Below are 282,057 nucleotides of genomic sequence, written 5' to 3'. Positions count from 1 at the left end.
TCTATAAATACAATACATGAAAACAAAGAAGATCGGGGTGAGACGAACAGCAAAGCGAGAAGGTTTTGCTATTTTATGGGAATTTTAAAGAGACGATTACTTAAGAGTGTTGAAAAGTCCTCTGCAGCCATCCGGCCACCTGGATAATTGGGATCTTTTCTTGTTGAAGATTTGGCCTTAGGGCTAGGCCTGTGTGTTAGTTAGAAGGCCAACACAAACTATCCGATCGCAGACAGCTTTGCTGCGGCTTAGACAGGTTTTCAAGGTCAACTTTTCAGTAGTCACATCTGACAAAGTGACGAAAGAAAAATGCTGAACTCTGCGATTCTAAGTGTAGATGAGCCAATGGATGCTGGACACAAAATACTTTATTCCCCATAACAAGTGTAATAAAAGGCTGTAAAAGCCAGACGCACTCATAAAATAATGTAATTGCAGCGCAGTTTTGTACAGTACTGAATGTTACAGATTGGACGAGCAACAGACGGAAAGCACTAATGAACAGAAGGTGAAGGTCAGAACCGGCGCTGACCTTTGAGGCCATAATGTATGAATGATGACGCTTCTACTGACGCAGTGGACACTTACATTAAGCTAGAAGGAAGGAAAGAAATCCACTACTTGTTTAGTACTTTGTTTTTAAACCTGAATCTTAAACATCTTCGCCAATCAAACTCTGGGATTTAACGCCGAGCGCAATACGTCCACCGTGTGTGTGTGTGTGTGTGTGTGTGTGTGTGTGTGTGTGTGTGTGTACACCTGTATACCTGCGTGGCATCAGGGGAATGTCTTTAGGTTAAAGTAGGTCAAGTACTTCGGCCCTGGTTGGAGTGATGGAGCAGAGAAATGTCGTACACAAGAACACACACATTGACCTTGCTTCCTTGCTGTATCTTCCACACATACACACACACACACATATATATTCTGGCAGTATAGAAATAGGATTTTTTTCCTCTCCGCGGACAAACACCAGCTGTTTCTCTCTCATTTTTCTCCCTCTCTCCCCCTCCTGTTGGCAGAGAAACCTCTCTTCTTATCCTTCCTCTCTGCTGCGGTGTTCTTAATCCTCATGTCTGCAAACGGAGGCTGCAGACGTCGTGGCCCCACGTCCACGTGTGTGTGTGTGTGTGTGTGTATGTGCGTGTGTTAGTTTGTGTATCCCAGGGAGACGGACAAGCACTCAAAACAAAAGCTCCCCGTTGGGTTAGTTTGTCTTTGCAAACGACTAAAACCAAACACTTAACCCCGGGACCTGCATCTCCCGCACTTGATGTTTGAACTAAAACTAGCACTAATACGTCTTAATCCTCACACCTGTGTGTGTGTTTCTGTTTGCAGCGGCCTTTGTTTAGCGCATCCTTCAGAAGATGAAAGGATCCAAGAATGTTTGGAAGGTTGCACACAGAAGATTGACTCGACAGAATCGATCAGAGACTGAGAGATCTTTGTACTTCACAGCCAACAGTAGTCTGGACATTGTTATGGTTTATTTAAAAAAAGAGCAAACGCATCATCCTCTACACATACACACACACACATACGTGCTAAAGCAACATGAGTCTTCTTTTTAGCGTCCCGTTTGCACATATTTGCATTAGTATTTGAACTCCTGATTACCTGAACATGTGAATGTTGGTACACTTTACAAACAGGTTTGTAAGGGTTAAAAATGTCATTGTTGTATCTGAACATGTTAATTCTGGGAGTGTGTTTACATGATTACTTTGGATCTTGGATGTCTTATTACAATTTGTCCACAGTGGCCACATAATACACAACGCGCTACATGTAGAAGTAAACAAAGGATGACGTTTTCTGCCCTGATCTTAAAACATTAAAGGTTACGCAACACTATTGATGATAATTAACCGACGATCTCCTTGTACATACGCTTTTTTGCGCTTCTTTGTCTTCACCATAGAATCAACTCTTGAACCAACAAAGCTTTCATAATGTGGCCCGTGGTGTTAACGCCTCAACTATTCACTAACTGGCACCTCTCATGTTGAAACGTGTCATCACTCTTTCGGAAAGTGATGTATTTCTGCAACGCTTGTGGTTCGGCTTCTGCGGAACTCAGTAACTGCAGGAAACTTGGGAAGCGCAGTTCAGCACGTGCACCCGCACACACAGACACACACACACAAAAGCAGACGAATAGCACGTCTCTGTGCGGAGTGCGGGCAGTGCATTACCCCAGTTGGGCCATCGAACGGGGCCCATTAGTGATAATCTATAGATCTAATCATGATCACGATGTGGAGCGCTGCTCCCGTTCTGGGATCATCAGCCGCGCTCAAACTACGGCGCGTTTTCCTCGTATTACTCAACAGAACGGACAAAGGTCGTCCCGAGCTCGTCCCACTGCCTGTTTGTTCCTCACGCAAAGAGACAGAACAGCTTACACAGAGCGAGGAACATATAGAGGAAATTTACGAGTCAGAAAACAACTTCCGAGAGGACGGTGCTGTGTAATGACAGCTAAGTGACATCAGATTGGCCAAATACCGAGAATCGGCCAAATCGGTAAAGGATGTTACTGCATAATCAATGAAAGAAACAAATGAGCGCTGAAAACTGATCAAAACGTTGTACAGGTTTTTTCATGGAAAAAGGCTTCCCTTGGCGAGCGTGATGACGGAACCGTAATTAACACCCGTGGAAACAATTGTTTCCCATTTTGTCCACATATAACTGTCAACCTACATACTACACTAAAGTATTACACATGTAAGACAGCATACACGCACCCGCCTCACAGAAACACACAATACAAGAAAAAAACACCCACACACACACACAGCCAGTCCTACGCCTCTGTTCTAATGACTGCATCCCCTCTCCGCACAGCGCCTATTACACGCGTGCACCCAGCGCCGTATCACGTCCGGTCGCGTCACATCACATCACACAGCGACAATGCTTTAGCAGGAATCAATAAGCAAGATCCACTGTCAGAGGAAGCAACCGTTCCGCCCTTTCATTCATAAAGAAACGCACGACGCTGTTTCACGTCTCAACCGGTAATATCTCATTAGAGATTAATACAGATCAGCTCTTTTAATTAGCCGTCCCGCCCTCGCAATCGCTGATAAAAGCCTGTGATCCTGCCGCCTGGAAGCTGGCAACGATTGGCATGTACTATGAGTGTGTGTGTGTCTCTTCCATGTGTAGCCTGCATTCCTGTTTCATCAGCGAGGGAAACACACCGGCCTTGTCTCAGCCGTGGTTCTTGTGTGTGCGCGTGTTTGTGTTCCGGCCTGTTTTGATGCATGCATTTAAATCAACGCGTGTGTATATTTGTGCTCGTCGCATCATGAGCAGATCTTCTAGGCTCCTTTTTTGTGATGCATCAAAATATCAAAGGTAGAAGTAGTCAATTCAACTGGTTCTGTAATGAAACGAGTTGCGATCAATTCGTGGACCCGATGTTCGCATAATGTTACTCTGTCAGTGAAAACCTTTTGAGTTTGAATGGCAAATATTCCACCATCACCATCAAGTAGATTGTGTACCGCTGCAGGGGGACGGACAGCTTGACGATGGGAGTCGGGCTCAGCAATTAAACGTATGATTCCCAAAGGCGTTCTGATGTCGCTCCAAACTAACCTGGGTACGTACTTCATCATCCTGTACGGTCTTAAAAAACCTACGACGGAAAACTTTTCCCTCCTGCTCTTAATGAGAAAGTTCAAAGCTGTTGTGTCATCACTTTTATTTCCCTCAGTTGCCACGTTCGGGTCGTCAGTCAAGGCTGGATGTGGCTAACGGCGAGCTAAGTGGTGATCACTGCGCCGGGGTCCTGCTATTATAGTTTCATGCAAAGGCAAGTCATTCATCAGCATTGTCCTCAAGCAGCAGAGAGAGAGGGGGGGGGGGGGTGCGCACTTCAGTCACTCCATCACAAGGTTGAAGGAAGAGATGGATGGAGAAAGAAGAGACGGTGGGATCTCATCTGTGTTTATTGGTCGAAAGCTTTCCAGCTGTCTGACACCAAGACATGTGCAAACAGACACACTCTATATTTGGCAAAAATTACACCGGTGTGTAATTCAGTATTTTCTGCTCCGACAAACGCGTGTGTGTGTGTGTGTGTGTGTGTTCTGTGCTGCATTTGAGTGCAGGGCAGATTCAAGCATGTGAATGTGTGCAGGTGTGTGACATGAAAGGTGCAATTTAGAGTCCACATTTAGTCAATTCACAACTTTTCGGCCCCGCTGTCAATCACAGAGCTGGAAGGGGGCCGCTTGTGTGTGGGTCAAACCGCGGTCACGATCTCCTTCATCAATAGCATTCCATGTACTGTGTTACATCTGCACTATTTTCTATTGCCCGTTGAATCTGTTTTCCATCTTATTTTTATATTCTTTAAGCAAAACAGTAATCTCCTTATCCCCCTCCCTCCCCGTCTCATCCAGAGTCAAATTTAAACCGTCTTTGTTATTATTTTTATCGACACGGCGACAACCTCCCACCGCTGCACTCGGGTCGAGTGCTGATGAACCGTCACATTGGAGAGAAAATAACGAACAGGTAGTATTTACTCTGCCGTTGCTGGTTTTTACCCTCCTGACCCAAACTCACGGGCACAAATCCACGTGCACACGCAAACATACCCGGCGGAACAAGAGCAGAGCGAGTAAGTTAATGGCAAATGTAGCGTGACGGGTCAGTGCTTTCCACTGCTACTCGCCAGCCCCCCCGCGTGCACATGGAGGACTTACTGGGAACAGGCTGAACATTCCTTAATATGTCGACCTAAACATTGTCCTATTATTGCTATACTCATAATAAATATGAATGTATCGCTACCTGGAGGATGCAGACACAAACGTTACGGATCAGTTCTGCCATGCGACTTCCCCCGCTGTTGAAAAGTGTTACAAAAATGTGTGTCTGAATATGCAAATGAGGCACCCATGTTTATTTATTGTGTTGAAAGTTCGGGTCAAATACTTTCAACGAGGCAATAATGATATTTTCTTTATTTAACAACAATTTTTTTTAGGAATAAATTGTTCAAAAAATGAATCAGGCTCTGAATGATAAATGAGGCCTCTAACTGCAACATTTAAATATGCAAACAAGGCGCCGTCACAAGGCGAAGCGCCTCGGCGGCCCCGTCTGCTTTCTTCCCTTTCTGCCTTTTCCTTCTCTCTTCCAACGTTGTTTTCTCTCCAGGTGCCAACAACGTAATTGCTTTCTACTTTTGAAGGCCAGTCAGTCAAGTCGTTTCTCGGTTTCCACCCACTTCACAGAGCGAAAGACGGAAGGCAGAGGACTTCGCCCTCTTTGTGTTTTGTCATCCGCCCGGTTTGTGCTGCGACGCGGGCGTTGATCACTTGAGGTTTTTGGTTGAGGAGAAGTGAGCGTGTCCAAGCGTCACCGCATGAGTTTAAATCAACATTGTCACTTTTGTTTTTTACTTTTGGCTGTATGGTTGTCGTCTTTTGCCTTTTGCAAATGTGTATTTGCATGTGATTCCTTTCCTCTAATTTGAAGGAAAATAGAGAGAAATATCCAAACTGAGCCCTTCATAAAATGAAAGTATTCGTCTTTGGTGTCTCACCTGAATAAGAAATAATAATAATAACAAACAGCTAATTGGTCCCTGCTGCAGAATCCTTCACTCTCTTTTTTGCCAAATAATATTGTACGCAAATGAAGATGCTTTTCCTTGGTGCAGAATAAGCAGACAGATATTTACTGCACAGACAAATACAAAGAAAAAGGAACCAGACGGGAAGAACCAGAGAGTGGAGACCTTCAACAAGGCCACGCGTCAAAAAGAATGTGTGTAAATCCGCCCTTTGATTTAGATCCAATACAAACTGTGAAAGGTTATTTTCCCCCTCCGTGCTACAGCAACAGTCGTTTTTCATCAATCCTGCTCACAAACTAAGCAACGCGCAGCAGCCGCGCCGCGGTCCTACCTGTCGGACGTGGAGGACGCCCTTCGCTGGCAAATCACCGCCAGCGATCCCGGCGCCATTTCCTGTTTGATCTCCCACGCCACCAGGTTGCTGGGTTTCACAGCCAGGAAGTTGATGCCCGCCTGGAACCACACCCTGCAGGGAGGGAGGAGGAGAGACACAACGAAAAGTGAGAAGAGGACGAGAGGTTAAAGGTCGCACGAGTGCCATGATTGAATTTGCGCTGCTTGGAATTTCTTTGCCGTTTTAAATGGATCCTGCCAGCGTGGGGCCGCCTCCCGCGGTTCATTTTGGGGACAAAGGATTGACAGGAGAAGGTCTTATCAAAGTTAACATTTGAGAAAGCTGCATGGAAGACCAATCCGATGTTTGCAGTGCCGGAGATGAGATCTAGTTCACACAAAGCCACTTTGCTCATGAGAAAAGCGACAAGAAACAGACAATTTCTTATAATGTAATTGTTTGTTCAGTTCTTCTTGTGCTGTTTCTTGTCCTTTTTCATCCCCAAATGCTACTTTCCATCCTCACGTTCACTTTATCTTCCTTTTGCTCAGTACAAAAACAAATTGAACCTGCTAAATGTCCGACCGAATTGTGGCCTCCCTAATCCTCTGCCTTCTCCAGTTCCATTCCTCCCCCCTTGAATTAGATTAAGGCTGCCTCTTCTTTCCCGTCCTGGTGCTCCATTAATCTGGGTGACTTCTTCTCTTGGCTCCCTGTGCTTCTACGTCATCATTTCCTTTGGATTTCCGTTAGAAGCCCCGCCCCTTCCCTTCATCCCGCCTTGTTTCTACTCCTCCTGCTGCACCGTTTCCTCGTCACCTTTATTTCCCCCACCAGATCTCCTCTTTCATCTCTTTTCCTCACGTCCTCCTAAAGTCTTTCATCCATCCCTCTGTGATTTCCTTCCCTGCCTTCCTCCCTCTCTTCCTTCCCTATGTACCTTCCTCCACCCTTCCCCAACAATGCATCCTATGGTTAATCTCCTTTACTTTCTTCCTCTTCCTCTCTTTCTCTAATCCGTCCCGGTGTGTTTTGCTCTAGTTATCACTTTGAGACCCTCCCTCAGTTTATCGACGCGCTTCACGCACAGACATGCAGTTACTCTACGACAAACAACAAATACCAACACACAACTTTTACCTCCACGCGGAAGGGAGATAAAACCCTGCCAATCCTCTTGTGTCTCTCTCATTAATATTTCTTATGCTTGTTTTGCTTCATGTCTCGCCAAAAACTGCAAACAGCAAACGTGCCACGCCCGTCCCTAGAAAGGCTCTCCGCACGTACGTTTGCCTCGATGCGCCTGTGAGTGTGTAAACAACATGCGGTTATTTGCACAACGGGAAAAAGCCTCTGGTGAAAACTTGGAAACTCACTTTATTTTCCTGTTTCGCTCAGAACAAACGCGTCTTGGTTTATTCTAACGGCGAGGAAAACGTTCCCCGGTTGCTACGGAGGGAAAGTGAGACGTCTACGTAAGTGTAGACATTGTTCGAGTCTAGTGTGTCTATGTCCCTAAGCACCAAACACTGTGTGCTCGTGTGTGTGTGTGTGCACATTGGGCATTCCCCCTCTTTGATAATTCAACAGCTCGATGTTACATAAAATAATCATATTTTTTTTTTAAAAACAGCAATGGTTCTGCTTGGTGTGTTTCTTCCTCTGTCCTCCTCCTCAGCCGACCCGCAATTTGAGATAATCCACAAAAAGGAAAATTCACTTCACCAAGGAGACGGCAAAGAAAGTACATAAAACGTGAATAAAACAATACTGCAAAAGAATATTAAGTTCTCCTCTCGGGCCAAAAAGCCAACAAGAGAGAGCACAAATCGTATGCTTGTTAATGGAACATCAAACAAATTCTTAGCGGCAATCATACAAAAAAAGCATCGACAACAAATTACAAGGAGCGAACTAAACTGTGACACTGTGACAGAAAGTAGAGGCCTGTCAGTGACGGAGGCAGACGGCCAACGATCACAGCTGACACGTTATCTGAAGCGTGACAACCAAACACTGCAGAAGGAACTATTTTCTGACAAATTGCAGGACGTTTCAATCCGATCAGAAATGACAAAACAACAACACGCGGCAGATTTGAGACGAACGAAAATTTGAATGAAACGCTTGATACAACTTCACCCGAAGCGACTTTTCCTGTGCAGAAATGTGTGAGGTGACCTCACAGACCCACTTTGCTACCAGACACTCTCAACTACATCAGCCCACTGAGGTGACTTCAGCTATTAAAACACTTATTTTAACACAACTTAGAAGTTCTGTATGTTCTCATCTTAAAGCAAAAGCTGTGTTGAAGCGGCTCAACGCTGCTGGTGAACACGGGGGAGCAGAGCCACATATTTCCCTCAGTGAATGTCAAATGGGCGGTTTTCCACGAGGCAAAGGTCAAACATGTAAAGTGGAGTCTTCCCGAAGTGGGTCAAGACAAGGGAACATTAATCATGGCTAAAATAGTATGTGTGTCAAGTTTGTAAGAACAGAATGAACCGTTTTAGTTGTAAGAATCTTTTGGTTGAAGGACTTTATGACTGCGACTGCTAACAAAAGAATGGAATTACTAAGTCTGAAAATGTGATTTTTAGTGCCAAGATCACAACTAGTGCGCTGAAGCATTGTTTTAGGCCCTCCCGAACAGTCACTTTCCATCCATGTCCGTCCAAAATGTCCCCCCACCATCATTTTGTCCTGATGGACATTTGTGTAAAATCGTCACGTTTAAGGTATGAATTCTGGAGTTGGTTTGGGGCGAGAAAAGGAGTGAGGTCGCCGTGACCTTGACCTTATAATTAGATGTTTGTGGGAAAAGGTGGATTGATGGCCTGGATTATGAACACCCCCCCCCCCCCCCCCCCACACACACACACACACACACACACACACGCACACACACACACAGCAGCCCTGTTTTCCCATGTTGCATCCGTCAGGACTGTGGCGTGCTCGTGTCTGACGGGGCGTATGTCCGTCAACGAGCCGGATGATGGACAGGCCTGCGTCCCTCAGCTGCTTCAGACACGCGAGCAGCAACAAAGCCTGACAAGTGTCCGTGGGACTTTCCTTCTTCGTCCGTCTTTTTTTAGATAATACATAAAGACAAGCAACCCCCCCTACCCTCTCTCTCTCTCTAGATATGACACGTTGTGACTTATTTTCTATCTGTGATGTTATCAAAGCAAAACTCTCAGTGTAATTCACCTACAGCGTTATTTACAGGAGGAACTTTACCATTAACAGCCATCCGGACTCATCGCTCTCATTGCTCCTGGAGGCCACGAGGAAGCTTGCAGAGCATCACCATTGATTACCTCCTGTGCCTTGTGTATAGAAACTTCGACAAAGTGTGCGGATGGAAAAGGCAATTCCTCCAAAAGCTACATTGCTGTAAATTGTCCCTTTGCTCTTTTTAAGGAGTGATTTATTCAATGTCCAAGGGGAGCTCTTAACTCACTCCGGCTTATTCTCTGTGAAATACACTACTTCGAAAGTTCAGATTTCGCACCATCTTCAGCTGCTGGGTAAGAAAATCAATAAAAATACAAACATCTGAGTGTCTTTAATGAGTGTAAGTAACTTAATCAATTGGCCTTTTATGACTACCAAGTGTTTATTTACCGTGAAAAAAAACTAAGCAGACCAAAGTGAGAAAACAGTTGAATGGAGAAGAGGAAGTAAATAAATGAGAATGAAACCATAGCTTAGCCCACAGGAATAGTGGCCCAGGATAGAAAGCAGTATGATATGAAGATATGAAAATGTTCTGCTTGTTGTCCCGCCTCTAGTTTACACATCGAAGTACATCTGATCCCCGTCGCGCTTCCACACCAACACGCCATCGCTCTCTGATACGACTATCAGCCCAGACACACGGTCCCGCAGACCTGTGAGTCACATGTATGACAGTGTGTGTGTCTGTGTGTGTGTGTCACTGCAGTGTTAGTGAGAACTCTGGTTCCTTTGAGCAGCTTCTGATGATAGAAGAAAATGTGTACACGCATGTACAAAACATGTACACTCATCAGTTAAGACTGAATGGATGGGGAAGGTAGAAAGATCCAGGCAAGGACTCGGGCCTTGATTGACCTCTATGAATGGAAGTCACATGGTCAAAACGTATACAAGAAGGATGTTTGGGCCTTTTTCCTAATGGCACATAACAAAGTAAAATACATTTGTGAACGCTTTTATCATACAGGAATATTAGGATCTCTTTTCTTCAGCTTTGTGTTTAACCTCACTTATTTCCATTTACCAAGATCAAAGTGGAGACCTGTGACATAAATGTTTTACTCTACTGTGAGCTTGTTTGCTCGTTCTAATACTATTAAGCAGCCATTCGTAGCGCTGGTCTTGGCGATCAGTCGGCCTCCTGTAACGGCTCAGGGAATTGACTTATTTTGCGGTTTCATTCATCGCTAAACGACTGAATAAAAGTGGCAGAACGTGGCAAAAAGCCTAAAAAGTCGACTCAGAAGGCCGTCTTCTCTTAAGGAGAGAGCAGAGCCGCCATACGCTGCGTGTCAGAAACAGCGTTTGCTGCATTTACAGCAGCAGATGTGTCCGAGAGACAAAAGTAAAAGAAGACATATTGTTCGCCCGAAGTTGCCGCTGGAGCAGATGTTTAAAGACAGGAAGCGTACACCAAGAGGCACGGCAGACGTTCCCCCTGCTCCCAAACTGAGCCAGCACCCGCGGGTGCCTCCAGTGGAAGTAGAACAGCTGAGGGACGAATTCAGCTAAGCTGTGTGTGAAAGCACGTCAATATCTGTACGTCCTCATGATTTACTTATGCGATAATGTGATATACATTTTTCGTATAATGAGATGACAACAGGGTGAATAATTCATCTTGAAGAAAATGTGCCACGGTTGAATCAAATCCCTTAACTGATAATTCGCGACTTTAAGAAACTGCCCACGCAACACATTAGAGTCATTGGAAGAGCGGACAAAGGTGTTTTTTGGTGCTTTTTGGTCAACAACGTCATCATCGGACATGAGCGGCATCATAACAAGTCAACTGTCACATCGCGCTTTGTGCGTTTCCTGCTTATTGAGAGGAAAAACCACCCGTTGGCGGAGAGGAGACGGCGCTACTTTCCCTGCCAGTGACGAGCTGTTTGCAGAGAAAGTGTAATTCTGTGAGCTCCTCAAAAACGGGCAGTTTACAAAGACCTACACACCTGTATGACGCATCAATACTTTAATGATCCACATCTTTGTTCTGCCTTGTTAGAGGCAAGAAAGTTTGTGTTTTCCTTTTTGAATCCTTTAAACATCTTGCATCCCCTGACAGCTGGAGGGCAGGTTTTCCTCTGAAGATGGGGTGATGGGCAGCCTGGCAGGCGAGGGTTTCAAAACAGTGAGTGAACAGGTGGGATGTTTGTTTTTTTTAAGATACAGTGAGACAGATGGGAAGCTGTAAAGGAAAAAAGTCCTCACAGACTGTTGTTCGACGTTTGAAAGGAGGATGTAAAAGAGCCCCGTTATGTTGGTCACAGGTCAAATGCGTCTCACATCTGTTGTATCTTCCTACCGAGAAGTTATTCTACTTTCGATGCATCTTCCCCCCTTTGGTCACTGCCATTGTTGTCTCTTCATTCGGTCTCTCATTCTTTCCGTATTAGCTTTTTATCGAGCCGTCCTTCCCTCACATATTTATTTCTTCCAGTTAAATATTATCCATCACGGCCGTTTTCCCCTCAAACATAGATTATTGCACCAGAAACCTTCCTGAGGCGCTTTCTGTAGCAGCTGCACTTATAACTGATGGTTGGCATTTAAAATATGCCAAATGTTTCATTCCATTACATAAATTGAGAATGCCCTTAAAGAAAAGTACTTGAGTCTTTTAAATGCTTTCATAAAGGCCAGTTTACAAATACCCAGCAAGGACAGCTAGCGGACACGGGAATGATAACTTTGCTATGAGGCTGAATAGCGTGACGCCACAACAATTCCTGGGGAGACGGTGTCGTTGACACGTTAGACCCACGTGGTTTTCCTTTGGCCGTGACATCACTCTGCAAGGCAACGCGGACACTTACCACCAGGGTACGGAATGCTAATGTGGTTCATTTTGTACGGCATGAACTCTACATACTCTATGTAACTCTACATAGTGTGTGCGATTCACTGTTTAAAGCTAAAGTTTAAGAAGGATGCTCAAGAGACACGAGTTAAAGGCCAAAGCATCCCCTCGTTCAGAGGACAAATCTGGTGTGGCTCCTCTGCTGGTATCAGCGTTCGGCCCAGTTCGCGGCGAGCCCATGCAATACTAAATATTCTAGCCTTTGAGGCTAATGTCATCGAGCACAGTGCTGTTGATAGTTATTACAACTGACGGGAGGAATCTCACCTCCAGTTATTCTCACTGAAGAACAGCCAACCCGCGTTGAACATTATCGCATCTAGACCGGTTCTGCTCTGCTTTCTTTCCCCTCACCTCGGAGGCACTACTGGAGCGAGCTGCACTGTCAGAACCTCATTATTTCAGCCGTTCGCTGCAGACGGTGATCCAGTTGAACCACTGCAAGGGACACCGACGTTAATGTTGACAATTATTTCCAGTTTGTATTTCTGAAGTTGTCTTTGACAACACAACAGAGCTTTTCTAATAAAGGGCGAGCGAGCAACCACAAACCACCCACCCACGTGACCACGCACACCCACACACGCGTTATACAACTGCCACCCCTCTCTACGGATGCTCTCGCTCCCTGAGCAGCTGGCACTCCAGTTACATAAGTACGCTGCTAAATGACTATTGTAATAATGATGAAAGCTGCTGGAAGACAGTCGCGTGTGTCTGTTTGTGTTCGTTTGAGTCAGCGTTCGGTACACACACACCAAGTGGTTTCCCTTACACCTTAGTCTCGCCTACAGCCAGTGGAATTGGCACATGTTGACCGACACATGTATGGATTTCTTCCATGTGCTCCACTTTCTTTCCACACGCCAAAGAAATACAAGTTAGATGACTCTGAATGGTTGTTACGCAACACGTCGGCATATATTAGGTGACGTCTGTTTCCCCTGTGTGTGATTTTTTGCTGATTCACTTGATTTTGCGGCGCTGCCGTTAAAATGAAAAACGAGCAGGGGCAGATCAACAAGTCACTGTCGTAAAACTGTAAATGGGCTGCATAAGTGTAGCTTTATGTACTCAATGAATAATTACTCCTGACATCCCTTAATAAAAGTCCTCACACTTTGTCAGTCGGTGCAGCATTACTGCAGGTACAGTCATCTGTTCAACGTGCTGCAGCGGTCACACAAAGCACTTATCGTATTAACAAAGTGACCCCAACCTGCAACCGGCTGACTCTCTGAAGCCTCAATCTCTCCCCGTGTTGGATGAAGCCAACGTGCAGCCGTCCGGCTTGCATGCAGCAAAGCGTGGGACTATTACAACCGCTGCCATTTCTAAGCAGGACGCCGATAATGTAATCTGCACAGCTTGATGTTTGGTGACAGAAAAAAATCAAATAAAAATGGAACACACATGGAATCAAACCGCCCACCCTCCTTCCCACCACACATCGGATTAGAACGACATATTTCTCTGCAAACAAAGACGCAGACAATGGCGGTGGGTTGCTGGCTGTGGCAGCAGCTCCAGGCTGGTTCTCCAGGCTAATGTCCCAGATTAGCAGTGTAGCAGCCACAGATAACTTTAAGCAGGCGGAGAGTGGAACACTGAAGGAGGACTTCTACCACTACATTTGATGAGTCGGACCACAAATGAAAGGGAATCCCGTGCAATTCCCTTGATAGGTGTTGCAACATATTTAATATGTCAGAGATCAGAGCTATTTAGATTCCCATCATGCAACAAGAGGAGGAGGGCGGTAGCGATCTGCCGATAACCTTCATAACGTACATTAAGGGTAATTTGAAAAGCCCTCGGGGTAATTTACTGGAGGTGAATAGCAAGACAACAAGAGCCAAAGACCCATGGAGCCCGATTCTGCTGCTGCTCTGACAGAAAGTGGGGAACCTGCCTCCTCAATAAGTCGCAGCATTCAAGGTTTATAAGAACAGATGTTGCTGTCACAATAAATGAAAGAGAGAAGGAAGAAGAAAGCAAGGCAAAAACAAGAAATCCCACTGAAACCAGCTAGAAGTCTAAATCAAAATGAGTCAAATTCGTGGATTCTAAATTTACTTTAAATCCTCTGAGCCAGAGTCAATTTTCATTTCTCCAGATGCCGCTGCCCACGCACAGGCCCTGCCCCCGTCCTCTGGTCTGAAGCAGAAGCCTATGATTTGTTACATCTCCACACCTTTGCTTGATTTAATGCAAAACGCAGCTTAATTATAACAGTCCCACTCAGCAGCTGTACTCGGCTTAAATGTCTATAACAATATATTAAATAATTACAGTATTTCATTATTGCATGCTCACGGATTGATTGAAAACGCAAAGATTCCCCCAAAACGGCCTTTTTTCTTTGTAACTCAGATTCTCTTTCAATCTGACACTGAACCTCAAAAGTACCAGAGAGGATTGTGCCGCTGTAATCAAAAGGGACTTCAGGGAGTCGCAGCCGCAATAACGAGTAAAGACGGTTCTACCGATATAGAAACCATGAGGGCGAGAACGGCTTCCTCGGAGGGGCAATAAAGCTGTGCACGGCTCATTTGGACCGAGAGAAGAAAATGTAACAATCCGACTTTCATTCAATAGGAGGGGGAGAGATCCAAAAGGACGTCAATAGGAGATTGAATGTGTGTTAAATATGTCAACAGAACTCTGGGAGTAGAGACTCGTCGATGAGAGGACGATCACCAGAGTCTGAGGAGTGTTTCCTGGAGGGAACGACACGACAGTACACATCATATCAGGCAGGCAACGACAAGCTTTTAGTCTGGTTGGGAGGCTGAATTTCATTAAATTGACATAAGTGAGTACGGAGTAAGTGAAATGTTTGCTTTCTTCATATGCGATTATCTTTCTTCGAGTTTTACTTGTCTATTCTCATCTTAGTGAAAAAAAAACTATACACACAGGACCTTCAAAAGACTACATATTTAGTTTCAGTCAAACTGATCAACATCTTAGTCTGTTTCGGTCTTCAGATTATGAGGTTTCAATCAATCTACTTATAGGGTTGTCAGAAGATTTTAAATAATGAACTTAATTTTTAAATAAATCGCACATTTTGAAATTCATTCATCTCGATTAATGTGAATGAATGTTGTTGTTATAATGCTGTTTTTAATGAATGTTTGTTTTTCTTCTAAAGACTAAATCTTACGAGTAAGGAGTACTCACTTTAGAAAATGTGTATTTTTGACATCGTTAATGTTATTTTTGACACAAAACTACACAGGTTTTATCATCTTGGAGGCAGAATTCCACCGGGTGGAACATGGTGAACTAGCAACTCTTCAAGCTAGCTTAGCCTAGCAGCTAGCTTAGCCTAGCCGTGCTTTAAGTGGTTCGTTTTCCACTCACCCCCCTTCTGTTCGACACGTGGAGGAATTCCTCTGCACAGTCCTCCCCTCTATGTCGCGCCTCTGTTTTACTTCCAATGCAAAAAGCTCTCTCCATCTTGAGCTAACGTCTTGCGTTCTCGGATCTCCGCGTTTCGTTTCCGTGGCCAACTTCCGGTTTGTTTCCGGAAGTAAACAAAGGTACGTTAACTCACGTTAAAACGTTAAAATATTTAGTCACATTAATCTCGGTCACATTAATCACATAGATTAAGGCATTTATGTAGACAGCCCTAATAAAATATGCTGTTTATCAAATTCATATTTATATATATAACCACTTGTAAGCAGAAAGATTTAGAAACTCTTTTTTTTGTTTGAGAGCATGTCAACATTCAATATGTTTACCACCAAAAGGCAATTCATTCAGAATCCTCATTGTAAGAGAACCAGTGTCACGGTATGTCACTTTCTTTCGAATTTCAGAAGGAATAATCAAAGCCGGCTAATGAGCTAAATACAGTAGTAGTTTTAAAAATATGCAATAAAAAACGATGACGGCCACTGGCCAGGCAGAGAGGTGGGGTCAGAGAGTCAGACACATCCTTTTTGAAGCGGCGGATCGACATTTCTAGATTCTAGATCAGAGAGTGAGACTATTTACAAACCCAAAAGAAACGCCCAGCGGGTAAAACAAGAGAGGCGCCGGAGACGTCAGTATGCTATTTGCTGAACTTAGAGCTAAAAGGTTAAAACAGTCGCCCACTGCGGGAGAGATGCAGCACCTCAGGGTCCCATTAATGTCATTGTAATTAAAAAAAAAAACTGTAAAATACTTCATCCTTCTTTGTGCTTCGGTAGCAGCGTGATACGAAGAATCGTGCACACAAACGCACACATGCACAAAACACTGTCTGGCATGTGGCTGCAATTGTGCTTTTTAAAATGGCTTCTTACATACTAGAAATGCTTAGTGAATGCGCTTGTTCGTGTGTAATTGAGTCACTTGGAAGATAGAGAAAGGATAAAAAGAATAATGTGAATTTGGAGTTAAAGACCAAAACAGAAACGAGGAATAACAACCAGATGGAAAGCAACAGGTAGATTACAAGTCCTACAAGTCGCTGCATGAGTTTACATTGATGCTTCTATTCTATTTACCACGACACAAAGGAAGTTTAAGGTCTTCGGGGCATTTCATAATAAAAGTTTATTTCAGATTTGTGTTTGATTTAGGTCGACCCTACGCAGCTAGACTCTATTCACACATCAGCCATCACATTACATTTCATTCGGGGCTGCGTATACAATTTTGACATAATTATTGTGGTAAACACAAGAATTGTGTATCATTTTAAAGCCGAACCATTGGTCCAAACTGCTGTGCAGACTCCCTGAGAGGAATCACCCAACAGGGAGCCTTTCCTTGTTGGTCAGCGTGTAAGTGTTTTCTTTTCTTTCTTTTGTTCCACCCGGGGTTCTATTGTGCTGGAAGAGTAGCTTTTTTAAAAGCTAAAAAAAAGTCCATCAAAACGGCGCTCGAAGAGCCACAATCGCTCCTAGTTTCTTGTCACGTGGACACAATAAACATGACGTTTTTTTAAAAAATGAAAAAGTTATTTAATTCTGGCATTCCGAAGCACGAGCAAAATGAATTTAAGAGAAGGAGGTCAAGACTCAGAGAGCAGACTAGGCATCAAATTAGGAGGAGTAACGTGCTGAAAGACAAACAGGAATAAATTATATTGTAGCGAAGACAGGAGAAGACAGGGAGAGGATAAGTGACAAAGAGATGAATTAAGAGACAAAAGGATATGACAGCACTGCCACCATGACCTTTAAGAGCGGACGGGAAATGGCTAAACAACTCACACAGTGTCGGTGTGTGTGTGTTTGACAGACATCTTTGTCCCCGTTCCGTCTGTCTTTGGTCCAGGTGCTGCAGTGTGATAACACCTGCGCCCTTCTCCTCCCTCCCGGCCCGCCTAAGTCCACTGATTCAATGGACCGCTGCCGGGAAAGCTTGTTTCCGCTTGGAGAGTCGACTCTTTGGAACTCATTCAACAAAAACATCCAGTGTAGACTTTAAGGAGCTTATTCAATGGACTCTGGGAATTTATTTGCCACGGCTGACTCATCTGCACCGGAGTATGGAGTTAACATCAAAATGACAAATAGAGGTGGCGGAGGCCTAATGGCGAGCGAACCGAGCGGCTCGCCGGAGGGTCACGTGTTCTCGATGGGTCCACAGAGGACAATCTGTGCAGAGGAAAATGAGCGAGACTCAGTCGAATAAGTCTCTTCTCCTAAACCGTGGTGCTGAGGCGCCAGGTCTGCCAGCGGCAAAGTAGCAGAGGACTAATGTTGTACCGAGCATCTCCCGAGTGAATATGTGTGAAAACGAGTGCCGCTGAGCTCAGCAATTTTGATGAGTTGATTTGATCCAGGGTCTGAAAATATCCAGAGCAAGATAGACATTTAAAACAAGGCCACATCACGTGCAATTTAAATAAAACAAAAGTGTGCCAGTGGCCAATTACAACTCTCCAATTGTTTCTCTGTGAGATCATGTTTGACTTGCTGGACTGAAGATAAGATGTTTACCGCCAGTCCAGAAAGCAACAAGATTGAACTTGGACGATATCGCTTTTGATGAAATCATCTTTTTTCTTATAAATATTGACTTAACTTTGGCTTTCACTTATTTAAATCTAACACATTGCATAAACCACAAGGCAGCGGCGTCTTCTCAAACAGCCACAACAACCTATGCTTGGCGGTTGATTGATACTTTGGAAATAGATGTGCTCAAAGGGAATATGGGTAGAATACGGGTTCCTGCATTACTCGCCAGCAATATACAAATCACTTCTAAAAAGTGACCAGAGAGCCTCAGCTGTTCACAGACTGCACGTCAAACGTCTCCAACCCGCCTGCTGTCAGCTACGTTCCTCGCTTCAGTCAGTGGTGTTCAATCAGCGGGCAAACTCACTCCCCCTCCCCGCCCACCCGTTTTGCCGTGATGGATCGCGGCTGGTCTCGTCCTCCTCTTCTCCTCCCATGTCCTCTGTCAATAACAGAGATTTCCGGGGAGGAGAGGTGGCGAGAAGAGAATAGAGAAAAGCAAGAAAGAGGAGCCGAAGTATAGCAACGGTACAAGGAAAGAGAAACAATATTTGTTTTATCTGGTTTCCGTGTGTTTGCTCAAGAAATGGGCTTAATTCTGGCTGTGTATCGTAGAAATTGTGTAGTAATTAAACACCATCAACACCGGATGCTGAGATTTCAACATAAATATTAAAAAGCAGCACACGTACAAAGTTAGAGATGGAGGTTCTGCTCAGTTCCCTCCTATTTCAATTCAAACGTTTGAATATTTATACCTCAGGGGTCATCATTACTCTGGTCGACAGTTACCTGAGTAATGATGGGCGGGGCAACTGATTTAGCATAAAGTGCAAAACGCTCCACACTCCAGCGTGTTCGGATGGCTCGAGGAAAAAAACACAGGACCTTCAAGCAGAAGATGATTCTTTGCGTCACATGCCAAACTTAAAATAACGTTGATGAGTCAATTGTCACAATACTCAACATGACTAGCAAACTACCTCACGAGTTGTTAGTCGGTCCAGCTAAACCTATGTGACTTTTTCTTACCTTCCTTTCGTGCAGCGACAACCTCTATCCAGCACTTAGGTTACTCCGCATCGAATGCCATGGGACTCACTCTCATCCCCTCAAACGACCCACAATCCCAGTAATCCTTTATACCTTGTGTGCCTCACGGATGTTCAATCATAGCTGTGGGAATATCTACCAACATGGTGGCCTGCATCTGCGACTACGTGTCTAACCGGTTCAAAGAATGGTTTGCTAGATAACTGCCTGGTTGACTGGTGGGATTGGATGGATTGATTGTTTGTTTGGATGACTGACAAACTGAGTGAAGGGTCAGCTGGGAAGCTGATGACTGCACAGCTGTCTGTCTGTGAAGCTCGCCGCAAGTGTGCATCTTGAAGCTGGTTTGACTAAACACGCATGTGCGATTAACGTTTGATTATACTCCACTTTATCTTCTGTTTGTGTGTCCATCAGCATGCCGTTTCCACCACTTCTAAATACCTTCCTGAACCTCCTCAGCACCTTCCTCTAGCAGTAGGGGAGGAGGGAGGAAGAGGCCGGGTCATTTGTCATGTTACATATTCAACATGTGTGTGCAAGCATGCATATACATTTTGGGGGTTTCTCTCCACCTATCCACGCCATTGGAGTCCATCAGTACCTGTAGATGTTTCTCCACTGGTGCCTCCCACAGGACTCATCCTATTACAGCTACTTTTAAAGCACCACTGGGATCCCGGCGGCTTGGCCCCATCCATCTGTTGACACTGACATTGCATATATGGGAGAGCGTGGGGCTGGAGTGGAAGTGAGTTTGTGGTTTTGCGTGTTTGCTATCAATCAGTCATTCGTACACAGTACTGACAGGCGTCCGGGAAGTCTGTCCTGTTTACGCTCAAAAACGGCCCCAGAGGGAGGCCTAAACTGTAATGACAGTACAAAGTGGAAACTATTTGAGAAGTTTCTCCAGGTACGTATTAAAATGGTAAGCTATTAAAGAACGGGGCAACCAGTATATTGCAACAAAAACCTTTCAGAAAATGGTCTAAACTTTTGAGCGTGTAATTTGTAAATCTGCTGAAATGACGGTGTTACTTTGGGATGAGTCAGCCAACAATATTGGCAATTTAAAGCCCCTAAATAAGGAGATTAGGAGTGTTGTAGGATATTTTCTTTAGATTTAGCGCAGGCCATCGTCGGCAGGGGGCACGAGGAAAAGGTCGTGGAGTAGCTCAGCCAATTTGGTACAGCTGTTGTCACGTTGCACCGTAACCGAAACAACTGCCAGCTACTGCACGGGACACACCTGAGTCAGCTGTAAAACCTCAACGCCATCTGCCGCTCTTTCAGACTTTGCAACAACTAGTCGGTAACACTACAGGAAAGTCAAAACTGCTAAAATGCTGAGAAATGGTTAAAAGGCCCTTTTTCTGCAACTTTCAAGTGAAAGAAATGCAACAAAATCAGACAAAAAGGTTTAGTAACCACCAGATTAGTACATTTCTGTGTTACCAAGAGTCAGAGATTTTCCCATTCAAATAGTTGCTGTTGGTTATTATACTTCATACTGCTGATAAAAAAAGCTGTATTTTTTTTCCAGCAGTGACCATTTTGATATCACTTTTTAATTATTCCCTCTGTTCACTGTTCATTCAAGCTTGTATACAAATACTTTAATTACTTAAGAACTCCAGTACTACATTATTCTTTTTTGTCTCCGACAAGTTACTTCAATGCCACATTAGCCGTCCCCTAGAAAACTCATTACAGGCCATTCTCTGTGATCCAATGTGCCTCTGCTGCTTTCTCTATTCTCCACTGGAATAGAGCTCTTCATCCCTCCCTCTCTGTTCCCCTCCATCCCTCCCACATGCCACCTCCGTGCTGGAGGACTCATTATGCAGACCAGCTCTCCCTGCGTCTCTCTTATCGCTCTCCACTGGAGTGCTCATTACTGTCTCTCTGTCCCTCTCGCTCTCTCTTCCTTTATATCTCAATGTCTGTCTGATAAAAGAAACACACAACTCAGCCATTTCTGAGTTGTTTCTGGTTTTGTAAAAAAAAATGGCAGAAGGACACTGCATATCGTATGAGCTCATTTTTACGTGTGGAACCTCCTCTGGATGTTGAAATGGAGAACAATGTGCTGTATTGTTGCACACCTGTGGGGATACGTGTCTCTGCACGTGTGCACATGTGCATCTAAAGTAGAATATGTAGCTTTTGAAAGAAGGTCTAAATGGCACAGAAGAGTAATGGAGTCCATTAGCAATGAAATGCATTGTCTCCGAATTTCCTTCAGCTTCGGGGGGTTTTCTACTACGGCCTTATTTCTCCTGGCTGCTGGTCGCTTATGCTGGCCAACGTCGGCTAATTGGAGCTATCGCTCTGCTTAAGATGCTTCAATAACACACATTAAGTTAGTGAGGCTGCACTCAAGGCCAGACGCCGTCCCGCTGTCGCAAACTGGAATTTCAAAGACGCAGCTTCAGCCCCCCTGTTGGTGTGATCCCTCCGACCTGAATCAATTACCTTACATTACATCAGGCCTTAACGCCGCGCTGGCACGGGTCAAGCATCGGCACTCTGCATCAGCCAAGCAGAAAAGTCAGTGGCCTCAAGATGACTTTTACCACATACTGCTTTCACTATTAATTTGGAAATGTAGTGGCTCCCCGTAATGTCATTAGCTCTGAAATCTTCATTAGGTGAACCAATACGAACTGTATCAGCTTTTTGTTTTGTAACCTGCCGTTAGTTATTTCCCAAATATCACGATTGTGCATATCACATTTTATGAAGAAAATTATGTCTGTTTTTTTGTAATGTAACAGATGTAATAGAAAAGCATGGAGTGACTGTAATGTCTTTAATAGAAAAATAGACTGAAATGCTTTGGGAGACATCGCCATCTGGCCAAGGATGGCCAGACATAAATACTATGAGCCCTGAAGAAAATATCATCATCCTCAACAGCAGGTGTTTGCCTGTTGGAAATCAAATTTAACAAGGTTCATTTTTAAGCACTGAAAGGACTTCTAAACCATGTTGATTTAATAAAAACTTATCCTTGATCCTGGACATGAAAAAGAAAGTAATTTTAATTCAACAGCCTTGAAACAGCTGTCCAGTCAATTTTACTCAAATCATATTAGCAGTTTTATTGGGAGTAAAAAATTACCAAATGTCTCAAATTATAATTTTTTTTAAACTTTCAAACAATTTTAAAATATTTTTTATATTTGTATATATTACAATAGGAAACACACAATGGGTGGCCGAGTCTCAGAAAGAAGACAAAAAAGCGTGGGAGTATAAGTGTGTGTGTGTGTGTGTGTGTGTGTGTGTGTGTGTGTGTGTGTGTGTGTGTGTGTGTGTGTGTGTGTGTGTGCGTGTGTGTGTGCGTGTGTGTGTGGGCGTAAGGTATCCATGTGGATCGTGTTCCATGGCCAAAGATGAGTCCTTCCACAAGGGTGTGTGGAAACTAATCGCAAGATGACTACTTTCATTAATTAGCTAACTATAGCACACACGATAAAAGCTAATTAGGATGAATGGTAAAGTGAGAGAGCGAGAGAGTAGACAAACATAATTATAAGAAACAAGGTGGGCAAAGTGATAATCAGACGAAGGGAGAAGGTCCGACCACTAGTTGGTAACAGGAGTAGTTTTGATGGAACAAAGGAGACGGATGCTGCTTCACTTCCCCTTTCTGTTCCTCTCTGCCTCTGGTTTTTGCAAAACATTTACACGTGTATCTATATGCTCTTTTATTTGTACGGATTCTCACACGGCTCTATTGCCATTTGCACGTTCTTCAGATACAGGATCGTACACACACACCATGTATGTGTGTGCGTGTGTTTGCACGTGTGCCAACTGGGATCTTTTTTCCTGTTAGGTCCTGTTAAGTTTAGAATACCGGGGGTTTTACTGGGAGAAGAAAGGGGGATAGAAAATAGACTCGAGGCATCGGGGATTGCTTTGTTTTTACAACAAGCAGCTCATGCAACAAAGGTTTGAAGCACCCAGTGATAATTGTGTATGCATAAGTCCTTCACATGGCGCAAGCGGATGGCAATGCGCTTTACCTATTCATGTATTCATTCTGCTTTTGGAATAATTTTCTGAAATTTATATTCATCGTGTTTCACCAAGTGTCTTAAACATTCCTAAAACATTATAGCGAAAGCAAACTGTGAGGTAGGTCACTTGGAACAACAAGTTGGGGAAGAACAAAAGGGCAGAGTTGAAAATAAAGACGGAGAAACGGGGAGAAAAAAATTAAAAATGAAACTCGCAAAAGGAAGCAAGAAGATTTCCCCCTGAATAATGGCCCATTCATCAGTGCTAATTTGCTAGGCTAATGTTCTCACTGAGCTTAATGGGAGATTAGCCAGGCAAATTAGCACTGATAAAGGAGCGGGCACGGAGCGTGGTGGTCAATCATGGAGCCAGCAACTCAAACCATACCCCAGCAGTGGAAAGCATCTGCTGCAAATGAGATTTCACTTTAACTTCAACAATTAAGTGCCCATCAAGGCCACACTGCGTCGCATTAACGTCGACGATAAATAGAGACACAAACAGGAGCAGACATTAAAATAGTCGATATTAAATACAGAGAGCGGTGCACTGATTCAACGAAGGCCACTGATTGAGTGAAAAGCGTTTGCTGTTGATCAGGTCAACAGCGTTTTGCGGAAATAAAGCCCGTTTTGGATTTGAATTAGCTAGCAGCAAAAGATCTGATCCCAAATGGGATGTTATGGGAGTGTGTCTGACAGCAGCAGTGGGGCTACAATAAGACAGATGTGTGTGATTGTTGGGACACGCCAGCGCTTTCTAAAAAAGGGCTTCAGGGGATCTTCAATTCCTGCATTAATAAGTAACGTAACCATTAAAGTTTCACACGATCGTGTCCAGAGTGACTTGAGAACGAGCGCGGCGGCGGAGTGAGCTCGAATATCCGCGATCAAAACAGTACGGGCGCCCGGTAGGTTACACGGTTCAGAGCATCGGGGCCCCTGCGACAGAAAAGCCCCGTGACCTTAAAAAAAAAAGGTGCAAAGACAGGAGGGAAAAGCATCGGCGCTGATGTGAGATCCTTTATGAGATCCTCGAGGAACTCCATGAAGGATTTATGAATTTAGTTTGAGGGTCCACCAAACTGTAACGGATCTGTGTGGATGCAGCGTGCGTGGACTGAACAATGATGGCCTTATTTTAAGCTGTTGGTATTTTCTGAGATTTCACAGTTAAAAAGACGAACTGGAACGCATCATTGGACGGCTTTGATAGGAAATCTTAAACAGAGATTAGCTGAACTCTAAGCACTCATCCATCGCTGTCGCATATTCTGCCGGATAATGCGGCGTCTTCTTTGGGGAGAGATTTGAGGAACAGACGCCAGTAAAACACGAGAGGCGTAGAAGATGATTCTATTGTTTGTTTGTTTTTGTCTACTCTGCTGGGCCTGCACTTTCTGTAACAACACATAACTGTCATGGTGGGTGAGCAATCATATGTGTGAAAAACAAAAAATGTCTATACCCTTTTAATGGTGTCCACCGGCTCAGCGGCTAAAAGCGACAGCATTCAATAGCTGAATAGCGGCCGAGAGAGGAGAAGGGGACTGTCTCAATTGATCGAGCATGTTATTCTGCAAGGAGAAGATTGGAAAAACGTGCTTTTTAAATTGTCAAAGTACTTGTCTTGGATCTCTGAGAATCAACCCTTTCGTACAGTGTCCACAGTGTAAGATGCATAAGACAGAAAGACAGAAATATAATGTAGCACAGTGACAAAGACACTCCCACATATACATATATGTATATAAATATACACTGTACAGACACACACTCAGACAGGAAACTGTCGTATTGTTCGTCAGTCGGCGGCTGCAGGCCTCCTGCTGTGCAGACTGAATAGAGAGATTTACTAAAACAGGAAGCGGTACTGATGACTGCAAGTTTGTATAAACTAAAGGAGAGAGCGCATCACTGGAAGCACAGATGATGGAAAGAAAAATATGTGTGGAGCAGATAGACAATGTGCTCATGGCAACAAGGTATAAGACGAATTTTGACATTTAGAGATGAAAAATTAAATTTTAAAAAGTTTCCTTTTTGGCTTCTGGTCGTTAATAAAAAGCAGAAAACAGAATAAATATCTTAGAGAGAGAGAGAGAGATAAACCAGCGGGTATGTTTTCTGTGCTGCAGCAGAAAAATGTAACATCTATAACAATTAATAAAAGGAATAAATCTATCGCATGAAAAAAAGAGAAAAACATACAATATGTAACTTCCAAAAATCCCCCCTGTGGAGACGGAGCCAATGTGCAGCTGCACTTGAGCCGTTGTTCAGTACAAATTGTGACTTTACAACAGCAACATCTGCAGCCTCATTCCACAATAATAAAACAGACAACATGTTTTCATGGGCCCGGGTCTCAGGCCCAGAAAATAAAAATGTTATTTGAGTTCCAGGGTGAAAACCTGCAGGAGAGGGATTTCTTTCCCCCGGCTTGTTAGAATAATAACAAACTCATCCCCTGGGGTAACTTAGAGGTAAATGCCCAAACACACACACACACACTCAGTCGACAGGAGTCCTGTTCGGGGCTCCTCTAGCAGGGACAGCAACGGACAATAAACACAAGGACCCGGCCGGGCATTTGCATTTGAAACATCCCCAAACTAGTGCTGGCAGAGCGGGACTCACAGAGGGATGAGGAGCCCAGAGAAGAGGAGCACAGAAGAGTGCCAGGAGACGACACACAGCGAGCTAAATGAGCTAAATACGCTGTGGATCAAAGTCATTTCAATAACCGGGTTCACAAAGCAAAAAAACTCTTGAGACATATTAATTAGAATTTCAGCGATGGTGTGAATCATTTGCAGTCCAAGCACAACAAGTCCTGCTGTCTTCTCCTCTTCCACGTCCACTTGCTGTATTTTGTATCGCCCTCACACACGGCGCAGAGGCCCCAAAGACACACAAACAGCGGCTACCGCGGCGAGGTTGACGGCTGTCACCTCTGTGTACTCGGCGTCTTTCAGGAGCCGAGCAATGCAAATAACAACCCGTATGAATATTCATGAGGGACTTGAGAGGGAGCGGGGGAGAAAGCAGGAGAAAGGGTTAGACAGACAGAATGATGGCGCAGCCCGGATGAACAGAGGCAGAGTGACTGAGTGGGTCAAGTAGAGGAAGAGAGTCGGTGCCTGTGTGTGTTTTCCTCTTCTCGAGGGAATATCAGAGACAACTATTTAAAAAAACATTTGACAAATTACCGTGCTTAGAAAAATGACAAAAGAGTTGCTGAGAAGAGAGATGCATGCACAGAAAAGGACAAAGCCGGGAGACACTGACTTAGACTAGATGTCTATGTATTATTTGGGGGGAAGAATAAGATTAATTGACTTTCACATTGAGTGATGAGACATTCATGCGTCCCTCGATTGTATCTCTGGCACTTGATATTAGCACGCATGGTAGCAGGGAATCCTTTGGGACATGTTAACTAATGGGATTCAAACTCAGTGTGTTTACATGATGGTATAATTTGAATCTTTGCTTAGTCGGACTGTGCTATCTGTGCTATCTCGGGCGGAGGTGCTATTATCCCAATATACATGGCAGTGAATAAATCGAATCATTTGCTGAAAGCATGTCATGTCCGATACGATAGGTGGCGCTGTTTTCATTACAACTAGTTGTGATACAGCCATTTCCGCTTGACCTCTTCACCACTACCAACAACAAACAACAACAACAATATCAACATTACGAGAAAGATGGCGAACGGAGAGCAAGGCGAAGCTACATCATTGATAACGGAGAGAAGACGCCGTCGGGATCTCAAGCATGCGCAAAGACGCAAAGTCCAGTTCCTCATCCGATTCACCGTTACATGCCGCAATAGTCACACTGGATCGACTGGATCGGATCGAGTTATCCAGGGGTGTTAGTCGGATGGTAGTCGGACCGCACATAGTCGGACAAAGGTGTTTACATGAAACAGATCATTCGATTTCAGTCCGACTAAGCCAGTTATTTGAATCCATGTAACCACGCTGAGTGAGAGCAAAACACTCGACTAGATCACGACTGTTTGCTGTCCTTGGTCCGAAATAATGGAACGAGCTCTCTGAAGACACAAGGACTGCAGAGAGCCTTCACATCTACCACCGCTAACTAAAGACACACCTCTTCAGACTCTACCTCGACTAAAGACTAACAAATTGTAGCACTTAAATTGTAGTTATAACGCCACTTATCTATAGAAAATTGTAAATTGGCTTATTTGAGGAAATTTCACTTTCTTGTTTCTTGCTCTTCTGAGTTTGTATCTCTATGGTTGAATGCATTTATTGTAACTCGCTTTGGATAAAAGCGTCAGCTAAATGACATGTGATGTAATGTAATGTAATGCTTTAAGTCTGAGTCTGTCGACCAATCACGTTCAAGATGGCTTTGGTTGCGTTAACATGAACAGCAGACCCTGAAATGTGGATCACCATGAGGATTACACACAGGCACAAACAGATATTTATAATTAGTAATACAAAAACGACAGTTTTTCATTTTCAGATGAAATATCCAAATAAGAGAAAATTGAGGAAAAACAAAAGAACAGAACTCGGTCGACATTGTCCGTCACCTGGTAAAACTCAGATGGATGTCGATATGTGTACTTATAAAGCAGGCTGCAGGAAAACAGCTGCACGATACGCTGTGCGTTTACTTTCTAAAAGGTTGCATAAACATTCACAAACACACACACACACACACGGCTGCTAAAACTATGGATTCTCCGTCCTTGGTGTTGTCAGAGCATTTGAGGTCAAATCGATGTTAGAGCTTTGTGGACTAAAGGCATCCTGGATCTATGGTGTGTGTGTGTGTGTGTGCGTGCGCGTGTGCGTGTGCGTGTGTGTGTGTGTGTGTGTGTGTGGTGACACAGAGGAGTTGGGTGTATCCGCCAGAGAGGACTAGCTGCTCATTAGAAGTACATCTGCCCTCTGATCCCAGGAAATATCCACTAATCCCTTCACACACACACACACACACACACACACACAAACACACACACACACACACACACAAACACACACACACACACACACACACACACATAGACAATAAATGTATTGAAACTAATAGCTAATAACGTTGAATAAAACAGTGAATAAAATGAGACACAAGCAGAGGAAAAAAAATGTTTTCTGTCTTAATCTGTCAGAGTTATATGTCTCACAATGTCTCAAACACACACACACACACACACACACACACACACACACACACACACACACATAGACAATAAATGTATTGAAACTAATAGCTAATAACGTTGAATAAAACAGTGAATAAAATGAGACACAAGCAGAGGAAAAGAAATGTTTTCTGTCTTAATCTGTCAGAGTTATATGTCTCACAATGTCTCAAACACACACACACGCACACACACGAACCCCATCATTGGTAATCATCTCGCTTATTAGCCACCTAAACAGGGACAGAACCCGGTTCAAGCTGACAGCTTTTAATGAGGGAGTTACTGTCACGTTCGGTCACGGTAACGGGCGGCAAAGATCCACGCGCAGAGGGAGGTCACAAAATAAGGGTTTTAATGTTCAACAGAAACAGCGAGCCGAGCTCGACGGCAAAACATAGAACAAAAATGTATTCTCAATGAGACCAGCTAGGCAAAAGGAAAAACGAAAGGTAATCCTCGGGACAGGGGAATCTCCTCCTTGGAGAACGAAGCTCGACAGGAGCCCGCAGGATGCAGCCCCTGAGGCACGACGCTGGAGGCCGGACGAGCAAGACTTGGCTGTGCGCAAAGAGAGAAGGTCTTGAGGCTGCTGGACAGGGGAAGGGTTGACTCACAAGAATAATCCGACAAGACACAAAGGGAACACATGCAAGATATAGACAGGGTGATTAGACATGACGAGAAACAGGTGTAACAGCAAACGGCGCGGCCACTGATTGAAATGAGCGGCAGGTGGATGGGAAGGCTATGTGAGAAGTGGGTGTGTGTGCAGAGGTGAGACTAATGGGCAAATGAGTGTGTCACTGAATGTATATGGCAGAGGGGAAGAGAGAGAGAGAGACCCGGATCCTGACAGTACCCCTCCCTCAACGAGCGCCCCCAGGCGCTTCCGAGGAAGGAGTCTGGCGAGACCGGTAGAAGTCCTCAATGAGCGAGCGGTCCAGGACGTCCCGGGCCGGAATCCACTGCCGCTCCTCAGGACCGTACCCCTCCCAATCCACCAAGAACTGGCGGCCCCGCCCTCGGGGACGAACATCCAGAAGTTTGCGAACCCTATAAATAGAGTCCACCTCGTCAATGGGTGGGGGGGGGGGAGCGGGGCGGGTGGGTGCACGAATGACAGGTTTGAGACACGAAACGTGAAATACTGGGTGTATCCGACGTAACGAACCGAGCATCTTTAATTTGACGGTTACCGGGTTAAAAACCTTAACAATGGAAAAAGGACCGACAAAGCGAGACATGAGTTTCCGAGAGCCTTCGCGTGTGGGCAGATTGCGAGTGGAGAGCCACACCTTCTGCCCACAAACGTATCTGGGTGCCTTTACACGGCGGCGGTTGGCAGCCTTACAAGTGCGCGTTCTGGTGCGACATAAAGCGGATCTCACTCTCCTCCAAGTGCGCTTGCATCTCTGAATAAAAGCTTGAACGGAGGGGACAGAAGTCTCAGACTCCTGTGACGAAAAGAGTGGAGGTTGATAGCCGAGGCAACTCTCAAAAGGAGACAGACCGGTTGCGGAGGAGGGTAAAGAATTATGGGCGAACTCGGCCCAGGAGATCTGATCTACCCAGGACGCCGGGGTCTGAGAGATCAAACTGCGTAACATGCGCCCGAGAATCTGGTTGGTCCGCTCGGCTTGCCCATTGGTCTGCGGGTGGAATCCGGACGACAGACTGGGGGAAGCCCCAATCAGTCGACAGAACTCCCTCCAAAACAGTGAGGCAAATTGGGGACCTCTGTCAGACACAATGTCCGAGGGAAGGCCGTGAATCTTAAACACATGATCGACCATAAGCTGCGCGGTCTCACGGGCGGACGGTAATTTGGGAAGTGGAATAAAATGGGCCGCCTTAGAAAAACGATCGACAACCGTCAGGATAACTGTGTTGCCGGCGGATGGAGGGAGACCGGTAACGAAGTCTAACGCGATGTGTGACCACGGGCGCGATGGGATGGGAAGGGGTCTGAGGAGACCCGCCGGCGGAGCGTTGCTTGATTTAGTTTGCGCGCAGACAGGGCAAGAGGCAACGAAACTACGTATGTCACGCTCTCTGGTGGGCCACCAGAATCTTTGACGGATAGCGGCTAAAGTGCCCTTTACGCCGGGGTGCGCGAATAGTTTAGAGGCATGGCCCCACTCGAGTACGGACTTTCGCGCGCTCTCGGGAACGAACAACCTCCCCTCGGGGGCAGTAGGAGGTCTGATGGCGTGCGCAAGGGCCCTCTTAACGGTCTGTTCAACTCCCCAGACCACCGCTCCGACCACACAGTGTTGGGGAACAATTCCCTCCTGGATTGAGGCATCCTCCGTGGAGCCGAACTGACGGGAGAGGGCATCAGGCTTAACATTCTTTGAACCTGGTCTAAACGAGATGGAGAAGTCGAAGCGGCCAAAAAATAAAGCCCAGCGGGCCTGCCGTGCATTCAGTCTTTTAGCGGAGCGAATGTATTCGAGGTTCCGGTGGTCGGTCCAAACAATGAATGGCACGCTGGCCCCCTCTAGCCAATGCCGCCACTCCCCCAGAGCCAACCGGATAGCCAGGAGCTCCCGGTTGCCGACGTCATAGTTTCGCTCCGCGGGTGAGAGCCGGTGCGAAAAAAAGGCGCACGGGTGAATCTTATCGTCACGGGAGGAGCGTTGCGACAAAATAGCCCCAACCCCTACGTCAGAGGCGTCAACCTCAACAATAAACTGTCTTGCGGGGTCCGGAGTGACTAAAATGGGCGCGGAGGTGAATAAACCTTTAAGACGGTTGAAAGCCTCCTGTGCCGGTTCTGACCAACAAAACCTTGACTTGGTCGACGTGAGTGCGGACAGGGGGGCAGCCACCTGACTAAAATTGCGAATGAATCGCCTGTAGAAATTAGCGAATCCTAAAAACCGCTGGAGAGCAACGCGAGACTCCGGGGCTGGCCAATTGAGAACCGCCCGTACCTTCTGGGGGTCCATGCTGATTCCCCCAGCGGAGATCACGGACCCAAGGAAAGTAACCGAGCGCGAGTGAAAGACACATTTCTCGGACTTAACGAAAAGGCGGTTCTCGAGTAGGCGTTGTAAGACTCGACGGACGTGTTGGACGTGTAACTCGAGAGAGGGTGAGAAGATTAGAATGTCATCCAGATAAACAAATACGAAGATGTTTAACATGTCGCGCAGGACGTCATTCACCAGTGCCTGAAACACGGCGGGGGCGTTGGCCAATCCGAAGGGAAGGACCCGGTATTCAAAGTGACCAATATGGGTATTGAACGCGGTCTTCCACTCATCCCCCGGTTTGATACGAACTAGATGGTACGCATTACGCAGATCCAATTTAGTGAAGAATCTAGCGCCCTGTAGGATCTCGAACCCTGATGACATAAGGGGCAAGGGGTAGCGATTCTTGACCGTTATGTCGTTTAACCCCCGATAATCAATACAAGGACGCAACGACCCGTCCTTCTTCTCCACGAAGAAGAACCCCGCACCGGCAGGAGAAGAGGATGGAACAATAATCCCAGCCTCCAGCGACTCGGAGAGATATTTCTCTAACGCTTCTCGTTCGGGTGGTGAGAGGGAGTATAGCCTACCGCGGGGAGGCGTGGTGCCAGGGAGGAGGTCAATACTACAGTCATAAGGGCGGTGAGGCGGCAGGGAGACGGCCCGGGAACGGCTGAAAACCGCCCGCAAGTCATGGTACTCCTCCGGTACGCCAGTCAGATCACCGGGCTCCTCCTGAAACACAGAGACAGAAGACACGGCAGGGATGGCAGACACTAGGCAGTTACCATGACACGAAAGACTCCAAGACAAAATAGTACTCCTGACCCAGTTAATATGGGGATTGTGCTGGACAAGCCAGGGGTGCCCTAAGACCATGGGGGAAGAGGGGGAACAAAAAACAAAAAAAGAAATAGTCTCTTGGTGGTTCCCGGAGACAGTCAGACTCACCGGACTGGTGACCTGATGGACCTCAGCTAGAGTTCCACCATCCAGAGAAAATATGGTGGTGCGTTCTTCTAAATCCACCAGGGGAATGTTGTGTTCCTGCGCCCATCTCTCGTCTAGGAAGTTTCCCTCCGCCCCCGAGTCAATCAGCGCCGGACAGGAGGCAGATGAGCCAGCCCACCGAAGAACAGCGGGGAGAGTGGTGCGGGATCTGGGTGAGGATGAAGACACCGCCGCGCTCGCCAGTACTCCTCTGTCTACTGGCGAGCTCTGTCTTTTGCCGGACAGGAAGCGGCAAAGTGGCCCGCCGCACCGCAGTAAAGGCAGAGTCTGTTAGAGAGGCGGCGTTGTTTCTCCTCCGGCCGGAGGTGGATGCCACCCAGCTGCATGGGCTCAGGTTCGGGAGCAAAAGGGGGAAATGACTCTCGAGGTGTCGGGGCAGCAGTGCGGGCTCGTCGCCGTTGTTGAAAGCACCGATCGAGGCGGATTGCCAGCTCGATCAGCGTGTCGAGGTCGGCTGGTGACCCACGAGCGTAAATCTCCTCCTTGAGTTCGATGTTCAACCCCTCTAAAAAACGGGCCACCAAGGCGGGTTCGTTCCATTCGCTGGTAGTGGAAAGAGTTCGGAACTCGATAGCGAAGTCTGCAACGGACCTCTTCCCCTGACGAATGGTGGTCAAGAGACGCGATGCCTCGCGTCCAAAGACTGACTGGTCAAATACCTTTATCATCTCCTCCTTGAAGAGGGGGAAGCGTCTGCAGCAGGGACCTCCAGCCTCCCAAACTGAGGTTCCCCATTCACGGGCGCGCCCAGTTAGTAAGGAAATCACGTAGGCAATGCGGGCTTGGTCTTCAGCATATGTTCGCGGTTGCAGAGAGAAGGCCACCTCACACTGCGTCAGGAATGCTCTGCATTCCGCCGGCTCTCCAGCGTAACACGGGGGGTTATTGATGCGAGGCTCCGAAGACGACGAGTGAGAGAGTGTTAATGGAGACTCGGAACGGGTCTGGGTGAGGCGCATAGAGAGGTCGTTCACCTGAGCGGCCAGGCTCTCAACGGCCTGCCTGGCTGCCGACAATTCCTCTTGGTGTCGACCCAGCATAGCTCCCTGGAACTCAACGGCAGTGGCAAAGGATTCCTCCCTCGCTGGATCCATAGTGTGTGGTCGGATTATTCTGTCACGTTCGGTCACGGTAACGGGCGGCAAAGATCCACGCGCAGAGGGAGGTCACAAAATAAGGGTTTTAATGTTCAACAGAAACAGCGAGCCGAGCTCGACGGCAAAACATAGAACAAAAATGTATTCTCAATGAGACCAGCTAGGCAAAAGGAAAAACGAAAGGTAATCCTCGGGACAGGGGAATCTCCTCCTTGGAGAACGAAGCTCGACAGGAGCCCGCAGGATGCAGCCCCTGAGGCACGACGCTGGAGGCCGGACGAGCAAGACTTGGCTGTGCGCAAAGAGAGAAGGTCTTGAGGCTGCTGGACAGGGGAAGGGTTGACTCACAAGAATAATCCGACAAGACACAAAGGGAACACATGCAAGATATAGACAGGGTGATTAGACATGACGAGAAACAGGTGTAACAGCAAACGGCGCGGCCACTGATTGAAATGAGCGGCAGGTGGATGGGAAGGCTATGTGAGAAGTGGGTGTGTGTGCAGAGGTGAGACTAATGGGCAAATGAGTGTGTCACTGAATGTATATGGCAGAGGGGAAGAGAGAGAGAGAGACCCGGATCCTGACAGTTACTGATCACTCACGGTTAGTATTTCCAATGCTGACAAACACTCAACTAAAAATAGATTAAACGCATCAAACACCCACGACAGACGTTCCACGGATTGTAACAACGTGTTCAATACTTATGGTTGAAGTTGCTCACTGAACCGGAGCGCAAGAAGTGTTTTCTCCAAAAGTTCCAAAAGACGGCGTTCAGGTTAACAACACGGGACACAGCCATCACACCTGATTTCTGCTTAACGTGTGAAAGGGAAAGTGGGGTTTAGCGTTAATGGCATTTGTTGGATTTTCTAGCCGAACACGGCTTACAAACGCTGTAAACGCTCATTTCCTTAAATACAACCATTGTCCTCTGAATCAAGCAGTGTTCTGTCATTCTGTCTTCTGGCCCACAGGAAGTCAACCTCATGTCCGTTACACCATGGAAGGTCTCTGATGTCCACCTGCCGCTCTTTACCAAACGTATCTGATACCTGGGCGCCGTGATCTCAGTGTTTTGTCGCTTTAACGCCCCACTTGTTGCCTCTTGTTAGGGATAGTATATAGGATAGGGAAGTAAGGCCGTGCAGTGAGAAGGTCTGCACCTCAGCATCCATGATAATGTATATAAATATAGTATATATGTTTACATACATATAGTAATATACATTCTCCATGATGCGGCAGGAGCATCTGCATTGGAATTTTTTTTTTAATAATTGAGATTCTGTATTTATCTGATGTCACCCTGAAAAATAACATAAATAAATCAAATGCACATCTTGATTTAAAAACAGTGCAAAACACCTTCCTTTTATTTAGTAGTTCTTAATTAACCGCAAGGTCTCAAAGAACCATTTAAGTTTGTCCCCTTATCTTGGCATTTTTATTAATATTTAAGCCCGAGCACCAGTGTCAGAAACCAATTACACACTCGTCTAGCACACGTCTCATATGTCATCTGTGTTCTCTCAGCCATAAACAAGTTTTAATTGTTTAACTTTCATTTTCATTTGAGTGTGACTGTGGCTTTAAATCTCTAATGTGTGGCTGTAAGCATTGTGCGCTCGGTCGCCAAAGAAAGACAATGTGTTTATTTGCGTTCTGTACTGTAGTTTCATGCAGGCGTGACCCTTTTCACAGAGAAATAACTCGTTTTTCAAGAGGACAAAAGTCACACTCTCTTCCAATGGCCTACTTCTAGTGGTTTGAATAGATGAATACGAAACAAATAGCGTGTATTCAAAAATCTTGTTTCAATGTCTGGCTCTGTGGAAATAATCAATGACAAAAGAAGTGCAGTGAAAATTAAAACAAAATGTGTTCAATTCGACTTCGGCAAAATGAAGGTCAGTATTGGCAGAGAATTTTCCGCGGACAACTGTGATGGGCTTTAACTTTAGGACGAATTAAATAACACGGTTTTAAATCAAGGTGGTCAAAGTCATTGACGTGCCTTAAACTCAAAATGCGACTAAATTGGAGGAAGAAGACGCGATCGGTATCGAATGCCTCAGACGTCCACAGCGGCGTTTCCATCTGAGCAGACAGGCCGTCTGCTCATACAGCGACAGAAGGTGCACGTTTGAGCCGGGCCGTTTGGTGCGTCTGTTGCCTCCAGTTCTCCGACCTTCCATCTCTGCTTCTTGGAAGAGCAGAAGAGCGGCCTTTTCCTCTTCCTCACTCATCTTCGTCGCCTAGTCCCGTGTCCCTCCATCTCTTCAGTAGTTTAACATAATCACATCACCTCAGTGTGATGGAGCACACTCACGGCTTATTATGTGTCACGCACACACACAGGAATGAGATCCACTTAAGCCTTATTACATGTCTGACTGTGCTTCTAACATGGGAGATTATCCATTGGCTGTATGCTGCAAAGCAGAGGGCACAAGCTGCAGGTAGAATGGGCGCACACACACACACACACACACACACACACACACACACACACACACACACATGGAATGGAAAAACAGGTGGACGACCGGCATATAAAATATAGGAATAAAATAGAAAAGAATAAACTAGGGCAGGAGCTGAAGGGAGTCTGGTGCCATAAAGGAGTTATGTCTTCCTGTAGCAGAACAACACACACATGTATGTGTTCACACATGCAAACACACACACATGCGCGCACAGAGCGGGGGTGTTGTACAACGAAGACAGGGACCCAAAGAGGCCACCTCATCACTTATTTGTGTGTTTGTAAGTGTGTGTGTGTGTGTGTGTCTGTGCATAAAATGCACACACATACGATAGCAAACATCTTTTTGAACGCTTGGAGTGGGAAGAAGTTTGTGTGCGTAAACATGGCAGAGAGAAATTGTGCGCGGAGGGTGTTTATTTCACCCTTCTGTGTGAGCGGGGATGGATGTGTGTGTGTGTGTGTGTGTGTGTGTGTGTGTGTGTGTGTGTGTGTGTGAATTTTAACAGCAGGTAGCGCTTCTGGGAGCTGCATTCTAGCCACTTGTTAGTTTCCTCCACTGTCGCCAGATGACCTCAGGAATGTTTGTGCACAGACAGATGCAGGACTGCGGTCCTGTTAGTAATTATTTAAACTTGTCTGCATCTTTTAACTGACACAAATGTGTCAATAAAACATATCAAAGCCCATTGGCATCTGTCGTTTTAGTTGTAGTTGAATTGAAATCGCCATTGCTCGTCTTCTATACCAGTGTTCAAAGCTTTGTGTGCTGGGATGTTCTCCAAACAGTAAAAAACGATAAATCTGTCATCCGACAGCCTGAAATCCTCAGTGAGCCGATGTGGCTGGATGGGATGCTTAGCTTAGATCAGGATTTGTCAACTCATTTTCAGCCAGGACACCAAAAATCAGTTTGTTTCTTGATATCCAGGTGCTGGTTATGCGGGAAACCGTGTGGGTCGACCTCTCAAAGCTCACCTCAGAGGCCTATTAGGTACCACCGTTCAGTTTGAGTAACCAGCATCGGCTCTAACTGAATGCGCCTGGTTTCGCTTCCCCTCCAGTCCCTCGCAGTCACCGTTTCCCTCTGACGCTTCACACTCTGTGTGCTTTCCTCTCTCTTTGGATCCTTCATGAATATTTATGAGGTTGTTATTTGCATTGGTGGCTCCTGGAAGAGGCTGAGCACACAGAGGTGACAGCCGTCAACCTCGGGAGGCGGCAGTGAGAGCGGAGACAGGAGATGAGGAGGAAAATAAATAAAATTATGGAAACGAAAACTGAAGAAAAATGGAAATTAGTCAGAGACAGAAAGACAGAACAAGTTCCAAGCCAGATAAATCATTCTGAAAGCATTTGTGTTCCCACCTCAATGTGAACTGTTCCGTGTTGGAAAGCGTCTTCATGTAGACGCCAAACACCACCGTCTTGCCGAGCCGAATCGGGCTTGGGGGGACCAGAACCTCCACGTTCTCATCAAGTCTCAACTTCTCTCCCTTGGCAGGTACCGGGCCCGCGGTCATTGCCACGGAACCAGCTTTCAGCATGTCATGAAGACCCCCAGCCACCAGGGGGCTCCACTGTCCCCCGAGTCCCGTCCCGGGGCCTCCGAGGGGCCCCGCGTTTGCACTCTGTCCTCTCCAAGGCTCATTGACGGCGGAGGGACACTCCTGACCAGCCTCTTCCACCGGTATGACGGAGTAATACACATCCAGTGATGGCAGAGTCACTTCGGGGGGCCTTTTCCTCACTTGCGTCGGCGTAAACCAAGCCGGGGGGATCTCCAGGCGCACAGCGCAGATGCCGGACGGCCCCACGAGCCGGCAGCCCGCCGAGGGTGCCGCTTCGCTGACGTCCCGGACGGCCACGGCTCGGACACACGGGAGGACGGCTTGAGGAGGCGGGTCCGGCTCGTCCCAGCGCCGCCCCACCAGATAAAACAGCACCTGGGGAGGAAACGAGCGCGGACGGTGATGTGGTCGAAATTGGAAACGATTAGCGGAGGAACAGCCCGGGCCAATAAGATAGTTGTCAAGAAAACCATCTCTTTCCGACAGTGTGGATGACAGGTGAAATTATTACTCAGAAAATTGTCCGGAAATGAAAAAGAAAACTAATTCTGTAGTAGCTGTATTCCTTTAAAAAAAAAAAAGCCCTTCTTTTTTCTCCTCGTGCAGAAATATTTCTGCATAGGCGCTAATGAGCGTCCGCTTCCAAGCAGCACTAATTAGTGTATTTACATCAGCTAAAGATCAAATTACTTAGTGAAATGTGAGAGGTGTCGCTGGCAGGGAGAAACCCACGGGGCGAGCTGCCACCCGACAGGGCGTCTCACAGGCCTTCATCTCTCAACCCTTCGCAGCTTCAACGTCTTTCATCACCAAGTCAACGGTTACATCGAGATTAAATGAATCGGCTACGCTCATAGATTAAATGCTCTCATCACTGGTGGTGCTTAATGTACAGGATTGGCATATCAAGTATATGTGCAGCCTAGAGCCTTATTTAATTGCATTAAAAGGTTTATACATATAAAAAAAATAATAAACTACCTGTATCCACGGGCGTGTCGAACCAACTTTGGGCACCACCACTTGACCTTTGACCCTCCAGTTCAGAGTCACCTGGTTGGTGGTCGGCAGCAGACGTGGGGAGGGGCCCTGAAGCAGCTCCACCGGGATTGGCTGCTCGACGCTCAGGTTCCCGTAGCTGCAGTTGACGCCCGGCAGGGACTGCGAGGCGGCCGCTGCCGCTTCCAGCTGGTGGAGGAAGAAGGGCTCGGTCCGCGACGACAGGCTGCCATTTCGCATGACGTCCTGATTGGATTCTCGCAGAAAGAAGGCGGACTCGGCACCACTGAGCTGGCATTGCACGGGCAGGTAGGTGGGGACCGAGGAGGAGAAGCGGGACTGGGAGGAGTCCGCGCCTCCCCCTGGTCCGACTCCTGCTGCACCCGATTGGCTTTCAGACACTGAGGAGAAAAAAAGAGGAAAAAAAAAAAAAATGATACCTTTCATTAAAAAGTAATGAAATGTCTGAGTGAATTCCAAATCAACTAATGAAGTCAAATCTGAGACCCATTGACCTGTGAAATGCATTTTTATTGCATACACATTAATATGAACAAAGATACATCTATCAGCTTTTTCACAGGTCATACATACATCACAGCGTGTACACTGCAGTACATGGTGTCTTTGCACAACGCAAAATGGGTAAAAAACACATCAGCTCTCAGTTGTCAGCTCTACATTAATGCATCGCTTTTTTAAAATCCCCATTCGACTCTGCACTATATAAAAAAAACGGCATATATATACATATACATAACATGCATCTTATTTCCATATTTTTACATTTAGTTTTTGTTCATTTCTGGTGTATTTATTGGACATTTCACAAAGATTGGGAGTTTGGAGCCTGGATTACCTTTTGTACAGCAGTATCTCATTTTCACAGAGGACGGGGAGTTACAACGACTGAGCTGAGTACATTTTGATCCCCACACTTTATCCTCCATCACTTAATGTTTGTTATTCATCCCCTGTTCGGCTTGTCAGCATCATATTGTGATGGCGCCACACCACCCAAATGATCGCTTATTGCAAACCTTTAGCCAAACAGGAGCCAAAATGAATTATATTTTGGTTCAGTAAATGTTAGGAAAAGTGATTTTACGGTCAGGTTTTGTAGGTTTAGTCAGCGTAACACTGCCATTGTTAAACTGAATGCAGTTTAAAGCCCTTTTTAGAATCATCTTTTTTTTATCATTAACACACAATTAGTTTATTTCCCCTCTGATTTTTTAATCAGTCCTTTTCTTACTGCCTTAAAGACAACGTTTTAAGGGTTTCGGCTGATTGTAAATCGGACATCTTTTCTTTTTTACTTTGACTGTTGCTTATTTAGTGTTTAAGAAGACTTGAAGACTATTTAAAGGGCCTTTAATTGCAACTGCCTCTGTTTTCAAATTTCACACGTTATTCCTCTAGACCGGGCACCAGGCTTTCCACTGACTTTACCCAAAGCCCGTCACTAATAGATGCTCAGAACAACGGAGGTAACCTTAAAAGCGAGACGTCTTCTGTGGGTGAGAGAGAAGGTCGGTGCACGAGTCAAAACGAACAAAGGATTTTTACGATGGGAAGTAGCGCTCATGCACCAAACCAAAAATTGTGTTATTAATTACATTATGTCTCGGGACACTATGCACCTGAGTCAGACTGCGTGGACTGACGTGCATTCTGACAAAAAACCTTTGGTATTTAGGGACACACATAAGGGACGGAGTAGTTCTACAATCTGGGAGTCACTAATCGTTTTTAACAGGTTACCACAACATTGTTACATTACATTAGATTACATTTACATTAACACTGTAATGTAATGTAATGTAACATTTCTACATTTAAAGTGAAGTGCGTTACTTTAGAAATAGCATTTATAAAACATGGCTAAATTAAATGGCTACTGCCACAGAATTGTTTTTTTAAAGTGCTGTTCACGGTAGAAGAATAGGATTTCCATTTGAACACACCGCGGAACCAGCGCTGGCACAAACAGAACACACATGCAGTGAGAGTGAGTGTGCGTTTCCATGTGTCCTAGGGTAGCCAAGTGTGAAAATATAATGAGGGTGGGACCGCGTGGCGCCGTCTCGGGCAAGTTATACAGAGGCGACTTCAGAAAAAACATAATAGCGCCAAAATAAAGCGATACCTCAGTGCAACATGAATGAGCAGGCTGATTCGGTTACGGTGCGTGGGCACCATACAAAAAAATAAAAAATAAAAAAGGTTTAGGGTTAGACAGAAAGAAGAAAAAAAAGGGAGAGAGTTAAATAGACAGACGGGGCGGGAGATAGAAAAAGAAACACAAAGCGGAGAGGAGCATGAAGTGCAACGTATTAAGATGGAGGAGGAGGAGAAACTAAATGGAGTGAGATGAAAAAAGAGGTTGAAGACGGAGGAAAGGGGGGAAGGGGATGGGGGGGCACAGAGTACATAGAGAGAGTGACTGGCAGTTTACACAGGATGACTGAATGAACTTCACCACCAATCAACTTCTCTGCAGGGGAATCTTTGCCACTCAGAGACGAATATGTCGCCCTGAACCAACATCGTGTACTGAACAATGTAAACTACGTTGTAGGAAAGTTGAGATGGATTCTGGCAAAAGCGAACGAAAAAGGAACTTTAACAAACCACATTTAGACACATTTCTTTCACGTTGACCGTGGGGTAAAATATACAGCTTAAATGGCTTCTTACATACTTTAAATTGATAAGCATCCATATAAAAAGTTACAAAATAATCCAGCAGGAGTAGTCGCCGACTATGCTTCATGTTTTTGTCTGCAAGGTGACATCCTCTTCATGTTTTGGAGCTTATCGTCCATATTTAGCAATTCAGAGTCACATGCAAAAAGGGCTCGTTGAAACGGAGCCACAGAGACTTTTCAAATTCAGATGGTAATTATTCAATGTGGGCAAAATACATGAAAACATTAGCCTCAGTAAGCCATGTTAGCTTTTAACATAGTCCCATTGTGGGTGTCCTTGAGGCCTGCATGTGTGTCTGTGTGTGTCCACGGGAGTCTCACGAAGCATATGTCTCGAACCCGGACAGCTGACACACACAGACAGGCAACGCTCACGCTCATGCAAATCTTTCCATGCAGACGCAAGTTGACCTTTGGGTGGAATTGCTTACATTGTATGGAATATTAAAAGACAAAACTCTCCCCTTAATCTCAGGTCGTAGTTTTTTAAATATTTATTATGATGATTTTCAAACAGATGTGAAATGTTTTCTTTACCCTTTTATACTTTTGACTCTTTGTTATGTTAATCTGGAAAAATAAGCCTACGCTGTGGCTCAAAAAGTGTGTTTTTTTTTTCCTGACATCATTATTGTGTGGATAATAAAAATACAAGATGACATCAGCCCAATAGGCTCTCTGGAAACTGGCATCCAAGAACCAGTGTGCAATTGGCCACCATTGAACTTGGCACGGTCCAGATTACCTGGCATCATGACTTTGGCAATCGCCAACCACAGCAGGAGTCCCAACCCGCTGTGTCCTGCTGCACAGTGCTTCAGTGTGTGCGCGCGCGTGTGTGTGTGTGTGTGTAAAAGTATCTCTAAGTGTTTGTGAGGATTGTTGTAGTGGTGCATGCAAGGTTCAACAAAGGCGTAAATGTGGATACAGGGTATGGAGGGTATGAAAAATGGAGGGTATGAAAAATTGGAAAGGCACAAAGCCAGATGTAGAGAGATTTGACAAGGCCCATCTGTGATCCTTCATCGCCTAAAAAAAATGCCTATCCTGCTTTATTTCCAGGTGCACGCGCACACACACGCACACACACACACACACACACACACACACACACACACACACACACACACGCGCATACACACGCACACACACACAAAGCCAATAATCAAAAGACATTGGAGCGTGTAGGGCAGGAAGAAAAAGAGAGATGGGTTTCCAGTGAAAAGGAGGGATACCACGATGTGATTACGATATCCGTTCAGCCTGATATTGTGTTGGTTATATATTGACATTGACTTTTATTTCATTAGACAGGCAACACATTCATATTTGAACAGGGCTTTGTTTCACAAAAGAATCTTTTGGGTAGGACCAGCTGAATGCTGCACCAACATTGCTTGTTGCACCGATAAAACCCAAACATGAAACTTTTGGTTTTACGTTAAGTAATAAGTGGTTACGTGCGTTGCCGTGGTGCAGGGTTGCAATTCAATGCAGAAGCAAGTGTCAAAATGCTGTTTTTACCAATTTTTCTTCCATATATGGGAACCGTGTACAAACTACTTCTTTCTCCGCTCTCTGCTTCCCTCCATCTGTTCCCTCCTCATTGCCAGTCACACTATTTGTCTTGCTTCTGCTGAGGTTGTTTTGCACACTTGAACAAACAGCCATTCCTTGTAAATTTGCCATTCCGAGCACGCGGTATAAAGCCAAATATTTCCACGTCTGCTTTCCCGCGAAACAACAACAAGATGTCCAGTAATGACAAGCGTTTCAGCATCAAAACATCAGTTTGCTTGTGCTTCATTCAAAGCATTTATCCAGAAGTAAATTGCCCCCCTTCTCGGTCCTCCCCCCATTCCACCACCACATGGTGAAAAATAAAAAGACTCAGAGCAGAAATCCATCATGGGAGAATTTCCCCGAAAAGAATTAACGCCATTGATCACAAAGATGGCCCACTATCTGAAAGAGACGTGGGGGGGGGGGGGCATACAGATGGATAGATATATAGACATGGATGGTGTGAAATGTGGAGGGAAGGAAGGAGCGAGAGGTAATATGGTGAAAGAGGATGAGAGAGGGATGAGCTTTCTATTTTTGAGCTGAACATTCATCACAAGCAGGAGTTTATTTTGGTCTCTCTATCTCTATTTATCTACGTCTGTCTCTGCGTGTCCCACCCGGCAAAATCTCTCCGTAATGGTGCACGTTTTTTTAATTATTAAAGGGGAACTCCAATGATTTCCCACGAGGATGTCACGGTATTCTCAGGGAGCGCTTTGTTACGTTGTTCAAAATAAACACAAAGTTGTGAGGACTCTTCGGCTCGGTTCTCACCGCCGGTCGAAGGACGGTCGCATCAGTTTGCACTGAAATGACAGTCGGCCGTGAGCTTTGTTCGACATTAACAATGCGAATGAACGCGAGCTTCGTTTATATAAATGAAGCTCTATTTTTATAGAAATGAAGGAAATGTGTCATTTGGAGGCACTGTAATAAAAAACTACTCAGCCAACACAATGTGGTACGTTTCAAAACATTTAGTTGAAAATCATAATGCTAATGCTAATGTCCTGAGAGCTTTCTGGACATTATGAAGCCCAGTTCAAGGCGCCTGCTTGTGTGGTGCGTTGTCATGGTAAAATAAACGGCCCCAGATTTAAAAAACTACCGTTACCGTTAGAAACAGCAGATTTGTGCGCTTTTTAAGCAGCGTGGTACAACATCGCTTTCCGCCGGAGCTCTTCAGTCGCTGACTCATGCAGCTAATTGGTATTCAGCCTGACATGTCAAACCTTTGTAGCAGTTTTTTTTTTTTTTTTTTGTAAGTAACCTCTAGTTTGTCCTTGTCCACGGAGTGTTTGCAGAACTCCGTGTACCGCTGGTAGAATAATCCCCGACACTCCCACGCACACATGCACCCTCCACTTGTTGATTGATGTCCCTGTCGTTGGGTCAGCGGAGTCACATTTCCCCAGATATGGTCTGAGCACCACCTCTCCCCCACTACAACTACAGCCCCCCTCCCCACCATACTTGCTTTATCTGCCTCTTTATGTGTTTAGTGGCTTACGCGTACGTCCCCGTCTTCAATATCTGTCCCTCATTCCGTCCAATCGGCTGCACTCCTACGCTCCCCTTCAGGAGAACCAGGAAGAAGCTGAGACGGACTGAACGCAAGAGCGGGAGGGATAAGATGGAGCACTCAAGGAATTGTGGGTGGGATTTTGGGGTCACATGTGTGCGTGTGTGTGTGTGTGTGGGTTCATTGGACTGTGTCTCTAAGAGTGAGTTGGTGTGTTGGTGGCAGCAGATGCAGGGAAGTGTGAAGAGCAATTCCTCATGGACAGAGACGGAGGTATAGAAAGGAAAATAAGAAAGACCCCTTAGAATGGAAGTCCAGCAGCATGCAGGACACACACACACACACACACACACACACTGGATGGTTTTATTATCAAATCACAATATATAGTTTATATAACAATATTTGGTTTATTGTGCAATGTAGTTTACTTGGTAATAAAAAAAGTTGTTTCAAGGACGAAGCTCTATTATAAGCATGTATATAAGTATATAATCTATCCGTATATTTACAATGACGAATCAATTCTTCATACTGGTAAATGTTGTAAAATGCTGACGTTGTACAAACATTATCATCCGCAGTGCCTCACCCCGAAGACGGGCATCCAGTAAGACCGATAAACAAAGACCAAGAACAAAGAAGTTCTGTGTGCTGAAGCCTCGGGTGGTGAACACGAGTGAACGGTGGATGCATTCAATCCTTTTCCTCCAGCCGTCCACAGCCAGACAGTCAGTCTCTGAAGAGGCTGAAGGACTCAACGGACTTGACCCACCATCAGGAACCAAGTAGTTAAGAGGAGAGGAGAGGAGAGGAGAGGAGAGGAGAGGAGAGGAGAGGAGAGGAGAGGAGAGGAGAGGAGAGGGAGTAGGGATTAGATGAGTTCCTCTAAGGAAAGAAGGTAGTCAAAGAGAATAGAATAGAGCAAAAAATAAAAGTGAAGCACGGCAGAAAGGACTAAAGCACGACAGTAGGAGACAAGAGATGAGTAGTGGAAGTGAGAACCAGGATGAGGAGGATGAGGGTAGGTGGGATAAAAAAAAAGATGAGATAACGGAGATAACTGTAGTGAAGAGCCGAGAGAAGAAGAAGTGAAGGAGACAAAGGAAAACACGAGCCGTAAGCGCCGTAAGCTCATTGACTAATGGGTGCGTGTCCATTCATGAGGCACTGCGTGTCTGACCTTTGTGGTGAAAAGGGAGTGGAGAGATGTGTTGTCAAGACTAATACACGCCACACACACACACACACACACACACACACACACACACACACACACACACGGTTCACGGTCACCGACGGAGGATCCCAGAGAGATGAATGAGTCAAACAAGAAAGAGTTGTAGGGCAGAAAGAAAAAAACAGTTTTAAGAAGTGTACTGTATCCCTCTAAGAAGTTTTATTCTTCAAAACAGTGACGCACAAACTGTCCGAATGATGAAGAAGAAGAAGAAGAAGAAGATCATGTAATAAAAAATAAAGGACGAGACGAGAGCTCGTTGCATGGTTTGAGAAACAAGGGATATAAGTGTTATACGTATTTGCCCTGTTTACACAACTCCCCCTCTTCCAACAGTAGTGAATACTCATTATTGGGATGCTAGAGTCACAGCGGCCGCAGTAATTCCGTAAGGATAGTGATTATAAGTAAAGACACCCCAGACACACACGTGCACACGTGAAACTAAAGGACCACGTGCACAAGAGTTGCTTCAAACTGTCTAAGTGGTCCTGAAACCACAAACGTCTTCGTTCTGCCTTGGTGACACGTGTCGGTTTGGTGCAAAGCGCTGCCTTTAAAGTAAAAACATCAATGGCGTTAGATCCCTTTACCGAGCGCAGCGCCGAGCATCCTCCGTCTGACCGCAGCCCGCTGACTTCCACTCAACATGCCCCCTCTCCTCATGTCTGCTGTTATGGGCTGGCTTTATTTCAAGAAGTCAAAGAAGACTTAATCAATGTGAATTTATCTTATTAAAGACGTTTTAGCTGCAATTATTTTTGATTCAACCAATTTGTTAAAGCCGATGACCGAGAGCTAAGTGTTTCTATTGGATTCTACATCAACAATATGGTTTGTTATGGTGCATTCTGCACACTAAAATGTGGATATCTGCATAATCATAGAATATGAACTAAAACTAAATTACTTAAAGCAAAATGCCATTGAGCAAACTAACTTTTAGTTGAGAAAAACAAAGAATGTATGTGTCTTTTAGACGTGATTCCCAGGTTAGACCTAATGATGGGACCAATTCAGCTAAATAAAATACCTCCACATCGCACAGCGAGCCCTTGTAATCCTCGTCTAATCTGTTTACAACTCTGATCCGCTATGACAATCTGATTAATGTTCAAGTTAATTCATCTGATTAGTGTACTAATAAGAGCAGGATTACCACACATTCAAAAAGGCTCCTGTCGCTCCGCCTCCCCACTCAGGTCTGTGTATCCGCATCCCTCTTCTCCTTTGGCTTCAGTTTATCTGCGACTTCTTTATCGTTCCTCCGCTGCGCACTCGTCCCCCGCCACCTCACCTCGCTCTGCTGTCACCCCCCCCGCCTGTCACTCATTCTCTGCCTCATTGTCATCGATTGCTACAAAGGCCGCATGAGGACAAACCTAATTAGGGCCGAGTGCAGGTATTTTTAGCCACGCATCCAAAAAAACACCCCCCAAACGGGCAAACGCACAAACACACAAATACGGACGCACGATACGCTAACATTTTAAACCTCAAACTGGATTCTTGACATTAAGGTGAGAAATTGTTTGTGTTCATTGTGCCCTTGTTGAACTTTGACATTTTGTAAACGCATGTGCAATGGGAGGGCATCAGGTCGTATCTCACACACACACACACACACACACACACACACACACACACACACACACACACACAGACAGTCTCTGAAGACCTTCCATTCCTGTCATCCACTGTCCTCGGACATCGTCCCACTCAACCACTGAACATTGACCTTCACCGCGGCTGAAAATGTTACAGAGGGGATGAACAATAAATATTCACAGTTTTCCCCTTTCAAGCCTTCGCAGCTCATGCACACACACACAAACAGACACACACACACACACAATTGCACGTGCACACTTTGGACTTCATCACCTCCCCTCGGGGCAACTATTCTCGCCCCAGATGTGTCGATGTGTGAGTTCTTTGTGCAGAGGTGTGAACTAACATTTCAGATTAGCCCCTTCGCGTTGATCATCCGTCTCTTTGTGTCTTTGAGTCCTTCAAGGCCTTTTGGTACGTTTCAAGAATACGTTTTCTCACAAACGAGTTGTGTCTGTGTGTGTGTGTGTGTGTCTGCAGTAATGTGTGTGTGAAAGATTGAGTGAAAAGGGAAATGACAGGTCATAGTTATAATTATCTGGGTGATTGGTAGCATGAATGTGTGTTTACGCATGTGTGTAAGTGTGAGGGTGACAAGTTGAGTGTCAGCTTTAGGACTTTTACATCTAGTGCCAATATGAGAAAGGTCACTTTTTTAATTAAAAAAGAAAATGAAGAATTGAAGAAGAGATATTTTTTGGAAAAAAAAGTGCACCAATTGAATCAGCATTATAAATAAAGGAGCACAATATACGTATATTCTAAGAGAATTGACATGATTTCCTTCTGAATTTTTTATTAAACTGAAGACCTGCTCATGCTTAGTTTCACAGTTGTTCATGTATTCAACCGTACTGGAGATACAGTGGCATAATAGGAACAACTGTCTCCTTCGTTAGATAAAACAGGAAAGAAACCGTTAAAACGGAAGAAGCCATCAACCATATTAGACAAATAATCGAATGAGCCAAATTGAGCATAATGCTTCCACAATTTCACCATTTGGCTTTCTATTAATCTCGCTTTTGTCTTTTGGGCAATCCATCTCTTCTTCTCAACCCATCCCTCTGATCTCAGTATATTATAGTATGATAGTTCCTTTAACATTGCTCTGGCTGATTATTTGAAGAACGTTTCAAATCTTTTTCACGTGTTGAATTCAGGTTTTTGCTGATTAAATGTAGGTAAATACATACATCAAGGACTTGTTCATTCATACTGCTATTATACTTCTTAATTTCCTCACAACGAATGCCGGCTCTGAGCAAATGTTCTTCTTTGCAACAAGAAATCACCATTGGGAACATTAATCTGCTCTTGAGATGTTTGTCATGTGGCTTTTTTCCCTTTGTGTTGCCTTCACTGATTGACTGGACTAAAAGAATCTCTCTCTCGTAATGAGAAGCTTTTGGTTCACTGACTACAGGCTGTGTGATTGGTCAACACGTCGCGGGAAAACACAAAAAACATGACGCGCGTTCACTTCTAACAGGTCTGGGATCCGATCGGCGGCCCATTGCATCATCCATGAAGAGCAGCCCGCGATCGCCACAGAAGGAAGGAGGAGAGGCTTCCTTTCGCCGTCCACCTCCGACTTCCTCCAGTCACTTAAACTGAGGATGGACCAGCTTGATTTATCGGCGAGTTCACGGCGTGCGTCACGCGTTGAATGTTGAATTGAATGTGGCACAAAAACTTGTGTCAGAACCATTAGTGATCACCACAACAGTGTTTCACAACAACTCGGGACACTCTGTCATTGTCCCCGTCCCTCAAGCTGCGGGACATAATGACAGAATCAGGGAGCCGTGCCAAACTCTGAAAGCAGGGTTTGTTGTTAGTTTTTTCCTCAACCTCCCTTTTTCTCTAACGTACATTTTGCATACATTGTAATCATTTTAAAAGATGAAAAATACTCTTTATCTTTTTTTGAGGTTGTCCCGTTTGACAGAAATAAATTGCCAGCTTCTGATTTGCCTGATTCATCCATCATCGTTCATCATCATAACCTTCGTCACATGCCCATCGACTTATTCACGCACACACACACACACACACACACACACACACACACACACACTGATAAAGAAGTTATAGCAAGCATAAATTCGGGGCATTGTGGAACGGAATACAAGCAGTGTCCTCGGTTGTCTGATACATAAGAAATTGATCCTTTGCTGTTGCTTCCTAAAATTGAGCCAATTTCACTCTAGTTTGCATGTTTTTTTTCATTTGGATCTAAAGATCCTGTTCCCAAGTCTTCTAAACCGCTTCTTCTAAACTATTATTCCCCTTGACTCACAATTCCTCTAAAAGCAAAGTGAACCAAGTCCGACTACCTCCAGACAAGATGACTTCTTCTTGTATCACTGAGACAACTGAACACAGACCTCTGAGCGTGACCTCGGCTGCACGCGACACGCCACGACCTTCTGACCTACAAACCCGGGCGATGAACCGGTCTTTCGCCTCTCACTTCCCTCCGTCTCTCTGCCGTCTGCAGCGCGGGGAGCGGCGGGCTCCCCCCGCTGTGCTGCGGCTCATTGGTCAGTAATCGAGCTCGCCAACGTACTGTTGTTGGTGCACTTTGGTGGGTGGACTGCTGACCGCGCAGCGCCGGGCCCAGAGGGACGCACTTTGGTGGGGATTGATGGCGGAGTTGGGAAATATCGAATGAGCTGCAACGAAGACGTAGAATGTAAACTTTGTCAGATTAAGATGCACTCAAGCCAGGAGAACATTTGAATTGGAAAATTAACTCGATATGTGTTTTGTAAAGTTCTTAGAGAACCTTTTCGGGTAGAAGTAGCCGTTTCTTCAGCTGGTTTCCTAAACTTCTACTTCAATTTGTGACATCCGCATGCTGGCATCCACTTGTGTAATTGCACAGGCGGAAAGGGAGAGTTGCATCAAACGGTGGAGTTTGTAAACCTTGTTATGTCTCGTAACAGATCCGGAGTCTCAGGCAGGTAAAGTGGTTCCTCCTCATTCCTCCTCCTCCTCTTGGTGTTGGCCGAGCATCACGGCCATTAAACTTCATTATGGGGACAGTTGGTGCCTACACAGAGGTGTGTGTGTGTGTGGGGGGGGGGGCTCAGTGTGAAGGATGAGGTGCCATTTGTACTTTACTGTAGTCAGCACACGCACAAACACACACATTTACATCAATGCACACAAAGCTCCACAAACAAACACGGGGTTCCTTCGTGGTTACAGTGGTTGGAGAGGGGGGGGGGGCTACTGAGCTACGACCAAAAGCTTTTAACCTCAACGCTGTTCAGATCATTAAGGGGTTTTGTCCAAACAATGTGATTAATGAGGATGTTCCCTTAACGCGCAACTCCACTTTGTGGCGTAACCCTGCAGGAGGTGTGATGAATATATCATATATGAACCCCCGATAAAGATACTTTTAACATCTTCACCGGTTATTTGTGGCGTAAACATCAAGCTGATGACATTTGGTCATTTTACAAAGACTCTGAATCAGTAATGTCCAATCTTCTTATGTTCTGGATGTAACGGTGATGTGGGGGGGGGGGGGGGGGGGGGGGTCATACAGTGGGACATCTGTTCAGGTAATGCTTTACAGATACAGATTTAAATAAAAGTCTGTCCAATCCTAATGGTTCTTTAATGCAGAGAAATGATGCAGTCTCACACAGAGGGAATGTGTCCAAACACCATCACGCGCATCCGAAAAACTGCTGTAAAAATCGTCCTCAGCTTTAAAAAAAAAAAGGCTAACTCGACACTCGAGCAGACAGACACACAATCACAGATGGATGTGCAAACGCGCACTAAGCACAAAGAACACATTTCAATGACACGTTGCTCTTTCTGAGATCTCACCTTTGCCGGAGCGCCACAGAGATCGTTCCCTCTCATCTCACCTGCAGGTGTGATGATGTCACGTACAACTAACAGCTGTTTGGATGTTGAGTGTAACTTCAGCGCGTGTGTTTGTGTGGCTGTGGGCGCCTGTGTGGAGCACTAGCGACACTAGCGTGATCCTGGAATAGAGCATAATTCTCACGCGTCCATTTGCACAGCATTTGGAGGGAAAAGAACAGCGGAGAGTTACATGCGGCTCTGTGGTGCAGGCTATGTTTGTACACCTGTGTGTGTGTGTGTGTGTGTGACATTCAGGAGGCGGTGGCTGTGGGATGAATGTATAAGTGACGGCTGATTAACATGATGCGCAGAAAAGTACCTTCATTGGCTCACTGCGCATTGATTTCACTTGGCAGCACAATGTAAACAAACATTAATAACCTTTTCTTAAGGCCTTTTCCGCCACTGTCTTACTTCAATAACGTCGTGCATAGTTGCCGACAACGTCTGTAAACCTCAAGGCTGGTGCGTTAGAATAAATGAAGGGCAACGGGCTGTAATTGGGAAATGCTAAAAAGCTAAAAACCCCATTAAAACAAACTCTGACCGTCAAGGTGGCCTTGAGCAACGCGAATAACCCTTGACTGTGACCGACGGCTACACTGAAAAGAAAACACTGCATTGTAGAAAATGTCCACATGTTGCTTTGGACGCTTGGAGTCGGTGAACGTTTACCAGACGCTTTGAAGCCCTGCACACCTTCGCAGAGCAGACGATAATGCAGCATCTCTCGGCCCGGGAGAGGACGGCAAAGAAACACCACGACCACACAATGGCGTGGATTCATCTCCCCGTCAACCAGAAATAAACCAACAGCGCTACCACAGCGTCACAGTGGATGTGTATACGTATCAATGGAAAACCCTGCGGCGCTGAGAAGAGAAGAAGAGGGACAAGCGGAGTGGTCGATATGTCACGTGTGATTTTGTTTTCTATATTTCTCCCTGAAGCGGAGTTTGCATCCATTTAATAAATCTTTGTACAACGAGATTAACCTTCTGCAGCATCCAGGCGCGGAGTTGTGCTTCAGACTCGTTACAAACTGCCACCCTAAAAGCTTTGTCTCCTTCTCCGTCTCCCTCCATCCTCATTTCAACCGCTTCTCTTTGCTTCCTCCCCGTCACCGTCACGCCGTCGCTTTGTTTCACCTCCGCGCTCCTCCTCCCGCTGCTCCTCTCTCCGGGTAATCCTAGCCTATCTCGCCACAGCAAGCTGGTAATCCTGCCTTTCCCATCGCGCACGCTCACACAACAGACACACACACACTCACACACACACCGGAAGCAAACGCATGAACAGAAACAGACTTACACGCAGGCCGCAAACAAACACAATCAGATAATGTCAGAACAACAGATGGAATCACACCTTCGCCAGGCATTGCACACTATTCTGAAGATCTGAGCACACACACACACACACATACACACACACAATTTGTATTGTAACGTCAAATACTACCAGAAAGCAAAACAATTTCTGATTGGCGTGTGTGTGTGTGTGTGTGTGTGTGTGTGTGTGTGTGTGTGTGTGTGTGTGTGTGTGTGTGTGTGTGTGTGTGTGTGTGTGTGTGTGTGTGTGTGTGTGTGTGTGGATAAAGTGATAAAACTACAAGGAGAGCCCAGATATATTTCCCCTTGTTGAAAACCCTGTTTAGACCATTTAAACGGACTCACCTCACAACTAAGAATAAATTATTTATCGGTACAAGATTTTAAATGATTTTTTAATCTGGATCTAGATGAGTGACAGTGAGAGTCTCCACAAGACAGACACAAACTCGCCGAGAGAGAGAGAGAGAGAGAGATACTGCGTACTCGCCCCTACACACACACAGATAGTGATGAATTATTAACAGTGAGGATCTGGGAGACAAAGGAGAGAAAAGGAGGGTTGGGTCGGCCATTGTTTCTATAAATCATTCAAAAGCAATTCATTTCCCTTTTGCAGAGGGAGGGATGCAGCGACTTGGATGGTTGTTTCATGACAACTAACTGCTTTGAGGTTAAAAGAAGTAATCCATGTGTGCTGTACATGGATGTGTGAGTAACTAACCAGTGAACTCATCTTTGTTGTTGCTCAAAGGACTAATACAAGTTGCATAAATGTGTGGCGGATGTTCCTCAGCGGCTGCAGCTGTGCAGATGTCTGGATTCTACAGTGGCAACCAGAAGGAAAAATAATCCACTTTGTTTCATTCCGATCACAGAGACGCCTTAAAAGCTTCCAAATGCTCTGTCATTATACCACAAATGGTTTGTTAAAAAGTCTCCCCTCCCTCCATCTGCATGTCTGGACCGTTCCGGCCTCCTGGAGGCTGAATATTGGCCGTCCTCTAAATTTTAACCCTTGAAACACCACATGACACACAGAAGCAAAGGCCACAAAAACAGACGTGAACCACGCTTCCTCTGTGTGTGTGTGTGTGTGTGTGTGTGTGTGTGTGTGTGTGTGTGTGTGTGTGTGTGTGTGTGTGTGTGTGTGTGTGTGTGTGTGTGTGTGTGTGTGTGTGTGTAAAAGACCTGTTAGCCTTGCCAGTGACCTCCCAAGCTGGCACTTTCAGGACACACACACACACACAAACAAAATCTAAGGACGGTCAGCAACAGAGGACACGGGGATATTGGACAATTTGCTCCTGAAGCACATTACATACTCTCCTGTCTCTATGTGAACACATGGCGAAGGTGACGGAAAGAGTTGATGTAACTGGAAAGTCACTGACAATCAAAAGAAAAAGAAACAGTCTGGAGGAAAAAGGTAATTGGAAGAGTGATGCTTTCACCTCCTAAACGTGAGCACTGCAGCAGATGGAAAGATTCTCCCCGCTTACTCAGACTCACTGCTTATTAGCTTCTGAAACGCAATCTGTCCTCAGTTAATGCATTCACCAGGTAGGTGCGATAATTATTTTTGTCTCGCAAGCTTGTGGTGAAATTGTTGACGGATAAATATTTACTATTCCACAGGATCTGCGGTAATTTGCTCCCTGATCCATGAACTCGAGGTACAACGTTAGTGGGATGGCTGACAGCATTGTGAAGGATACATCGGATGGTTGCTATAGCAATAGACTGAGACAGTCCCAATGCAGTTTGCAGTATAGTCCAAATGTGCAGGGACACAAATTAAGTCTTTTCATATGGCTTACAATGACAATTTGGAGGGACATTTCATCACAAAGCATCATGGTTGGTGTACAAAAAAGGACCTTTAAGCAGAAAAAGGGAAGGAAACTAGAGGCTTTATCTCAAAATCACCCACATTTTTTACTATTCCAATACAGTCTGAAATCTTGCTTGTTTCAAATAGTGGACAAAGACAAGACACCTGGAAAAATGCATTTAATAATTAACAGGATTATCCACACATCCAGGTGGATAACTATGTGTCTGTGAGGTGTATACTGTAGTTTTATCAATACATTTGGGGTGGATATGTTCAATGTAATATAACAGCGGTAGAGTTTACGAGACGGAAACTGTAAAAGTTTATCAATTGTACATCAGATGTGGGGGAGCGCCTTTAAATATCTTCCCCATCAGACTAAACGTTAATGTGCGGTGGCCCAGTAATGTGCCGGCTCACTGCAAATAACTAATGTGACAATCGGCTTAGCGCAGTCTTTTGCACTTTTAAGCAGCTTTCCGTCAGTCAGTACACAACAAACACGAAGCTTAGTCCCCGGCTTACAAAATAGACAGAAATCCCATTATCATCCATCTATCCATATCCATCACTTCATTCCCCCCTCCGTCATTGCCATGGTTTGAACCAGGCAAAAAGCCTCCACCTATGGGCGTCCGCTGTATTTATTTCCCTCTTTCGCACACCATTCGTGTCTCTCTCAACCGATGGCTGAAAGCAGAGTCATCCATTCATCTCCCCCGTCTAGCCGCCTTCCTGTCCATCTCTCACTCCTCACTCATCGCTCCATGTGTAATAACACAGGGCCGGGTTTGTCCATCTCATCGACAGCACGCCAGAGACTTCAGGTGAGACTTTGAGCAAATTTGCAAAAGTTCTAAATATTTGCAATTTGTTTAAATGCATTATAGGCAACATAAAAACTAATGATATGTGCCATAGAAATTGATAAACCCACAACTGTATCTTTTATATCTGTGATTTGAATTTTCAGCAACTGCGGATGAGTTAATATTAGTTTGCATGAACATCTGGAAAACTTTTCTGAAGTCACACAAAGTAAGATATGTAGAACAGGTAAGGAGTTGTGTATCTTATGTGAATTCACTCTTAAAAATGTGTTGTCCTGTTGTTTAAGGCGAAAACGAGGTGGCAAAATAACACAAAATTGAATTTTATGAGCTTTGTCAGTGAAATAGAAGCATCAACCCATCAGGTAATGTGAAAGAAGCTTTCTGACTATACACCATTCTACAAAAACACATGACTCCACAGTCCCAAGAGGAAACGCTCAATCATTGCTCAATCAAGACCAGATCCACTCCTTCCCTTCTCGCCTTTCACATTAAAAGCCTAGGGACATATAAAGTGTATAGATATTATTCTTACACTATACTTGATAGAGCCAATTGTTTTTGTGAAACATTGCATGATGGCTACTCGCTGAAGGTCTCATATCGGTATCAAGAGATGATTGTGCTCGAGGCATTTATGGATTTAAGCCATAAAAGTCTATGTACAGTTCGGACGAATGAGTGAACCGTAGCGTGTTTGTATACTTTTATACTGGTGTCTTATGCAGGTGACATGTCAGCGTCTGCTGTGCCTGCTGAGTGACGGCTTACTTACCAGATGCACGTCCAGTAGTGTTGCAGCACACGTGTGTCTCTTACGCGCAACCTGTGTGTGACCCTTTTTTGTGAGGCCGTTGTCTCAATAATTCACAAGGCAGCCGGGTTACATCCGCTCCCTCTGTCCCTCTGTTATGTGTTACATAACCCTTAATTATAACTCGGGAGGAAATGTGACAGCTTGCGACCTAAGCCTTAATAAGCATTTTCACAATTCAACAAATAACGTGTGCACGTGTAAGAGAGTGTGTGTGTGCGCGTGTGTGTGTGTGTGTGTGTGTGTGTGTGTGTGTGTGTGTGTGAGCTCGTGTAATTTGCCAATGCCAACTAAAGGAAACATGACGGAGTGGCAAACATACTCCTCAATCTGGAAACGTTATGACTTGATAATGGCACATTGATGTGGATTTCCACTGCACGCGTGTGTGTGTGTGTGTGTGTGTGTGTGTGTGTGTGTGTGTGAGGAGAGACAGACAAAAGAAGGTTCTTGGAAGTGTGTGCGAGCGGGTTGCTTTAATTGCGCTGAATGACAGATCCATTACTGAGCGAGAGCGCGTCATTATTAACATTAAGCGGCCTTGTGGAAGCGAACACACTTCACCACGCGGGCCGTGTGATTAAAGCTGACTAACGTTCTTAATCTGTGTGTGTGTGTGTGTGCGCGTGTGATTATGAAGGAGAATAGAAGCTGCCACTTGGCTTTCAAGGCGCCCTCTAATATGGCGTTAAAAGGCTTCTCATCTTTCCGTGCCACACACACTCGCACAAACACAAGGAGACGTGCACACTTGCAGAAATAAAAAAGGCCACTGACTCACTGGCGTACTGTCACCATCTTCACGCACACACACACACACACACACACAGCCTCATTCAGCCGGATCTAAGTCACACAGTTCTACACTGTCTTAATTCAACCTTTTCTTTACCTTCTGTTCCTCCTTTCTCAACGTTCCATCCGTAGTCTATTTATCTATCTATTCTATCTATTTTTATCATTTTGGATTCACTGGTCCCTCTTTTTCAGCCTCACGCTCTAAATGTTCTTTCAACGTGTCTTTCTCTTTTCCATCGTTGCCCTTCGTTGGTCGGTTGAGTTCATCGAGAAACCCAAGGATGATGAAATAAAGACGGGGGAGAAACACGTTGAACGCTGTTCCGTTTACTGTTTAGGACAAGAAGCATTCAAGTGAAAGAAGAAAAAACGTGGGAGACGTTGGTCCTCTGCTCTCACATCCTCGCTGACTCAAAAATGCTTTGTCAAAGATGCCGGGCGGAACCTGCAGTTGTCTACATCTATAAGATGCAACACTTAAAGCCCTGAGCTTACGGTCAATCCTGCCAGTCCGATGAAATGCAATCTCAGAGCCCATCTGACGACAGATAAGCCTTTGGGTGCCAGGGGTCGTATTTCTGGCTTTCCACTCTAGTCAGCGTCTATCTGGACCCAGAATTCCTCTTCGCCTGCACTGCTCGTTGGTTACACTTCGATCAGCAACTTGAGCTTGGAGACGGAGAAGAGAGACCCTCGGGGGAAGGGAACCACATTGAAGTTGTTTGTGTGGACCACTCTCATGATCGGGCCGAACATGCCGCCATTTTAAATGTCAAAACCAGCGATTGTCAACATCTGTTTCCACGATGGAGAATTAACTGCTGAATCAAAATCAAGGAGAACGAGGCAACGCCATCGATCGAGGACCGCGCGCTGTGGTTTAAAACCACTAACCGATGCATCTTGACCAATTCAATTTGACTTTCAACGTATTTAGGAAATGAATGATCGCAGCCGATCTAAAGTGAACCCATTCACACGTCCATCCGTGCATGACGCAAGCTGACGAGGAAAGGCAACGCTCAACGTGCCACCCGGGCCGTCAATCAACCTCACGGATGCTTCATCCAACAGGGAGGAAAGATCGCTCTAAAGTGGCTGCAGCTAAACCAACATCATGTTGTGTGTCTGCCTTCTCCATTTCGCCTCACTGAGCCTTATGCTTGTTAGGAAACCCAGTTATCCAATAATGTCTGAGGCAATGCTCGAATGACCACGTCGTCCGTGTAGCTCGCACACATCACACGGTCTTGTTCGTCCCTTGTGTTTTTCCCTCCTCACACACACAGACACACACGGGGAGACTTCTTGTCACACTCTCTCTGATGGGCTTAATCAGTTTCTCTATTTTCTTCTCTTCTTTCCTGATGGAACTCCTTTTCTGCAAGAGCAGATTCAGACAGAATTACCTCCCACATCGCGTCTCCGTTACGGCCTCTCGTTCCCTTTCTGCCGCTGAAGGATGTGCAGACACGTAAGCCCTTTTTCAAACAAGTTGCAAAAAGAAAGTGTGAAACGGTTCCCGTCTTTCATTCAGCTACTCGTGTGCAGAAATGAAATGCCGTGTGCAACAGGATTACATAATCAAGTGACACTTTTGTAAATCACGGCGCTTCACTGCTGCTTCCCATCCGTCATTTAGCTCCATGAATTAATTCAACAAATAGCCCCATTCGCTCTTTGCACACATGTCACTGCATGGTTTTGATCTCACGTCTAACCCAATAAAAAAACGTAATAATCGGATTTTAATGCACAACACATCGGCATTTGTTTACCAGATTCTGGGTTTCGGGAAAGTGTCAAATGTTCAACATCTCCAGAAGGTGGGGGTGGTGCTGGGGGGGGTTTGTTGTTTCCGTCCCTTTTTTGTGCTCCTCTCAGCATCCCATCCATCTCTTCCAGCTTCAATTTCGCCCGCTCGCCCTCTTTTACTTTCTTTCCACTCTCCCCGTCTGAGGGGTTTTGCTTCCGGTGGGCGACTGTCAGCATCTCCTGATCCATCAGAACCAGGGACTTGATCTGACTTATCCGCCTTTAATTGTAGCCGTTCCTATTTATTCACGTCCAGTCTTTCATCTCTTTTTCGTGGCTCAGTCCTCACCTGTTAAATTCCCGTTTTTCACCTCCACTGTGAAAAAAAAATCCTCATCTCACCACTTTTCGGTGGTGAGATGAGGATGGCTCGGTTCGCCATCGTTGTGGCACTTTTTTTCCCTCTGAAGGGAAGGATGAGAGGACTCGTATCTGAAGGATTTGGGAAAACTGTCCATGCATTCTTTAGACTTTTAAGATTTAATTGACCATATTGATTTTGAAATGTCCACATGTTCTGATGCTTTTTATGTGGAGGCCTTGCTGAAATGTATTTATGTAACACTTTTGACCTAAAGATTTTTTACAGCTCCTCTCATTGCCATTCTGCTGGTACCATCTATGCTTCTCCTCCTCTGTGGTGAAACACAATTGCTTTGCCAAGTTGGGCCTCGGTACGCAAATACATTTAAGAAAAAAATGATTTTTTTAATGTTGCATCAGACTCTCCATCTCCTTCCATCACGCTTTACCTCATCCTGCCTCGCTTGTTGTCTCTTGCATTCTTGTTGTTATTGTGTGAGGAGATAACAGACGTTTCCGGTTAAGTGAAGTTAATGAAAGTTCATGTTATCCAGCCATTCTCATGTTATGAGAAATAAACAGAGGCTTTTCTCAAAGGGGCCTGAAAAATAATGGATGGATGGATAGAAAGCAGCCTGAGATCAGGTCCTTTACAGACAAGGAGTTGAGATGGCAGCTTCAGACAAGGACGGGGGCGGGTGAAGAAAGGAAGAGAGGCTGAGCAACGCTATTAGAGGACAGAAAAAGAGGTAGCCAGATGTGGGAGAGCCAGATGGGGAGAAGAGGAGGGACGACAGAAGGTCACCAGGTTTGCGGCGCTTCAAAGTGCCTCCTCTCACTGCTCTCAGAGCTCCGACACTTGTTCCAAGTTGAGGGACTTGAATTTCAGAACATAGCGAATGTCACCTGCACAGAGAGAACTCTTTGCGCGATGGCCTCATAGAGCAGATCTCACCAACAGTATTCAGACGGTTTCTTGTACAGCTGCTGGAAAAAGAGAAGCTCTGGACGTGGTCACAGTGTAGCAGGTGTTCAACCAGCACACTTCTCCACCTACAGACAGAAACAACGTGTGTTTGTGTCCCCGCTGGACTGGAAACACAACTCTGCCTCTTCAAGCTGCAGCATTATGCAACGTACTTCACCACATGCATGTTTGAATAATTAAAACAAAACTTTATGTTGTAAACATATTACAGCCGCCTTACAAAGCAAAGTCAATTAACACCTCCTTGCCACGGCATTAACAAGTAATACAATTAGGAATTTTGCAAGGTGTTCATTAAAAGGCTGTCAAGGTTATAAACAGTGTGAAGAAGTCGAACCTCCTGCAACACACAAGACAAAAATGGTGCAGCTCAGTGAGCACAGATGGAACATGAAGAAAGGCCGAACATCATGAGGCCTGTGCATGAACTTAGTTCATTCATTCAGAAATTGTTCATTAATCTGGACACGTAGAAGCAGAAACAACAGTTCTTAACCGCTAATGATGAACTATTGTCAAAGATCTCTGGAGGTGAGACAGAAAGTGGCTCGCGTCAGTTGGAGGTGTGCTTCAGTGGTTCCATGAAAGCCGGTGAAGTGAAATATCTGAAACGTTTTGTCGTGTAGAACCCACATTTACTGAAGCAAGGCAGCTTAAACAGTTCGCTGTTCATTCACATGGGGCACAGAGTTTGATAGCGAGTGATTTAAAATACAATAGACACCTTCCCGGAAAAATGATACTTATAAATAGAATGCTAACTTTATATGAGGCCTTCACAGGAAGGCGGAGAAGCCTCCTGCAGAATGAAAGTGCTTCTTAGAAAGTTTTCTACGCGAGGAAGCCGCGAGAGGCACCTGCCGCCTCATCCGCGACTTTCCTGTGTCTGAAAAGCTGAACCTGCAGCTAAGAAAATTTCAAAGCCGCACTCTGTTTGTGTGTGTGTGTGTGTGTGTGTGCGCGTGTAAAAGAGGCATTGATTAGGCGTAAGGAAATCAAAGCAGAGCTTTGGGTTAGCAATCAATCAAACAAGTCGACTTGTTTTTCCTCCTCCAAAGGAAGGAAAACATTTCTTATTCTTTAAAGGCTGACAGATTGCGTGAAACTACAAACGAGAGGAAGAATCCTCACAGACACAAACACAATGCGGAAAAACACAAGCGCAGGTGCGAAACACACAGAGAGAAAAGCAAACACTGAATTCACGCACACAAATGCGTGCTGACATACTAAATAAACACAAAGCTGTCCTGAGCGCACACACACACACACACACTCACACACACAGCACGTTTTGACAGGATTGCTTCTGCACAACACAAACACAGACATGCAGATAGGCAAGCTGCAAACAAGGAGACAGACTTTGTGAACGGGAGAGGAGGAGAAGATTGAGGGGAAGAAGGAGAGCGAGCAGGACGGCAGAGGGACAGAGGAGGTGAAACAAAGTTTGAGAAAGTAGATTTGCTACATGAGCGATAAAAAGATGAGAGGGGCTTCCTGTGAAACACTCCACGCCGCCGAGGTAATCAGCCATTTTATAGGAAGAGCGCGAAATACGGCAGCGTTGCAAAGCTTTGACCTTAACGGTGCCTCTGGTAACCTTTGTGCAAAAGGCGTCTTAGAGTCCCTGCATTTACCCCCTCGTCGATGCAGTAGACAAAACGCCTTTTAAACATTGAAAAACATATTTTAATGAAATTATCTTTCAGTAAAGTTCTGCAAATATTTTTTCACAAAATCTGACCGAGAAGAGGACGAAAAATCTGGACGGGACGAAGCCAAAGAGCTGCAGCCCTCCGATAAGAGTGTTGTGTAGTGAGGAATACATCAAAATCGTATTATTCAGGATGGAGATTAGATTTTATTACACTTCAAAGCTCATTTTTGCATTTAAAAAAAAAAATAGACCCGCTTAAAATAGGCTGCATCCGGTTCTGTGATATTTCTCTCCCCCTTTCTCCCCCCATCCGCCTTCCCCTTCGGTCAAAACGAGCTTTGCCTCGTCCCACTCATCTGTGATGCTGCTCCGCTTTGCCAGCTGAGACATCCACCCAAACAGACGGGCTGACGAACACGAGCACACGGCGCGGGGCAAGTAAATAAGCTGGAAGTAAACGGGCACGATGAACAAGTAACACGTACACATTCACGAAGAGCATTTGCACCGTTTACATTTAATTATGAAGTACATGCACGCCTACATTATATAGTTTGGACGCCATTTGTGAAGCACACGGTCATGTACACTCAGTCAGTAGGATCATTTCTATCACCCTGAGAAACCTCTCAGTGAGGCTCAACCTGAATTCATTTAACACGAGACACAAAAAAAACAGCTCAGGAATCAGTTCATTTGAGTCCATCTGTGAGCCAGACATTTTTACTTAAGCAGCTCTTAAATGCACCAAAGCAGTTTCTTTATTCTGAAGGTAATGGATGAGATACTTGTTCATAGATCATCGACAGTCTGGTTTATTTTACGTTTCATTTGACATTTTACTATGACTTATTTTATGATTCAGAGTCTATGTAAAACATTGACCCTTGTGCTTATTTACCAGGTTGGTCCATTCAGAACCGGTTCTCACATAGAATGAAAACAAGTTAACAAAAAAGAAATTCAATTACGTCCAATATATAGACAAAGGAAGACAGTGTTCCTGGTGAATCAAACTTCGCCACGTTATTGTTCATTTCAGTTCATTTTACAACTTTCCCTTCAGTTGCTTGTTTAGACTTTTGGAACGTTTATGAAATTGCTCATTTCTCAATTAAAAGTTAAACTACAGTCAACGTGTAACACACAAAGTAATGATTATTTAATAATTCAGCTGGAGAATTCTCCCATGTAATCATTTAGTTCAAATGCCACCACACACTCACCGACGGCGTCTCCTCTTCATTACTGTTACAGAGAGAAATATCAAATTAAACGAGGAAATGAAGGGATGGCTGGCTGAACGGAGGAGGAGAAAAGAGCACAAGTGGACACATGGAGGGCTGTTTTTCCATCTATGAAGCCTGCAGATATACTTTCGTGCCACAGAAGCGAGAGGGCTTAATGAGCTCGCGTTGCCAAACCACAGTCTGTAGGTGGTTTGTTGGCTCGGCAGCAAATTTCATTTCACTGAAAATAAAAGTAGAACACTGAAACCGCACAGATTGTTGTTTTGATCAGTAACTGGATCTGTAAACAGGCCAACATCCCTGCATGAATGCATACGGGTGCTTCAGATCAGTGCACTCGCCTCAGGTATGGATTTCATATTGATTGTATCCCGTCGTGTAATCGGTTTTTCACCTCAGGCTCGGAGTATTTCACCTCTACTGTTTTGGGTTCCTTACTAACAAAAAGGTTCCCCGCCTTGAGGTGCCAGTGTGACTTTTGGACGAAGGTTTGCGGCTTGAAGGTCACAACAGCTCTCCATTCAAACACGGGACGACCTCACGGCACCATCGGGAAAAGAGTGTGTGTGTGTGTGTGTGTGTGTGCGTGTGTGTGTGTGTGCCACTAATGGAGAGTTTGCTTTTTACACCAACTCCACCTCCCTCCACCACCAACATCATCTCACTCTTAGTGCCTCCACGGGGACGACGCCAACAGGGACAGGCGGGGGACGGCAGGACGGGGGAGGCGGCGATACAGCCAGCCTAGAAGACGCGGCGTGCGGTACTTCTTCTCTGCCGCGGAGGGACTGCTGATGTGCTCCTCCTTATTACTTATAAAACGACGTGTCCTGTTGAGCGTGCATGATGGATGTGCGTCGCATAAAGTGTGCGTGTTTCACAAGAGCCAGCGCTCTGCAGATGATGTGAATTCCGAAGGAAATAGGAAAGATTCCCCAGACAAATTATAGAAACGGATGAGGGAGACCGTGGTGTTATAGGTCGTTTCTGCGGTTAGAGAATCAATACATATAAATATTATTTTTTTTACACCAAAGACATCGGTGAATATGTCTTCTTTGCACCGGCGCTTTATATTTCGTCACAAACTACATCCCGAGCACAGCATCATCCAACACACGCCATTAAGATGATACGGACCATGTGAGCCAGATTCCATAAATACAGGATTATTCAATTCAACAGCCGTCTCACTCAGCGACGGGGACGCCCGGGTCCCCCGTCGAGGATCTGAGGACAACGGATGCGTGACTCACTGAACACTGAAGTCAACCTCGGGGTCAACTTCTAAAAGGGTGCGGGTCGAGACGGACGGGACGATAAGATAAAATCAGAAAGAAACCTTCGGAGGGCTTTATCTCGGTGAGCGCTTTGGTTTCACTTTATGTTTTACCGCCGTTTGATAGCAACCGGATTGTTTGCACACCTGTGATGTGTGAGTTTTTGTGTGTAATCTTTCTATTTCATTTTAGTTTTTCTAAAATTTTTCTTGTGTGTGTTTGCCTCCCTACCAGATGCAATGAGCTTCATCGTCACCGCTAAAATGATGCACGCACGTGTAAACAAACACTAACCTCACCGATTAGTCTTCAGTTATCTCATATTTCTGTCTCATGTTTGGTGAGTCTCTCCGGCTGCTCTCATCTGGGTCCGTCTCGCCTCCCCCTCTATCTCTGCTTTGCCGGCAGATAAGACGTTCGGTGTTTGCGCTCACGTGTCTGTCTCTCTCGGGGCCTCATTCCCTGTTTCGCCTGTAATCTCTCGCCAGCATCTCGTCAGTCAGTGTTCTCGTCAGCTTCCTCAACTCACCGTTCACCTAAATCGCGGCTTTCAAAAGCGCGTTACTATCTACATTCCAATTATCATCCAAATGAGTTTTTAAATAACTGATCAAACGTAGTCTCCACAATCTGATTGCTTGTTTTACCTCACCAACAAAAGTACATAAACATGGGTGTCTGCTAGATGGAAGACTGAAATAATCAATCATGTTGACATCTTCTGTTGATTGAAAAGTTCATAAACATCACTTTTCAATTAAGTTTGGAGCGACACAGTAAGATTACTTCAGATAAGACACGTCGTGGCTCCGGTTGTGATGAACAAGTGTCATGACAAAAATATTTATGAGTTTAAATAGCATGAGATTTTCTACTTGTTCAAATGCGTTTTGATTTGTCAACAATTGTTCAGAAAAATAACTTTTGAACAAGCGGCAATTTAAATTCCAGAAAACTTTTTCCTTTTTAACTCTTTTTCACAGCACTTTCTTACAAATTAGGAGTTTTTATTATTTATTTTATTTGGTATATAAATGTTTTTCCTGGACTTTTTCGGCTTTCCATACTGAATCAGCACGGATAGACGCGCTTGGTAATTCCTGCAGTGGTTGGCGGGAGCTGGATTCTTGAACGACGGCTCACGATATTAATCGCCACCTTATATTTGCAACCTTACTTGAACTAAACAGAAATCCAGGTGCCTCTTTAATGGCAGCATCTTCCACAGAGTGCATCGTCACCTTCCTACAAAGAGCTACCAGTCGCAGAGTAGCAGAACATTAGCGCAGGTACGATGAGAAACTGCTTCAAAAAGGTTTCGCTGAAGTCCAATCAGCTAATAGCTTCAACAAGAATGCACCATTTCCCTTTCAACGACGTTCTGGACGGGTGCCATCCCCACGTTGGGGGCCACACTTTGCACAGGACAGCGATTAGTGGCTTGAAATCTGCCCGATCTGTGTGTGTGTGTGTGTGTAGGTGTGTGTGTGTGTGTGTGTGTGTGTGTGGAGAGGGGGGGGGGGGGGGGGGGGGGTGTCAAACTTCACGTCCCTTCAAGCATCCACGGTTTTGACCCCGTGCAGACGGACTCTAGTTTGTGTGAACCCGGTGAACCCCGTCTCCGGATAGCCCTATCGTGCAGACGAACGCACTCTTTCCGCACTCCCTCGAATCGGGGGTCCAAAGTGAGTAAACTCGAAATCCGATCGCTGTTGGCGTTCGTCTGCACGCTATCCGCGTACCTGATCGGATTGCCCCACGTGATTGCGTCGCGTGATTGAATGCAGTCCAACCCAGTCGTCGTCGTCGTCGTCTTCTTCTTCTGTGGAGTTTTCGTTTGTATACGGCGCGCATGTCTTATACGCATGCTCCTGTCTTCTTCTTCAGTTGTCTGTAGCACCTTAAAGCGCCACCAACAGGCGTGGGGGATGTACTACAGCCGAGTCAATCGGATTCACTGGGTTCATGTGCACGCGATTTAAAAAGTGGGCAGGTGTGAAAAATGAACCCGGGTTCAGGGAAACTAGAATCCGTCTGCATGGGGTCTTAGAGGATAGAAACTGCAGCATCAACACTGTAGCTCAAGGGCGGGGGGGGGGGGTGGAAGACAATAAAGGAAAGAGTAGGAGATGAGCAGAGGAAGCAAGATGAAAGGAAGGAGCAGGAGACAACAAGGAAAAATGAGACTAAATGGAAAAAAGGGACAGAGAGGAAGGAGAGATGAAGGAATGGAGACGAGCGGAGTGGGAGACAGAAGGTAACATGGTGAGAGGATCAGTGGAGGAAGGAGGAGACAAGGAGGCCAGCGTTGATAACACAGCAGGAGGCCCAGCAGGTAGAAACTGTTGTCTTTATCACCTCTCACACGTCCTCGACCCCCCACTGGGCAGCATGCAGGAACTTGTGCTAAAAGAAACAGGCTTTGAAGGCCAGAGGAGGAGGATTTAAGATGAAGGCTTTTAGCAAAGCAGGGACAGACGATAAGTTATGACGCAAAGTAGAGAAAATAGAACAAAAGGGTCACGATGTTACTTCTAGTGGAAACGATAAGGATTTATTTTTTTTAATTTCACTCAGCAGAGTCAACATTCCGAGGTAGAAATGTACGAGCTAAACTATACACAGAAGCTATGTAGCTTAGCTTAGCATGAAAACTGAACTCAATCCATTAGCCTGGTTCTGTCCAAAGCCCCGTTTCCACGTCAACGGGCGCACATCCTGTGAACTGCTAAAAGGTTCCTTTGATACGACAGAAAGGGCAGTTATAAGTGAGTGTTTTGTGTACTTCTGCTGGAAAGGACACGCCGTCCTGCGGGACTCTCCAACCGAGCGACTCGGCTCCAGTACAGTCCGAGTAACACCGACACGCAGCCGCAGAGGTGGAGGAGGAAGCTCACGGCAAATCCTTCAAATCCATCCGCGTTTGGGCTCCTGAGGCTTTGTGTGACTCTGTGTGTGTGTGTGTGTGTGTGTGTGTGTGTGTGTGTGTGTGTGTGTGTGTGTTTGTGAGATGTTCCGTTTCACTTTGGTGAGCTCAACACGTACATCTTGTACCTTGGGATTCAGCGTGCACATGTGTGTGTCCTGTGCATGTGTGCGTCTTGTTGTGCTCACTCTTTTCAGTCGAATGTGTTCTTAGTGCTGTTGCCCCGGTGATGGCTAATGAGGGTCCAAGTAAATAAACAATTCTATAAATCACATCATTAAAACATTTATGTTTATTGTACAATGAGCACTTCTATCTCAGTTTTACAGGAGTTTGCAGAAGTAAACTCTTTAATCCAGCAGTTATTGGCATAGTTGTGTTCAGTCGGCAGTTTTAACGTCTGCCTCTACAAACAGTTTAATATGTGTGGTGAAACTGAGAAGAACTCCAATTTAAAAGTTTCAGTGATCCTCGACGACGTCACGCTTGAAAGTTATTATTAAAATAACAGAACAGACGTAACTGAGCCTGGAGTAATTAAGAATGCCCCGATCACCTTGAAGACAGGAGGAACTTTATTAAAGCTATTATTAAACTCCTCCGCTATGGATCGGATTCATTCACAGTAAAACAAACACCGGGTGGAAAAAACGCGTTTTAAGTTTCTCATTTTGCTTTTGAACGCTGCTTCTCTGCCAGCAGAACTTGAAAATGATCCGCCGGTGCAGAGATAACACGACTATCCGAGTAATCCTGATCAGCGTGAATATGAGACGCCTAAAGCGCCTTCGCTGCGTCAGGTCATCTTATACCGTCACTCACGCAGACCCCCTGACGGTAACCCGAGAAGCGACAACCATCGGGGGCCGGACGGGCTTCTGATGAGCGACCCGAGGTTCAAACCTTCTGGCTGATTCCTCGTCGACCAGGGAGCAGCTCCACTGGCTTTAGGCGCCCGACGTAGCGGGCCGAGGAGGTGGCCACGATTACTTGGAGCAGTTTTGAGATCAGTATCACCAACGCTGCTTTACTTCCATGTTGGACGAATGCACAAATGTGTCCGTATTCACAGTGCGCCTCCTGGAGGAGCCATGATTTAACATTGATTTACTGCGCGGCCCCCGACTGCGGTTTATGATGCTGTTTGGTCCAAATAGATTCCCCAGAATGAGGATATTTGAAGTATATTTCACCAACACAAAACCGCCAGACTCCACACGCGTTCAGGATGACTTAACGTCGACTTTCAGAGCGGCAACAAATTCTTCCTTTCCGTATCATACCGGGTCCCTGCTGTCATTTGGTGTAACGCTAAAGCATGAAGTGATGCACAACCACCAGGGACGAAGCAGTTCTGAACCAAAACGCCAGGCGGTCCAGAGGGGAAAAAAGGAGACACCTTGTGCCAAACTGAAGACGCCACAATGGTCCGAAAAGACCTATTTAAAAAAATGCCACCTGTATCGACGCGGTCCGCATCAGGCGACCCGTTTCATAGAACGCTCTCGAGCACAAACGACCAGGGGACCGTTTGATCAAATCTGGACGGGGAACCAAACAAATATTTGAGGGGGGGGGCGATTCTTTTTCCCCCCCGAGAGCGTGTCGAACACGCAGCGCACAACATGTCGGTTCCTCCTCCCCCGGCTGTGTGCGTCGGAGGGGATGATTCATTGGCACAGTGGCGGCTCAGGGAGCAGGTTAAGTCACAAACCAGCAGACTGCTGGACATTGTCTCTGCATGCGACTGTAGTGACGCCATTGGGCATGTGAATAAGTGTGTGTGTGTGTGTGTGTGTGTGTCTCATACTTGTATGGGACACGCAGCATCTTGTGCGTCCATGCTGCTGTGTGAGTAAGTCTGTCTCCTGGTCCTCCCCACAGTTTGAGAGGAGATTTAATACCTCCGCCAAGGTGATGCCCTGCAGTGCTGCTTGTATTACAACACACACACACACACACACACACATAACGCAGAGGCATGCACAGCTACAGTGCAAACGTCTAACACACACATTTAATCTACAACATGGTGATAAAGAGATAAGAGGTTGCCACTTAAATCACACCACAGCAGTCGGAATACAGTCTTGTTTTTGCTCTCAAGGGATTCATTCATTCAATTTCTCCGCCCAATTTCTTTTTTTGTAGTAATATTTTTACATATTTTCCTTAAAACCATAATAATGTAACTTTACATAAAAGGGAGAACCCACCTATTCTCACGGGCGTGAAGCCGGCTGCATTTTTTTGGTGACGAAGACATTTTTCAACGCGAGGTTAGCGGTGATTGCGACGGACGGGGACGCCGCCGTCAGCCAGCTGTCCCCAGCAGGCGAGCAGACTGTGGATCTTTGCGCTGTCTGGACCTTCAAGTTACTCTTCCATCAAGCTTCTCTGTGTCTCCTCTTCCCTGCTGGGGGGGGGTGAGCAACCCTCCTGTGAGGAAATCCTTTAATCCCGACCCGTGGTGCGGCGATGACCCACAGTCACTGTTACCGCAACCTTCCGCAGCGTGTGTGTCTGTGTGTGTGTGTGTGTGTGTGTGTGTGTGTGTGTGTGTGTGTGTGCATGTGTGTATGTTGTGTGTGTGCGTGATCTACCCGTTTTAAGCAGGAGACTGTATTGAATTTGGGATGCGTGAGACTCGCGTTTCATCACATGACTTTAAACATCGTGGCGTCAACATTCAATTGTCACCGAGCATAAAACATCGTGGCGATGCCAGAAATAACAAACGTGAACACGAGCGAACAGGCTTCAAACACGCGGCAGACAAAAGCGGCCGTGGATGATGAAACCACGGAGGCGGCGCGACGGGCCCTCAAAGGCGACCAGGAGAGAAGTGAGGGGGGGGGGGGGGGGAGGAAGAGAACGGGAATTTCTTCTCCGGGTTGCAGAGCTGTGAACGGAGATGAACACTCTCTCTCTCTCTCTCCTCTCTCTCCTATCTCCCCTCTCTCTCCCTTTCACCAGTTTTCATTTACTCCTCTGCTTCTTCTTTCTGGTCCATTTTCACTCGCCTCGCTTCCCAATTTTCCTCTTCCTTATTTTTTTAGCGTTATTTCTGTTCTCCCATTCACCACCCAGTGAGCTTATTCTCTCGCATTTACTTTCATTTTTTCACCTTCGCCTTGGTTGATTCCTCCTCTCTTTCCATCAACTATTTTCTGTCCTCCCGTCTCCTTCCTTTCACATCTATTTGTTGGCTGCAATAAATAAATAGAAACCTACTGCAATTTTATTTATAAATACTCATTTACATACATAGTGTTTGTTTCGATGAAACTCCCTCACCTTAGACATAACGGCTAAGAAGCCCGCCAAATTACATAACCTACTTAGTGTGTGAGTGTGTGTGTGTGTGTGTGTGTGTGTACTAGGTGAATGATAAATTAGGCTGACTTTGGCCGGCCATCTTTAACAACAATTAGAAAGCTTCTCTAACAGACTGTCTGACTCAAGGCTAGAAAACACACGCGCACACACACACGGACACACACACACACAGAGTACACACACGTCTGCAGGCACCCAGCAGCTTACAGACGGACATGGAAGGATGACGTATATGTGCAGACGCACTCAGACACACACACACACACACACACACACACAAGGATGCACGGCCATCATCACCGGCGCCCCTCCCTGGACAGCTGTTCCCTCTGCACCGACCCCCCCCCCACACACACACACACACACACACACACACACAAATCTCACCATCCCTCTGAGATTACAGGCACAACATGTGAATCACTAGAGAGGTCAAAAGTACACACACACACACACACACACACACACACACAGTGATAAAACAGAGGCTCTTCCTGCCCGTCGTCTTCTGCCACCTCAGCGCGAGACGCTCGGGCAACATTTCTCTCACTTTGATCCGTTGACCTGCAAATGCGATTCAGTGCAAACAGTGTGACGCCAGAACGCACAATGCACTTACAAAGAGAAGAGGCACAGCCGTGGCGATGAGAGGTTTCAGGTCGGGGATCCGCTTTATGGACAAGAAGGTAGTTGTGCACATGAAAAGGAGAGCAATTAACAGAAGAGACACAAAGTGTTTTTTTGATAAGTGAAAAAAATGATAGCTAACTTCTTCAAACTCAGCCGCTAAAACTGAAATCTGTTTAAAGCATTATGCAATTATATTTCTATTGCATCTCCTTCAAACGTAAAATGTCAAAGAATGCAACCAGAATCTTGGCTGGTCGTAAATTTCACTCCTTAAGTGCTCTTTTATTTTTCCGCATTAACTTGGGGAAGGAGAGGAAAGAAGAGAGCTTGAGCACAAAGTGAAGCTGCCAAACCGGAACAATCAGAGGAGCTGCTCTGCCAAGTAAACGACACAAGGGTAGAAAGAAAAAGTACTTGTCCTCACTTTCACCCCGCGGCTAATATCCAGATTCTTGAGTGTATCTCTAGATTTTATCCTCTAACCTAATCTCTTTCTCCCTTCCTTCTTCCCTATCCTCTCTCCTCACTTCATCCTCTTCTTCATTCCGCGCCGTCTGAGCCGCTTCCTCCTGCGGTTGATCATTTTAGGGAAGCGGCGTACAAATCAATGAGTTTCTGCAAAAGCGCCACAGCTGAAGTGCATGTAATGGTTTTGCAGAGATACAGTTACTCAAAAGATGTGACTAAAGGATGTGGTTTTGCTCAATTGCAGCAATCGACTTCAATGCCTAAAGACAAACGGCGAGCTTCTGGTTGCAGTTCAGTAAGAATAGAAAGACGCAACTCTGAGCATCATAACTAAACACCGCTGAATACCACATGTTTAGAGATGGAATGAGTTTGATTCTATGAGTTAACCGTCTCTGCAGACGTTCTGCGCTGAGGTGGCTCCCGCCTTAAGCGGCTGATCTGGGACCAGCGGGGACGTGGGAGCTGTCCGTGGTGCTGGCGGCCGCCGGAGGAGGAGGAGGAGGAGGATCCCTGCTGGCTGCAGCCCTACCGGAAGCTCCATTCATTCATTTTCCTTCGGTCCCCATCTGTTCCCGAGGCTCGGCACCACCTTGTTAATCAACATCGGCCCAGTCAAGTCTTCCCATCCATTATTGTCAGAGTCCAGCCTGTCTAATTAGGTCACGTTTGCTCAATTGTCTCTTTTATTTTACGTCTTCTCTTCGCGGTTCTCTTCTACATCATACAGCTTATTCGCCGTTGGTTTCCTTTCTTTGTTTCTCAATGTGACAGTCGCTAGCTATTAGATATACGTAGGAATATCTAATGGCTAGCGGGCTACATTGTGCACATTCTATTGAACATTTCTCTGTATCTTTTCTTCTTCCCTTCTCCTTTTCTTTCTAACTCGTGTCGCACATCTTCCATCTCACTCTGAGATGTCGCTGTCTTCTCTCCCGCTCTCATTTCACGATGTCCGTACCGCTGGCAGCTTTATCTCCCTCTCTGCTTGTAGATACAAAAGGCGTTTTATTCTTCAAACATTCCCAACTTATACAGGAACTTCCGATCGATAAGCTCTGATTTTTGTTTGCCTTTCCCCTGTCTCTTATCTGCTGCTTTGGTCCATTCCTGACGTTTATTTATTCAAGCCTGAACTGTGGTTCCTTTTCACTTACAATCAAAGTATGTTTTTTTTGGGGGGGGGGGGGGGGGGGGTTCCCTTCTCGCTCGCCTTCTTTCTCTGCAGCTTCTTTTCATTTCTCTTTCTCCGCCATTTGTTATTGATTTCAGGGTCTCGACAAATCGCTTTCGACAATCACAACTATTTTACCCATCCTTCAAAACCGCATCAAACACAGTGTTTGTGCCTCCAGCAGTCGTAGCATCACCTCAAGTCCATCGAGGACAAAGAATATATGTAACACACGATTCGTGTGTTTCCAAAAAGAGTTTTGTGTTGTGTGAGCTAAATCAATTTGCAGTTAGAGCCTGAATGTCTTTACCTCCCTGAACAATTACCAGTGATGAGACCTTCAGCAGAACAATTAACCCCCCGGTTGCCCCACCGGCGCTGCTCCGAGGTGAATAGTCAAACGCTGTGGTTGCACTGGGCAGCTTCCAGGTGTGGACTTGGGTAATTGGATGAAACTGAAGTGCGGCATTTCTAAAAAAGGCTCGTTCAACCGTCGCGGAATGAATAAAGAATGAAGCCTGGTGTATTAGCTTGTTAACTTGTGTTCAAGTCGTGTCAACTTGTAATGAATAATGAAGAAGTGGAAATCATTTTGCATTTGGAGTCCGTCGGGAAGCCTTATGGGGGAAACCCACACTTCACACGGCCTCCTTCAAAACAACAAGAACACAGACACGCATTGTCTCACTCTATCTTCTGAAACAACGTCTCTCAGACACACACACACTCTCTGAGAGCAGAGCAGAGGAGTGATGGATGAGAAGAGGAGCTCTGTGGGTGCGGCTGAAATGCAACTAATGACAGCAGAAAAGAAAATGCAGAAGACAAGAGCGAGGAGCAAAGACTCGAAGATTGGGATAAATTAAGACGCGGGGAGGTAGTAAAGAACAGAAACCGGCAGACGGAGAAGAATAGGTGACAACAACGTGTAAGAAATGGATGTGGCCTCTGAACGTTTGTTCAGCCCGAAGCCAATTTCCGTAACTACAGTTGAGTTATTGAAGCCATTCTGCTGGAGAGCCGTTAAACTGGGTTTGCTTCATGATGTTTATGGTTTAGAAATAATTCAACTGTTGCTTGTAGCCCGGTGGAAATTAATGTTTGACTACAAGGTGGAAGTGTCTTGGCCCGAGCGGGCAGCACGGCATTGATGCATTTCCCTTTAATAGCACCGTAAATTTAAAGCTGATGTCCTGGAATAAATTTGCCTCCATCTTTGCATAAGTTTAAGGGCTCTGCTGCTAAGCTTTCATTCATTTACATGGAAAGTCTATGGTATGACTGCATTTCTGATTGTTGTCCGTCAGACTGGAACTCAACTCGCTAAAATAGCTGCTTTCGTAACAACCTCTTATATAAATCATTTGTCAGCCGCCCCTCCTGATTATATATTCTTACATGCATGTAGAGGTGTGCCGGAATGAGAAGCCCAAAAACGACTTCATTCGAAGGGCTGGAGAGTAAGTCAGGTATGATAAGTCCCCTGAAGGCCCCGGGTGGAATGGGCGTGGGGGGGAGTGGGGCTCCTCTCAAACATTTTACAGCTAGCTCCATTTCTACCCGCGCACACAGGCCGTGATTTAGGCTTTAATTACCTCTCATAGGAACATCCGATGGCAAACAGTTCTTAAGCAGCCAGCTGGGAGAGAGAGGAGAGGACGGAGGGAAGGGATGGGGAGGGATGAACAGAAAGACAGAGAAAAGGAGCAGAGATGGATAAGAAAAGAATGCACAGAGGGAAGAACAGACGCAAACCCCATCGATGGGATGATGGAGAAGGAAAGAAGGAGGAGAAGTCACAGCGGCAGAGAAAAGTCCAAGGTTGGTGCAAGGGATGGTAGACGAATGAGAAGGAATAAAAGTTAGAATGCTGAGCAAACTGGGAAGAAGATGGAGAGAATACATTATGAGCAGAGGAGGCGTCCTGTTCTCCTCCAGCGATGAGCAGAGAATGAACAGATGTCCAATGATGGGGGGGGGGGGGGGGGGACAAGCACCACGATGCAGAAAAACGGCAGCGAACTGAAGTTTGTGGAGGCGGACGAGGGGGGAAAAAAAGGGGCGAGCGCCGACGTTTGAGAGGACGCTTTGATCCCTGGCGGCGACTTCTACGTCGACGGGCCCGCCGCCAGTCGCTTGTATGCCTCTCGTTTGACACTCTACGACGAGAGGACAGTAGATCGCACGCAGCGGGGGGGGACCAGCGCGTAGAGACACGGCCTCCTGCAGAGCACCACTCGCACCGGCTAATCGCTCAGCGACATCTATATGCCCGAGTTATTAACAGGATGTAAGGGCGAGCAGGAAGGCCTTCTTCCACCTGCCGGGCTGAATCCGTGTCAGCTGTTGCTCCAGCTGATCCTCCCCACCGAGGGAGAGGGAAGAAACGCGTTCCGCGTGGAGATTGGCGAGGTGTGACAATGTCGTAATTGGGGACATTTTCTGTCTCGCGACGGCGGAGAGAAGCAGATGGTGAAGCACAAGACCGGCCTCATCTTAACATTCGCCGTCGCACACGGTCCGTCGCCACAAGGGCCGATGTCCTCACGCGGCACGTCGACGAGTCAAAGGTTAGATTTTAAAGACTAAAAATGGACCAGAGCAGAGCAAACCTTTTTCTAAAAATAAATAAACCTGCTGTTTTGCATAGTTTTCTAAAATATGAATTAAACTAATACAGGTGCAGAAACATAACTAATTCATTTCAAGTCCTATAAAAAAAAGCCAAATCCTCTCGACATATAATTTTTTCCTGCAGTGGTCTTTTGTTTTGTCACATGGGTTAAATAACTACAAAAAAAAACAGTGAAGCGAAGCCCGTATCACCATCTCATCCAATAACAGGAATGTCCAGTAAAAGAAGACAATGAGGGCGGGAAGGTTTCAGAGAGAAAGGAGCCGGTAGAAGGGTGGAGAGGAAGGAGGTATCAGCAGAGGGATAGAGAGGTGGAGGTGGGAGTCCTTATCAGAAAAAAACAGGCCCCTTTATCTCCCCGCCCTCAAGACACACACACACACACACACACACACACACACACACGGACTGAAGACCGCTGACTGCCCACACAAAGACACACTAAATGACACAAACACACACTTAGCGTTGAGTGTGTCCAACACTGTGCATCACAGGAACCGCCCCCTATACCTGACACACACACACACACACACACACACACAGACAGCGATGCCCGCCTCCCCTTCAGCTGCCATGGCAATGAATACCATTAGCATCCAATAAAATGTCAGGGGGGCATACCCAAGTAACTCATCACACATGCGCACTTGCACACGCACGCAAGGACACACATATTCGGAAATGCCAGAGGCCCGTGCCCAGGATCGTATCTGATGGAGCGGGAAGGCAAATGTCAGCTGTTTCTCAAAATGGCAGCCAGCAGCTGTGTGAGCTGGGAGACTGTGGCTGCGGACTAATACCGCCGGACACGCACGCGGCATGTGCGTATGTGCCGCACATTCGCCTCAATAATTCAACGGCACCTTCGGTTTGGCACGGAGATGAGAAAATGCCATGAGGTTGGTGTCCTCAACATTGCAGAGAATCTGCTTTATTGCTCCAGAGTGGCAATATTTTTGCATGAGCTCAGCTAAAGCTTTAACACGACTTCATTTCCTCTCTTTCAGCATATAAAACCGAATCATTAGAGTCATTAAAGCCGCCGTGAATGCAAGTCTGCGCAGCGGTGCAGGGGAGAGGAGCCTGAGCCTCATTGGTTCTTAGTGGTGAGGCGTTTGGCAGATGAGTAACATGCTAAAAAGAAAACGGTGTTCGTCTTCTCAGTGCTGGTCTGCTCCTTTACATCCAGTTCATTCTTCGCCCCCCCGGAGCTCTGTGGAACTGTGGATGGAAGGCCTGCTTTCCAAAGGTAACTTATTCATTGGCGGTTGTGGCAAACCGTGTCTAAGGTCACGCTGACAAGAGCACCGCATGCTGTATAAATTACAGCCAGTGGGTTTGCAGGCAAAGAGCAAAGTGGCAGAAAGAAACAGGTCCTGCTTTAGAGTCAAACCTGGTTCGACTCCTTTTAACACAGCGAACCAAATATGTCCAAGGGCACAATTCAAATAACATGAAGGTAACCTGGGCCGGTCTGCAGAGTGAAAATCATCTGCACACGTGGCCACGGATGCAAAAAAATGCCATCAGTTTTCTTCAGTTTACCTCCTGCAATTCATTTCATATACTGACAACGTAAAGCACAACATGTTGTGCCTCCTCGATACTTTCCACTGTCATATTAGTGGATGATATTGACGTGTTGGACAGCGGGAGATGTCTTCTACTTGCGGACGAGGCGCAGCTCATTTGGAAGAAACTGGAAGCCCGGCCGTTGCTTTGTCTCTGATCACTTTGCGAAATCCGAATTTAGACATTGTTTAAAAGAAAAAACAATGTTGTTTTCGAGCTGGATTCCAAAGAGGAGCTTCATTATGAATGAACTCCTCGCGGTTTCCCCCTCAAAAGTCCACAGCCATCTGTCAACAAAGAGGGGCGAACTTTTCTCCCGTTCATCAGCCGGACGAACGGGATGGATGAGCGGGAGGAACGGCGTGTGATCCCCGGCCAAAGCGTTCTCCACCCCCCCCCCAACCCCCCCTAGTACCCCCCCACGCAGAGATCTCAGCAGCAGCCACTGGCAACACTTGGCCAAGGTCACCGGGACAAAGTCAGGGGTGGAGGAGAGGGAGAGGGAGCCAGAGTGTGTGTGTGTGTGTGTTACGGGGTTCAAGATAAGGTATAAAGGTGTGTGTGCTCACGTGACTGTGTGTGTGTGTGTGTGTGTGTGTGTGTTTGCAAAGCACACTGGGGCATTTAATAACTTCTATAAAGTGCAGAAGCTCGGCGTGTGTGTTTGTACGAGTGTGTAGTAAAGATGGCTGCGACTCAGCAGGCCGGGCAACATGACGATAAATAATCGCCTATGAACCACTGCACTAATGAGCCACACACACACACGCACACACACACACACACACACACACACACGGACAGATATCAGTAATTAGATGACGTACACAAACTAGCTTTCCACAGCCGCGTGTCCAGTATCTACGTCCCGCAGCCGTAGCGAGCGATCCATCAGCGCGCCCGTTGCCGTACGGAGGTCAGATCCATCAAACCCGGAGACAGTTGCCAGGATGAGACACACTTCAGCCAAGAACTGATCCAAACAAGTCTCCCATGCTCCGCAGCACACCGGCCCTAAAGTGTCGCCTGGTCTCGCACAGTCAGGCGTGCAAAGACGGGTCTGGACGTACACGTTACCTGGCGCCAATCGTCTTGCCGAGCAGAGCATGCATGGAAAGCAGGGACAGGGGAACGGGAGGACAAGGACACTGACTGACAAAAGAAAACACAAAAGACACTTGAAATGGGACTTTTTTGTATATCCTGTTCCAACGTTTTTTTATACAGAAGCGGCGAGGAAGCAAAGTTCGACTTTAATATTTGACGGACGTTCTTTGAACTCGTATCTACGCATTCTCCGGTAGTATTTACCCATTTTCTTTTTAGTCAGCGCACCACTTTGGTTGAGACAGAAATATGCCAACAAAACTATTGGACGGACAGTGATGAGGACAAATTACAGCTGAAGTGTCATGTGTCCAATACTTTAATTAACCAAATAGCCAGGATCCCTTCCCATTAGCTTCAGTGGTGCTTCAAGTGTCTTAGCATGTTAGCGTGTGCTTATTAATAGCTAACACAAATAGCAAACATGGCAACTGTTATACTAGTGATGTCAGCGGGACATAGAAAGCGTCCTGGAATAACATGGCAGGGAACAAAGACAAAATTCAACCTCCGACAATCAGCATTTTCATAAAATGGAATCGCAGATTAAAAAACTGCTCCTCTGTGGATTCTGGGCAAACTGTCAAGCGTAAACACTTTCGTTGTGCATCGATGCTCCTGTGTGCGTTTGCACAAACTCATCCATCGCCAGATAAAGCAGCCAATCGGCCGAGATGTAAACAAGAGGCACCGACATTCTCTCTCTCTCTCTCTCTCTCTCTCTCCCCCCTTTTCCACCCCCCCATCCCTCCCATTACAACCTCTGTGACCTCCGTCTCCTCTGATCCTTTCTTTCGCTTTTCCCGCTCGCTGCCTTTGGGTAAACATTTGTCAGCGCGACGCGAGTGTCTCGGGCAACGATATGCAGATGAACTCTAACCCGTTCGCATAACGAGCTCCTGTTTGCCCGTCTGATGAAGGTGGCACGAGGCAGAGGCCGTCCCAGAGCTGCCCTCGGGGTTCAACGGTGGGGTTCGTTAGCGGGGAGCTAATCGCTTCTTCCCTCTCTCACAAAGAGTTCAGAGTCAAAGTCCGAGAAATCCGCCCCCCCCCCCACTGATCCCCCCCTTAAGCGCGCGGCGGTGTTTGTTTAAAGACACACAGCGAGGCACAAACGGATTCGGTCAGCAAACACATTGCACGCTTGAACGGACACACAACACATTTACCCACAAACACGCACACATGCGCTAAGAACTCAAAGGGGAAAAGAGTCGGTCATGGATTGAGGAAAAGAGTAAACACACACACACACACACACAAACAGAGGCAGGGCAGTTGAAGTTTGTTGAATTCAGCCATCAATGACAAAACATACATGTTGAAGTTTTAGGGTTTTTTTTAACATAATGCAACGATTTACCAAAACGAGGTTGTGTTATTTACACGCAGCAGCTGGTTACAGATACAAGCAACAGGGAACTCCCCTTTATAACTATGACCTGCTTGATTATACAAATTCACGTGGGGGGAAGGTCCTATTGGAGGCTGAAGATCTCTCCACAAAAAGGCAGAAGGCTCGTGGATGAAGTCACTGTCTGTAACGTCTGTGATCGAGGACACATGCGGCTCTAGTTCACCACGTGACGTCGGCGTCAGTCTACAGCAGGCCTCGCGTGTACCGTTCTATCAGATGTAATGGAACCATCGCTTACTTCGAGGATTTTGTACAGGAAATCGGATGCACTTAAACCTCTGCGCCTTGAGAAATAGCTCCATTTCTTTTCCTTTTGTTGCATCTTCCAGTCGAGGGAATTTCACTTATAAACGGGAGAGTTTAACTTTCCTTGCGTGGCTTGTTATCAGCTCATCGGAGGCAACGCGCTGGTGGATCATTCAAACTCATGGTCCGCTGCTCTCAAATCATTGGACTGTTAGAGCCAGACAATCAAACCCAAGGTACATTCCAATGATTAAATGAGTATTAAAAGAAAAGAAAAGCATCATCATTGCAGCATTTTAGTTGAATAACTGTCGCGTGTCTGATTATGTCGACAGCATCTCGCCACCCCCCCCCCCCCCTCTCCCCCTCTTGGCCGCCTGGCAACCCTCAGGGATTGATGCCCGAAATCCTTACACCGTCTTCCTTTGACGGGCACGGCGCAGCCAAGTTGAGCATGTTAAACATTATGCAGATGAGTCCTGGAGCCACTGGCGGCGTTGTAAACAGTGCAAACCTCCACTGTAGCGTCGGCCTGCAGGCCGAGAGCAGCGAAGCCGCAGATGCTAAATCCTCTTCCTTCCCCGAACGCCCGTCACCTCCCATTCTTTGGTTTTCCCGATCTGTTCATCGTGTTATTTTCCCTCTGTTTCTGTCTTTTCCTCTCGGCCTGGGATTTTTTTTAACCTTTTTTTTACTCGTCCATTTGACCCACCTTCTTTTCCTTAACTCCCCTCCCCCAAATCACACACAGCACCCACATTGTTGTTCTGGCATTTTAAAGAACACACACCTACAAAAACATCCCAGCTTGTCTGAGAGACCTACCAATTAATAGTCAACATTTTTTAAATACACAGTGAATATGTTAAACATACAGTATATTACATTCACCAAAAGTAAAAAGTGTGTGTTTTTAATGCTCTGTTTGGCACTGATGACCTGAGGGGCAACCTGAGCGCTTTATATGCCATTGTCATTTTGTTTGACATTCTGCAGCTACAAATATAATAATAACGACACAGACAGCATTGTATAGTTCACAGTCATGCAGGAATCTATTGCAAATCATAATCTAAGTGTGGTGAAAGATGTCCCCAAAAGACAAAATCAGGTCAGTGTCCTATAACTCTGGCGGGTGTAACAGATGCGAAGAAGCAAACAAAACACCATTTCTGTTGGTTTCTCTGAGTTCAGGTTTGCATTATAGCATCATGAAGGTTTCTTTCAATGGATACAATCAGGTAACTGGAATCTTGGCACAACATGATGGTGACCTTCTATATCCCGTCATAACCCCAGAGCTGAGAAGACCAGACAACAAAACCAGGCTGCAGAAATACAAAACAGAAAGAAAGAAAAAGGCCTTTAATCGCCTGGTTGTGAGCGGAAAACGCGACATTTGCTGACTGCGACAGAAGTCAAAGCGATGTACTTCATGCATAGTGAATATGATTCATGGATGAAAAGAATAGTAAAAAGGAGTAAAAACACCTGTAAACCATTACTGGAATTACATGGCTATGATTCAACAATATAATGTTACACTAAAGCCAAACCCAGCACAGCAGAACCCCTCCCATCAAAAAACGATTCCATTTCTAGTTTAATGGATGGAATGTGCACAGGAAAAAGAAAGACCATCACAATCAGATTCAGTTAATGATCTACTCTGCAGGAAGACCACACATCTCCTTTCTTATAATTCCCCCACAACGATGTGTTGTTAAGACAAAAGACAAAAGACAAGGCACATCGATTGAAGGGACTTGCGGACGGATTTCCCTGCGTCACTCTCCGTGCACTCAGCGTCTTGCGTTCTCTCCTCCTCCCTCCCGTTCTTTTTTTTTGCAGGCCGCATGCGGTTTCAGGTTTGAAATCAATTTGACTGAGATGAAAGTTTTCAATTTCATTAGCTTGATCAAATGGAGCGCTGTTAACAGGCGGCGGTAATAGAAAATCATTTAGGCCGAGCAGCTCACACACACTCAGAGGACTGGTTTAAGAGCCGCTCGGAGAGGGAGAGAGGGGAGGGGAGAAGGGGGGGGGGGGAAGGGAGGGAGGGGGGGGTGACAGGTGGGAACATATCGACGGGCGAGAGTGAGAAGGGTTCAGAACAGAGCGACGACAAGGAGATAAATATTGCATTTTGGAGAGAGAGAGAGAGAGGACGTGAAAGACAAGGACAAAAAAAAGTCTGAGGCATGATGGCAGTGTGGAGGGGGGGGGGGGGGGGGGGTTATGGAGTGAAGGAGGCTGGTGGTGGAGAAAAAGGGACCAAAAAAATGCTCTTTTGGAGACAAAGAAGAAGACGACGGAGGAGAGCGAAAGAGGAACAGGAAGAGACAGACAGACTCAATGTAAGAATGATTGATGAGCGTTTATGAGGGAGATTAAATGTCACAATAACGGATGAGAAGGACCAGGATGCGGCGAAGATCGGGAAAGAACGCAAGAGAGACGGGTCTCTGCCCGGTGAGTGTCCGCTGAGCAGCGGCCCGTTAAGCCCCTTTTTATTGCTCCTCACAAGTTTGTCAGAGAAAAATGTGTCGTGATGAAAGGACGTAAATAAACAATTAGCCGCCTAAAGACTCGCCAGCTCACTATCACCACCAAGACGGATTGGATATCAGGCACAGATCGGTACCCGAGATAAATGCTGAGGCAGAGAGGGAATTTAAAAGAGAGAGAGAGAGGAATGATGCTTAACGGACGATTATCCGATCACACACAGTCCAGACCGTGATGCGGCTTTAGCAGAAACAGTGTTTTAGTGACACACACACACACACACACACATTCAGAAATGCCAGAGGAGAAAAAGAAAGCTAATGTTTATCCATCGTTAGTCTCTTCTCAAGTCATTAGCTTATGATGATAATGATCAGCTAATTCAGTTTCTCACACACACAGTGGCAAACCAGCGAGGTGAGGCTAATGTACGGGCAGATTTGTTGCTGATGAGCTCAACCTCAAACCCTCCAACCTGACTCCCAGACCTGCAGTAGCAGACAAACTCCAACACACGCACACAAAATGAGCCCGGCTGTTCGTGCTAATCGGGGGGGGTGGCTTTTCTCGTTAGAGGGACTCTTACACTTCGACGGGGCCTTCGTGGTCTTGTCGTCCTCGTGGTCACTGAGGACACGGAGAACTGGAGGCTGAGACAAAGTGGGATTGCTCACAAGTATTCTGACCGACTCGACTTTCAGTTGCCGCCTGATAGAGCTTCAAACAGCAGAGACACTCAAAGACAAACCCGTGGAACTGATGCCTAAAAAGTCCAAAGAACTAAAGCCTCTGCATAGAACCCAATGGATTAAATACAGTGAACACGCAGCGATCCAGGCACACATTATTGCATCACCTTCAAAATTAGGCTATTTGAAACCGCAAAAAAAAAAAAACACCACGGCAGGGGAGCTATGAAAGGATCCGCATTACATCTTCCCATGTTAGGCATGTTACCTCCTTGCTGTATTTCCCGACAGCTGATGAGTCCCCTTTCCGTCACGCAACTGCCGAACTCTTTGACCGTTTGAACACGTGCAGGCCCGCAGACCGCATCCTCCCTGCTGAGCTTCACTGAACGGAATGGAACCAGAGGGAGAGAAAACTTCGCCCCCTGTGTGACGACAACAGGAGTTTGTCTCCTCCGCTACGATGAGACGCAACTCTTCTCCCTCTCCTTTCAGTGTGGCGTCGGACATTATCGCCCCGCTGAAATGGAAGAGACGCGCGCAGCTGACGGGAGGTGAAGGAATTGTGGATGATAGAGGGAACCGCTTTTCTGAGATCTCTTTTATGGAAACTCGTTTACCGAATATGTGCGGAAAAAAAAGGTTTCCATTTGACACGAGTGTCTCTGATTGACTCTGCGTGCTACCTTCCTGCTTCAGCCACGTTCAAAGCAGTGGCAATAGAGGCTCTTTTATCCTCTCACTTCTCCAAACAGGCAACGCCGCTGCAGCACCATAATATCCAGAACACACAAGATGCAGAAGAAAAAAAAATCAATAGCGATAAAAGGTAAAAGTTGTTGTTTGACCGTGGGAAGGAGGCGGCAGGGAGTGAAGACAGCCTCGCTTTCACTTCTCTCAGTCGACACAATTAGCTTTTTGACCGTCTCCGCGAGCCTGCATGTCTGTGCGCTCGACCTTCCTCCCCCCCGTCACCCTGACCAGAAGGCCGCGCGCGTGTCTTCTGAGAAAAAAACGCTCCCCGTGGAGGAGACGGATTTTCTCGCATCGCGCTCCTTACTGCATTTGTGGGAAAATGTAAAAAACATTTTCCATCCCTGAAATGACCCCTTGGGGATTTTATATCTTCTTCTTTGTTGCTTATTTTTCAGAGGATAAGCTCCCTCTGTGTGTGGGTGAGTTTGCACCGTGTGTATGTGTGTGTGTGTGTGTGTGTGTGTGTGTGTGTGTGTGTGTGTGTGTGTGTGTGTGTGTGTGCGAGCGTGTGCGTCATGCGAGTGTGCTCATACGAGTGTGTACCCGAGTGAGTCAGCGAACTAGTGAATGAAACCAACAATGACACACAAAGGGTGATACACTTGCAGAAAGGACAGCGAATAAAGGACATGGTGGGAGACCATTGTCTGTGTGTGTGTGTGTGTGTGTGTGTGTGTGTGTGTGTGTGTGTGTGTGTGCGCGCGATTTTACATCACAAATTATTAATGCTCTCAACTGCATGAGTAATGGTGCAGAGTGCTGACATTTCGCTACAGGTGTCGTGCAAAACGCATTCGAGCACACGGACACGTGAAGCCGGAGGGGTTTCAGGGTTTGAAACACACAAAGTGCAATCGGCCAGTGAACGTTATAAAAAGATATATAGAAAAATAAATATGGAGAAACTACGTAAATCTGTGTTGATACATCTAAAACATGTGAATCAGATGGAACATAGCAGCCCCAAAGCATCGACAACAAATAGCTTGAATTCATAAGTGATAAATATGTATTTTTTGAAATATTCAAGTATTGACTTCCTGTTTGATTTGCATGAGAGTTGAGTGAAGCCCCAGCAGACCTCCTGCTGAGCATAAAGAGCCGAGCAGACATCGCTCTGAAGCTCTGCGCTCCAACAAACCAACAGACGAACCTGGATGAGGGAAATAACAGTGATGCAATTACAATGAAATGGAAACGCCACTCAACGAGTGACGAGCCGACGACATCAAATGGGACTTCCGGGGGGAGAAGTTGCAGTGATGGAAGCTCTTTGATCAGCGGGAGGGAGGGAGAGGTTGGAGCCATGAGCTCCCCGAGCTGCCCGGTGGGAACCGAGATGGACCTTTCGACCCTTTGCGTGTCTGTGTGCAACTAAACTGCAATCAGAGCGCAGTACGCACCGTCGGACCCAAAAGACGTAGAGACAAAGTAAAGCCCACGTGACGGAGAGGAGGAGAAGCGGAGGTGTCTGGGAGGAGAGCAGCGGAGGAAGTCTTTTGGTTGACTTCCTCTAATGGTCACTCGGCCGGGGCGCAGCTGTTCGGTCTCCCGTCGGCGCGGCGACTCTGACCCGCTCAGTGGGCCGTGAGTGACCGCGGCGCATCACCAGAGCGCGCGCGTAAGCAAAGCTCGGGGAGGAGTGTGATGCTGCGGCTGCGGAAGGACTGTCATGTGCGTGGGAAACGGAGGCGTGCGAGTGTCCCTAAATAGCTGAAAGTCTGCTTTACCGTACGCTGCTTTTTGTTTTTTTGTGTGTGTGTTTTTTGTGTGTCATCTCGATTTTATCATAGACGCGAGGGACGTGCGATTTGGCTCTTCGATTTAAAAAACGCGCAGACCCCCTCTTCCAAGGGGACACTCGCATACCGGATCTCAGGAGCGCAGAAGTTTCGTGCGTCTCTGTGCGGCACTGCTCATAATACGCACCAGTCATTTCTATTGTTCCACGGGAGTTTAAAATATGAATCAAAGCAAATCGATCATCATTTGCTCAAAAATGAAAGATGAAAACCCAGGAGGGTCAGCTTGTGATCGGCACGCGGCAAACGCGCATCCATCATTCGGGAAAGGCGTCCTGGCTTCGTGCAACTCGTCCCATTTAAAGGCTTGTTAAGGGTGTATTGTCCCGTGGGTCGACGGGAGGACGGAGCGCCGGGTAAACCGAGGTGTTCGTTAGGCTTCCCCTTCTCCCGCCTCCCCGTCTAACATCACTCGTGTCCAACGCGCACGTTGACGCACCGCACAAGCATTAAATGTGATCGCGCCTTACAACAATAACAACAATACAAGTTCAGACAAAAGGGATGAAACCCGTACTGCGAGTGGCTGTGATATACTCCGATTCCAGCCTCCGAAAAATATTCTTTTGTTGTTGTTGTTTTGCTTCAAACGGACAGGTGTTTGCCTGCATCTTACCTTTGCACAGGAACATAAGCAGCACCGTCCTCCAGAGGTGACATCCCCCCAGCGCGCTCCCCCTTCCCCGGTCGGCCTGCATCCCTCCTCCCGGTGGAACCGAAACCTCCGCAACTGTTCACAAATCGGACCAGGGGGGAGGAGGGTGAGAGGGGGGGGGGGTCTTTTTAATCAGTTCTCTCGTTCCCTCGGATGGATCACGGACGCCTCGGTGCCATCAATGATCTCTATTTGCGCTCTGGGACCAAGGCACCGCGCAGATGTTGGGAATGAACAAGAAATCCTCCTGCAATCAGTTATTAAGAAGAAGAACAAGAAGAAAAACAGATAGTAATTCCGGTTCAGGCTGTTTTTTTTATTTTTAATCCTCCCCACACTCCAAAAAAAAAAGTCCGCGGTGGTTCTCCTTGAAGACGGAGCCGAGGGATCGTTTGCTCCGTGGAGAGCTTTTTCCGCCGGGGCGCTCCTCGGCTGTGTTTTATCCAAACGGGACAACTAAAGCTGGGAGGTCCTCAACGCGTCTCCCTTCATCGCGCTGTTCTTTCTTCGAAAGTTCAAGCGGACCAGCAGAGTTGAGGAAGAACTCCGACGGATGGAAAAGTCCACTCGAAAAGGCGGCTTTGGAACAACTAAGCCCAAGGAAACTCTTGTCACTTGACGCTCACACATATATTGAATAAAATCCAAATTCCGCTCGGCCGGCAGCAGCTCCGTGCGCTCTCCCCTTTCCTCCCTTCCTTCCTCCCGTCGGTGTGCGTGTGCGTGCGCCCAACTTGAGAGGCTGCACCCTGGTCCGCGGGATGGAGGGAAGAGAGGAGGACGTCTGACGCTTCCACCAGCCGGCAGGGGAGGAAGATGGGGGAGAGGAGGGGGGAGGGCGGGATTTGGGTATTTGAGTGACAGTAACGCAGCCAATGGAGCGGTGTGTGGATGTATTTTTTTGTACTTTATTAGTTTATTCTTTATGATACTATCATATTATTCATTATTTATTTTCCATGTAAATTTATTCAATTTTGATTTTTTTTGTGTGTGTGGGGAGGGGGGGGGGGGGGGGGGGGTCAGAGACTCCACACCAGTCAAATATATATTTTTTTCTTTTTCAAAAGAAAAAAAAATAGGAGAGACAAAAATCCCCCCCCCCCCCCCCCCCCCCCCCAAAACATAAGAATAAAAGTGGAACATGAGCCAACGATTGAAAGCAGAAGACCAGTGAACCAGTGAACCTGACCTTTGCACCTTTAGATGAGAACAAGTTTAAAACAAGAAAATATCACAGTTTGTTCTCTGCGCTGTGTGCGTGTGGTTGTGTGTGCGTGTGCGTGTGTGTGTGTGTGTGGTGTCAGTGGCGCGTGCGCCTCCGCGTGTTGTGGATCCTTTCGTCCTCTCTCTGCATTATTCATACAAAGACACACGCTACACCTGTTCTCTCTGTAATCGATAGACGCCACCGTTGCACGAGCTCACACACACACACGCACACACACACACACATGGAAGCTCGTGCAGCTGCGCGCGCGCGGACAGCTTGTACGACCGCAAAATGTGATACACCCGGCACCTTGTAATATAACTCGTTCACTTTATATTAATACGACTTAAGTGTGTGTGCGCGTGCGTCTGGGAAAGAGATGTGTGTGTGTGTGGGGGGGGGGGGGGGGGGGGGGCTGAACAAGCCGCCAGAAGAGACAGAACATTAAGGTCTTCTTTGAGTCCGAGGCGGTATTTCATAAGGCAGCGCGCCCGCTTCCCTCTGTCGGCTAAACGCGTAGAAGCTAAAGAGATGACATTGTGACTTATTGAATTGCAAATCAGTCCGTCGGCGGAGGGATGGGACGATTTCCGGAGAGAGAGAGAGAGAGAGAGAGAGAGAGAGAGACGGAGAGACGTGAGCATCGTGGTCCGCGTGCCTCCGCTAAGGAGGAGCGACAGCGCCCCCTAGTGTCGCGCCGGAAGAGGAGACTCCATCCACAACCATCCGTCCACGTTGCGCTGCAGAAACAAATCACTGCGTTGTTTTTTTTTGTAAAATATGATTCCAATTTCCCCAAAAGGAAACCCCTTTTTTTTTGCAGAAGCACACTCCTTGTGCCTTCAACTTGAACGATATTTTTGTTAACGGAGCCATTCCTCTCAGGGCTGCATCGAAGCGAAGCGACAGTTCAGCGAGCATGTGGTAAAAAGTCAGATTTGTACACATGGTCTGTATACCAATGAGGCCGCGCTGGCAGTTTGGGGGGAATTTGACATATAAAAAAAGGAATTTGGACTAATTCCCCAATGGGACGAAAAACAAAGACTACATATTTCAAAGGAGTGAAGACATTCTGCTGGTAAAGCTCGCTTGTTCATCCAGACATCTGTTCTAAAACATTTCCAGCCCACAACCACAAAAAAAAGGAAGAACACCCGACTCTTTACCCGACACAAAGACTAATTGGGAAATATAAATTCCCAATTACTATTTGTCTTTTCCACTTTGATGCCATTTCACAAAAAGGAAGGCGTTGATCCCGACGGCTGTAACAGTCACTCTTCAAATTCAGAAAGGGGTCGATGTCATGTGACCATTTGAAAAAATGTGTCCTCTCAAACAGGTTCTCCTGCGCTCATTAACTGACCGGCCGACCTCTTTTACCTTTGATATTCACACGTGTTGATTAATTACCAAGAGGACTCTGTGCGCCCATGTTTGAGTCTTGTGAGAGAAAATGAGGGTTGCAGTCGAGGTCGGGTGGTGGGAGGGCGACGGTGCTTCAAAGTTACCTGATGCAACTTTTCATTTTTCATTTTTAGAGGATCGTTCTGCACATCTGCTGAATATAAATCTTCCATCAAGTCGTTTAAATATAGTCGTTCATTCAATTATTGCCACAGTTGTGCCAGAATTTTTGAATTTTGGATTACTTTAAAATCCTCTCAACTGCAAAAAAATGATTACGAAGCCGGAGCTCAGGTGGGATCTGCGCATGGAGGGAAGGAGAAACTCGACATGATCGGGGCAACAGCCTTTAGACACGCCGAGTTCTAGTCGGATGCAAACGTCCACCATGAGCAGAAAACACATGACAACAAGTGGACGAGCCCCTCGCCCTCCGTCTGTCTGCTGGCCCCACCCTGAGGTGACCGGGGGTTCAATCGCCTCAGACCTTTGCTCTACAAGTCACATTGCATCTTCTGTCACAAGCTGAAGCCTTCAAAAGACGTGTCAGAAACACAAAAATAAAATTCCTAATAAAATTAATAAAAACAAAAAATCCCTTCAGTGTCCCATCAGAAGGACATCTGCAAAGGTCCAGCACAAGGACGTGGTCACATTAGCTTCTTCTTGCCTCTCTGATTAGTCCAATTAAACCCTTTGAGATAGAATCTCTTCTCTCAGGTATCACAGCTTTCAGGAATCTCACTGGTCAGCGGGTATGTGCGGAGTATCGGGCGAATATATGGGCTCTTTATTAGCTTAAAAAAACAAAACCAGCCAGCGATTGAACCCCAACACCCATCAGCATCTCTCCTATTTGGAGAGTGGTCAATCTAATTGGTCCAACTTTACTGTTCAACTTCGACGTTGATCAGCTGCCAAGTGAGCAGTTCCATAGTGTTGAAAATGCTTACTCTACTTTAAAACCGCAGTTTTCTCCTACCTCACATTCAGCACGTACACGTTTTTTATGAAAACCGGAACCGGAAGGTACCAATCAGAGTCTGAGGGTGAATCAGCCGGGCCAATATACACCGTTATATTGTTGCTCAAACTGAATAAAACCCTCTGCCATTTAACATCGAGTCGTCTCATCGAATGGACGCGTTGAAGGGCGAGCTGGGATAACAATTAGCCTTCCTGTTGGTGCCGATAATGGACTCCGAGCCAAACATTGCCAGGTTAATGTGCAGCTAAAATTAAACCCCCACTTCACTCGGGGGGAAAAAGGGGGATGAGTCTCTTTAGGATCGTCTCTGACTGGAGGTCAGTACTCAGCCGTTGAATGTACCACTCCACCAGAGTGCACGCCGAGTACCTTGGTGTCTAAAGCGCTTGAGTGGGATCCTTAGATACTGATCTCGGGTCGAAGCGGTGTTTGTGTACGAGCGCGCTAGTCTCTCCCGCTGCGGTTGATAAGACCTTCGTCCTTGCATGTAGATAAGAGACGATAAGGGAGAGAGAGGAGAGCGATACAGATGGTGCCACACCAATTCTCGGGTCAAACGGCTCTTGTAGAAATTCGGGCGGCAACTTGTTCAGACGGTGCACTCGAAGTCGTAGGCTGGAGGAAGATTACCGCCAATGACAAACCGCCCTGTGCGCTTCCAGTTCCCTCCCTCCGTTTCCCTCTGGTCTAAAACCAGAGCCATCTCCTTCCCCAGTGGAGCAAACCGAATACATCAGAATCCAATGGAGGCTTATAATGATATGTGTGTGTACCTACATGACAGCTTGTTTCCAGCCAATGTTGTAGAGTTATTGGGTGCACGTGTGTGTGTGTCAATAACTGTGTGTTGTATTTTCTACTGCCCGTGTTGAATTTGAAATTGGGGAAACGCACACTCACACAAATGGACCACTTCTGACGATATCACAGATGGAAAAACACATCTGGAGGGAGAAGACTTTATTTAAAACACACAGACTCACACATACTTTATTATGCACCACCCATAAACACAAGTGGATGCATTCACCTTCATTTCTTTCTTTCCCCTATTTTCTGTCTCTCATCCATTCTTCCTTTCTGCCTTTAAAATAGTCCTTTTCTCGCTCTTCCCGAACACCTGCCTCATCTTCTACCCAATTGCTCTTTATCTCAACCTGGAATTTGCCTCTTTACTGGGCTTTGTGGATAGAAAGAGATTTCACACAGTATACTTAAAAAAGCAGGCATTGTGGTGTTTGTTTTTATGGCTTTTTGGTGAACGAAGGCCCGGATGGAAGTTGGAATCCCTTTGTGCATTTTTGGGAAAATTACTTTTTAGAGACAAACAAACATTTTGGGCCAAACCCTTTTGGTAAACTTCTAACCTGCACTACTTGGTTCTGCATGCAGTGTTGTTGGCAGGGCCAGTATGTCTTTATCTGAAGTAAATGGAAAAGGTCAAACAGAACTTGGGTTTCTTTTCAGGGAAAATGTCTCACTGTTCTCTGTGAATATTCAAAATTTACATAAAATATTTTCTTGATACAGAAAAAACTAAAGTTTGTTTGATTAAAATCAGCTAATGGGTTAAAATGAAATCCTCGCACGACTTCCGAGGTCCCCCGAACCCGCCTCCCCCCCCCCCCCCATCCCATCCCATCCCATCCCATCCCTCCCTGTCCAAGCACATGTAACCAGCATCCCTAAATCTAACTGTTAGGGCCACGATGGCGGCGCAGGCCTCTCGCCTCTCCTGTACGGCGTCTTCCACCATCAACACGCCGCGACAGGAGCTGAGATCAATTACAGAGAAACGCCCCCCCCCCCCCCCCCACACTTCTCTCCCACTACAGAAGTAATTTACTCACCCACCGTAAATCAATGGAGACAAGTGGGGCTAATTTAGACCATTTGATGTCAATTTGGACTTGACCCCCTCCCCGGACCACACACACACACACACACACACACACACACACACACAAACAAACACGCCATCCACTTGATGACTGGCTGCACAGGAGTTTATTACGCAGAACCGAGACTCACGTCTCAATGGCCGACACACATTCCTGAAGGAAAAGCCATGCTTATTCTGTGTCATGCACCCCACAACACACACACACACACACACACACCGTGTCGCAAGACATAACTCGTAGCTCTACCGCCTGAGATTTCCATATTGGTTCTGTCAGAGACAATTTTGTTTACAGTCCCGTTTGGATGAAATAACAGCACCGGGCGCTATCAATTACTGTGATAGAGGAGGGGAGGGGGGGGGGGGAGGGCGAGGGGGGCGGGGGAGTAAAATAGGAGAGGGTGCAGAAGATTGAAAAACGATGAAGAGCAGGATGGGAAGGGAGGATAAAGATCAGGGGGTGCGGTCAGAGAGGTGCTGCAGGGAAGGGGGGGGGGGTAGGGGAGGGACATGGGGGGAGGAAGACGGACGCAGAGTGAGACATGGATCCATTTTCTCTACACAGACATGCCAAAACTGAGAGCACGTCATCTCTCGCCCGACCGCTCCACAAGCCCCGTGGAGCGAGGTCCGGAAAACCATTCAGCATCGCCGAAACACTCATTCCTGCTCACAGACACACACACACACACACACACACACATAAAACCCACGCACGCAGACACACACAAGCACACAGCCCTGCGCTCTGAGCTGCAGGGACGCTGTTGTTTTTTGTATTTGTTTGTTTGGTGTGTTAAACCTTTAGTCCAGATATTAATCGCTGTCTCCATTTCCTTCAAAGCCTTCAAAGTCAACACGTAAACAAAAGGGCCAACGAAAAGCAAAACAGAAAACAAGAGGATACATATTGCTGTCAAAGAAGGTCACAACTAAACCCAAGAAATGCTTTTTTCTGATGGTCAGAATAGTTCAGGCCGTTAGAAATCCCTTTGCGGGCAAAACATTGACGCCATTTAAAAAGATCCCGTTCCCCCGAAACAAACCACAGCCAGTGAATACAGACGTGGTGGTTTTCCTGCTGTCCTGACTGACAGCGCGGAGTTCATCCCAGCGCTGCAGGGGGCCGGGGAAGAACTTTGAAGGACGTGACCTCTGGCTTCTTGGAAGCGACGGGGCAACGGGGGGGAGTGAGTGCTGGCGTGTGGGGTCGGAGTTATTCTGAATTTAATGGACTTTTAAGCACTCAAAGTCACGGAAATGAAGGAAGGCCAATTGGGCACTGCAATGAACAAGATACGCGGAGGGATGTCAAACAGCCTTTATTGTAACTGTAGGTCTTTGTAAGTGTGGCCTCATCTCCAAAGGAGCAGCAAGCAAAGCGGGAAAAAATTCCCACAAAGAAGAAACTGAAAAAAGGACTTTTTAATGGTTTCCTCCTCGGTGTTACTTGTTATATTTGAAGTGCTCATGCAGTTCTGCTTTTTTTACTTTCAGAGATTAGCGACCTACACAGAGCAACCAGTCCTGTCTTCTTTGTCGGCTTAGCAATGCCGCTAATTCAACAATTCACTCCAAATTACACACGACATGGTGTGAGTCTGTATGAAAAGAACAGCCAGCTCCTTTGTTACGCTCCAACGTCTTGTTGACAAGAATCAAGTCACAGTTACCGCAACGGCTTTGTCCCTTAAACACAAACGCGTTTGTTTTGGGGGATTTTGCTGCTACGGTTCATCTCCAGGAATCAGCGTTACACGTTACCACCTAACCGTGCACCGTGCCATCAAGCTGTGGTCGCGCCAGTGGGCGGATGAAAACATACAACATGCAGTACGATTTAGTCTTTAGTCGCACCACTCGACCTCGAAGCCTTGAGCACGGAGGCCCCAAACCACCAGGACGCCACTTTGCCAGTTCCCACGCACACTTCCTGCGTGTGTGTCGCCAGCCTTGACAGCACCGCGGAGAGGCAGAGCGGTGCACCACCGCGAGAAGCTTTTCACCACTTCAATGAACAATCCCCCCACCGGATTCATGATATCGTTTTGCAGATATTTTTGTGCTTAAAGTCAAGAGAAAAAGCTCACCGACCCCCGCTGTCGGCAAATGTTGATATTCTCCGTGAAGCCTGCAGGGGTTTGATTTCAATCTGCGCGTGCTTGTCTTCATACCACTCAGAACCGGGCCGACCCACCGTGCGGCTACCAGGGCTTTAAGTGAACCCTGATGTGCTTTGGCTCGTGGACAACAGATCCAGCGCAGATTGTGAGGTTTCTGAAGGTTACTCGTGTGATCTTCTCCCCAAACCCCTTCACACAAACACGTTCTCGCCCTCCGCGTTTGCTAAAAAATGTGCTTGGACATGTCGACACTGACAGAGGGGGGATGCAGAGACGGATGTCCAATGCATGTCCATCTTTGCTCTTTGTTTGTTTTACAGATAACAGAAGCTCCAATACAGAATAATTCATTTTCAACATTGTCTTCCTTGTTTGCAAGTTTACAAAAATTGCTATAAATAAAATCATCATCAAATGCATCAGGATCCACTTTCAAATACTGCAATACTCTGATGGAACAACTAGGACGTAATATTCATATTCAACATTTTTGGGGCTTTGCAGGTTATTCCTGCTGCTTGTCTTGGACCCAAAAAAAATCAATGCCAAAATGTATAAATACGTAAACAAAATGTTGCAATTTTAACCTCAAAAGTTTTAAATATTTGTTACCATTCAGGAAAATGTGTGTTTATTAATGGGCTTGTTAGTTTAGAAAGAGTGAAAAAAAGTGTGTGTATTTTCAATATTTGAAGTCTCAAGGACTACTAGTGAAAAAATATTCTCTAGTTATCGTCTATAAACACTGTGAATTATCTTCATGGAGCCGATTGTCTGGTGTGTCAAATAGGTTAAATGAGTGAAGTTTGAACTCCTATATTATGACATAAAAACTTTGTCAGCATCAATATTTTTTCAAGAGGACAGCGTCGCCTGAGAGTTAATGATCAAGATAAGAAATGTTCAGACAAAATCAAATGGTCCATTTGGAAAGAAACTGAGGGACAAATGACGTAAATGAGTCTAGACAATTCAGCACATCACATTCATGGTGAACACACACACACACACACACACACACACACACACACACACACACACACACACACAACGTCCTGCATAGCAATTCAGACAAACATCCAATTTGCTGGGCAGATTACCCAGGGGGCCGTGCTGTTTGCCACCTGAAAGGGAGTTGGAGGCGACTCATCAGGAAGATGCTATATCAATTTTTACACGCGCGCGCGGCCGGGAGATATTAATTCTCGACAGAAGCGCGGCGCGACTGGCAACTTAATTACACTCATTTCCACGTGATTGTCCCCCACAGGAGCACGAGAACACACACTGACAGACACACACGCTCAGCAAAGATCATTTGGTACTAACACACTGAGTTAACGATATTGTCGTATTGCATAATTTCCCTTGCGTGAGTGTGTGTGTGTGTATGGAAACAAAGACAATTAGTTGCCATAGTCGCACAATGGTATTAAAATATACTTTTGCTTTCTGTTTGCAGTGAATTGTGTTACATTTTACAGAAAGAAGTTAGAATTTTAATGACATACTCTTACTCACTGCTACACTGACAATAGATTAAACAGCAAATTGCTGCAGGACTCAGAGAAAGATTAACTTGAGAATCCCCATAAAAAGAATGAATGACTTGTTGAGAAAACTTAGAAAAGGGTTTAATTTGAGGTAATTTGAGGAAGATTGCAGGGAAATGGCTTTCTACATGGATGAGGTGCCAACTCCAATTATTTAAATCTTTAACTACGGGTTTGAATTAAAGTCTGTTTAAATTCCATTTAGAGGATTCTTACTAAAACAAGATACTCTTTAAAATATGTCCTCTGTGAACAGACACACACACACAGTCTCAGAGGGCATCACAGGCCCACACAAAGCCTGTGCTTTGAAACTAGATAAAGTGCTGGTTGCTGAACGCTGAACATCATAGAGGAGAAAAACAAGAGGAGGAGGAGGAGTGGGGGAAAAATACAACATCGTCTTCAGATCATCATCAGCATCGCTTGCTTTGAACTTTGGGATACCAGGTGTTTCCACGGCGACGCAGCAGACCGTCGCGGTCAGCAGTGTAACGGTGAAACTTATTCTCGCTGACTTTAGGAGGACATCCTTGGATGGGACCCAGAATCATCACTTAGATGAAAACAAATGTAAAGGAAGCACCGTGGTTGCCGCGTTGTTGCAGTACGTCCACACCTTTTCCTCTTCATCCGTTTACTTCTGTTGCTACAGAGGTCACTGGTTTATTCAGACTCTGCTGAGCACACCGCAAACAGAGAGAGAAAAAAGAGCAAAAGAGGAAGCAAGGAAGAGGGAAATGTGCGAGTGAGATGTAGAGTAGCGGTATGTATGGATGCAGAGGCAGGCAGATGGAGGGAAGATCGAGCAAACAGGAGCGAGTTAGCGAGGGACGGATGCTGCGATAGCGGCGGCAGGAGTTGTTTTGAGCCGCTTGTTTGGACAGATGGCCGCCTGTGTGCTAATTACAGACTGAGCGCTCGACACGGAACGCAGTCAAAGAGGAAACTAGCTTTATTTGTTCAGCTTCACCCACACTGAAAAAAAAAAAAAACAAGTGACACTTTCAAACACAACACAACGCGCACACTGAGGGAAACAGTTGGCCAAAGAGGCACAGGCAAACAGAAACACACGTTTATACACACAACAGGGCACAGCGGCAAATCTCCGTGTGTGAACAAATGCTAGAGGACAACCAGGTCACACAGGCCCGCTAGTGTTATTAGTCCAGCAAACACTCAATACCCATCCTGTCCTGGCTGTTGTCATGATCGCCGTCTTTTAACTTCTGTCGATGCAGATTCTACGTGTTTCAGCTGTATGAAAATGTACAAAAAAACGTAACACAACAACATAAACCACTTGGCAACGGCCGCTGGCTTTGGCGGTGTCCTCCAACCAGTATAGTTCAGCAAAGGGCTGGATGAAAGTTTGACAGGCGACTATTGTTTCTTCAATAATCTATTGAGAGAGATCTGTCATAACTGATAAAAGTGCACATCATCTCAAAACAGTTAACAGACTGAGCACACATTTTGAGACTGCATGACAATAATCAGCAAGTTCACAGCATTCTTTGTATCCATCAACTGTCAAAGTCAAAAGTCAAGTAATTTGAGTTAGACAAAAGTATCATAAAATAACTGGTACACATGTAGCATGAAACATTCAATGCTTTAGGATCACATTTGAACATAAAAGATGACATTTCATCATACTGGACAGGTTGATATGGCCTGAGGCATTTGTTGTAAATATAGATTCAACACAAGTAGCCTATTGGAAAGGTTGAATAGATTTAAATCTATTATTATTATGTAACCCGCAGGAAGAACCCAGCATATCACATTGACAGCTAATAATTACCTGAGTTACCACATCTTAAATGATCCCAGGAAAGACTAATCAGGCTTTTTGAGAATGTCCTCTGACGTCACTTAGAGAAATATTGTTTATAAGTGTGATCTACATACATCTTGAACTTAAGAGCTAAAAGCAAAGCAGTTCACCTGTGATTGAATGAACCCGACGATGATGATGAAGAGGGCCGGTTCGTCACGACGGAGCACTGTGTTAGTTGATTTGCTCGGTTCGATCACGTTAAGGAGTGTCTCCTCTGTGAAAGGGTTAGCATCTCAGCACTTGTCTTCCATATAGGTTACACTCCCCCCCCCCCCCCCCCAAGCATAATGACAACGTTTGAGTCAAAGTTGAATTTGTAACCCAAACAACACATTCCCAGATCCGACGGTGGCTCCGTCACCGGCAAGCAGCCTCGTTATGAGAACACATAACGAGCTGGGCCTTAACGAGCTTAACGAGGGCCTAACGAGGTGTTGGTGTTTGTCGTTGCCATGACGTCTGGTCACACCTCGTCAGTACAATACAACAGGGCCAGACACCAGATCTTCTTTTTAGGTTTTTCCCTTGTTATTTACATTCAAATTAGTTATCTATTTAATTGAGAAAAATGAATTTATTCTTAAACAGCTGATTATTTTCGTTATTTATTGATTTAACATTTTGTGGCACCTGCCTGATTGTAATGTGCAGAATCAAAATGGTTCTATCAGAATATTTCTATTGCGTTTTAATGGGAGCGAAAAATATAAACGGTTACCACTTGTTGAGGCAGTTATTGTAAGTCTGTTTGCATTGGAAATGAATTAATGTTACCTGGAATTGCATCATCATTGCCAGATGATTCAAGACAGATAGGCAACCTTATTTGCTATTATTTAATAGCTGTAAAATGATGGTCGTTCATGATTTAAGGCAGAATAAAATATAGTCTGAAACATTCAGGTGAGAAGCAAAGATTAACTTGCTTTAGTTTAGTTCAAGTAAACTCAATTCAATATGTTTTATGTGACCCTGTCTCTTATTGAGAGACATCTTCATACCAACAAAACAAATTAATATTCCTCATGCCTTTGATGCATTATGTCTGTGGATATTCCTTCAGAAATACCGTGAAACATCAATAAAGTACAATATTGTTTCTATTTCGTGAATTTCCATATGACAGCAAGTCAAAGAAGTTTGTTATGTCAAAAACTTTGGTGCCATTATTTGCTTTTGCTTTTTAGTGAATGTTTACTGGAGTAAGACAGACCGTTCTGTCACCGCTGACAAGGCCGCCCGCCTGGCTCAGACTGAGTCCGTAATCCTCCCGTAAGAGCCGCTAAACCTCGGCAGCTGCGGCAGGCAAGCTGCCACCTGAAGCCAACTGGACCGTCGCATGCCACACACACACGGAAATCACACACAGAGATATACATCATGTAGGACAAACACACTTTTCTCCCTCATCCATTGTCTTGGTGTGTATTTGAATGATTCTCTCTCACACACACACACACACACACACACACAGGAGATACAGCAAAGGGTGGAAAGATGGAAAACAACATTTTTTTCGTGGTTCATGGTTTTTGTTGTGTGTGGTAAAAAAACACGTGTGGAGCCACACACTCTGAACTAATGTCCGAGTACATGCATGTGTGCATATTTATCCAGTTTAAAGAAACGCAGAGGGAGGAGATAAGCAAAAAAATAAAAGGGGTTGAGATGAGGCAGATAAGGGTTTTGCAGTGTATTTATTTATTTGTGCTTAACACACACAGTTGGATCCAGTACAGAAGTGCCAGCTTGTTATGAATAATCTATTGTCTGAGTGTGTGTGTGAGAGAGAGAGAGGGAGGGATGGTTACCATCCCGTGTAATCCCTCTCTACAGGAAACACGCACTCCTGGGACGGGACATTTCGTCAGCGTGAGTGTGCGCTCCCTCCCACTGCAGTGGGGGCACAGAGGGCAGAATTAAAGGTGTATATAAAAAGGTTAGGCTTAGCAGAACTCACACGAGCAGATAACCTCTGCTTTTGTTTTTCATTTTTATTACTGAGGCCAAACACATTGTAATAATAACAGAAACGCACAAACTACAGTAGTTTGAGATTTTTCTCACTGGGTAAAAAAATAAGCGTTACGAACCCGGAGTCTGAACTGGATCTGCAACCACGGATTAAAAAACGAAACACGGACTGTGTTTGCAGATTTTTCAATAAACATTTTTTGCAAATTAAATCAATGCTCAATATGATCTTCACACAGCAAACAAAGCAACTAATTCTGACTGCGTTCACTGTTGTAAATAAATCACCGTGCCAACGCACTCCCACGGTGTTTCCTTGTTTAAAAGCCCCTCGGTAGCCTAAACTACGCTGTCACCTGAACCATCTACACAGCAGAGGGAGCAATGCAGGAACACACACAGGCTCCGTGAACGCACACGCATTAGAAGACGAGTGCATCCGTCTTTGTTAGCAGACTTCTCGCAGCATTTGTGTCTCCGGTTAGATGTGAGAATTTTCCGAGCAGGTAGATAATTAGTTGATTAATGAGCTGGCGAGGGGAGATTGGACACATTGACAGATGTTTAATGAGTGATCATCTTGTCAGTCGTTCTGTGCGACATCCGATGAGCTCGTCAACGGGGAAGCTGGGTGGCCCACAGCAAATTCTAAACAATTAATTCAATTCTAGGAGTGAAGTCGGCCGTATTGGAAATGAACAACGGCATGCAACTCAAAAACAAAGTTCATCGGACTAAGGGACATGTTCATAGTCCAAATATGCAAAAGTCCATTGGGTCAAATCATTAAGTGAGGAGTCTAGATAATGTCAACGTTGCATTAAAATCAGTTAAATAAGGCAAAACTTTGACATTTTAATCCCATTTTAACATTCTCACACTCTGTACTGTCTGGTGTTACATATTTGCATTACGGTCGTCAAGCTGAAGACTGAAGAAAGTTTAATATTATCAACTCATGGAGCTTCCTTGTTGACTGCCTTCGTTAGTCATCTTTCATCAAACGGCGCGATGCGCAGCTTCACAGTCTCACCTGCTCGGCAGTGCACTGCTCGGATGGGGGAGGGAGGGAGGGGGGGGAGGGGGGTGAAACAGAGGGAGGCGGTATGTGAGGCAGCAGATATGCATCGCTATCAGCAGGTGAACCGCAGTCTCTACATCTTATCTTTTGACAGCGCCGACTATAAAATACATTTTCCATTTTGAATGTGGAACGATATTACAACGTCCTGTGCTTTTCAATGCAATGCGCGTGTTAACTTCTCCTTTTGCAGATTGTTCACAATGCGGTTTGTTGTTGTTGTTGGTTCTTACAGCCAACTGCATATTTAATTTTATTTTCCACCCTCAATGGAACCCAGCAGGTACCGGGAAGATGAATCTGTGTAGGCTACATAACATGCAGTGCAAATCAAATGTGGATAATAAATACACATAAACGTAAACTAATGAACAGATCGGTGATTTGACTGATCCTCATAATTTGGAGTAGTAAAACTGAAAGAATGAAACTCCAAAATGTCAGAGTTGAATTGCAATTAAAAACAAATACACAAATCAAGAGGTGAGCGTGCTTTGAAATACATTTGTTGTCACTTTTCATAGTTTTCGGGTAGTAACAGGAGCACCTGTGTATGTGGTGGATAATACCAGAGGTATATCAGCAACAGACATCCTCAGCCCTCACACAGCAATAACGGACATAATTCATGACACCGCAGGAGCGAGCGAGACTGACAGAGCCCCCTCTCTCCTCCGGGCATGCGAACCTCGGTGTTAAACATTAAAACCCTCCCTTCGTGCTCCTCCCGACTCCTTCCTTCCTTGCCCTTCTAGATCCAGCCTATAGTCTCCTCGGCTATTTCTGAGCCAATTAAGGTTGTTCCTACGCACGGTTTTCGGATGTCCGGGCGGACTGGGTGGCCTTCAGTGTGATCCCACAGAGAGTAGGGTGAGCTTTCACAGCAGGTCACGGAGGAAAGTCGTGAGGGAAGTCCGAAAGGGCCGTGTAGAGAAAGAGAAATGCACAAAAAGTCGGCTCCTTTAAGAAGGCTGGATCCTCTTTTATTTGTTATTTTGACACTTAAATATCACTTTAATCTGCAATCTGGTGAAATTTAAATGAATAACTGTGGGAACGAGTCATTCCTACAGCCATGTCTCTGCAGCATGTCCTTGTATCCTGGAGATGCAGATTTGATACATTGTCACATTTACATCATAATTTGAAACCATTACTAATTGCAAAACTTTTTATATGTTCCCTGATTGCATTTAAAATGATGAGATGTTTATCTAGTAATGATTGAAGAAATAAAGATGAGTGAAAATGTCTCTCTGGGGCGTGCGAGCAAATCTAATGGAGCTTTTTCTCCCGGGGGTTCAGACGTTGTTATTGTTTGAGAGGAGGAGTAGCCAGTGTACCTTCTCATTCAGCATGTGCTTGATATTTGGACCCAGTCTCTGCTTTCCACTTTGGTTTTTATAGAGAACCTTCGTTGGCAGCCGGGTTCACCCACTCATCTCCGGCGGCTCCGAGGTCAAAGGTCGTCCTTTAGAAAGGTCATCCCGCCAAACTGAAATCTTGCAATAGAGCACAACGTTTAGCGGTGACATCGTGGCGTCATCGCTCCGCCTGTGACTCCGAATCAATACGGGAGCCGTCGTTAGCCAACTATTTCCTGAGCCTTTGATGCCTTTCGGTCGGCAGCGCGCTTATTAGCATCAGTCAAGATATCAGAGGCCCATAAAAACATTCTGTTCCCCGGGAGGGACCGAGTGAGACGCTCCCAGGTGCTGATTCTTTAGCCCTCTTTAATATCTCGGATGGAGATGCAATCGATCCACAATCCCGTTCGGAGTGCTGGGGTGAGAATCTTCCCACAGTTGGACCACGGTGGGTTCTATGAAGCGGAATAATAACGCCGCCATATTCAGACTTCCAATAATGATTTCTCAACCTAATATACAAAACCTCTCTGATGCACTAAATGCGTTTGGTCGCTAAAGCGGCATAAAGTTTATTGGCGTATGTCTGCCTGCGTCCGCCGTGCCCGTGTGCTTCTGCAGGTGACGGTGTGCTGTGCGAGAGAGGGAGGCGTGCGAGGAGGACGGAGAAGGAGAGACGGACTGCTTTTTCACACGGCCGTCGACGTGAACTCCTGAGACGATTCGTTGTCAAAACGCGGCCGCCTGAAATAAGTCAAGTGGTGCTGGAGACCCAGACGGAGAGGGGCAGATAACAAGCTGAAAGCGAATTCACCGCGTGTACGTTTTGATGAGGAGAATACATGCTAAGGCTGATTCCACGCCTCGCCGGGTCGCGTCTGGGGGGTTTTCTTTGTCGCTCTATCTGCATTTTGCATGTTTGTTCGAGCAAAAGCAGGCTTGTGAAACATCCCGTTTGGCATTGAGGCCGTTCCCTCCCCTTCAATTTCATGCAAATATGCACATCCTGTTCAACGCAGTATGTGGCCAAATGCGGATGCAACAGCCATGTGCACGATGCGTTCAATGCCCACATAAAATACACTTACCAGCTGACGAAATCGTTCACAAAGATACAAATACATGCATCTTCATGATACAGCCGTTCACCTCGGTTTGCAAAAATAAACAATTATTTTTTAAATTGTTTAACCACATAAGATAATGATGTCTGAGATGTCTAATTTATCTGAAGATGCCTTCCCTCTAGGTCCTGCTGCCTTCGTATGAGCTATAAGGGAATCAATAACGGTATTGTGGGATTGGCATCTTCAGTAAACGTGACCTGACAAATAAGAGCCATGACAGTGAAAGACAGCAAAGGATGGAGTGGATGAGACTGGACCACATGGGACAGAACGTGCATGTGTGTCCATGCACTGAATTAACAAACTGGGTGTGTGAAGCACACACACACTGGGCTATATATGTGTGTGTGAATGTACACAGGATGAGCAACGTGTGTACCGTATGTGTGTGTTCAGTCGGGGTGGGGGGGGTCAATATCAAGAGAGGAGCTTCATCCCTGTGTAATCCAGCTGCCTAGATAAAAGTGCGTGTGTGCGCGCATTACACGCGTGTTAAGGACACACACATGATCCCATCATAATCCACTGGCCTCGATAAAGAGATGGAAAGGATATCTCACGTACGTTCCTGCGCGTTATGAATTCTTAATGAAAAGGAGATTTCTCACTTACATTGTGATCGCAATCAAGGACGCGGATCGATGGCGGCGAACAGACTGAACCGTGGGAAAAAATGATTCTCTCGCACGCACTGCACTCTCACTCATTATCACGTTCATAGACTTGTAAGAAACAAGAGTTGTAGCAGGAGGAGGTCATCTCGAAAGTCTACTGGGACACCTTGTTTTTACATCCTCGTTGGGGAATTTGCAGGTTTCGTTTTGGGTTGGATACTTTATGCAGATTAATGGGTTTTGGCTACAGGTGCCTAATATTTTGTTGTTACATTTCATCAATCTTAAGAAGTTAGTAGACTATGGACAATGTTTAGACTACACATCGTAATAAATATTGTTGTGGTTAAAACTGTACAGCCGCCATCGTCTTTTTGTTGGGGTTTTGTTGTATTTGGGTTACTGCTATTGTCCTTTTGGAGTGTAAAGTTGATCCATCCTACTCCAGGCGCGGCGTATCATGGCATTGCAATTTTTGGGGGGATTATTAAGACGGTGCACCACTTTTTCTGGTAACTCTTGATAAAAAAAAAAAAAATGTTCCTCTCCAGGGAGCCGCAGCTTTGCTGGAGTTCTTTCGTTGTTCCAAATGTCTGGCAGCTTAGTTGGAAGCTACCGTTTTTTTTACACAAAAGTTTCTTCAGGAAACAGTGCCTTGTCTACTCGCCTACCGCTGCACAGTCTGTCTTTTCCCCCAGCGTTTATTCATCCACTCGCCCTCCTGCCTGTCGGTTCCCATCTGTATCCCTTGGATGGATCCAGCTGTATCCAGCTGTCAATCTCAGAGGCCTGTTGATCTGATTCTGACAAAACTGCATGGGCACCATATTTTTGTGCTAAATTCCAGGTGCAGAAATATACCGAAAACAGCTGGTGAAGTCAACGCACCGCCTCCCAGTTTTTCATACACTTTCTGCCTCAGGAGATGAGGTATTGACGTTTTTTTAATCACCTGATTGATTACGTTAGATCGCATAGGCTGCCTATTTGTTAAGGAAATATTTTGGCGTCAGTCCGGGTCATGCCTATAGCGGCGCACGGCTAATTCACAGGCGTTAGCGTCCTTTTACCGACTCTGGTTACAAAAATGTTTACTTTCATAATTAAAACAGTATTTTCATTGAAAGGTAATGAGCTAACGCCTACTTTAACACCGTTAAACCCACTAAAAACATTACACAATCATTTTTATCAATACTTTTACCGGATAGTTAGCTAAAAACTGTCCGCGCCAGGAGACAGTGACTAGTAACGTTAGATGTTGAGAAGTAGCCTAGCAGCTAGCTTAGCCTGCTTTAAGTGGACCGTTTGCCACTCACCCCCCTTCTGTTTGGCACGTGGAGTAATTCCCGGAAGTAAACAAACGTACATTAACTACGTTAAAATATTTTGCATTAATCTCGGCCACATCTAATCGCATAGATGAATACGCGTTTATGTCGACAGCCCTAGTTTAAATGAATCCTACAGAAGGCAGAGCGAGCATTTTTCTTTCTTTGCACAAAATGCAAACCGTTGTTTGATACAAACACAAACTGATAGAAGTTTGAAGGTGCTTTTGCAATAACTGACGCTGCCAAAATGCATCTCACCTAGAAATAATTTTGTTTTTCATCAATCCCAACATGAGAGAAAGAAAACGGAACTTCGACCTCGTTGAACACACACACACACATACATACATCTGTCGCGTTACGCTCACGCTGAGATTCCGTTGTCACTTGTGAGAGCCAGTATTTTTTGGGGGGAGTTAAGCTGACACACTTAGAAAGTCAACGACGTCTTCAGAAGCCACACAAACATACACACACACACACACGCAGCATACTCAAATAACACAAATCAAGCTGTGACTGTGAAGGAGTGAACATGGGTTGTCTCAACAAAGCAGGGAGCCACCTACGGTTAACAAAACCCCCCCAAAAACAGAAAAAAAGGCCGAGGAGATTGACAGGTGGAATTGGAGAAAAATCAAAATGCTCGTGGCGTTCAGCCCATCTGGCTCATATTTGTGACTTCAAATTCAGATTCATCTCATTCAGATTCATCTCGTTCTCATTTCTCTCCCTTCACCTTCCCTTTTGTCGGTTCGCCTTTTCGTCTCTCCGCTGCGCCATCTTGCCTCACCTGTCTGCAGCGGTTTGATACAGCGACGAAAATATCCTGCTTGATCTACTTCAAAATGATGATGGTCCTTTTTTTGCACCATCTTCTTATGAAGATCAAGCTAGTTTTTATTTTATTACTTAATGAACTTTATCCAATTCGTTTTCATTACGTAAATAAAGAAAAGCTTGGTTTTACCGAGGAATTAAAGTTGTGCTTGAAAAAGTGATGCTGGAGGGGAGAAGATCGGTCGGTGGTGCAAGTTCTTCTCAACTTAGGCGTCATTTCCATTATTCAACTATCCTGTATATGGTCCAAATCAACCCCACAAATAATACGTGCTGTGTGTTGTGTAGTTGTACCGTGAGAAGATGTATTAATACAACCAATCAACATTAGGTTTGAACAAATGCAAATTGACTTTAAACAAGATGTTGAAACACAATTTAAATCCAGATTCATATCAACTCCGAAAGACACCTAAAGACAGACGTGATGAGAATCATCAGGAAGATCAAGAATCATCAAATTATAAAATTGTAGCATTCTTTATATTATTCACTGAACATCATTTCTTTAATGGAACAAATTGCTTAAGGTTGTTTCAGTTCAGGAAATAGGTCAAACTGATGCAAACAAAAGTTCAGTTTCAAACCGGTAACCAAGTTCAAATGTGACTTGTGTTTTACATCAGAGCATCAGATAATTTGCAACAGTAAGTGTGGAGTGGGTGGTATTAAAAGGGACACAGAAGAACTGCACAAATCCCAGAATAATACCACCGTTCCACATGCAGCTGGAACATCTGAAAGTGATGCAAGCTTCTTCACCTTGTCGCATCTTCTGAGAGCTCGACGGAAACTCTTGAAAACTCCATTGAAGCATCGGGGAAGTCTGACAGCGTTCGCTCGAGAGCCCTTATGGGGATGTGATGAAGTTTTGAACTTTAAATCGGATTTTTCTCCGTCACATTCAGGTGACAGTGAGATCATGTTATTGTTCAGATGCCTGGAAATGTCCTTCTAAATTAAAATGAAAGAATCCAGATTTTCCCTCGTTGATAGCAACATGTTGACAGATTAGTGTTGAGCCGTAACGGGGAATCCTCTGCTTTGGAGAAAAATGTGATTACCCTCAAGGTTCTTTGTCCCCTCTTATTTATTTTTTACTTTATATTTTGACATTCTGAACAAACGGATGTGGCACCGACAGCATTGATGTATTAAGAGGAGTCTGACCTCTTTATCAGGCACGACTCTCAGTTTCCTCACACACTTTGTCACACTCGTTTACATCTGGGAGCTCTGCTGTACAAAACCCATCCGTTAGGTCGGCTTTTGAACAGTTTGAGGTCGGAGACCTTTACACAGCCGGCGTGACCAAACAGAAACGACGGCGCAGGTTGCCATAAATCAACTTGGACAAACATCTTTTCAAGTCAAATCTGTTGATAATTTAAAAAATCCAAAGAGCATTGAGACCATTTGAATCCCCCACTGCACCCCATCGAGTCACGAAAACAAAATGTTATGTTAATCATCTTACTGATGCTAATAATGCTAATAATATAAAAGGCTTTGATACACAAAGCACTTTGTACTGTTTTTGTCAAAAGCAAGACTCGAGATGATCAGTAAAAATCAATTCCAGAACGAACAGGGAGCAAATAGATAGAATAGGGAGTATTTCATAATAGGGAAATACTAATAAATGTAAAAATACTACTAAAACTCTACAGTCTTTGAGTGCTTTGAGCCAGACGATAATATCAGCATGCTAACATGTGCTAACGCACCGACGATGCTAACAGGCTCATGATCTTAGCAGATATTCTGTTAATGGTGTCCTCATCTTTATTTTCCTGTTGGCACGCCAACATTTGCTAGTTAAAAAATAAAGCTCTAGAACATCATTACATCTCGCTGTAAATCAGAGATAACGACAGACATGAAGGAGACTCCCGAGGAGGACATGACATTTCACGGATCCATCCAATAAATCAAGAGTCGGCAGAGACTTGTTGACTAATGGGCAGCGACAGTGGAAGGAAACGCGGTCCGCAAGGCGCCGCGAGCTGCCTTAAATCCAACGTGCCGCGACTCCGGAGAGGTTCCTTTTCTCCGGCGGTCGACCCCTGCAGTGGATTCCCTGATGGATCGCAGGGAGAGTCGGTGAAATTAACAAAGCTCTCCCCGTCTGCCCGTCTCCCCCGAGGCGATGCTGATCGGACTGAAACACCGGACTCTTTTACTTCCCAAGTTTGAAATATGACAGCGAGCGGGTGAAGCACTTTATCTCCCCTTTAAGTTCGCTGAGCAGAAGAGGTAAATCACACGCCAGCTCTCGATTAATGTTATGATCAACCTTTCAGGCGAAAGTCTCTCCGGGAACCAATTTAGAGGTAACAAGCCTCCTATGGGGGTGACAGGGAGGGGTGAGCAGAAGCAATACATCCTCCCTCCCTCTCACGTCGGAGGGTTTCCAACTTTTCCAAGTGAGACATGCTGATTCGTATTTGCTTTACACTAGAAATGGGAAATAACCAATTTTTTGGGGAACCGTCATCCTACAACCACGGATGAACCCTGCGATGAAGCCGCGACCCCCCCGTCTGCCCGCCGCGCCCTCCCAAAGGGGTCGCAACCCCCAGTTTGGAAACCACTGCATGAGCCTATTGGAAGACATCTTTCGAGGAATCCAAAACAAATAATTGTTAACCAAAGAAATCAATCCAATCGCATCAATTGATAAAAGCAGAAATTTGGAAAACCTGATTATTTAGGTGTGACATTCTGAAAACAGACATTAAAACGGTTTTGGTTAAAAGACAAGAACATGGACGACACCCACAGCAGAATATTGTTTTGTTATTGTTGTGGCGCTCAGTCAATCACAAAGCCGCACACTTAAAGATCTATTTTAAATGGTACCATAATCTAATAACTGAATATCATCAAGTGACAAACAATTGAGACAAAAAGCTGTGTCTATAATCTTTACTGACATATTTATCGAATGTGCAGTTCATCAGAAAGACTGACGGTGCAAAGCTCTTCCTCACTGGCTTCAATCAGCCAACAACAAAGCATCAAAGCCTCAGAAAGACTTGATGCAATTCATTATGGATTTGCCCGCTTTCACTGGCACCGCGTTTGTAATTGGATAACGGACACCTGACTGCATGAATCCACCTGTTGCATCACCTTCCAACCGGGCCGGCCGGTCGGTGCATTGACTTTTCCTCAGCATGGAAGGGAAACACACAGAAGTTTAAACACAATATTATTCCGTGCGGTTTCAATTTCCGTTTCACGTAGATTGCAGCGAGAGGGAATTAACCGTCGACACCTGTAAATTCAACCGAGCCATTATCGGAGTCGCTTTGTGATGTGTTCCGTTACGAGACTGCTGGGAGGAATCGCACAACCGCAGACAGCATCTCTGCACGGCGCTCACCGTTCAGGGTCGTCAGATGGTTCCACTTTGTGAATTTGGTAAACACGTCAGCTTTCCATTTGACAACATTCCTGCAATTCCTGCCCGCCGCCTCTCATTTCTCCTCTGCAAACTGACAGCACGCCAACGATACACGTTCCTCATACTTGTGACTGAAGGTGGGAATAAATCAAAATACTCGCACACGCGAGATGAGTGAGACTTTTCACGCGGAGGAGCTGGACCTCAACCAATAGTTTTTTTTTCTCTCTATTTTAACATTTTCCACACGTTTACGCGTGGAAGTTGGGGTGACCGTCAGGTCTGAGCGTTCACACCTCTCGATGTTACAGGGAGCCATTGAAAATGCCAAGTTTATTCTCAGAGTAGAAGTGTCTGTCAGAGTGATTGGCTTCCATGCGCGCGCGCACACACATCACACACAAACAATTGACTAATACCACGTCAATGTGTACCTTTCGGGGTGGGGGGGGGGGGGGTTGTGTCAGATTATTATGCATGATTCCAGCTAAACTGACCTTATCCTGCCTGTTCGCTGTGTCCAGGAAGCCCGGGATAACGGGGGGGGGGGGGAAACAATGAGGGTTCACACGGTGTGAATCTGCAGCGAGAATTAAAGGCTGAAGCTCTGGAACACCGAACTGTTTGTTTGAGCTTTTGATCTCAGACTGGCTTTACTTCATTGCGTCGCTGACAGCAGGCGGCCGGGGGAAACGCACCGCGTGCATGCGGCACAATCTCCCCTGACACGCCGCGGCCGCGTCTTATGCGAATGCTGCCCTGGAAAGCCGCGGCGGGCGCGAGGCATCTCGCGGTGACGTGGAAGAGAGCAAATAACGGACAGCAGAGGGAGACGCGTCACGTCGGACTCAAGACTTTATCGCAACACCAAAAACAGTAAAAATGACATTATAGATTCCTTAAATGAACACAGGAAGGAAGCAAACACAACAACGTTATTTACATGCGACACACGCAGCATTATGTTTGCGCGGCCTGAGCTGCATGCGCACCGCAGAACTAAAGAGTACGTTTGCCATTTTACCCAGAATTCATTATGACCTCGTACAGTAGACAGTACTAAAGTGCTGGATGGACAATATGGTCATTTTCTCCATCAGAAAGAGCCTTTGCATCATTTAAAAAAAAAAAAAAAAAAGAAAGCAGCCCTCTTAGTCTTCTTACCCAAAGCAACAGTTTATGCATACAGAAGTCTGTAGAAAAAATAATCTCTCAGCATTAGTTGAGCTGATTTAAATTACTGCCAATCAGTACAATAGTGTGACACCATTTGAAGGAATATGTATCCCATGCTGCTATTGGTGAAAACCTTTGAAAAGGACATTAATTAAATCTGTGAAAATAACATTAAAGATGAACTGCATTTCACATTCATACCTTTATACGTATCAAAATAAGTCAACAAGACTGAAAAAAAAGCCCGTCCAGTTAGAAATACGTTTCCCTGTGTCAATATAAAATGCTTCCTCAAGCTTCCTTTTCCCCCCAAAGATCAAAGGCTCCCAACAGGAAATTAAACAAAATTTCCTGTTGGGAAATGAAAGGTTATTTTCGTTATTGTTGGGCTCCTTGTGACCCAAACCACTACAGTTCACCTTTAATAGCACGAGTCCAACTTTAGGCTTTGCCACAAGCATCAGGCTCCCTTGTATAAATAATGCAGCTTTCCCTTCTACAAAGCAAAAACAGGCTGCACCGTAGTTATCAGGAAAACACAGTTCTCAGTTTTGACAGACATGCAACAGAGCGACGGGACGAGTAAATACAGGCTTTTGTGGTGAAATAAACCTTTGCTCACTTTCAGATCGCACATGACCTTGGCTGACCTGACCTTTACAAACGAGGGCCAATGTGATTTCATCCATCCACGCCGTTATGTCTTAAGGCGGAATGAAACAAGATTCAATTGTTACAGAGTCAAATCACTGACAGGATTGGAACACGTATTAGCACAGAGATCAATAACCTTTGGAGCTTGAGAAAAGATCAGTAGGTTTAGTTTTACCCGGAAACCCCTAGTTTATAGATTCAAACTACAATTCTGAGGCGACGTGACCCTCTGACTCCGGAGACCTACTTTGGTCAACAGGTCTGGGTCACTATCTTCTAAAGAACAATGATAATTTTATCATTATATCACGGGCCAATATATATATATTCATATACATACACATTTGTTAAAGCAATATGCACCACATTACAATGACATGGTGGTATGAGCTAAAGCTGAGGTGTTGCCCGGCTGGGACCCGGTCAGAACCATCAGTGGGGTTAAAGCAGGTGAAGCAGAGAGAGATACGGCTCCTCGCTGGCCGAGCGCCGCCGCCACCACCACCACCACCACCACCACGCGAAGGCAAAGCTAAGCGACCATAAATTACAACGCTCTATTATTTGGCGGCTTCGGAGCACGAGCTTCCGCACGGATGGTGGCGTGTGCACGGAATTACACCCACAGCACCACACGTTTACCTGCACGACGTCAGAAGAGCGGCAGCACAGCTCGCGTTCAGACGTATTATTTGTACCATTATTTTCTCTCCTTATACCACGTGGGAAGCCGGAGGGCCTTTTGTAAACTATCTCCCTGCTGCTGTGAATTTGAATGAAGTGGAATCCTGGTCCGGTGGTCTCTTCGCGGGTGTCGTCCAGCTGGGCGACGCCTCGTCTCTAATAGTTCTGCAGTTCGGGAATGTTCTTGTAGAGATCCAGCGAGTCGGGGTTGGAGAAGGCACCTCTCTGCGCCACCTCCCGTCCGGCAATCACCTGCTTCACAGCCACCTCCACCTTCTTGCCGCTGATGGTGTACTGCAGGGGGGGGAGATGAAGACATGAGGGCCGTCCTTCAAGCCACAACCAACCAACAATCTGACCGGGTGTATTCGTATTTGTCTTACTGGAATGTCTCTGGTCTCCAGCAGCAGAGCGGGGATGTGTTTGGCCGACAGCGCTTTCCGAATGGCTCCTTTTATCTTGGCAACCAAGTCCGAATGGAACGGGCTGCCAGGTGCCATCTTCAGGAACAAAATGACTCGCTCTTCTCCGTCGGCGTTGTACTGGGGCACGCAGAGGCTGTCCGTCACCTCCTCAAACGCCTCCACTGCAACGAGGAGAGGAAAGCCAAACCGAGAGGATGAAGGCAAACGAGGGGATGGGGGAGGAGCAAAGATCCATATTCATTTAGCCAACAGTGAGAAGAAGTCCGGCTTTTACTAACAAATAATAAAAAGTGAACCAAACATAGAAATGGGGGTTGTGTCACCGCCATAAAGAGGACCCTCTCTGGATGTGAAAGGCCATTTCCTTTCCTTCCCCGCACGTCTACCTGTACTCACCGATGTTGTAGATCTCTGAGCTGCCAAATCGCACTCCGTTGGGGTTCAGCGTGCCGTCACTGCAGAACAAACACAAGTTCAAGTTCAAGATCCAAAACTCTGGGTTCCGTCATTGACACAAAAAGTCTGTCTGGGTCCTGGTCAGCTGCAGGCTACTGCAGAAACATGGCTCCCAGCTCTGTGCTATGAACAGCTCATTGTAAAGCGAAAGCACACTGGATACTATTTTTCATTTCTGATCCCTCCGAACTGCTGCAAACTGCACCTTTAAGAGCCAGTGCAGACCAACAAAAGCTTTCAGAGCCAAGTCGTTTAGTGCTTTACGGGCTCCTACGGCACAAACGGCGCCCTGTGTAAATAAGTCAATGAATACAAAACTACGGTGACACAATATTTTCTTCATGTCAGAACTCAGCAGCTCTCGTAAGAAAGTGAAGCGCTGACCTTCTGCCCAGCATGACGACGCCTCCCGTCTTTGGGTTGATTTTGCAGTAATCCCCGTGAGCCCACACCCCTACAGGGAAGGAACCGGGCCAATGGAAAGACACAAAGCCGTTAAAAAGACGAAATACTTTGCATGCTGAGAAAAGACAAAGAATTGTATTAATTCTAATAATATCCAAGATGCTCAGGATTCCTGGTACGCGTGTACACAGAAAGTCCGTTTGCAGTGCGATAAGTTGTTGCTGTGCCAACCAGGATATGCAGAAAAGTAGGCTTTGTGGTATTTGCTCCCGTTGTCGTCGTTCCAGAAGTGCGTTGGCTGGCAGGGGATCGGCTTCAAGCAGACGAGCTCGCCGCTCTCTCCCCACACGGGCTTACCTGTCAACACACATTTCAGCACAACAAATACAGTTAGTGGCTTCGGAAAAACACACACACACACACACACACACACCCTCTTTGACGCACACATTCTCCGAGAAAGCAAATCAAAAAAAAGAAAAGAAAATCAGCTGGTGAGGGATCCCACTGTAGGAGAACGTGATATAGACTTCCTTGTGTGGGTTCACACAGACCTCACCTGCTCCCGTAGGAAGGTGTTCGAGGCTTAGAGAGCGACTAAAATAATCCCAAACCCTTCCTACAAAGCTGCCTTTAAATTATCCCTCAATCCGCTCCCCTTTGAGGCGATGGAGAGGCGGCAGCACAGCCTGCAGCTGGGATCGGGAGCTGGGGAGCAAGGGACTGAAAATCAATGAGCAAAACACAGGCCACTTTGAAGACTCCCAGCAAGATAAAAATCTCTCATTTTGGTTTGAATTGTTAAAAAGGAAAAAGTGCATTTCCCTTGGGTTGTTCCCTGTATTTAAGCAGCGGCTGGCTTCAATAGCAATGCATACAGGTACATGGACATATGGGGACTACAAGGCATTACTGCAGTATTCGTCTGTCAGCTGCCAAAGCCGCTCCAGAAGCAGATGGGAGGTTTGCACAAGGGCATCTCGGCCGATTACGATTCATTTTCCTCATTAACATGTTCTGGGTCCCTCCTAGGATTCAATGTAGAAACCTCCTTACAACTTCTACATGATCCTCGCGCTCTGTTGTCACACTGCAGGATACGCAATAGGGGAAGAGAGAGAGAGAAAAAACAAAAAGCACGTCCCTTCATAAGCCACTCACATACGCACACTCTTACCGTCGAGGCCCCAGGCTTCCACAGCAATGCCCAGGTTTCTTGTTTGGATCTCCCCCCGATACACCGGAACGGTTGGGTTCTGACCCATGAAACAGGACACGATGTCGGTGCCGCCTGAGAGACGAGTGGACGACAGACACAGAGGGAGGGGTTCAGTGGCTTGATAGTCTGAAATGAAACATGCCCCTGGCAGAGAACTCTCCACCTTTGCAAAGCTCTCTGAGCTCTTCTAGCTGATTGTTTGGGATCTAAAGGCCGCGGTGGTGCTGGTGGTGCTGGTGGAGAAGGTTGGCCACTCTGACATCTCATCTAAGCTACTTCAACTGCACATAAAGTAAACAACTGGCCGGTGAAACAACACAATTCTACGTGTATTGTAGAAAGGCTGGATTACAATTAGTTCCACAGAGCCACCGGCCCTTCAATTAGTGGATGAAAGAAATGTAGCACAGTTTAACAAGCAAGTGTTTGGCAAATTAGTTTATATATTCATTTTCATTAATATATCAGCAATATTACAACACACACTAATATCATTAAGCAATACGGTACGAGAGGGTGTAGCGTATCGTCAATACTGTTACAGTTCGAGGGCGTCGTCAAACAGTTCTTCTAATATGGCTGCCAGCGATATTATCAATAGTTAAAAAAATAGTTAATAGGTAAAAGTTAAGCGTAAGCCGCCTTTCAACATAAAATAGTTGTAGCCTCCAAACGTTGTGTATCGCATTTCAGTAGCCTAGCAAAAACAGCCCCCTGTACGTGTGGCTGTTGCTATGCAACAGACAGGCAGCAACATCACGTTTGTTAGCCTAGCACCAGAAGTGTGTTGATGATTAGCCACTGATATGGAACGCTCGGGTCAATGTAAACAGTCCCCGTACATTATGGCTCAATACCCTGTGACTCACCCTCAACCAATCAGAATGCTGGATTTCATCTCCCCGTATTATCATACGTAGAACGTTGGCTGTGGGGTGATTCGGTGAAAAAGGTGAATCGGAGTGTAATAAAAATTGGAAGTATTAAAGAATTTACTTCCAAAGAAATAAATTGTTTATCAACTTGTGGAACGGAGTAGCTACCTGAAGCCCCCGCCCACCTCAAACTTGACCAAACTCTTTTGGTATCAATCAGCCATGAAGACAACACAAACTGCCGGTGCTCTACTCCACCTCCAGTGACCTATATACGGGTTCTGCACTGTTGCAGCAGCAGCAGCTCACACACCCGCTCTCTTCCTCTGGCGCACCATCCATTTCCCCCTTTCCCCGTTCCAATAATCTACTCTTTCTGACACGTTCTATTCATCTCCCCTCCGATTGTTTCAACCCGACCTCCCCGTTTCGTTCCCTCTCTGTATCGTCTCGCCGCATCCATCCATCTTGTTTGCTTCCTCCCAACTGCTCTCTGCCCTTCTACCACTCTCGCAATCCTTTGCCCCTCCTTCGGTCCGTCTCTTTCTCTCTTTTAATTGGCTCCCAGGAGGAAGTGAAACTTAAATTGGGAAGACATGCAATTATTATTTATTATTGCGCTCATTTTAATGGGTGGGTTGCCACACACATACACAAGTATATTTTAAGCCGAAAGCCAGTGAAGCTTTCTTCAGCCTTCCATCATTCGCCATTTAGTGTGAGTGTGTGTGTGTGTGTGTATAGTGTGTGCATAGACAAGAGGATGTCACACTGATCTCATGTGTCGAACAGAACTGAACGAGCAGGAAAAAGAGTTTCTGAACCTCCCACCTTGTACACCTTCTATAAATTGGTGTGCATGTGTGTGCATGTCTGCTTTCGTTTTTGTGGGTGGGACTACAGAACAGTTTGGGGGTCACACAAAGCCCCCCCCCCCTCCAGACAGAAAAAAACATCCAGTTAACAGACACATTGATTTATAAATTCAAAAAGGGAATTCTTGAAGTGACACAATGAAAGTCACAAGACTTCCCAAACACAAATTCAGTATTTGTGCAGACACACAACTCAACCACAGAGCATCAATTAAAAACAACTTTTCCTTCATTGAGGAGAAGCAAAGAGGAGAGAGGAGTGACATATGGGCTCTCAGACGGAGGTATATTAGGATGGAGGAAATCCAGCAGGGAAAGTGTTAAAGTCCCCCAATGCGGCACAACAGGGGTCTGACATCCCTGCTGACAGGAAAACACACACACACACACACACACACACACACACAGCCTACATAAAACCAAGATAACTAATAAGGTGTATAAAACTGTACACACAAACACACACACACCACGGGTCACACATGGTGAAATCAGCAAAGGGGCCTATGACATATGCCACCGCGACCACCAGTCAGTCCCATATGCTGTGAAACCCCCCCCCCCCCCCCCACACACACACACACAGAGTGCATTTTGACCTCGGTGGACAAGGTCGGGTCGTTTGGCAGCCAACAGAACCTGGCTGTTGCCCTTGGCGACAAGGAGGAAACTGACGGAGAAATAAACACATGGAGGCAGACAGATCTAGTCTCTTAATACCAAAGAGACTAAACTTTAAAAGGATCCTTATGAAAGTAATTACAGGCCGGGTCTCAATTTTAGTTTGTGATCAATGTCAACAACCAACCTGCGTTAATGTCAACGACACTGTGCAGAGACAGGTGGAGACATCTGAAAACAAGATGACGGACACAAAGACAAATACGTAGAGGGAAATAAATGACCCACTCAGCGCACACTGATCCGCCTCGTCGTTGACATTTCCGTCGATGCCATTGAGAACTGTTCTTCTGCCTCCATATCACGGTGTGTGTCAGTGTGCGTTTGCTGCTGTGCGTGCTTTACCCACCATGGCTGTCACTCACAGTGTGTGCGTGGTGCCCAGCTGCTGTTAGTGCGTGCATTTGGGACGCTCGAAGCTGCAACTCATTGTGTTTGTGTGTATGTGTGTGTGTGCGTGTGTCTGTGTGCATCCCCAGAATACGTCCGTCACCCGAGCTGTGCTAAATGTTAAACGTTTCAGGACTCGCAGAGAGACAGATAGCATTCTGCTGTCCTGTCAACATTACAATGGGCTTAGAGGGTCTGCGTGTGTGTGTGTGTGTGTGTGTGTGTGTGTGTGTGTGTGTGTGTAGTGGCATTGTGGGCAGTGAGGAATATGTACAGTTCTAAGCAATTTATTTTGTTTTGAATTTTCTTTGTATCTGTCAGTCCCTTTTGTGTCGCAGAAGCCTTGCTGCTTTATGTTGCCTTCTTGTGTGTAGCCGCCATTGTTCATCTGCTACAAACCAACAGCATTGGGGGAAAAAAAGCTGCTGCTGCCGTTTGGACCCCTACATCTCAATTCTTTGAGAATAATGACAGTCAGCGTCGGTCACCTGAGATGGAGCCCAGCAGCACGTTGCTCTTGATGCAGCGGTAGACGTAGTCGTAGCTCAGAGGTTTCAGAGGAGACCCGGTCGACAGGATGGTGTGGAGCGACTGGAGGTTGTGCGTTTCCGCTGGCGGAGGAAGAGAAAAGGGACAGAGGGTAAGATATGACTGCCTGTTTAAAAACAACTGGACACTTCTTTGAGTTCTGAAATGTTAAACATATTAGTCATCGGGACAGTCCGCATTGTTGTTTTTTTAATCAAATAAAAAGCCAACACACAATTTTGACCTGTGCACAGCTGTGACTCCCTGCACCCTCATGTTGTGTTAAAGCAGCTTGCCACCCTGATGTGGCACAGCGTGCGCATGCGCGTGCACACAAACACAAAAACACACACACTCTCTCTTTTAGCATCCAACCCCCAGGTCCATGCATGCACGCGCTCGGTCACACACATATGCCCCAAATCACGAGCCAATAGCCCCCTGCAAACTAATCAGCTTCCAGCAATCCGACCCTCACCCCATAAACACACTCACACACACTCACACACAGTGGGAACTCTTGCCACCCCCCTCTATGCCTCCAGGTGTCCGGTCCAAATGTCAGCCCAGGGAAAAGGGCCCCTCCGCTGGGGCAGCTAGTGAAGAAGCTCCCCCTACCCTCCCCACTGGAGGCATGCTTGTGTACACACACACACACACACACACACGCCTTCTCTCTTTAATAAGCATCCAAACATACACACAATGCCAAATGGATCAAGTGGCTGGCTCAGGGGGAGGTTTGGGGGCGAAAGGGGGGGAGCGAGAGAGAGAGATTTCGGGTTTTTTTGTGCCTTCCTGTTTAGCCACAAAATTGGGAATGCGTGTCGTTAATTTACAAGCTGCTGACAGACAGAGCCACAGAGCGGGCGCCATGAATAAAGATTTGTGGTGATTATACCGGCGCACTGGGAACTGAGACACACAGCAACTGTTTCTGCAATAAACACCGGTTGTAAAGTGCTAATTTAATTAAGGAGAGGAGGAATGGGAGAGGCAGAGAATGCAGAAAGCAAGGAAATGGAAGGACAAGCAGCTATTTTTAATGAGTTATTAGTAGCGTTTACATGATGAGAACGGGAGGATCATTTGAGAGGTTAGATGGAGGGATGAAGAAGGACGCACACACAGGATGCAAAGCAGAGGAGCAAAAGGTTTGATGTATAATTATGTCACCAGCTTGTGTAATTTAATACGACCGGTATTTTATTTTACCGACAAAAGGAGCTGAATATTCATTATGGGAACCAGATATACAAATATCACCACAATTTACACCAAATTGGGTGCCTGTGCCGTCTTCTATTAAACTACTGTGATTACCTTTGCAAAAGAGCGAAGCAGCGATGAATTTTATTTTTTTGTCACTGAAATAAGGTCGCGAGAGCTGCCCGTATAAAAGGTTAGCGGGGAGGCTAATAAGCGCTGGCACGGCTGTGATTATGTGTGGAGACCGGGTTCCCTCTCTGGAGAGAGCGCTGACACTAAAAGCAATTAGCTGGTCCGATCCGTGACTCGCGTGAATCATAACAGCAGCACTTTCATTCGTCGGATTCGGTGTCAAACGGCAGAACGCAGGGCAAGCTGATGCTTTATGCAGCGAATGGCACAAAGGACATTTAGAGTCAAACGGCACCATTATAATGATTATTGGGTCCGTCTGCTCTCAACGTTGCACGTTCCATCCTCAGATAGCACAGTACTATCTTTATGTGTGTGTCAGTGAATGCAATCTTCTCTGGGTTTCTGCTTGTTATCCGTGTGCGTCCATGTGTATGTGTGTGTGTGTGTGACACCACAACTCACCAGGTTTCAGGTTTCTCTCCTGCAGCACCGACAGCCACTTGGCCCCGGTACCCAAGATAGTGATGCTGCAGAGTAGAGAGAAAAAAAAAGGACAAAGCCAGAAGAAAAAGACGGAAATTATTATTTTTCCAAGCAGTACCAATATGAAGGATCAGCGGAGCATTCTTCTTTTACATAAAAGAAAAAAGCCAAGTACATTACTTTTGGCAAAATATTTATTTGCTTGAGCACCGAGGACGCAAAATCGTAAATGCCCTCATACATGCACGGAATGTATTCTGCATTGTGACAACAGAAACTTTTAAAAAGCGACATTATGAGTCATCCACCAGGATGCTGAGAATACCCCTTAACTGCATCTTTTAGATAAGTTGCTCGAGACCAAAGTGTGGGACAGATGGGCGGACGGACCACGAGCCGCCATGGTTACCGTTTGCACGTAGTATTCTACATTTAATCTCATCGAAACTAAACCCAGCTCTTGTACATTCTGTGTCATGTCACACACAGGTGTCACAATATGTCATCTGGCACTCACACACAGCTTTGCACAAGTGACCTGGCCTCTGCACTGCGGCACTGGAGGTGATGTTACTTTAGAGACTTCTTCATTTTGTATAAATAGCTTCAATTCCCGTGAGGAAACAAAAGCGAGGACCAACGCTTGGAATATCTGCACGTCGAGGCATCATTTTCACATCCGTGTGCGGAGGGGTGTTTTTTTTTCTAAAGGCCAACAGTTGAACAGTTTGCCCTTAATCCCATCTGCTCCAGTGGAGCTGCTCAGTCGCTCGGCCGTACTGGGAAGTTCCCAGGGGAAGAGGGCGCGTCGCCCTGCAGATGAATATCAGGTTGATGCTGAAACGGAGCTGGTGTGCTCAGTCAAGCTTTCGTGGATAGATAAGAAAGATGTAGAAAAACAAAGGATTGGGATTTGAGTTTCAACTGATCAAACACACCGATGGTCGGTCTGGCATTAGAGGACATGATGTCTTCTTTGTTAATGTTCCACAAGGCTTTCGGAGGAGACCGTATCGACAGGATGTTTCCACACAACAACCCTCCAATGCAGTGATGTCAGAAGGTTGCTTTTCTCCTGTGTGACTGGGAGGCATCCTGACAGCTGACAACAGCTGGACAACATGTGGAAAGCACACACACACTGTCTGCTTAAATGTCAGGTCTTGAAATCCCATATCATAATATTTTCTATACTTTATTGCAAAAGTATTCCAGATAAATGGCTTCCATTGCACGGTTATTTGACTCATTACACTAGATAAATGTCTGCTTCAGTGGGTAATAAATATAACAAAAGAATAAGCAAAAAAAAAACCAATGTTCTCAGAGAATAGTTAAATCAATGAAATTACCAACTCAACTGGCTAGATCATCCAAATTACTTACCTACTAGTAATTTAGTTCCTCAGTAAAACATTTTTTATATGGTTTACTTCTAAACGTCTGACTGCATCTTCCCAAGAAAGGAAACTAGATTGTTGTGTGTCTGTTTCCAGTAAACACTGCTATTTACGTAGTAATACGAAACACAAGTACGGTGAATGAAGATGGACTATTCCTGTTCTCCACAGCCATCAGATAATGCAGATGACACACACACAAAAAAAACAACATTCATCATCATTCTGCCTCTGTTCCATCCAACTGCCCCCCCTTCACATCTGGAGTTGTTCCGTCGCCGGCTCCCATGCAAAGGGGGGTCAAGTCTATTCTGATTGGAGGCAGGTGGCCAGGTGTGCTTGCTAATTGGCTGTTTGAGATGGCGGGCGGAGGAGTAGCTGTGAGTCTCCATTTGCCAACGTCTGCCCATCAGAGGGGACGTGTCGCTGGGAGCTACTGAGACAATAAGAGACACTCCGAGCCAATCAGACGCCTGCGAGCAGCTACAGCGCTAATGCGTCCCCATGCGCGCGCGTGTGTTTTTAAACTCCTCTCCAACGTGGAAAGATATCAAAAATGAGAGTGAAAAAAAAAGGAAAAAGACCTCCTCGGGTGTCAGGAGCCTCGAGGGACCATTTCAGACGGCTGTCTGATGGCGTAATTGTTCACCGATTTGCAAGTATAAATGATCTTATCTTCAGATGTTCACTGTGAGCATGAATGCTGATGAACTCAATGGGAGGACTTGTTTGATATTATAAACAGCCTCCATCGCCTGTCAACAATATATTTTTAGAGTTTTATATCCATTTCCTTTCATATGACCCCTTCCTCTCCCAAACAGGATGCTGATGTTGAGCCACACCTGCAGGAATGCAATTTCATCTCTACGAGTAACTGAAAAGACGTGACATTTCCATCAGCACTCTCCTCTTTATGGAAACTAGACGCGAGAAGCTCTTTTCGTTTTGTCCTACAAAGAAGTCTCCAAAGGCCGAGCAAGAAATGAATGCAGAAAACGTTTAGATGTTTTCGTTTTCTTCAGTTAATCAATATGCTGCTATCTAAGGAAAAAGTATCGTTGGTGTCGTTTGTGAATAACTAATCGTCTCCAGCATGAGACGTGAGGATATTTAAAAAGGAGTATGCCCACATTTCTAAAAGCGGAACCGAGCAGATGCAATCTGCTGAACTCGTCCCCTCCGAAGAGGAGGAACGAGAATTCTGCGTTGGCAGGGGACGACGTTTCTATAGTTGGTACAAAAGTACGGCGGGGATCTGACGTCTCGGCTCAACGCAGGATGGACAGAGGATGCAGGAGGCGAGATGATCCTCAGAGAAAAACAAAGTCCTACCAGCACACAGAACCCGTCACAGCTATAAATGTTGGAACCTTCTGCTTGCTTTTTCCAAGAACGTCGCGCCTTTAGTTCCTCACCTTGTTCCCGTTTCCCTTTTCTCAAAAGCGGCAAATAATCTTGCAATAATCCATCAGGGCAGACAGGGAGTTTGCTGTGCAAAATTACAGCACCGCTACTTTCTCATAATTGGGCAATTCTGTCCAAAAAAACAATCAATGGAGTGATTTAAAACTGGAAATGTCAGCTGTTAAGCGAGATGAAGTTTGTAGAATTCCACAACGAACCGACAACAGTCGCGACTACAGAGGAGGCCTCAGCGGCAGGTTAAGACTCTCTGAGGCGGATTTAGCCTCAATTAAAATGTCCAACCAGTAATTCAGAAGATGCAGGCGTGACAGAAAACGGTCACGTCAGCCTCTCCCACAGGGTTCCTTATGCAGCGCGTTAGGATCTGGAAAATGTGTCTGAGGTGGCAACATCGGCACTTAAATGGTTCAAAAGTCTCCTCTCAGTTGAAAAGGTTCCTGGGGTTCATCCGTCATGGTGACGGCCCCACAATGAACTCCTCTGCGTGGGTCATTTCGCCAACACTCTTCTAACCAGCTTCAATCAATTGTGCTCATTTAAAGTCTTTCTGGACAGAGATTTTGAAAAAATACAACAATTATGTCAGCAAAATGAAATCAGTAGCGTAAATGTCGGCCGATCGTACAGCATTAGAAATTAGCACAATTTTGCTTCAACTGTTTTCCCACCGGGTCGCCAATCACCACATGAAGATCCTTAAACATTGAGAATTGAAATGGGCAGTAAAGCTGTGTCAAAGGAGCGCGTTGGCTTTAAGATCTACAACCTGTCCCGGGATTCTGCAGTAGAAGTACTTTTACTCTGCATTTTGGCTCCATAACTCCCACTGCCCCCCATACGTGTCTCTCTGCTCGCCCCATAACTCCCTTTGCTGCTGAAGGCGGTACGACGTCCCCGCTGCACTAAAGACGTGTGTGACGTATCTCTGCTGCTCACTTCTGCTGACCGCAGTGCCTTGTTTTCACTTTTTAATCAAGGTTGACAAGAGTTTCATAGCGGCAAGTTTTCTTTTGTACGATGTCAAATTTGTTTGCAGATGGCTAAAAAAACGATTGCTCTGAAAATTAACTAAATTATTGTATGCTAAATATAACACAACATGAGATAAATAAATAAGGAAAATAAGTGACTTTCTCGGGGCAGGGCTGTGACATCGTTACACCTTCCTCGGATGCACACAGGAGACAAAGGAACACATTCAATTTGAAGAAATAAATGGCCTGCCTGCAAACATACACTCCTGCAATATTTTACTTTGACATCTTTGTCATTGCAGCATCCAGAAGACAATAGAAGATCGATACTTGGTTTTATTATACGCTGCTTATGGTGGTGATAGGAGGTATCAGTAAATCTCCCCCATGCTACTTTGGAAAATATGGTTTTGAATGATGAAAGAGAAAGGATTTTATTTTATGGCATCTATTCTGGTATCACACCAATATAAAATATGTTTTTAAGATGAAATCAGACAGGGTGTAATCCCTCGTTTCCCCATGAGACGCCCACACTGTGCCGTGCATCTCCCGTGGTTGGACCTGGGACGCCCAAATTAACAGCACCCCACCACCCGTCTCCATGACGACATGCTGAAGGGATGGCTGACCCGCTGACTTCAAGCGGTGCAACAGGGCAGCTCGCCTGCGCTGATCAATAAGGTTTGTTTCAACAAGTTAGGTGACACTGCATGAAATAAGAATGCATTTACTACATATAGCAGATTAGAAAATGCCGGCAAGACATGACAGCTTTTGGAAAGCTCGAAATGCCTGTTCTCATTTATTTCCAAATAATAATAATAATAACCAAAATGATTATATATCAATTGACCGCTCTTTTCTTAATGTCGCTGTTTTCTTAACGGCTAAGAAATCATTTAGTTTGTTCTATAATTTAAATTAGGGGCCATAAATTAGAGAATAAATAATGGATGTTTGTAGTATGATCGGTTGCTGAAGGTTGGTGACAGCGGAAATCTTTATTCATAGGTCTGCTTGTGTGCCCAAGTTGTCAATTAGGCAAACACAAAATCAATTGTGTGGTTGGAGACAAACCCTCCATGGAGAACCTTACCCTTTGCTCACGCTCTTCCTCACGCCGCCTGTGTGTCCCGATCCCTCCCCTGATGCTCTTTTTTTTGTCTGGACACTCTTTGTCCGTCTGTCTGCTCTTCATGACACTAAATGTTACATTTAAAAAGGAAGAGTCCTCTCTCTGCTTGCACCATTTGTGTTGTGAGAATGCAACATGGGTGAAGCTGCGCAGCACTCACCCATGGCTACAGTAGGAATCGGTTTCATAGACAATTAGTACTTAAATATGAATACCAACGGAAAGAAATCAATCATCGTCAATATGTGTGTGTGTGCCTAACTCACCCCAGCTGGTCTGTCAGGTTCCACAGTACATTTGCTGTGGGCATCAGAGGTGAACCGTCATATAAAACCACAGAGGCCCCCACTGCCAGAGCAGACACCAGCCAGTTCCACATCATCCAGCCGGTCTGAGCACAGCAAGCGCGCGCACACACACACACACACACACACACACACACAAAAGTCAGTTTATCTGGCATAAACACTCCTTTCTCATCAACATGAGTAAATGGGTAACTAAATTTAATGCAGAGTGTGAGTTAACTGTCTGTGGCTCACACTGCAGTGCTTCTCTTCTTTCCCCACTAGCTACTACTTTGGCATCATCCCAAATCATTTTGCATATTGATCGCAGCTTTCACTGTACAGATAATGAATCAGCACGAATACAATCAGAATTGGTGAAAGGAGTTTTCAGTTAATCGATCCACAAAAGGTAAGAAAGGATTCTGATAATCTGTTTATCGTTCATCAATCCCACTCCCCGGGAGAAAACTTTCAAAAAGTTTTGTCATAGTAAATGTAATACTGGTGCAATAGAAACCGGCTGGTCGATCTCACATGAAACAACGTTTCCTCTGTTTTTATCATCAAAACAAGCGAGAATCTTCTCGGAAAACAACTACAAATGACGCAGAGCTCTGACCTTCAGCACTCAATGCTGCTCATTACACGAGAGCTATTTCTGTGTCTATGTATGTGTGTGTGTGTGTGTGTGGGGGGGGGGTTTGTGAGTCTTTTGGACCAGGCTCAGGATTAAAAACCTTCCATCACTGCTGGTGACTGAAATGAAGCAAAAAAGAGCCGTGGAAATCACCCGACACCTCATTGTTATTGTGATCTGACGGCGGACCTACCGTGGTGTAGTAAATGATGACATCACTGCTGGTCATATTTCCATGGAGGATGTGTTCTTTCAAATGTTGGATGAGTGTGCCCTACAGAAACCAGCAGACAAAGTGAGACAGAGAGAAAGCGAGTGAATGAATTGGTATGAAAGATACAAGATCACACAAACCAATCAGCCATGACCGTGACATTTGACCCCTGGATGTTGTTGATTAACAAAATTGACAGTGACGATATGTTACACATGAATTTGACATACAGAAATCCGAAGACGTCTGCTTAAACGAGGCAGTAATTAAAAGGAATACGTTCAAATTGTTTGAAAAAAAAAAAACGCCGGGAAATTCCACTTGCGGCACGTCTTGCTGGGATGAGATTTTTCTGGACCCACAGTATCCAAGAGAAAAAAGATGTTCGCCACTGAGACTTATGGTTCAACAGCCAAACACCCAGAATGTAAAGTCTGTTCTTACAGCTCCCCCAACTGGCCAAATTAGGCCAAGTTTGACACGTTCCTGGTTCCCCGGCAACACACATGACGACACGTGTAGAGTGTAGATCGGAAGAGGGGCGGCGCAAACACGTCGCCAGAGTAAGCTCCCTTGCTTTACAGTTATACATATTCTTAGTCGCAGTTGCGCTAACAGACAAAAAGGAAACCACACAAGCACTTCTGACACAAAGGGCCATTTGTGTTAATTGGAATTTGCCCACAATCATCACCCCAACACAGTTGATTATGTTTTTATTACTGTCATATGTGTTTCAGTTTTGACCCATAACGTGTAGGTTCCTGTTCGCATTAACAGGTGAGTGTGTGTGTGTGTGTGTGTGTGTGTGTGTGTGTGTGTGTGTGTGTGTGGTCTTTGGCACAGCTGAAACAAAGCAGAAGTGCCGGGGCTAATTGGCGGAGACGGAGAGGACTGCCAGCGGCGCAGTACGAACTGTTTTCACCGACGCAGTGGGGCCCAATTATCGGAGGCATTGAGAGGAGGAGGAGAGGGGAAGGGGGGGTGGGGGGGCGCGACAGAGCATTTGAGACAAAAGGGAACCTTTTGCATTTGTTCAACTGTGTTAAACCATTTGGCATGTTTAGTGTTTCAGGCTTCAAAGTGCAGCGGCCCTTTTGAAAGCACACACTCATCCGGCGCCTTCACTCAGATGTGGAATGCAGCGGGAAAAAGGGAAATTCATGCTCACAAGAGCGGAAAACCTTCGGCTGCTTATGGAGGTCTGCTGCCATCTTGTGGAAGAAAAGAGATAGCAGGCATACGGCTACGGCCACTGGGAAGCTCACCAAGAGTGACTCGTATTTTGTTTTAATTTGATCAATAACATACCTTTTACTTAATAGGAGGTACTAAAAAGATGCCGTGTTCTCAAGGCATCACAGACGACACACACACTCGTCACCGATAACACATTTCTTAGGCGTTAGTTCTGCCCTTTACGACAACTATAATATTGTGACAGTGGGAGCCCCATTAGCCTTTACAAGAATCATATTTCAATACAGAGAAGCTACTAAATGGACATGCATTGAGTCTTAAACCTCACATTTAGACCGTAGCTCTTAAATCTACAGTTGTCTTCATATATATATTTTAATGTTGATGAAGCTGCATAATTAGAAGACTTTGTAACCTAGCCGGGGGGCTTTAAAAAAAAAAACATGCCCAAAGCGAGCGAGCACAACATGATCTTAATAATGAGCTTTACAATTTAGGTTCCACTGGATCATTTTGACTACTCTCCTCTGGTCCTTCCTTTCTTCCTTCTTTCCTCGTCATTCGTCTCCTTTGTTGAGAACCTCTCCTCCTTCTCAACTCGCTTACGTGCATTAATACAAACGCTGTGCACCGAGCAGCAAACTGGGAATGTGGGCCAACCGTGGAGAGCTCTGCAAACAGGTGCGGTCAGCGCGCGCTAATGTGTGTGTGCGTACGTGCATGAGTGTGCGAGAGAAAGACAGCTGCGATCCATACAGCCCTCTACAAACAACAAATTTGCAACCAAATGACCAAAGTCATTTTAGGGTCCGCTCAACACAGAGAGAAAGAGCGCGCCGTGTTGATGATTTGGGGAGGGAGGGGACACGTTTTTCTTACCCCAGCAGAGTGGACCATGCATTTTGGAGCCCCCGTGGTGCCAGATGAGTACATGATGAACAGAGGATGATTGAAAGGTAGCTGCTCAAACTCCAGCTGAGGAAGCTGGTCAGCCTCGCCACGGCCGGATGCCAAGAAGTCGTCGATCAGTACACTGCAGAAGAAGAAACCAGAGAAGGAGAGTCAAAAAAGAAGTGGGTTAAAAGGCTCATACAATATACGGACAGAAGAGAGAAGATCTCAGACTCAAGATCACACACACACACACACACACACCTGTTGGGTATCTTGGAGAGGTCAGTGTCCTGTTTGGAGCGAGCGTAGGGAATCACCACTACTTTCTTCAGGTCGGGCAGACCTACAGAGAGAGAGAGAGAGAGTCTGTTTGTTTCACACCTTCACCTTGTGAAGAGAGAAGAAGGCTCTCAGAGGGATTCCAGCGTTACTCCCATAAACACGTAGCACAGTTTGGCTCTTTAGATCCAAGAAATGAAGTTCTTAAGAAATGAAGTTCGATGGATGAAATCTCCGTACTGTCGCTTTTTACCACCAAACAGTCAAAGAAGCCAACGTAGTGTTTGATAGTCCGTAGTGAATTGATAGTAGGCCAACCTTTGACAACGCTGGTCAGCTTTTCCATGTGGTCGTGTGTTTTGCCGTTGTAAACCACAGCAGCAACAGAAAAGATCAGCTTGGGCTGGATTTGAGAAAACCTGTCGAGGACACCCTGAGGTGGAAAAAAAGAGAGAGAAAGGTAAAAACCAAAAAGGAAATTACTGGAGTGAGAAGGCAGGAAAGCCCCAGCTAAATAAAATCCTTCACTCACTGCAGTGGGAGCAGTAAATATGGACCGTGAAATGAACACCTTCACCTCGCGTTCAACACATATTTGGATTTTAAGTGTAGTTCCCTCATCTGCCAGATGGGGCAGTAGCACATCAGAAATTAGAAGCAGAGACCAAAGGACCACTGAGGAGGAAGAGTTAACTCTGCTCTCTCCTACACGTGTTGTCTGTTAGATCGGATTCTGTTTCCTCTTCATGTCTATGTGTGAATTAATGCTTGTCGCTTTTGACACAATCATGCAATCTGCAAAAATGAACACAAGTATTGTTAAAAGACCTCTGGCCTTGTAGAGTTTAGGTACCAGAATTAGGAGACAAAAGAAATGCTGCTGTAAGTGCTGACACTTATAGCAGAGATGTGTGCTTTAGAGTCCAAATAAAGATAAATGCTATGTGTAGTACAGTTAATTTGTGCTTGGAAAATAAACATGAGATTAATGCTGTGCAGGGGAGGCTGGTTCTACTATCACATCTTATTAGAACAACTAACCCAATGGATCATGAACAGAGGATGATTGAAAGGTAGCTGCTCAAACTCAAACATATGTAAATACACATGCAAGCCCCAAACAGTATAACAAGCCCTTACGTTGACCCCAAAGTCGACCGACGTGGAGCTCCAAATGGCTCCAATGCTGGCTGCTGCTAACATGGCCTCCACTGCATGGATACCATTGGGCAGGTAGCCTGGGGGGGCAAAAGGTCACTTTTAAAAAGCAGCAATATATCAACAATGTGTACATATTTCACTCAGACTAGGACTGTGCATTAACAGAAAAATACTTCAAAAAGTGATAATCAAAAGGCTCCACAGCAGAGAATTGATTGTACTTTTATAAACTAACTAAATACGTGATGCTGTTTGCACAAACCACACATCATAAGTTACTCGTGCAATACAAAAAAATGTTTTTTTAACATCGATATGTAGAGGAAAAAAAGCCCAATATAGTACAATGAGGGTCAGTGAGTCCACAATATCAAGTGTTCCGTTTGTTAGATTTAAAGCCATCGGCGTGTGCAGTTCAATCCGTTACGTGGTCTCTGTCTGATAAGTGCAGAGTGCAACACGGAGGCTCCGCTCGCTGAGAGAATCACACGAGACCCGAAGCCCAAAGGAACAGAGACCTCGGGCGATTCCACCGCAGAGTCACACAATCAGGAGGTCCGTCGGGCGGCTGTTTGAATTACACAATGAAGACCAACCAAAAGTGTGCATCATATTGAACAGTTATGTCCTCTGATAACTGGTGTGTCCATTGGGGGGTTATAGTAGGAACATGGAGGAACTCTAACGCAACAAAACACGTCTTACTTTCCTACAACATTTAAGAATGAAAGAATTTACAACATTTAACACTGACTCTTTCTCTTCATTTCACTCAGGACCAAATAAACTGAATATAATTCCTATTCAGTCAATCAGAGATGCCTGTTGTGAATGCAGCCCGTCCGTCATCGAAACAGTTGAACTAAACTAAAAGAAATGATAGATTTGCCAGAGCTCTCGTGTTATAGACACATGGGCGCTTTGCTGATAAGGACAATCTAATCTAACAAGAAGAAGCATTAATGCGGCCGGTAGTTTCAGAGTCGACCTGAAACCGCTGAATCAGGCTGTTATTGGCTGCTTTGCTGGCTCCGGCTTACTGTGACCAGGGAGCTGATCTTCGCTTGACGACATCCGACAAATCACCATCGTGCTATTCTGGTGCTACAGACACTCTCATAAATCACAACGCTCCCACGAGGGGGGGGGGGGGGGGGGGGTGTAGCTATCATTCAAACGAGTGGCTATGGTTTCCTTCCAAGGACTTTAAAGTGGGAGAAGACACAGAAAGAGGAAACAAAAACATCTTTGTTTGGATTCCTCCCAATAAAATGGATGTTTTAGCCCTGTGATTTCAGCATTAATTGGATGATAGTTATTATTTCTGGGAACAGACCCTGGAGCAAGGCACTCGGGAGGCGAACCAGGCAGTTTGAATGAAGAGGAAATGAATAAAGTCGCAGTAGAAAAGGCTTTTTTAAACACTGCCCTGTTGAATGTTCTTGTAAATAAACAAATGTATGCGTTTACCTTCATTCAACGCGTGTTTATCCTGGAGGGCTTCGTCTTCCTCACAAAACAATGGATAAGATGTCTTTTTATTCTCCATTATTAAATCACAATATGTTTACTTAATACCGCTCCTCCTCTTCACTTCCCTTGCCGAGGTTGATTGACACAGAATAACCGCTCTAGTTCTTTTGCCCACACTGCAAAGAGGTGAGCGGGGACATTGAAACAAGTGTCTGAAGCGGAGTTTAACCTCACAGGCGCCATGCGGTCGAGCCAACGTGGCCGCTACTGAACATCACAACACAACAGCCGGACTGGTGATTCAGACTGGATCCTCGTCCAGGTCCAGCTCCGAGTCCCAGTATAAGAAGAGACGACACAAACCTCTTAGTCATCTGGGAAACTATGGGTGGAGAACATAATGATCTTCTGAATCATTAGTTTTGTTTCATATACAGGGTTCACAGCTGGCTGTGACAAGCTTGTATGTCTCATCGTTCCAAAGATTGTGGCAGCCATGTATGTTTGCAATGCAAACAAGTGGAGGGAAGCTAGAAACAAGCTTGATAACCAGGTGGAGGGGATGTTGAAGAGGACCAGGGAGAGAAGCAATGGAACTAAGTGCACAAACGAGAGCATCACACCAGGCATGTGTGTGTGTGTGTGTGGATCTTTTACTGCTATTAAGCTTGGTTGGCTTCATCAGCTAAGTGCTTATATATCTCCTGGATTACAGACACAGACAAGGTATTTGAGTTACAAGGACATCTCTGTCCCCAATATACACACACAAGTGAGCACACATCGTAACACACACACACACACACACGTCTTCCTGTGAGGAATGTAAAGGGGAAAGGAGGCGTAAGGAAGCCGAAATCTCTCCCTCCCGCTCCCTTGACGTCAATTCCTTCATCCCTCTCGTTGTTCTAATGAGATTCCCACAGAGCTGAAGTCATTTAGCTAATGGATGTCCCGACCGCAGTATCTGTCATTCCTCTGAGAGCGCACACACACACACACACGAACGTCATACACCGCAGTCATACACCACATGGCTCAAGATGACCTCACAGACAGCACACATTTACTTCTGTCACTCTGATGACTCAAAGAACACGGCATACGAGGGCGGGATAACACCAGCCCCTTCATTCTTAACCAGAACAGAACACCGTCCTATTGGCTTAGACGACTGACTCCATTTTCTGAACACTCAAATCAATAATCACTTACCACTTTTAATAAATCATTTTTTTGAGGGCCTCTGAGCCCTCTTTATATTCATTCATCAAAAGGCATTTCCTGTAACCTCTGAACCAGAGTGCCAGACTGACCGTGTAGGACAAACAGGCTTTTGAGGGGCGTGTTCCATATAACTGGAGCAGGAAGTGGTTTCAAAGTTCAAACATCAGAGACGCTTCGTGTAAGCAAAGGAAGGTTGTGGAGACCTCTGACAACCAGGATTTGGCCGAGCAGCCTATTTGAATAATTGTGAATACTGCTCTATGGTTAAAAGTGTTACGTATGGGTGTGTATTTTCAGTATATTTTCAGATCAAAAAACCTCTTCATGCAACGAAAGACATATTTTCCTTGCATCAAGGAGTCTGTTCTGAAATGGTTCAGTTCTGGAAGACTGACATGCGTTTGACTAAACCTCAGATAACAGAGCAGATCCACCGGATCGGTCTGCTGCAAAGTGAGCGAGTAAGCTCAAGCGTTTTACACTTGTGCGCAATTAAAAAAGATAAATTGTGATGGGCTTATGTAACTGACATGCATTGAAGCTGCAGCTGTGCTGTATACTTTCGAGTAAACTCGGAGGAATATATGCTGCGCAGCAAGCAGAGCCAGGAAAACCTGAAAATCCACCATTCAACCTTGTACAAATATGAACTATGAAAAAACTAAATGGAGACTTTCAGGAATAGCTGGTGCCAAGGCAGCGAGCACAAACCTCCAGAACTACAGCAGAAGGACCCGTGTCCAACTTGTGTCGCGACAAGTTTCAAACCTGAAAGACGGACCGAGTGTGAACGAAGAGGTGGTCAGAAGGAGAGCAAGCAAACCGACCATCGCTTGGCAGATAATAAAAAAAAAAAAAAAAGGTTGCAGAAAATGTTTATTGGGTAATACATTTGACACTCACCTACGACCCGGTCTCCAGTCTGGAGGCCCATCTTCCTCATGGCCGCAGCAAACAACGCCACGTCCCGCCTCAGCTCCCCGAACGTCACCTTCACGATCTCGTCGTTTGCCTCGGCTGGCGGAAAGTGAGACACGTACACAGAGAAATATAGTTAAAGCCACACACACTCCCACATGTTTTATTGGCTCTGACATTTGACATTGGGGCTTGTTGCACCGCTTTGTTAAATATTGTATTTATTCACGGGTTGATGTTTTTCTTTATTTCAAAAAGGAAACAGATGGATATTTTCATGGATTCATAGTGTAGCTGGACAGAACCAGGCAGAACCAGTCCTCCTGGTCTCTTTTATTAGTGACATTTACAAAGGCTCCACTCCACTTTGTGACCGGTAGCCCTTCTCATAACTACATTACAGCTGCTGCAGAAGGTTGAGTGTGTGTGTGTGTGTGCAACCATACTCCCCCTCATATACACACACAACCAGGGCAATAAGGAAGTGGCTATCCATTAGTAATGACAGCTCTGAGAGATCGAGGAGGGAGCAGCGGTTATTCTATTAACGGAGTGACGTATGCGGCCCCACGCTCACCGGCGCGTCGATTCCCTGATCAGACTCAACCTCAACTCTGTTCTTTCACGTCAAGCCCAGTGAAGGTATAGTTCATGTGTTTTTAATCGGCATCTTACACTTTGTCTACTTACTTGCGGCATAGATAGCCACTTTGTCCTGGTCTCCATGTTTGAGCAAGTTCTCGGCGTAGTTGAGGCGAGCTCCTTTAAACCACTCCGGAACATCCGAGATCCGCTTGGTGAAATCCACAACCTGGTACACACCCACAGAACACACACACAGGAGGGAATCAGCGTCGTTGACCAAGGCGACCATGCATTGTAAAGGTGTGCTGCCTTCGCTGGCAGAGACTCAAGTAGGAAAATGGGACTGTATAAAAAAGGCACCACTCAAACAACTGCCAGAAACAATGTCATAAGAATCCACGGCAATAATGGAGTTAAGTGGGAAGACCCACGGTGCACCGCAGTCCTACAATGGTTGATTGACTGGTTCACTGTCTAATGTTACTGGGGATGCAAGCCTACAAACGGGTTAAGTGGGTAAGAAAATGCGTAATTAAAAAAAAATAATGTGCCATCTGATTTCCATTTAAGAATGGGGTGTGTCAACAAGATGGCAGAGCGGCCGAACGACAAACACTATTTGATTACACACACACACACACACACACACACACACACACACATACCAAGGCAGCTTTATTTTTAAAATGCCATCATAAGCAATACAGAGTTGAGTTCGGACATGGCGGGAAACATCGGCAAAAATAAACGTGCCATATGTTGTCCATTTTCAGAGCCTTTTATAGCAGCCACAACGGGACATAAGAATATCACCGGATAGATGCACGCAGTGGTCACACAAACTGTTGAGATCAAATGTTTATACGCCATGGTCATTAAATATCAATCAAATCAACCGGGTATTTTGTATGACCCGTTTATAACCTCAAAGTTACGGCTACGGTCAAAAGCATCGTCCTCCGGCATACGGCATCGGGTGCTGGACTCACCTCTTCGTATGGCTTGGAGCTCACTACGCCGCAGAAGCGCCACACTTCTCCCCAGAAATCTGGATAACAGTCCACCGACCACTGGTACAGGTCATGGTAGTTGACTAGAGGACAGAAAACCCACCATTACTGCACATCTAGAACAGCAAATGTCTGATCACAGGTGTGATCACCTGTCAGCTCGAGCATATCATGTGGAGTTGTTACAGGTAGTTAGAATGAAAGTAAAATGGTCAGATATTAGTACAAGCATCTAAGCTGAAAGAATATTAGATGCACCCTGTAAGTTGTGGAGGATCCTGACAACCGAATTTGAAACACTGATTTAAAAAAAAAAAGACAATCAGTAAATCCTGAAAAATAACAGTCTTGGTTTAGAAGAAAGAAATTGATTTTAGTTCAGTTGGGAGCCAACGAATTAAAAGTAAATGAATAATACATTACTTTATTATAATTGAACCCACAGAGACCCCCAATGACCCAACCTCTTCCCGATGAATGGCATAGCTGCCTCTTGATTATTAATAGTTGCATAAGTCTAAACCTGCAGACATGTGTTTAAATGCGCGTGCGCTGTTTGTCCGGAAAGCCTCGCGGGCCAAAGCTAACGATTAACGTTCGCTCTAAACGATGCAAAGCACCGCGAAGCGGCTTTACACCCCGGCGGTTTAATAAATGTGCCATGAATATCGACGGATAGCAGCCGTTACACCGGGACGCCGTAACCGTGTCCGACTTTTAAACCCTCTCCGTCCGGGTCCCCGTCCGTCTTCCTCCATCCTCCCTCGTTCTCTCACTCACCGAGGTTAAGTCCGTAGCGCCCGTTGACCTGCTTCCTAAACGTGTCCATCCGTGTGTTCCTCTTGGAGTCCGGGTACCACAGCACCTTGCTCTCCATGTCCATGATTTTCTCGCTCTTCTTCTCCGCGTCTTTAGACATCTTTTCGGCGGAATGAGAACGGACGGCGGGGGAAACACAGGCCGGTTGACGCTCGCGCTTCGCCGAAGCTAACTGGCTCGTGTCCGGGTTGAGGTTGAATGTGGTCACAGGGTGGGCCGCTCGGTGTCTGTGGCTGAGGGTCTCTGTCAGAGGCGAGCGTGGGGCTTCCGAGGACAAACCGGACAGGGCACGCCCCTGCCGTCGTGACGTAGCACAGCGAGCTGCGTTCAAGAGCGAAAAGTGTTTCACAACTAACGTTACACACACACACACACACCACGTACACAAAAAGCAGACTCAACTATTTGTTTACGTGCCTCTGTTTTGTGATGTACGATAAGTAGTAATACCAATGACACTGATTACCGATCATTAATATTTAGTGAAGGAACATTTTTTGCTCACGTATGCCAGATTGATTGAATAGGTGATGCAATGAGTTTGGCTAACCATTGAGCTGGAAAAGTTTTCCTTACACCAAATCATCATTTGATGAGATACATTCTTTGAAAAGTGAACTGTCATGTCAAAGAATATAATATCAAAAAAAAATACATATCAGATAATAACAAAAGTAAAATAAAATACAGACCCTTGATACAGAAAAATTAAAGGCCAAAATGTTATGCATCTGCATCACATCAAGCTACACACCAGTGACCAAACTAGTTTCCCCTATTGATTTATGGAAAGTATAAAAAGTATCCCACAATCCAGTCCTCCCTGTTTATGACAGTAGCAGTACGCTGACCAGAAAACGTGATAGTTTGTTGTTATACTGAACATGCTAGCCATCTTGAACATCCCCGACAAGTGAACGCGCAACAGAATCAGACGGACGAGTCTCGTGCACGCGGGGAACTTGCCTGTCAAAATGGAGGATTTTGATTGGTCCTCAGCGCACTGGTTCCACATCAGCCGACGCATCGGTCCATGCGGGAGGCGTATCATCGGCGTTGCGCTGGCCCGCGGTTTGATCAATGGCACGCTAGTTTGGAGGCTTCAAAGGGGGCGTATCAGCCAATCAGAGAGCAATACGCCGGAGCGATTAGAGGTGTGCCCAATCAGTGGGAGGGAATAACGACCTTCCTCACCATCTTATGAGGCCAGCTAAACTTTGGGTCCATTAATTGCAACATGCCGGTTAAACCAAGTTCTGTCCAGTCGTTTCTAGTTTGTATTTCTGCATGTCAAAAATGATATTACTTTAGGCATAATCACAATAAGATCCCAATTTTGTGATTTCAGTTTTTTCCACCTTAATACACAATAATACACAAATTACAATGAACACAATGATACTCATTCACTGTTAAATTAACATTTGATTCACAGTTATCTCAAATATTTATATTGTCTTCTCTGCCTCAGACCCACAGTCCAGATTGCAAAAACGGTGACCTTGTATTTCACCGCACCACAAAATCCGAGCAAATATGTCTGAGATACATGCTTCTGAGTTTTGCCCAGTCACTGTGTGCTCAACCTCCAAACCACACAGCTTTTGCCTGTGCGTTCTTGAAAGGAGCCGTGGTAAGCCCTTGATTAAAGCATTAGCCAAAATGTCACTGAAAATCACCGATAGCTGACTCTGACTGATATTGAAGAAAAATCATTTTAAATGGAGCAGTAGCGAAATCTGTCATAATATTGTATCATAGAATTCTTATCCTGATGCCTGCCCTTTGGACACTGCAAAGTCAAATGTGTAACCAACTGATACATACTGTCATTTATATTGGGAAATCTGTTGCATTTGCATCATGATTTGGTATATATTGCAGCACACTTTGGCAAGTGAAGGACAAGTATAATACATCTCTGTTATTGATCGTAACACAGACAGACTCTTATTTCTTTGAATTTCAGACAGCTGTAAACCTTTAGCTTTTCAATAAATTATTACCTGTGCTCATCATACTCATTTTTAACTTACTTTGACAAATATCATTGTATTTTATTTGCTATATTTTAACCCTGTTATGGATTCCTCTTTGTTTTACTTTTGAGCTTGTCTGGTTGTCCTACATGTTCTTCTCTAGTGTTGCCTTCAGACTCCACTTCTATATGTCCTGTCTCTTCTCCCCACATGTGAAAAAACATCCTTAAATCTGGTCTCTCTGGTTTGGCACTGGTACTCAAGAGTACTCAATGTCAATGTGTGTAGATTAAGGATGTTACAAATGCTACAGATTTAAATCCAGTAGATGGCGCTCTACTACACAATATTTGAAATGCATAACTTGTTACGATTGAAGATTAGGCCCATGGCTATTTTCTGTAATATAAAGAATGGCATATGTTTTATAAAGTCTGACACCACATTATTTGTTTAAAAAGAGTCTCTCACTAAAAAACACGAGATGATTGTTGTAGTTAATGTGCTATAACTGCATAATTGTACCACAAGACTCGATAAAAGGAAGACATTAAAATATATCTTGGCTATTTCTTCATTGCAGAAACTTCTTGTGAAATAAATTCGTTCTGCATCTCCAAACACATCTAAGGTAAGCCTGTTTCTTGTGCTATATTTTAACACAATAAATAATAAATTGCCAGAAATGTCATAATCCATTTATTCCAACAATATATTGGCTACCAGATGAATTCATTTGCGGACCCTACATTACTTATTTACCTGCAGCTTAGTTACATATCGTTGTTGGCCTGGATATCAACGTGTCCACAGTGGGTGAGTAGAGCCTCATTTTTCATACATTTTGTCCCCCACATCACGTGACCTGGTCGTGCCCTAAACGTCACCAGCCTACGCGGAAGTGAGCAGTGGCGATCATGGCAGCGGCCTCATCAACCTAGCAGCAGGAAGAGGATGTTTGCTTCCAGCGAAACACTAACAACACCCGCTGTAACGCCTGTGTAACAGAGCGAAGCGTCACCGGGATTTTCCGCAGAGTCCGCTGGGTTTCACTCCGCGCCTTTCGTCGCCTGGACCCGGGGCCTCTGCGAGCCGGAAACGGGTCACTTGAGATAAGATGTCCCTGTTCCAGTCGGCACTGGATTTCCTAGCCGGGCCCGGCTCGCTGGGGGCGGCCAGCCGGGACCAGAACGACTTCGTCGGACAGGTCGTGGAGCTCGGCGACATGAAGCTGAGGATCAAGAGGGTGATCGCGGAAGGTGAGCGAAGGCCCGCCGCGAGATAAACGCCCGTCGATAACGTCTGGCGTTTGGCTAGCCGTGCTAGCTAGCCGAGCTGGCTAACGGGCTAGCACCAGTGACACACTTCTACCGGTAGTCAATGACAATAGCGGAGCTCTGCGTCACCACTTGATCAGTGCGTTTCGTGTGCGTGTGTGTCAAACAAAGCAGTACATCCATTTCCAAACCTGTGTGTGTGTGTTTCTCTAATGACAACGTTGTTACCCCAGCTGCTTTCCCGCACACTCACTACGTTTACATGAGACGGGGGGGTCATCGGTAACGATGTGTCCAATAGAAGCACTGACCTGTGATGCCTTTTTAATATATTCACACATTAAGGCCACCTCGGTCACGTTGTAATTTAGATAGTTTACTGTTTACTTTATTCATTCCCATTGTGGGGGGTTTCTGTGCAGCAGGTAAGGTTACATAGTAAACATAGAAGTATTCTGTATGATATTTCAAAAATGGTCAATATATATATGATACAGTAAAATGACAGAGCAGAACATATTCAATTATATTTAAGAAATTAAATAGAAAATAAAAAAGTGCATTGAATACAAGGTATAAACCGTGTATGTGAGTATGTATTTAGGGGAATAGTAGTATGTACAGTGGAGTGGAATAGGTATTAAATTGATCTGCAATGGTTCAATTCAACGAGGGTTTGGCCAGAGGTGATTTGTTATACACTCGATTGGCAGGAAAGTTTTCCTGTGTCTGTCCTTGTAACGGCAGAGGAAGTATTTAGGAATACCTGGTTTTAATAATATGTCTGGGTTTGACTCTGAAATTGCAGCCTGTATTTGTTTACCAAGGATACATATTTCTAAGCAGCTACCATGCACTCAATAGTGGCTGGTAAAGCCGACTGTAAATGTGTGAAACTAATCTTAATTTGTTGACATAGTCTGATGTAAAAATACTGTTTGTATCAAATTGAACCTCAAACTGTAATTGATTCAGCCACATTTATTTGAACTGTCATTTGTGTTTTAAATTGCAGTGGGATCAATTAGGCCCCACAAGTTGCTGTTCAGAGTCCTTACAGATTGCAGCATGGTCACTCCAGTAGGTCAGAGTCGAACGCGCCTCCAAGGTGGAGCTTCAGTCGTTCAGCAGGCCAACTTGCTCCACCTTTAATGACATTTATTACCCATCAGTTTCTACAACACAAAAAAGCAGAAACCCTTAAGCGACGTTGACCATTGTAGCACTCCTTTTTTTGAATTGGTCCTCTCTACGAACTCTTCAGCTAATGCAGAATGAGGAAAAGGTGTCACAAAAGCATTTTTGACATTGAAGAAGTTGAGGAGTCTTTTTTTGCTGAGCCACCTTACTTGGATGGCAACTTTTTGCAACTCTCTGACTCGTTCTGAGGTATTCGGTCTAAATGGATTGGAAAAATAATACAGTTAAGGCTAAAAAAAAACATCAATCGACAAGAGGATTTTATCCTGAAGTCTCTAAAATGTCCGAAAATGATAATCCTGTGATTCAATTTAGAGGAATATTATCCGAGACCGAGGTTTCCAAATAAAAGGCACATGGTAAGGCTTCACGTTTTTGCTCGATAAATGATTGCTTAACTGATTAGTAATATTGTTGTTGCCTAACTTCAATCACAGTTTAGCCTCAGTCGCTCTGTGTGGGGACTGAACATCCTCTGCTGTGATAGTCGGTTGCGGGTTAAAGGAGACGAGTTTTCCGAATACAAGAAAATGGTAAAAGTCCAGATCATCTTACGCAGAACCGCTCCAACTCTCATCCTGCTCTTTGAAAGGTGCCTTTGTTGCAACGCCTCAACAAGATCTTTGGAGGGAGAATACAATGGATGGCTGTCACCAGATGCTTCCAGTTTTTGGGACCATGACTAGTTTGTCTGTCTGCTGAATGAGCCACTTGGTTAGATAGGCCACACTGATTCAAGGGCTCACTTCAACCAACCGGTTTGTGCAGCCTAATGATGCTTTTTGGGTAAATTTAGGAAACCGACCTGATGAAGAGGTGGTTGCTGTTGTTGTCGTATTAAGCGACCGCATTGTCTGTATTCTTCAGGTTAGTGAGGCAGAGAGGAAAATCCTCTCGCAACTGAGCAGGTTTTTCGGATCAGCGGCACCTTGCTGGACTTCATTCCATCGGGATCTAGGTCGCCCTGTTGTTGTTGTATTTTTTTTGTTGTTATTCTGGAAGGCGAGTCGTGTTCTGGTGGCGCTTTGTGCCGAGCGTTTGTAATGAGGTGAAGGGAGTGCACGGACTACAAAAATGCAGCAACGTCAGTGCTCTCCCTTTTTTGATGCTGAAGGAACGAGAGGGCATGAGTATTAGGTTGCTGGTTTGAATGCCAGATGAGGTTAAAAAAAAATCAACACTGTTGAAATATAAGCACTGGAACTGTCCTTTTGTAAATAACGCTTCTAAGATCGAGCGTGCCCCCTTTTTAAGTTTTCCCAACGCACATCAAGCTCGGTTGTTGATTTACTGATCACCATGGAAACCGCCCCCCTGGCCCTGTTTGGACTGTGACTTGTAGTAAGTACACGTGACAAAAGGTTTTGGGGGGAACCAAAGGTCCTCGTCCACTAGCCTCATTGGCTTTGAAACCCCTGAAATAAAACATAAGCCATCAGAAAAAATAAATTGTGAAGTTTAAAATGTTAATGCATTCAGAATTGTCTTATTTTGTCATATTGCTGCGGTGTTCAGATTTTTGCTTTACAATTGCCAATTTCAGGTGACTCAGCAGCACTGATTTGTTCCATTGTAATTAGACCAATTTGCTGGTGCTTTATTCCAATTTTAATTTTAATTTTTAAAGAGTGTCATACAGAGCTGTCTGTCCATCCGTATATTCCCCCCATGTATGGTAACAGAGCGCCCTAGTAAGCCAAACTAACCCTGATACCTCTCCAACATGCCCCTCTGCGCAATAACGGGGCCTTGTCCCATGTTAGTGGAACACAACCACAATTAATGTGATTTAATTACACCGCTGTTTTCCCTGCATTAAAAAATGGCTGCCGTGAAACTGGTGCATCACCTGTCTCATCGTTGCCACATTGGTGGATGAGACCAGAGGTAGTACTGGGCAGCCTGAGTCGGAGCGTGGCCGGAGGATTTGCTGCTCTCTGTAGTCATCGGGTGCATCTAAATGATCCTGTGGGACGGATGTGTGGCATCACCTCCACTCACATTGGATTTAATCTAATCGTTCTAACTCAAACCCTCACAACTCATGTGACCTGGCGCGAGGGGTCGTAAGTGACTTAATCCAGTTAAAAGTCCGCTATCGGATGTGTTCCCTTTTTGTATTTCTGGTGCCTTTTTGTGCTGTTGTGTTTCTAAACTACCATTAGTGACACCGTACATATGCATGAAGTGTTATCACCACACACACACACACACACAGGCAGTCACACAAACACATTAGAGTACAACAAAAGTAACCTGAGAGAATCCAAAAATTGATAATTGATCAAGCCGGCATCAACGGAAAACATTGTACTGTTGCGGATTACAGTCAAGTATCATTTAAGAGCTTTTGAGTGCTTGTGCTATTCACCTAGCCGCAATCAAGAGCACTGACCTCATAGCTGCCCTGTTTTCTTTCCTCTCAGGTGGTTTTGCTTTTGTTTATGAAGCCCAGGACATGAGCAGCGGTAAAGACTATGCCCTCAAGGTAAGTCACGCGTCATCACCTGATTATAGAACAACAAACCAGGGACGCACAAAACCCACTTTTTCCTTTTCTCCCTTTTAAGTTGAGCGTTACCTGGGCTCACAATATGGGCACCAGTACTGCCATTTTGTGTTTAATTAATAAGCTGTACCAGGCTTTACATCATCACCGCTTTCCTCCCTAACTTGACTTCACTTGAGATATTTCTGCATTCACTCAATGCCGGCCCCCAACTGTCCCTTTCTGTGCGTTTGTTTCAGAGGCTGCTGTCCAACGAGGAAGAGAAGAACAAGGAAATCATACAGGAAGTCTGCTTCATGGTATCCTCGATCGTTTCCTCACCGCGACTTTCTCAACGCCGATGGAGACATTTCTGTTGACCGAGCAGAGCGTCTCATGTGACAAAGTTAATCTGTAACCCGTCCCTGTGTGGGACAGCGGAGCATCTCCGGCGTGGTCCATTACCGGAGCAGTTTACTGGCAACACTCCACGTTGTCACAATGCGCAACCGTGTAAATAGGGTCTATTTACAGTGTTTAACCGTATAATAGCCGTGTGTTTTGCGTAGACACAGACTTTCTTTCAGTGATTTATTCCATGGAGTTAAAGTTGATAACCAGTGACATCACTCAGTCCTCGAAGGAACCTTTAAAGAAGCCTGTTGGTCAGCAAAGGGACGTCTCCTGCGCCGTTGCTCAACAGTTGTGATCTGCTGTGAAGGCGCGCCGTGTTCCCGGCACCATTGCAACATTTTGCGTTCATAGAACTTCGTTATTCCCATGATTTTTTTTGTAGTGTCGCCTGCTCCTTTTGAGGCTGGTCTGTGCTTCAAGCTGCACAGTAGGTGAATGAAAAATAGGTTTGCGGTATCAATGAGTGATCGAGCGGGTTGGTTAGTGGACGGGGGGGGGGTTGTGAAACGCCTGAGCAAAGCTCAACACCAGATTCTTATGTTGTGAACCGTATGTTCCTTGACCCGCTCTGCTCTATAGAAAAAGCTGTCCGGTCACCCCAACATGGTCCAGTTCTGCTCGGCTGCCTCCATCAGTAAGGAGGAGTCTGACACCGGGCAGGCCGAGTTCTTGATCCTCACCGAGTTGTGCAAAGGTAACTTCACATTCACGCACGCTGTGCATCCTGTCAATTTGGACCGGTGCTAACTCGTGCGTCAAACCAACCGGGTCCAGAACCCGCCGGGTCCATTCCCTGGTAATTCTGAAAAGACATGATGAAAGGGTTTCCTGTCTGCGGCCTTTCTACTTCCTCTCTGTTCAGTCTGACTGTTCAGTTCCAACAGACTTTGTTATATATAGTCCAGTTTTGTAAACTACCTTAATCACCCATGAAAAACATGTACTGACACTTACCATTAATTTTTTTCGGACGTGCGTGAAGCACCGTATCTCTATTTGATTAACATCTGTATTGCATGACTCAAGGCTTTAATCCGCCTTGTCCAATACTCTCCCAAAGTTATGCGACAACTTGCCAAAGAGAAAAGGCTCCTGCGCCGTGGCGGATATTACTTTCCCTCTGACTGCTGTATTCATCTGTTCCGTGTTTCCTGCCCCTCAGGTCAGCTGGTGGACTTCATCAAGCGGGTGGAGCAGAGGGCTCTTCTGTCATGTGACACCGTGCTGAAAATCTTCTACCAGTCGTGTCGCGCCGTGCAGCACATGCACAAGCAGAAGCCCCCGATCATACACCGCGACCTCAAGGTCCGTTGTTCCGTGGTAGCCGGATGAATGGATGAAGCCACAAACGCTGAATCATCCACGACGTGCCGCACGGGCGGTTTAAAATCAAGAGTTTGCTGGCACTGTGAATTGGCGGCTGTTATGAATACTAAGTGGCAGTTCGCTGTGGAAACATTAACATGCCGGCCCCGCCGCTTACTTGTTATGTTGCAGATTGAGAACCTCTTGATTAGTAACCAGGGCACCATCAAGCTGTGTGACTTTGGCAGCTCCACCACCGTGTCGCATTACCCCGACTACAGCTGGTCGGCACAGAAGAGGTCCATGGTGGAGGATGAGGTACACACACACACACACACTGACTTAGACACCACTTAAGGATCATCTCAACCAGGCACAGAGACTTTGTATGATATTAAGATGACCTATAATACAGTTTGGACGTGCGTGGACCAAACCTACGGGAAGTTGCTTCGTACTGCGTTGTTCTTTCCTCATACATCATGGTTTGGATTTGTCGAAAACACCGCCAGTTTTCCCTGGAGTGCTTAATATTTGCTCTGATTTCCATGTGAACGTACGTCATTTCTTCGTTGTTTACGGCGGGTCGGCGACAGCACTGACAGAAAGCAGCATGGTTTGATTTAATTAACAGCTAGAGGTCCAGGAAGCAGCGTCCATCAATCAGGTTAATCATATTCATACAACAACCACACACATGCACACGGGTATTCGGGACCCCAGAGATCCTGGAGTCTAAATGTAATAATCTGTGTGTCTATTCGGCACCTGTTTTCAGGCCAGTACCACAAGAGATGCTTGAGGAAAGAGTTTTCTATGATGAAAAAATCTGAGGCAGTTGTGTATTTGGATTTAAATAATTTGTTTATATAAATGATGCTTAGCTGTATGTGAACACACGACAGTCTGTCTTTTTTCCCCCCCAAAGCGTTCTCTTGATGTGAGATAAACTGATGCCTCAGACAGGTTAGAGGCCAAATTGACCAAGATGTCATGGATCCTTTGCTCTGGTTTTACCACGTTCTTGTTTTTTTTGTTCTGTTCGCATGTAGATCACAAGGAACACCACTCCGGCGTACCGAACGCCAGAGATGATTGATCTCTACTCCAACTTCCCCATCAATGACAAACAGGACATCTGGGTGAGATCTTGTGCCTTTTTTTATTTTTATTTTTTTGTGTGTGTGACATTTCACCCAGAAATCAGGCGGTCTTTTCTCCTGTCGCCGTTTTCCCTTTCGGTTCACCATTACCGGTGGCTTGAGAGTTTGTTTGTGTCCTCACCGTGTCCACGCAGGCGCTGGGGTGCATCCTCTACCTGCTGTGTTTCAAGCAGCACCCGTTCGAGGACGGGGCCAAGCTGCAAATCGTCAATGGAAAATACTCCATCCCTCAGAACGACGTCAAGTACACCGTGTACCACAACCTCATCCGTACGTACCGTCGGTCTGTGCCTCCTCGTTTCTGCCTGTCCTACGCGCGCGCTACTCCTCATGCCCACTAGTCACAGTTTGGGATCGCACCCGTAAACATGACGTTCGTATAGACCGGTGTCAAGTGAAATGAGTACTGGCAGCTTCACTTGTACCTTGTTAAAGCTAATCCAGTTATATCAAACAGCTCCCCCTGGTGGACGGGTTGAATCTGTAGATCTGCTGCAAACATTGGCACTAAAATATAGATTATAATTCACTTCAAGATTATTATATATATTTTTTTACTATTCATATGAATTTTCCAAATACATCCCAGTCTCAGTATTTATAGTAAATGATATAACTTGTCTTGTCCAGGAATTGCTTTTTTTATTCTTTTACTGTCTCTTTTTCTAACATTTTGGGGGTTTTTCCACTAATCTCCTCCTCCCGTCCAGGTTCCATGTTGAAAGTGAACCCAGAGGAGCGTCTGTCCATTACAGAGTTGGTCAACCAGCTCCAGGAGATAGCAGCCGCACGCAACGTCAACCCCAAGTCCCCCATTACCGAGGTGGGTGTGTTCCTGAGTGCGTTCAGTGCTGTTTAAGCAGTTAGACTGCACTAAAATGCTACATCACCATCGAGTTGTAATTGACAGGCCGACCCCGCGGGAGTTTGCACAGTGTGTGAGCACGCTCGCACTCTCAAACGCGCACAGCGGCGGGCTCAAAGGAGTCCAGGCTGCTCTCCCCAGCTGGCCCGACCCAAAGAGACACAGACGGGGAAAATAGGCGTAACCGAAATTTACAAAGAAGCGCAAAGTGACGGCAACACGTCAGTATTTTCGATGGCGTTGTGACTGTGGGGGGCCAAACGCCTTTTCTTTTTTTTTTCTAGCACCCACAGTAGCTGATTCAGTATAATCCGATTTAAGATCCTGAGGGGGCTGCTCATGACGAACTAAGCAGCCACAGCTTCTTACGATTCTTAAAAACAAAATCCGGGTACTTAACGCCAAATCCGCAGGCACAGTTGTGGTTTAACAGTATTAAAAGCGTATTTTGATGTCAAAGCGTACGGCGATAGTGATCGCTTTCTGGTGTACGATGTACACGTGGCTGATTATATAGCGAAGGAGGTGTATGTATTCCCAATCATAGTTATCTCTATGAAACTATGAATACCCACAGCACTTTTAGTGGGGTTTTGGTCTCTTTTGGGAATCACACACCAGTAGCCATTGAAGGTAAAATCAGCTTTTGCTTTAGTAAACTGCAGACACTCGCTTCCTCTGTCACCATCGCTGTACTTCCTTTCTGACCAGCAGGAATCCCGGTGGTAAATGTGTTGACAGTAAAGCCAGATTTGGCGCTCGCTAATCTAATTAGGGTTAAGAAGGCGTTTCCCCGCTGGACATAAGGAGATTATAAACCTCCACGTTCTCCTCCTCCTCCTCCTCCTCCTCTCTGCTGCTTGGCAGCACGGACGTATGGCGAGGCAAACTGCGAGATGGAGCAGAGAGGAGGAAGAGCAGAAGCCCCGTGAAGGAAACGCGAGACGCACAGTCCGTCTGCTGCTTTAACGCTGAGTTTATTCTGCGCGAGCTTTTAGGAATCAGTAACGTGCTCTGGTTCTTTTTGGGGATTTTGCATTCTGCATCCTTCACTTGTTGTCGAGCCACCGGTTAGAATGTTGGGTGCGTACTACGGATGGCGGCCCGTGTATGACGGCTATGAATGTCTGCAGCTGCTGGAGCAGAACGGAGGTTTCGGCAACAACGGAGCCCAGCCGCCCACGCAGATCCACAACGCGCAGAACAACTCAGGTAAATGTCTCGCCGGGTTCGGGACTGTGTCCTGGTTTTGGTTTCGAGGGCTCACACTTGAGGGAAGTTGAACGCTCCATGAAAATAGAGCCCTATTTGTAAAAGTGAAATCGAAAGATTCTACCACACACACACACACACACTCTCCAGGCTTCAGCCGTATCTCTGGGTGTAGCACATGTTGCTAAGTAAGCTGGTTAGTTAAAGTTCCTCCTCCTAAGACCGAGTGGGGTCGTGACCCACAGTCAGTAGGTCAGTGCGTTTTGGTAATTGTGGCGACCGGCGGTGATTCCCAACACGCAATTAAAGAACGTCATGCGAGCTCCATAATCTGGATAACAACTAAGGGCACAAGCTTAAGGTAACCTGTGAGAAATTAAAAATAATATGTCTCATTTTTTTTTTTCTATCTAAATGGGTAAAATAGGCTTCTTTTGATGCAGGTTGAGTGCTCGACTGCACATTAAGAGGCTTCCTGCACGGCCGCTCAGCCATCTGTTGAATGGCCAAATTTGTCCCCCCCCCCCCCCCCCCCCCCCAGCTCCAGTCCTCCAATCCATCCGTACATTCAGATCCGAGCAGTGCACTCATGTTGAGTCGCCTGCCTGTCGTTGTGTATCAACATCTGGCAGCAATTTCACACGTTCACCTGAGAGTTAACAAACGTTTTGTTGAACTGCTGCCTGTTGCTGTTAAACATCTGTATGCAAGTCACAGCGTGCACCCTGGGAAGGGGACAAAAACAACCTTTGTGCTTTGATCTATCACTTCAGCATTCTCTCTTTCTCCCCCCACGATGCCCGCAGGCACATACGACCCCGATCAGGCCGGCAGCGGGATCTTGGACATCTTAAGGGGAGGAACGGAGCGCTTCCTGACCAACATAAAGGACACTTCCTCTAAAGTCATCCAGTCAGTGGCCAGGTAAGAGGCTCTAACCGCGTTATCGTAACGAACGTTGTCGACATTATGTTCATGTTACTGCTTAAACGTCACGTTTTACACCGACCACTTTAATTACACCCCATATTCACGTTTTACTTATTTAACCCCCCCCAAAAAACACCAAATTACTTAACGCTTTCCTAAACAATTCTGTTTGGCAATTATCGGTCATCACAGTCGCTAGACGATGCTGAAGCAATCTTACTCATACGCACCCCCCTTGATTTACTTTTTAAAAAGGAACATTTTGCTTCTCGGCTGACGTCTTAGAACAAACCTCATTACAAGTCACGTTGCTGCCACAATGGCATCATCATTGAGAAGGCCCTCTGTTACGTGTTAGAGTTGCGAATCAGCGAAATGTTCCTCCACTAGCCAATCATTCCGTAGCCTCTTAAAGTTTGATGTTTCATTTGCGTGTCCTCTCATCGGTTTGTTCCCATTTGTTTGGTCGTTTTGTTTATTTTTTTTATTTTTGTTTGTTGTCTCTTTCCTCTGTCCCCGATCCCTCATGGTCCCACTATGTGTCCATCGCCTAGCAACCCGAGGTAAATATGGCTCGGTGAACTGCGTCAACTCGTGCGTCGCTCTGTGTGCTCCTGTAGTCTGTGTTTGATTTGGAGGAAGACGCCGCCCCCCTCCCCCCCCCCACTGTGTGCTGTGCCGTGTCCGCCGTCACAGCTTGCTGATCCTAACATCACACGTTCAATAATTCAGTTGAATGAATGCGGAGCGTGACGCGAATGGACAGATGAGTCTCGCTTTGAGAGGGAATGGCGGCGCCAGTTAATAAAACGTATCCTCTGTGCATGGTACGGGAAAGTAAGTCATAGAGCTGCTGTCGGTGTGGCGATGTTACTGCTTCAGACAGTTAAATACCGTGAAAACCGTGCCAATGTAACGCCTCTCACAGGCTATTGAGCCGCTTAATTTGGCAGCACTGCGTTTTGCAGCTTTTAAAGGAGATCACGATCCATAGCACATTTTAATGGTTCCCAATCTCCTCAACACCACCTTTTTTTTCATTTGATTGCATTAGTGTAAGCAAACAATTTTTAACAGCTGCTTTTTAAGCCGTGTCAAATTCAGCATTCATTTGTTTAGCTAAAATAACTACATTTCTATGGTTCAATCCTTTTTTAATCCTAGTTTTAGGAATCTATTGAGTCTATTCCTCTGACACTTTAACGTCTCTGATCAATTCCTTTGACTTTTCCTGTACTTGCGTCACATTTCCTTCAGATATGTTTTTTTTGTTTTCCCCTTAAATCATTTGAGCCGCTATCCCTCCACGTAACCCCGAGCAACTCCAGATGTCACTCTGGTTGAGGATCACTTTCCTACATGACTGAATGATTGATTAACAACCCCCCTGCTAACTAAATCCTCATTGTCTAGCTACTTGTGTCTGAACCAGCACCACCAGTCCGTCCCAACACCACACATATACGATTCAGTGTCATCAGTGCAGACGGGTCAATCTCTTTGCTTGGCCTACAGGTTGTTTGTGTGTACATTTGAACGTAGCGGGAACCATGTTCGTGTTGTTTTTGCTACTTTCATCGCTTCAATATTATTTATTTTTCTGTGTAATTCCAAATAGCTTGATCTCTACATCAATTGACTGCCAATAATACTTAAAGCCAAGGGACTGTAGGCAGTAAGGATCCTCCTAGACGCATTCCCATGCAACATCAAGCATCTGCTGGATGCATGTGATGCATTTACCATCTGAGAAAAAAACACTAAACTTAGTTTAGTCTTAATTTTCATTGCAAGATTAAATCTGCATTGAGTGGCAGCGCTGGCTTAGCAGGCCGAGCATTCAGGCGTCATTAGGAACATCTCCATCCTGCAGCAGTTATATCAGTAAATTGTACAAAGCGTTCTGGTTTCCGAACCAGTGTGATCATTAGCTATATTTGTGTTTGCCATAATAGTTTATTTTCAACTCCTTGTTAAAATGAATTGTGTTTTTCCTCCGTGTATCTCCTGTGTTCATAAGTGCCCTTGTAATTCGTCCTACAGCTACGCCAAAGGGGACCTAGATATTTCGTACATCACCTCCAGAATAGCAGGTAGGCATAATAAAACGTACGTTTGTAAGCCTCTTCTTATGCTCTTATGCTGTACTACATGTTGAAAGGGACGCCAGAGGTGATTCCATTTAGACATGGCTTAAGTTTGGTGGTACATGTCTTGGATCAACCTTTGTTGTTACACGTTTCTCTGTATTTGTGTGTGTGTGTTTTTGTAGTCATGTCCTTTCCAGCAGAGGGGGTGGAGTCCGCGATCAAGAACAACATTGAGGACGTCCGTCTGTTCCTGGACTCGCGTCACGCCGGCCACTACGCCGTCTACAACCTCTCCAAGCGCTCCTACAGGCCGTCTCGATTCCACAACAGGGTATGAAGTGTGTGAGTGCACGAGTGTTTGTGCATCTGAGCATCTCCCATCCCATCTACATACTCCGTCCCAGTGTGACTATGATTCCACTTCAACGAGGACCCTGTTGTACTCAGGAGTGCGTCTTCGTGTTTCTGTGTGTGTGTAGGTTTCAGAGTGCAACTGGCAAGTGCGCCGCGCCCCCAACCTCCGCAGCCTTTACAGTGTGTGTAAGAACATGCATTTGTGGCTCAAGCAAGACCAGCGGAACATCTGTATAGTACACTGTCTGGTAAGTGGTCAGCGTGCTCCGATGGGCCGAGGTCCCCGAGTCGAGTACACGATAAGGAGACGGCTCCCCGCAGCGTCTCCTCAACCGTTTACGCCCCCCCCCCCCTCCCCCCCTCTTTTTGTCCCCGGTAGGACGGCAGGGCGGCGTCGGCGGTGGCCGTTTGCTCCTTCCTGTGTTTCTGTCGCCTCTTCACCACAGCCGAGGCCGCCGTCTACATGTTCTCCATGAAGCGCTGCCCGCCGGGCATAGCGCCCTCACACAAGAGGTAGAAATGCCCGATCTAGATCCTCGACGGCTCATAAACGTCTCTGTGGCTGTGAAACACGGGGGGGGGCCTGATCTCGCTCTTGATGGTTGCAGGTACATAGAGTACATGTGCGACATGATGGCAGAGGAGCCAATCGTCCCCCACAGCAAACCCATCATGGTTCGCTCCATCGCCATGACGCCCTTGCCGCTGTTCAACAAGCAGCGCAGCGGCTGCCGGCCGTTCTGCGAGGTTTACGTCGGGGACGAGAGAGTCCTCACCACGTCGCAGGAGTACGACAAGATGAGGTAAGTGCGCACGCTCGAGAACGTCACATAGCCAGCGCTCAATACAGGGAATAAAAACGTTGATGTTCCTTTTGTGTTTTTTTCTTTACAGGGATTTCAAGATGGAGGACGGAAGAGCAGAGATTCCCCTCAATGTGACGGTCCAAGGAGATGTGCTGGTGGTGATCTACCATGCAAGATCTACACTGGGTGGACGCCTACAGGCCAAGGTACACGCTCGCATTAGTGTAGCCCCCCCCCCGTCCACTGTCGGCACATTCTCCACTGATGAACTCATGCGACGTGTTCCAGATGGCGTCAATGAAGATGTTTCAGATCCAGTTCCACACAGGTTTCGTCCCCCGAAACGCCACCACCGTCAAGTTTGCCAAGTATGTACAACAATTTGAGAAATACTTTTTGACTGGAAAAAGATTCTCTCTCCGTAGCTTCATGCTTCTAATCCATGTGTTTTCCTGCCAGGTACGACCTGGATGCCTGTGACATCCAGGAGAAGTACCCGGACCTGTTCCAGGTCACCTTGGACATCGAGGTGGAACCCAGAGACAGACCGAGCACCAAGACTCCTCCTTGGGAGGGCTTCCAAAACAAGGGCCTCAACCCCAAAATCCTCTTCTCGTCTCGCGATGAGCAGCAGGAGGTCCTCAGCAAATTTGGTAGGTGCCATTGCTTTATGCTCTTCTCCATCTCTCAGTTCACGGAAATTCGAAACGTTTTCCTTCTTTTCTGCCTTTATGCCCACTGGATGTGTTTTTTTCTTCTCACCACAGGTAAGCCAGAGTTGCCTCGTCAGCCAGCGTTTTATGACTCCGAGTCCCCCCAGCCGGCTCAGACCCCGGAGGGCTCCAATGCAACAGAACCAGAATCTCCTGGCAGCACCGATGGCAACGCCAACAACTTCTTCCAGACACTGGATTGGGAAGGTACACTACTGGGTTGATTTAATTTATACTGAACATCGTCTTCATTTTAGAGTTCTCGTTACTGTCGAAACCTGAAGTGCCTCAAGTCCCACTGACCAGCCTCTTGCGTTTGCAGATGTGAGTGGCCTTCAGGATTCCGCGGACAGTCAAGGAGGGGGATCGATGAATGACCCGGAGGACCTAAGTGACCAGTCAGAGGGAGAGTCCTACTCTTACTCCGCCCCCGGTGGGGAGCCGCTGTCACGTGACCCCAGCGAACCGCTGTTTGATGCTGACTTCCAGGTAGGGAAAGTCCACATAGCCTGATTGAGTCAACACATTATTTACTTTCTTTGCAATGCAAGTAGGATTTCATGTTTTAGTTTTCTTCCCTTTCTCCTTCCAGAGCACTCCACCTGCAGCCCAGGAGTCTCCTATCGGGGACACAGCTGACCTACTGGGGTTGAACTCTGACCCGTCGGTGTCGTCGACCTCCTCCTCCTCTGCAGCTCATCCAGGAGTCCAGGCAGGAATCAAAGCTGCATCCAGCAACAGCGACCTCCTCAACGACCTGTTTGCCCCCCCTGCTGGTCAGACGGCAGCAGCGCAGGAGGACTTGTTCTACGGTGGGCCGCCGGGCGGGGCCACACCGGACTCCAAACGTAAACACAAGGGCTTCAAAACAGCTGACTGCATTGTTCACGAAGATGCTTCACAGTTATCCTTGATGCACTATTCTCCCTCCGCCTGCAGCCGCCGGCGACCTGTTTGACCCGTTTGGGATGGGGTCTGGCTCCGGTGCGGGCGTCACTGTGGGTTCCTCTCGACAGGCCTCCGGACCGGATCTGTTTGGAGACCTGTTGGGTTCTGACCGCTCTGCCCCCAGTAACCCTGCCCCTGCTTCCAACGCGAGTCTCTTCAACCTCAGTAAGTAGATGAGCCGTTATGTTCACGTCTCAGCCTGCTTCGAGGACATATGGTGAATGACAACGGTCGCCATACAAACCTTTTTGACAAACCGTCGCCCTCTTTTTATCCTAACAGATAAACCAGTGAACGATGCTCCTAAGATGACCTCATCAGCCAGCCAGCCGGACCTGCTGGGCGGGTGGGACAGCTGGGCAGCGAGCACCACCGCCAGCATGAGCGCCTCCGCCAGCAAACCCAGCTACACCAGCACAGGTGAGGGAAGGAGCTGAAATGTAGGGGTTTGGGGCTAGCTGGGAACATGAGCTGTCAGTCTTTAGCTCACGTGTTTTTACTGTGTCTGTAGCTTCGGGTGGTGCATCTATGTCCAAGGCCAAGTCTCAGACCTTTGACCCCTTTGCTGACCTGGGAAACCTGGGTTCCAACTTACCAGGTAAGAGGCCAAGTCACCAGCAGTGATCTAAAAAGGAAAATCCCCTAAAAAGCGACTAGAATATGCACTCTATGAATGAAGCTCAAGGTATTATTAATCCTTTTTTTTTCTGCAGCTTCCTCCAACGGGAATTTTTCGGAGCCAAAGGCCAAAGCTCCGTCCTCCTCCACTAAAGCTCAAGCACAGCCCTGGCAGGCCGGAAGACCCGCCTCCGCCCAGAAAAAACCTTGGCTGCCCGGATCAGGACCCGGGACAGCGCCTAAAGCATCCTCTGCCTCTCAGGCTGCAGGTCCGCAGCACACGAAACCCAACTACAACCTCAACTTCTCCAGTGTCATCGGCGGGAGAGAGGACCGAGGGGTTCGGGGGCCTAGTTTCGGTAAGCGACATTGAGTAGACTTGTTTCATTTGTTGCGGATAACGCTGAATACGGCTTATATAAATGAATAAATGTGATTAGCTTTGTAATATTGACGTTGTCTGGACTCACTGTTCAGAATCTTCTTGGGAATTGAGCAAAGGTTCTGTATAAAGACTTCATCTCTGTGTTCTGTGTGACGCAGGCGCCAAGCCGAAGGTAAAGGAGGATGATTTTGAGGACCTGCTGTCCACTCAGGGTTTTGCCTCCCGGCCGGATAGGAAGGGACCAAGAACCATCGCCGAAATGAGGAGACAGGAGATCACGAAGGACATCGATCCACTTAAATTGCAGGTAACAAACTAAATGCATCTGTTTAATTCAGGGGATGAAATATGAGCGTTTGTCTGTCATTACCGCCGCTGGCGTTCGCTCAGGCCTTAATGTGTGTTAACAAAGTGTTCCTGGGAAAGAACACGTTAAATAAAAGGCCATCATGGCACCTTCTAGGCGGTTTATACTCCGAGCCGACTGTAGCTAACCCGTGTTTTTGCCTGACGTGGTTTATTTGCTTGTCTCGCTGCAGATCTTGGACTGGATTGAGGGGAAGGAGCGAAACATCCGAGCGCTGCTGTCCACTCTAAACACTGTGCTGTGGGAGGGGGAGACCCGCTGGAGGCCCGTGGGCATGGCCGACTTGGTGACTCCCGACCAGGTGAAGAAGTACTACAGGAAGGCCGTGCTGATAGTCCACCCGGATAAGGTACAGGGTGACCGTATACCAATTGCTGATATTTCACCCCTTCTTCTTGACTCTCTTTTGTTTTATTCGTTAAATGTGCTGCTTCCCCCTGCAGGCGACGGGCCAACCTTACGAACATTACGCTAAGATGATCTTCATGGAATTGAACGACGCCTGGTCAGAGTTCGAGAACCAGGGTTCCAAAGCACTCTTCTAAAACCCTAGTCTGGACCCCAGCTGGACCGGACTGGAGTTAGAGTTGGCCTAACCAAACACGGGTTAGACTGGGCCGGATTGGGCAGGACTGAGCCCACATTGGGCCTTGGGGGACACCGGTCCTCTGAGAGGTGTCCTCTCATTCCCTTCACTCCCTTCTTCACTTTCATCTGTTTCTACAGTCAAGGAAAAAGACCTTTGTCATGTCGGCTCATGTCCGGCTGGAGGGAAAACGTCCCCACTGGTTCGGAACCGGCCAGTAAAATAAACATTGTGATAGTTGTTAAACTCACTGCCTACCTGTACGACTGCCTGAGTGGTGCTGCAAACACCTGGAGGGAAGAACGGGTGACAATCACATGAAGAGGACGGCACGGGCGAGAAATCCGATTACACAGGCTGGTTATCTTAAGCGGTGGTGTTCACACGAAGATTCCACGACCCCACACTAATGTAACGCTGGTAAGCTCCGCCCCCGGGCCGCTGGGTTTGTCATCGGTGCCTGGCACTTCTGCAAACAACCAGTCCTTTTGCCGACCGACCGCGGCCGTACGTTTTACAGCATGCCGAGCGATCCGGAAGTATTGTTTTTACGCTTTGTGGCCTCGAAGAATAGCGAATGTTGCAGATGAACCGATGGACGAAAAGCAAAAGGACCTCTGACCCTGCCTCTTAACCACGGCGCAGGATCCAAACCTCCCGCAGGATTTTGGAGACCGATCTGTTGATGCCCGTTCCTTGTCTGAAGTGCTGCAGCTGCACCTTTTTGGGGGGGTCCGCTGGGTTTGTTGTCGAGCCGTTCCTCCGCCAGAAAGACGAGACTATTGCCTGCCGCACACTGCTAGTGCTGCTTCTACTGTCACAGTTCCTGCTACACACACACACACACACACACACACACACACACACACTCCTCAGATTGATGTTAAACCTGCATCCCGAGCTTCTGACTCCTCGACAGAGGGGCTGAACTTGTTTTGGAGCCCCATGTTAACCTAAGCGGGCGGCCTGTTGTTTTTGAAGTGCTCTTTGAATTCCAACCACTCAGGCTGTGCTGTGTAGCTAACCGCATGCTCTCCCGCACCGAATCGCTAAACAGCAGCACGTAGGTGTGCTTTGATTTCAAACCAGGGTGGTCCAAACGGGCCGCTCTCCATTCATAAAGTGCTCTTTCTCGTAGCAGGAGCAGCGCGACCGGGCTGACGAGCCGGGCGGGCGCGTCGCTTTAGCTCATCGAGCGCTTCCCTTCGTCTCCGCGAGCCCCGGCCTCCGCCAACGCCCAGTTCAGAGGACTTTTTTCCTTTGGTCAGTGCATAGGAGGAGATTACAAAGTGAAGGAATGAAAAGAGAATATGGTGATTTAATCTGGTTGCTCTTAGTTTTACTCTGTATTGTGTTTTTTCTTTTTTTTTTTTGGGGTTCATTCCAAACTTTTTGAGCTTTTGTCCGAAAATCCCTTCAGTGTAAATATGAAAATGTTATCATCCGTCAAGTGGCTTTGTTAAGATTACTGCCTGGGCAACTGATGTGTTATCGAGCATCGGGCTCGACTGTGTGGATGCTTGTGTGGATGCGTGCGTTTCTTTGGGGGAAGATAATGAAACCTTGTTGGACATCATGCTTCCTTGTCTGTAATCACAATCTTTTCTTTCTTAATTTAATTATTTTCCACCTCTTCGACATTCATAAATAATCTTTACAACTTTTGCTTTTCCCTTTTTATTTTTTTATTTTACATTTGACCTCACGGACCAATCAAATCACCTGTTTTCTTATTTATTGTGTTTTTGGGGGACGGTAGTGGGTTCATCATGAAATGAGTGAAAATCTTCAGATAATATATAAGAGGAAAGTTATTAGTTCAAGTTGTTGGTTGATCACAGTGAGCCCTTTTTGTTGCTGTTTTCATTCCAAAGCATCTATTATTACCAATTTGCTATCACAAATATATATATATATATATCCTCCCGGTTATTAGGCGTTATGTGTTTATCAGTCTTTTCGATGTGTATGTTTTGTTTCTTTCTCCCTTTCGCTTCTGTTTTTCATTTTGTTCAAATTCCAACTCGAGGGGCCAGTAAACCTAAGTAAGAAAAAAAAATACTAAAAAAATTCTGACAGTATCATAGTATAATGGAAGAGGATTGCAAATCCACACATCAGCAGTGTTTACTGCACCAAATTACATCATACTGATATGAATGTATATTTCAATGCAAAAACAAATTAAAATACCATCTGATTTGAGGCAGATATTTTTGTGTTCTGTCTTTATTTTGAAGGATTCAAAGTGACTTACTAAAGATTATTTCCTGAATGTATTTAAAAATAAAAATGGATTATATTTGTAGTAAGTCAGAAGTTCAAGATTACTGCATTTCACATTGCGTTGCTCTAATTTGTACATTTTGTTTACGTGAAATACAAATGAAAGTACTCGTGAATCACAATGAGTTACAGCTTTATTTAAAAGTTGGACCAACATCAGTTTGACCGTGATCCTTTTCCTCGGATCACATTACATTTCCCCTCCAGAGCACAGATGTTGAACACAGGACTGTAGCACATCATATGTTCTATACAAAACGACATTTTTTAAAAAGTGTAGGAAAAAAATAAAGACCTCAGCTCATCCCCCTCGACTCTCATTTTCCGGTGGCCATAAAACCTAAAACTCTAGCTTCAGGATGTGTGTTGCAGTGGCACTTAGTCGAGGCAGAGAGTGGAACTGGGGGACAGTGAAGGGGACACAAACGAGGACTATGTAGAGGTTTGTAAGAGTGTCTGTTTGAGCGTAAAAAGACTTTTAAGTGTGAAAAACAAGCAAGTAGTGACCCCCCCACCTATATGTGAACATCGGCGCCACAGATTCCACCTGCATGGAGCGCGTGCAGTGATGACGCCAACGCACCGGAGAGGAACCGACGTGTCCAGGCGCTGCCATTCATCTTGTTTTTGGAATCTCCAGCACGTCTGCTTCCGTTCTTAATGCAAATTCACTGCCCGTGTTTTCAGGGAGGAATACAGATTTTTTTTTATTTAAAAGTGGCCACGATGGGTCGGTTACCATTACTGCACACTCGCGACCGGAGCCTGATTTGCTGCGTGGTGACATCTGGTTTGATGTTACCACGGGAACCGGGGGCCAGAAAGGCACTTCAAAGTGTGGATGTTCTTCTTAGAATTCCATGCGTAAGCCCTAAAAAATGAACAAGATCAGCCGTAAAGCTTTGAGTCCTCCAAATGGCCAAAGGGGAATCTGGAAGACACAAAGGAGACACGCGTCTGGTTATTGGTTGCTGGACGCATTCATAAAAGCTCGGCGGACTTCAATCAAATCCGTGCGGCGAAAGACCGATTCAATATCGCGGGCGTCTTACAAACACAAAAAGAAAAAAAGATCATCCGAGTTGCGTGGAGTGAATCTAGCCCTCGATGGAGACCTCCGGAACGACGTGTCCGTTCAGCGCCCCTTCCACCGACATCTCCTGAGCCGCAAAGCAAGACCAGTTGGACCAGGTGAGTTCACAGCGTCGATGACGAACCTCGACGTCTGCAGCGACGTCCTTCGCTCTTACCATTGAGGCGAGCTGCAGAGACTCCACGGCGAGCTGCATCTGACACGGTATGTCGCACATCCCCTGCTTGGGCTCTTCTGAAAGCACCTCGGAACATTTCTGCTCAGCAGCGGCGTCCTAGAGGGGAGACGAGGGGACAGTTGGGGGGGGGGGGTTTAGAAAGTGTGAAACAAGACTTTTTCAGAATGTTTTCAAGTCATGCCGGCTGTGTACGCTGACTCACAATGAGGGTTTCCTCTGCAGGGGCAGCCAGCGGCTCGACGGGCGAAGCGTCCACAGATTCTGATTTGGTGTTGCTCACAATTTCCTATATCCAGCGAGCAGAGAGAGCTGCCTGTTAAAGACGCTGAGCATGAAATCTGCACAAATGGATAATCTGCAACGACATCTGGCGCATCTGTTAGCTTTGCTGTTTAAACTGGAACTTTTCTGATTGTAGTGGCAGGTTTTAGATGAAATGCCAGTTTTCTTGCAAACAAACAATTGCCTGTTCGAACCCATTATCAATTCTCCTTGCGCACTTCTTACCGGCTGCACCTCAACAGCCTGTGCATTGGCGACGTCCTCCGCTGCAACGGAGTCTGTGACAACGAAGTCATCAACCAGGCTGTCGGCAACGCTCTGTGTGCAGAGAAACAGAGGACACGAGATCTACAACACACCAACGTGTGGATGATGGAAACCAATGAGCTGAAAGCAGCATTTGCATCAACGCACATTGTTAATTAGTAAAATACCCAATATAAGAGATCTTGGTTGTAAAATAGCACAGCCAGCATATTTATTCATGGCATAACTCCTACACTTTGGATTTCAGGGTGCAGATTTAGTAAGATAATATGTAGTAACAAAAAGTTTTACCTCTTTGACTTCAGTTAAAAGGGCTTCCGCCTCTTCTACCAAAGCCTCAGAGACGGCTTCTGGCACCTGGGGACCCAACGGATACTGCCATGTCAATAATCAGAAGGAATTTTAGGTGTTAAGTTAGGAGGACTTAATAAACTATGTAATGTATTCAATTGGAAAAATGAAAGAAATAAACTCACCGCTGGGATTCCCACAGATGGGTCAGGAGCAGCCTGTGTTAAAGAAATAGCAGGTCACAGTGTGGCATTAGTCTGTGCTGTTACACATTTAAATAAAGTACAATAATTAAGAAGAATGCAGGAAAACAGATGTAGACGTTGAAGAAGCGGTGAAAAGATCGTCTTCTTATAAAATCTTTTAAAAAGGGTTTACAGCAGATACAGATAATAAAGGATGGGAGTTAAAATGTACAAAAATGTTGAGAAAAAACACACAACCCGCACACAAGCAACACAAAAGTATGAACGGCATAAGTCCAAATGCAGTACTGCATTATGTTCAGGGAAAGGAGAAGGGGGAAAGTTCGAGAGAGGAGGACGGTCATTCGCATCGGCGTTGCACCTCTGTCATGGCAACGGGCTCAGGCGGGACGTCCGGTGCGTCTTCTTTGGCCGGCTCCTCCCCCTCCCCCTCGGCTGCGGGGCGCGCGACAGCTTCGGCCTCCCGTTCAGGCTCCGGTGCCTTCGCGCCGAGCTCCAGCGCGGCCTGCGGAGCCGCCTCCGGGGCTCCGACGGCTTCTTCTTCGGTTGTTTCCGTTACAATCTCCGCTGCGGCGATCCCGTCTACAACCTCCGCCTCGGCCTTCGCGGCCGCCTCATCCTCGCCCTTCGCTTCTGCCTGTGGCTCGCGGGCGTCGCGCGTCTGCACGTGCAAAATCAATCACACATTGGAAAAGCATGCCACGTGCAACAAGTTGGACAAATGGGGCGACGCGTACGAATGATTGATCCACCACGTATTTCCTCCTGGGCAAAGACCCTAACGATGACCTCCCATGCACCGCCGAGTCGACTGTGGTTTGAAGTTGTAGTTACCTGTGCAGTCTCTGTGGTTTCGGTTATAGTCGCCTCCGCCTGAATCTGGACAATGGGAAGTAAAAAACGCAATGAAGGAAACTGATGCATCGGTCGATGGATGGATGGACACATGAAGATAAAAGCGCTCAAATACTCGACTCTCTTCCTGAGCAGTGGTTGCCCAACTTTCACATCAATTGTAGCAGCTATATCACCAGAAAGCTGTTGTTTCGCTTATTTCTTTGGGGGGTCTGTGAGATTAATAAGTTAACAATATTTTTTTTTGTTGGTCCCAGTAAACATCTGGAGAGAGAAAGCCTGACTGTGCTGTGTTGTGCAGTGGAATGAGGCCTGTGGGGGGGGGGGGGGGGGGAGTGTTATTTATAAGGTGTGAAGCTTAAGTCATACAAACACTTTTCTATTGAAAAAGGTTCTCTGTCCAGTTGCTGCTTTGCAACTTATAAGACGTCAGTGAACACTTATGCATGGCGTATAAGTGGAACCACGTGCACTGAAATGTGTTAAAGGCATTTGTGTTTCCTGTATTCCATGAATGTACGGCATTGTGTTTTATGACGGGGCTGCACGCTTAGCCAGTAAAAAGAAAACGAAAATAACCTTCGTCACCCAGACCGAAGAACAACTCTGCATTGAATCCGTACCGGGCAGCGCGTCCCAAACAAGGTGCAACCTGCGGAACATGACCCCACGCGACACACAATGTGGCAGTTGTAAAAAGGCGTTCCAATTAAAAGCAGCTGTCACGTAAAACGGCGTTGAGTTGTGCCCCACTCGTTCACACTCGTGTGATTTGCCTCTGGCTTAAACCAAAAGATGTGCTGCCTGAGCAAGTTGGAGGCTTGATTGTGTGTTGGTGTGTGTTTGCGTGCGTGTGGGTCTTTTCTTACCTGCATCTCAACAGGGGCTGCTGCTGGAGCCTCAGCTGGGGGTGTGAGCTGTGAAGAAGAAAAAAAAAATTGACGTGAATTCACGAGTCAGCAGAACAGTTTTACTTCACTCAGCTTACCGGAGGCCTCAGGTGAGTGTAATTTGAGTTCAGGGGAGGATTGTGCATCCATCCTGCAGGAATGTTGAGGCCAGTTATATACTGGAAAGCTGGTGCGCCCATTTCTCTATAACCCAATTCCTAAATATATATATGTACACATTAACCTAATTAAAACACTTTTTCACTTTTTAATGCCGTAGGAATACTTTTTTTTTTACTGTTTTACTGTTACCCATATAGTTTCCTCTGCCATGGCACAGATTTGGTCTGTCTGAAGATCTGGCAGTAACCTTAATGGCCACTGGCTGCACCCATTGTGCATCCAAGTGTGTTGAGCCCTGCACTAACGGAGCCGCACATGAATTATGCACATCTTTATAGGCCGAGTCAATTATTTACACTGGGTGGTACCAGCCTGTCTTCAATGTAGGGCAAGTCTTGTGCATGATGGCTGCCACTGCTCTTCATCCATTGGCCCCAATAACTAAGTCCACTTATCTACAGTAGTTAGAAAGGTGTGAAAACTCTCACAGAAAACGCGCGTCGTTGCGCTTGTTGTTGCGCTTGTTGTTGCGCTTGAGTTATTTTCCGTCTCCACCTCTTTCTCTGCACCACTGGGGAGGTGAGAAATCCTATTTTACAAACTTCTGAACCAAAACCCAGAGGGCAAAAATGTGCACATAGTTGTGGAGCCACAGAACACTTTGTACCAAGCTGGTCTTGCCTCAAGAGCCCTCTAAAAAACACAGATCCAAATCAAACCAAAGCTGATCCAGGAAGAGCCCCCTTTTACTAGAACAATTTCCACCCAGAGGACACGATGTACCTGGAATGAAATGATCCGCGCGCTCCAACCAATTGCCTCAGACACGCACAGTTTAGGGAAACAATTTGACAACTTTTCTACACTTATTAACATATTACGACTACAAATGTAGTGAATAAATAAATAGTCAAACATTTGTTCAAATTATACAGGAGTTGTCAAATACGCAGCAAAAAATGGAAAACTCCCAAGAAAACACACCACTAAAGGTTGCAAAGAAACGTAGGGCGGCCCTGATGTCCCCAACGTGCTTCTCCTCAAGGTGATCACCAGTGAAAAGTAACACCTCCCACATCGCCGCTACCAGCAGTTTTCTCGAATGGGATGAAAAAAACATGCACACAATCATTTTTGAAAAAAAATATATGAGGGGGTTAAATTGAAAAGCACTTTAGCCCCAAATCACCCCTTCGCCAGACAAATAGCAAAAGGGCTAAACCACACGACTAGACACATAAAACAATGTGATCACTCTCCCCACACTCCCGTCTCCTCTCAGGCAAAGAAACTAATGATAAAAACTAGGGCAAAACGAGGTGTGCGCATGTGCGGGGAAGATGAGTTAATTAGGGCCTGTAGGCCACATAGGAGGTGGACGGGGGGGTGGAAGACAGAACCAGCGGTGGAGGAGGGATGAGGGAGGGCAGCAGTGAAGGGGGAAGAGCCGCAGGAGCCTGATCGAGCCAACTGGTACAAAATGTTCAGTCCAAGCAGAAGCCTACGCCCGTCGCCCTCAGGCCACAAACAACAGAAACAACAATCTGGGGTCTCTAAACCAGGCGGTGTGTTTAAACTCACCTGAGTCTCCGTGGTGACAACCAGAAGCCGAGGGACCGGCTCTCTTTGGTCCCAAAGCCAGCTGAACACAAGCCCCATTTATGCCCACTCGGATTTTATCAACTACTGACCAAACTATCCCGGTGGGGACCGACTCTAGCCTCACGCGATGTGTCGCAGGGTCAACACTTTCTGCATAAGGTGTCTGTGACCAGAGTTTCATGGAGTCAAGATTGAAAAAAAGCTCATTCGAAGCAAAGCCAGTCAAACGTTACTTGCACCTTATGTCAAACTACCAAACTGTTTGTGAGCAGAAACATCTCTAAGCAGTGAAGGTGCAGAGGAGAAGCAAGGAGGGACGGGTGGAGAAGTGGGAGGGACAAAAGGAAAAGGAATGAGGGGGTGGATGCTGCCAAAGCGCGCGTATAAAATGTGCTGCCAATTTCCAATCGTAAAGTCATTATCGGTCTTGGGCAAAACAATCCCAACCTCAGACTAGTATTAGTAAGGTGGAGGAGATGAAGTATCACTGGAGAACAGTGTGACACTGAAGTTGGTGCAAATGGCCACGGGGACCAATGACAACTCCTGTTTCCTCCTACGCGGACTACATGCTAACAGATTTCAGCACATGCATCCCCCCCATGTGTTCATGGCTCAGTCGATGGGAGCAAAGTCTGTGTTTTGTGTATGGAAGTGCATGCGTGCTGAGGTTAGGAACATGCATGTAAAGCTCATGTACATTCCGTTTCCATTATCTGTGCATGTTGTTTGTATGCAGCAACATAATGTATAATTGTACAAATTGCAAAACGAATGTTGGGAAAGTTCCAGTAATGTGTAAAGATAAGGACTTTATGCAAAAACTATAACTGTGCCAAAATATTCCCAAACGCCATGCATTTTACATCTTACTCGACGACTTTAAAAAGAAATGTGTCATATCAAATGTAGCAGATTTCAAATTTGTCCACCTTTGTTCACAGCGAATTAGTAAAATAGCGGGAACGCCACTATAAACTATTCAATCTTATCCCACCAGCCTATTTAAACCCCAGTTACATTTCAACTAAAGGCATGTTTCGTGACACGGCCAGGTTCTAGCGTAGGTGATAATGTATGACTGCTGAACTGGCTCTTCTCTCCACCTCTTCGCTAAATGGAACATGTTGTTCCCTCTGTGTCCCTCCCCCTCCGCCCATCCCACAGAACGAAGCCACGGCACAGACGACGTGAGCGTACAGCATCTAAAGAGCCACAACGTAGGATATCGGTCCTTGTCGATTGCATGCAAAATTCCATATGTGTGGTCATTGTAATATATGAAATGCTGATGTTGGTCTGCTCCCTTTAACATAATGAGTGATGTCTTGTGCAGTACAGTCTCGCTGAGGGACACGTTAACCAAAACCCAATCAAGTACTGTTGTCAAATGACTTGTGCACTGAGCACTCGTGTTGCTGGACGTTTGCACGGAGAAGCCAGACTCAAAGTAATGTGCCTACAGCTCTTTTTAGCTTAATATATAAAGGGCTATCTAGAGAAAACTGTCTATTAATAATCATTGAAAAGATAGCTCCCTAAGCTGAACATATGCAATGTTTTAAAATGATTAAATATAAAGAATGGAAGTTCTCCGTGTTTGCGATACAAAGCAGTTCCTACCTGTGTCACTGGTTCTGGTTTAGGAATGATAGGTTCAGCCTCCTGCACAATCGCGACTTCAACTGTGGAAGGCTCTACCGGTGGAGCCTCAACAACGGGTTGTTCTTCAGCAATCGGAGCTGGGACCTTGACCTCAACGACTGCCGGCGTCTGTTCCAACACCACAGCCGCCACCTCTGGCACCGCTACCTCGACTGGGACCGGCTCCTCCACTGCCACCGGGGCCGGCTCTTCAACAGCCACCGGGACCGGCTCCTCCGCTGGCACCGAGACCGGCTCCTTCACTGGCGCTGGGACCGGCTCCTTCACTGGCATTGGGGCCGGCTCCTTCACTGGCGCTGGGACCGGCTCCTTCACTGGTGCTGGGATTGCCTTTTCCACAACTGGTTGTGGTTTAACGATTGGGGTCTTCACGGTGGGGACAACAATCGGAACTGCCACTGGGATCTTTGCTGGAGCCGGAGTTTTGGCCGCTTTCTTTGAGGTCGCTGCAGGTGGCGCGTCCACTGCCATCGCAGGAGTGGCTTTGGCTGGCGGGTAAGCTGCATGCTGCTCTTCAAGGCCTCTCCTCTGGGCCTGCTGCAAAAGGGAAATGACACGAAAACATTTGGGTTAATTATACAATTTTAAAAGGTTAGGGTAACTTGGATTTATATATGAGTGTTAAAGTTTAGGGGTCTTAACGCTTGAGGGGCCCCCGTCGTGTTCAGATACTGGGGTTGTTGTCCATCTGGAATACCAGTCGTGCCATTCAACGTGTTTTGTTGGGGGGACAAAACCTCCCCCAGGCTTTAATAGAGATTTTAGGACTCCAGAGCCCCGGAGAGAGGAAGGGGGGGCTAAAGGGGAGTACGCCCAGCAAAGCTAGTTAGATAATGGAGGCTAATTATTTGAATCAGAGCGGACCTGACAGGTCTGGTGAAGCGGGGATGGAAACCGTACGTGTCAGCAAACCCGATGGGTGCCCCGCAGGCCAGACAGTACGCCTAATCACATTATAATCACGTTATAATCACGTTACAATCACTACCCGAAAATGCCTTTGTTAGACGGGCAGCCAGTTACTGCCTCCGTCTGTACAGCTGTCGTCAAAACAACCCCTCCCTTCTCTCGCATGGCTCGCCCCAAACCTCACCAACTATGTGATGTATAACTTTAAATCAATCCCGGTTGTTAGTTGTGTTGCTCGGGCGGTGTTAAGATGCTTACAGAGGCCTTCCTTCCCTTTTTGTGCTCTAATATCTCTGGAGTGGGTGATAACGTCACCTGTGAGTGACTCGAGGGGAGTTTATCCGAGTGCCGCTGGCAGACTGAGTGAAGCGGAGAGATTGTGTAGACTCCATTCTGGCAAATTAGTGCAAGACATTCCTCTTGTCAACACACTACCAAATACAGTTGTAGGGTGTTGAGAGTCGGGCACCGGCCAGGGAGGTTTTAAGGAGGGGGGAGGAGCTGAGAATTAAGACCCACAAACTGAGAACACACACCCAGTCTTCCCAGTGTTGAGACTCAAGTGACCATTTAGTTGTAAAGTTGAAAGATTTGACCCCCAAAAAATATTTTTTCTTAATTGAAAAGAAATGATATCAGCTCTTGTCTTTGGGCACTGGACGTTCACCCCCACCCCCAGAGGAGTGGAGATTAGGAGTCAGATTTGCCCTATTTTTAACAACGTTTGCCTTTTGCTTCGGCATTTGGAAATGATCACTGTTGAAATGATGTATAGCGGTGTATCATCATCATCATCATCATGTTAGGTACACGGTACTGTGCGCACGGGAAATGGGTGGATGGGGGAGCGTCGGTGGGAGTGACTTTGTACTCCCAAAATATTGGTTTTATTTCATGTAATAGATGTTATATAACGTTTTAAATTCAATAACAACAACAACCCGCAGGAGTATAATAATCTGCAATACGCATCGCAGCATTTCTATCCAGAGCGCAGTGAGAGCGCACGTATACGGCACAAATGCGTAAAACCAAGACGGGTACAATTCCCCTCCTCTCTCGTACCCAATTGCAGAGACAGAAGCGTCTGAAGAGTCGTGCTACTAGAAGAGATTGTATAATTTGTATCTATTGTCTACATTGGTGACGCAGTCTTCCATCTCCATCTCGAGATTTTACGCACAAGGATTAGCGCGCCGCCCGGAGTTCAGAGCGCCACAAGAAACGCAACAACATGGAGAATAAAAAAAAAAAACTTCGACCACTTTTCTGTTGATATTTCGATGTGCTCGTTGGACAATTGATTTGATCACCGGTGCAAAACAGGCATTTCTACGAATTTAGGAGCAAGTTGTATTTTGGGAAAAGCAGAAATAAAAATCCAAAATAAAAATACGCAGTTGATATAACTACTACATTCCCGAACATTAGGGTGAAACCAAACATTTGTCGGGCTTTATTCTTCATTTGAGTTAACTTACCAATCAATACAATTGAAATTTGATCGTAAAATAAGATAAAAAAACTTAAGCACGCCTGCCACCATTTACCTCCCTCCTCATGCGACGCTTGTTCTTCTTTCTCTTGCTGGGCATTTTTGTGCGTGCTGATGGAAACAAGAGACACCGAAAAAAAATGAGAAATGAAGAGAGACCGTGAGGAGAAGAGCGGATTTTTATAGAGCCCCCCCGTCCCTCTGTTACCTTTGCACCGAGCCTATGGGAGCACTGGGATGAAAGCTGGGGGGCGTGGAGAAACGGAGAGCGAGGCACGCACATCCCCGCGCGTCACACAAATGCACGTGCACGACAGCTCGCCGAGATGAGTGTGAATCAGATTTGGGCTGCAGGGTTGCGCTGGCTGTGTTATGCAAGCATTCCATCAGGGAGGGAGCCGTCCGCCCGCTTACCGGCTGCCACGCCCCCTTTTCCTGGACCAGAAAGGCGTTTTGACTCGAGCACATGGCAACCGCAACGCATGTGCTCGAATATACGTGTGTGATCTTGTGATCTTTATATTTTTGCTCTTCACAGAGCAGCGTCGTAATGTGCCGATCGTGAAGCACGGTGCACGTCCGTTTTGGTGGAATTGTGCAGAGGAAAACACACAAAGAACTGCTCTTCCACAGAAAACAACATTGTCAACTTCTTTAAAATCCTGAAGCTTGGAGAACATATTTCATTGTGTGTGTCTCCTCCAGGGAACAAAGAGAAAGAAAGCACGTAGCCTACATGTGTGGACGCCCAACGCCCCCCCACCGCACCAGCTGAGAGCACCAATTGTCTCCGACTCCTCGGCGGCGGGCAGCTGTACCCTGAATCACTTCTCTATTGTGTCATTTATTATTCTGAAAGTGTGGAGGAAACATTGAACCTCTGTAACGGGTTTCTATACATTGCACATGTTGCAGTGAAGGGAAGGTGTTTCCTTTTGGGGAGGAGGCCAATGAGCTGCACAAAGAGTTGATTCTCTCTACAACATGGTCGGTCCGGCCTAAAGACTCCTACCTTTGGCCTTCGGTGTTAGCCGGACTTTGTGAGCTCATTGGTGACACACAGTGCCCTTTTTAAGACGTTAGATAACCAGTCGACTAATTGGCCAAAAATAGCTCTATCGTGGGTATTCTAACTGTCTCTAATGTTATTGCATGGTGTCCGACTTTATCCTCCAATGGTCTATATGTCTCACCATTGTGGCACGTGTTGAATGGCTGTGATTCTTCAGATTTAATCAACTGGGTGAATTAAAAAATGGTGACCAAAGCGAGATTAAGCTATCCCGTTGTTTTGAGTTGGGACGGTAAAGTACATGAGGGAACTTTGCAGCACATTATTGGCCGTGACTGTAATGAAAGGAGGGGAAACAATTCGGTCGATTTTTTTGTGTGCTTACAAAAGCTCTCATAAAGTGAAGGCTCTGTGAGTCCTCGGTTTGTTAGTGCACCTTGAGCGAATGTGTCACGTAAGAATGCGCAGCTGCCGAGCAGTCGGCTGGGCAGGTTTGTCGGGTCTTGCAGCCAAAAGAGATGGCTGCTTATTCAAACGCAGCAACTTGAGGATCGTTCACTCCTCCGGCACGCTGCAGGTTTTAGAGTTTTGACGTAGTAAAGGAGGGTGAGCCACATCAGGGACGACTGTGACCCTGAATACAAAGCAGTGTTGTCACCTGAGGGCTAAACTTCTTCTGTGCAATGAAGAAGCTCGCAGCTATTACGTTGTTATTTCTCTTGCAAATAACAGCATGACCAGTCAAGTCCAAACCTTTGAGAAACAAATTCCATTTGCACGCAGTCCAACACATATTAGAGAAGTAGCTGGTCGATGTGAATTGTTGTGAAAGTGAATGAGAATAACTATCATTGAATATACAAATCAATAGCTGATGGAATGAAAATATAAACTCAGCAGAAACACCAGAGATTATTTATGAATCTCCTTTAGCTACGTTAAAAAAGAAGATAGTCAAAGATGTCCTGTGTGTCTCTCTGTTTCGTATCCAGGCAGAATAATAGCGAGGAGCTTTCTCCTTAAGACTGCAGGCAACTCAGCAAATCCTCAGAAACATCGTGCATCAGCTGGTCGGAAGAATCACCGCCTTTAAATAGACGCATGATGTTTACCTGCAGCCCTGAACTGGGTTTTCACACACACACACACACACACACACACACACACACACACACACACACACACACACACACACACACACACACACACACACACACACACACACACACACACACACATCAGGCGAGCACTGGAATGTTGCTCATCAACAAACACCCCTCCCCAAGTCAGCTCCATGGTTACCAACACTTGTCCATCAGGCCAAACACACACACACACACACACACACGAACACACAGTCAAACACACACCACCGTAATGACTCTTCCCAGGTTCCACAAAGATGCGTTTAACCCCTGCTAAGTAGACTATACATCGATACGTAGAGATTTCCACATTTAACTAGATATTTGAGCACAGTTTGTTTGCACGCTGGAGAAAAGAGGCTCATCAGCGGGGAAGAATATGCTCACTTTTAATTGGTGTTCTTTCTGAAATGTTTCAATCTTTTCACGATAAATTCTGAGACTGCATTTTGTTTTCTAATGTTGTTTCATTTTTAATCCGCTTGTACAGTTTTTAAATAAGCAAATAGTTCAAGTGTTGGTCAGATGAAGCACCACTTGGTTTAAGAGCAGTTTTTAGGATGAGCTCTTGGATGAATTAGTTATGAACAAAAACCCATTGCTCCCAGAACAAAGGGCATCTCTATCTATTATCCGTTCATGCAAAACTAATTATGGAGAAAAATAGAGCTATGTGAGCTATGTGAAAGACTATTCTCCTGCATGTCTAAGCGCTTTGTTTGTTTCTCATCCATCCGCCATTCAGAAAGAAACTCTCTCTACACCTTACGGATGCGTGTACAAACACTGGGATAAGAGCATTGTCTCTGATGCGAGGTTTGCTGCGTGGTACCAGAGGCGAGTTACGGGTATCACTCCTCATCGTAGTCTGCCTCCCCACCACTGGCCTCAACTCAAGTCCCATCAGCTTTATGTTGAATGGAACATTTTTGGATATTAGATTGTGATGTTCTGTAGTTCTGCGGGTTTCAATTGAGGTTTTTGTGAGCTTAACAGGTAATAAAGAATTATTTAAAATCGGTTATTGGTTCCAGCCATTTTAATTGGTCAAGTACTCCTCTTCTTTCAACCCCCGCAGCTCTGACTATTTTCTTTGATTTCTTGAATAAAAGCGTTAATTTTCACAGAACACATGTATCATATCAATAGAAATATGATGTGTCAACAATTCACAAAACAATATGCCAAGGTTCTTAAGCTTGTATTTTCTGGTGTGTAATTGCTTGCTGGTTCCCCCTCACCCCCTCACCCCCTCACCACAAGGCCCCTCCTTTTTTTGCACACATTTGTGGTTGGACGCTAGTGGAGGCAGTTTGGAGTTTGTTAATAAAGAATCCCGACCCCACTGGCGATGAAGGCCAGACAGAGATAGCGGAGAATGTCATTGGACAAAAGAATGCCAGGGGCTCTGCAGTGTGTATTCATATCGCACAGCGGCGAGCGGGAGGGAGGGAAGGATGATGATGATGATGATGAGAATTAGAGGAAGGTAAGGAGAGAGATGGGTCATCCTGGTAATGAAAGCAACTGTGCTCAGCTGTCATTCAACAGAGGACAGGCGCACAGACGCATACGTCCAGTGACCGACATGGTCCCGTGCACAGACACAAGCAAGCGTCCCCCTCCTTTCCTTTTTATATTATCTGAGCTCCTCTCTTCATGCGCAGCCCTCAGGAGGTTTTCTTACTCTAAATCTATTCCAGGATCCCACATGTCTCTTCCAGAAGCAGCACTATCCAGACTCACTCAGACAGTAACTTCTCTCAAGATGGTCTCATCCAAAATGGATTTTTACTTTAATAAACTCTGACAAGGCGTTTTTTGGGGGGGAGTTGGCAGTAGTTTAGTTGACGGACTGACTTATAACCTATAACTGCCTACATGTTAATGGTCGTTATTCAAGAGTTTAAGCTGGCAATGAATTAAACTCTAAAAGAAAGAATGCACCAGAATTCAGAAGAGCCCTTGGGATTGATAAGGAATATATTTAGAGAATCAATTTGGCTTTAACCTCCTGCTACTTCACACAAATAATATTTTGGAATGTGCAAGGACAGGTAAAAATTCGGATCGAAACATGTTAAACACATTTTGCTGTCAAAGCGTAGACAGACAAGATGGCCACCAACAAAACCATCGTAACCATGAATGTCCTCCACCAAATTAAGCTTGTATTTCTTGGTTGCACCATCAACTCTCTGATTTGATGGTGCAAGTATGGTGCTTTTGGTAAAGAGTGGAATCCTCCTACACATGCTAGTTAGCATGTGCACGTGTACCAAACTACCGGAATCACTAAGCTTTTAAATGTCTGAATATTAAATTGTGGAATCCATAAGCTCATAGTGGAATATTGCTGTATAGCACATGAGACAGCGGGACGAGCTTTTGACAGACGTGAGGTTTGGCAAAAATAATTTGTATACCAGCTCCAGTTTGGTTGTGAATTGTGTGGATAGAGCGACCTAAAATAAATAGGCCTATAAATGACAACAAGTAGTGGACACGGTTACACAGTTACACTGCCCTCTAGTGTTTAATTTGCACAGTACAACAATATTCTATACTTGAGCAGGATCATGGCAATGCTTTAGTTATGCAATTACACTCTGACTCAATAATGACAAGATGAAGAAAGACGTTCTGGGATTCAAGCTATTGCACACAGACTTACACACAGACATGCACACGGACACACACACAGACATACACACAGACACACACACACACAGACATGCACACGGACACACACACAGACATACACACAGACACACACACACACACACATGCACACGGACACACACACAGACATACACACAGACATACACACAGACACACACACACACACATGCACACGGACACACACACAGACATACACACAGATGTGTGTGTCTGTGTGCGTAGTAATGTGACTTGTAAGAGAAGAGGCTTTTCCCTTGTGGAGCTTGAAAATACATCACCACATCCGTTTGCTGTAAAAGAGAGAAAATTACACATTACACCTATGAACAGTGTACTCTCTCCCTGGAGAGTAAAGGTTGTTGCTTGAACAATTGGTTGACTATTTATACACGTAGGTTATACTTTTGCTGCAAAAGTGGATACTGCTGGAGTGAAGAAAAGTGAGCAAGGTTTAAAAAGTCAGACTGAATGGCTCGTAACGAGCTTTCCACTCAGCGGCCCTTAAATGTAAATATACAACGCAAAAGCTCAGTTACAGCGCTGAATTGATTTATTTTCAGAACTATCATTATGTGTACATAGAAATATGGTACAACATTAAGTATATATATATATAGATTTAATCAGCCAATATTTATTATATTCTTCTTTCCTGACCCGCCTCTATATTTATATAATTCACTTGTTGTCCTCAAATTTCAACATTTCATTATGGCTATTTAATAAATGTACACAAGGTCATTGTTTAGGTATGGTAAGTACAGACTTCTGACCTTAAAAAGACTGCTTTCAGATATCAGGTAATAACATGACATTTAACACGCAATGACAGCAATATTAAATCAAGCCAATCTACAGCCAACGTCATGTGCAATGACATCATAACCAGCTGTTCCTTTGGAGAGGTGTTCCTATTTGATTTAAAAGCATCATTCAGTCACAGAAAACAGTTACCACATGTAAAAACAATGACTTCATTCACAGAGTCTCTGGTTTTGTATCAAGGTTGCTACTCTTATTATAGTATATACTTAGCACATAATGAGACTAAGACTAAACACTTGTTGTACATTTAGATGTTTGAATCATATCTACAATAAATACACACGGTATACTGTGATCCTAAGTAGATGGTATTCATGAGGTATGAATTCTGTCTAGGAATAACAACAAACATTCAAATGCATTAAAAGAAGTGGTAAAAGTGCAAAAAATCATTTTAATTTAGGTTCTGTGCAGTCGCTAATACATGTCGGGGGACACGCCTCATCATTTTGGGGACACGAGACAAAACAAAGTGCATTATAAATGGCCACATAGTGGCCCTATTGAATTTACACATATTTCATTAATACCTTTAAAGTGATTTTAGAGATCCTGAAAAGCAATCAATGACGGACATGCAAACAAACCGAAAGCAGATGCTCCTGGTTGGAGATGATAATAACAGGAGGGAAGAATGCATTCCGATCCCGTGTCAACAATCAACATGCCCGGGAGTAGTGTCTCTGAGAGTGTGCTGTCCTCGTGGCATCGTAGCGGTGAACCTGCTGCCATTTCTGCAGCGCCATCATCACATTCATTACCAAAACAACCTTTGAGACATCGCCAGCGTCAGCTCACTGGAGTCCACGAGGCCGTTCAAGGCTGTGCGTGACCGCTGTCCCAGGCCCAGTGTGACGGTCCTGAATCATTCCTGTCACTGTGTTTGTGGCTGACTCCTGTCCGTGGGGGGCGGGGGTGCGATTTGATACACAGGGACGTTGTACTCGGTGTAAGCGGGCGGGAGATCGTCAGGCTTCAATCCCAGCTGAAAGACACAGAGAGAAATGCAAGGTTCAAATCCAACTGAGCGCACGTAGAAGTGGATGTTAAGGCGTGGGGTTCATCTCGTCCCAGCGTCACCTCATTGTAGGAAGGTGGAGGCCCACAGAAGACGACGTTGCTGTATCGAGGTGGTGTGTGGAGCTCCAGGCTGATGCGAGGCCCTCTGTCCTGGTCTTCGCTGTCCTGCCGTGACATGCTTCCATGGAAGGGGATGAAATAAATGGGAGGAGGGCGAGTTTCCTGCTCACTGCGTCTCAACGCCTCCCTGTTGATCTGCTCCTCTCTGAAGCGACTGCACACCCTGCAGAAGGTCGTGCAGAACATGATGGAGAGGCCGAAACCCAGGATGCCCAGGAAGATCCTTGAGGAGGAAGAGGAGGAGAGGAAGATTTGACAGTGTAAATTCAGATTATCACACACCGAGTGAGCACATTGCCTTTGGGTTTTAATGGAAGAAACAACACATACAAAATGTTCATTTAGATTTCTTATCTATTCATAAAGAAAATGAATTATGTCTTACTTCAGAACGGGAATGTTGTCCATTGCCAATATTAGAGCTCTGTGGCGAAACAGAGTCAGAAAAAACAAACCACGGACCTGAAGAGGAGACAAACATCCCACATCTTGACATCAATTACACACTTTTTGGTCAGTCCGTTGGTTGGTTGGTCCACCATTTTCTTTAGTGGAAACAGTTTCCAGCTCAGGGCTCAGGGTTTCGTCATGGAAGTCAAAAGGCGTGTGTGCGGAAACACGTATTTGTATCCACGCAAATTGGTAAAACAGGGCAGGTCCATTATTGTTGTTATAACAGGAAGGCCCATAAATTCCAAACAGATTCCCCACTGACAAACCTTTATTGAGCCGGCCCGCTTTACTCAAGCCTTGCCCTCTGCTTCTACTCATGAACCACGTATGCATGCGGATGCCTGTGTTTGGTCATGGCAATTATGCCTTCCCACTTGTAAATCTAAAAATGTTGTGTTTCTCTGGCTAGAATTTTAAATCTGAAAATGTATCTTTATATTCATGCTGTGTCAGCAGAAAAATACTCTTTGAACTTCAGAGCTATAAATGTTTTGTCTAAGACACAATCAGCCAAGGCTATTTTATTGCCTGGCTCTCCTTGTAGGTGGAAAGATACAGTACATTTATACAACATCTCTACCTGGAAAACAGATTACCCTGCAGTTACCTCGTGCAGTTTACAATTCAGTTCAGTCTACCTGCACTGGTTTTATCATCTCACAAAGATCGGGTGATTACATTTGTTCCTACGAGCTTGGAAACGCGTCATGTGATGGACAGGAATATTGAGCTAGTAGCGTGTAAAGTATAATATGTGGTCTTATTTTAACTTGTAAAACAACCTTAGATGAGCTGGCTTGAGAACATCCTCCTCTCCTTGAGCTACGGACACTATTTGGATGATCATGTGTTGTCACAAGCTGGAAAGAGGGCTCTTCTTGGGTTATGAAAAGTTGACGTCTAACGGACATCAATGAAATCACGAGGACCTCCGGTCGCCGATCAGTCACATTCATGAATCCCGAGTCAATCCCACACCCACCAAAGTGCTCCACCTGAGACTAAATTTAAGCGGGTTGGACTCGGGTGCCACTACAGCTCGACCAAGTCACCATTAACAACGTGCACTGCTGACAACAGAAGATTCCCTCTCAAGTGAAGTGGAACTAGAGCGGTTTGGCTCTGTGACTAAAGTCACATGACAGGCTTTCATAGCATCATTGTTATTCGATACCATTAGCAGAAATTAGGAAACCCATTTTGATTCTAATTAACTTTCACCTTTTCTTCACCCAAACTGCTTGTGTGGATTAAGTCCCGAGCATGTTGTTGAATATATACTTATAGGAAAACAAAAGCTACATGAGTACGTACTCATCTTTCAGCTACACATATTTCAGGTGGTTTAGTACCACGTGTATATTCCGAGTAGATTATTACACCAAACCAAGCAAACAGAAGAAAACAAAAATCACCAGAGGCCGGTTAGGTCAAAAACACAGGATCAGTCAGCCCGTTGGATCAGGGGCCAAGTCTGAGAAGAGGCCACTGGCTAAACAAATAACGGCTCCAAAAATCTTCATTCGAGAAAATGTGATTAAATGCGATTCGTTTGGCTTCATTGAGCAGTGAAATCCACAACCGGGAGGCAGAAGTAGTGAGAGAGTCTTACCTCCAGTCCAGAGAGGGCTCTCCTCAGGTGTACGACTGGGAGGGAAAACTCACTGGAACGGAGGGCAGTTTGATGAGGGGGCGGTGTGTGTGTGTGTGTGTCTGTCTGTGTGTGTACATGCACTGGAGTGCAAAGCCCAGAATGTATATCGGCCCTCGAAAAACCCTCTGAAATGACTTTGCTGAATCAATATGACGGTTAAGCTTATTCACAAGGGTTATAAACGTATGCTCATATGTATGAATATGTGCATTAACTTAAGTGTGACGCTGCGTTTTACTAGTTTGTGCTAAAGGTCCATTAGAAGAATCTCTTTCCGCGTTAGAGGATTTAAAGTAACAGTTACGTTTCTCAAGAAGGCTTCTTCTGAGAGGTGGGTTACCGTAGAAACGCGTGAACTCATTTGTGAGACTCGTTGAGTGCTCATGCCACCGTGTTGGGAAATAGGCCGTAACGTAAAACTATCGACAAAACTAAGATATCATACATTTACCATAATGTACATAAACCATAACTTCCCTCCATTGTCTTACAAACTCCGTTTGTAATACGGACTTTCTGTTCTTCAAAGTCTTCTAAAATAAGCGGGGATGACACCCTCTGATGACATCATCGTGACATCACCAGAAGGTCTTTTCAATGCTGCTCCAGAGCAACAAGGCCAATCATGCAACAGTTGTCTCAAGTCGAAGAGGAGGCCGCTCCCCCTTGAGGGATGTTAAATGCTTTAAGTTGAAGTTATCCCCGAGTTTTTTAGCCAATTGCTTTTATCAACATTATAAAGATTAAATAAAACAATAAAATACAAAATCTGTCCAATATTTTATTTAATGAGCACATCCTCCTGATCCTCATCAAAATAAGGCACATGATGTTGTTGTGTTGAATAAACCCAATCGATTTCTGGAACAACACATTCCTCGTGCATTTGTGTTGTTTATTTGAGAACTTCAAAAGTAAAAAGAAGGGCCAGTATGAATCAGTAAAGGTATCTTTAGTGGTCTGGTGCCTTATTATGAGGAAAAATAAATATCCAATAAGACCTGCACTTCTTTTGCACTTTCATTGACTATTGTTACAGCAGTAGGAATAAAAAAAAAAAAAAAAAAGAGACTTCACACGGCAAACAACACTAACCCCCCCAACACACACACACACACACACACACACACACACACACACACACACACACACACACACAACAAATGTCCAGGAGTCACGACTGCTACAGAGGGAATTGGTGTCTCTACCACAGAGGGCTTCTTGAGGAGATCTGCAGAGATCTCGTTGAGCCTGAAGAACACCTCCATTGAAAAACGCAAATAATTATTTTGGAAGTCACAAGTTCTAATTGTCGACACGTGAGCGCCACGTCAGCTCAGTCAGGTTTGGGGTTATTAGGGATACGTACTGAGATTACACAGTTTGTACACGCATTCAGGGAGGTTCAGACTCAAGTCGATGTTGTTAGAATAATTGTGAATTTTGTTCGAATTTAGGATTCAATCTCCAGAACTTGTGAGTTGCATCCACGCCTCTTGGCATTTGCCTTTAGCAACATATCGGTCTTAGCCCGACCTCTTGAGATCTACAAATCTTCACGTTGTCTGCGGCTGCGTCGGTCCAGCCAAGCCTGCAGCAGAGGAAGGTTCTTGTCCATCCAGCGGATGTTCTCCTCGATGGTCTCGTAGGTCTGCCGGATGCATCTCATCTTTGCGCCAGACTCCTCCGTCAGAGAGCCAAAGAAGCTTCTCACCTGGGCACAGAGAAGGTAGGGCTTAAAAGCATGTCCAATACGTGAAGAATCTGCACGTATCTGAGAGATGAGCTTAAATTTACAATGGTTAACATACAAACAGCAGTTTGTGGCTATTAATTATTTTCCACATTTGAGTCAGTATTTTTAGTATATTTTGTTAGTTGGGGTGGAGTTACACATATTTAATGTTCTAAATAATGACATCAATTTAAATGAATATTCATTCATCAAAGGTCATTTAAGCTGAAGCACAAAGTTTCTATAGACAGACACTAAGAAAAGCCCATAGCTGTGGTCCCAGCCTCCCTTACCTCATCTAACATCTCCCTGGTAGAATACTGGTTGGTCACTTCAATCACCAGGTGAGATATGGTGCTGGACCCCAACTCAAACCTACAGAGGCAGAGTGCAAAGTTTAAAAACCACAACTACCACACACACAGAAACATGTATGCTCGGGCTCAGATTTCAACCACAAATACTAACAAAGGTCACCACATAGCATTTTTAACTGCAGCGTAAAGAATGTTTGACATCCTTCGATTGCACAAAGTGGGCCGACTGACTTCTTGATCAGAGTGTGCCAGTTGGCTCGGAGGAAGTCCCAGGCCAGTTTGTAGCCCCGGGGGTTCTTGCTGATGGAGACGACCACGCCCGGGAGGTCCTGGGTCTTCATCACCTCGCCGTGGAGGCTCTGCTCCATCATCCTGTGGAAAGATATAAACGGGTAGAGGAAGGTCAAACAGAAAGACGGCAGGGGGTTGGAGAGCAAAAAGCTGAAGGGGAAGCAAAGCGGCAAAGGTTTGCTTTGACGTGCGCACCACTTGAGCTTGTCCTGCAGGTGGCTGATGCTCATCGCGGACTTCAAGCGGCTCTTCAAAGACATTTGCAGCGAGCGGCGGTACTCCTCAAACAGGAAGTCCCACCCCTCCGGGGTTCGAGCTCCGATCACAAACACTGCCATGGTGACATCGACGGGGAGGCTGAAACAAAGAAACGCTTTTAAATCTCAACACACAAATGCTCATAAGTAAGAAAAACTCGGAACATAGTCAGTACGGCAACAGTGGATGTGCTAATTCATGAGCACTGACCTCATGGTGCCCTCAGAGTCCCTCCACCTGTTGAAGAGCTGGGTGGCCTTGGTCACACAGGGAGCGTAGTTCCTGACGGAGCCAAACAGCAGCAGGTAGCTCCTCAGCACTCGCTCGGACACTGATCCAGAGTCAGTCCACTCCTGACGATCGATCAGCCCCCGGAACAGATCAACAATGTAGTCCTGAGGAACACATGCAGGTAAGAAACGCACCAAATTGACAGGCAAAGAAGAAGAAAACTGCAAGCCAGTACATAAATGTGCTAAGAATACAGTACTCCTCGGTAGTGTTTTAATTGGCATTTTTGGATAAGTCACCGCTGCCTTTTTTCTCACCTTCATCCGGTTCTCCAGGGCAGCCATGTCTCTCTTCTCCATCAGTTTGTAGAGAGGTACGAGCTCTTGGAAGCCCTGAGTCACAGCCATGATCTCAGTCTCCCTGGACAGGTACAGAGACAGCTCCAGCGCCGTGTCCAGCCTCACGTTGCCCGTGCTGTGAACACACAGGACCCGCTGCAGTTTTATCCATTTTTCCGAAAACATTCATCTAAATTCAGGGTGATGAGGGACAAACGGCGGTTTGGACAGCCTTCCTCCGATCCTTTAGACCGACCTGACCAGCTGGAAGACATTGTGGATGAGGCTGGCGCGGTCGTTGCTGCTCAGGGCCGTGTGGTTGTGTTGCAGCAGTCGGATGAGGGAGTTCCACCCTTCGCCCGCGTAGTGGACCATGTAGAAGCCGCTCATGTCGACGTTGAACTTCACCCAGTCCGCCTCCTCCGGCAGGTACAGGACATCTGCACGGAAAAGGAGTAAACACATGCTTCGTAGGGACTTATATGGATTAAGCATAGAAATATAGCAATATGAAGATGAGGTTCATCACAACCCACACACCGGTTTTTGTCTTAAGCAGGAAGCGGTGGATGGTGTTGGAGGCGCTGGTCATGTAGGTCAGTGGGATCTGCCACAGGAATCTAGAAACACACGATGAGCGTCTTAGAAAATACGGATTTTGAATAAAATATATATATATATATATATACGGGGTAAAGCTGAAGCACGTCACATGATTGCATGATTCAAAAACTGCATCACTGTTATGCACTATTATCCCAAAAGGAGTTCTTTAGAATAATGACGTTTGCTTTTTGAGAAGTGAAAAGTTTCAAAACGATTTGATGGATTTTTGCAGTTGAACCACAACATTTGCAGTATTTGAAAGCTACTTTCACTACGTCCACTAATCTGACGTTATACCCTTCGGTGAGGGAGCGGTCGGCTGTCTTCAGGTAACGCTCCTGACTGAGCCTGACCTCCCGACCTCTGACCTCCACAGTGACCAGAGGGAAGCCCTCCTGCAGGGTCCAGGTGTCCATGATGGCCCGGACATCCAGCTCATCCCCAGAGTACCATTTCTGTAAACACACACACACACAGACACACACACATTCAAATACTGAACATCATAAACTGCGACAGATTTATGGAGGACAAACTCACAGAGGCTCCGGACTGGAGGCTTCGCTCGGAGCAGAATTCTTTGTGTTTCCGGCCTTCGTCTAGATCGTCCGAGTTGCAGATCTAATGGGAAACAGAAGGAAGCTCGAGCAGAGAGTCTCCACGTGGCCCTCAGCAGTCCGTCCCAAACACACCCGGTCCCAGATGATCACTCACATTACTCAGGCTCTCCCACAGGTGGCTGTTGACCGTGTTTTGGTAGCTGTAGCGTTTGAGGTACCGGATGATGCCGACCTCAAAAGCCTCCGGAGTCAGGAAGTCCCGCAGCATGTTCAGAATACACGCCCCCTGGAAAAAGAAGAACATGCTTAAAGTTAACAATTAAAACATCTGTTGTGATACCTGAATATTGATTTTGGGCACAACTTAGTTACGCAGATTAGGATTTATCCCGTGGGTGAATAAGGTTTGTCCTGGGACAGAAAAGGTCTGACCTTGTCGTAGGAAACGTCGTCGAACATCTCCTGGATCTGAGTGGGATTTTCTACATCGGTGGAGACCGGGTGGGACGAGCTGAGGGAGTCGACCTCCATGGCCTCAAAACACTTCCCCAAGAAGATGTCGTCCTGGGAGGAAGAAGGGGAGAGAGAACATGTGAGAGAGGAGGGAGGATATGACTCACATTTTTAAAAACACTTATTACATTATCAAAATAACCCACTAAACAAAACATTGCCAGATCAATAAAAAATCTGATGACATACGAGATATTCAGCTAAGGCACAGTAGTACATTGCTATAGTTCCGTGCATATGAAAGAGACAGATGGAATGTACTGCAGTAAATTAGAGGATGTGTCCTCGCTGGCAGTAGGACACGAGTCCCTCGCCTCTCACCACTTGCAGCTCCGGGTAGGTGACGCGGAGCGAAACATACTCCATGAACTTGGCGAAACCCTCGTTGAGCCAGAGGTCATTCCACCACTCCATCGTCACCAGGTTACCAAACCACTGGACGGGAAGAACAAAGTCCATCAATTCCATGCGCAAGACGGACGAGTGCATCTTTAAAGGGCTTAGATGTTGAAATACTGCACGTGCTGTGTGACCTCCCGTCCACCGGGGGGACAGCGGTTGGCGATGGCGGGCCAGCTACCTGGTGTGCGAGCTCGTGGGCGATGACCTTGGCGAGTCCCAGTCTGTCTGAAGCCGAGGACTTGTCGGGGTCGAAGAGGAGGCCCGTCTCTCTGTAGGTGGTCAGCCCCCAGTTCTCCATCGCACCCGACTGGAAGTCAGGGATCGCCGCCAGGTCTGCGGGGAGCAACGTCAGGCACGTAAAAGCACCTCACCGGCATCTGTTTCTGAAATTGTCTTCTGAAATATGCACTAAATCTGACATATTTGCCAAATGCATGTGCACAATCACTGAAAGACGATGGATCCCAAACACAGACAGGCCTCTGACAAAGTAAATACTGACCCTGTTTGGGAAGGGGGTAAGGAATATCAAAATAGTCATCGTAGAAGTCCAACAGCTGGACAGCTGCATCCAGCGCGAAGGCCGTCTGGTCGATCTTCTCCGGGACGGCGTAGACGGAGATCTGACGGCAGTCAGAGGACGTTTGTAGCATCACAAATTCAAAAACGTATGCCGTTCGTACCACTGAACTCGGCAAAATACGGTGCGTTTAAAAAGAGCCGTGGTCCGCCTCACCTTGACGCCATGCCGGGTGGTCTTGCTCACAGACAGGAAGTCGGACACAATGTAGGCCACCAGGTACGTACTCATTTTGACAGAAGTGTCGAAGTGATCCTCAAGCAAACCGCCCGGTAACAGCACAGTTTTCACCTGAGCAACGTGGGTTTGTCGGGACGGAAACGGAGACAGGAAAAGAGAGGTCATGAGGTAAATTGAGTATGTCCTTTAATAAAGTAATGTAAATGAACTGATGTTGCTGCATTCGTGGGCACCTTGGGCATGTTGGAAATGGATATGTGCCGCGGCTCTCGTATGATCTGTATGGTGAAGTTGGCTTTGAAGGCGGGCTCGTCAAAACAGGGGAAAGCTGCGCGGGCGTAGGTGGCTTCGAACTGCGTGGATGCCAGAACCCTAATGATGTAAATGAATAACGGTAAAAATCAAATTTACAGCACGGACACAATTTAAGCTGATAGACGTGGCAAGTTCAAAATTAATTATTTTGCCCTGGTAGAATCAGCATTCATTAACATTACTGATCCTCTGTCTAATACTAGCGATACTGTTGTTAGTGTCGCTTCAAATCAAGACTACGCCTTGTGTTCTTCAGTTGCATCATTTGTAACAATGACACGGCTCTTTTAAAATCTAAAAAGTCTTACCGGACTTCCCCGGTGCTGGTGCGGTAGCTGCTCTTGTAGAAACCGTGAAAGCTGTCAGAGAGGTTGGCAGCGAACTCCAGCTGAACTTCGTACTTTCTCCCCCTGGTCAGCACCGCGTCCGACAGCAGGGCGAGCTGATGGAAACGAGGGTACTCCAACACCCGGAGGGGCCTCGCGCCTTCGGGCGCCAGGAGCCACGCGTTGGATACCTGCATCTGCTTGGCGTGGAGAACGATGGCGCCGGTGTCTTCCTGCACATCCAGCTGGATGCGGACCACTCCCTTGAAGTCCATGGTGGTCAGGTTGGGGTGGAGGCTCAGGTCGTAGTGTAAAGGGGAGACGGTTTTGGGGAGCCTCATGCGCCCCCAGGGGAACGGCTGGCCGTTGGTGGCCACGGGGGCCTCCTCGACTCGGCCCTGGTTTGGCAGCTGGGCTCCTGAGGAGGGAGGAAAGGGAACCAGCAGCGGCAACAGCAGGAGAAGAGGTGCCGCCAACATGGTGACAGGCGGGAAGTCCTCTCACCTGCAACGGAAGGAAGCATCATGAGGATTGTACCAGAGAGACTCCAGGTTTAATGGTAATGTTACAAATTGGAATTTAAATAACAAATTCGACCTCCTAAGGACCTTTGAATCAGGAAACAAGAAACATTTATTGCACAACATTTATTGGCGGTTGGTGCATGAAAGTAGACGGTACGACAATGGACGACAAGACAACAGTGCACGAGTAATAAAATAAAGTTTAATGCTATGGTTTAGTTTGAAATAAAAGAATAACAGTTAAAGTTAAAAAATACTATTATTAAAACATGTGCAAGTGCACGCTATTAGGCTGGTTCTTAGTGAACAACGAGGACTGACTTGTGAAGTGTCTCGGATGTCTTATATTCAATCAAACACTGACTGCGCACAATACTTTCGATATCACATTCATCTCCATTCGTGTACTCGTAACACACGAGGAAATAAACCGTCGTTTTACTAAACAACAGCTGTTAAATCGCCTATTGTGACGCATTTTTTAAACACGAATCGTACATTTCTACTTACAGTGTCTTCAGCGCGCACTATGTATGAATAAAGTAATTCAAGAGTGAAAGTGAAACAGCTGGAAGAATTGCATTCTGGGAGAAAACCGGCCCACGTGCACCTTGTCAGCGAGACACCGTTCAGTGCTCGCGCGGCTGGTAAGTCGGGATGTTTATATTCCAGGTGGTCGTTTCATTTCTGCAGCTCCTTCCGGTTCGGCAAGAATGAGAAAGAAACAACTGGGAGCTCAGTTGCAGGAGGAAGTAGAAGGAAACGTCTGCTGTGAACCGGAAGTCCCGTGTTGTTGTTGCTCTGCAATACTCCACGCGACCACCAGGGCTCGCCACTGCTTTGATTGACGGTTGGTTGCTTGTAGCTCGCGGTAAATTATGGCCGATGGAAGTTGCCCATAAAATATGAATACATTTTATGTAAGTGATTTTAATTAATTGAGTCAAAGAAAGTATATCAAACTGATACCGTTTACCTAATGTCGGTGAGCATTAGTGAAAGTCAATGATTTATTTACTTTGTGTCCAAAGCAAGTTTAAATAAAAAATATTTGTAATAATAAAAGTAAAAATGCACTTATTAACCAACGAATTGAGTCTGCTGGCTTCACCATGGCTATATATCTATTACAAATCTAATTATTTGTGAATTTTTACATTTTTTTGAAATATATGTCTATATATTTCAAGTTTGTTTGTTTGGCTGCAACTCACTGAAGGAGTATTTATTGTTATTTCTCACACTTGTGGCGGTGGATGATTGTCTTATCACTAGATATGTAACTGGGGTGTGGCTTATTCTAAAAATCAGTGACTATGTCTTATCATTTTTTATCTTAACGACATGTCTTGAGATATGTGGCCCAAAATGTCATCACCAAATGCTCATGGAGCCAGAGGGTGGGATTTTCCCCTGCTTTCATAATAAAACGATTCATTTCCAATTACTGATGAGTCTCATTACTTACTTCACAAAGTGTCGTGACAGTCAAAGAAACCTTTAAAAATGAAATACATTTTCCTTGATTTTTACCTTTTAGCTTCACACGTTTGATCAAATAGGCTAAATAATGCCAACCATGCTTTGACTCACAAGATCCATGTCTAACTTCAACAACTCAATAACCTGAGTTTAATATTCATAGGCACATACAAAACAGTGTAGTTGTGTTGCAAACTTGCCTGAAGGGTTAACACAAAACTGAGATCTTATGAGGCATTTTTATTTTATACTGAGACATATATTGCACATATGTTTTTGTTGACTGTGTAAAATGGCTTCTTACATTTAGGTGGATGAACAACTTACTGTTGATATAACAAAGTACTGGTACAATGTGACCATTAATCAGGAATCAGGAAACATTTATTGGCAAAATATGTCAAACATACAAGGAATTTGTCTTGGCGGTTGGTGCGTGACAGTAGACAGTGTAACAATAGACAACAAGACAGCAGTGCACACGTAATAAAATAAAGTAAAATGAAATGCTAATGCAATAGGTTAGTAGAATAAGGCTATGGGTTAGTAGAATAGGCAATATCTGCTGTGGAATTCCGTTAAATCTGAACCATTCACATTTGTTCAGCCTGTACTTGATTCTTTGGAGGTCAACCTTTGCATAAACATCCAGGCATCACATCTCAAATCATAATCTCTTATGAGAAACTGGTGAGAATATAAAGTTTCAAACACAAGTAAATAAGGCACCGCTAAATATCACCTAGAAACTCAATATTTATTCCACACCCACAGACTGCTTTTACACATTTACAAAGGAATAAAGTCCATCCCATCTGCAAACAACAATGAGTAAACTTTACAATCTGTTTAGTGGGAGGTCACTTCAGCAGCTGCTCTGATGTTGCGTTTATCATTCGGAAGTGAGACGCCTGGATTTTCTCTTACATAAGCGACGCCACAACATTCCTGAGCTTTGGAGAAAGCTCACTGTCTCGCACAAGATCCAGGTTCAAAGAGAAGCAGAGCTGTTCCCTCTGAAGACCTAATTCCCGTGAGGAGAATGATAAAGCAAGCATTGATTGGGATTCTGTGCGGTGCTGTCGCACTGACCGTGGGGATCCTGATCGGCCACTACGGCATCACCAAGAGCAACGGCTCTTGGGCGAAGGACGTGGCCAAGGACGTGGACGAGAGCCTCGTTGAGAAGTTTTTGTCTGAGGTGGACAGCAGCCACATTCGGGAAAACCTCCGGTGAGTTTGTTAATGATCACATTTAGATTAGGTTTGTTTATTTTGTGGAGTCCCAAAAAAAAAAATGTAAATAAAGAGGTGCTTAAAGGGATTTCAACTTAAAAGTTCAAATTCACTCTAAAAGAACTGAAGGCTCAGACATTCTTCAGGTCACAGGATTGATTTAGCCTCATGAAGTTTTCCCCCTCCACAGTACATTAGATATCCTAAAGGGTTTCTTAAAAAACAGGTCACATGATCCCTTTTTTTTGGTTTTCCCAAGGAATCCCTTGACATTTTCGGATTGGTCGTTTTAGGCCGTGAACGATCCAGAAACGTTACAGGAGCGAACCTTTCTCTGTCCCCTAGGGAGCTGACCAAAGTGCCCCACATGGCCACCACAGCTGGAGACGAGCAGACAGTGCAGCTCATGCTGAAGAGATGGCAGGACCCCGACGCGGGTCTGGACCAGGCCTGGAGAGAGGAGTACCTCGTCTACCTGTCTTTCCCTGACCCCAAGAACCCCAACAAGGTCACTGTTGGTGAGTAATTCAAATAACAAAACATTCACTGTCACTAGTTTCTCCCCATATATTTTTTAGCTGCACTTCAATGAATATGTGGTTGACACGGGTGGGGAACTAAAACTGGAGAAGAACTTCCCACAATTATCAGTCTTCAAACATCATTTTTGGTGATAAAGTAGGACGTCCTGTGCAGGTCTGTGACCTGCACAGGACGTGTGTGAAATGTGTGTGAAATCCAGATGCAAAATAACTGCCCAGACCCGCCAGAAAGTGACACGAACTCCGAACAACTGCCCCAAAGTCACACAGCTTAACACTTTATATGCAACGACCTGTCTGACCAAGTTAGAGACCCCGTAACCGTCACCACGGCAACATCTGTTTGACCTCCAGCCGACACGGGCGATTGAGATCAGCTAATCAATGCAGGTTTTACACACGCTCTCTCTGTACTGGCACAGCGTTCACCATGAGTCGTTCATTTCAGTGAGCCCCGCTGATGCTGTGCTGTACACCGCCAGGGAAAAAGAGAAAGTCTACCCTCCGGACCAAGATGACGCCGAGGTGGTGCAGCCGTACGCCGCTTACTCCCCTGCTGGACAGCCCAAGGTACGAGCCACACGCCGCCTGACGGAGGTTGTGTTTAAAGATCCCCAGTGTGTCTGATGTGCGTGTGACTATATTTACCTGGTGTTTATTATCAGGGTTTATTATTCAGGAGGTTGAGGTTTTATTGCTTTGATGCTGGCAAACCAATTTCCGTAAATATACATATTTATTTTTTTATTTAATATTTAATTGGACGAATAGAAAAGTCCCCAGTTTATGACAGTGCTTTCCGGGGGTCCTGTTATATTTCTCGGAAACCAAATATGGTTCATGAGCACATTAAGTTAAGTTATAAATTAATTTTTATCCACAAAGACCTCAAGAAGAAGCAGAATAGAAGGAACCATTTTATTGCTCACAAAAGTTGAATGCGTGAACAGTTGAAGGTGAAATGCAATTATACAGCAGTGTTTATGGGACTTTCGCCTTACATGAGACATACAAGATATAGATAGTTTAGATAAAAATCGGATGATCTTAATGAGTGATCCAGGAATATGATGTTCCTGGATCCCTCATAAAGATCACTCTGACAGAAGACAGATAAGAGACAATTATTCTGATGTACAAAATCTTATTTAAATGCAGATCTGGAGCTTTGGGGAACGCCCAGTTAGTATATTTCTATACAAACGTTAAAAATGAGAGAAAAACCTTTGTAATATTGCAACTGCAATTGCTAACTTTTATGGCATCCTCAAAAAGGCTAAAGCCTTTATCAGGCGAACTGCATCGATAAGCCAACAAGGGCCTCACCCTCAACAGATGGGCCCTTGTTGGCTTATCGATGCAGTTCGCCTGACTGGTTGTTACTATCTGGGACCATCTATTTTAGGCAGGGCCTAAAGGGCTGTGATAAAACTTGCAATAAAAGAGAAGCCAGAAATGAGGAATAAAAAAAACATCTTTTGTTTGTCGGTGATACAAATGTTCCATGTGCAATTTGATCAATATTAATAAATATATTGTTGTCCTGTACATATTGTGTAAATGCAGCATTTTTAGTCAAAATTCATGTACTTTTTCTTCCCTCTGCAGAATCCTCAGTTGAACGTGTCATAAAGAGATCCCTTAATCCATCACCTGCCCATCATGATGTTCACTGCTTTTGACCATTTACATTTTTTTTATGTTTTAGGGAAAACTGGTGTACGCCAACCAGGGGAAACCAAGTGACTACAAGCTGTTGAGTGAAACTGTGGACTTGAGAGGAACTATCGCAATCACCAGATATGGCGGAGCGGGAAGAGCTGATAAAGTGAGTTTTTTATTATCTTATTTATTTTTTATTTTGTTTCGGAAGCGCCATAGCGCAAAGAAATGTTCAACCAAGAGCAACAGTTACATGCTAGTGCGCTTTCGAGTCCTTTGGCAAATGTCCTCAATACATTTGTGAACACATCCAATCAACACCGAACACAAATAATAAGGAAGTAGAAAAATTCTAACACTTCAATGCTTACAGGTGGAAAAGGCTGATAAAATATGTTCATTGAAAGATGTGAATCAATGGATTATATTGAAATCATTTTATTGTTAATCAAATCCCACGTGCGTCTCATGCAGGCCATCAATGCGGCACCCTACGGAGTCAGCGGCGTGCTCGTCTACACGGACCCATTGGACATCAACGATGGTCTCATGTCGGACGCCAGTGAGACGTATCCTCACTCCTGGTACATGCCGCCATCTGGCGTGGAGAGAGGTTCTTTCAACACTCACTATGGAGACATGCTCACTCCCTACCTGGCTGCCAAAGGTAACTAGTGACATTTTCATTGAGTATTTCTTCTAGTGCTGCACCCTTACAATAGCTTTAAAAATCAATACTAACCAAAAATTGGGTCATTCAAATTGTTTTTATTTTAATATTGAACTTTTCTATAAATCATTCTAAGAATTATGAATTATTTTCTCAGAGGAAACCTACAGGATTCCAGCCGAGAGCATCACTGGGATTCCTCCCATTCCAATCCAACCCATCGGGTTCGAGGATGCCTACAAGCTTATCTGGTTTGTAATGAGACAAATCTGATTTGGGGGACTATTACATTTAAAATGGGCTTGCCACGAACTCTGACCCGTTCTTCCATCTGTTTTTCTTAGTGAGCTAGGTGGAAGAGCAGCTCCAGATGCATGGCGGGGAGGATTCAACTGCACCTACAACTTTGGCGGCCCAGGATTCAAATCAACATCTGCCTTTAACGAAAGGTGGTCACCTCCCAGACAGATTTTTAAAATGAGTGCACTGGGACATCCCTTTTGTCTTACTGAATTTTAACCTCTTTTCCAGTGACGTGAAACTGGCAATCTTCAACACGGAAGTGGTAAAGAACTCCTCCAATGTGATGGGAGTGATCCGAGGGAGTGTGGAGCCAGGTGAGACCGGTGACCAAAAGGTCCACCTCACCTCATCTACTCGCAGCTTGTGATTACTCCCCACTGTGTGTGTGTGTGTGTGTGTGTCCGCAGACAGGTATGTGATCTATGGGAACCACAGGGACAGCTGGGTTCACGGTGCCATCGACCCGAGCAGCGGGACCTCCGTCATGCTGGAACTGACCAGAGTGCTGGGCAGGATGGTGAAGCAGGGTGAGGGCTGTCGTGGACGGATGAAGCACTGAACGGTTTGTGGACACATTTTGAACTTCTTGTTTCCTCACTTTAGGCACTTGGAGGCCTCGCAGGTCCATCATCTTTGGAAGCTGGGGGGCAGAGGAGTTTGGCCTTATCGGGTCTGCAGAATACACCGAGGTGATTTGTGATCAACGAAGGAATGCGTTCATGAACTATGAAGTATCAAATGGGACCTTGATCTTGTCTTTTTTTCCCCCTCCAGCAATACTTCACCAAGCTGAGCGAGCGAACTGTTGCTTACATCAATGTGGATATAGCTGTTTTTGGTAAGAAGCTCCGGCTGCACCACCCGTGAGGAGCAAAAATAAATACATCACATGCCCTGCTGGTTTCACCTGAAAAGATTATTATCAGTCAGTATCCAAAATTTCCACATAAGAGAGTTCAGATGTTTTCACACGTTTGTTCTTGACGCTATCTAGTTGACGGACACGTATTATTTTCTGCTACAATATCTTAAATGCATGAAGACGTTCATTTTCCGCAGCCAACGCCACTCTCAGGGCTTCTGGGATGCCTTCCCTTCAGAACGTCATCTTCAAAGCCACAAAACAGGTCAGCGCTAAAAAAAACCCAACGTGTGTTAGTTTCTCTCCTGCATTTTAACAGAAACAACTGTCCACACACCTGCAGGCACCGGTCATATGAAGGTTTGTTTGTCCCCTAGGTCGATGCGCCTGGACTGGGCGCCACATCTGTGTACGACAACTGGATCCGATATGCCAACAGGACGAGCTCGGCCCATGGGCCCATTCCCAGGTAATAGCCAGTTACACCTGCCTAAATGTACCACACCATGCACCTCGTTGCTGATCTTGTATCTTTATCCCAAATCTTTAGTGGATAATGCCATTGTACCTTCCATAGAGTATGCAGCTTATTCTCTATATTGTGAGGCGATTTGCATCATATTCATCACACGTGTCCCCACAGAAATCTCAGGTCTGTCATGTCACTCGGTACAAGATGCTTCTTGTCTTTGTTCGACAGGGTGGGATACTTGACAGGAGCAGGGAGTGACTACGCCGCCTTCGTCCATTACCTGGGAATCGCTTCGATGGACATTTCGTACACATACGACAGGGTACGAAAGACTCACTCGGTTCTTCTTGATTTATTCACCCAAATGTGAAGGCTGTGGTAGTCAGTCACAGTCTGTGGTCAAAGGCCTGTGTTTGGTTCATTGGTTCCAAAACAAAACCCTCTTCCCTCCCAACTGGATCTATGGTTATTTTTTCTTCATACAGAGTAAAACAAATGCTCGGATATACCCGGCGTACCACACAGCGTACGACACCTTCGACTACGCTTCGAAGTTCATTGATCCTGGTGAGCAGTGACACAACACACACATTTAAGCGATGTACTTCTCAGCCAAACTTTTACTCGGTTTTTCCGTCTCATGTTGTCAAATTTGAGAACTCAAAAGAGAGCATAACCTTTTCCAACGTGTTAACATGTGTAATATCTCACTCCTCCTCCTCCTCCTCCTCCTCCTCCTCCCAGGGTTCATCAGTCACCAGGCCATTGCTAGGACAGCAGGAAACGTTCTGATCCGACTGGCTGACAGCCTGGTGCTGCCATTGAACTGTAGCGACTACGCAGAGAGTCTGGAGGACTACCTCAACACAGCAGTCCCCCTGTATCAGTCCAAACTGCAAGCTCAGGGAATCTCCATGGGTAAGCGCAGGACAGGTAGAGATGCTTGAGTGATGCAGGGGAACATTACACCAATAGAAATCCTCCATTTACCTCTGCAGGTAAATTCCTTTCATCCTGGTTTTTCTGTTTCAATATGTCAGGGCGCCTGTGTTTCTAATGGAGCCACGGTCACTGGGATAATCGTTTGACTTGCTGCACTTCCTCTCGTAGTTGTTATTAACAGATACAGATGTATGTGGAAGAACACAATCATTAATCATTAATGATTAATGATTAAAAAACGTACCTGCGGGCAGCACTCATAGAGGATTAGAGCGGGGGGGGGGAGTCGCTGACGAGGAGCTGCACAGCTGATCTGTGTGTTTTGTTTCAGAACCACTGAAACGCGCCGTGGCCAGCTTTCGCAGCGCCGCTACTCATTTGGACCAGGTCATTCGCAGTTCCGACCTGGCAAATGAAACGTGAGAGCCCAGACGTGCATATCTTCATCTCCTTTGACGTCCACATAGAAACGACCGTCGGGCCACCCATTTCTGTCTGTCTCTCTTCTCTTAGGCCGCTGAAGGTCAGAAGGATCAACGACCAGCTCATGCTGCTGGACCGAGCCTTCTTGGACCCTCTGGCCTTCCCAGATAAATATGCATACAGGTGAGATGATGACGTGTCAGTCTAAGACCATTTTCTTTCCCCTCTCGCCACGTTCACGATATCTTCTGTGATCAACCGCCCTCCAATGGCTGAGGAAACTGAACAACTGAGATGTGCTATTGCTGTCTTATCACTCTTCATTTTTCCTGCAATTCACACAGGCATGTTATCTGGGCCTCGAGTAGCGCCGGTAAGCCAACCTTTCCGGGTCTGGCTGATGCCTTTGCCAACGCCGAGTTAACAGTCGGCTCCTGGGCCAGAGTGCACTACCACCTGTCGGTCCTGAGCCAGGCCATCGAGGGCGCAGCACACACGCTGGCTGATGTCATATAGAGGAAGAGGAACTGTGCTCGCCATGGGAATAAAGAAAAGAAGACACAGACCTACAGCCAATAAGCACTGACTGGGTGTCGTCTATGTTTGTCACAGGATTTCAACATTTGATAATGATCTTTTTTTATTGGTCACTTATATAATAAAATAATATATAATATATATATATATAAAATATCCACCTCAATAAAAACACACCAGTATATTATTTAGTCATGTATTTATATAAAATAAAGTAAACTGTGATTTCTCTTTGTGTTTTTTTCAACAACCATCTTTTGGGATTTTTGGAATGTTGAAGCATTTTCTGTTCTCATGGCACAGATTAATTTCTGTCATAATTGACATGTCTATGGTGTTGACAAAAAGAAAAATGTTAATAAAAATGAAAGAAATTTCAAAGATCAAACTGTGCGTTTCTGTATTCTGCAAGAATGAGTCCCATTCAATGATGGATTGGTTAGTATTCAGACGTTTGCACCACCTATGTGTGTCAAATTATTTCATCTGACGGGAGCAGTAAACGTTTATACCCCCGAGCCTTCAGACTGTCCAGGAACAAGGAAGGTGCGGTGCAGAGCTATTATAGCAGAATGACGCAATGCAAATGTACCTGGTTGAGACCTTCCTCCACTGCGCATATTGCGCATACAGAAGGACAAAGATTGTTGCAAAGGTTTGTCATATTGCAGTGATCGTGTTTTTTCTCGATATCTGGTACTCTTTAGATAGGTAGTGGTTTCCAGCAAGATGAGATGACTTAAGCTAAATCTTATTTCCAAAAGCAGCGAAATGAGCAAATCTTCAACCGCCTACCTGCACCTCATTGACTACTTGCATGTTTTCTATGCTGCCGTGGTCCAGGCCTCGAGTCGTGGAGTTACGATACCAACTCCCGCCACCAGGGGTCAGAAAATGCTTGGATGCAATCCCATGGACCCAGTTAGCGTGTGGAAATCAATATCTTAAATATCTTAAACAACAGAGTGACAGTAGTGGCTACAAACCCAGTCAAATCCGTACGTTGCACCAAAATAATGGGACGGGGGGCCTTCAATGTTCCTATCATGAAAAGGGGGGTCGACAGAAAAAGTTTGGGAACGACAGGGTTAAACATAAGGGGAAAGGATATAATGGACATGTGCTGAACATACCAGCCGACAAGCAGAAATCTTATTTTAAAATGTTGTCTCTGTCTCTCAGTGCATCCACGAGTTACCGTTTTGCTGCATTCATTCATGTTCCTATATGTATTTTTAGTTAAGTTTATATTTAAATTGCATGGATTCTTTTTTCAGCCATGCTTTATTTGACATTCACAGTTTGACATTCATATATTGCAGAACTGCCCAGAACAACCAAAGTCTGTCTGTGCCACTGAGCAGTTCCAGTGGAGTCGTGTAGAAGCCGGGGGGAGGAAGCCCTTTAGAGCTTAAAGGTTCCTCTCTTGCCAATTTAACCTGCAAGAAATTAAATGAAGCTGAATCTCAGTTCTCAGGCTTCCTTTTGTAAGCAGCTGCTTTCTTTAAGTGCGTTATGATTTATGTGGTAGAATCCTAGGTCCGTTTCTACCGATGAAAATTAGCCTGACGTTTCTCTGACTTGAATTCATCAAAAGGTGTACTGTTAATAACAAATACATTTAAGCTTGATATCATATTACCTTCTTATGAACCAGTCTAGTTATTGATTATGCTTTGTATTGTACATACTTCTCAAATGTTGCACATTGGAACTGAAATATTAAACTGCAACAGATATTTCAGGTTGGCCTCAAGTCGAGTGGAACTAGAACAGCCTGTTAACACGCAAATGTTCCAAGGAAGACGCCACCGATATCACACATCATTATCATGCAGAGAGAATCTAATAAAAGACACTTTAAGAAATGCATTGTGGGAAGTGTGGCTAAGAATTGGGATTTCCGCCTTGTTTTTCAATCAAAAACAACAACAGAGACGATTGCTACTCGCCAGTCGCAGAGTTTATTCTTTTAAATATACATAGACTTTTTCCCATTTTAAATACCCCGCCACCTTTCCCTCCCACATCATCCCTCCCTCCTCCCATTCCTAATTCTCCACTTTCTCTGATCCCCCCCTCCAGAGAGAAAGGTCGTCCGGCTGAAAAAACACACTCTACTTTGTGCAGCATATTGCTTATTAAGACATTTGCGAAAAAACATAAATTAAAAATACTACAGCTTGTTTATATTTTTTTCATTTTCTCTTCCAACATCAGACTGTTTCTGAACAGAATCTAAAAAGAAAAACTGAAAAGGAAAACAGCACAGTGTCCCTCAGTCTGACCACATGAAATCAACTGGATTCCCCTGCTTTTTGTTTGTGGTACGATCCTCCTTGGGGACGTGTATGCAGCGGCCTGTACCATGATATGTGAAGGTGTATGAAGAGAAATGTATTCTTCAACAAGTGTCCTGAGTTTTGTCGAATCGTGTCATTGTTTTAGACCAAATGACGAGTGACAACGCGTCCAATCGAGAGGGCCGATTCCGTTCCAGCCTTCGCTTTCACTAGTGTTTGTGTCTCGGCTCGTCTGCTTGCTGCTGGTCAGAAAGGGTGCAAGTTGGGGAGTAGTGGGGGGGTGGGTTCTTTTTCTTCACTTAAAAATAATAAAATAAAGACGGGGACATGCCGTTTGTTTGTGGACTTTTGTCAGATTTCAATCATTGGTCCGATGAGGCGGTTGGAGCTGCAGGCAGAGTGAAGGACAGTGTGATACGGCACTAGAGGACAATTCAGGTGTTTAAGTCACAAGGCATGCATGTTAACACTGAGCTCCGAGCAGAGAGTCGCCACTAGAAGTGCTTCAGCTGTGACGTGTGTGGTATGTGCTGTGTGTGTGTGGCGTTGTTTGTGCATTTCTTTTTATGTACAGATACAAGTGTAGTAAACGTCCTGCTTTCGCCTGCATGTGTGCTGAACTGCTCTCACACTATGTTTTCTTTTCAATTGTCAATGAATGGAAGTTACAAGGAATGCCATGTTTTATGTCAACAACAGCACGAAAAGGAGCACATTTCATACAGCACTGTATCATATGTGCACGTGTGTCTGGTGTGCATGTGGCATGTCTGATCAAGTCTTATCAAGTAGTGTGTCCATCATTCCAGCAGTTTGTCTGTTTTCCTCCCTCTTCTTCAGGAAGCACAGGAGGGGCTGCATTGGCGTTGGGGAGGGTCAAAGGGTCAAGCTGGGGTCACACGCGGGGGGAGTATTTAGGGTTTCTTGGCACCTCGGTGAAAGATTTCAGCTCATAAGGGATCCCCGTGTCCACTTCAATGGATTTGCGGGAGAATAGCAGCCGGATGTCGTTGTGCAAGTAGATCTTCCCAGATTTGGAGCTCTGGAATCTGAGAAAGCCAGAACCAAAAAGAAAAATGAATTACTAGAACTGTTTACTTTCATGTTTATGGTGTAATCGATCGGTATTTTTCCGGACATCCAGACACAGGATAGTAATAGTGAGAGTTCTAACAAAACCACAGCTTTAAAAAAGAAAGTGCAAATACTTGAATTCTCAGTCCTACCTGAGATGCATCAGGTAGCAGAGAATCTTCTTCCTTTCCTGCACTCTGCCACCTGGAGACGCCTCGTCCTTCCCTTCGACGCCCTCCTCTACGGGCATCAGGAAGATACGGTGGCGCAGGAAGGTCATGTGATTAACGGGCATGTCGCTGAAGTTGTAGGTCACCAGGAACATCTTCACCACAGTTTTGTTGGGGTTAAATAAGGTCTGAGAACAGATGTCAGACCGCGGTCAGCATGTCAAGCAGCGAAGGAGGCTGGCAGGAGTTTTGAATTAAGTTTACATGAGGTTATTTGTCACATCGTATTAAACATTCTGGTAATGCAAATGAGATGTAAGCAGCCTGGGTTCATCCAAGCAAAGAATGAGATGAGAACGGCAGACAGACTCACCACTTGAATGGTCCCTGCTTTGGGTATGCTGTATCCTTTCTTTCCAAGAGGCTCGAGAGATATCACCCCCTTTGAGGGAAACAGGCGGAAGATCGGACTGATTAAATACCCTCAATCAATCTGTAATTGCACAATAACAGATTATTTTGGACCTAAGTGTAGAAGAAATGAGCTAAAATCAAACAGCAGTTACAATTGTAATTAGATGTTTTGGTGTGATCCATTAAAACACATCCGGCAATGCTAATTGACTTTGCCTTAAATGACTCCGTATCTGATTTGCTGATGTGAGGAAAAAGGCTTATTCTTATATGAAGGAACGGACAATTACAGCACTTGCTTTACATCTCATTCAGAAGAGACAAGCAAACATTAACCTTGTAGAAGCCAATCAAATATCTGATAAGTGCTTTGCCAAGTTGTTCTGACTTTGGATATTCCATTGTTTTTCACATTAATCTTGTACGTGAAAACACACTACACTGCTGTGTGCGTTAGATAATGTGGTTTTTGGTGTTTGATGTATTGCTGGTGTGCCAGTTACACAGACTGACCAGAAAGGGGGAGGGCGCGCTGTGCTCTGAGATGTCGTAGTATGTGACCTGCACCGGCAGGGTGACGTGCTGTGGACAATAAGAGCCGCTCGCACCGATCTCCGCCGTGAAGCCCTCGATCTGGCCGGACGGGGAGAATCGTCCCTTCAGGATGGACTCCTGCAACAAAGAAATAAAATGTGCTTTTCATATGCAGGCCGACAACAATGTGAACACAGAAGAGGCCATTTAAAAAAAAGGGCATTGTGAACTAAAGATATTATACTGTTAACAGTTTTTAAATGCCAATATATTACCAATTAAAATTGATTAAAATGATTTATTCTCATTTAAGCTATTTTATTTTTAGCTCGTTAAATGTTTTAATTACCGCTTAGAATGTTCTTACTCGTTTTAAAGTGTCCTTTTGCTTTACGTTGTGATGGTTTTAATGCTGTTATGTGAAGCACTTTGAATCGCCTTGTAGTTGATATGTGCTATACAAATAAATATCATAGATACAGTAACAATGTCGTTTTACGGCTTTGATGCTGCATAAAAACGATGCGTACCTCAAAGTTTCCAAGCAGGGATCTGCTGATGGAAGACGAGGGCCGACTGGAACGCGTGGAGCGACCGCTGCGCAGCTGACGACTGAATGCGACCCCGGGACACAAAAACAGACCGTTAGTCTTGGTTAGGTAACTTCTTGACTGCTGGAGTCCATCTAACTGGCATTACAGTTATTTCACCTATACACATGTTTGGATGTTCTTAAACTCCAAGCATTAACATTAACTGAAGTTTTAAAACTCTCTTCTTGATCCCTTTTAAAGATCGCTGTCTTTCTTATTTGTAATTCAATTGTATAGCTTTGCTGGAAAAGCAACGGAGCAATAACCTTTTCAGTCGCAGCGCACTTTTGAGTCGTCTCTCTGATCTTGTGCAGTCTGTGGAGGTCTGTAACAAAGGAAGGACAAAAAACAGAAATGATACACGAGTTGTTTTTCTCTCGAACATTCCGATTTATGCCAGCTGTTCACGAATAAATATCTGGAAAAGACCTAAAGTTCTCAACGCACACATCTGAAATAAAACACCCACATTCAGACTAAATGGGAATGTTTTAGTGTTTCTGTGTCATTTATGTGTTATTTCAGGTGTCCTATTACTTACTGAGCACCAGTCACTTTTGGTTGTGGCATCACACGCGTAAACATTCCCCATTTCCAGGCCGCCGTTCATCACAAAGGACCCCCAACTGTCAGGAAGCTCGTCGGTACACAAACCTATGCTACCTGCTAGCCTCTAGCCCACAGCAACCCTTTCACTCATGGTTAGCATCAGCCGATTCTTGGTCTCTCTGGCTCTCCACAGCGCTTGGAGGGCCCCTTTGTCAGCTCGCCGTCTCATTGTCACGCCCGACCAAAACCACAGACAGTATCTTAGAATATCCTGCTGCCCCCCCCCGTCCCCGTCCCTGCCTCCTAAATGTCTTTTTCCTTCTCGTTTATTTAGTGAAATTTAGCCTGGCTTCTCCTCCTTTCACTTTCCTCTCTTCCTGTCCGTAATTTGTGTCCACAAATCTTCAAATCTTTCTTGCACCCGTTTCTCTCTCTGTGCTTCTCACATCAATACTCTAAACACCTCCAGTCACATCGAGGACACGACTGAATGAAACCCAGTGAGACCTATTGTCTCTATTAGAACACTCCCACAAACACAAAGCTCTTTCTGGCCACCAAATGTTAAAAAATGTCCGACTCTCTTCCAGAACCATTTATTTTAAGCAGCCTCTATGTACATGTGTGTGTACATGTGTATGAGAGACACAGCATACTCATGTGGGGGAACAATAGACCCTCCCTCAATGGGCTTTATTCTCGAGCTACTCAGCCTGTTCCAGCATGGTGTCATAATGAGCCTCACGTCACTTCACATTTACTGTCTCGGTTTCTTGTGATTTATGACTCTTTACCAGAAAAATATTTTATGATAGGGAAATTATGACAATCATAGGAATGTTTTGTTCCATTCATGGAGATTCATTCGTACTGGAGAGCATTTTCTCAGAGCTAACTGCATTTCAGTCACCAAATGTACTTAGAAATGTTAAAGTGCGAGTGTGCTGACCTTCGGCCGGTCCCATTTTGAGGGCAGCAGGTGGTTCCAGTAAGGAGCGGCCTTGGCATCCGTGCTGCGGCATGAGGCGGGGCCGAGTCCCGGAGCCAGCAGCGACAGCCTGCTCCTCTTGGATGTGGAGGGGCCCTCATCTTCTGAGCACGACTCCCCCGTGTCGCCGGGGGGCAACAGGCGCTTTTTGGCTGGCCAGTGGCCTCCAGGGGATGGACGGTGGCCATTGCTGCTTGGAGTTTTCTCGCAGGAAGCCAGGCCATTGGAGGATGAGGAGGCGGCCTGGGTCGCACTTCGCTCAGGTGGAGAGGATTCAAGTCCAACTTCCCATTCGGTGGCCTCCCCCGGCTCCAGCAGTTCTGTGTGGTGCGGGGGTGAGAAGGGGCCTGGGGGGCTGGTGGGACTTGCCGGGTTGGGAGTCTCGTACATGGACATTTCGTATAAGTGGGGGCTGGGCTGGCCGCCGGATGAGCCGTTACCACAGCTCTCCATTGCAGGGCCCCCTAGTGAATAGGTGGGCGTGTGGCCCCCGTTAGGGGGCTCAGTCCTGGCCGAGCTACCGAGGGAATGGCCCCGGTCAAAGAGAGGTCCATGCTGGTCACACATGGTGGGTGACTTAGGTGAGAGCGGAGCGAATACGTCAGGAATGGGCCTGTCGTGGTTGTGCTGAGTCGGGCGTCGGGAGGGGTTGTGGCTTGGGGAGAGGGGAGGAGACCTGGGTGACAGCCCCCCCTCAGAGTCTCTGTGCTCAACCTGTGTGCAAGAGTACACGGAACCAGGCCCGGCAGGGCCCACCGATGACCCCACCCCAACACCTTGAGCTGGGGCTGGCCCACACAGAACCCCTCCCTCCAACGCCTCATTGTCTGCAAAGTCCCCCAAGTGGAGGCGCTTATGAGTCAATTGTGGCTCCTCTAGCCCCCTTTTCACGCCCGACCTGACAGGCCTCTGTTGGGTATCAGTGTGGGTTTCTGTGGAGGTAGTAAATCCCCCTAACTGGGAGAAAATGGAGAGCTGGTAGACCTTTTGGAGGCGCAACTCCTCCTGGCCGAAGTGCCTGGGCGCCCCCGGTCTGACACCGGGATCTAGGCCATGTGTTGGGGCTGTAGGTGGAGGCAGGTCCCCCTCCTGGGCTGGAAGCTCTAATGGAGCCTTCTTGTGGGCTAACTCCACGTGAATGTGCCGCATGGTTTCTCTGCTGGAGGACAAGAGTCTTGACTAACTTGCAACAGGGAACAAGTAGTTCCTCACAAGTGCCAGCAGGCAGAGGAAGATGTTTCACAGGTAGGGGAAGTTTTACACTTCCTGCTGGGAAGTTGTCGAGCAGCCCGAAGTAGGAAGCTGAGTCGCACAGAACCTGAAAAAGGAACAAAACACTGAATTAGTATTCAGGAGAAGAAATACAGAACTATATAATTAAACAATAATTACAGCTTGAATTCGGAATCACCTTTTGCGGCTGTCTGTATTATCAAGTAATGCTATGCCTCTGATTGTTGGTTTTGACAAAGATAAAATGACTGAGCCGCCACGACAGCACTATGTACCGGTGTTATCCGTCCACAAACGTCTTCTGCTCATCAATAGGTGTCTTTACATAATGTAATTTAGCCAAGGCATTAACCTAATTTGACTCTCCTCTAATTGAATGAATAGATTGAAACAACGGCATCAGCATCTCACCTCTGTGCCTGTCCTTGTCCAATTCTGCCCGTGTGGACAACCTGCATCCGGCACAACATCTGGAGGTTGTGTATGAAATGGTCTGCTAAAGAAATCGGTCTATCTCCATGGCAGCTGCCATGAAACGACGCCAACATCCCATGATGGGTAATCAGGAAAACGTAAAGACTCCCCGGAGAGTAAAGGAGGTGAGCACGAAAACTACAACCTGAGGAGAAATGAAAGACCAACAATTAACCTAAACCGTAGTATACATCCATATCATGGTGTATCAACTTGATGATATAATAAATATGTATCCATTTACAAGTACGGATTCATTTTACACCAGAGTTCTAAGCAACTTGGTAATGCAACATAGTTTCTAAATACACAATATTCACATAAGCATTATGTTTGTTTGTTCAATAATAAGGCCTGAGGGCTTAAACGTACCACATGGGCAGAATGTCAGTAATGCATAAAGCTCTTGAGAGGAAAACTCTCTGAACTAGATCTGGAAATAAATCTATTGGGGCTTCTTCTGCGGTTAGCCGATAGCCTGACGCGCCCTCCTTCGTCCCCTGGGCGCGGCGTGTGACACATCTGTTGCATCATGGCAGGTTCATTCCCCTCAGAGTCCCTGAGGAAAAACAAAAAAGGTGCAAAATGTAGAACGCCAAGTAGTTTATTTGACTTTACCACATGACGAAATGCCGAAGTGAGACAATAAAAACATAAAGGAAACTCACACACATTCACATTAAACCAACAAGAGGCCAGAAACACATCTATCCCCATACGTGTGCATACTTGAACAGACATGCACTGTAGCAGACAAAGACACACACATGGTGCAAACACAGCAGGTGAGGAAGTCAATATTTAAGCCTGTTGCTGAACTTGAGAAGAATACAAAGGACCAATCAATCAAACAATCACTCTCTAACCATTTAAGTTCTTAACGAGGCTGACCGACTGAGGGAGAAACACCACTCTCTGAAATTTCAGTAAAGAAAACCCAAATACTTTGGGTTGATGATCAAACACAAAAGACCCCCCCGTGGAAAAGGGAATTGATATTCCCAGTTCAGGTTTGGCACCAAATGACGCTGGCTGTTGCCCGACCCACTTGGACCAGAACTTGGGAATGCCGGTTAGGTTGGGGGGTGGTGTCGTCGCAGTGAGCCGTCGTCGTGGCAACCAGTAGCCCAAGGATAACGGCTCCTTTGTGCTCGGCCACAAAGAGGGAGAAAGCGAAGCAGACCTACGGGTGGTTTGGGAAGAGGGGGGTGGGAGGGGAGGGGAGGGGAGGGGGGCTGGTGAGCGAGGGGGAGAAAGATGCTCCTCCAAGAAAATATCCATCAAAATGGCTGTCCTCCATGAGGTGTGTACAGCCAAATCGCTACACGCTACAGATAAAAGGCTTTCACTAACTGCAGCTCGGAATGGAAATTGCGACAATTAAAAGGAGTTTTGGAAATAGCCAAGAAAGGTGATCCTACGAACGCCCGGCTGGCACCCGTACCGAGCAGGAGAGAAGAGGATCACAGTTTTTCCCCAGCCAGACCTACATTACAGCAGCCGGTTACTTTCCCGTATTTCCTTTTGTATCATCATGAAGGAATTCATTATTTACACAAGTGATGACACTCGCCTACAGGTCAAAGCAAGAGGAAGTGAGGGGGAAAAAAAAGGAAATATAGATGATGAGAGACGTTCATAAGTATTTGAAAGACACCTGAAATGAATCCACTGGTATACGTGTACTACGTACGTATACTCCTCTACAATGCTTGAAATTCCTGCCACATTAATTACATGGCTGCACTCGAGGTGACCTGCAGCAGATGTGTAAATAAATGTCTTCAAATTCAACAACACAGGAGGGATGGTTTGACAAAGATGCCACAAGAATGAGGGATAAAGACAAAAGGAGGAAAAAAGGAAAGTTGTGAGACCCTCACCTTTACATTAGGACCTGATTATAGTCAACTGCAGTATTTCATTAGGTAAGATGCTTATTTAGACTTATGCAGACAAACCCAAGAAAAGGTAAGTGGATGTTTCATTTGTTGAACACCACAGGAAAAAACCCCAAACAGTAATAACACATTTTCACTGCTTAGATCGTTGTTTATTGCCAAGACAAATGCTGTAAAGCCGACGTCTCTCTGGGTGGTGAGCAACACTTGATCCATACCAAAACCTCCCAGGTCAAACAGGGATTTCTGGTTAACAGACTGTATCACCTCCTCTCGGCTCCTTCACCTGGACTCAGGTGGAGTCTCTCCAGTGAGCGCCGAGGGGCGGTACGCCAGGTGGGGGATGGGGAATGAATGGGAGAAGTGTCAGCATTGAGTATTAATAGTATGTCATAGCTCCTCGGGAGAACCCAGAGGCTCTGTGCGAGTTCCCACTTGATTTCTGACCTTGTTTTGAACTAGCTGGGCAGGAGGTTGGCAGCAGCTTCCCAGGCCTTTTCAGGCCTGGTCCAGGAGCTAACAGAGGAGGGGGGACGGGAGGGGGAACGGGGGCTTCTGGCTTCCACCCAAGAAAGGCTTCCTGATGCTGCCCTTGTGTGCCAGCTCAGACTACAGAACTCAGGAAGTCTATTGCTGCATCGCTCAACATTGCAGCGCTTTTGAGAAGCTCTCCCTCGCACCTGCTGTGCACACTCACTGTGTTCTACTCACAGTCACGGCTATAGAGAAACACCTGCAACACTTTATATACAAAGAGAGAAGAAATGATGACAGACAAAGGGATGACAAATGCCTGACAAGAGGTAAACAGGCGGGCGGAGAGAGGGAGCAAGTTTTTTTGTTTCTATTTTCTGAATTGCATCGTTTTTGACGCTTGGGCAATATTGTCTTTATTACATTACTCAACACTATTGCATACAGGAGGGAACGTTACTCAGAGTCAGGGACAACGCGAGAGCGCTATTGAATATTTAGTGGTACATTAACCAGCAGGTTCTGTGAGTGCGTATGTATTTAGTAATAACAAGAAATAAAAAGAAAGATTTCTATCTAATGATTGCCTCACCAAAACGTGGGGCTACAAAATAGCATATTTTATATATATAGCATATATTGTTATCTATCAAAGGGCTAGTCATATTTTTGGTTGGGAAGAAACCCAAGTAAATAACTTATGAAGCCACTCAAGTTTTTTCCTAATTAGACAAATAAGAAATATGGAGGCTCAGAAACCCAATGAGTCACATATTTATTTTAAGTGGGGAATAAGACAAAGAACAAAATGCATTTAAAAAGATGGAACAGTAACGTATTTATTAATTCACTGCTTGCATTCACATCAGAAAATATAAAAAACGAAAAACGGGACCCGGCGGCTAAATGATCCTGTGGCCTTTTAAGCTGGAGCTGAAACCCTCTCGGGCATCAAGAAACACAAACTCACTACACACAGGCGTGTTTAACGGCTGAGGTCAAAGGGTTCAATGCCTTTGACTTGAGGCATGTCCGTAGCGGAGGACAAAGCTTTTTTTTTTTTGCAGGAGGTGGTGGTGTTCATGAGGTGCGTTGAAATATGTGAGTCTGCTGTGTGTTCTTTCAGGCCGAGGAAGGATGGGGTCAATAGGGCAAAGACCAAGAGTCTCAGGTCCAACATCAGGAGGACGAGACGCGCTTAAAAGTTCCACATCATGAGTCCGCGACCCCGTTGCTCCGTCTTAACTTTGTTCAAATGTTCTACTTGTATGGAACAAAACACAAACACACACATACTTTAAACAAGAGGTAATGTGACAACTCTCTCACACACACACACACACACACACACACACAAGCAGAAAACATTCAAAAGCATCCTCACTCTTCCTCTTTTAACAATTTAGCCAATAAAACTATTTCCCAGTCAGTTCCCAGGACTGTTAACTTTGTTTACCATTTTCCCGAGAAGTGCAATAAAAACATCCCCCCACATGATTCAGATTTCATATCTGATAATCTTTGAACCGTTGCTGCACATGAATTGATCATGAGTGAAGAACAGCTGTTGTGCTGCTCCACAGTTGAGGGAAGGACAGGCCTGCTCCCTCACTGGACTAGACAGATTTTAGCGATGTGGTACTGTTGACTCAACAGCACAGCCGCAAACTCTAACAAATAAGCTCATCATGTTTGAATGGGACGGCCTGGTGTCCTCCGGCCTCCCGTTGACTCGCAGCCTTTGTCAGAGAGGTGTGATAACGTCGGCACCAAATGAGCAGCCTCCCAAATGTGCTCGATTGCCTCATTAACTTTTTTTGCAGAACCCGCCCAAGCCACTCCCAGGCCTCCGTTGTGCCTGGAGACTGATAAACACACACACACACACACACACACACACACACACACACACACACACACACACCTATGTGCCCATTCTCTGACACAAAAAAAGCGTTGAAGTGCTCCTGCAAACAATCAACTCTTGATTCGAGTACAGCAGCCGTCTGTGTGACAATCGGATGTCAGTGTGAGCAAGTGGAAGAAATGACAGCAGACTGTGTGTGTGTGTGTGTGTGTGTGTGTGTGAGAGAGTGTGAGTATTACAAATAGACAGGAAGCATCAATGAAAGCGCGTCAGGAGACAGCTGAAGTCGACCGAAACTGTTGAGCCGACCACACATGGGGTGCTCCGGCTGGAGAGGCACGGCGGTCTAAACTAAGCCGGCTCAGGGACATATTTGCTGAGAGCGCTGTTTGACACGGGGTCCCTTTCGGTCGATCTCTCTCTCCCTCCCTCCCTCCCTCCCTCCCTCCGTCAGTCAGCCTTTCATTTGGCCATTTTAGGAGACGTTGAGTCACCCGAGCCCAGCGGACAATATGACAGGGGAAACATTATTACACTTGGTTTGACAGCAGGAGAACTTGTGACACTCACCCTAACGCGAAGGTGTTGTTTTCTTTCCCCTCGCTGTCTCACCCTCCGTCTCTCTCTCTTCCTTCCTTCCTCCGTTTAGTGGCTGGATGGTCAACTTTTCCTCTCTGTCCTCTTCTGGTAGTCTACGTCCACCAGGTCAGGCTGCTCTTGCTGTCGACTCTTTGGCGGTTTGTTGACTCCGCTTCCTTCCTCCTGAATAGGTGGTGTTGAGAAAGACAGATAAGTCGGCTTGTTCTGCCTCCCTCTGCTTGTTTTGAGACTGAGGACGCCTCGCAGGCTCTCTCGCTCTCTTCCTGTCTGCCTCTCTCCACCCTCGGTTGCACACATATCAAAAACTCATCAACAACTCTCACCCCTCACCCTCGGTCCATCCCGTTTTCTCTCTCCAGGAACCCCCCCCCCGCCTGCCTTCTTTCTTCCTTTCTTCCGTCCTTCCTCTCATTTGCTCCCCTACTAAATATCTTGAAAGCAAAAAACCCACCTCACGTGCTTGGTTTCCCTCTTTCCTCTCCCTCCATTCCTCCTATTCCTCACCCTCTCCTCTCTTCCTCCATAAATCTGCAGGCCCCTCCTTTCAACCCTTTCTCACTGCCCTCTCTCTCTGGCTCTCTTTGTGCTTGTGTTTTCTTTCTGTCGTTTCCTCTCAGCTGATAGAGCAGGGCATGCTTTGCTCACTCAGCAGTGAAGGCATACAGGGGGAAGTGAGGGGTGGGGATTGGCTCTATTAAAGGGGGGAGTCAGCTCTAGTGGGGGAGCTCTTGATTGGCTAGAGGGAGGGAAAGGGGGGGGGCGGGGGTTGGGTAAGGTCCCGCCCACCGGCTCTTGCTTTGCCTGTTCTGCAGAAGTAGAGAGGAGATGAGGCATTTCCTCGAACGCTCTCCTTGTTTGTGTGTTTGCATTTGCGTTCTTTACAGCTTTAAGTGTGTTGTGTGTGTGTGTTTGTGCAAGGTGTTTTAACTTGTAATCGTTTCCCATAGCGTGCCACTGTCAGACGTCCAGTGCGCTCGCAGTCTGTGTGTTAATGAGTGTTAATAAAGAAACATTTAAAAAGAAGTGAAAGCCTCAGTTGATTCAGAAGCAAACATCTGTGCCGTCTCGCTGGCAAACACACAAAGGGACACTGTGTGTAGCACGCAACAGCACACGGCGTCTTCACCAGCACAAAAGCACAAGGGCTTATCTGCTGCTAGGGTGCAGATAGAGAATTAAGTGCATGTGAAAAAGTTTATCAGCTGAGTGCCAGGAGCCCTCAGCTGTGTGTGTGTGTGCGCGTGTGTGTGTATGTATGTATGTGTATTTTTGCCATATGTGCGCTGATAAGGAACAGCATGTCGACTGGGCAGAAACTATTTCTAAAGTAGTGATGTGGTTAAAGTACACACAGTAATGTGTCAAGCTCTAACCACAACGCGCACACACACACACACACACACACACACGCACAAGCACAGTGGGTGGAGACTACACAAGTTAAAACACTGTGCACAAAACATACCTGAAGCTGTCAAGACCACATTTTTAGCGCTGAGCTGTGCCCGGCCCACATCGACGCCTCGAGCCTGCTATGCGTTCTCCTTATTTTGGGAACCAGGGTTGACTTAAGGACTCACAGAGATCCAATGTGTCTGTCTCACATGTCTCAGTCCTTCCCGGGCTAATCTACGTCCATCTCCTGCTCACTTTTTTTTTTTATCACCCTGTGTCCCTTTCCAAGCACAGAAGACATCCAAATAGAGGGAGGGAAATAAACAGAGTCGTGTGGACGGATCCAAATGAGGCGAGAAGACTGTAATTACGGGGTCTTTCTGCTCTTATGCTGCACTGTTATTTAGGATTTTGTTTTTCAGCTTACTCAAAACACACTTCTGTTCCTTTAAGAGCCCACGTCGACTTCCATGTTTGGGGAGAAAAGGGTGTGTCTTCTTTATGATGCTCCTACACCATTCAAGGGTACTCGTGAGTGCAGAGGAGGAGGAAAGGACAACATTGAAATCACACACACTCATTCCATCAAACACACACATTGACAAAATCCTGACACGACAAGAGTGTTCCTTTAGATGTCCGATGTTTAACGCGCCCACAGACACACACTCGTGTTGGAGTTTGCCTGGGCCTCTCAAAAGTGACACCAGCTGGGGTTTTCGGGACATTTCACCAACCAGCACTAAATAGTCGCAGCCTTCGAGAAGAAGAGCTTCGATCCGACAAGCCCGAAACCTGAATCATTTAGTCACGGTGTGAGGAAAAAAGGCAAATTCACCCTCCTTCTTGGGGAGGGGGAGAACAAAAGGAGGAGACGGTGAGGTGGAGGAAGGGTGGGAAAGGAAAGTGTATGTCTGAAAGGAGGGGTGGAGGGGGGGGGGGGGGGGTGTTATGGGTCATATTGAATGTGTTTAAAAAGACGATGGCATGTACAGCAGCTGCCAGGCAACAAAGCTCCAGTGTGCAGGACACAGCTAATACCTTCACAATGGTATTAGAGCACTGATTAATTCACCTGCCGGCTCAGATCCATTTGAAATTTGTGATGCAATATGTCTGCTTTTACTGTAACACTAGTAAACAGTAATAAAAAGTAGAAAGTGTCAAGCATAACTTTAGACCCCTTTATAGACGTTCCGAGACATTGTGCTGATTTCTCACTTGCAGCTCTTCGCTCTTATCGGAGTCTTTATCGGAGTTCAAAATCAACTGCTTTTGTTTTCCACATTTCAACCCTGGTTGTTCTGCACGTCAGTGGGTTCTGTAAGCGCTGACATTTTAAAGTACAGTAACAGGACCTCGTAAATAAAAACGCTCACCTGCCATAAACCCCCTTCAAACACACCCACAACTCCACCATCAAACGGCCGGTCCCTGCAGGGTTGTTTCCCACCCGGAGCGGTTGCCGTGTGTTTACATTTCCAGAGCGCTGTAACAATCCCGTGAGATAAACTCTCTCTGGAAGGGCATGTTTGACCAGCTGCCGGACGATGAATACTATCACAAAGTGGTAGAAAAGGCTTTTATGTATCTTCGTTTAACTCTGCAGCCCAACTTGTGACTATATATACAGAAGTGGCAATTGATACAATAAGTTGGGGTTAAGTTTAGGAACTGGGGTTAGGTTGAAACGGGATCCGTGCGGCAAATAGACGTTTTGGTATTTTGGTGTTCCACAACGGAATGTCCACATAAAGCGTTCTCCAAATAACTTGTTTGTTTTTCCATTAGCAAATACGCCTCTCAATCCATTTCTGCAATTAATTCCACCGTCCGGTACTAGAAGTGTGGGTTGAGTTATTCTTTTGAGTGTGCACGCACTTCATGATACATTTACTGACCTCACACTGACATTTTCTTTCAAATATCCTTCAATGTTTAGAAATGTTTGGACTAAATCAGCTCGGTTTTTCTGCGGAAGGAGGCGAGTAAAAGGATATAATCATTCAGGTAGTGGTTGATAAGTACAAGGAGAAAGACAGAAGAGACAGAGTGCAGAGGGAAGAAATGCAGATATATGGGGAGGAGTGTGGCACAGTCTTGGTGACAGGCCGGGCCAGCTCTTAAGATGGAATGTTCCAGAGAAATATGTTGCCTATTCATGGAGGACAGGAAATAAAGCCCCATCTCTCTCTCTCTCTCTCTCTGTCTCTCCCCCTTTCCTTTTCACTCCTCCCTGTTTTACCCTGAATTCAGCTGCCTACCTTTGTTTTTTATTTAGCTCACTATCTGCGTCTGCATGTTTCTTCATCTCACTTCAGTGGAAATCAATTTCCGTTTTTTCTTTTCGTGTTTGGGGAAGTCGCACAGCTTGGTGTTGCACCGCTCAGACGGGTAGCGGCTGAATGAGGTGCACTCGGCCATCCGGCCATCAAAATGAAAAGATCCCTTTATTTTCTACGTGGCTTGTTCGATATCACTATTTAACCAGCCCGGCCCGAGTGAGGATTTGTTCCTATAGGAGGAAGAAGATCACAATAGCAGCCCGAGATCGGTCGTTGGTGGGATCGTTTTCACACCAGCAGAATGGGTGGAGGAGACAAAGCGCCTGCATGACCTTAAGCACAAGTGCTCACATAAATTAAAACACACGCTTGTGCGTGCGATGTTTATAGACCTGCGCGTACACAGAGAGCGGCTCATCCGTGTTGGTCCGGCGGGGGGGGTTACAGGCTGAAGGGCGGGGGGAGGTCTGGCGAGGGTTAATCCTGAGATCAGTCCAACGTGTACACACAGGCGTGTTAATGATGAGTTGCTGCTATTACATTGGTTTCAATGTGTATAGTTCTCTCTGTATGACGGCCCAGGTGTCCCACTACCTGCAAACCCCTTTGAGTTCAATGTCGACACACTTTTCTGTATTAAAATATGAATCCTTACTCATTTGGCCAACGTCCAATGAAAGCAGCCCATAAACCTACAATTCATAGGCTGTCGCTGTCACAATGGGTATATCTTGTGCTCCAAAAAGACACCATGATCCCCCTCTGATCGTTATTAAAAAGTACAGACAACATGATGTATCCCTTAATATGGCATCACTATGACGATGAAGCTATTCTTGTTCACCTGGTGACGCAAACCGTGTATTGGTCATAAATAGACATTATATAAAGGGTTATTTCTCCGGCCCATCTGGTGACATGCTTCTCAGCTATGTCATGACACGGATGGTGTTCTCTGCTTGCAACGTTGGGTCACGGACAAAAGATCTTGCCAAGTACAGCCGACCGGTGCTGCTTGGGATCAGACTTACTAATGTTTTAAAGCCTGCGGGAAAGTGATTGCGTGTGTTCTTTGTTATACGTTTAGCAAGAAATAAAAAATCACTGCAAACATCAGTGAAAAAGAAGGTTCCCTGTCCAGTTTGGATCCCTACTTCAAATGATGCATGCTAAGGCCCAGGCCTGTCACACATACTCAGCCTCTAAAAGATGGAGAGAATAAAAGCAGTGAAATAGAAGAGAGAGCATTGATGCTAGGCAAATGAGACTAATGACAACGTACTGGAGAGTAATGGACAGGGAACAAGACATGGGCGACAGGGAGAGGGGTGGAGAGTGAGCTCGATAAGCTCTATGCTGACCTATTTAAAGCACAGAAATACATCCAACTGCCATCATCTACTCATTGATTGTGGGGTGGTATGGAAACTATTTGGACAAATAGCGCACAGGTCACGTTGACCATTGCGACACAAGAAACCATTGATTAATCTGTCAATTATTTGAAAGAAACAAAGAAGGTCGGACGTCCCCGGAGCCCCAAATTGTTTGTTTTGCCAAACTAACAGTCCTTAATCCAGATATAGTTTTAAACAACATGCAAAAATCAATCTGCTTAGACAAAGCCGTTAGGACTATTATTGGTTAATCACGCTATCATCGTCTTGAGTCAATAATTCATTGTTTAATTAAACAGAACAGAGTGAAAAATGCCTGTCGTAGTTTCACAAATCCAAAAGAGGTTGTGTCATCAAACTGTGAGTTATCCCCACGTTTCAAAACTCAAATAAAAAAAGTTCTGTTTCCTATTGATCCAGCGGTGGATATGACAGCGTGATGCCTCTCAGGGTGTAATGTCAAACCACGTTGATTTATTCAGAAGGTGGTACTGTCGCCTTGCCGTCCTCCTCCCTCTGCCTGCACTTCTATTGTCAGCAGTGTTTGAATAAAGTAGAGGAGGCTGCTGCCACAAAAACACAAAGAGGAGCACCTGACGCAAGAGGACCTTTCAGACTGTTGGTGCTGGTATTTCTACCATTAAAAGATAGTAGTGGACATCAGATGGTTTTTAAAGAACTAACTGATATAAAGACACTTAGATTAGACACTTGGATTAGATTTAGAAATGACATGTCATTACATGTTATTTAGCTGACGCTTTCATCCAAAGAGACTTACAATAAGAGCATTCAACCATAGGGATACGAAGAAAAATACTCCTTAAGTGACAACGTCATTATGACTGCGTTATTCCATTGTTGAGTCGGGTCTGATTGTCATTGGACTTTGCCCCGCTGCCACATTTTAAATTGTCTCTCATTCCAAGCGTATTCATTGACAGGCACCGAAGGGTTTGTCAGAGAACAAACTGACCTTCACTGGTGAGCCTGAAGCTCGGTTCAGCTAGTCCGTGTGTGTCAGGCCCAGGGTGATGTCATGTCAAAGCTACAGGTGCCTTTTAGGGAATAATCTGCTAGGGGAGAAAAATATAGTTACGATATATAGTGACAACCAGAAAAGTGTATTTGACTTTCTTTCGTGAGAGGACATTTGGTTGTACAATTTCCTGCGTTCCGTCTGTGTGACGGATGTTGCAATCTTCAAAAAATGCACTATTTTTTGTCACTGGTCCCCAAGCCCTGAATTGAGCACATAAAGGGGCATGTGCCATTAGGATGAGTATTTGAAATAGCTCTTTATTTAATAGAGGTGATTTAGCTCTCATAAGGACACACGCACACAAACAAGAGAGAGATCAATATGGCCCAGAGCAGTGTTGAGTACGGAATCTAACCCACATAATCATCTGTAATCTCTGACATCAACACATTCGAGGGCTGACCACAAGCCTTCGTCAGCTCACAGCATTTAATAGCCACACCAACTTTCCACACATACGGAGCCCTGCTGGGTTCAGACACTAAAAAGGAGAATTGCCACAGTGAACCATAACCACTCAGTCAGAGAGCCATAAGAAGTATGGGAGGTAAATGAAGGGGACCAGAGGCTGAATGGTGTCTGTTGACTTAGAATCCTTAATGTCACTGATTATCAGATTAACTGAATAAAATGGTAGAAGGTAACTGAACTACAGGCAAGGTAAGAAGAGCCGCACGCAGGCCAATGTTTGACCCAGGCTGTAACATTGTTAGTCTGGTTATAATCTATTTATGAGAGAATCGGGAGAAACTGGTCTCTTACAGAATTACACGCCTCAAGTTAGCGCCATGTAGACCAGAATACTCTTCTAAACAGCCTAAACGGGTACTCGTGCCTCAGTTCATTACCATGAGGACCCAGACAGCTACTTGTGACTCAATGTACCTGTGTACTCAATGTACCTGGCTGGATAGCATTGGAGCACAGAACAGCATTTGGTGAGGGGGTTTAAACCACTCCCTTCATATGATGTGACAGGATTTAAGTATCTTTGAATTGTCTTTTGAGGTTTTTCCCCCCATTGTGTTTTTTGTCATTTGCAAACTCAAGTCACAAAGTGATCCTTCATGGGATAAGCCCAGACTCAGGACAGCTAAACATAATGCACCTCGCCTTCATGGTTGATTACAGCAAAGATGTGTGTGACGTCACACTCAGCTGAGGACAAAGCCCACTCGTTTCTCCTAGACAGGGAGGTGGGGGGTGGCTGTCAGTGTTGCAAGGACAAGCGAGAGAGAGAAAATTGTAGAGTTATTGCAGATGGATTCGCTGCAGCAATGTGTGTGCGTGTTTGTGTGGTGTGAAAAAAAAAATCCTCTATTTAGATCCATGTGTGAAACAGTTAATGGATTCCCTGTATGGTGAATGTGACTATTTGAGCATGATGTGCATGTAAATGCCATCCTGGGCTGCTTGTCGGGATAAATGCAGCATAATAACACTGCAATAACTAACTATCCTCACACTTCATATATGTTATATACCTGGCTTTAGTGCCAACGTCAAAGCTCCCTTGTCTGCACGATGCAATGAAACTCCCAAGTGCACCCAAGGGAACTACGCCCACAGTGCTATACCCTCTCATGTAACAGTGTTCCTCATCACTTCGTCCACTGAGTGGACATAATCTCACAGACATATATTTACACGTAGGTATAAATACAAGGCAGTGCTGGTGGATCCCTCCCACTTGCACAGCCCATATGTACAATGCCAAGAGGGCGTGAGTGTGCGTTTCTCAAAATGTTTTATTTACACATGCATTTCGACTACACACACACACACACACACACACACACACACACACACCCATGGCGGTGATGAATACATAATCTGCCCATCACTTTGTCCCCAACCACCGCAGACATGCTGCACACGCGCACACGCACACACACACACACACACACACACACACACCGAAAGCCCGAGGAAGGCAGACAAAGCAGGGAACGCCCCCTGCACCCTGCGAGCTACTGTCAGGTCATCCGCTGGATCAGGCTGGATTCCTATCATTCTTTTAGGAACAAAATGATGACTGTGACAACCTGTGCGTTTCAAGCGTTAGCATTTAACCGCAAGCATCAAGAACAAAAAAGGGATGAGACAAAATTCCAGTTTCCCCCATCAAAGTACACACAATGCAGTAGGTACAGCAGGCTGCATTTAAAGAGGTTGAAGCCTACTTACCGAACAGTAAAAGTACACTCCGAAGGAAAACGCACAGCCTGGCAGCCCGAGCTGACGTGTCCGTGTCGTTTGGGAGTTTGGCCTTTTTTTGTTGTTATCTCTCGTGCGGGCTGCTGCGTTGTCGCATTCCAGGTAGCCAAGGGGGCGAAAGTCGACTCCGATGCTAAAAGCCGTTAGCAGCCGTAGCTGGTAGTCTGGTGGTTGGAACAACCGTACGGATTCAGTCTCGCCCTCCCAGTCTGTTCTTGCCACATAGCTCGCTTTTTGGGGGGGTTGACCACGTCCCTCTCCTCCCTGTGCCTGCCTTTCTTTTCTTTTTTTTTGTGCTCGCAGCTGTTTTCGTTGTTTCAACCTTGCCTGAGATGTCTCCTGTCTCTTTAAACGACAACGTTTCCGGGGTTTTGCTCGTTAATATTTGGAGGGCGTGGCCTCGCGGCCAGCTGAGCGGCTGTCATTTAAGCGATTGGCCGCTTCTTTTATTCTTAACCAATCAACGTTGAGGGAGTATGCTTCTTTTTAAACATGCAAATGTATACAGAAATCCGACTCGGGGATTGGACAATGAATAATCTCAAGAAACGCCCAATACACGTGCTTTTTATACCCTCCCATTTTTTAGTGCACAGGGTGAATGGTATGCCTGTACACAGATCTTAAGATTTTACAGACAAATACAACAAACCATGATCTGATATCAAATAAAATGTTGTTCTGTGCTTCACTAACCCAAGCACTGACATCGAGCCTGGATGTTTACGGTCTATTGCGACGGTTAAGAACGCATTTAAATGTACAGATGGTAAACCCCTTTTTTCAGTCGTGTTGTCACACAGCTAAGAATAGATCAGCTACACGTTGTATTCTCAGATTAACTTGCAGCTGCACTGAGCTCCACGCCCATCCACTCCGTGCACACTGGGGCCTGATTATACCTTACCACGGAGAGAAGGAGGTCTGTGCAGATAGAAGAAAGGCCGACTGGGAGCTCGGGAGGGGAATACTTGCTTCATTTGCTGCTCTGAGCCATTTCTCTGTTGCCATACAAACACTACACATGGTCATCGAAAACTGACCTCTCTTTATTTATGTTATCCTTCATCGGTTATGCTGCATCACATGTTGCAGGACCTTTTAGCTATATAGCTATTACAAAACCAGTAGTCAAGTAACACACACGTTTTGAGCACTGCTGAAGTCTGCATTACAAAATTGAATCCTCCTTGTGGATCAATTCAGGAGAGTAGTAGTATTGACCAATTGCAATTTAAAGCTTAATCAACTGTCTTTGGTCACATCTTGTGTCAAAGCGGCAAACATTTGCATTCTCTATCATGTTCTGAAAGGGGAAATGAAAGTTCTTCATTTGGTTGAACGAGTTCTCTGCAAAAGGTTTTTTTCTTCTGCTGAGGTCCATACAACAACTACTGCTGCTGCTGCTCTAATTCTGCATATTCCAATTTAGAATTGTTTCCGGAGTAACACTGATAGGTCAGAAAAAGGGGGCAGAAACAAAAGTTATTCATCAATGATGAGTTTTATCTTTGCTGGATACAGACAAATATTGTTCAAGTGGATATTAAATGTGAGGTCCTTAACAGAGCTGTTGTCTAAATGTTGGCCTCAACAGCTTGCTCTCATAGAGCCTCATGTTATCACACAGCAGGTGAGATCAGTCCAGCGGCCGGCGCCCCCTGCTGCCCACTTATCAGAACTGTCAAGTTATTGTTGCAAAAAGCTGTGGTGAAACAAGTAACTCGCTTAAAAACACAATCTTTAAATCTTTGAGTGTGACATGAGCATACACATTTTAATCTAGGAAATTATTTTGGAAATGATGTTGTGACGTTGGACCAAAGTGTTTAACACAAAACCATTAAGAAATGAATCCAAGTTTATATGAACTATACTGCACACTTGGTCGAGTAGGTTATAGAGAAAGCCGGATCATTTGAACACAGCACAACCACTCAAAAAGAAAATCTCATTCACATCTTGTAAACTATATACATTCCTTCATTCACTTCTCACATAATAATAATGATCAGTCATCGACAGAGTTTGTCGACTGTTCAGTCGTTTTTGCTTTCTTCGACCCCTCTGTGTCGAGCTCCTTCTTCCTCTTCGGCCTTTTTTTCTGTCCTTCCTCTTGTCTGAATTGGTGCCTGTTGAAAAGCAGTAAGATTTGCATGCAAAGTACACTGAAGTTGATCTAGTCGGCTTGAAATCAAACACGATGTGCCTTTCTGATTTTTAGCCAGTGACATCAGATGGAAATAAACCTTTACAGATCCAAATACTCCATTGGCTGCAAGATCAGTCAAAAGCTCCATATCAATAAAAAATAATATATATAAATTTATATATAAAGTAAGACTGAATCAAGCTGCAATACATTTATAGTATGCTAATAATTACCTAACGAATATATTTTACATTCTAAGAGCATCAGGTTTACCATCTCTGTTTCATTTGAGAGAGAGAGAGAGTCGAGATGGAATGAGGGGAATCCTCCCGTTTAGTTGTTGCATATTAGTTGTGTGAAGAGTTGAGACCTCACCTGGACTGCCAGCGTCGGCCACTGTTCCACACTCTGCCAAAGGAGGGGAGCCAGTTGGCGTCTGTGTGTGAGCTGTGATCAAAGTTGGCGCCCACTCTGTTGGGTGGAAGTTTCTTCAGCTTCTCTTGCTCCTCTGCCAAAGCATACGAGGCACTTAGTTATACTCAAACATTTTTTTAGGGTTTTATTATTTATCCTTCCTTCAGTGTAGATGGAATGATCTTTGTATCATTAAAAACGAAATAAGCCAATGTGTGCGCGTGCGTGCGATTCCTACTCTGTTTGAGGAACCCTTCAAGCGATGGGCCAATCTGAGGATGTCCTGCAGCAGCGGAGGTCCCCTCAAGAGGATCCTCCTGGAGCCACGGAGGTAAGGCGCCTACGACAGAGAGGAGATCTGCTTATTCACCATCAATCGCACACAAAAAGTACACTAAGCTCATGACTGTACAAAATATACATCCACCAAACACATCAAAACCAGAAGAGAGCCTGATCTGGAAAACAAATGGAATACACTTTTAGAGTTAAACTAGATTAAAATTAGATACGATTTTAACAGTATGATGATATACTTTTTTATATGTAATTATTTAAAATAACTGCTTCAAATAGAAAACAACTCTAACATAAAAACACATGCCACTTTTCCTATTGAATAATCCATCCTCCCATGCCATTTCTCCAGCTATTTCACTATTTAAAAACAATACTGTATCACTGTACCTGTATGTACATTTCCAGTGTTTGAATCCTGTAACAGAAAAACCAAGTGTTCAACTGAGGTGGTCGCATTTGTGTGAAAAACCCCCAAACGTGAGCCCTTTTTTAATGAGAATTGTCTGTCTACCTGGTAGCCGATGAAGGTCAGACCTTGTCCTGATCCAGCACGAGGAGCTTTGACCATTGACTTGACAACGTTGCTCCCCGCCTGATGGTGGGATCCCTGAGGTGTAAATTGAGAGCTGTTCCAGAGACAACAAGACGAGTCAGAAGTGATGTCAACTGCTATCGACAATGACAGAAAAAGGACTGACTGACGGCGGTAGACACAGTGTTACCTGACAGCTTCCTCGGCAGACTTGTCTGTGCCGTTGGGTCCATTGAACAACTCTGGCTCTGTGTCCCGCTGATATTGATTCAGGAAAAGCCAACAGTGGTTCATAGCGGAAGTCTAAGCACTAATCATGCTCCATCTCACGTTTTAGCACCACAATCATCACATATTACTTTGGTCGCAACGTTAAAATAAAGTAAAAACTAAAAAAAGGTTTTCAGAATTTTTACTGTCAAATGATAAACCAAAGTTTATTTCCCTTTAAACTACCGAATACAATTAGTTAACTAGCTGGGCAGGTACAATAATTTAGCCATTTCTCATATTAGATGTTACTCAAAATCATGTCATGCAAACAAACAGAAGGCCACAGTGATGGATACTGCCACTGCATCCATGGAAAACAAACCTCTAAAAGAGACTGGAAGAGCTCTCTGCGGTTCTTTTCCTGGGTCCGGATGGTATCAGCTTGCTGCAGCCATGGAAAGAAAAACAGTCTGATTAAAGTAACCCCGCTTTGGAAACGTTAAGCCATAATAAGGCCTTTTGCTCTTGGTCTGTTAGTTAGTTAATAAGGTAATAACAGTCATTTTGCATTACCTGTTTAATAAATTCATCCTCTATCTCCACAAATGAGTCCAATGCTTTCTCCACCTCGGCTTTAAACCTAAACAGAAATGAAACACTTAACCGTGTAAAGAATCTTTCATGAAGTTGCTTCTTGACGCATGGACTTACCTCTCGGTTTCCTCCTCTGTGATGATGACCTTGTCCCTCAACTTGGGGTCGGCCTTATTCTCCCACCAGAACTTGTGAGTATTCTTCCTGTGTTCCGGGCTGAAGCCAAAATGCATCACCAATACTCATACAGGTACAGAAAGTGGCACTTTTTACAATTGTGTTTTCAATTTTTTTTAAATCATGGGCGAAAAAACCCTAAATATAAATCCATCAAGTCAAACTTACGTGGCCATGTGCTCCAACAAGCCTCCATACAGCACATTCATGTTCCCGTCGGTAACATCTCTTTCAATCTCACAGCCACAGCAGTAGCACCAGAACGTCTTCTTCGGCTGGGTGCAGTAAAACTTTTCTACTTGGGGTTTTTTAAGTGTTCGACGAGCTTCTTTCACCTAGGAAACAATGCATGAGAGGAATTTAACGGAAGCATACAAGCTAGTTAAAGACTAGCTTCAAATGACGTTTTTCTTGGTGACAGACCAAATGCCAGTAACTCCTAAATGTCACATCTCTTTAGGATTGTGACGTATTAGGTTAGCAAGCTAACGTTAGCTTCAGGGCCAACGTTAGTAACATGTCCCGTCCAGAATGGTGGAAGATTGTTACGGCGGTGCAACCTCGGGGAATAAATCCACAAGGAGCGAATCCCTTACCTTTTCTAAGAATTTGAGAAGAACCACTCGAAGTCTGCTTTGGTGGTTTTTGCCGAAGATGTGTCCCTTTCCAGTGAATGTTGTTTGCCTGCAAATAGCACAATAATATGCTCCCATTTAGAACTTTTTCTAAACCCCTAACATATACTTAGACTGAAAAAACCCGTCCAGCCTAACCCATCTACTGCGGCAAAACAAAACACAAGTCAACAAGCGCTAGCGATGTGCCACAGGAAGCGATGCCTTCTCGACGTGACCCCCCCCCCCCCCCCCCCGGAAGCAGACCGGATGTGGTGCTGTTGTTAAATTGTTCCGTCTCTCTTGTACTAGAACAATTGTTTTGTTTTAACCAGATTATAGATTCTCCCAATTGGCATCTGTGCGACCCTCTGCGGTCCATAACAGTGATAACACGTTAAGAAACACACGGTGAGAGACATACAAAATGTACGTAGTGAAAATAACACACAGGACACACCGTATCACATTAAAATTAAGGAATAGCAGTAGATAGGTCTGTCAATTCTTAATGAACATGTTCATTTATTTAATTGACTTAGTCATTGGTTCAAAATTAGATCAAATGTATTTAGCTGATTTATTTAGCCCACTTGCAGAATCTGCGAGGATGATGTATAGCTGAATTTGCAGTACTTTTCTATTTTGGGTCATTGTGCAGTTTGAACAGATGAGTTTGCAGATATTTTCGATAGAATTTATTAAGAAGTTTGACACAACATATTAGGATATAATGTAAGTAGAGCCAAAGCAAATGAATGTTAAACTAAAATAGGACACGTTACACTAACAATACATACAACCTTACCATGTGAAAAAAACACTGCAGTACTTGGGGAAAAGTAAAAACACAAACGAATATAATTATATGAAATATAACTCCTGGTCCACCAACTGCTTTGAATACAGAGACCACCATTATATTGATGGTACTGGAACAATTAGTCACAGCCATACAGAATTTTTTTCTGTAATAACACTTACGGGCGGAACAAATCTTCATACAGTCCTCTACCGGAACTTGGCAGTGTGACACTCGGCGGAAGTGAGCGATACGCTGTCGTCGTTGCGAATCTAATCATATTTGCAATCCAAGAAAAATGTCTTCAGTTGAGTATTTGAGAGAGTTTGTCAGCGAGCGACTATCTGCTGCTGCTGAAGAGATATGTGGAGTTTTTGTAAAAACTATCTTTGAGTACGAGGAAGAGATCGACCGGCAGCGCAGACTGTTGGATGTCGTTTGGAAACCACATATTAAGTTACACAGGCTAGGTGTGTTAAACCACAATGGTCTTTAAAAAACGAAGAAATGTGACAAAAATATGATCCCGATGGTTGAAATAGAAACGTATTGTTTATTTTTACCCTCGCTGCAGTAACCTATTACTTGGGTTCTTTGTCCCTCCAGAGCTCCCGCAGTCACGTGTCTGTAAGGAGGAGGAGGAGGTTCTCTGTGACCAGCAGCTCTGTCTCCAGGAGAGGAACCCCAGTCTGGACCAAGAGGACCCAGATCCTCCACAGATTAAAGAGGAACAGGAGGAACTATGCACCAGTCAAGAGGGAGAGCAGCTTGAACCGAAGCAGGAGGCCGACACCTTTACGTTGTCTCCTACTTGTGAGGAAAGAGGCTACGGTGAAGATCAACTTCTGGATTGGTCTACTGACGATTCTCAGAGTGTGGTAGAGGAATCATCTCTAGGTTACATTTTAGTTGAACCAAACACTGAACACCAGCTTCTCTCTTACAACTCTCGTGATGCTGAAAGCGAAATTCAGAAAGGAGGCAAACACGGAGACACTGAATCAACTACAACTCGAGAGCCTAAATTCAATAAGAAAAAGCACAAAAGAGGCAGTCAAAGTAACGATGTCTATAACCCCACTATGTCAACAATGACCTGTAATGCAATCACAGGTAAAGAATTTTTGCAATGTGACAAATGTGGACAACATTTTAAGTATAAGTCCACACTGGAGAGACACATGAGAGTCCATACAGGTGAGAAACCACATCCGTGTAGCACATGTGGAAAAAGATTTGCTAGATCAACTACGTTGAAAACTCATATGAGAACACACACAGGTGAGAGACCATATTCTTGCATCACCTGTGGGAAGATATTCAGTCAGATGTCGACATTGAACAGCCATTTAAAAATACACTCGGGTGAGAAACCGTATCCTTGCGTCACATGCGGAAAAGTTTTCCGTCGGGCATCTCTTTTGAGTTCTCATTTAAGAATCCATACAGGTGAAAAACCGTTTTCTTGCAAAATGTGTGGGAAAAAATTCAATCGAAAATCAGTATTGATCACTCACGTAAGAATCCATACAGGTGAAAAGCCGTATTCTTGCAACACTTGCGGGAAAAGATTCAGTTGGAGCAAACTATTAAATGCTCATACAAGAGTCCATACAGGTGAGAAGCCTTATTCTTGTAAGTTGTGTGGGAAAAGATTTAGTTGGACATCACAATTGAGAACTCACAAAAGAGTCCATACAGATGACGAGTCATAGCCTCGACAACTGTAGGAAAATATTCCTAATATATATTTCTTTCATTGCAAAGGAATAAAAGAAAGCATTCTATTAAAACCAACACAGAGCCAAATTAATGCAAAACTAGTGTGAAAAGTGTATATTAAATATCATACTTGATACAACAACCCATAAAGAGGGAAACAGAATGCTCACTAGTGTTTTTTCTCAGTAAAACCAATAGACCTTTGCAATGACATAATTTTTTTATAGTTGCTGTATTAAAAGTCAAATATTTTCCTTAAAGAAGGTCAAAATATTTTGTTTTAATTAAGTAGTACTTAATCAAGAAAGCCATCATTATTTGGTTAAATTAACTTGATTATTTCGTTCATGTTATTATATCATTCGTGTTGAATTTTGTGATTGTTTCAGTTTCATATAAGGTTACTGGTGGAAAAAATGTATATGTACAAATGTCATAAGTTTACATGGTAATATTCATCTGTGTTTTTTGAAAGAACTTTGTTGGTCGCACTCAACATGCTTCATGTGAGGAGGCTCTTGGCGTCTGGGTATTACGACATGAGGACCTGGTAAATATCCTTGACTCTTGACAGTCTAAAACAAGGGTAACACAAAATATGTTTTTACTCCAAGGTAGTGTGATAGTATTATGCATGATTTGGAATGCACTGTATAAAGCTGTGTGAATTTCCTGTTAGTTTTTGGTATGGATATGTGTATGCATGCTTCACCAATATCTACTCTGGCTAGATTTGTATTATAATATCGTAATATAATAAAGTAAAGATGACTGGTGTTCATTGATTTATTTCTATACGATAATGTTAAGTTTGAAAAAAATAAGTTTACCCACGATTGCGTCTTCATGAGCTGAATTGAAGAATATTTCGAACAGAACTTGTCTTTAAAATGTTAAATTGCATTGTAGCAAGAAGAGGCACAAAGACATGTGTATAGGCAGTCTGCTGCATGTATCACCGTGCAAGCTTATGAGATTCTGTTACACTACAAGTTATACAACAGTTTTATAAGAATATAAAATGCATGTAAGATATCCCAAATTCCAGTGAATGAACAGTGTTTACGTGCACTCAAAGGGTGAAGATCTACTGAATCCAGAGCTAAAGTACAGGCAGTTAAACATTTACACAATATACTAAAAAGATATAAAAATATACTATGTACAAATTTCCCATTACAGGGATGTCAACACAAAATCTATGACGTTGTATGTACTTTTTAACGGCAGCTTCAGTAGGTATTAAAAAGAAAAAAGTATACAGTACTGTATGTGTGTGTATATGATTTTAAATGTTTTCGTTATTTGCCTTCATATATTATTTTTGGTGGATTTTTACTAATATTTAAATTCAAACAAAATTAGTAGTGAGCGTCCGGACCCCCGCTCCATACTAGATAGTGAAGATAATGTACCAATTAATTATTTGCCAACCGCCACTAAACATCATGAAAAAAGGGAGACGAAGGAGAAGAAGAAGACGGCTGACCTGCAACCACGACAGCAAGCGGAACCTTAATGAAACAGGTGTTTTCAGTCGGAACCTTAAAGGGTGACATCCAGCCGTTGCTCGGTGCCGTGGAAGTGCAGGTAATTATTTCATCTGTTATCAAGCAACAATGTCTTCAGTTGAGGGTTTGAGGGAGTTTTTCAACGAGCGACTATCTGCTGCTGCTGAAGAAATATTCGGAGTTTTTAAAAGAAGCATCGTCGAGTACCAGGAAGAGATCGACCGGCAGCGCGGACTGTTGGATGTTTTATTGAAACCCGAAGTGAGGTTACACCGGATAGGTAAGTACAACTTTTTTAGGAACATCTGTTGTCTGAAGCAACAAAGACGAGACATTCTTAACGTTTTCCGACAAACCTGTTCTTAAACGTTACTAATTGAACAGTAGGACACATGGTGGTTTATTCACACTCGTTGTATTTATTCGCTCTAACGTTTGTTTTTCTATTTCTTTTGTCCCTCCAGAGCTCCCGCAGTCACGTGTCTGTAAGGAGGAGGAGGTTCTCTGTGACCAGCAGCTCTGTCTCCAGGAGAGGAACCCCAGTCTGGACCAAGAGGACCCAGATCCTCCACAGATTAAAGAGGAACAGGAGGAACTGTGCAGCAGTCAGGAGGGAGAGCAGCTTGAACCGAAGCAGGAGGCCGACACCTTTACGTTGACTCCCACTTGTGAGGAAACTGATCACAGTGATGATGAGACTCCGTTTTTGAATCCTGACAGAAGTCAGAGTGAATCAGAGACAGAGCCTCCAGCTAGCACGTGTACCAGCGGGTTAGATGAGGAAATAGACTGTGAACGTTTTGTGGTACCAGAACCAAACGACAACAACAAGGAGCCACAACAGCAGATTCTGGCTCCTCCAGGTGACAAGACATTTTTGTGCGAAACATGTGGAAAATATTTCCAACATAAAAAAAGCTTGTTGGCCCACGTGAAAAGATTCCACAGTGTTGATCAACCATATGTATGCAACACCTGTGGGAAAAGATTCATGGATAAATCACCATTTGAGCTTCATAAAAGAGTCCACAGTGATGAGAAACCATTTTCTTGTCAAATATGTGGAAAATATTTCAAATTTAGTAATGGCTTAAAATTCCACATGGAAACTCACACTGGGGAAAGGCCGTATTCTTGCAGCATCTGTGGGAAAACATTCAATAGGAAATCAAATTTGAAGACTCATTCAAGAATCCATACTGGGAAGCAGCCGTACTCCTGCATCACCTGTGGGAAAACATTCAATCAGAAATCATATTTGGAGAATCATACCAGAATCCATACTGGGGAGAAGCCATATTCCTGCATCGCCTGTGGGAAAACATTCCTTCGGAAATCACAATTGAGGTCTCATACAAGAGTCCATACTGGGGAGAAGCCATATTGCTGTAAAATATGTGAAAGAGGTTTCAGTTTTTCTAGTAACTTACGTGTCCACGTGAGAAGAAGCCACAAGGATGAACCGTCATAGATGCAACTCCTGTGAGGAAATATTCTGAGCAATTGTTAAGATTAGAAAGCCATTAAAGCTTTCTATTGGAACGTAACACGAATGCTGCATTTGCGAGAAAAGTATTTTTGGTATTCTCTCCGTCCAACAAGGCATAACCGTCCAGCCGAAACCCGACTGGATGAGCGTTCACTCATTAAATGGATAGTAGTTAAAAGCTTTTCCAACAAAACAAGATTGTATTAACTTTTTTAGATGGTACTTCTTCAGCAACAAAATAGATAGTTTATTGATTCCTCAAGAGGGACATTTTGGTATCACAGCAGCATGTACAGGGAAGAAAATAAAAAGACATTATATACAATTTAATAAGATAGAACTATTAAATTAAATAAACTAAAACTGAAACAAAAGAATAACCTTCCAAAAGAGACAATAATAATAATTTGTAAAAGGAGAAGAGGAAGAGCAGCAACATCACAGCAGTACAGGGTTATTATTGTCATTATTTAGCATGGGATGATTTATTGTAAAGTGTTATTGCACTGGGCAGGAATGATCTCCTGTATCGGTCCTTGTGACAGCGGAGCTGAAGGAGTCTGTTGGAGAACGTGCTCTGCTGTTCCTGTAGCAGGTGGTGGAGGGGGTGGTCAGGATTATCCAATATGGATAACAGTTTCTTCAGTGACCTCCCCTCCAACACCTTTTCCAAGCAGCCAATGATGGAGCCGGCCTTCTTAACAAGTTTGTTAAGTCTGTTGGTGTCACCGGCTCCAATGCTGCTCCCCCAGCAGACCACGGCCAAGTACAAAGCACTGGCCACAACAGACTCATAGAACATCTCCAACATCTTGCTGCACACATGGAAGGATCGAAGCTTCCTCAGGAAAAAGAGTCGACTCTTCCCCTTCCTGTAGACGGCGTTGATGTTGGTCTTCCAGATCAGTCTGTTGTCGATGGAGACACCCAGGTACTTGTAGTCCTCGACCATGGCCACCTCCTCTCCCAGAACCCTCAGCGGTAGCGGAGCCGTCGTCTTGCTCCCGAAGTCGACCACCATCTCTCTGGTCTTGGCCACGTTCAGGTGCAGGTGATTCCACCCCCACCACCCGCAGCTTCTCACTCAGCAGCAGTGGTTGGATTGTGTTGAAGGCACTGGAGAAATCAAAGAAAGTTATTCTCACAGAGCCACCATTTCCATCCAGGTGCGACTGGGCTCGTTGCAGCAGGTAGATGATGGCGTCATCCAAAATTTACCTGTTTTTTCCTCAATCTAACTTGCAGTTAGTGAGATTTTTTCGGGGAATTTACTGTAATCCCCCAAATCTTAAAAAATGAATTGTTACATATTTAGTGAACATATTCTGCTATTGTTTATCCTTTGTAATATAGAAATATTTGTCTGTCTGTGGAAATAATTGTCAAACTGAGAATTTCCTGCAAATAAAAAAGATTGCTCTCTTAAACTGATAAACCCTCAAGTGATGTTCACTTGCCTGAGTTACTTTTGTTTCATGCCGTTTTTGAAAAAGTAAAAGAAAATAGAGCTCCTGATCAAAGATTTCCCTGTTCCAAAAATATCAGATGGAATATCATGCAGAGTAGAAATATTTTTGAATTTAAAAAAACAAACTATTGTTGAGTACAAGGAAGACATCGACCAAAAACTCAGATTGTAGGATAATATTTGTAAACCCGGTTTGAGATTACGCAGGATAAATTTCTAAAATGTTTTATTTAAAATACTTATATACTCTACTATCTATTGATACAACCTTTCATAAACGTACACACAAGACGAAAAAAAATCATAATTTGAAGTGAAGTGAGACGTCTTCCTTCGGCTGCCGGAGGAGCTTTAAGGGCCTCCAGTCCAATCCAAGTCCAACTTGTTTATAATGCAGCACAGCTTTTCCTGAGGGAAGAAAAGGACGACACACACAGCTGAATGACAGATTAAATCCTTGTGGTTATGATAAACAATTTTACCTATAGTATTTATTCGCTCAGGTGTCAGTTATTCTATCATCACAATAGTATATTGTCATATTAATACTCACATGGATAACACAGTTTTTTTGTATGTAACGTGAATAATTTCACATGTTAGTCCCATTTGCAGGGACACAAGGGCGACGTACTTGCGACACGAGTGAGATAAGATTCAGTCGGGCATCTTCATTGGCTGCTCCTATGAGAATCCACACAGGTGAGAAGTCGTCTTCCTGCTGCACATGTGGGAAAAGATTCAGTCGGAGATCACAAATTAAGCCCATGTGATAATTCATACAGGTGAGAATTTATTTTCCTCCATAATTTGTGGAGAGATATCAGGTATGATGGTTGCTTGTTGGTCCACATAAGAAGAACCCACGCTGGTGGGAAACGATAATATCAGCTTTTTAAAATTTTCAGTTTTTTATGCCTGCTATGTTGCGTGCTATGTTATTGAGCAATCATTATAGTTTAAACTAATGTATAATCATATAAAACATAATATTACCAATAAGCTCTTTTAAAATGAAACAAGCCACCAGGGAAATTACAGCTACAACTATAAAGTCATGAATATCAATAACAAGTGTTGCATGAAGGAAAGTCAAGAAGAGACAAGATCGACATTTGACCTTTTTCAGACATGAACTGGCATAATAAAAAGGATGAATACAATATACACGATGGGGACGAAAGAAGTTGCCATAGTAACAAACCAGTTCCACCAGATGGCAGCAAGAAACTACATCAGATGTCCAAAAAGCCCAGAAATAGAAGAAGAGGGAAAGGGAAGCAACAGACGAGGCATCTTATTTGGTTCTCACTACAGAAGTTTGGTGGCAGTTTCTTTTTAACATTTCTGCTGCATCGCAGTCGTTTGTATTCAAGCAACAATGTCTTCAGTTGAGGGTTTGAGAGAGTTTGTCAACGAGCGACTATCTGCTGCTGCTGAAGAGATATGTGGAGTTTTTGTAAAAACTATCTTGGTTGATCTTGGAAGTGGAAGTATTTTAAAAGAGATGCACAGACAGAGAAAAGTTTTCAAGACAGGAGCTGAAAGCAGCATTGGTAAGTGGGTGAACAGCGCCAACTATGTTTGGACAATTGCCAAAAGAAGCCTTGGAATTTTTTCTTAAATTCTTTAATATGATTTGGAGGTAAGGCGTAATACCAAGCAGTTGGAGGAGTGCTTTGATTCTACCTTCTGTAAACCTGGTAAAAAACGTAGCTAATGGTGGCAATTACAGACCAAAAAGACAATCAAAGCTAGCTCTGGAATATTGGATGAAGCTGAAGGGGTCTGAAGAGGAACTTTGCGCAACAGGGCCAATTTTGTTGCAAAGACAGCTCTAGAATAAGAACATATTAAATATTCCTTTTGAACGAGGGAAGCTAAATCATTAATAAGAGAGGCAGCACGAGACGTATGAAAGAAGAAGTGGGACAAACACGACAAAGGAAGACATTGTTATGACATACAGAAATCCATAAATGTGAAGACATACAAAGGGAAGTATAGAAGAGGTCAAAATATTAAGATTAAGATTCTGACACAGGACTTAACTCAGCACTGTATTTAATAACAAAAAAGCAGTCAGATAATTTCACTGTGTAAAGTTACATAAGACCCAATTGAGAGAGGTACATCTTGAAGCCAAAAATTAGTCAGTTGGGACGGAAGTGGAGTTTGGAGGGAGTTCTGGCAGCGGACAAAGAATGGCACGAGATCTGCAGGGCACTGTTCAGATTTCGTAAAGAAACAAGATTAGGTGTATTTTTATTACCAGTTAGAACAGTAATTAAATTGTTACCCTGTAACTCCACACTCCAGTACTTTAAGTGGCAGTGTGTATCTATTCAAGTTGTTTGCGACAGGGTTAGAAGAAGGAGACGACGACTGACCTGCAACCTTAAGAGCAAGCGGAACCTTAATGTGACTGGTGTTTCCAGTCGGAACCTTCTAGTGTTGCTCAGCCGTTGCTCGGTGCCGTGGAAGTGCATGTTATTATTTCATCTGTTATCAAGCAACAATGTCTTCAGTTGAGGGTTTGAGAGAGTTTGTCAACGAGCGACTATCTGCTGCTGCTGAAGAAATATTCGGAGTTTTTAAAAGAACCATCGTCGAGTACCAGGAAGAGATCGACCGGCAGCGCGGACTGTTGGATGTTTTATTGAAACCCGAAGTGAGGTTACACCGGATAGGTGAGTACAACTTTGTTAGAAACATCGGTTGTCTGAAGCAACAAAGACGAGACATTAAAGTTTTCCGACAAACCTGTTCTTAAACGTTACTAATTGAACAGTAGGACACATGATGGTTTATTCACACTCGTTGTATTTATTCGCTCCAACGTTTGTTTTTCTATTTCTTTTGTCCCTCCAGAGCTCCCGCAGTCACGTGTCTGTAAGGAGGAGGAGGTTCTCTGTGACCAGCAGCTCTGTCTCCAGGAGAGGAACCCCAGTCTGGACCAAGAGGACCCAGATCCTCCACAGATTAAAGAGGAACAGGAGGAACTGTGCAGCAGTCAGGAGGGAGAGCAGCTTGAACCGAAGCAGGAGGCCGACACCTTTACGTTGACTCCCACTTGTGAGGAAACTGATCACAGTGATGATGAGACTCCGTTTTTGAATCCTGACAGAAGTCTGAGTGAATCAGCGACAAAGCCTCCAGCTATCACGTGTACCAGCTGGTTAGGTGAGGAAATGGACTGTGAACGTTTTGTGGTACCAGAACCAAACGACAACAACAAGGAGCCACAACAGCAGATTCTGGCTCCTCCAGGTGACAAGACATTTTTGTGCAAAACCCGTGGAAACTTGTCTGCCCACGTGAAAAGATTCCACAGTGTTGATCAACCATATGTATGCAACACCTGTGGGAAAAGATGTGGGGATAAATCTGTATTTGAGAATCATCAAAGAGTCCACAGTGATAAGAAAGCATTTTCTTGTCAAATATGTGGAAAAGATTTCAAATTTAGTAATAGCTTAAAAGTCCACATGCTAGTCCACACTGGGGAAAGGCCGTTTTCTTGCAGCATCTGTAGAAAAACATTCACTCAGAATTCACATTTAAAGGTTCATATAAGAATTCATTCTGGGGAGAAGCCATATTCCTGCAACACTTGTGGAAAAACATTCCGTACTAAATCACATTTGAAGTATCATACAATTACATCACATTACATTACATTACATCACGTGTCAATTAGCTGATGCTTTTATCCAAAGTGATTTAAAATAAGTGCATTCAACCATAGAGATGTGCTGATGTGAGGGTTTCGGGACAGAGGATGTCGCATGTATTCAGACTGTAAAGCCCTCTGAGGCAAATTTGTGAATTTGGTCTATATAAAATAAAATGAATTGAATTTGTTCACTCATTTCCCAATAAAACAAGATCGCAATATCTTATTTTTAAAAACTATTGTAGAGTGCGAGGAAGACTTTGACCATCAACTCGGATTGTTGGATAATATTTGGAAACCTGACTTAAAATTATAAAGGATATGTGTGTGAAATATATTATTTAAATACTAATATACTCTCCTATCTATTGATACAACCTTTGAGCAAACTAATCCATGAACAAATCATATTAGGCGAAACACCTTTCAATTAACGACAACAATATGATTTACTTTCATAAAACGTACACACAAAGCAAAATCATAATTTTGATTGAAGCGAGACCTCTCCAGTTGAGTAAACATGTCATGGATTGTTTAACATGTTAAAATACATACACAATGCTCAAAACAACTAGAGGAATACTTTGAAAACAAATGAAGGAATGTAAGAGGAATGCATCGAGGCCATTTTATTCAGCTATTGGAGGAGATATGTGATGCAGGTGTAAGTGGGAAAATAAAGATGTTATAATCCCAGTTATGATCGGTGGAGATTATTGGGCAATTAAAAATGAGGAGAAATGTTGGTTTTTTGGGAAAGAACTTTGCAAATGTTTATAGCGGAAGTATTTTAAAAGAGATGCACAGACAGAAAAGAAGACTAAGACAGAGAAAGTTTAAATATTTAGGCTTATCGCTCAATGAAAAGTGTTTCTGGGGAACTCGTATTGAAACAACAAAGGTGATCAATGTTCTGGACATGACAGGGGAGCAGATAGACGTCACTAATCGATATCTATATTGCCATTGTACGACCATCTATAGAGCTATTATTTTGTTTTAGTTTTAGTAAATAAATGAGAAACAACAAGAAAAGAACGCTTGGACAATACCTCTCTTACTGCTTGAAAGGAAACAGCTCCCACTTGAGGTCCTGGGTGATGATGGAGTCACACAGGGTGATGGGGGAGGGTGGGGCTCGGTTCTTCCTGAAATCCACAACCATCTCCACTGTCTTTAGAGCGTTGAGCTCCAGGTTGTTCTGGCTGCACCACGACACCAGATGGTCAGACTCCCACCTGTAGGCGGACTCGTTCCCACCAGAGATCAGTCCAATGAGGGTGGTGTCATCCGCAAACTTCAGGAGCTTGACGGACTGGTGACTGGAGGTGCAGCTGTTGGTGTACAGGGAGAAGAGCAGAGGGGAAAGAACGCAGCATTCACGTGCTGCTTCCTGTCAGACAGGAAGTCTGTGATCCACTTGCAGGTGGAGTCGGGCACGTGCAGCTGGGAGAGTTTGTCCTGCAGCAGAGATGGGATGATGGTGTTGAAGACAGAGCTGAAGTCCACAAACAGGATCCTGGCGTAGGTTCCTGGGGAGTCCAGATGCTGGAGGATGTAGTGGAGGGCCATGTTGACGGCTTCGTCCACAGACCTGTTGGCTCTGTAGGCAAACTGCAGGGGGTCCAGGAGGGGGTCAGTGAGGGTCTTCAGGTGGGACAGGACTAGCCGTTCAAAAGACTTCATGAGAGGTCAGGGCGACGGGCCTGTAGTCATTGAGTCCTGTGATCCTGTGCTTCTTGGGAACAGGGATGATGGTGGAGGCCTTGAAGCAGGCTGGTACGTGGCATGTCTCCAGGGAGGTGTTGAAGATGTCAGTGAACACCGGAGACAGCTGTTCAGCACAATGCTTCAGGGTGTGAGGGGAGACGGAGTCCGGACCGGCTGCCTTACGGGGATTTAGTCTTCTAAAGAGCCGGTTAACGTCTCTCTCCAGAATAGAGAGGGTCGTTGCTGGTGGGGGAGGGGAAGGTGATACAGATGTAGAGGCGTGAGCTCCTGATGGGGTGGGGGAGGGATGGGTGGGGGACTGCAGCAGGTTGGTGGAGCTGTGGGGGATTGGATCAGGACATTGTCTATCGAATCTGCAGTAGAACTCATTCAGCTCGGAGGTCATTCATGGAGTGGGGGGTTTTTGGCTTGTAGTTCGTGAGGTGTTTGAGGCCTCTCCAAACCGAAGCAGAGTCACTTGCTGAGAACAGTTGTTGGAGTTTCTCAGAGTACAGACGTTTAGCATCTCTCACCGCCTTGCTAAACTTGTATTTTGCCTCTGTGTACAAGTCTTTGTCCCTTTTGTCCTTTGTTCCGATGTAGGAAGTTACAGCCTCTGTGAACTTATCCAGACTGTCAGTAGCAGTCCTGAAAGCATCCCAGTCTGTGCAGTCAAAGCACGCCCGAAGATCCTCCAGCAACTCACTGGTCCACTTCTTGAATTCCCTCACCACAGGTTTGCAGAGCTTTAGTTTTGAGGGACGGCGTGATAAGCCCTGCTTACTGTGGTGTAACAGTGATCCAGAGTGTTCTCCTCTCTGGTGGGGCATTTGATAAACTGTCTGTACTTAGGGAGTTCATGGGTGAGATTTCCTTTGTTAAAGTCTCAGAGGACAATAACTAAAGACTCCGGGTTAGTCCGCTCCACACGCCGTATCTGGTCGGCGAGTGTCCGCTGTGCCTCGTGCACGTTGCCCGCCGGCGGCATGTAAACACCGACCAGGATGAATGAAGCGAACTGGTTCACGGGGGGAATAAAATGGGTGCAACAAAAACAACAAAAAATGAAGCGCACCGAAGCATCGTGGCAGCCATTGTCGGCGCCATCTTGGATCTTTTGCTAATTACAGGGGTATCACACTACTCAGCCTCCCGGGTAAAGTCTACTCCAAGGTGCTGGAAAGGAGGGTTCGGCTGATAGTCGAACCAAGGATTGAAAAGGAACAATGCGGTTTGTGGAACGACGGCCCTGGGGCCTCATGTACAAAGACTTGCGTGGATTTCTTACTGAAACACGTACGATCAAACCCAAATGCCCAATTTTTAAATGAGCCCTGCACCTGCAATTCCCCTCTCTGCATGATCAGAAAAGATAGAAAAAAGGAATGAGTAAGATGGTAAAAAAAAAACTTCACCGAAAGCGAGATGGAAGTGCTACTTTTCGAAGTGGAGGCACGCAAAAATGTGCTCTTTGGCCGCTATAATCAGGAATAAGCAGCAAACGTAAGAGGAGTGGGTGGGCGAGCGTGTGCGTGGCTCCTCGCTGCGCTGCGCTCTAACGCTGGCCAAAGTGCTCATTGATGATGACGTTGCAGAAGACCTGAAGAAGTGTGACAAATTCTGGAACGCATTCTAAAAGGCTGCAGGTCTCAGGCTCGGCCAGAATGCGTATCTATTGATGAGCAGAGGATTCCATTTACAGGAGCCTGTCCGTGTCGCCAGTATCTGCCAATGAAGCCAAACCCAGTTGGCATAAAAAACTTTGTTTGCGCTACAGCAGATGGCATTGTGCTGGACTTTGACATATATCAAGGTGCAGATGCATTGCGTGAGCAGGTTGAAGAACCAGAAGATCTGGGTCTTGGAAGCTTGGTCATCGATCGTCTGTGTCAAATTCTGCATCCTGGTACAAAGTTGTATTGTGATCGGTTCTTCACAACCATTGCCGGTGTGGAACGAATGATGAAGAAGCAGGTCTACGTGACTGGTACAGTTATGAAGAATCGGGTTGCTGCACCAGTGCAGAAGCTACCAACTGACAAAGCAATGAAAAAGGCTGGAAGAGGCACCTCAGCAGAAGTTACCACTGGAGATGGAAACATTGGCGTAGTGTAGTGGTATGACAATAAACCAGTACTGATGATTGTGGTGGAAATTTGTGGATTTAGCCCTTGTGAGAAATCAAAAGTATCTTGAACTTGCTTTGTGATTAAGTATTTATTACTAACTAGAATATAGAAAAATCATAAAGAATACAGAAATCATCCACACAAGCCGTAAGTACAGACAGAAGTCAAACGACTACAATTCAGCTGAAAATGGGCAGATGTTCCTTCCCCTAAAAGAAGCAGGAAGATCTGACAAAGTTAAAGAGGAGAACAGGAGGTTTTATACACTTCAGGGAGGTTTGTGCTGCCTCAGCACAGGAGAGCACACCCCTCAAGAGGAGTGTTGGGAAAAGTACCAGATGATGTAGGGGTGACCCTCGCTTTATAGACCCAGACAATTAAGAACATCTAAAAGGTCAGTCAGGGCACGTATGGTTCCATCTGTGTCTTATCTCACCCTGGAGGGCCTTAGGTCACAGGCTCACATAAAAGGTCACATTCCTGAGAGACTCACCCTACGCAGGCTCAACAATTCTCCCCTAACATCAATGTCTGTTGTTCATGCTATTCAACCAGAAGACACCTGCAAGCGATGGGACAAGAAACTGAAACGATATTTGACTATCTCACGACCAAGTATTATCCGTGAATACAACTCCAAGATGGGTGGGGTTGACTTGGTCGACAGAATGATGTTCATGCTATTATCGCATGAACATCCGCACCAAAAAGTGGCCACTGCGGATGCTAATGTACTTCATGGATCTGGCATTGGCCAACATCTGGCTACTATACCGCAAAGATCTTGCTGTGCGGTACACCAAAGAAGACAATCATGCAGTTCCTTGAGTTCCGCATGGAAGTGGCTATGGCCTTCTTGGCCCAGCGTGACAAGGGTGTACCAGAAGACAATTTCACCCTTTCAGAACAAGGGAAAAAAGGTCGAGTGAAGGAAGTGCCCCATATCTCAATCCGAAGAAGGGCCAATGCACATCTTCCAGAGGTGGTCAACCTGAAGAATGCAGCCCGCTGCAGAGCGGCAGGCTGCATGCAAGGTGTTTCTGTGCTTGCAAAGGGATCGCAACTGTTACATCGCTTTTCACACATGGGTGTGAACATGTTCATACAGAAAAAAGGGCATTCCTAGTTTGAAATAGTGATAGTTTTGGACTGTATTGGTATTATTGATAAAATGGTTATAAAATATTTCTTACAAATTTTGTTTTTACATAGCCATGTTCAGAAATTGAAATGGACAGTTTTAAATGGAACAGTGACATGTTTACTATATATGTATACCTTGTCACAGAAATAAGATGTCTTCCTGCAACTGTTTGCAGCACTTCAAACGAGCCGTAGTGTCGATGTGACTGTGCTGAAGGGTGTTTGGACCGAGTGTACACGTATGTGGACATCATTTTTCTCAAAAACTACATCATGTCAAATGATGATGCTTAGTTTGTATACTAATCAGGTCCGAATAAGCCCAAATAGCAAAGAGAAATTAAAAATGCACACCAAATAGCCTAAGAGCTTGGGTCTTAGGGGGTTAAAGTACATGTACACTACCAACACAATGTTATGGGTGAGCGAGCGTACTGTACTGTCTATACTCCGCCGTAAGACACCTAGCCGTTATATAAGCATATCTATGCCTTCAATCATAATGGAAGGCGGAACCTTAATGTGACTGGTGTTTCCAGTCGGAACTCTATAGTGTGACAACCATTCGTTGCTCAGTTTGTCTGAAAGTGCAGGTAATTATTTCATCGGTTATCAAGCAACAATGTCTTCAGTTGAGGGTTTGAGAGAGTTTGTCAACGAGCGACTATCTGCTGCTGCTGAAGAAATATTCGGAGTTTTTAAAAGAAGCATCGTCGAGTACCAGGAAGAGATCGACCGGCAGCGCGGACTGTTGGATGTTTTATTGAAACCCGAAGTGAGGTTACACCGGATAGGTAAGTACAACTTTTTTAGGAACATCTGTTGTCTGAAGCAACAAAGACGAGACATTCTTAACGTTTTCCGACAAACCTGTTCTTAAACGTTACTAATTGAACAGTAGGACACATGGTGGTTTATTCACACTCGTTGTATTTATTCGCTCTAACGTTTGTTTTTCTATTTCTTTTGTCCCTCCAGAGCTCCCGCAGTCACGTGTCTGTAAGGAGGAGGAGGTTCTCTGTGACCAGCAGCTCTGTCTCCAGGAGAGGAACCCCAGTCTGGACCAAGAGGACCCAGATCCTCCACAGATTAAAGAGGAACAGGAGGAACTGTGCAGCAGTCAGGAGGGAGAGCAGCTTGAACCGAAGCAGGAGGCCGACACCTTTACGTTGACTCCCACTAGTGAGGAAACTGATCACAGTGATGATGAGACTCCGTTTTTGAATCCTGACAGAAGTCAGACTGAATCAGAGACAGAGCCTCCAGCTATCACGTGTACCAGCTGGTTAGGTGAGGAAATAGACTGTGAACGTTTTGTGGTACCAGAACCAAACGACAACAACAAGGAGCCACAACAGCAGATTCTGGCTCCTCCAGGTGACAAGACATTTTTGTGCAAGAAATGTGGGAAATATTTTCAACATAAAAAAACCTTGTATGCCCACATGAAAAGATCCCACAATGTTCAACCATATGTATGCAACGCCTGTGGGAGAAGATACTTTGATAAATCAACATTTGAGATTCATAAAAAAGTCCATGAAAAAACATTTTCTTGCAAAACATGTGGAAAACATTTCAAATTTAATAAAGGCTTAAAAGTCCACATGCAAACTCACACTGGGGAAAGGCCGTATTCTTGCAACACATGTGGGAAAACATTCACTCGCAAATCACATTTGAGGTCTCATACAAGAACCCACACTGGGGAGAAGCCTTATTCCTGCAACACCTGTGGGAAAACATTCAATCACACGTCGCATTTGAAGGTTCATACAAGAATTCATACTGGAGAGAAGCCATATTCCTGCATCACCTGTGGGAAAGCATTCCCTACTAAATCACATTTGAATTATCATACAAGAGTCCATACTGGGGAGAAACCATATTCCTGTAAAATATGTGAAAGAGGTTTCAGATTTTCTGGTAACTTACTTGTCCACATGAGAAGAAGCCACAAGGATGAAGCGTCATAGATGCAACTCCTAAAAGGAAATATTTTGAGCAATTTTTAAGATTAGAAAGGTGTTGAAGCTTTTGATTAGAACGGAACACAAAGGCTGCATTTGAGAGAAAACTGTTTTCAGTATTCTCTTCTTCCACAGGCATAACCATCCAGCCAAAACCCGACTGGATGAGCTGTGGAAGGGTTTTCATTTTTTGGGAGTTTTTCCTGTGCTGATGTGAGGGTTTCGGGACAGAGAATGTTGCGTGTATTCAGACTGTAAAGCCTTTCGAGGCAAAGTTGTGATTTTGAGTTATACAAAATAAAATGAATTGAATTGATTGAGCGTTCACTCATTTACCAATAAAACAAGATCGCAATATCTTATTGCTAAAAACTATTGTAGAGTGCGAGGAAGACTTTGACCATAAGCTTGGATTGTTGGATAATATTTGGAAACCTGACTTAAAATTATAAAGGATATGTGTGTGAAATATATTATTTAAATACTAATATACTCTATCTATTGATACAACCTTTGAGCAAACTAATCCATGACTAAATATTATTAGGCGAGACCCCATTCAATTAACGACAACAAATCAATATGATTTACTTTCATAAAACGTGCACACAAAGCGAAATCATAATTTTGATTGAAGCAAGACCTCTCCAGTTGAGTAAACATATCATGGATTGTTTAACATGCTTAAATACATACACAATGTTCAAAACAACGAAAGGAATACTTTGAAAACAGATGAAGGAATCTCATCCTTCTGGACCTCTCATCTGCATTTGACACAATCAACCACCAGATCCTTATTTCCTCCCTTCAGGAACTTGGTGTCTCAGGCTCTGTCTCCCTTCTCTCCTCGTACCTCGACGGCCGCACCTACTGGGTAACCTGGCGAGGATCTGTGTCGGAACCTTGTTCTCTCACCACTGGAGTTCCTCAGGGTTCCGTCCGGGGTCCCCTCCTCGCTCAACTCTCTCGGCGCTGTCATTCGCTCGCATTGCTTTACCTACCACAGCTATGCCGATGACACCCATCTAACGCTCTCCTTCCCTCACTCGGACACCCAGGTAGCGGCGCGGATCTCTGCCTGTCTGACTGACATCTCTCAGTGGAAGTCTGCTCACCATTTGAAAATCAACCCCCGACAAGACTGAACTACTTCTCTTTCTCCGACCCAGGACTTGGCGGTCAACTTTGGCAACTCCGTGTTAACGCCTACTTTGACTGCGAGGAACCTCGGCGTCACACTCGACAGCCAACTCTCCCCGACTCCCAACATCACTGTGACAACACGATCCTGTAGATACACGCTCTACAACATCAGGAGAATACGTCCCCTCCTCACTCAGAAGGCAGCGCAGGTACTGATTCAGGCTCTTGTCATCTCCCGCCTGGACTACTGCAACTCCCTCCTGGCAGGTCACCCTGCCACCGCCATTCGACCTCTGCAGCTCATCCCGACCCGCACTCTCCGCTCTGCATCTGCAAAACTGCTCGTCCCTCCCTCACTGAGAGCAAAACGCTCGACAAGATTACGACTGTTTGCTGTCCTTGATCCGAAATGATGGAACGAGCTCTCTGATGACACAAGGACCGCAGAGAGCCTTCACATCTACCACCGCAAACTAAAGACACACCTCTTCAGACTCTACCTCGACTAAAAGACTAACAAATTGTAGCACTTAAATTGTAGTTATAACGCCACTTATCTATAGCAAATTGTAAATTGGTTTATTTGAGGAAAATGCACTTTCTTGTTTCTTGCTCTTCTGCGTTTGTATCTCTATGGTTGAATGCACTTACTGTAGGTCGCTTTGGATAACAGCGTCAGCTAAATGACATGTAATGTAAAAGAGGAATGCACAGAGGCCATTCTGTTCAGCTATTGGAGGAGAAGTGGAGATGTGTGATGCAGGGGTGATGATCAAAAAGATAAGTGGGAAAATAAAAGCTATTATTATCCCAGTTTTGATCGTTGGAGAATATTGTGCAATTACAAATGAGGAGAAATCTTTGTTATTGGGAAAGAAGTTTGCAAATGTTCATAGTGGAAGTATTTTAAAAGAGATGCACAGACAGAGAAAAGAAGACATTTTAGCAGCACGTACAGAAGTTGAAAAGAAAAAGGTTAATGAAGAACAGCTTCTGATGGAGTTTTTAATACAGGAGCTGAAAGCAGCATTGGTAAGTGGGTGAACAGCTCCAGGGCGAGACCAACTATGTTTGGACAATTGCCAAAAGAGGCCTTGGAATTTTTTCTTAAATTCTTTAATATGATTTGGAGGGAAGGTGTAATACCAAGCAGTTGGAGGAGTGCTTTGATTCTACCTTCTACCTGGTAAAGACGTAGCTAATGCTAGCAATACAGACCAACAGTACTAACATCACATTTGTGAAAATGGATGCAGATGAAAATCACACAGAGATGAATTTATTTTATAAAGCAAAGGAGCTTGCTACCTAAATCAGAATGATTTTTCGTAACGGTAGAACAACACTTGACGCTGTATTAAATGTTAGCAACGAGGCCAAGAAAACAATAAGTATGAACGAGATTATTGCTTAAAATATATAAATGAGGTTTGGTGGAAGGATGGATAACTGGATCTTGGATTTCTTGTGTAATCAATCAATCAAGGTCAAACTTGGAGATGGCGTGTCAGAACAATCGGCTATAGTATATTAGATCCCTCAAGGTAGTGTTATTAGCCCTTTATTATTTAACATTGTGGTAAAACACGTCTTTGTGGACATTGATAGAAATATGAGCTCCTTACTATATGCTGACGATGGAGTGATGTAAGGGGTAAGAAATATTAGAAAAGTGGTCAGTAGCATCCAATAGGCTAGTCGATTTTGTAAAGTGGTAGTATTACTGGGGGTTTGAAATGTCTGTTGAGTCTTGCAACATGATATTAACCAGAAAGAGACATTTGAGTAATACTCATCTTAAATTATAAGTTAGGAAAGGGTAAACATTTTTTTTTAATATTTAGGCTTATCGCTCAATGCAAAGTGTTTCTGGAGAACTCATATTGAAACAACAACAAAGGTGATCAATGTTCTGGACGTGACGGGAGCAGATAGACGTCACTAATCGATAGCTATATGGCCTCCTTACGATCATCTGTAGATTATGGGTGAAATTAAATTCACACCAAAGCAACACACTCGTGGAATCCGACAAAATCATATTGGAAACCATCCTGTGGAAAAGCCATATTTCTACATCACCTGTTGGAAAACCTTTCTTCGGATATCACAATTGAGGTGTCATACAGGAGTCCATACTGTGAAGAAACCATAATCCTGCATGACCTGTGGGAAAACATTTACTCGGGCACCAAATTGGTATAATAATATAAGCAAAAAAAGAGACAGTTGGAACCAAAGTGGAGTTTGGAGAGAGTTCTGGCAGAGGACGAAAAATGGCACGAGATCTGCAGGGAACTGTTAAAGAAACAACATTAGGGGTTGTTTTCTTATTAGTTAGAACAGTGATAAAACTGTTACTCTGAAAATCCACACTACAGTACTGTATGTGGCGGTGTCTATCTATTCAAATTGGTTCCTACCTGCCAAATTACATTCAGAGAAGAAGTAGAAGAAGAGGAAGAAGACGACTGAACCATAATAGCAAACGGAACTTTAATGATACAGGTGTTTCTAGTCGGAACTAGAAGAAGAAGAAGAAGAAGAAGAAGAAGAAGAAGAAAACGGTTGACCCGTAACCATAATGGCATGCGGAACCTTAATGTGACAGGTGTTTCCAGTCGGAATTTGGTGTGACGTCCAGTCGTTGCTCAGTTTGTCTGGAAGTGGATGTGATTATTTAAACGGTTACCAAGCAACAATGTCTTCAGTTGAGGGTTTGAGAGAGTTTGTCAACGAGCGACTATCTGCTGCTGCTGAAGAAATATTCGGAGTTTTTAAAAGAACCATCGTCGAGTATCAGGAAGAGATCGACCGGCAGCGCGGACTGTTGGATGTTATTTGGAAACCCGAAGTGAGGTTACACCGGATAGGTGAGTACAACTTTGTTAGGAACATCTGTTGTCTGAAGCAACAAAGACGAGACATTCTTAACGTTTTCCGACAAACCCGTTCTTCAACGTTACTCATTGAACAGTAGGACACATGATGGTTTATTCACACTCGTTGAATTTCTTCGCTCCAAGGTTTGTTTTTCTATTTCTTTTGTCCCTCCAGAGCTCCCGCAGTCACGTGTCTGTAAGGAGGAGGAGGTTCTCTGTGACCAGCAGCTCTGTCTCCAGGAGAGGAACCCCAGTCTGGACCAAGAGGACCCAGATCCTCCACAGATTAAAGAGGAACAGGAGGAACTGTGCAGCAGTCAGGAGGGAGAGCAGCTTGAACCGAAGCAGGAGGCCGACACCTTTACGTTGACTCCCACTTGTGAGGAAACTGATCACAGTGATGATGAGACTCCGTTTTTGAATCCTGACAGAAGTCTGAGTGAATCAGAGACAGAGCCTCCAGCTATCACGTGTACTAGCTGGTTAGATGAGGAAATAGACTGTGAACGTTTTGTGGTACCAGAACCAAACGACAGCAACAAGGAGCCACAACAGCAGATTCTGGCTCCTCCAGGTGACAAGACATTTTTGTGCAAGAAATGTGGGAAATATTTTCAACATAAAAAAACCTTGTTGGCCCACATGAGGAAAGTCCACAGAGTGGATGAACCATATGTATGCAATACCTGTGGGAGAAGATTCATTCATGAATCAGTATTCCAGAATCATAAAAGAGTCCATAGTGATGAGAAACCATTCTCTTGCAAAATATGTGGAAAAGATTTTAAATTTAGTAGTGGCTTGAAAGGCCACATGCAAATCCACACTGGGGAAAGGCCGTTTTCTTGCAACACCTGTGGGAAAACATTCACTCTGAAATCACATTTGACGTTTCATACAAGAATTCACACTGGGGAAAGGCCATATTCTTGCATTACTTGTGGGAAAACGTTCACTCAGACATCACATTTGAAGTCTCATATAAGAATTCATAGTGGGGAGAAGCCATATTCTTGCACCACTTGTGGGAAAACATTCCCTCTGAAATCACGATTGAAGTATCATACAAGAAATCATACTGGGGAAAAGCCATATTCTTGCATCACCTGTGGGAAAACCTTCTCACGAACATCAAATTTAAAGTCTCATACAAGAATCCATACTGGCGAGAAGCCATATTCCTGTAAAATATGCAAATTCGGTTTCAGAAGTTCTAGTAACTTAAATGTGCACATGAGAAGAATCCACAAGGATGAACCGTTATAGATGCAACTCCTGTGAGTTTAATTCTGAGCAATATCCAAGATTAGAAAGGCGTTGAAGCATTCTATTAGGGCGGTCAAAAGTCATGCTTAGTAACTCCTCTTCTGACAGGCGTAACCATCTAGCCGAATCCTGACTGGAAGAACGTTCACTCATCAATTAAACTTAAAATCACCGATCAAATTTCTTTTTCATTCCTGCTTTTTTCAACTAAGATCTCAAAAAGTAAACCCATGCTATGATACTCAGACCTGGAAAAAGTCATTCATACATAGGTTCTCTCCCAACTAGACTACTGCAACTCCCTCCTATTCGGCATGAACCAAAAATCCATTTCCCTTCTCCAACTAATCCAGAATGCAGCAGCCAGGCTTCTGACTGGTTGTATCAGACGGCATCACATTACTCCAGTCCTGGTCTCTCTCCACTGGCTTCTTGTTAGTTTTAAAATTGACTTTAAGATTTAATTGATCACCGTTAAAGCACGTCTGGGTCTGGGCCCGAGCTACATTGTTGAAATGTTAGCCCCACATGAGCCAGCTCGCAGCCGCCTTAGATCCTCCAGCTTGGCCGATCCAAAAGCGAGGCTTAAATCAAGCGGTGACCGTGCTTTTGCCATTAGAGATCCTCAACTTTGGAGCGGCACACCTGAGAGGATAAGGCTTGCAGAATCAGGGTCTTCTTTTAAATCACTCCCTACAACCCATTTCTATAGAAGTGCCTTTAAGTGATGTTGGCCTTTTACGTCCTTTTATGAAGTTTTATGGTTCTGTTAATTTAGTTTGTCTGACGTCTATATATGTGTGTGTGTGTGTGTATATATCTATATGCATATATACACATATGTATTTTTTTGGTCTTCTGTGCTTGTTGCTGTTGTGTTCATTTTCGATATGGCATGATCCCTTTTGACTTCTGTATTTTCTGAAATGTTTACCTGTATTGACGTTATGTATAACTATGTCTACTTCTCTGTAAACAATGCTTTTTAAAAGGTACTATATAAATAAAGTTATTATTAAATGAATTACCCTAACCCAAACCCTAAAAAAAACTATTGTCAATCTTAAAAAATCTCTTGCAAATAAAGTTGATTGATTCCCTAAACTGATAAACCCTCAGGTGGTGTCCACTCTTGATTTCATCCTGCCTTTTTTAGAACAAATGGGCTCGCTAAATAAATCAGAGGACGGTTTTCGTAAAGGTAGATCAACACTTGACGCTCTAATAAAAGTCACAAGGCCCGGGAAAACGATCTCTCCCCTGGCTTCTTGTTAGTTTTAAAATTGACTTAATTGATCATCTTTAAAGCACGTCTGGTTTTAGCTCTGAGCTACATTGTTGAAATGTTAGCCCCTCATGAGACAGCTCATTCAGAAACACAATTTGGAGTCTCATAAGAATTCATACTGGGTAGAAGTCGTTTTCTTGCATCACCTGGGGCAAAACATTCCCTATATATATTTAAGTGCTGTCAGTTAAACACGTCATTAACAATGTTAGTGTGAACCCATTTTAACAATGTCAATTTCTTTCTCGTGAGATTAATGTTCTTTTTGGCCTCGCAAACTGTAGTTTTTGTCGCATGCTCTTGCAATAAATAGTAACTTTGAACTGAGCTATTATCGTAGCACATCCAGTCTGAAATGCCACTTGATGGCCAAGCACACAGCTGATGCAAACTCTCCGCCCCCTCGTCATAGCCAGACAAGAATGGATGACTTCCGACAGAAACACATGGATACCAAAAGTAAGAACAAACTTATTGCAGCCATAGCTAAATGGGTGGCTACTGCGTGTAGGCCTGTTAACGTTGTGCAGGGCGAGGGTCTAACTGATAAAAACAGCTAGCACGTGTACCAGGATCAGGAAACATTTAATGCCAAAATATGTCAGACATACAAGGAATTTGTCTTGGCGGTTGGTGCGTGACAGTAGACAGTGTAACAATAGACAACAAGACAGCAGTGTACAAGTAATAAAATAAAGTAAAATGAAATGCTAATGCAATGGGTTAGTAGAATAAGGCTATGGGTTAGTATAAAATGAGAATAAAGTTAGTTAAAAATTAAAAAAAAATAATAATAATTAAATTAATAAAATTAAATTAATAATTAAAAAAATATTAAGCACAAGTACACTAGCGATCAAGTAACAAAGTGACGAGTGACGACAAAGTGAAAAATTACAGTTAAAGTGACATGTGCAGTATGAAGGAGAGTGACCGGTGGAATGTTATAGTCAGTCAGTGGGGGACCGGCTCTGTTGATGAGCCCAACTGCCGACGGGAAGAAACTGTTCGTGTGGCGGGAGGTCTTAGTCCTGATGGACCTCAGCCTCCGGCCAGATGGAAGGGGCACAAACAGGTTTTGTCCGGGGTGAGAGGGGTCGGCTACGATCTTTTTAGCTCGCTTCATAGACCTGGAAGCGAACAAGTCCTGCAGGGACGGCAGATTGCAGCCGATCACCCTCTCTGCAGAGCGGATGACACGTTGCAGCCTGCCCTTGTCCTTGGCTGTGGCTGCAGTGTACCCCGTCCCTCTGTGATGGAGGAGCAGAGGATGGACTCGATGATGGCCATGTAGAAGTGGACCATCATCGTCTTTGGCAGGTTGAATTTCTTCAGCTGCCTCAGGAAGAACAACCTCTGCTGAGCCTTCTTTGTGATAGAGCTGATGTTCAACTCCATCCAATCTACAGCAGAACCTGGCATATCAGGAGATTGGAGCAACTCCACCACCACCAGTGTCTGGACTCCCAAGGGGGGGGGGGGTATGCCCCATCTCGGCTCGGCATCCCGGCCCCTGGTCTATCCTGCGGCAGGATGGAGTCCGAGCCCCAAACAACTTGGCAATATAAATATTTATGCCTGTTATTATAAAGCATTGTTCAAATTTCAACATGTCTCTCCGGATTGATATACTAATTGATACAACCTTTGGGAAAACTAATCCATGACTAAATCATATTATGCGAGACACCTTTTAATTAACGACAACAAATCAATATGATTTACTTTCATAAAACGTACACACAAAGCAAAATCATAATTTTGATTGTAGCAAGACCTCTCCAGTTGAGTAAACATATCAGGGATTGTTTAACATGTTTAAATACATACACAATGCTCAAAACAACTAGAGGAATACTTGTAAAACAGATGAAGGAATCTCATCCTTCTGGACCTCTGCTGCATTTGACACAATCAACCACCAGATCCTTATATCCTCCCTTCAGGAACCTCGACGGCCGCATCTACTGGGTAACCTGGCGAGGATCTGTGTCGGAACCTTGTCCTCCTACAACAAGTTCCTCAGAGTTCCGTCCTGGGTCCCCTCCTCTTCTCGCTCTACGCCAACTCTCTCGGCGCTGTCATTTGCTCGCATGGCTTCTCCTACCACAGCTATGCCGATGACACCCAACTAATTCTCTCCTTCCCTCACTCGGACACCCAAGTGGCGGCACGGATCACGGATGTCCGCTCACCATCTGAAAATCAACCCCGACAAGACTGAACTACTTCTCTTTCTCCGATCCAGGACTTTGGACTTTGGCAACTCTGTGTTGTTCTTTGACTGCTAGGAACCTCGGCGTGACACTCGACAGCCAACTCTCCCTGACTGCCAATATCACTGCAAAAACACAATCATCTAGATACACGCTCTACAACATCCGACTGGTCTTTAACCTTCCGAAATTCTCCGCCTCTACTCCACTCCTCCGCTCTCTTCACTGGCTACCAGTGGCTGCCCGCATCCAGTTCAAAACATTGGTGCTCACGTACCATGCTGTGAATGGATCGGGTCCAGCTTACATCCAGGACATGGTCAAACCCGACATCCCGACCCGCACTCTCCGCTCTTCATCTAACTAACTGCTCGTTCCTCCTTCAATGAGAGCAAAACACTCGTTAAACGAGATCTAACAAACTGTAGCACTTAAATTGTAGTTATAACGCCATTTATCTATAGCAAATTGGCTTATTTGAGGAAATTGAACTTTCTTGTTCTTCTGAGTTTGTATCTCTATGGTTGAATGCACTTATTGTAAGTCGCTTTTGATGAAAAGAATTGTGACAAAGGAAGAGATTATCATAACATTCCGAAACACATAAATGTGAAGACGTACAAAGGGAAGTATAGAAGAGAGGAGGTCAAAATATCAAGATTGAGATTCTGACAGACAGGACTTAACTCAGAGCTGTATTTAATGGCAAAAAAGGAGTCAGATAAGTGCACTGTGTAAAGTTACATAAGTCACTGAAATTTCTTAAAGAAACAAGATTAGGTGTTGTTTATTATTTGTTAGAACTGTGATGAAACTGTTACCCTGAAACTCCACTCTCCAGTACTGTAGGTGGAAGTGTGTATCTATTCACGTTGGTTCCTACCTGCCAAATTAAATTCAAAGAAGAAGTGGAGAAGACCACTGACCTGACACCATAGAGAAATATAAAGGCTAGATGTGTCCTCCGCTTTGCCGGCCAATGGAGTCGAACTCCCGCACATCGCGGCCATCTTGGTACGGGCAGCTCGCTCACCCATAACATTGTGTTGGCAGTGATACATCTAGTTTTTAAGTAACCATAACTTGCTCAATTTTCAACTGATCTTTGAATGGTTTGGTTTGTTATAAACATCAGAGATGTTGGTATAGACTGCATACATACTATGAATAATTATGTTGTGTTCTGAAAAATAGAAGAATGTTATAAATGGTACGAGATTTCCCTTTACAAATATACATCAAGAAATGCTGCATGTTAAACCCTGTAGAGAGATGTATTTATGACACTGTATACTTATAAATCATTATGTTTATAACCATGGGTTTTAATACAAATACAAATTTAAATAGAACATTATTACTACGCATGCAGTGTTACAATTACATCTCTAACGTTTAGAAATCGGTTGAAAATTGAGCGTTATTATATTGAAAGTTATTATTATTTAAAGTACATGTAACACTAACAACACAATGTTATGGGTGAGCGAGCGCACTGTACCAAGTTGACCGCCATGTGGGGACTTTCTATACTCCGCCGTAAGACACCGAGCCGTTACATACATCTATGCCTGCAACCATAATGGAAAGCGGAACCTTAATGTGACTGGTGTTTCCAGTTGGAACCTTATAGTGTTGCTCAGTTTTGTGGAAGTGCAGGTTATTATTTTTATCGGTTATCAAGCAACAATGTCTTCAGTTGAGGGTTTGAGAGAGTTTGTCAACGAGCGACTATCTGCTGCTGCTGAAGAAATATTCGGAGTTTTTAAAAGAAGCATCGTCGAGTATCAGGAAGAGATCGACCGGCAGCGCGGACTGTTGGCTGTTTTATTGAAACCCGAAGTGAGGTTACACCGGATAGGTGAGTACAACTTTGTTAGAAACATCTGTGGTCTGAAGCAACAAAGACGAGACATTATTAAAGTTTTTCAACAAACATGTTCTTAAACGTTACTAATTGAACAGTAGGACACCTGATGGTTTATTCACACTCGTTGTATTTATTCGCTCCAACGTTTGTTTTTCTATTTCTTTTGTCCCTCCAGAGCTTCCGCAGTCACGTGTCTGTAAGGAGGAGGAGGTTCTCTGTGACCAGCAGCTCTGTCTCCAGGAGAGGAACCCCAGTCTGGACCAAGAGGACCCAGATCCTCCACAGATTAAAGAGGAACAGGAGGAACTGTGCAGCAGTCAGGAGGGAGAGCAGCTTGAACCGAAGCAGGAGGCCGACACCTTTACGTTGACTCCCACTAGTGAGGAAACTGATCACAGTGATGATGAGACTCCGTTTTTGAATCCTGACAGAAGTATGAGTGAATCAGAGACAGAGCCTCCAGCTAGCATGTGTACCAGCTGGTTAAATGAGGAAATAGACTGTGAACGTTTTGTGGTACCAGAACCAAACGACAACAACAAGGAGCCACAACAGCAGATTCTGGCTCCTCCAGGTGACAAGACATTTTTGTGCGAAACATGTGGAAAATATTTCAAACGTAAAAAAATCTTCTCTGCCCACGTGAAAAGATTCCACGGTGTTTATCAACCATATGTATGCGACACCTGTGGGAAAAGATTCACTCATATATCAAGTTTGAAGTATCATACAAGAGTCCATACTGGGGAGAAGCCATATTCCTGCATCACCTGTGGGAAATCATTCACAGGCAAATCACATTTGAAGTCTCACACAAGAATCCATACTGGGGAAAGGCCGTATTCCTGCATCACCTGTGGGAAAGCATTCACTTGCAAATCACATTTGAGGTCTCATACAAGAATCCATACCGGGGAGAAGCCATATTGCTGCAAAATATGTGAAAGATGTTTCAGAAGTTCTAGTAACTTAATTGTCCACATGAGAAAAATCCACAAGTGTGAAATGTCATAGATCCAACTCCTTTAAGGAAATATTCTGAGATATTTCAAAGATTATTATTTATATAGTACTTCTTTATCAACAAAAGAAGGTATTGTTGAATTTTCCTGTTTTTTACTTCATGTAACGTGCTGTTAGTGACATGTTTTGGGGTAATTTACTGTAATCACTTTAAATCTTTGAAAAATCTTTGTTGCAAGTTGAGTGAACATTATCGGGGGGAAATTGTTGAGCCTGCGTCGGGTGAGTCTCTCAGGAATGTGACCTTTTATGTGAGCCTGTGACCTAAGGCAGTTCAGGGTGAGATAAGACACAGATGGAACCATTCGTGCCCTGACTGACCTTTTAAATGTTATTGATTGACTGGGTCCATTAAGGGAAGGTCACGGACTCTCCCCTACGTCGTCTGGTACTTTTCCATACACTCCTCTTTGAGGGGTGTGCTCTCCTGTGCTGAGGCAGCAAAAACCTCCCTGAAGTGTATAAAACCTCCTGTTCTCCTCTTTAACTTGGTCAGATCTTCCGGCTCCTTTTGGGGGAAGGAACAATCTGTCCCTTTTCAGCTGAATTGTAGTCATTTTACTTCTGTCTGTACTTGTGTGGATGATTTCTGTATTTTTTTATCATTTTTTTTCTGTATTCTAGTTGGTAATAAATACGTAATCACAAAGCAAGCTCAAGATACTTTTGATATCTCACCAGGTCTAAATCTACAAATTTCCACCACAAACATATCCTGCATAATTAAAAAAGGATTGGCCTTTTAAACTGATAAACCCTCAAGTGAAGTCACTCATGATTTTATCCTGCATGAGGCTTTTTTTTCTTATGTTTTTCTTAAATAGCCAAAAGAAAAGAAAGAGCTTCCAATCAAAGATTTCCCACTGCTGAAAAAAATCTGTAAAGGTGAAATATTTGGATTTAGTATGGGCACATTTACAATCACTCCAAAAATGTGCACTGCTGGTGGAAGCTGACACACTGGCATTACGATTGAGACGATCAAAGCTACCTCTTGCTTATTGGGTGAAGCTGAAAGGATCCGGAGAGGAACTTCCTGCCACGAAGGTGCTTTATGAACGTAATGAAAGTAGAAGCAAAGGGTTTGGTTGGACTATCAATACAGCAGCCAAAGAATACGGTAATGTGGGGAAATGCTCCTCCCTGGATATTACCAGCTAACAAGGTGGATTTAACAATCCAGGACCATCAGTCACCCGCTGCACTCCCACTGATAAAAAATCATGGATGCCACAGAACTTTCTCACACTCAACTGCAATGAGTCTGAAATACTCATCGTCGGCCTTAACTCCCTCATCCGCTCAGCCCAGACCTTCTCTCTCTCAACATGGATGGCTCCATCGTCACCCCCTCCATTCTGCTCTGCAACCTTGGTATCATCGTCGCCGGACCACTACAACCTTCCCGGACAAATACAGGATAGACTTCAAAATATTACTCCTCACCTACAAAGCTCCAAACAACCTGGCCCCTACCTACCTTTCAGACCTTGTCCCCCTCCACGCCCCGACCCGTTGCCTCAGGTCCACCGATGCTAACACCCTGAAGACCATCAGGACCAAGCATCAGTTGCGGCACCTCCCCTCTGGATCGCCCTCCCTATCCAAACTCCATCATTCAAACAAGTCCTCAAAATCCACCTCTTCAATCTCGCCTGCAACTACTTTTCTTAAATGTTCTGTTCTGTTTGTGTCTTTTGTTTTTGTCTGTCTTTGCCCTTTGTAAAGCGTCTTTGGGTATTTAGAAAAAACGCTATATAAAATGAAGGTATTATTATTATAACACTCATAGAACTGAGTAAAAATGGGTGGAAATAAACTTGTATGACATTGGACATCAAGTATTTATGTTCCCAATCAAAACTAAGCAAGGAGAAGCAGCGTTCAGTGTTTCTGCTCCACGTGTCTGGAACAGTCTCAGGAAGCTGCGGGTCTGCTGAGTTCCTCGGCTCCTTTAAATCCAGATTAAAAACTTTTCTGTTTCTGCTGCCTTTAATTGACCATTTCTGCATTTTGGAATTCTTAAAGACATACAAGTTTTATTCTTTTTTCTACGTCTTTTTACCGTTTTTCTTTTATGTTTCAATCAATGTTCTTAAGGTTTTGTAAATATCCTTGTTTTATGTTTGGACGTTTTTAATGGTTTTATCTGAAGCACTTTGCCTTGTTGTTGAAATGTGCTATACAAATAAAGTTGCCTTGCCTCTCCTTGCACATGAAGGTGTAGAGGGCAATGAGAGAGCAGATATGATCGCAAAGACAGAAATAAAAGAAGAGAAGTAATTGAATATTCCTTTTGGAAAGATGGATGCTAAATCATTAATAAGAGTAGCAGTAAGGAAAGTATGACAGAAGAAGTGGGACAAAGATGACAAAGGAGGACATCATAGCATTCGGAAACACATAAATGTGAAGACATACAAAGGGAAGTATAGAGAGGAGGAGGTCAAAATATGAAGATTGAGATTCTGACAGACAGGACTTAACTCAAGGCATTATTTAATGGCAAAAAGGAGTCAGATAAATGCACTGGGTAATTTTAAATAAGAGATCATTCAGAGAGGTACATCTTGAAGCCAAAGATGAGTCAGTTGGGACGGAAGTGGAGTTCTCGCAGTGGAAGAGGTGTTACATGCCAGACGGGGACAGTCTGCATGTGTTCTTGTCGTTCTCCCTCCTGCTCATTGGTTTCTCTCCCCCAGTGATTATGCTGACTGGCCAACTCCAAACACAGGTGGAAAGCAATCAGCAGTTCCGGTGGCAGTCCATAAAGGAAGACTCCTTAGAAGTGAGTGTGTGTTCTGTGCTGCGGGCTGGTGGCCAGTCTTCCTGTACGTGAGCTTTAGCTGGCTGCTAGCAAAACTGGAGTTTTGTAAGGTGGAGGTTGAGGACCTTAGTAAGTTGGTGTACCCTGTACATTCTTGCACGTAGGTATACCTTTGTATAGACACACTAGGTGTAGTGGTTGTTGCCTCCTGTGTAACGTTTTCCTTTAGTCCTTTTTTAGAGAAGCAGGTAAGGTATTTTGTTTGACTTGTTTTGGATGAAGAGCCAGTGGTGAGCTAGGCCTCGTTTTGTTATATTCATTTCATTTGTTTGGCGCAACCTGTAGGTCCCATCTTCCACCATCTCCCTCCCTCCTGTTGGGAGCCATCTTTTTTGTGTAAGAATAAAAACTAGAAAGACGCCTTTTACCCTGACTCTGTCGCCTGTCTTTGATTGTTGTTTTACTGTCCTGGAATCTACAAAAGGGCCGTAACAAGAGGAATGGCACAAGATCTGCAGGGCACTGTTGAGATTTCTTAAAGAAACCAGATTAGGTGTTGTTTTGTCTTCATCAGTTCGAACAGTGATGGAACCCTGAAACTGCACACTCCAGAACTGTATGTGGCAGAGTCTATCTTTTTAAGTTGGTTCATACCCGCCAATTATATTTAAGGAGGAAGAAGAAGATTTTTGGGATCGGGCGGTGACTGAGGAGCGGAAAAACATTTCGGAGAGCACGCGGTCTGGCGTTGACGTAAATCACGGAGAAATAGTATCAGCGGATTGTGCATAAACTGATCTGTGACTGGACTAAGGATTGGAGAGAACAGTGATGGAGAGAGTAGGAGTGAGGATATGGAGTACAATAACTGGACTGAAGTAGGGAGAAATAAACGAGCCAGGAATCGTAATAGTGTATCTGGTAGTAGTTTGGAAGGGAGAGAGGAAGGCTGGGGGATGAGGAGGAGGATTGTTGAGAATGTGGGGTTCAAAGTAATTTTGAGATTCAAGGAAGCTAATGATATTAGGAAAGTGAGTCAGGTGGCTCTGACCCGCGGGTTGAAGGAGAAAGTGGGTGATATTTTGATGGCCATGGTGCTGGCTGATGGCGGCTTGTTGATCAAATGTAAGGATGAGGAGCAGAGAGAGAAAGCAATGGAGCTGAAAAAGGTGTGCACCATGGCGGTTGAGAGTGCTAAGAAGATAAATGATGGGCCCTTTGTGAGGAGTTATATTTGGTATCCCAGTGGAGGAAAGGGTGGAAGATTTGAGATCAAGTATAAGAGGTGGGAAAATTATAGGGATTAAACGTCTGCAAGTAAGAAGAGGGGGAGAAAGGGTTGATAGTTTGTCAGTGTTGCTGAATTTCCAAGAGAGGGTGTTGCCTGATGAAGTCACTGTGGGACATATGAGGTACAATGTAAGAGCCTATGTCCCAAATTATGTTTCAAATGTCAAAAACACGGATATATTGCAGCAGCGTGTAAAGGCAACAGGGAACATGTATCGGAAATGTAAGGATGGGACAGAGCTCAAATGTGCAAATTGCGGAGGTGCACATAGCGTGGCCTATGGTGGGTGTGAAGCAGTGTTAATTTTGGCAGCTATTTTTTATTTAGTCTTAGTCTTTAGACAAAAAATGTTAGTTTTAGTCACATTTAGTCATTTTAATCTTTGTTAGTTTTAGTCTAGTTTTCGTCGACAAAAACTCAGAACATTTTAGTCTAGTTTTAGTCGCAGGGCATTAGGGACAAGTGTTGGGAACTCCTTTTGGCATATTTAGAGAATACAAGACTAATGAATAGAATGAGAGTTTTTTTGTTTTGTTTTTGTTGTTTTTTGTTATGTTTTTTATTTGGTTTAGTTCTAGTCGAAGAAGTAGAAGTCCACACTCCAGATCAGTGGGGACGCAGTAATGCACCCGAAAGCTGTTTGCCAACCGCCATAAAAATCAAAAGAAGAAGAAGAAGAAGAAAACGACTGACTGGCAACCGTAATGGCAAGCGGAACCTTAATGAGACAGGTGTTTCCAGTCGGAACTTTATAGTGTGACATCCAGCCGTTGCTCGGTAGCGTGGTGTGCAGGTAATTATTTTATCGGTTATCAAGCAACAATGTCTTCAGTTGAGGGTTTGAGAGAGTTTGTCAACGAGCGACTATCTGCTGCTGCTGAAGAAATATTCGGAGTTTTTAAAAGAAGCATCGTCGAGTACCAGGAAGAGATCGACCGGCAGCGCGGACTGTTGGATGTTTTATTGAAACCCGAAGTGAGGTTACACCGGATAGGTGAGTACAACTTTGTAAGGAACATCTGTTGTCTAAAGCAACAAATACGAGACATTTAATTTATCCGACAAACCTGTTCTTAAACGTTACTAATTGAACAGTAGGACACATGATGGTTTATTCACACTCGTTGTATTTATTCGCTCCAACGTTTGTTTTTCTATTTCTTTTGTCCCTCCAGAGCTTCCGCAGTCACGTGTCTGTAAGGACGAGGAGGTTCTCTGTGACCAGCAGCTCTGTCTCGAGGAGAGGAACCCCAGTCTGGACCAAGAGGACCCAGATCCTCCACAGATTAAAGAGGAACAGGAGGAACTGTGCAGCAGTCAAGAGGGAGAGCAGCTTGAACCGAAGCAGGAGGCCGACACCTTTACGTTGACTCCCACTTGTGAGGAAACTGATCACAGTGATGATGAGACTCCGTTTTTGAATCCTGCCAGAAGTCAGAGTGAATCAGAGACAGAGCCTCCAGCTATCACGTGTACTAGCTGGTTAGATGAGGAAATAGACTGTGAACGTTTTGTGGTACCAGAACCAAACGACAACAACAAGGAGCCACAACAGCAGATTCTGGCTCCTCCAGGTGACAAGACATTATTGTGCGAAACATGTGGAAAATATTTCCAACATAAAAAAAGCTTGTTGGCCCACGTGAAAAGATTCCACAGTGTTGATCAACCATATGTATGCAACACCTGTGGGAAAAGATTTGTGGATAAATCTGTATTTGAGATTCATAAAAGAGTCCACAGTGATGAGAAACCATTTCCTTGTCAAATATGTGGAAAATATTTCAAATTGAAAAGAGGCTTAAAAGCCCACATGATAATCCACACTGGGGAAAGACCGTTTTCTTGCAGCATCTGTGGGAAAACATTCGCTCGGAAATCCCATTTGGAGTATCATACAAGAGGCCATACTGGGGAGAAGCCATATTCCTGCATCACCTGTGGAAAAACATTCACTCACATATCTGCTTTGAACTCTCATAAAAAAATCCATACTGGGGAGAAGCCATATTCCTGCAACACTTGTGGGAAAGCATTTCATACCACATCACATTTGAAGTATCATACAAGAATCCATACTGGGGAGAAGCCATATTCCTGCAGCATCTGTGGGAAAACATTCACTCAGAAATCAAATTTGAAGTATCATACAAGAGTCCATACTGGGGAGAAACCATATTCCTGTAAATTATGTGAAAGAGGTTTCAGATTTTCTAGTAACTTACTTGTCCACATGAGACGAAGCCACAAGGATGAAGCGTCATAGATGCAACTCCTGAGAGGAAGTATTCTGAGCAATTGTTAAGATTAGAAAGCCATTGAAGCGTTTTATTAAAGCTGTGTGAATTTCCTGTTAGTTTTTGGTATGGATATGTGTATACATGCTTCACCAATATCTACTCTGGCTAGATTTGTATAATACATTGATATAATAAGGTAAAGATGACTGGTGATTTATTCCTATACGATAATGTTGAGTTTGAAAAAAATAAGTTTACCCGCTTTTGCGTCTTCATGAGCTGAATTGAAGAATATTTCGAACAGAACTTGTCTTTAATATGTTATATTGCGTTGTAGCAAGAAGAGGCAGAAAGACATGTGTATAGGCAGTCTGCTGCACGTATCACCGTGCAAGCTTATGAGATTCTGTTACACTACAAGTTATACAACAGTTTTATAAGAATATAAAATGCATGTAAGATATCCCAGTTTCCAGTGAATGAACAGTGTTTACGTGCACGCAAAGGGTGAAGATCTACTGAGTCCAGAGCTAAAGTACAGGCAGTTAAACATTTACACAATACAATAAAAAGATATCAAAATATACTATGTACAAATTTCACATTACAGGGGTGTCAACACAAAATCTATGACGTTGTATGTACTTTTTAACGGCAGCTTCAGTAGGTATTAAAAAGAAAAAAGTATACAGTACTGTATGTGTGTGTATATGATTTTAAATGTTTTCGTTATTTGCCTTCAAATATTATTTTTGGTTGATTTTTACTAATATTTAAATTCAAACAAAATTAGTAGTGAGCATCCGGACCCCCGCTCCATACTAGATAGTGAAGATAATGTACCAATTAATTATTTGCCAACCGCCACTAAACATCATGAAAAAAGGGGGACGAAGGAGAAGAAGAAGACGGCTGACCTGCAACCACGACAGCAAGCGGAAACTTAATGAGACTGGTGTTTCCAGTCGGAACTTTATAGTGTGACATCAAGCCGTTGCTCAGTTTTGTGGAAGTGCAGGTAATTATTTCATCGGTTATCAAGCAACAATGTCTTCAGTTGAGGGTTTGAGAGAGTTTGTCAACGAGCGACTATCTGCTGCTGCTGAAGAAATATTCGGAGTTTTTAAAAGAAGCATCGTCGAGTACCAGGAAGAGATCGACCGGCAGCGCGGACTGTTGGATGTTTTATTGAAACCCGAAGTGAGGTTACACCGGATAGGTGAGTACAACTTTGTTAGGAACATCTGTTGTCTGAAGCAACAAATACGAGACATTTAATTTATCCGACAAACCTGTTCTTAAACGTTACTAATTGAACAGTAGGACACGTGATGGTTTATTCACACTCGTTGTATTTATTCGCTCCAACGTTTGTTTTTCTATTTCTTTTGTCCCTCCAGAGCTCCCGCTGTCACGTGTCTGTAAGGAGGAGGAGGTTCTCTGTGACCAGCAGCTCTGTCTCCAGGAGAGGAACCCCAGTCTGGACCAAGAGGACCCAGATCCTCCACAGATTAAAGAGGAACAGGAGGAACTGTGCAGCAGTCAGGAGGGAGAGCAGCTTGAACCGAAGCAGGAGGCCGACACCTTTACGTTGACTCCCACTAGTGAGGAAACTGATCACAGTGATGATGAGACTCCGTTTTTGAATCCTGCCAGAAGTCAGAGTGAATCAGGGACAAAGCCTCCAGCTATCACGTGTACCAGCGGGTTAGATGAGGAAATAGACTGTGGAGGTTTTGTGGTACCAGAACCAAACAACAACAACAAGGAGCCACAACAGCAGATTCTGGCTCCTCCAGGTGACAAGACATTTTTGTGCAAAACACGTGGAAACTTGTTGGCCCACGTAAAAAGATTCCACAGTGTTGATCAACCATATGTATGCAACACCTGTGGGAAAAGATTTGTGGATAAATCTGTATTTGAGATTCATAAAAGAGTCCACAGTGATGAGAAACCATTTTCTTGTCAAATATGTGGAAAAGATTTCAAATTGAATAAAGGCTTAAAAGTCCACATGCTAATCCACACTGGGGAAAGACCGTTTTCTTGCAGCATCTGTGGGAAAACATTCACTCAGAAATCCCATTTGGAGTATCATATGAGAATCCATACTGGGGAGAAGTCATATTCCTGCATCACCTGTGGGAAAACATTCCTTCGGATATCACAATTGAGGTCTCATACAAGAGTCCATACTGGGGAGAAACCATATTCCTGTAAAATATGTGAAAGAGGTTTCAGATTTTCTAGTAACTTACTTGTCCACATGAGACGAAGCCACAAGGATGAAGCGTCATAGATGCAACTCCTGAGAGGAAGTATTCTGAGCAATTGTTAAGATTAGAAAGCCACTGAAGCGTTTTATTAAAGCTATGTGAATTTCCTGTTAGTTTTTGGTATGGATATGTGTATACATGCTTCACCAATATCTACTCTGGCTAGATTTGTATAATACATTGATATAATAAGGTAAAGATGACTGGTGATTTATTCCTATACGATAATGTTAAGTTTGAAAAAAATAAGTTTACCCACTATTGCGTCTTCATGAGCTGAATTGAAGAATATTTTGAACAGAACTTGTCTTTAATATGTTATATTGCATTGTAGCAAGAAGAGGCACAAAGTCATGTGTATAGGCAGTCTGCTGCATGTATCACGGTGCAAGCTTATGAGATTCTGTTACACTACAAGTTATACAACAGTTTTATAAGAATATAAAATGCATGTACTGAGTCCAGAGCTAAAGTACAGGCAGTTAAACATTTACACAATATACTAAAAAGATATCAAAATATACTATGTACAAATTTCACATTACAGGGGTGTCATCACAAAATCTATGACGTTGTATGTACTTTTTAACGGCAGCTTCAGTAGGTATTAAAAAGAAAAAAGTATACAGTACTGTATGTGTGTGTATATGATTTTAAATGTTTTCGACATTTGTCTTCATATATTATTTTTGGTTGATTTTTACTAATACTGTATTTAAATTCAAACAAAATTAGTAGTGAGCGTCCGGACCCCCGCTCCATACTAGATAGTGAAGATAATGTACCAATTAATTATTTGCCAACCGCCACTAAACATCATGAAAAAAGGGAGACGAAGGAGAAGAAGAAGACGGCTGACCTGCAACCACGACAGCAAGCGGAAACTTAATGAGACTGGTGTTTCCAGTCGGAACTTTATAGTGTGACATCAAGTCGTTGCTCGGTGCCGTGGAAGTGCAGGTAATTATTTCATCGGTTATCAAGCAACAATGTCTTCAGTTGAGGGTTTGAGAGAGTTTGTCAACGAGCGACTATCTGCTGCTGCTGAAGAAATATTCGGAGTTTTTAAAAGAAGCATCGTCGAGTACCAGGAAGAGATCGACCGGCAGCGCGGACTGTTGGATGTTTTATTGAAACCCGAAGTGAGGTTACACCGGATAGGTGAGTACAACTTTGTTAGGAACATCTGTGGTCTAAAGCAACAAAGACGAGACATTTAATTTATCCGACAAACCTGTTCTTAAACGTTACTAATTGAACAGTAGGACACCTGATGGTTTATTCACACTTGTTGTATTTATTCGCTCCAACGTTTGTTTTTCTATTTCTTTTGTCCCTCCAGAGCTCCCGCAGTCACGTGTCTGTAAGGAGGAGGAGGTTCTCTGTGACCAGCAGCTCTGTCTCGAGGAGAGGAACCCCAGTCTGGACCAAGAGGACCCAGATCCTCCACAGATTAAAGAGGAACAGGAGGAACTGTGCAGCAGTCAGGAGGGAGAGCAGCTTGAACCGAAGCAGGAGGCCGACACCTTTACGTTGACTCCCACTTGTGAGGAAACTGATCACAGTGATGATGAGACTCCGTTTTTGAATCCTGACAGAAGTCAGAGTGAATCAGAGACAGAGCCTCCAGCTAGCACGTGTACCAGCGGGTTAGATGAGGAAATAGACTGTGAACGTTTTGTGGTACCAGAACCAAACGACACTCAAGAATCTCATAGACAAGATCAGAAAGGAGTAAAACAAAGTTTAACTTCAGACAAGGAGCCACAACAGCAGATTCTGGCTCCTCCAGGTGATCGACCATATTTATGCAACACTTGTGGGAAAACATTCACTGAAAAATTTAATTTGAAGGCTCATATAAGAATTCATACTGGGGAGAAGCCATATTCATGCACCACCTGTGGGAAAACATTCACTCACATATCTGCTTTGAACTCTCATATAAAAATCCATACTGGGGAGAAGCCATATTCCTGCAACACTTGTGGGAAAACATTTCATACCAAATCACATTTGAAGTATCATACAAGAATCCATACTGGGGAGCAGCCATATTCCTGCATCACCTGTGGGAAAACATTCCTTCGGATATCACAATTGAGGTCTCATACAAGAGTCCATTCTGTGGAGAAGCCATATTCCTGCATCGCCTGTGGGAAAACATTCCTTCGGATATCACAATTGAGGTCTCATACAAGAGTCCATACTGGGGAGAAACCATATTCCTGTAAAATATGTGAAAGAGGTTTCACATGTTCTGGTAACTTACTTGTCCACATGAGAAGAAGCCACAAGGATGAAGCGTCATAGATGCAACTCCTGAGAGGAAGTATTCTGAGCAACTGTTAAGATTAGAAAGCCATTGAAGCTTTTTATTAAAGCTGTGTGAATTTCCTGTTAGTTTTTGGTATGGATATGTGTATACTGGCTAGATTTGTATAATAATACATTGATATAATAAGGTAAAGATGACTGGTGTTCATTGATTTATTCCTATTTCTTCAGACAAGGAGCCACAACAGCAGATTCTTGCTCCTCCAGGTGATCGACCATATTTATGCAACACTTGTGGGAAAACATTCACTGAAAAATTTAATTTGAAGGCTCATATAAAAATCCATACAGGGGAGAAGCCATATTCCTCCAACACTTGTGGGAAAACATTTCATACCAAATCACATTTGAAGTATCATACAAGAATCCAGGCGTTCTTTTCTTGTTTCTCATTAATATAGATAGATAGAATCCACCTAACACACATACAAAAAGCTGTCTGCCTTACTATGGAGTGCTCTGTCGCTTTGTCAGGAATCAGGATCAGGAACCAGGAAACATTTATTGCCAAAATATGTCAAACATACAAGGAATTTGTCTTGGCGGTTGGTGCGTGACAGTAGACAGTGTAACAATAGACAAGACAGCAGTGCACAAGTAATAAAATAAAATGAAATGCTAATGCAAAGGGTTAGTAGAATAAGGCTATGGGTTGGTATAAAATAAGAATAAAGTTAAATTTAAACATTTAAAATATAGAAAAAGTTCAAAAATCTAAAAAAAATAAAGTGCACTATCGAACAAGTGACAAAGTGACGGGTGACGACACTGGTGAAAAACATTTGTCACCCAGGTGCATGCTGGTCCCACCTGACTATGCCCCTAATTAACCTCCAGGTTACTCATGTACAAAGCATGCTTACGCACAAAAAAGTGTCGAACGCGCTTTTTCACGTCAACGATGACGAGCAGAATGACTGGAAATGCGCGGTGCCTCACGCCAACCACAGGGCTGTCGTACGCCCTTTTCTACAGCTGTTGATTCTTTGGCGTGTTACCAAAGAATGACACAGGTGTACAGGTGATGTTGGGAAACTGAAACAATAAATAAATGTGAACACAATTTGTCCTCAGACTGAGTGATGTGCACATCTGAGACACATGAACAATTAACACGCCACTGCAATTACACGAGTGAATACAAAAGCATGCATAAAGTGGTGCAATGCATACTATTAAAACAATGGCTTCTTTAGCACTACTGGGAGACATTGCAAATTGTGCAATAAGGAGAGAGAGCATATTTAGAGACAGAGAGGATTTGCTTGCACATGAGGACAACTGGCTCATCAGCCGCTTTAGGTTCCCGAGGGCAATCCTCCTCGAACTATGTGCAGAGCTGCGGCCGGCGTTAGAGCGCAGCACAGCGAGGAGCCACGCATTGTTCCTCTTCAGTCCTTGGTTCGACTATCGGCCGAACCCTCCTTTCCAGCACCTTGGAGTAGACTTTATCCGGGAGGCTGAGTAGTGTGATACCCCTGTTATTGGCACACACTCTCTGGTCCCCCTTTTTCAAGATGGGTACCACCACCCCGGCCTGCCACTCTTTTGGAACTGTCCCAGACTTCCACGCAATGTTAAAGAGGCGTGTCGTGGCGCAGGGGTTAGAGAAGGTGTGCTGGGAAGCACAATGTTGGTGGTTTGAATCCAGGCTGCCGCATATTCCATGTTGAAGTGTCCCTGAGCAAGACACCTAACCCCTAATTGCTCCCCAGGTAAAAATGTGAAAAAGCCATGGGTTTAAAGTGTAATGTAAGTCGCTTTGGATAAAAGCAATGACCTGTAATGTAATGTGTCATCCAGGACAGCCCCCAACACCCATTGCTTTTAGCATCTCTGGACGAATCTCATTAATCTCTGGGGTTTTGCCACTGCAGAGTTGTTTGACTACCTCAGTGACCTCCACCAGGCAAATTGACGATGATCCCTCCTCCGCCTCCAGCTCTGCCTCTACCAAAGAGGGCGTAGTAGTTGGATTCAGGAGTTCCTCAAAGTGTTCCTCCACCGCCCGATAACCTCCTCAGTCGCGGTCAACAGGTTCCCACCCTTACTGTACACAGCTTGGATGGTTCCCCGTTTCCCCCTCCTGAGGTACCGGATGGTCTTCCAGAAGCACTTTGGTGCCGACCAAAAGTCCTTCTCCTTAGTTACCCCAAACTCCTCCCATACTCACTGCTTTGCCTCCATCACGGCAGAGGCTGCTGCTCTTCGAGCCTGTCGGTATACACTGCAACTGCCTCCGGAGTCCCACTGGATATCATAACCCAAAAGGTCTCCTTCTTCAGTCGGACGGCTTCCCTGACCACCGGTGTCCACCACGGGGTTCGAGGGTTACCGCCCCTTGATGCACCTAAGACCTTGAGGCCACATCTCACTGCTGCGGCTTCAGCAATGGAAGTTTTGAACACACACCACTCTGGTTCAATGTCCCCTACCTCCACAGAAATGTGAGAGAAGCTCCGCCAGAGAGCTTCTCTCACATTTTCACAGAGTTGAAAATCTTTTGGACCGGGGCCTCCTCCATACGTTCCCAGTTCACCCTAGACCCTATGAATCCAAAAGAGTGATGAATGAAAATGATCCGTGCGGATCATCCATCCGCATCAAAACCGATCCTACCCGTCCAATGATGGGGGATCCATCCTCATAGTTCAAGGGTGAGGTTTTTACTTTATGTAGTGGCCATTTGTCCTACAAATCTTTAAATTTCAAAGGGCCACTGCTGCACCTAGTTTTGTTTCCTTTCACATAGTAAGAGCGGTATTGTCCAGGCGTTCTTTTCTTGTTGTTTCTCATTTATATAGATAGAACCCACCAACTAACTAAATAATATCTCTATAGATGATCGTACGATGGCCATATAGCTATCGATTAGTGACGTCTATCTGCTCCACTGTCATGTCCAGAACATTGATCACCTTTGTTCAATATGAGTTCCCCAGAAACACTTTTCATTGAGCGATGAGCTTAAATATTTAAACTTTTTTTACCCTTTCCTAACTTAGAATTTAAGATGAGTATTACTCAAATGTCTCTTTCTGGTAAATATCATGTTGCAACTCAACAGACATTTCAAACCCCCAGTAATACTACCACTTTACAAAATCGACTAGCCTATTGGATGCTACTGACCACTTTTCTAATATTTCTTCCCCTTACATCACTCCATCGTCAGCATATAGTAAGGAGCTCATATTTCTATCAATGTCCACAAAGACGTGTTTTACCACAATGTTAAATAATAAAGGGCTAATAACACTACCTTGAGGGATCTAATTTACTATAGCGATTGTTCTGACACGGCATCTTCAAGTTTGAAAACTGTTTTTTTATTTTATGAAAATAAATCATATTGTTGTTGTTAATTGAAAGGTGTCTCTCCTATTATTTAGTCATGGATTAGTTTGCTTTAAGAGTATATTAGTATTTAAGTAATATATTTTACACACATATCCTTTATAATTTTAAGTCAGGTTTCCAAATATTATCCAACAATCCAAGCTTATGGTCAAAGTCTTCCTTGCACTCTACAATAGATTTCAGCAATAAGATATTGCGATCTTGTTTTATTGGTAAATGAGTGAACGCTCAATCAATTCAATTAATTTTATTTTATATAGCCCCAAATCACAAATTTGCCTCAGAGGGATTAACAGTCTGAATACATGCGACATTCTCTGTCCCGAAACCCTCACATCAGCACAGGAAAAACTCCCAAAAAATGAAAACCCTTCCACAGCTCATCCAGTCGGGTTTTGGCTGGATGGTTATGCCTGTGGAAGAAGAGAATACTGAAAACAGTTTACTCTCAAATGCAGCCCTTGCGTTCCGTTCTTGTTTCTTTTTCTTTGTATCTCTAATGGTTGAATGCACTTATTTAAAGTCGCTTTGGGTAAAAGCGTCAGCTAAATGACGTGTGATGTAATGTAATGTAATGTAATTGTATGATACTTCAAATGTGATTTAGTACGGAATGTTTTCCCACAAGTGATGCAGGAATATGGCTTCTCCCCAGAATGAATTCTTAAATGAGCCTTTAAATGTGATTTCTGAGTGAATGTTTTCCCACAGGTGCTACAAGAAAACGGCCTTTCCCCAGTGTGGATTAGCATGTGAACTTTTAAGTTATTACTAAATTTGAAATCTTTTCCACATATTTGACAAGAAAATGGTTTCTTATCACTGTGGACTCTTTGATGAATCTCAAATACAGATTTATCCACAAATCTGTTCCCACAGGTGTTGCATACGTATGGTTGATCAACACTGTGGAATCTTTTCACGTGGGCAGACAAGTTTCCACGTGTTTCGCACAAAAACGTCTTGTCACCTGGAGGAGCCAGAATCTGCTGTTGTGGCTCCTTGTTGTTGTCGTTTGGTTCTGGTACCACAAAACGTTCACAGTCTATTTCCTCAACTAACCAGGTGGTACACGTGCTAGCTGGAGGCTCTGTCTCTGATTCACTCTGACTTCTGTCAGGATTCAAAAACGGAGTCTCATCATCACTGTGATCAGTTTCCTCACAAGTGGGAGTCAACGTAAAGGTGTCGGCCTCCTGCTTCGGTTCAAGCTGCTCTCCCTCCTGACTGCTGCACAGTTCCTCCTGTTCCTCTTTAATCTGTGGAGGATCTGGGTCCTCTTGGTCCAGACTGGGGTTCCTCTCCTGGAGACAGAGCTGCTGGTCACAGAGAACCTCCTCGTCCTTACAGACACGTGACTGCGGGAGCTCTGGAGGGACAAAAGAAATAGAAAAACAAACGTTGGAGCGAATAAATACAACGAGTGTGAATAAACCATCATGTGTCCTACTGTTCAATTAGTAACGTTTAAGAACAGGTTTGTCGGAAAACTTCTCTTTGTTGCTTCAGACAACAGATGTTTCTAACAAAGTTGTACTCACCTATCCGGTGTAACCTCACTTCGGGTTTCAATAAAACATCCAACAGTCCGCGCTGCCGGTCGATCTCTTCCTGATACTCGACGATGGTTCTTTTAAAAACTCCGAATATTTCTTCAGCAGCAGCAGATAGTCGCTCGTTGACAAACTCTCTCAAACCCTCAACTGAAGACATTGTTGCTTGGTAACAGATTAAATAATTACATGCACTTCCACTGCACCGAGCAACGGCTGGATGTCACACTATAAAGTTCCGACTGGAAACACCAGTCTCATTAAGTTTCCGCTTGCTGTCGTGGTTGCAGGTCAGCCGTCTTCTTCTTCTCCTTCGTCTCCCTTTTTTCATGATGTTTAGTGGCGGTTGGCAAATAATTAATTGGTACATTACCTTCACTATCTAGTATGGAGCGGGGGTCCGGACGCTCACTACTAATTTTGTTTGAATTTAAAAAATTAGTAAAAATCCACCAAAAATAATATATGAGGGCAAATAACGAAAACATTTAAAATCATATACACACACATACAGTACTGTATGCTTTTTTCTTTTTAATACCTACTGAAGCTGCCGTTAAAAAGTACATACAACGTCATAGATTTTGTGTTGACACCCCTGCAATGGGAAATTTGTACATAGTACATATTGATATCTTTTTATTGTATTGTGTAAATGTTTAACTGCCTGTACTTTAGCTCTGGACTCAGTAGATCTTCACCCTTTGAGTGCACGTAAACACTGTTCATTCACTGGAAACTGGGATATCTTACATAAATGTTATATTCTTATAAAACGGTTGTATAACTTGTAGTGTAACAGACTATCATAAGCTTGCACCGTGATACATGCAGCAGACTGCCTATACACATGTCTTTCTGCCTCTTCTTGCTAAAATGCAATATAACATTTTAAAGACAAGTTCTGTTCAAGACATTCTTCAATTCAGCTCATGAAGACGCAATAGTGGGTAAACTTATTTTTTTCAAACTTAACATTATTGTATAGGAATAAATCAATGAACACCAGTCATCTTTACTTTGTTATATCAATGTATTATTATACAAATCTTGCCAGAGTAGATATTGGTGAAGCATGCATACACATATCCATACCAAAAACTAACAGGAAATTCACACAGCGTTAATAAAACGCTTCAATGGCTTTCTAATCTTAACAGTTGCTCAGAATACTTCCTCTCAGGAGTTGCATCTATGACGCTTCATCCTTGTGGATTTTTCTGATGTGGACAAACAAGTGACTAGAACTTCTGAAACATCTTTCACATATTTTGCAGGAATATGGCTTCTCCCCGGTATGGATTCTTGTATGATACTTCAAATTTGATTTCTGAATGAATGCTTTCCCACAGCTGATGCAGGAATATGGCTTCTCGCCAGTATGGCCTCTTGTATGATACTCCAAATGTGATTTCTGATTGAATGTTTTCCCACAGATGCTACAAGAAAACGGCCTTTCCCCAGTGTGGATTAGCATGTGGACTTTTAAGCCTTTATTCAATTTGAAATCTTTTCCACATATTCGACAAGAAAATGGTTTCTCATCACTGTGGACTCTTTTATGATTCTCAAATACAGATTCATCCACAAATCTGTTCCCACAGGTGTTGCATACGTATGGTTGGTCAACAATGTAGAATCTTTTCACGTGGGCCAACAAGTTTCTGTTGTGTTTGGAATAGTTTCCATGTGTTTTGCACAAAAATGTCTTGTCACCTGGAGGAGCCAGAATCTGCTGTTGTGGCTCCTTGTTGTTGTCGTTTGGTTCTGGTACCACAAAACGTTCACAGTCTATTTCCTCATCTAACCCGCTGGTACACATGCTAGCTGGAGGCTCTGTCCCTGATTCACTCTGACTTCTGTCAGGATTCAAAAACGGAGTCTCATCATCACTGTGATCAGTTTCCTCACAAGTGGGAGTCAACGTAAAGGCGTCGGCCTCCTGCTTCGGTTCAAGCTGCTCTCCCTCCTGACTGCTGCACAGTTCCTCCTGTTCCTCTTTAATCTGTGGAGGATCTGGGTCCTCTTGGTCCAGACTGGGGTTCCTCTCCTGGAGACAGAGCTGCTGGTCACAGAGAACCTCCTCGTCCTTACAGACACGTGACTGCGGGAGCTCTGGAGGGACAAAAGAAATAAAAAAAACAAACGTTGGAGCGAATAAATACAACGAGTGTCAATAAACCATCATGTGTCCTACTGTTCAATTAGTAACGTTTAAGAACAGGTTTGTTGGAAAACTCTTTGCTGCTTCAGAGTTGTACTCACCTATCCGGTGTAACCTAATTTCAGGTTTCAATAAAACATCCAACAGTCCGCGCTGCCGGTCTAATACCCCTCAAAAATAGTCAGGTAACACAACCTTTAATTTATGTATATGATTATCTTGAGGTTAATTTTATAATTTTTTTAAATTGAAATCGAGGGGTATACTGACAAAGAAAAAGGCCCAGAGGCCCACACCAAAAATATTGAAACTAATATTTTCATGGATAAGGAAGCATAACATGGTAACCAAGAGATGAGAAACAAATTGGATGATAGATAATTGTTTCTAGTGTATTTTACAGCTGATTTAAGACACGGGTCAAAACCGACCCGTTAACACAAGGGATGGTAACAGAAAGCTAACACAAGAGGAAGGTTAAGAACAGGTTTGTTGGAAAACTTCAAGAATGTCTCGTATTTGTTGCTTCAGACCACAGATGTTCCTAACAAAGTTGTACTCACCTATCCGGTGTAACCTCACTTCGGGTTTCAATAAAACATCCAACAGTCCGCGCTGCCGGTCGATTTCTCCCTGGTACTCGACGATGGTTCTTTTAAAAACTCCGAATATTTCTTCAGCAGCAGCAGATAGTCGCTCGTTGACAAACTCTCTCAAACCCTCAACTGAAGACATTGTTGCTTGATAACCGATGAAATAATTACCTGCACTGCCACAACACCGAGCAACGGCTGAGCAACACTATAAGGTTCCGACTGGAAACACCAGTCACATTAAGGTTCCGCTTGCCATTATGATTGAAGGCATAGATATATATATAACGGCTAGGTGTCTTACGGCGGAGTATAGAAAGTCCCCACATGGCGGCCATCTTGGTACAGCTCGCTCGTTCACCCATAACATTGTGTTGGTAGTATACATGTACTTTAAAAATAACTTTTCATTCAATTTTCAACCGATTTTTAAACGTGTTTTTTTAAATAAACGTTAGAGATGTAATTATAACACTGCATGCGTATGGATAATGTCCTATTTAAAAGGTATGTTTGTATAAAACCTATGATTATAAACACAATTATTCATAAGTATACAGTGTCATAAATACCTCTCTCTACAGGGTTCAACATTCAGCATTTCTTGATGTATATTTGTAAAGGGAAATCTTATACCTATTTTAGAACATTATGCTATTTTTTAGAACATACCATAATTATTCATAGTATGCATGCAGTCTCACAACTACATCTCTGATGTTTATAACAAAACAAACCATTTAAAGATCGGTTGAAAATTGAGCAAGTTATGGTTATTTAAAAACTAAATGTATCACTACAAACTCAACGTGGAGTTTCAGGGTAACAGTTTCATCACAGTTCTAACTAATAATAAACAACACCTAATCTTGTTTCTTTAAGAAATCTCATTGTCTTATGTAACTTTACACAGTGCACTTATCGGACTCATTTTTTGCCATTAAATACAACTCTGAGTTAAGTCCTGTCTGTCATATTTTGACCTCCTCTCTTCTATACTTCCCTTCGTCTTCACATTCATGTGTTTCCGAATGTTATGATAATCTCTTCCTTTGTCATCTTTGTCACAACAATTTTGTCATACATCCCGTACTGCCCCTCTTATTAATGACTTAGCTTCCCTCTTTCCAAAAGGAATATTAAAATAACTTCTTTTAGTGCTGTCTTTGCAACAAAATTCCCCTTCGTTGCAGGAAGTTCCACTCCAGATCCCTTTAGCTTCACCCAATGTACCGGAGGTTGCCTTGTCGTCTTAATCTTAATGGATATTTGTTGGATTCCACCAGAAGTGCATTCCTTTGGTGTGAATTTAATTGCACCCATGCAAAGTCTTATAGCTCTGAAATGAATTCTATGTAAAGATTGTATTGTACTCTTAGCAGCTGCTCCACCATACAGCCATAATCTATAGATGATCGTACAATGGCCTTATAGATATTGATTAGTGACGTCTATCTGCTCCTCTGTCATGTAAAGATACTGCTCACGTAACATTGATCACCTTTGTTGTCGTTTCAATATGCTCAATATGAGTTCCCCAGAAAGACTTTTTATTGAGCGATATGCTTAAATATTAAAACTTTTTTTTACCCTTTCCTAACTTAGAATTTAAGATGAGTATTGCTTAAATTTCTCTTTCTGTTGTCGGGGGAGAATTTGTGCATAGTGTGGGTCTCTCAGGAATGTGGCCTTTTATGTGGGCCTGTGACCGGGGTGAGATAAGGGCTGCCCTGACTGATCTTTCCAAATGTTGTTTATTGACTGGGTCCCATTGGGGGAGGGTCACGGTGTCTCCCCTGCGTTGTCTGGTACTTTTCCATGCATTCCTCTTGACCCACCCTGAAGTGTATAAAACCTCTTGTTCTCCCCCAGAAACTTGGTCAGATCTTCCGGCTCCTTTTGGGAGAAAGAACCATCTGCCCCTTTTCAGTTGAATTCTACTCATTTGACTTCTGTCTGTACTTACGACTTGTGTTGATGATTTCTGTATTCTTTATCATTTTTCTATATTCTAGTTAGTAATAAATACTTAATCACAAAGCAAAGTCTAGTTTTCATCGAGGAAAAAGGACTAAATATCACTAAAACTAATATGCATTTTCGTCTAAAGACTAAGACTAAATCAAAAATAGCTGCCAAAATTAACACTGGTCCGCGGACAAGATAGGGGTGGTCATGGCAGACAGCAGAACAGGACAGTCAGGGTCAAGGGAGACCGCAGAATAGACTGAGTTGCCGAGGGTCCCTCACAGAACAACTTGACCGGGTTCGCTCAGACCGGGAAACAGATGGTCACATGGATGCCCCTGACTGATCCGCTTATCCCGCTGAACAGACCTCCGTCGCTTGATGGGTTCAGCTCAGACCGGGCAACCAGCCATTACCTATACTGACCGGTCGCGGGGAACACAAAATGGAAAGGTATTCAGCTTGACTGGTCCCGGGATACCATGAAACAGAGTGTTGCCAGCTTGACGGGTCCATCCGGACATCTTTTGGGGAAATTGATGTGGACCAGGAAACAGACACGGTAGGCCAGGTAACGTTAAACCTAGGAAACAGACACGTTAAGCCAGGTAACGTTAAACCTAGGAAATTTGATTTTCTAAGGGAGACACTAAAGAACTACGACGGTCCCCTGCAAGGGGACACTGAAGTGCCCTTCCAACATTGCCAGAAGGGAATACACTACCACCAGTTATATGCATGCTTCCCAGCTCTTTTATGGCTTCACGGATCTTTGCTTGCGAGTACAGTGTTACGGTCAGGGCAGAAGTGGAACATCACAGCAGACGACGACCACCACCACCCTATCAGCTGCCGGCTTGTCACTGGAATGCCTTGGTTAGCTGCTGCAGCTCTAGCAGTTATTCTAGGTTGAGATTAATGGGGAGGTGGATCTTGGAGCTATTGCGGCATAGATTCAAAACCAGCACGGCAGCAATCAGTGCGATCCACAAGCCAGAGCGAGCGCCTCCATATTGGGCGTGTGTAGGACCAGGAGTATGGGCCACGTCCGGAGCAGCATGGCCGGTGGTAAGACGTCTGCAGACTGGAATTTGCAGAGACAGTTAGCAACCTGCTACAGTGACGTGAAGCTAGGGCGAGTGCTCAGAGAAGTCAGGAAGGTAACCTCCAACTCGACTGCTAGTGCGCAACCTGCGAAGATAGGGCGGTTTAAAATGCAGAACAGTAGCAATGCAGCTAGCAGTAGCCATTAGCAGCAGCCTTGCGACTGCCGTAGCCAAGAAGATCACCACTCTCAAAACTCACCCCAGTTTTAAGAAACATGCTGACTCTTGCTTCCCCTTATCAATGAGGCGTGACTGGAGTCCGGTAGAAGGTTGCGTTAGGCTGGAAATAAACAGTGTTAGCTTGACTGGTCATGTTAGCCCGCAAACCTCTCCATTGAAGTCAGCTGGACTGGTCCTGAAAGACCACAAACCTAAATTGATCCCAGGTTGGCAGGTTAACCGAGGACCTACTTCTTCAGAACTGCAAATGTTAGACCAGATTATTTTAAGAGTCTACCACTCTGCCGTGCAAGGACTTTTAGGGCCACAAGAGAAGATCCCTTGAATAAATTGTGCGAACTACTTAGCGCTGAAACAAACATTGCATGAATGACACATGGTACCACGGGCCACCGGGCAAACAAAATGCCAAATATACAAGAAGCTATGTGAATGTTGACATCAGTAAATGCATGACTTACCAACCTTTTAAGGCTTTCCTGAATCCAACTCGTCATCCTTGAAGTTGGCAGCATGCGTCAGCCTTAACACGTAAACTTAATGGGCTGCTTGCGCTTCTCTCGTCCTTCCCTGTGCTGGTGCGGGTGGCAGGGAGGGATCGACTCGCTCTCTGCTAGCTGTGAGCCTCACCCATTCACACCTGCACAAAGGGAAGCTTGGTGCTTACACCACTTGCTGCACCTCGTACGTGCGTGCTACCACTGCCTGACGCTCGGCGGGCTCCTCGCCGGCTCGGATTGTTGAGCTAGTTCCTCCGCAATCGATCGATGTCCAATATGGACCTTTGGAGTCGACGGCAACACTGTGGTGTAGAACCCGCTAATTGACCGCTGCGCTTAACCTTTGGTAAGTGCTGAAATGACATCTGGAACGTTTTGAACGTTTGCCCGCACCGATGCAATTGGTTTACGGTAACGACACCCACATCTGGTTGGCTGGTACTACCCGACCCCGCCCCTAATCAGCTGGCCGTGCGCCCCCAGGGAGAGAGGAGGCCACCAGGGAACGGCACAGCCTGTTCAGTCTTCCTGACTGAATTTTCGCCTACGGTTCATTTAAATAATATATTTTACACACATATCCTTTATAATTTCAAGTCAGGTTTCCAAATACTATCCAACAATCTGAGCTTATGGTCAAAAGCTTCCTCGCACTCTACAATAGTTTTTAGCAATAAGATATTGCGCTCTTGTTTTATTGGGAAATGAGTGAATGCTCAATCAATTCAATTCAATTTTATATAGCTCAAAATCACAAATTTGCATCAGAGGGCTTTACAGTCTGTAAACATAAAACATTCTCTGTCCCGAAACCCTCACCATCAGCACAGAAAAAACTGAAACGGAAAATGAAAACCCTTCCACGGCTCATCCAATCGGGTTTTGGCTGGATGGTTATGCCTGAGGAAGAAGAGAATACTGAAAACAGTTTTCTCTCAAACGCAGCTTTTGCGTTCCGTTCTAATAAAAAGTTTCAACACCTTTATAATCTTAAAACTTGCTCAAGATATTTCCTCACAGGAGTTGCATCTACAACGTTTCACACTTGTGGACATTTCTTATGTGGCCAATTAAGTTACTAGAATTTCTGAAACATCTTTCACATATTTTACAGGGATATGGCTTCTCCCCGGTATGGATTCTTGTATGAGACCTCAAATGTGATTTGCGAGTGAATGTTTTCCCACAGGTGATGCATGAATATGGCTTCTCCCCAGTATGAATTCTTATATGAGCCTTCAAATTTGATTTATCAGTGAATGTTTTCCCACAAGTGATGCAGGAATATGGCTTCTCCCCAGAATGGATTTTTATATGAGCCTTCAAATTTGAGTTATCAGTGAATCTTCTCCCACAGATGTTGCATACATACTGTTGATCCATCCAGTGAAGTTTTTTATGTTGAAAATGTTCATTATGTGTTTTGCCAAAAAATGCCCTGTCACCTGGAGGAGCCAGACTCTGCTGTTGTGGCTCGTCTGATGTTAAACTTTGTTTTACTCCTTTCTGATCTTGTCTATCAGATTCTTGAGTGTCGTTTTCATGTTGGAAATGGTTTCCACATTTTTTGCACAAAAACGCCCTGTCACCTGGAGGAGCCAGAATCTGCTGTTGTGGCTCCTTGTTGTTGTCGTTTGGTTCTGGTACCACAAAACGTTCACAGTCTATTTCCTCATCTAACCAGGTGGTACACGTGCTAGCTGGAGGCTTTCTCTCTAAATCACTGTGACTTCTGTCAGGATTCAAAAACGGAGTCTCATCATCACTGTAATCAGTTTCCTCACAAGTGGGAGTCAACGTAAAGGTGTCGGCCTCCTGCTTCGGTTCAAGCTGCTCTCCCTCCTGACTGCTGCACAGTTCCTCCTGTTCCTCTTTAATCTGTGGAGGATCTGGGTCCTCTTGGTCCAGACTGGGGTTCCTCTCCTGGAGACAGAGCTGCTGGTCACAGAGAACCTCCTCCTCCTTACAGACATGTGACTGCGGGAGCTCTGGAGGGACAAAAGAAATAGAAAAACAAACGTTGGAGTGAATACATTATTACATTACTATAGGTCATTTAGTTGACGCTTTTATCCAAAGCGACTTACATTGCATTTCTAACCCATGGCTTTTTTCCATTTTTGCCCAGGGAATAATTAGGGGTTAGGTGCCTTGCTCAGGGACATTTCGACATGGGGCAGCCAGGGCTCGAACTACCAACCTTGCGGTTCCCAGTGCACCTTCTCTACCTCTGCGACGACCCCTCGTTGAATTACTAAAACGAGTGTGAATAAACCATCATGTGTCCCACTGTTCAATTAGTAACGTTTAACAACAGGTTTGCCGGATAAATTAAATGTCTCGTCTCGTGTTTCTCACAAAGTTGTAGCGAATAAATACAACGAGTGTGAATAAACCGGCATGTGTTCTACTGTTCAATTAGTAACGTTCAAGAACAGGTTTGTCGGAAACTTCTCTTTGTTGCTTCAAAGTTGTACTCACCTATCCGGTGTAACCTCACTTCGGGTTTCAATAAAACATCCAACAGTCCGCGCTGCCGGTCGATCTCTTCCTGGTACTCGACGATGCTTCTTTTAAAAACTCCGAATATTTCTTCAGCAGCAGCAGATAGTCGCTCGTTGACAAACTCTCTCAAACCATCAACTGAAGACATTGTTGCTTGATAACCGATGAAATAATTACCTGCACTGCTGTCACTGATGTCACAATATAAAGTTCCGACTGAATGTTGTCAAGTGAGTCAGCCTCTGGTTCTTCTTCTTCTTTTTTTGGTGGGGGCTTTAATGTCAGTCGGCATCCATCCTATTGGTGCATTACCGCCACCTTCTGCACCGGAGTGTGGATGAGACAATATTCTTCCTATCTTTTCCCCCAAATACCCCACATATATACATAACCCACATATGACACTAGTGTCCATGGAGCCATCACTGGTTAACTACTGAGGGGCTGATCCTCAGGGCCCTTACCTCACATCCTCCAGCTATATATATATAGTTTTCCATCAAACAGTTAGCCGTCCACTCCCTTCCAGTCACATCTCATCACATTTATCACTTTTTGGGATTTGTCCACGATTTTGATGATGTGACTTGCCCATGTTAACCTCAAAAACGATTCACAGAAATTCCCGTACATCCTTAGCCTTACCCCTTCCTTGATCCTTTTTCTGGTGAAAATCCCCAGTCATACCCCCATTCCACCACCTCGCCAATTGCTTCTTGCACTTTCCTGACCGCATATTCCATGTTTATTCTTTCCATTCTTTTCCATATCGTCAGAAAACAGAGATCTCCCTAGATCTACAGGTACTTTTGTGAATATATCATTAATGATTAGTGTAAAGACGAGTGGGCTAATACCCTGATGCCTGCCATTCTCAACTATGTACTGTTCTGACGTGTCTGACCCAATCCGACAATATTTTATCCAGTTGTACATTCTCCCACCAAATCCAACTTCTCTTCTTTTATTTCTGTCTTTACAATCATATCTGCTCTCTCATTGCCCAGATGTTCCTAACAAAGTTGTCACACTTTAACGTTCCAACTGGAAACACCAGTCTTATTAAGTTTCTGCTTGCTGTGTGGTCGCAGGTCAGCCGTCTTCTTCTTCGTCTCCCTTTTTTCATGATGTTTAGTGGCGGTTGGCAAATAATGAATTGGTACATTACCTTCATTAGTCATTACCTTCATCTAGTATGGAGCGGGGGTCCGGACGCTCACTACTAGTTTTGTTTGAATTTAAATAAACTCAAGGCAGTATTTAATGGCAAAAGGAGTCAGATAAATTCAGAGAGGTACATCTTGAAGCTAAAGATGAGTCAGCATGAGATCTGCAGGGCACTGTTGAGATTTCTTAAAGAAACCAGATTAAGTGTTGTTTTGTCGTCATCAGTTAGAACAGTGATGGAACCCTGAAACTGCACAGTCCAGAACTGTATGTGGCGGAGTCTATCTATTCAAGTTGGTTCATACCTGCGAAATTACGTTTAAAGAAGAAGAAAACGGCTGACCTGCAACCGTATATGGCAGGCGGAACCTTAATGAGACAGGTGTTTCCAGTCGGAACTTTATAGTGTGACATCCAGCCGTTGCTGAAGAAGAACCAGTCAGAGTCTGACTGATATGACAACATTCAGTCGGAACTTTATATTGTGACATCAGTGACAGCAGTGCAGGTTTTATCGGGTATCAAGCAACAATGTCTTCAGTTGATGGTTTGAGAGAGTTTGTCAACGAGCGACTATCTGCTGCTGCTGAAGAAATATTCGGAGTTTTTAAAAGAAGCATCGTCGAGTACCAGGAAGAGATCGACCGGCAGCGCGGACTGTTGGATGTTTTATTGAAACCCGAAGTGAGGTTACACCGGATAGGTGAGTACAACTTTGAAGCAACAAAGAGAAGTTTCCGACAAACCTGTTCTTGAACGTTACTAATTGAACAGTAGAACACATGCCGGTTTATTCACACTCGTTGTATTTATTCGCTACAACTTTGTGAGAAACACGAGACGAGACATTTAATTTATCCGGCAAACCTGTTGTTAAACGTTACTAATTGAACAGTGGGACACATGATGGTTTATTCACACTCGTTTTAGTAATTCAACGAGGGGTCGTCGCAGAGGTAGAGAAGGTGCACTGGGAACCGCAAGGTTGGTGGTTCGAGCCCTGGCTGCCCCATGTCGAAATGTCCCTGAGCAAGGCACCTAACCCCTAATTATTCCCTGGGCAAAAATGGAAAAAAGCCATGGGTTAGAAATGCAATGTAAGTCGCTTTGGATAAAAGCGTCAACTAAATGACCTATAGTAATGTAATAATGTATTCACTCCAACGTTTGTTTTTCTATTTCTTTTGTCCCTCCAGAGCTCCCGCAGTCACGTGTCTGTAAGGAGGAGGAGGTTCTCTGTGACCAGCAGCTCTGTCTCCAGGAGAGGAACCCCAGTCTGGACCAAGAGGACCCAGATCCTCCACAGATTAAAGAGGAACAGGAGGAACTGTGCAGCAGTCAGGAGGGAGAGCAGCTTGAACCGAAGCAGGAGGCCGACGCCTTTACGTTGACTCCCACTTGTGAGGAAACTAATCACAGTGATGATGAGACTCCGTTTTTGAATCCTGACAGAAGTCCGAGTGAATCAGAGACAGAGCCTCCAGCTAGCACGTGTACCAGCGGGTTAGATGAGGAAATAGACTGTGAACGTTTTGTGGTACCAGAACAAAACGACAACAACAAGGAGCCACAACAGCAGATTCTGGCTCCTCCAGGTGACAAGACATTTTTGTGCGAAACATGTGGAAAATATTTCCAACATAAAAAGAGCTTATTGGCCCACGTGAAAAGATTCCACAGTGTTGATCAACCATATTCCTGCATCACCTGTGGGAAAAGATTCATGGATAAATCAGTATTTGAGATTCATAAAAGAGTCCACAGTGATGAGAAACTATTTTCTTGCCAAATGTGTGGAAAATATTTCAAATTTAGCAGTAGTTTAAAAGTCCATGTGAAAGTTCACACTGGGGAAAGGCCATATTCTTGCAACACCTGTGGGAAAACATTCACTCATAAATCATCATTTGAGATTCATAAAAGAGTCCACAGTGATGAGAAACCATTTTCTTGCCAAACTTGTGGGAAATACTTTAAGTGTAGTAATGGCTTAAAAATACACATCAAAATTCACTCTGGGGAAAGGCCGTTTTCTTGCATCACCTGTGGGAAAACATTCAATCAGGCATCAAATTTGAAGTCTCATATGAGAATTCACAGTGGAGAGAAGCCATTTTCTTGCGTCACCTGTGGGAAAACATTTACTCAGGCATCAAATTTGAAGTCTCATATGAGAATTCATACTGGGGAGAGTCCTTATTCCTGCGTCACCTGTGGGAAAACATTCCCTACTACCTCACATTTGAAGTATCATATAGGAAGCCATACTGGGGAGAAGCCACATCCTTGCATCACATGTGGAAAAACATTCCCTACTAAATCACATTTGAAGGCTCATACAAGAGTCCATACCGGGGAGAAGCCATATTCCTGTAAAATATGTGAAAGATGTTTCAGAAGTTCTAGTAACTTAATTGTCCACATGAGAAAAATCCACACGTGTGAACAGTCATAGATGCAACTCCTGTGAGGAAATATTCTGAGCAATTCCAAAGATTATTATTTACATAGTACATCTTCAGCAATAAAACAGGGCATTGTTGAATTTGCCTGTTTTTTCCTTCATGTAACGTGGTGTTAGTGACATGTTTTGGGGTAATTTACTGTAATCACTTTAAATCTTTGAAATGTCAACATTGAACATATTCTGTATCCTGCAAACGTTTAAACTGTTTTTTTAATATATATATATATATATATATTTATCTGAAAATATAATTGTCAATCTGACAATGGCCTGCAAATAAAAATGAAAAATGATTGTAACTGATAATTCCTCAAGTGATGTTCACTCATGATTTCATGAGTTTTTTTTCTCTTCATTTTCTTTAATCAGGAAATATTTATTGTCAAAATATGTCAAACATACAAGGAATTTGTCTTGGCGGTTGGTGCGTGATAGTAGATAGTGTAACAATAGACAACAAGACAGCAGTGCACAAGTGATAAAATGAAATGCTAATGCAATGGGTTAGTAGAATAAGGCTATGGGTTAGTATAAAATAAGAGAATAAAGTTAAAAATATTTAAAAAGTTAAAAAATATTTAAAAATAAAGTCCACTAGCGAACAAGTGACAAAGGGACGAGTGACGACAAAGTGACGAGTGAGAAATTACAGTTAAAGTGACATGTGCAGTATGAAGGAGAGTGAATGTTATAGTCAGTCAGTAGGGGACCGGGCTCTGTTGACGAGCCCGACTGCCGACGGGAAGAAACTGTTGGTGTGGCGGGAGGTCTTAGTCCTGATGGACCTCAGCCTCCTGCCAGATGGAAGGGGCACCAACCGGTTTTGTCCGGGGTGAGAGGGGTCGGCTACGATCTTTTTAGCTCGCTTCAGAGACCTGGAAGCGAACACGTCCTGCAGGGACGGCAGATTGCAGCCAATCACCCTCTCTGCAGAGCGGATGACACGCTGCAGCCTGCCCTTGTCCTTGGCTGTGGCTGCAGCGTACCAGACGGTGATGGAGGAGCAGAGGATGGACTCGATGATGGCCGTGTAAAAGTGAACCATCAACGTCTTTGGCAGGTTGAATTTCTTCAGCTGCCTCAGGAAGAACAACCTCTGCTGAGCCTTCTTGGTGATGGAGCTGATGTTCAGCTCCAAGGAAAGCTGAACATCAGCCGAACAATAACCAAAAGAAAAAGTTATGAGGAAAGTGATCACAGTGATGATGAGACTCCGTTTTTGAATCCTGACAGAAGTCAGAGTGAATCAGACACAGAGCCTCCAGCTAGCACGTGTACCAGCGGGTTAGATGAGGAAATAGACTGTGAACGTTTTGTGGTACCAGAACCAAACGACACTCAAGAATCTGATAGACAAGATCAGAAAGGAGTAAAACTAATTTTAACATCAAACAAAGAGCCACAACAGCAGATTCTGGCTCCTCCAGGTGATCGACCATATTTGTGCAACACTTGTGGAAAAAGATTCACTTATAAATCAGCATTCGAGACTCATAAAAGAGTCCATAGTGAGAACCCATTTTCTTCCCAAACATGTGGAAAAGCTTTCAAATGTAGTAATGGCTGAAAAGTCCACGTGAAAGTTCACACTGACAGGACGTATTCTTGCAACACCTGTGGGAAAACATTCACTAAGACATCAAATTTGAAGGCTCATATAAAAATCCATACTGGGGAGCAGCCATATTCCTGCAAAATATGTGAAAGATGTTTCAGAAGTTCTAGTAACCTAATTGTCCACGTGAGAAAAATCCACAAGGGTGAAACATCTTCGATGCAACTCATTTAAGGAAATATTCTGAGCAATTTCAAAGATTATTTTTTATATAGTACTTCTTTATCAACAAAAGAAGGTATTGTTAAATTTGCCTGTTTTTTACTTCATGTAACGTGCTGTTAGTGACATGTTTTGCGGTAATTTACTGTAATCACTAAAAATCTTTGTTGCACATTGAGTGAACATTGTCAGGGGAAAATTGTTGAGCCTGCGTCGGGTGAGTCTCTCAGGAATGTGACCTTTTATGTGAGCCTGTGACCTAAGGCAGTTCAGGGTGAGATAAGACACAGATGGAACCATTCGTGCCCTGACTGACCTTTTAAATGTTATTGATTGACTGGGTCCATTAATGGAAGGTCACGGTGTCTCCCCTACGTCGTCTGGTACTTTTTTTCAAAGATTTTTATTTAGATAGAGTAATACATACATACATACAAGTACTATCTGAAAAAATAATTGTCAATCTGATAATGGCCGGCAAATACAAATGATTGATCTCTTAAACTGATAAACCCTTAAGTGACGTTCACTCATAATTTTATCCTGCATATATATATTTTTTTAAGGACATTAGTTGTTCCCAAGGAAAAATGGCCACAACAGACAGGACTTATATAAGATTAGATATTGAATATTCCTTTTGGAAAGAGTGAAGCTAAATCATTATTTAAGAGAGGCAGCACAGGATGTATGACAGAAGAAGTGGGAGAAAGACGTCAAAGGAAAACCTTAACATAGCATTCAGAAACACATAAATGTGAAGACATACAAAGGGAAGTATAGAAGAGAGGTCAAAATATCAAGATGAAGATTTTGAGAGATCGGGCTGAACTCAATGCTCTATTCAATGGCAAAAAAAGGATCCAGATAGGTGCACTACGTGTGAAGAAGAGACGATTCAGGGAGTAACAATTTGAAGCAAAAAATCAGTTGGAAGTGGAGTTTGGAGGGAGTCCTGGCACCGGACGCTGAATGGCACGAGATCTGCAGGGCACTGTTGAGATTGAGTTCATTTTTTATTAGCATCCTTTAGAACAGTGATTAAACTGTTACCCTGAAACTGCACACTCCAGTACCGTAGGTGGCAATATGCATCTATTCAAGTTGGTTGCGACCCGCCAATCAAATTTATAGAAGAAGATGTCCCGCAACCACAATAGAAAGCGGAACCTTAATGTGACTCGGTCTGCAGTCGGAACTTTATAGTGTGACACCCAGCCGCTGCTCTATGTTGTGGCCGTGAAGGTAATTATTTCATCGGTTATCAAGCAACAATGTCTTCAGTTGAGGGTTTGAGGGAGTTTGTCAACGAGCGACTATCTGCTGCTGCTGAAGAAATATTCGGAGTTTTTAAAAGAAGCATCGTCGAGTACCAGGAAGAAATCGACCGGCAGCGCGGACTGTTGGATGTTTTATTGAAACCCAAAGTGAGGTTACACCGGATAGGTGAGTACAACTTTGTTAGGAACATCGGTTGTCTGAAGCAACAAAGACGAGACATTCTTAACGTTTTCCGACAAACCTGTTCTTAAACGTTACTAATTGAACAGTAGGACACATGATGGTTTATTCACACTCGTTGTATTTATTCGCTCCAACGTTTGTTTTTCTATTTCTTTTGTCCCTCCAGAGCTCCCGCAGTCACGTGTCTGTAAGGAGGAGGAGGTTCTCTGTGACCAGCAGCTCTGTCTCCAGGAGAGGAACCCCAGTCTGGACCAAGAGGACCCAGATCCTCCACAGATTAAAGAGGAACAGGAGGAACTGTGCAGCAGTCAGGAGGGAGAGCAGCTTGAACCGAAGCAGGAGGCCGACACCTTTACGTTGACTCCCACTTGTGAGGAAACTGATCACAGTGATGATGAGACTCCGTTTTTGAATCCTGACAGAAGTCAGAGTGAATCAGAGACAGAGCCTCCAGCTAGCACGTGTACCAGCTGGTTAGATGAGGAAATAGACTGTGAACGTTTTGTGGTACCAGAACCAAACAACAACAACAAGGAGCCACTAAAGCAGATTCTGGCTCCTCCAGGTGACAAGACATTTTTGTGTGAAACATGTGGAAATTATTTCCAACATAAAAAAAGCTTGTTGGCCCACGTGAGGAAAGTCCACAGCGTGGATCAACCATATGTATGCACCGGTGGGAAAAGATTCATTCATGAATCAGTATTCCAGATTCATAAAAGAGTCCATAGTGATGAGAAACCATTTTCTTGCAAAACATGTGGAAAATTTTTTAAATTTAGTAGTGGCTTGAAAGGCCACATGCTAATCCACACTGGGGAAAGGCCTTATTCTTGCAAAACCTGTGGGAAAGCATTCACTCGCAACTCACATTTGAAGTCTCATATGAGAATTCATACTGGGGAGAGTCCTTATTCCTGCGTCACCTGTGGGAAAACATTCCCTACTACCTCACATTTGAAGTATCATATAGGAAGCCATACTGGGGAGAAGCCACATCCTTGCATCACATGTGGAAAAACATTCCCTACTAAATCACATTTGAAGGTTCATACAAGAGTCCATACTGGGGAGAAGCCACATTCCTGCATCACCTGTGGGAAAACATTCAGTCAAGCATCAAGTTTGAGGCCTCATATAAGAATTCATACTGGGGAGAAGCCATATTGCTGCATCACCTGTGGGAAAGCATTCACTCGCAACTCACATTTGAAGTCTCACACAAGAATCCATACTGGGGAGAAGCCATATTGCTGCTAAATATGTGAATGATGTTTCAGAAGTTCTAGTAACTTAATTGTCCACATGAGAAAAATCCACAAGTGTGAACAGTCATAGATGCAACTCATTTAAGGAAATATTCTGAGCAATTTCAAAGATTATTTTTTATATAGTACTTCTTTATCAACAAAAGAAGGTATTGTTAAATTTGCCTGTTTTTTACTTCATGTAACGTGCTGTTAGTGACATGTTTTGCGGTAATTTACTGTAATCACTAAAAATCTTTGTTGCACATTGAGTGAACATTGTCAGGGGAAAATTGTTGAGCCTGCGTCGGGTGAGTCTCTCAGGAATGTGACCTTTTATGTGAGCCTGTGACCTAAGGCAGTTCAGGGTGAGATAAGACACAGATGGAACCATTCGTGCCCTGACTGACCTTTTAAATGTTATTGATTGACTGGGTCCATTAATGGAAGGTCACGGTGTCTCCCCTACGTCGTCTGGTACTTTTCCATACACTCCTCTTTGAGGGGTGTGCTCTCCTGTGCTGAGGCAGCAAAAACCTCCCTGAAGTGTATAAAACCTCCTGTTCTCCTCTTTAACTTGGTCAGATCTTCCGGCTCCTTTTGGGGGAAGGAACAATCTGTCCCTTTTCAGCTGAATTGTAGCCATTTGACTTCAGTCTGTGCTTGTGTGGATGATTTCTGTATTCTTTATTATTTTTTCTATATTCTAGTTAGTAATAAATACTTAATCACAAAGCAAGCTCAAGATACTTTTGATTTCTCACAAGGGCTAAATCCACAAATTTCCACCACAAACATATCCTGCATAATTAAAAAAAACAACGTTTTTCTTAAATAGCCAAAAGAAAAGAAAGAGCTTCCAATCAAACATTTCCCACTGCTGAAAAAAATCAGTAGAGGTGAAATATTTGGATTTAGTATGGGCACATTTACAATCACTCCAAAAATGTGCACTGCTGGTGGAAGCTGACACACTGGCATTACGATTGAGACGATCAAAGCTACCTCTTGCTTATTGGGTAAAGCTGAAAGGATCCGGAGAGGAACTTCCTGCCACGAAGGTGCTTTATGAACGTAATGAAAGTAGAAGCAAAGGGTTTGGTTGGACTATCAATACAGCAGCCAAAGAATACGGTAATGTGGGGAAATGCTCCTCCCTGGATATTACCAGCTAACAAGGTGGATTTAACAATCCAGGACCATCAGTCACCCGCTGCACTCCCACTGATAAAAAATCATGGATGCCACAGAACTTTCTATGAGTCTGAAATACTCATCGTCGGCCTTAACTCCCTCATCCGCTCAGCCCAGACCTTCTCTCTCTCAACATGGATGGCTCCATTATCACCCCATCCATTCTGCTCTGCAACCTTGGTATCACCGTCGACCCCACCCTTTCTTTCCTACCCCACGCCAACCACATCACCACGCCTGCCTTCTTCCACCTCAGGAACATTCTCCCTCCCTCTCCTCTGCTACCACCAAAATTCTCATCCATGCCCTCATGACCTCCAGACCCGACTACTGCAGCAGCATCCTCTGCGGCTCTCCCAACAACATCCTCAACAAACTCCAATACGTTCAGAACTCGGCCGGTCGACGGCTCACCTCCACCCGCCGATATGAAGACATCTCCCCAGTCCTCTACAACCTTCCTGGACAAATATAGGATAGACTTCTGTAGCCGCGATATCACTACCACCACCGGGTTCCGTTAAGGACGCACGGACACACGGGTCTACTGAGCAATATGT

The 282,057-nt window shown here is 44.8% G+C and overlaps 23 protein-coding genes, 1 long non-coding RNA gene and 1 other non-coding gene across 38 annotated transcripts in view; 13 read left to right on the top strand and 12 right to left on the bottom strand.

The window, feature by feature from the left end:
• Positions 1-86,617, bottom strand: part of LOC120830948 (transmembrane protein 132C) — a 152,259-nt gene extending 65,642 nt beyond the window's left edge. The window contains exons 1-4 of the mRNA XM_040195985.2: positions 85,796-86,617; positions 38,434-38,852; positions 37,250-37,827; positions 5,937-6,071 (exon numbers count right to left, since the gene is read on the bottom strand). Coding sequence (XP_040051919.2) covers positions 5,937-6,071; positions 37,250-37,827; positions 38,434-38,852; positions 85,796-85,877 — 1,214 coding nt within the window. The 5' untranslated portion in view covers positions 85,878-86,617. The remainder of the gene's footprint in view (positions 1-5,936; positions 6,072-37,249; positions 37,828-38,433; positions 38,853-85,795) is intronic.
• Positions 86,618-109,453: 22,836 nt separating this feature from the next.
• aacs (acetoacetyl-CoA synthetase) lies at positions 109,454-134,759 on the bottom strand. The gene is made up of 18 exons (XM_040195986.2): positions 134,420-134,759; positions 133,619-133,722; positions 132,735-132,855; positions 132,030-132,143; positions 128,406-128,503; positions 127,584-127,698; positions 127,248-127,329; positions 126,972-127,125; positions 124,872-124,952; positions 124,018-124,142; positions 118,791-118,855; positions 116,945-117,067; positions 113,594-113,707; positions 112,648-112,773; positions 112,396-112,465; positions 111,952-112,010; positions 111,514-111,716; positions 109,454-111,424 (listed from the first exon to the last, which is right to left on the bottom strand). The coding sequence occupies exons 1-18, from the start codon at positions 134,556-134,558 to the stop codon at positions 111,287-111,289; spliced, it is 2,031 nt and encodes a 676-aa protein (XP_040051920.2). The 5' UTR covers positions 134,559-134,759; the 3' UTR covers positions 109,454-111,286.
• A 2,496-nt stretch (positions 134,760-137,255) lies between these two features.
• On the top strand, positions 137,256-156,371 carry gak (cyclin G associated kinase). 3 transcript variants are annotated; one of them, XM_078087314.1, is made up of 30 exons: positions 137,256-137,696; positions 141,341-141,402; positions 141,663-141,722; positions 142,396-142,510; positions 142,979-143,121; positions 143,314-143,439; positions 144,174-144,263; positions 144,419-144,554; positions 144,995-145,107; positions 146,283-146,361; positions 147,168-147,285; positions 147,846-147,854; positions 149,335-149,384; positions 149,564-149,712; positions 149,861-149,983; positions 150,115-150,248; positions 150,344-150,538; positions 150,630-150,747; positions 150,830-150,909; positions 151,001-151,194; positions 151,309-151,461; positions 151,577-151,743; positions 151,847-152,066; positions 152,194-152,367; positions 152,485-152,622; positions 152,714-152,800; positions 152,916-153,179; positions 153,364-153,512; positions 153,745-153,921; positions 154,016-156,371. In XM_078087314.1, the coding sequence occupies exons 1-30, from the start codon at positions 137,555-137,557 to the stop codon at positions 154,115-154,117; spliced, it is 3,867 nt and encodes a 1,288-aa protein (XP_077943440.1). In that variant the 5' UTR covers positions 137,256-137,554; the 3' UTR covers positions 154,118-156,371. The 3 variants fall into 3 exon arrangements, with proteins under 3 accessions (XP_077943440.1, XP_040050629.2, XP_040050630.2); XM_040194695.2 differs by having other exon boundaries at positions 151,847-152,102; XM_040194696.2 differs by lacking the exon at positions 147,846-147,854 and having other exon boundaries at positions 151,847-152,102.
• A 189-nt stretch (positions 156,372-156,560) lies between these two features.
• LOC120830205 (uncharacterized) lies at positions 156,561-166,643 on the bottom strand. Of its 4 annotated transcripts, none has more exons than XM_040194709.2 (13): positions 166,509-166,643; positions 166,356-166,411; positions 163,855-164,433; positions 160,486-160,533; positions 159,596-159,640; positions 159,123-159,422; positions 158,741-158,773; positions 158,556-158,639; positions 158,223-158,315; positions 157,918-158,001; positions 157,695-157,811; positions 157,497-157,604; positions 156,561-157,375 (listed from the first exon to the last, which is right to left on the bottom strand). In XM_040194709.2, the coding sequence occupies exons 2-12, from the start codon at positions 166,398-166,400 to the stop codon at positions 157,542-157,544; spliced, it is 1,491 nt and encodes a 496-aa protein (XP_040050643.2). In that variant the 5' UTR covers positions 166,401-166,411; positions 166,509-166,643; the 3' UTR covers positions 156,561-157,375; positions 157,497-157,541. The 4 variants fall into 4 exon arrangements, with proteins under 4 accessions (XP_040050643.2, XP_077943441.1, XP_040050642.2 ...); XM_078087315.1 differs by having other exon boundaries at positions 158,556-158,621; XM_040194708.2 differs by lacking the exon at positions 166,509-166,643 and having other exon boundaries at positions 166,356-166,502.
• Positions 166,644-171,671: 5,028 nt separating this feature from the next.
• LOC120830224 (uncharacterized) lies at positions 171,672-175,278 on the bottom strand. Its single transcript, XM_078087313.1, has 4 exons — positions 175,170-175,278; positions 173,490-173,566; positions 173,045-173,327; positions 171,672-172,949 (listed from the first exon to the last, which is right to left on the bottom strand). Exons 2-4 carry the CDS (start codon positions 173,510-173,512, stop codon positions 172,839-172,841), a joined length of 417 nt encoding a protein of 138 aa, XP_077943439.1. The 5' UTR covers positions 173,513-173,566; positions 175,170-175,278; the 3' UTR covers positions 171,672-172,838.
• Positions 175,279-175,979: 701 nt separating this feature from the next.
• Positions 175,980-183,195, bottom strand: erap1b (endoplasmic reticulum aminopeptidase 1b). Of its 3 annotated transcripts, none has more exons than XM_040194698.2 (19): positions 182,898-183,195; positions 181,846-182,367; positions 181,456-181,594; positions 181,199-181,333; positions 180,965-181,085; positions 180,641-180,795; positions 180,382-180,495; positions 179,980-180,111; positions 179,702-179,833; positions 179,528-179,608; positions 179,285-179,442; positions 178,922-179,001; positions 178,638-178,821; positions 178,361-178,517; positions 178,023-178,207; positions 177,750-177,911; positions 177,495-177,635; positions 177,240-177,321; positions 175,980-176,925 (listed from the first exon to the last, which is right to left on the bottom strand). In XM_040194698.2, the coding sequence occupies exons 2-19, from the start codon at positions 182,340-182,342 to the stop codon at positions 176,758-176,760; spliced, it is 2,823 nt and encodes a 940-aa protein (XP_040050632.1). In that variant the 5' UTR covers positions 182,343-182,367; positions 182,898-183,195; the 3' UTR covers positions 175,980-176,757. The 3 variants fall into 3 exon arrangements, with proteins under 3 accessions (XP_040050632.1, XP_040050633.1, XP_077943437.1); XM_040194699.2 differs by having other exon boundaries at positions 182,998-183,185; XM_078087311.1 differs by having other exon boundaries at positions 182,886-183,093.
• A 1,524-nt stretch (positions 183,196-184,719) lies between these two features.
• Positions 184,720-191,906, top strand: naaladl1 (N-acetylated alpha-linked acidic dipeptidase like 1). Its single transcript, XM_040194700.2, has 19 exons — positions 184,720-185,102; positions 185,451-185,623; positions 186,096-186,217; positions 187,356-187,475; positions 187,784-187,976; positions 188,137-188,230; positions 188,324-188,428; positions 188,511-188,596; positions 188,690-188,809; positions 188,886-188,971; positions 189,057-189,120; positions 189,342-189,409; positions 189,522-189,613; positions 189,845-189,938; positions 190,102-190,183; positions 190,361-190,534; positions 190,890-190,977; positions 191,072-191,164; positions 191,326-191,906. The coding sequence occupies exons 1-19, from the start codon at positions 184,912-184,914 to the stop codon at positions 191,495-191,497; spliced, it is 2,217 nt and encodes a 738-aa protein (XP_040050634.2). The 5' UTR covers positions 184,720-184,911; the 3' UTR covers positions 191,498-191,906.
• Positions 191,907-193,459: 1,553 nt separating this feature from the next.
• Positions 193,460-213,517, bottom strand: atosb (atos homolog b). Of its 7 annotated transcripts, none has more exons than XM_040194704.2 (12): positions 212,999-213,517; positions 210,746-210,842; positions 204,663-204,854; positions 200,223-200,409; positions 199,788-199,995; positions 198,105-199,461; positions 196,873-196,931; positions 196,544-196,625; positions 195,993-196,151; positions 195,439-195,507; positions 195,048-195,253; positions 193,460-194,870 (listed from the first exon to the last, which is right to left on the bottom strand). In XM_040194704.2, the coding sequence occupies exons 6-12, from the start codon at positions 199,290-199,292 to the stop codon at positions 194,717-194,719; spliced, it is 1,917 nt and encodes a 638-aa protein (XP_040050638.2). In that variant the 5' UTR covers positions 199,293-199,461; positions 199,788-199,995; positions 200,223-200,409; positions 204,663-204,854; positions 210,746-210,842; positions 212,999-213,517; the 3' UTR covers positions 193,460-194,716. The 7 variants fall into 7 exon arrangements, with proteins under 7 accessions (XP_040050638.2, XP_040050639.2, XP_040050636.2 ...); XM_040194705.2 differs by having other exon boundaries at positions 210,746-210,845; positions 212,999-213,408; XM_040194702.2 differs by lacking the exon at positions 210,746-210,842 and having other exon boundaries at positions 212,999-213,416.
• Positions 213,518-214,513: 996 nt separating this feature from the next.
• On the bottom strand, positions 214,514-218,296 carry cenatac (centrosomal AT-AC splicing factor). The gene is made up of 11 exons (XM_040194727.2): positions 218,007-218,296; positions 217,579-217,745; positions 217,351-217,449; positions 217,213-217,279; positions 217,022-217,084; positions 216,617-216,684; positions 216,406-216,520; positions 216,282-216,309; positions 215,833-215,934; positions 215,556-215,688; positions 214,514-215,160 (listed from the first exon to the last, which is right to left on the bottom strand). The coding sequence occupies exons 1-11, from the start codon at positions 218,121-218,123 to the stop codon at positions 215,040-215,042; spliced, it is 1,080 nt and encodes a 359-aa protein (XP_040050661.2). The 5' UTR covers positions 218,124-218,296; the 3' UTR covers positions 214,514-215,039.
• Positions 218,297-219,025: 729 nt separating this feature from the next.
• Positions 219,026-221,324, top strand: LOC120830211 (uncharacterized). Its single transcript, XM_040194717.2, has 2 exons — positions 219,026-219,296; positions 219,433-221,324. The coding sequence occupies exons 1-2, from the start codon at positions 219,125-219,127 to the stop codon at positions 220,539-220,541; spliced, it is 1,281 nt and encodes a 426-aa protein (XP_040050651.2). The 5' UTR covers positions 219,026-219,124; the 3' UTR covers positions 220,542-221,324.
• Positions 221,325-222,092: 768 nt separating this feature from the next.
• Positions 222,093-224,970, top strand: LOC120830212 (uncharacterized). Its single transcript, XM_040194718.2, has 2 exons — positions 222,093-222,339; positions 222,524-224,970. Exons 1-2 carry the CDS (start codon positions 222,168-222,170, stop codon positions 223,528-223,530), a joined length of 1,179 nt encoding a protein of 392 aa, XP_040050652.2. The 5' UTR covers positions 222,093-222,167; the 3' UTR covers positions 223,531-224,970.
• On the bottom strand, positions 223,976-225,744 carry LOC120830225 (uncharacterized). Its single transcript, XR_005713878.2, has 2 exons — positions 225,651-225,744; positions 223,976-225,424 (listed from the first exon to the last, which is right to left on the bottom strand). It is a non-coding gene; the product is annotated as an uncharacterized LOC120830225 (long non-coding RNA).
• A 1,663-nt stretch (positions 225,745-227,407) lies between these two features.
• Positions 227,408-228,900, top strand: LOC144382940 (uncharacterized). Its single transcript, XM_040194722.2, has 2 exons — positions 227,408-227,706; positions 227,888-228,900. The coding sequence occupies exons 1-2, from the start codon at positions 227,535-227,537 to the stop codon at positions 228,718-228,720; spliced, it is 1,005 nt and encodes a 334-aa protein (XP_040050656.1). The 5' UTR covers positions 227,408-227,534; the 3' UTR covers positions 228,721-228,900.
• A 5,278-nt stretch (positions 228,901-234,178) lies between these two features.
• On the top strand, positions 234,179-235,963 carry LOC120830215 (uncharacterized). Its single transcript, XM_040194721.2, has 2 exons — positions 234,179-234,471; positions 234,656-235,963. Exons 1-2 carry the CDS (start codon positions 234,300-234,302, stop codon positions 235,651-235,653), a joined length of 1,170 nt encoding a protein of 389 aa, XP_040050655.2. The 5' UTR covers positions 234,179-234,299; the 3' UTR covers positions 235,654-235,963.
• Positions 235,964-239,415: 3,452 nt separating this feature from the next.
• Positions 239,416-242,045, top strand: LOC144386362 (uncharacterized). The gene is made up of 2 exons (XM_078087308.1): positions 239,416-239,666; positions 239,851-242,045. Exons 1-2 carry the CDS (start codon positions 239,495-239,497, stop codon positions 240,939-240,941), a joined length of 1,263 nt encoding a protein of 420 aa, XP_077943434.1. The 5' UTR covers positions 239,416-239,494; the 3' UTR covers positions 240,942-242,045.
• A 3,852-nt stretch (positions 242,046-245,897) lies between these two features.
• LOC120830223 (uncharacterized) lies at positions 245,898-247,987 on the top strand. Its single transcript, XM_040194738.2, has 2 exons — positions 245,898-246,306; positions 246,491-247,987. Exons 1-2 carry the CDS (start codon positions 246,135-246,137, stop codon positions 247,327-247,329), a joined length of 1,011 nt encoding a protein of 336 aa, XP_040050672.2. The 5' UTR covers positions 245,898-246,134; the 3' UTR covers positions 247,330-247,987.
• Positions 247,988-252,062: 4,075 nt separating this feature from the next.
• LOC120830213 (uncharacterized) lies at positions 252,063-253,828 on the top strand. The gene is made up of 2 exons (XM_078087303.1): positions 252,063-252,390; positions 252,572-253,828. Exons 1-2 carry the CDS (start codon positions 252,219-252,221, stop codon positions 253,660-253,662), a joined length of 1,263 nt encoding a protein of 420 aa, XP_077943429.1. The 5' UTR covers positions 252,063-252,218; the 3' UTR covers positions 253,663-253,828.
• A 624-nt stretch (positions 253,829-254,452) lies between these two features.
• On the top strand, positions 254,453-256,546 carry LOC144386361 (uncharacterized). Its single transcript, XM_078087305.1, has 2 exons — positions 254,453-254,855; positions 255,037-256,546. Exons 1-2 carry the CDS (start codon positions 254,684-254,686, stop codon positions 255,936-255,938), a joined length of 1,074 nt encoding a protein of 357 aa, XP_077943431.1. The 5' UTR covers positions 254,453-254,683; the 3' UTR covers positions 255,939-256,546.
• Positions 256,547-256,720: 174 nt separating this feature from the next.
• On the top strand, positions 256,721-258,395 carry LOC120830216 (uncharacterized). The gene is made up of 2 exons (XM_040194724.2): positions 256,721-257,076; positions 257,258-258,395. The coding sequence occupies exons 1-2, from the start codon at positions 256,905-256,907 to the stop codon at positions 258,226-258,228; spliced, it is 1,143 nt and encodes a 380-aa protein (XP_040050658.2). The 5' UTR covers positions 256,721-256,904; the 3' UTR covers positions 258,229-258,395.
• A 3,449-nt stretch (positions 258,396-261,844) lies between these two features.
• LOC144383025 (uncharacterized) lies at positions 261,845-263,434 on the bottom strand. Its single transcript, XM_078087307.1, has 2 exons — positions 263,154-263,434; positions 261,845-262,981 (listed from the first exon to the last, which is right to left on the bottom strand). Exons 1-2 carry the CDS (start codon positions 263,323-263,325, stop codon positions 262,158-262,160), a joined length of 996 nt encoding a protein of 331 aa, XP_077943433.1. The 5' UTR covers positions 263,326-263,434; the 3' UTR covers positions 261,845-262,157.
• A 745-nt stretch (positions 263,435-264,179) lies between these two features.
• On the bottom strand, positions 264,180-266,281 carry LOC144383004 (uncharacterized). Its single transcript, XM_078087304.1, has 2 exons — positions 265,893-266,281; positions 264,180-265,280 (listed from the first exon to the last, which is right to left on the bottom strand). Exons 1-2 carry the CDS (start codon positions 266,062-266,064, stop codon positions 264,358-264,360), a joined length of 1,095 nt encoding a protein of 364 aa, XP_077943430.1. The 5' UTR covers positions 266,065-266,281; the 3' UTR covers positions 264,180-264,357.
• Positions 266,282-268,942: 2,661 nt separating this feature from the next.
• On the bottom strand, positions 268,943-269,783 carry LOC120830221 (uncharacterized). Its single transcript, XR_013452064.1, has 3 exons — positions 269,642-269,783; positions 269,196-269,276; positions 268,943-269,081 (listed from the first exon to the last, which is right to left on the bottom strand). It is a non-coding gene; the product is annotated as an uncharacterized LOC120830221 (transcript).
• A 613-nt stretch (positions 269,784-270,396) lies between these two features.
• LOC120830217 (uncharacterized) lies at positions 270,397-272,440 on the bottom strand. Its single transcript, XM_040194726.2, has 2 exons — positions 272,158-272,440; positions 270,397-271,664 (listed from the first exon to the last, which is right to left on the bottom strand). Exons 1-2 carry the CDS (start codon positions 272,327-272,329, stop codon positions 270,706-270,708), a joined length of 1,131 nt encoding a protein of 376 aa, XP_040050660.2. The 5' UTR covers positions 272,330-272,440; the 3' UTR covers positions 270,397-270,705.
• A 1,320-nt stretch (positions 272,441-273,760) lies between these two features.
• LOC120830206 (uncharacterized) lies at positions 273,761-276,114 on the top strand. The gene is made up of 2 exons (XM_040194711.2): positions 273,761-274,051; positions 274,545-276,114. The coding sequence occupies exons 1-2, from the start codon at positions 273,880-273,882 to the stop codon at positions 275,801-275,803; spliced, it is 1,431 nt and encodes a 476-aa protein (XP_040050645.2). The 5' UTR covers positions 273,761-273,879; the 3' UTR covers positions 275,804-276,114.
• Positions 276,115-278,627: 2,513 nt separating this feature from the next.
• LOC120830209 (uncharacterized) lies at positions 278,628-281,042 on the top strand. Its single transcript, XM_040194714.2, has 2 exons — positions 278,628-279,038; positions 279,223-281,042. Exons 1-2 carry the CDS (start codon positions 278,867-278,869, stop codon positions 280,314-280,316), a joined length of 1,266 nt encoding a protein of 421 aa, XP_040050648.2. The 5' UTR covers positions 278,628-278,866; the 3' UTR covers positions 280,317-281,042.
• The last annotated feature ends 1,015 nt before the right edge of the window (positions 281,043-282,057 follow it).

The sequence above is a fragment of the Gasterosteus aculeatus genome, chromosome 13 (assembly GCF_964276395.1).
Source record: "Gasterosteus aculeatus chromosome 13, fGasAcu3.hap1.1, whole genome shotgun sequence".
In the NCBI taxonomy this organism is placed as follows: domain Eukaryota; kingdom Metazoa; phylum Chordata; class Actinopteri; order Perciformes; family Gasterosteidae; genus Gasterosteus; species Gasterosteus aculeatus.
This window is presented reverse-complemented; position numbering and strand designations above follow the sequence as displayed.

What these genes read in the sequence shown, in the direction of transcription:
- LOC120830205 (XM_040194709.2), bottom strand. Translation starts at nt 166,400, where the DNA reads ATGCCCAGCAAGAGAAAGAAGAACAAGCGTCGCATGAGGAGGGAG. An exon ending in CATCTGTGGGAATCCCAGCG is followed by an intron (nt 158,640 to 158,740) that starts GTGAGTTTATTT and finishes TTGACATGGCAG; the next exon opens with TATCCGTTGGGTCCCCAGGT. An exon ending in AGGCTGTTGAGGTGCAGCCG is followed by an intron (nt 158,002 to 158,222) that starts GTAAGAAGTGCG and finishes CGCTGGATATAG; the next exon opens with GAAATTGTGAGCAACACCAA.
- gak (XM_040194695.2), top strand. Translation starts at nt 137,555, where the DNA reads ATGTCCCTGTTCCAGTCGGCACTGGATTTCCTAGCCGGGCCCGGCTCG. An exon ending in ACCCAGCTACACCAGCACAG is followed by an intron (nt 152,623 to 152,713) that starts GTGAGGGAAGGA and finishes CTGTGTCTGTAG; the next exon opens with CTTCGGGTGGTGCATCTATG. An exon ending in CCTGGGTTCCAACTTACCAG is followed by an intron (nt 152,801 to 152,915) that starts GTAAGAGGCCAA and finishes TTTTTTCTGCAG; the next exon opens with CTTCCTCCAACGGGAATTTT.
- naaladl1 (XM_040194700.2), top strand. Translation starts at nt 184,912, where the DNA reads ATGATAAAGCAAGCATTGATTGGGATTCTGTGCGGTGCTGTCGCACTG. An exon ending in GGTCTGCAGAATACACCGAG is followed by an intron (nt 188,972 to 189,056) that starts GTGATTTGTGAT and finishes TTCCCCCTCCAG; the next exon opens with CAATACTTCACCAAGCTGAG. An exon ending in TTCGAAGTTCATTGATCCTG is followed by an intron (nt 190,184 to 190,360) that starts GTGAGCAGTGAC and finishes TCCTCCTCCCAG; the next exon opens with GGTTCATCAGTCACCAGGCC.
- LOC120830211 (XM_040194717.2), top strand. Translation starts at nt 219,125, where the DNA reads ATGTCTTCAGTTGAGTATTTGAGAGAGTTTGTCAGCGAGCGACTATCT. An exon ending in TATTAAGTTACACAGGCTAG is followed by an intron (nt 219,297 to 219,432) that starts GTGTGTTAAACC and finishes TTGTCCCTCCAG; the next exon opens with AGCTCCCGCAGTCACGTGTC.
- LOC120830206 (XM_040194711.2), top strand. Translation starts at nt 273,880, where the DNA reads ATGTCTTCAGTTGATGGTTTGAGAGAGTTTGTCAACGAGCGACTATCT. An exon ending in AGTGAGGTTACACCGGATAG is followed by an intron (nt 274,052 to 274,544) that starts GTGAGTACAACT and finishes TTGTCCCTCCAG; the next exon opens with AGCTCCCGCAGTCACGTGTC.
- atosb (XM_040194704.2), bottom strand. Translation starts at nt 199,292, where the DNA reads ATGCGGCACATTCACGTGGAGTTAGCCCACAAGAAGGCTCCATTAGAG. An exon ending in AGTGCGCTGCGACTGAAAAG is followed by an intron (nt 196,626 to 196,872) that starts GTTATTGCTCCG and finishes GGTCGCATTCAG; the next exon opens with TCGTCAGCTGCGCAGCGGTC. An exon ending in GCGCGCCCTCCCCCTTTCTG is followed by an intron (nt 195,508 to 195,992) that starts GTCAGTCTGTGT and finishes TTTCCCTCAAAG; the next exon opens with GGGGTGATATCTCTCGAGCC.
- LOC120830217 (XM_040194726.2), bottom strand. Translation starts at nt 272,329, where the DNA reads ATGTCTTCAGTTGATGGTTTGAGAGAGTTTGTCAACGAGCGACTATCT. An exon ending in AGTGAGGTTACACCGGATAG is followed by an intron (nt 271,665 to 272,157) that starts GTGAGTACAACT and finishes TTGTCCCTCCAG; the next exon opens with AGCTCCCGCAGTCACATGTC.
- LOC144386362 (XM_078087308.1), top strand. Translation starts at nt 239,495, where the DNA reads ATGTCTTCAGTTGAGGGTTTGAGAGAGTTTGTCAACGAGCGACTATCT. An exon ending in AGTGAGGTTACACCGGATAG is followed by an intron (nt 239,667 to 239,850) that starts GTGAGTACAACT and finishes TTGTCCCTCCAG; the next exon opens with AGCTCCCGCAGTCACGTGTC.
- LOC144382940 (XM_040194722.2), top strand. Translation starts at nt 227,535, where the DNA reads ATGTCTTCAGTTGAGGGTTTGAGAGAGTTTGTCAACGAGCGACTATCT. An exon ending in AGTGAGGTTACACCGGATAG is followed by an intron (nt 227,707 to 227,887) that starts GTGAGTACAACT and finishes TTGTCCCTCCAG; the next exon opens with AGCTCCCGCAGTCACGTGTC.
- LOC120830212 (XM_040194718.2), top strand. Translation starts at nt 222,168, where the DNA reads ATGTCTTCAGTTGAGGGTTTGAGGGAGTTTTTCAACGAGCGACTATCT. An exon ending in AGTGAGGTTACACCGGATAG is followed by an intron (nt 222,340 to 222,523) that starts GTAAGTACAACT and finishes TTGTCCCTCCAG; the next exon opens with AGCTCCCGCAGTCACGTGTC.
- erap1b (XM_040194698.2), bottom strand. Translation starts at nt 182,342, where the DNA reads ATGTTGGCGGCACCTCTTCTCCTGCTGTTGCCGCTGCTGGTTCCCTTT. An exon ending in CCCACGAGCTCGCACACCAG is followed by an intron (nt 180,496 to 180,640) that starts GTAGCTGGCCCG and finishes CTTCCCGTCCAG; the next exon opens with TGGTTTGGTAACCTGGTGAC. An exon ending in CCAGGGAGATGTTAGATGAG is followed by an intron (nt 176,926 to 177,239) that starts GTAAGGGAGGCT and finishes CTCTGTGCCCAG; the next exon opens with GTGAGAAGCTTCTTTGGCTC.
- LOC120830224 (XM_078087313.1), bottom strand. Translation starts at nt 173,512, where the DNA reads ATGGACAACATTCCCGTTCTGAA. An exon ending in GACAACATTCCCGTTCTGAA is followed by an intron (nt 173,328 to 173,489) that starts GTAAGACATAAT and finishes TTCCTCCTCAAG; the next exon opens with GATCTTCCTGGGCATCCTGG. An exon ending in CTCCACCTTCCTACAATGAG is followed by an intron (nt 172,950 to 173,044) that starts GTGACGCTGGGA and finishes TGTGTCTTTCAG; the next exon opens with CTGGGATTGAAGCCTGACGA.
- LOC144383004 (XM_078087304.1), bottom strand. Translation starts at nt 266,064, where the DNA reads ATGTCTTCAGTTGAGGGTTTGAGAGAGTTTGTCAACGAGCGACTATCT. An exon ending in AGTGAGGTTACACCGGATAG is followed by an intron (nt 265,281 to 265,892) that starts GTGAGTACAACT and finishes TTGTCCCTCCAG; the next exon opens with AGCTCCCGCAGTCACGTGTC.
- LOC120830223 (XM_040194738.2), top strand. Translation starts at nt 246,135, where the DNA reads ATGTCTTCAGTTGAGGGTTTGAGAGAGTTTGTCAACGAGCGACTATCT. An exon ending in AGTGAGGTTACACCGGATAG is followed by an intron (nt 246,307 to 246,490) that starts GTGAGTACAACT and finishes TTGTCCCTCCAG; the next exon opens with AGCTTCCGCAGTCACGTGTC.
- LOC120830215 (XM_040194721.2), top strand. Translation starts at nt 234,300, where the DNA reads ATGTCTTCAGTTGAGGGTTTGAGAGAGTTTGTCAACGAGCGACTATCT. An exon ending in AGTGAGGTTACACCGGATAG is followed by an intron (nt 234,472 to 234,655) that starts GTAAGTACAACT and finishes TTGTCCCTCCAG; the next exon opens with AGCTCCCGCAGTCACGTGTC.
- LOC120830209 (XM_040194714.2), top strand. Translation starts at nt 278,867, where the DNA reads ATGTCTTCAGTTGAGGGTTTGAGGGAGTTTGTCAACGAGCGACTATCT. An exon ending in AGTGAGGTTACACCGGATAG is followed by an intron (nt 279,039 to 279,222) that starts GTGAGTACAACT and finishes TTGTCCCTCCAG; the next exon opens with AGCTCCCGCAGTCACGTGTC.
- LOC120830216 (XM_040194724.2), top strand. Translation starts at nt 256,905, where the DNA reads ATGTCTTCAGTTGAGGGTTTGAGAGAGTTTGTCAACGAGCGACTATCT. An exon ending in AGTGAGGTTACACCGGATAG is followed by an intron (nt 257,077 to 257,257) that starts GTGAGTACAACT and finishes TTGTCCCTCCAG; the next exon opens with AGCTCCCGCAGTCACGTGTC.
- LOC144386361 (XM_078087305.1), top strand. Translation starts at nt 254,684, where the DNA reads ATGTCTTCAGTTGAGGGTTTGAGAGAGTTTGTCAACGAGCGACTATCT. An exon ending in AGTGAGGTTACACCGGATAG is followed by an intron (nt 254,856 to 255,036) that starts GTGAGTACAACT and finishes TTGTCCCTCCAG; the next exon opens with AGCTCCCGCTGTCACGTGTC.
- LOC120830213 (XM_078087303.1), top strand. Translation starts at nt 252,219, where the DNA reads ATGTCTTCAGTTGAGGGTTTGAGAGAGTTTGTCAACGAGCGACTATCT. An exon ending in AGTGAGGTTACACCGGATAG is followed by an intron (nt 252,391 to 252,571) that starts GTGAGTACAACT and finishes TTGTCCCTCCAG; the next exon opens with AGCTTCCGCAGTCACGTGTC.
- aacs (XM_040195986.2), bottom strand. Translation starts at nt 134,558, where the DNA reads ATGTCTAAAGACGCGGAGAAGAAGAGCGAGAAAATCATGGACATGGAG. An exon ending in GCATGGTCCACTCTGCTGGG is followed by an intron (nt 124,953 to 126,971) that starts GTAAGAAAAACG and finishes TGGTTTCTGTAG; the next exon opens with GGCACACTCATCCAACATTT. An exon ending in GCTGCTGGGCTCCATCTCAG is followed by an intron (nt 113,708 to 116,944) that starts GTGACCGACGCT and finishes CTCGTCTCTCAG; the next exon opens with GCGGCACCGACATCGTGTCC.
- cenatac (XM_040194727.2), bottom strand. Translation starts at nt 218,123, where the DNA reads ATGGGAGCATATTATTGTGCTATTTGCAGGCAAACAACATTCACTGGA. An exon ending in ACAGAGGAGGAAACCGAGAG is followed by an intron (nt 217,280 to 217,350) that starts GTAAGTCCATGC and finishes ATTTCTGTTTAG; the next exon opens with GTTTAAAGCCGAGGTGGAGA. An exon ending in GGCCGACGCTGGCAGTCCAG is followed by an intron (nt 215,161 to 215,555) that starts GTGAGGTCTCAA and finishes GCTTTTCAACAG; the next exon opens with GCACCAATTCAGACAAGAGG.
- LOC144383025 (XM_078087307.1), bottom strand. Translation starts at nt 263,325, where the DNA reads ATGTCTTCAGTTGAGGGTTTGAGAGAGTTTGTCAACGAGCGACTATCT. An exon ending in AGTGAGGTTACACCGGATAG is followed by an intron (nt 262,982 to 263,153) that starts GTGAGTACAACT and finishes TTGTCCCTCCAG; the next exon opens with AGCTCCCGCAGTCACGTGTC.